At 41.9% G+C, this 253,193-nt stretch overlaps 2 protein-coding genes across 5 annotated transcripts; one reads left to right on the forward strand and one right to left on the reverse strand.

Moving 5' to 3' along the window:
• Positions 1-33,844: 33,844 nt before the first annotated feature.
• Positions 33,845-217,639, forward strand: PDE1C (phosphodiesterase 1C). 4 transcript variants are annotated; one of them, XM_044454836.1, is made up of 18 exons: positions 33,845-34,021; positions 34,373-34,477; positions 57,464-57,490; positions 132,752-132,865; positions 134,852-135,034; positions 139,424-139,490; positions 145,868-145,984; positions 148,276-148,416; positions 153,476-153,576; positions 159,461-159,589; positions 166,345-166,446; positions 167,844-167,964; positions 170,994-171,075; positions 177,477-177,597; positions 178,916-179,091; positions 180,624-180,923; positions 212,254-212,316; positions 217,345-217,639. In XM_044454836.1, the coding sequence occupies exons 2-18, from the start codon at positions 34,377-34,379 to the stop codon at positions 217,482-217,484; spliced, it is 2,085 nt and encodes a 694-aa protein (XP_044310771.1). In that variant the 5' UTR covers positions 33,845-34,021; positions 34,373-34,376; the 3' UTR covers positions 217,485-217,639. The 4 variants fall into 4 exon arrangements, 3 of the variants coding, with proteins under 3 accessions (XP_044310771.1, XP_044310762.1, XP_044310785.1); XR_006417071.1 differs by lacking the exon at positions 33,845-34,021 and adding an exon at positions 215,523-215,647 and having other exon boundaries at positions 34,028-34,477; positions 217,345-217,482; XM_044454827.1 differs by lacking the exon at positions 33,845-34,021 and having other exon boundaries at positions 34,028-34,477.
• A 9,963-nt stretch (positions 217,640-227,602) lies between these two features.
• Positions 227,603-241,051, reverse strand: PPP1R17 (protein phosphatase 1 regulatory subunit 17). Its single transcript, XM_044419200.1, has 4 exons — positions 240,970-241,051; positions 239,130-239,282; positions 237,288-237,440; positions 227,603-227,682 (listed from the first exon to the last, which is right to left on the reverse strand). The coding sequence occupies exons 1-4, from the start codon at positions 241,049-241,051 to the stop codon at positions 227,603-227,605; spliced, it is 468 nt and encodes a 155-aa protein (XP_044275135.1).
• Positions 241,052-253,193: the final 12,142 nt, after the last annotated feature.

A 253,193-nucleotide genomic window follows, 5' to 3' on the forward strand; every position in this document is an offset into this window, starting at 1 on the left:
GGGCTATGCAGAATCCTGCCCAGGTAAATGCCTTGTGAACACCCAAATGTTTCACTGAAGAGTAGGACTGATATGTGTCCGTGCCCATTGTGTTTCCAGGGTGTGACATCCCCTCTGCCACCTCATTTGTTTCAGTGGCACATGTTCTGATGGGAGAGTTGAGGGCCAGGTTGAACTGAGACACCAGCCCTTTCCCTGCTCCAGGCTCCCCAGCCATGTAAGCAGGACCAGCAAGAAGTCCTTTGGGTAGGGCGTTCTGTATTTGGTCCACCTGGCACCAAATCTCCTGCCTTTCCAGGACTGTCAAAATACTTTTTCATTTCCTCATTCCCGCCAGCCCGAAAAGCTGATGCTGGTTTTAATGGATGGTTTTATTGGTTCAGCTGATTTTATTCTCTGGTGTGCAGGGGTTAGAGGGCTGGACTAGGACTGAGGACATCTGAGTTCCAATCTCCATTCAGTCCTGAAGCTCATTTCTGGACCAATCACACTCTTCCTGTGCCTCAGCTTAACCTACCTCACAGGGTTGCTGTGGAAATAAGAATGGGTGGAAGAAACACCATATAAGCCACTCTGACCAACTTCAAAGGAAGAAAGGCTATAAATGTAAAACATACATATATACATAAAATGCTGGTTATTGCTTTACAAATTATTGTTAGCCTTCATGGGAAGTGTTTAAACTGAATGGTGATGTGTTCCTTTTAAAATATTTATTTAAAAACAAATAGCAGGAAGGTCATAGCAGCACTGTAGACTGCCTTTGTTTTCTTCATGATTTCCTCCAGCGGTATGCAGAAAAGTTGTCCAAGGTGGAATTAATCATTCCAAAACATGATGGCCTTTTGAGGTTCTTTTGCTGCATTCAGACAAAGTCATTTAGCATGTTGGCTTTTGTGGCATAGTAATATAATTAAACTTCTCTTCAAAATGCAATTCCAGATTTTTTTAAATAATCTATTAAAGTTAATTCCTTTGTGATTTTGTTTTCTTGACTAAGAACAAAAGATTTCTCATTCTGACAGCAACTTCAGTGTGATGGGGATGGGGTGTGTGTGCGGGGAAATGACAGATTAACTTCAGATAAATTTCTTATATCTTTGCTACATTGTAATTTAGAGAGAAACTGATAAGACAACAGGAACAAAAGGAATATCTGCATGGTTCTGCATCATATACTACATAAGAAATTATATGCAAAATGTTCTGAATGGAAAGTGTGTCTATGGATCCCTGAAAGGCCAGTAGCTGCATTTCTATTCCCTGACCATTCACAGCAACAGTAAAACAATCTAGTTTTAGAATTGGGGTTTCATGCAGCAGTTCCTGATTTTTTTAAAAAAGCATAACTGTTCTGTTTTGTGACATGTGTGTATTATTTTGCTTTGCTTAAAATGGCATGAGGGCACCATTTCATGTGTTTGGCAGCATTCCCCAGCCCATCGGTGAGTTGGATGGATTGTTTCCTCTCTCAACATTATTATATATTGCTTTGTTCCTCATTATGTCTTTTTACTACAAGGGGAGACTTTTGGCTATTGGGAGGTATAGAAATGCAATAAATAAATGAAATATGCATGGGATCACACCTTAAGCTGTTTTATGAGCAGTGACTGGGCCCTGCTTTTAGAGTTCCTGTTTCAAGATGTCGGGCACCTTACAGTAAACCTGTTGTGTTGATCCTCTTGCTGAAAGCCAGTGTAGGCTGATTTCAGCTGCCGCAAGAATTGGTCCCTTGGCGGATGTGTCTGTGCTCTCTCAAAGCGCCCAATCCTGCCTAATCTTGGAAACTAAGCAGGGCCAGGCCTGGCTGAAATCTGGATGAGTGACTTAAAGGCTGTGAACTGCCCAGACAACTTCAGCTATGAGTCATATAGAAATGCAGTATAATCAGAACTGCTGGGACCTAGGGTTTTTATGTGAGGCATTTATGGTGCATTCATGATTTCTGAATGCGCTCCCCAGAGAGGTCCACCTGGCGCTGACCTTATTTGTTTTTCGGTGCCAGGCCGAGTCCTTTTTATTTAAATGATATTTTAATTGTTAATTGGTTGTTTTTATTTATTGGTTTTAAATTATGGCTGAGATTCTTCGAATTTTTAATGATGTACTATTCTATGTTTGTTTATTCTCCTTGTGAGCCGCCCCGAGGCTTCTGCGATGGGTGTGGCATAGAAATGTTATAAATAAATAAATAATGATTTCACTGTTATAGAGAGAGACTGCATTTCATGTTGTTTTTTTCAGAGTACTTTCCCCCTCCCCCTGTTTTTAGAATGGGGTATTGTATTAGAACTGGACAAATGGTGCTGTTTTGCCTTGCCTATTTGATCTATTTCGCTACAGATAGCTCCACCTGGAGTCTATATAGTGGATAAACAGGAAAGGAAGAGTTCAGTGTAGAGCTCACATCACAAACCTGTGATGAAGCAGATAAGAAAACTGACAGCCTTGTGTAGAAAAGCCCTTAGGTAAGGTATAAGTAGCAAACTTGAAGCTTGACTGTAATTTTAAATATGTCTGGGTCAACATATGATTGCATTTCAAATACAGCTGATTTCTTCTGGAGCTCTTCTGGAATGCTTTTTGAATCTTGAATACATCCAATAAATAGGTGAATGGAGGCACGTGGCATTCCTTTACTGGATCTGCAGCATGGATCCAAACAGAACCATTTTCTTTAATCCTAACCAAGTTGCAATGCTAATTTGCTCAGCTCTGATTTGCGATAATGTTTTTCTTGGGCACTATTTTAAGTTCAGAATGAAACTTAAGATGAAAGCTTGGTAATGTTGAAATCTTATTAAAGCACATAATTTGGAGAGCTTCTCTATTTCCTTAATGACTTTAATGATGCTGTTAATATTATTATTCCAAGTGCCAGCATTATTTTGCCAGTTAGAAAGATTATAGAAAATATCAATGAATGCTTACTGGGCTGCATATACATTTGTAAACTCTGTTGACTCCATTGGTAAATGGGAAGGAAATTGGAATCTGGCATAGCAATTCATTAAACATTGCCTAAACGTAAATTGATGCATTGTTTGACTAAATGTGTAGCTTTAAACCTTTGACAGCTAAGCTGATGGTTAATGGGAAGAATGATTAAAATAGTGCTTGTAATATCAACCTACCCCCCTTGTTTTAAATAGTATGGAAGATCAAGATGCACACACTTCCAACTGCTTGCCCCAAAGAGGCTGAGCCTTGGTAATGTTTGATGCAACAGCAGAGGGGATGCCTGCTATGCGTCACTGCCTCCCTGTTCTCCAGACCCCAAAGGCCCAGTAACTGACTTGCAGCAGGGGGAAGGCAGCAGAGGCAGCGAGTGCTCCCTAAGCTCTGGTTGTGCACCTTTTCCTGCTGGGGGTGGCACTGGACCTACCTGGAGAAAATGTTGCCTATAACTAGGAGTGGTCCAGTTCAGAAAGAGCTGTTCCAGTTCTGTTCCAGCCTCTGGTAATCATGGCAAGAGTCACCAGAAAACCCGTTCATGGCAGTAATTTCCCTTTGTGAGCTCACAGTTCTCTCAGAAGGAATCACAATATACAAGTTCAGACTGTCAGGGAGCTTTTAATTGCCTCTGGGCATACACTCCATGAGCCCTGCGCTCAACCCCCAGGAAAACAGTTCCCACCAACACACTCACCCCACTATCCTGCTTCCCCAGGAGCTTTGGGACCTTCCCTAGGTTGTGATTTGTTGACTCCTGCAAAGGCTTTGAGAAATTCCTCAGCGGAGGAATACAGCGGAGTGTCCTCTATGAATCTCTTGGTCCCTACAAAGAGACAGGCCTCTCAACCTCAAGTGTTTGACAGAGCATCTCTATCCTGTCCCTTTTGCTGGCAGTGGCCCAAGGAGGCATCCCTGAAACCCCTTCTCTGGCAGAGTCCTCCTGCCAGAGGATGTCCCTGACTGACCAGCTGGCGCCTCTGCCAAGGCCGAGTGTCCCAGCCGAGAAGGATTAGCTGTGTCGGTCTTCAGTACCTCTCGCACCCTCTGCCCAGCTGAAGGTAGGAAGTGAATCGTTGGAACTACAGCTACCCTGACCTGGCCAGACACTATGCAATCCTCTGTTCCACATGAATCTGTGTCTGGGGTAGAAGCTCTACCTGGCCTGGGGCAAGGTGCCATGGTACCACACGATTCTCCTGTTAAAGTAACTTAACATATTTGCAGCTGTTCATCAGTTGAACATGTGGCATATAGTGTTGATTTCCCACTGGAAAGTTTGGGGCCTGTGATTTCCATAAGAACCACAGGAGTCAGGGGATGCTCTCTTAGGACCAAAGGAGCACCTGCTGCCTCCACTACTTCTCCTCCCTGCCCCACCTCAGGTAAGTCACTGGATGCTTACAGGATGGGTTAAGAGTAGTGGTGATAGGTACTAGACCCTGCTTATGAACCTTTGAAATGGGATGCCTGGGTTTTGAAACCAAATTCTTGTGATCCAGCAACAACAAAGAGAAAGTTGGAGGTGTTTGACTTTCTGGAAGGTCAAAGGTTGCTGGCTTTTTGTAGAAGACCAAAGCCCAGTTTATATGTGATGAAAGTGTGTGGGGACTGTATTATCATGACCACTCAGGAAGATTCCTCCTCAGAGGATACCTGGAAGCCCCTGCCCCAAGAAGTCAAAAGTTGCAGAAGTGTCAAGGAGCCTTGAGAAAGATCAGGGAAATCCTAGAATATTGGGGGAAATGATCATCTGCCCTCCCCTTATGACAAAGCTTCCTCTTGGACTGGGAGGCAGAGACCAGGCGGCCTTCTAGCCCCAGTGAGGACAGGCATCTAAAGGTTCACGCTCAGCTGGTTGTCAACTGCAGAGATGCCTCCCTAAGGAATAAGGCCTGCTCATAAACAAAGGTGCATTTGTTAGCAAGGCTCTGTCGGTGGATTCTGCAGGCTCAGGCTTAGAAGCCTTCAGCTCTGGGCACAGAGCTCTGGAACAAGGCCTGTGCATCTGTCCCCACATGCCTGCCTTGTGCTGGCTCTAATTACTCACCTCTTCTCTGGACACTCCCACCCACCATGTGTGATCTGTAGACTATCAAGTAGCCCTGCCTTTGGAACTGACCCCACTGGGTTCCCTGGTTCCCTGTCCGCGCATCACTGCTTGCCTGCCCTCACTCCCTCTCCTCAACATTCCCATGCTGAGAGAGAAAGTGTGAGGAGAGATGGAACTTGAATGCATTCACAGGCCTTGCTGCAACTGGGAATCCTTGCGCAAGCAGGGAGAGGTATTCAGCCATACTGCATCAGCATCATCTCATTTCTGTATAGTCCGATAGCTGCAGTCGTGTTGACAGCAGTCGCTCTCCAGAGTGCCCCACTCAGTGTGAAAAGGTTGGAGGTGCAAGTGGGGGCAAGGCTGCCCTTCGTTATGCCTTGAATGGGCTTCCAAGGGCCACACGTGTTGAAGGCAAGGTAGAGTTATTCCCTATTTACAGTAAAGACTCTGCAGAGGGGTGTGGGGGGGGGGGGACAATATTTGCTGCAAGCCTGCATAAATGTCTCTAATTGGAACTACTTTTATAAGCACTTTGAAGTTAACTACTTTTTTTAATAATTACCCTCTGGCATAGGGCTGAAAATTCAATTTTTAGGAATAGTAAATAGGTCAAAGAAAACAGTGCTTCGGAGTGTAGAGGCTTGAGACACTAGACTGAAGCAACCTGTTCAAATTGTTCTGTATGATTTGAACTTGAAAATAGTATATGAGGCAAAAGCTCCAAGTGCATTTCTTATTAGCAGTGCTTTTTTTTTTTTTTGTAAGAAAAATGGTGCCGGAACTCATGAAATTATTTACCTTTCACACATAGTCAATCACTGTACGCACACCCACACACGTCAGTTGTGTAACGAAACATAATGGTCGACGCTCGCAGTAAGCACTCGGCATGCGACTGCACGACCAATCACAAGCCAAGCAGTGCCACAAGCAGAGCAGCACCATCACAACCAGTGCGGACAAAGTACGCATGCATCGGATTCGACACACAAGCAGCCCGCATGCACCGTTTTAATGATTTTGCCGCCATCCTGCTTCACTCAACAGGGCGATTCGAATCCACGTGGACTAAACATCAAATTTTCAAAAGTTACTTTTAAAACTTGGAAAATCTGTCGAAAAAAGGTGCTGGAACTCTGTTCCGGTGCATTCTATGACAAAAAAAAGCACTGCTTATTAGTCAAACAGGCCTGTTGACATGCAGGGCCGATCATCAGGGCCTTTGTCTTTGCAGATGCATTCTGGGGCTGTGAGGATGTGGAAGCCCTTCCTGCACATTTGAAGGTGGCCGAAGCAATTCATAAGGCTTTTGGGAGCACATTCTAGACATTTTTGTGACCAGGGACTTTGTATTAGAGGGCTTCTTTCTTTTCTATTTGGCCACTCCCCTGTGTTGAGAAAGCAGAGACACCAATCTTCCAAGGCCATTCTCTCACCCCACAATACATCCCAAGAAGAGTGCTAGACAGTGACATAGTGTCCCTCCAGACCCCACAGTGCCCTGGCAGGATGCTGTGTCATGCACCATGGAGTGAGAACGGTTCCAAAATGGAGGAGGATTGTTGCCACTGCTTTTCTGTGAAGACAAAACCTAATTAAATAAGGGCAGAAAAGGCTCTTTTAAAGGAAATAAGCCTCCATTACTGACTCACTGTGCCCAACAGTTCCTCAGAAAGCCTTAGGAGTATAAACTTTCTTTCACAGACTCTCCACTACAAATGTATTGAAAAAACTCTTTGGAGAATGTTCAGTGCAACTCTAGTAAATGGCAAACCCTATGCAGGTCTTTCCACCCCTTTGGTGCAATTGCTTTCTTCTTAAACCACCCTGACCTGCTAGATTATTTAAATTGGAAGTGCTACAGGCTGAACATATACAATGACAGTAATTATATATTGCCACAATTCGCTCAGTCCATAGTTTTAATATATATGGATGGCATATCCTATCAAGGCCCACAAGAAATTTAATTAAAGCCATACTAGTTCCTTCAAGAGGATGGATCATGGACTGAACAAATTTGACTGCAGCTTTTTCACATATTCTTATTAGCCAGTCAAAGTGCCAGATGAAAATGCATAAGGTTGGGAGAAGCAAACCAACCGACTTGCACTGCACCTCAGATGATTTTAGAATCTTGTTTTTACTGAAGAACATCATGTGATTTCCTGGCTTTCTTCTCATGGTTAGCTGATTGGGTAACCTTGTAAATAATCATGTATTAACTCAGATTAACAGTTTGAAGAGGTAAACAGAAAACCTGATTACGCATATTCTTAAACCAGTAGAGAAAGGAATAATTTTTTCTGGATAGTCTGTCTCTGACACTTGGGTTGCTAATCTTTTAAGATTAGCACAGCTAAAACCGTAACCAAAACAAAAATTAAAGTACAGTTAGAAAATATATTATTATTACTTTCATTATTACTACTATATTACATATAATGTTTATCCTGCCTTTCTTCCCAAGGTGCTATTTACATAACACTTTGTCCTCTCCATTTCATCCTCACATCAACCCTGTAAGGTAGGCTGGTTTGAGTGGCCCAAAGTCACCCAGTGAATTTCATGATCAAGTGAGGATTACAGTCCATCCCACTATTTCCAGAACAGTATGCTAACCAATATACTCACTGGCTCCCAATACTGCCACATTCAACCAGCTCTGAAGTTTATTTTGTATTTTATTATTTTCAAATAATTTAATCCAATTTCTATTCAAAGCAGCCAATGGAAAAAAAAAATACAATGGCTTCTCTACTGATACTGATGGCTTGCCAGAATACAGGGTTATTGTTGTAGGTTTCTTTTTTTGTGGGGGGGGGCGGGGTTGTTATATCAGTAAAATATCAGTGAACTGACAGCCTAAAATATACCTTTTGTTTCCTGCTCAGTATTACTGGAAATTAACTTTCCCCAATATACCGGCATACAGAAATTTTGGAATTCAGCCATGCTGGCTGAAGGCTAATGGGACTTGTAGTCCAAAACATCTGGAGAGCAGCAGGCTTGGGAAGGCTGCTGTAAACAAATCAACAGATAAACCTCGCAGGAGCAACATGCCTTATTTCTCATTAAGTCAGAGAACTGACATGTTGTGTGGGCGTCAGATTGTATGTAACGACTGCCTTTGCTTTTCTGACTATTTAATCCAGATAGATGCATTTGGTGGCCTGGAATGAAATCAATTTATCACAATAAAAATGGCTTGTGTTGCTTTATTGTGTCTTCCCTCTCGAAGCATTTTTGTTAAATGAAAAATCTAATTCTGTGCCACTTGTTATGCAGCTGTGATAAATGTTGCAGCTACTCCGTGGCTGGAGTGAATAGTCACACTGAACAATGCAAGTCTGAGTTCAGATTACCATTTTCTTGTCGATCCGGTTTAATCCCAGGTGTCCTGAGGTCAGGCTAGGAAAGAATTATGCCTCAGCCCCTGGAGAGCTGCTTCTATTCAGATTCAGCAGAATTGGGCTGGATCTCATTTCATGGGATTTCATTTCATACTGCCTTGGAGCTGAAGCTCTCTGAAGGTTAAGTTACTGTAAAATACTCTAAACATCAGTATTATGCCTAGTCTAAAAACATTTTTGCTATGAGCATATATACAGAGCAGACACACACATCCAAACAATACCCCAAGTCCTGATGAAAAACTTTATTGGATGCTCCTGGGAGTAGAGCAAGGTGGCACAGAACCTGGCCCTGAAAAGATAACAGTGTTGTGTCCAGGCAAACTTTGTTGCTGAGTTCTTTCTGTACTTCAGAGAAGGTCTACTTCCTTGTCGCCCCCTTTGAAGAAAGCATAAACCCATGGTCTGATGCAGCGTACTTTCCCATGCTCTTATGTCATTGATTTTTCTTCCCCCCTCCCCAGCATACGTGTCATCATTTCCTTTGTTTTTGTTCTGTGGCAGCAAGTAGTCTCTGAGCAACCTTATGAATGAAAGCCTTCCAAAATGTTCTGTCCATGACAGCTCCATTCAGCTCTCCCAAGTTCAAGGCTATGGCTCAATCCGTCTCTTATTTTGTCTTCCTTTTCTTCTTCTGCCTTGGACTTTCCTTAGCACAATTGTCTTCTCCAGTGAGTCTAGTCTTCTCGTGATGTGTCTGAAGTATGACAGCCGCATCTTTGTCATTTTTGCTTCTAGAGAAAGTCGTGGCTTGATTTGACCCAGGATCCACTTGTTTGCCTTTATGTTGGTCCCACAAAGCCTATCATCTCATATAGCTTTATTCAGCTCTAAAACAGTTACACAGAACATTTGTATGTGAACAATTGTGCAATACATCACTAGATGGCCATGGGAGAGGTCCAGGTTCCAGCTGCTAATGTTCCCTCCCACTTTTCTCACAGAGGTTCTTTCTTCACTAGTTGTGACCCAAATGTTGCAACTGTGACTTTGGAGCTGGTGCTGGGGGAGTGATTGGAGAGGGGTGCAAGAAGGAGAGGTGAGACTCTGCCAGGTTATAAGGAATTCCGGGGGTGCCAGCTCTTCCTCCTTGTGAGCAGGATCTTTGGTAGGGCAGGAGAAACTCAGAGGGGATCAATTCCTTCTGCCCCATGTTTGGAGGGTTGTGGCAACTCCTTTAGATGGCACCCTTAATTGCACAGTGTACATTAGATAGGACAGGTGGTCAGGAGGGATCCTTGCCAAACCTGGGGGCCTCCTGGACTCACTGCTTCTCCTTCTTTTACTGCCTGCTCCCTGCTCATTACTTGAGTGAGCAAGTAATGAGAAGAGCAAGGAGAGAGATCGGCAGTTGCCTCCTGCCTTGTTCTTTCTGTTTGGGAGGTGTGTCAATGGGGCCCTGAAGGAAGGACAGCCCAGAGCCTTCTGGCCATAGGACAAGAAGGAAGTGGATACCCTCCAGGAACAGCAACCACCAAGAGCAACTGGTTGAGATCCCCTCCCCCATCCCTCCCCGAAAAGTAAGAGTTGCCATCTAAGTGCAGCGCGTCACAATGGAAGGGAAGGAGGCTGAAGTGCCGCGAAGATGCATCACATCTTGGCAGCATCAGGCTTCTCTCTGCCCCCTTGGGCCACCTGTTGCAAGGTCACAGGTTCAGCCTTGGAGAAACAGCTACCACAGTTCTTCCCACGCTGACTTTGAGTGAGGAGAGAATCTGGGTGTGAACCTGCAGTTAAGAGGTTGGAATACTTTCTGGTCCCCTAACTGGGAGTCTGAAAAATCCTGTGGCTATAGAAGCACTGTCTAGTAGCTGCAGGATTATGCAGTTAAATATTTTACCCACTCTTCAGATGAAAATGGCTCCCAAAGCATTTTACAAAGATCAAGAATATGATAGCTCCTGCATGAAAACAAATATCTCCTTCTGCTCAGAAGAGATGACAGTGCTAGTAAAGCAAACCTCCTAGTACGTTTGGACTGTAGCTACCTAATCTAATGCCTTGAAACAGACGGAGAAAATGCCTATATGTTTTTCATTTGTATTATGAAGGTTCTCAAAGTGAAGTTCACATGGTTTGGTTTACATGAATTTTTAGGAATGTAACAGTAGCCATTGCATAGGAAACATGAGAGCTATCTAAGTCCCATCCTTGGATTGCATCTGAGTCCATGCATGGAAGGATCCCAGCCCTGCCCCCTTGAGGTCAACAATATCAAATTAAATAAAAGTGATTTGAAATGCTTTGATTTGTGGTGCTTATCAGTCGAGACTTATTTTAACATATTCCTCTCAGTGTCTTTATGGCTGGGTTTTAGCCCATTTCTGTGTAGATAAAGTTCTAAACAAACTGGAGGGGTGCAGCTTTGTTTCCCCTTAATTGTAGCAGGACTGTTAGTTTGTGAAGTGAATGTTAGACAGATTCAGAAGCAATGAATACTGCAGCAGTATCATGACTCTGGAGTGGACTTACAGCCTACTTAAGAAATGACAGGAGAGGTGCAATTGTGTGTGTGTGTCGTGGGTGGGGTGTATAAGGTGTGTTCTGTTGCATCCTGCAACATTACTTATCTGGGAAGATGATTTTTTAAACTTTATATCCTGCCTTTCAACAGCAAGTTCTCTAAGGTAGCTTACAGAAATCTAAAAGACAAGATTCAGTAACATCTTGTCAATAAAATGCGTAACATAGAGCTATTAAGGACACGACGCTATGGCTTTCTAAGATCATCTTGGGAGGCCATAGGGTATCTTGGAGTCCCAGCTGCGAGATCCTCTGATCTCATAGTTGGGATGCTGACAATCCGGCCCCACCTCCCTTGCAGCCTTCCTTGGTGCCCAGTGAGATACCCTACTCCTCCCAATTTCTATTTTAAAAATATTTATTTATTTTCTTATTGGCAGCTGAGATGAATTTAAGGGGAAGTGGAAGATTGCAGCTGCTGGCATTTTAATTTCTGTAGCTTTGGGAAGATCCCTTGTGGATAGGCGTGCACATATGACAACCATTTTATTCATGGATGTCCCCAGCAGTGCTGAAGATGGTTTGTTTGATGGGAAAGAAGGTATTGTATCAATACAGGTAGCTGACAGAAACATGGGTTGAAGCCTAACTTAAGTCCTGCAGATTTCAGTGACTAACTCTGGATCTAATCCAGTTAATATATCCTGAAAAAATCATGCATACTTTCTTCCTTATAATTGGGCAGTGTGTGTGTGTGTGTGTGTGTGAGAAAAGATTACAGTAGTATGGGAATATAGACACTATGACAATATAATACATATGTGATATATGAGCAAAGGTGTCAAATGCTTGGCAGATTGCACATTAGCGTTGGAGGTTATGGCACCCCATTTTTTTCATGTGAACTTTCCAGATTTTTATGGATGTTTTGTAGGCGAATGGATTGGTGACTGGAATGCTACAGGAAACTGAGAGAAGGATTTTCTCGAGAGCTTTCCATTTTCTCCTTTCAGGCATTAAAAAGGAGGATGCAATGGAGATGAAGAGATGGATAGAAACAGCTTAATAGTCTTGCTTCCTTGAAACTATTTTGATATCAAGAGCACTTATTTCCACATCCACATGCTAGAAAGAGCTAGGCTTGGGTTATTATGTTCCGCTCTATTGTTGGCTGAAGAGGGTTAAAGTTCAAGAAATGGAGGATGGACAGGGCTGATGCAGCACCCAACATGCTTATTTCTTTGGTTCCATTCAATTACTATGTTATTGTTCAAGTAAATTGGCTGTGCGATGATCTGCACCAGTGATGTCAAGGAGTTTTACCCTATGATCTAGGTAGCAGCTGCAAACAAGCGAGTGAGCAGGCAAGAATAAGATAGGAACAAAAAACCCTTGGAGCTTGTTATCAACTCAGATCATTGCATCTGAATTTGACAAATACTGCTATTTGTTAGAGAGATGGCGCTTTGAAAAGACAATGTGGTAATAAAAAACTTTCAGCAATGTCAGTGTGCAGGGAAATCTCTAATATTAATCCCCCGCTAGATGAAATGATCCTGACAGTGAGTGAGTTAGTCCACAAACTTTTTATCAGCTGCATGTTCCTCTATGAAAGTTTGAAAGGTTTGATCAGTGTATCTCTCCCACCACTGCACTGCTTCAAACGACCTTGTTATGGCTTTGTTTTTGTAGCGATGTAAAGCTAAATAAAACCCAAATGGGGATAATGCTAACTTAATGTATGGAAACTGTGCAGATGGTGCTATCATATAGTGTATCCTCAGTGGGTGTGATTCTCTGCATGTCTCACAACCCCCAGTATCCACCAACCAGTTACCAATGTTGGAGATTGGTAGAGAAATTACAGTAGCTGGGCTCTTCCCTGGAGCTCGGAGAAACCTCTCTCTCTCTCTCTCTCTCTCTCTCTCTCTCTCTCTCTCTCTCTCTCTCTCTCTCTCTCACACACACACACACACACACACACACACACCATGTGAATAATGAAGCTGCAATCCTTCAGTTTGACAAGTTGTGACAAATTAAGGTATCTGATCAGTGCATATCTGAAAGTGAGATGATGAAAATGAACCATGTAGGCAAGATGCTGAGCTTCATAGGTTATAAGACAACCGATGTGAAGAGGAGGTTTATCTTGGAAATCCAGCCTGCTCTTTTTAAAAAGAGTTCACCTTGAGCTTATGAATGAACATTTCCTCCTCAGCGGTAGAGAATGAGCACTCTTCTTTTTGACCATGACTATATGACGGTATTTCCACTTTCTCCAACCCTTCACTCAACAAGCAGGCCTTCAGACCAGCAGTCGAAGTTTTTGTGGCTGATGGGTGCCCTGCCATGGTGGCGGAGTGGCCGCACCTCTTCCTTCATGCATCAATCCTAGTCTTTAGTATGTGCTATTCCTTGTGAACACCTGACTGCCTGCAAAGACGCCCAGTTCACACATGCCCTCTTGTTTTGCAGGGACCCATATTGCTGGACTGGGTATCTGTGTGATTAAGCATCAGAGTGGAGGGGCTGTTTCATGTATTTTATCTGCACCATGAAAGGCTGGGCACAGTAATTTCTTTACTGTCTGAACATAGCTTGATTGACAGGACCTGTGCCCTTGCCTGGAGAAAGACAGAGTAATCTTTTTTCAGTAGGGATAATATAATAATTTTGTTTCAGTTTCTTAAATATCAGAATTTACATGCACATTTTTGGGAAAAGCTTGCCTATTCCTAAGCTTATGATGATATTCCCAAATGTACATGCTGGAATAATGCACATTTAAAACATGGATTTCCAAAAAATAAATCATTTTCACACTTGAATCAAATGGGAAGAAAACGTGTATTTGAGTGCACCCATTAAAATTGTGCACTTAAATGTGCACTTTCCCCATTTGAATAACAAATGCTCACATTCCATAATGGAATGAAGTATTGTGAACTCTGCGATGGAACTGTTGGAACTGTTGATTTTCATGTCCCTACTTCCCAATCTCTGTCACTTTCACATGCATTTGTTTCTAAATCTTTTTCCTCCTGATTCTGCTTTAATCAGCAGCATTAAAAAAATCTCCATAAAATGTGTCTAGAAATACACTTATAACAGTGGGGTTACCATTTATTTATGAATGTATTACTACACATACAGCACAGCTTATTTCCTCTTGCAAAGAACCCAGGGTGGCTTACCTTGTCTTCCTCCTCTCCATTTCCTCCTCACAACAACCACCCTGTGAGGTAGGTTAGGCTAAGAGTCAGTAGTGACTGGTCCAAAGTCATCCACTGAGCTTCATGGTTAAGTGAAGACTAAAATCCAGATCTTGCAAGTTCCAGTCCAAAACTCTAACCACTACACATTACTGGTTTTTCAAAAACTTCTCTTGCTTTGGGGATCATAATGTCTCCAATCCACTAGAAATCCTGCTTACTGTGGTAGATACACAGCACACATCCAGAAAGGGCTTGCAAAAGCTTCTGAGAATGCTGGTACTTGATGGCATGTCATATCTTCTAGGGATATTATAGGGGAGAACAAGATGTCTGCTCTCTCCCCTTCATACCATGCTCTGTCACATTTTAAACATGTGTTGTGACAGTTTTTGGCCTTCCTAAGCACCATCCCCAACCTGGCACTCCTCCAAAGAATTGGTCTACAACTCTCATAATTCTCTAGCATGCTCACTGGGTATTATGGGAGTTGTAGTCTAACACATCTGGGAAGCACCAGGTTGGAAAACTCTGTCCTAGTCTGTTGTAGTGGTATGACCTGCAAAAGGACATGGGGGAAACTTTTAAAGATAGCCATTCAACCACTTCATAACTGTTATGTTTTCAGTATCCCTAGCTCAGGGGTCGGCAACCTTTAACACTCAAAGAGCCATTTGGACCCATTTCCCACAGAAAAGAAAACACTGGGAGCCACAAAACCCTTTTGACACCTAAAATGAAGATAACATTGCATACATAGTTTTTTACCTTTATGCTATGTATAAAAAAACTATAGTGTGTTGCATTTATGAAATCAATGAACTGCTACAGAGAAAACAAATTTTTATTTCTGCATGCAACAAAAACATTTTGAACTCCGAAAAAAAAGACGCTGGGTTGAAAGTTACTTTCAAATAAAATACTCAATGTCTATCTGAGTCCTCCTTGTATTTATGAAATAAAAAGCCAAACTTATATTATGCACTAGCAGCAAACCAAAAATGCCGTCTGCTTGTGTGCCCTCATCCTTTTATTACGTGGTGAAATACTGAACAAGCATCCCTCTCCCAATGTAATAATGTTGCTGAAATTTTTATAAGAACCTTTTAAAAACAAAGAAGTAGATCTATATCTTCATTATGATTTAGCTGCAGCTCTTGTTCAGTCACTAAAAACTGTTATTTTTAATCTTACGTTATAAACTAGTAGGATTCCTTTCATATATTTTGAAAAGGAGAACAGCTTCCTGCAGAGTCAAAGTGAGTGCTAAAGGGCTGCATGCATTAAACAGCAAACCCCATAAGTTCGTCAGCAGTAAAAGCAAATGAATCTACCCACGTACCATTCAATGTTTGGTTTTCTTCAGAAACTTCTTTTCTTCAGATTTATCCAAGGTTGGAGGCGGGGAAAGCTCAGTAAATCAGCGCAGGTCACAGATATAGGTGTGTTTAGTGACTGATATGCAGATAAACAGTCAAGTGCTGTGAATTGTGACAGGTCCCAAGCACAGCTTTTAACATTCAGATGATGAAGGAGATTACATTGGGACAAAGAGAATCTTTTCAGCAGCATTTCGTTTGGTGTAACATGAGAGCCTGCAGGAAGCTTGTTTAGCAGAGGAATGTAGGGATTTACTTAACTAGCTGATTTACTTAATTAGCTAGCGCTGGGTTCCTGAGCGGAGCTTTGAGCAGATCAGTGGCTGTGCTGGTGCGTGTTTTGAGCGACAGAGCCACAGCAGAGGGGTCAAGAGCCACATGCGGCTCCGGAACCGCGGGTTGCCGACCCCTGCCCTAGCCCATAGATATAGATGGATATGGATATGAATGATGAAAGTGAGTGTGTGTGAGAGAGAGATCTGTGGTATTTAAGAGAAAATAAAACTAAGTATAATGGGACAAATCTTTGTGTAGGCGGGGGGGGGGGGGGGCTAGGACAGCCTAGGGCCACTGAGAACATTTCAAAACAGACTTCATTCAACAGAAATTGAATTATCTTTTTATCTTCCCCCTGCCATTTCTGATTCTGATAGAATCTGATATCAGATATTCAGTTTGACAATTCTAATATGTGTATTCCTTCCCTCCAAAATAGTCTAGGATTATGTTTTTAAGGTGTTTTGCCTCTGTGTAGGAATGGCCAGTCTTGGGACAGTTTTCCAAAATTCCCAAAGTGTAAACTGCCAAATAGCAAAATATACTTTCATTCCCTTGCACATTGTTGTTGTTAGTTGTGAAGTCATGCTCGACCCATTGTGACCCCATGGGCAAAATTCCTCCAGGCCTTCCTGTCCTCCACCATCCCCTGGAGTCCACTTAAGCTTATGCCGACTCTTCAGTGACTCCATTTAGCCACCTCATCCTCTGTCGTTCCCTTCTTCTTTTGCCATCTATTGTTCCCAGCGTTAGACTCTTCTCCAGTGAGTCCTTCCTTCTCATTAGGTGGCCAAAGTATTTGAGTTTCATCTTCAGGATCTGGCCTTCTAAAGAGCAGTCAGGGTTGATCTCCTCTAGAACTGACTGGTTTGATTGTCTTGCAGTCCAAGGGACTCGCAGGAGTCTTCTCCAGCACCACAATTTAAAGGCCTCAGTTCTTTGGCGCTCAGCCTTCCTTATGGTCCAACTTTCACAGCCATACATTGCAACTGGGAAAACCATAGCCTTGACTAAATGCACTTTTGTTGGCAGGGTGCTGTCTCTGCTTTTTAGTATGCTGTCTAGATTTGCCATAGTTGTCCTGCCCAGGAGCAAGCGTCTTTTAATTTCTTGGCTGCATTCCCCATCTGCGGTGATCTTGGAGCCCAGGAAAATAAAATCTGTCACTACCCTTGCACATAGTCTGATGAAAAAAATGGTGGCATCTCTGAATAATTTGCTATACTCATAATGAACCAGAGGGGAGGTGTGAGATTACATGATGGCCTTTCAAGCCAATGAAAAGCAGTGGCAGGAGAGGAGGGATAGAGTCTTACCATATAACACTTCTGTGAGACTGGAAAGACTAAAAATATTCATTTGCACAATTTTACAAAGCAAAGGAACATAACCTTGAGCTTAATTATCAAAGAGAATGTCTTAGGTGCCCACCCCTTTCAGCTCTGCTGTGTTTCTCTCCTATTTTCTCTGCCCAAGTAATCTTGGTTGCCTGGATTTTATTCATTCCATGTATTTTGCCCAGTAACAAAATTGAGCACTTCAAAAATTTTAACCTTTAAATCTGGGTCCATCCATCTTTACTGAATCCTCAATATAACTAATAAGCTACAGCAGAACACCCCCCCCCCCCACTCTGGTCATTCAATATCCCATGCAGGATGCATCTGTTTGCTTCATAACAATAGACTAGAAATGTATTCTTTTTAAAACAAGTCAGTGGTTGCTACATCAGCTGTGCTGATGAAAGTGGACTTCCCCACCCCTCTGCTCCCCAAGGCAGCCCTTCCAGCCTCTTGAAAACATTACACACAGTCAGGAGTGAATGGGATGATTGGCATCTGTGGTGTGTAGGGAAAATCAGGCAGAAGGACCTTCTGCAAATGGAAGTCTTGCAGCAGACTGATCCTAAATGCAAATTAAGACGTTCAGGATTTGGAGTTCATTGCCGGCTTCAGCTTTAGAGGCAGTAAGTTATTCATTTTTGTCTGTTGGAGCAGATGGTTCTAAGTGGAACATGCTGTACAAACATAACTAACTTGATCCATCAACGCACGTGCTCAGCAGATAGGTGAAATGATTCCACTGCTTAGTTATCCTGGTGGGAGCAGGAACCTGGGTCTGCTACATCCAACCTCCGAAGCCATTTCTCCTCAGAGTAACATGGATTCAACATGCAATAGGAACCAGTTCACAGCACTCATCTGCACGCCTGCTTCCTCCTAAAGCTTGAAAAATGAGAATGTCTGCTTCTATGCACTTATGCTCCCTGCCTTGATTGGAGTGAATATTTGTGCTTGGACACACAGGACTCCTTATGTTACTATTTTATTCCTCACCTTGGCTGGTTTTACCAGCACATCGGTGTTCAAGGGAAAACATAGGGACTTGTGATAATCTGCGTTATGGAGAAGGGTTACTTTGCATTCTGAAATGTTTAATTTTTCAAACATAGGCAGCATGCTATTGTTACTACAATATTGTTTTTTGCCTGTCACGTTGTCACAATAATGATGAAAATGTCTTGAATTAGCTGCATGCTGCAAACTGTTCAGCTTCCACTTACTGAGGAAAATGTCCCATGCCTCCAAACAGATTGGCTCTCTGTTAGACGGAGTACTCTCTGTTCTCGTTGCTACTTGCTAGCAGAAAAACATTCATCAATCAATGCCAGATTTCCTTATTTATTTTCCTGTTTTACATGGACTTCGTGGCAACCACCTAATTTTACTCTACACGTTTGTCGGGAGAAAGGAGGCTTAAGCTATGAAAGAACTATGAAGCTAGATTCCAAAGTTTTAACCATTGACAGTGATATTAACAGGTATACTACCAATATATTATATGAACAGTTGAGTCATCGTCAAAACAACTTATGTCAGTGGTTCTTGAATACTGGTGGATATCGCAGTTTCAGATTTTTTTTGTTCTTTGTGAATCCTCACATTTTATTATGTTACACCATGTCATGGTTGCTTTAGAAATTCCTTTTCAGAATTCAAATGCTCCTGCTCTCTGAACAGTTGTATGGGTGAAGGAAAGTGTTGCTTGATAAGAAGGTGGGTGAAGTGTTGCTAGGTTGGCACATTTTCTTTGTGGCTGAGATGTTTGTTACTCAAGGCACTGCTATTCAGGACAAACATGGTAATATCTTGACTCATAACAGCCTGTGTGTGTGGTAGAGGAGTGGTGTTGGACCTTTTGGAGCCAGAGGGCCACATGTGATTTTGGAGAAGCTCTTCAACTTGCATGTTCTAGTATAAAGTTCCTTCTGTTAGTAATTAACCCTTGACAGAGGCTATTAAGCTTCTATACAGACACTATACAGAATCTGAAATTTCATCAAAGCCACAATCCAGAGAAGGGGAAGGGACTAGGAGAGAGGGGAATGCCTATCCAGGTACCCTGAAGGCCAGATCTGAGGTGTGAATTTTGACATCTCAGACTTGGAGTATCATGCTGAGCTTGGCGCAACATAGGATAGTTAATTCTGAACAACCTCACATGATTGATAGGAAGATAATAGTGCAGGGGATGCTGGTGACTTCTGTGTCAGTGGAGCTCCTCATCCATCACAGTGTGATAAGACCTATTCATGGTGTTGAACTCCACTCTCAGATTAGGTTCACCACTATGGATTGCTTCTATAGAGCTCAAAATAAAAGCAGCAATGGATGAGGAATCCCGCTGACACAGCGGTCACCAGCTGCCCATGATAAAATGTCAGAGTGATGGAAGCTGTATGCCACCACGGGCACCTCCCCATCTGGGCCTGGGCCTGGAAGACCTAGGAAATGTGTGGGTGCCTAGAGGGTAAGTTGTAATCAAGCATAATTTGCAAAATTGCACAGCATCATCACATCTGCTACAGCATTGGCCTTAGCTTCCCATTTCCTGGCTTTGGGGAATTTAAATCAACATGAGATAGACTTACATCTGATCTTTTAACCAGCAGGTCTTTGGATCATTGGGTATAGATAATAGAGTAGGAGTTGACAATACGGATCTCTCAGATGTGGCCCCTGCTGTTGGTGGCAGTGGTGACAGCAGCAAAACAACTGGAGATTTGAATTTTGGGGGCAAGCAAATAAACATGGCTTTTTTAGGTCATCCACATATTTGCTCAACTGCTGAAACATGGCCCCTGTGGGTGTTCCTGGGGGTTGAAAGTGGTCCCTGGATACTCTGAGGTTGCCCATTCCTTTATGGAGCATGAGTCAACCTAGGGGAAGGTAAGGCACAGCAGAACATGGGATGGGGTGAGATGGGTTGTTTCCCCATTGTTTTAGACTGTTAGGGGAAAAAGGCCATATCTGTGTAGCTCTGTGAGGCACCACAAGCACTGATGGTTTTATATAAACACTGACAACTTCTTTGTGGCAATGCTTGTATCATTACCATGCATTTTCATACCACCCAATAGCCAAGGCTCTTTGGGAAGGTCCAAGTATTTCCATGATGGCACAGAAGTTAAGGGAACAAAAACAAACTGGCACTTTTAAGTCACTTAAGTATTTACCCGCTGAGTCAATTCTTGGTGGAAGCATTTTTGACCATAGTTGCAGCTGGAGATCCCCTTAGGTAAGTTTCGAACAGCTTTGTGCAACATTTGTCCATGCATCCTGGTAACACTGTCCACTTTTCAGGTTAGATGGGGACCATTGGGGAAGTCACGCCTCAGCTTTTCAGTCTGATTGATGTCTGGGCTTTGACCAAATTGTTCATGTTCTTCTTTGAAAACCACTCCAGGATCACTTTGGCTGTGTTTAGAGTCACTGTCTTGTTAGAAGGTGACCCTCCCCACTGTCCTAGGTCCTTCACAGATCCTTCTCATGCTTTCCCCTAGAATTGCCCTGTGCATGGCTCCATCTTACCCTCAGTCCTAACGAGTTTCCTTCTCCCGGCCAAGGGAAGGCAACCACACGGTGCAGCACTGCCACCACCATGCTTCTCCACGCATATGGTATTCTCAGGGCCGTGAGCACTGGTTGGATTTGCACTACACACGGTCTTTTTCAGGAAGGCCCCAGACATCTCATCAGATCAGAAAACCCCTTTCAGATGTTTGCTGTGCCTCCCTGATGCTTTTTTGTAAACTCCAAAGATGCTTGATGTGAGTATATTTCAGCAGTGGCTTTCTTCTAGCCACTCTTCCATAAAGTCTAGCTTTGTGGAACATCTGGATGATAGTATCCCATGGACAGTTTTTCCCATCTCAGTCACTTCTTCAGGGTTACCATTGGCTCTTGTTTGTTTTTCTGACTAATGTTCTCCTTGCTTTGCCACTGAGTTTGATGGATAGACTTCTCTATACAGAGTCATGGCTGAGCCATATTTTTCCATTGTGTAATAATGGATTTAAAGGTGCCTTGGGAGATGTTCATAGCTTGGGAAACTTTTTTATGACACTGTGCTGATTGCTGCTTTTGCACAATGATGTCCCAGAGTTGTTTTGATAGTTCCTTGGTCTCCAATGACATGCTTGTTTTGATATGCTTTTTATATGCCCTACATGAAGCTCTGGGCTTCCAGTTTGTTGGGGTATTTAGTCTGTGATCATATGGCACTGGAATCATGCACAGGTGGACTTATGTGACTTTTGGAGGCCATAGATTGCAGTAGTGCTTATTTAGGTATGTCATGGCAAAGGGGATAAAGACTTGGCATGCTAAGTGCCAATTTGGTTTTGTGCCACAATAGACATAATTTGCACCTTCGCAGTGTTGAGTATCTGGTGTACATTGAGTGCTAACTGAATCCATTTCAGTCCTAGTCTGTAATACAACAATATGTGGAAAAGTAATGGGTGGAGTAAATACTTCTGGAAGGCACTGTAGACAGAGACAATTTGGTTTTGCTCACATTAGTCTGTCTGATTAAATGGCAGCATTGTTTTTTATTTTTTATTTTATTTTTACTGACTTTGACAGAAGCAGAATGCAATTCGTTTTAGCATTGGTTGGTGAATTTCATTACAGAAAATTAGCTACCAGCTCCATTCTGATTCTTTCCTCAGTGCTTAGCATACATTAGAAGGGAAAAATCTGTGATTTTGCTTGAGGGAAGAAAAATGGCATTTTACTGTGCTCTTGGCAGGAGTGCACACATTTAGCATAATGTAGATGGATGTATTTATTGTAGGGGAGTACAGAATGGATTACCAGCACACAGATGAGACTGACAACTAGAAAGATGGTGTTGGAACCTTTAGGAACCTCTGTTGAAAAGCTCAGATTGTGTGATATCATGGGAGCTATTTTCAAGGGGCTTTAGATGTCAGTGTTTGGCCTGACACATTTAAAAGTTTGGAATTTGGAACCAGATGAATTTAGACATGCTTAGACCCTATTGAAATCAATGCGGGAAGCACACCATTGGTTCCCATAGGAATATAAATTTATTCATCCATTTAGTTAAAACATTCCTGTACCATGCCTATAGCCAGTCTGTTCTCTGGATGGTTTACAAACATTTAAAATATAAAACAGAACCCAATGTCACAATAATATATGTGACCAACTTATGTAAGCGGCTTATACTGCAATCCTGTGTAAGACCGCAAGACATAAGCAGGAAAGTTTGCAAAGGATGATGGCCTCAGCCTGGACTCAACCATGTAAATGGAGTGAGTCTCTTCTTGTTTGACAGGGACTCCTTCTGTGATGGTCTTCAGAAGAGCAAAACAAGCACATGGGACATTAACAACACAAACAGATGCAAAGGGGAACTGATTCACTGGTTCTTATGTCCTCTCTTGAGATCCTATCACATGCTGATCCATCCTTGAGGGCTGAGCTGCATTATACAGAGAATGTGATAAAGTTCTTAGTGAATTGTTCTGCTTCAGAATGCAAGCAGGCTTGCCTGCTAAGAATTTCTGCTGCCTTCCAACATCCCCAGAAATACTTTTAGCAACAAGGAAAGGGCTGTTTAGTGGCCTTGCCACTAAACAGCCAAAGAAGGGTTATCTTGATTCTTCTTTAATGGCCATCTGGTTGCCTTGGGGAAGTTGTTATCTCTTGCTAACTGAAAGGACCCAGTTAAACCTGATGCCAAACTACTGGAAAATAGCTGGAGCCCTCCATTCAGACTGTGCATACTAACATAGCCTCACACTCGCGGGAGATTCTTAAGGACTCTTTTAGTCCGTGAAGTGCCTGGACCACCATCCCACTCTGCTTCTCTCTCCTCATTTGATAGGCCACCCCAGGATCTCTGAAACCTAGTTCTTCCTCCTTGTCTTTGCTCTGGCTTGACCTTCCCATGGATTCAGAATGTCATGCTGGATGATTAGCAGCTTTCCTTAAGACCTCAACCAACTTTTTGCTTTCCTCCTATGAATCAAACGCCACATCTTCTTGAGATGCCCATCTATAAGGAAAGGCCCACACATAAAGGAAAGGTCACCCTTAGTATTTTATGTGATTAGCAGACCTGCTAATGGTTTGTTAAACTGAGCTGTTCTGTTTTGGGTTACCTCACTGTTTGATTTGTAGCTCTTCAGAAAATAATGTGCTCTAAACTTTTAGTACCAGAAGTTCCTTGGATTGTGATTGCAGTTGGTGTATTGATATGCTGCAATGAAGTAAGAGCAATTCCTGAGGGTAAACATTCTCCTTGCGACGGAGCTGCCTACCTTTCCTTCATCACATAAAATTTTAAACATGCCAAAAAATGGTTCTCCGTTTCCAACATTTTTAGCATTCTGATAGATAGCTGCTATGCTCTTAGTATATTTGTGGGAGAATGAGTCACACTTCTGGGCTTGATAAACTGAGGCAAAAGAAAGTAAAAGTATGATTTAACTTACGATTGGAAGTAATGGCTTTATATTGCCGGAGGTGTATTACTAGTGGCATAATTTTAAAGGAGTGGGCTACTATTGGGAAAGTTTTACCCACAAGTGAATGATCATGAAGGGGCCTTTCTCTTTGATACTGTTCTTGCAGAATTCAGACAAAGAAAAACATGTTGAATGGGGAACCTGTCTTTTTTAATTCTGTAGACCTTCAGCACTTCTGTCAAAACTGTTCCTTCCTGCACCGATTCTCTGGGCAATGCTCTTTCATCTCAGTGGTTCCTCCAGTCTCTTTCCTTTCCCTGGCATCCCAGTCCCTCCCTCAGAATCACCTCACCAAAAAGAAGAACAATGAAACGAAACCAAGCCTAACCTCTGAAAAACATCCTCAAGCTAAAATGAGTTGTATTGTAGGCACCCCATGGAGTGCCTTTATGCAAAGTTACACAGTCCTACCAACTTACTCTTGTGCAAAGTTATAAAGTGTTAATCAGTTCACACAACATGAATACAACTGGGCACATGTTCTGTACCCTAAAGAAGATAGCCTTCTGGTACATATGGACAAATCAGGCATGAATGCAGGTAGAAAGAACCCTCCTTTGTATGACAGCCAAAAGAAAGGGCAAGGAATATAAGTAAGGGTCTGAACCTTTGACTCTGCTCTTGACCACATGTGACTCCTTCTGCCATTCACATGTTCATATAGATATATAAGGCAGGGTTCCCCTGACACTTTGATTTTTTCTTTTGTCACAGGATTGAGATCTGGGCATTACACGAGAGCATTTCCCTTCCTGCTCTTCCTTGCGTAACCTCTAGGTGTCATTGTGGTATAGCAGAATAGCACAAAACACACAAGCGGTGTGAGTTTTCTTCAGGTTTCACAGATGATACATTTCCCTGTTCTGAAAAAAACAAGCTGAAAGTGCTGAGTAAAAACAGAAGTGAAACTGGAGGCTGACAATGTTGGCTAAAGAATCTACAAATGACAAAGAGCAGGGAGCCACAAGTGTACAATAAATGGCTCCCAGAACTATGTGCGGTCAGGGAATTTATATGTATGCAGATTTATGTGGGAAGGCTTTCACTTGTCCAGACATCCATGTCATTAGACCAGGAGAGGTGGAGAAGCCTGTTGTTATCAGGGGCACTTTGAACTGGGCCACACCTGCTTGTATGAATGTGCTTTATGCAGCTCTTCATCATTCTAGCAGAGACGTTTTGAATCAGATGGATATGAATGAAATCAGCACTCTCCATTAATTCAAGGTTAATTCAAATGTGAGATTTTAGAGTTTATCTCTTCTTATATTTTGTAAAAACAACGCAGTACTTTTTCTGTACAGCAGAAGAGGAATTGAGAAGGAAATGTATTGAAAGGGAATTCCCAATAAACAAATGAACTTTCATCCATGGAGAGGCGTTTGCAATCCTGGACAAAATGAAGGTTAATTCACATGCAAATAGCAGTCCAAGAGCCATTGTCTGGTGCAGCTTTTACATGGTAGTGCATTCTAGGAGGTGAATGAGAAAGACCAGCCAAATACAAAGGATTACATTCTAATGTTTTCTTACGTGCCGTTTAACTCAACAAGCAAAATGGAAGGGCTGAAGCAAGCACAAGATTGTCCAGATAGATTTTCTGACCATCACTTTAAACAGAATTATTTTAGGATTTATAAATTTCAAGGTGGAAAAGTGGTTCAGCACTGGCAGCTAGTAGTAGTGATTTCATGGTGGAGTAGGTGTACAGCAGATAAGGGATAGTACAAAAATATAACACTGAGATCCTGTATTTTCCATTGTTGCACTTTTTAAATATACTTCCACATGTCTTGGATTTTCCCAGAGCCTGGCAATCTCTTCCTCTAGTTTGTGACCTGGACTATTTTGGTTACAAAGCTGTCAACATTTCCCAGCTGAGTTTCACTATGAGACCCAAATAACAAGTTACTATAATGCACAGCATACAGGGACATCTGTTCTCCACTCCCCTGCCATAAAAAAATGTGGCAATCTGTCTCATGCTGGGACCCTAAGGCGAAGAGGGCCTTCAACCTTGTGTTTCCTGCAGTGTGATCCCAATCTGTTTTGCTCTCCCACCCCAGGCACATCTGCACTTTACACTGAAAAAAGGGCCTCCATTTGCTTCGACTGGAGTTTCTTTTTCCTATGCCAATTGCAAGTGGATGGGCCTCCGATCTGGATTGAGACCATACTGGGGGCAAAGGGTTAGCCTTCATACCCATGTTAGGATTCTGATCTGGATCAGTCTGCTATGCTTTCTTTAGACTAGGACATTAGACTAGACCTAATTGCATGCTGTGTAGAAAAGGCAAAGCTTTATTTGGCTCTTTGGAGGCATGAGTCTCCAAAGAGACTTTTATTATCCATTAATTTGCCTAGTCCTTTTATTAAGCCATCGGAGGCAGTAGCCATCTCCACTTCTTGTGGCACTGAATTCCACAAGGAAATCATGTGCTCTGTGAAGAAGCACTTTCTCTTGTCTGTCTGGAACAGACCAAGCAGCAACTGGGAGCCGGAGGTTATGCTTTTCTGGACAAGTCCTTTCTCATGTGCTCACCAGTCCCCAGTTGTGGAAGTTTACTGGTGTTTTTATGTTAGTATGCTTCAAGGTGTTTCCTTGCTTGAAAAGTACTTTCCCAGGTTATCTGAGATGGGGAATATTTAATCTTTTTGGAATCACGAAACAAAGCACAACCATCCATTAATATAGCTGCTTTATACCATTAATACAGCTACACAACAGTGCCACCTAGAAGTTTTGGAGTAAGAAAGAAAGAAGAAAAAAGCTGTATAAAGATACACTTCTTAATCCTGCAAAGAACTTAGAAGCAGAGGTAGCAGATTTAAAAGCCTTATCTAGCCAAGTTACCCATCTGTGAATACATCATGAGCCTGCACTTTGACCAGTTTAATATTTTTCAAAATCAGGATCAAGGAAACTGATGTGGGCCTATGTTGAATCCTTCTGGAAGGATTCCTGAAACAATACACCCGAGGCTGGAATATTCTCTTCTTATTCCAATTGTCATTGGAAAAGATGCAACTTGTTCATAAACTGATGTGAGAATTTTTTGAGTTGGAAATGCCTGTGTTCCCAGCCCCTAACCCTATGTGCCTAACCCTGTGGTCAAATTAAAGCTTAGGAGGGGGGTTTTAATGCATTCCTTATTTCCAAAATTTGGAGATGAATGTGGCACGGAAGCAATAACTCTTACCATGATGGTTTTCCTCCCCCTTTATTTTGATTCAGTGCTCATAAAATGCAAAGAAAGAGGAGAAAAACCCTAGGCCAAGACACAAGACAGATTGTAATTCATTTGTATGCAGGGACCAAGGAGCTAATCATGAAACACAAGGAAAGTCTTGAGGGTTCTTCCACGAGTAAACCAAATTGTATCTCAATAATATTCACTAAGGAAAAAGATCATTTAAAGATGGTATTCCCTTAAGGTGTTAAACCACATGGCATCTACAGTTAAATTACCAGATCCATCATTCTGCAGGAGTGGGAGGAAATGTAAGGAAAAAGACAGTCCCTTGGGTATCACAGGATGAACTTGTTTAGAACTTTGTAGGTATATAGAAGCCCTTGAACTGGTCTGCCAGCCTGGCTCTTCTCTTCATAGCACCAGCCTACACATTTTTCCAAAGAAAATTTTCTGTTTATAAAGAAGTTGGCATCAGGTTTGGATCCTGTGGGCCTTTGCCCCAATGTGCTGGATGCTGCTTCTGGACTTACACCTTGGCATACCCAACTTCTATATCTCACATGTCACATTTCACAAGGACCATACATAAAACTCTGTTCTTTTTCTTAGTATCAGAATGGGAACAGCTATTGGAAGATTCTATAACTAGGGTCTTTTTTTTACCTTCCTTCTGCTTCAGGGAAATAATTCTTCTGCTCCCAAGCATTTGTGCCTTTGGTGCCCTTATGGAGCATTCTGGAAAAGGAGATTCATCTTCCTCTCCCTCCTTTAGCTAATGGCCTCTTTTCCTCATCTGTTACTAGATGACAAGCATGGCCTAAAATTAAGTTTATGTAACTGCACGAACATTTTGAATATTGGTACAGATGGTGGAAACTGATGTATAGAAAAATAATAACGATTCCTTACCAGATCAGCAATTCAATCTATGAAAAATATTAAAAGTGCTTTTTTAATGAAATGCTTAGGCTTGAATTATTAGAGGTGGCAGATATTTTCATATATTTAAATCAGGTTTTCCCCAAAGGTGAGTGAATGACTAGTAATGCAGTTTTTAAGGGGAAGAACAGCCTGATTTCCCCGTGTCTACCCCTTTATGTGTTCTTACATAAAAAATGACTCCTATTCACTCCTATTCGGAAAGTAAAGCATTGTGCTTGGGGGCAAATGTCAAATGTAAAAGGTGAAGCAAAAGTGGAAGTCTGAAAATGCATGTGTAGACACAGAACATGCAGCATGTTGAGAGTTGTAGGCCTTTTGGCTGTCTAAAGATACATAGGATTGTACCCTAAAGGTGCAATCCTATGGCCTCCCAACATTGTCTGGAGTGGGGCACAGGGTTAGTTGGGGTCCCAGCTCCAAGGTGCATGGAATGTGGGACTGGGATTCTGAGACCCTAACCCTAACCCATTCCCACAAGAAAAGTACTGTGCTTGCTGCATCTGTAAGGTGAGAGGGCAGGTAAAAGGGGGTAAGGAGGGGAGGATGCTGGGATTGGCAACTTTTGCACTAGCCTCCTTTTTTCGCCCTCCATGGTACTTCATCTTGATGCTTGAAAAGGCCCATTTAGATTAAAGACAGAACAGAAGGTGTCGGGGAGCTGACCTTGCCAGTGCTTTGCCCCAGACCCTGCATGGGATGCACAAATGCCCCTTACACTCCCCAAGGGCAGATGGCACAGGATCATGCCTAAGGGGGGGAGTTCCACCCTAAATGTGGAATATGGAAGCACCTACTCTTGTGATGGGGACAGAACCTGCTCGACTCCTCTGATTCCTGGGTGCAGAGTTGACCGTGAATACATGTGTGTCCCCAAAGGGGACTTGTATACTTACAGTATGCAGAAAGAGGGTTCTTCCTGTATAAATATGCAGCCCATTTGGCCATATCATTTTTGAAAAGGAAAGAGGCCACTGAGATGTCCAGTTTCATAGTATATAGTGTTAGGGTGACCACGTATAAATCATCCTTCCCCCACAGGTAGGTAGGTAGGTAGGTAGGTAGGTAGATAGATAGATAGATAGATAGATAGATAGAGAAAGCGGAGGAAAATATCTCTAAAACAGAGGACCAAAAATGCACAGATTTACATAAACTTTGTATATGCTCGTTTGTAATTATCAATGCAAGAATAAAACAATAGAATTTGAACTGGAGAAGGCTGACTAGGTGACCTCTGCTTCTGCCCAGTCTGCTGACCAGATGTTAACTACTGGTGGGAAGCTTTAAGGCCTTCTGCCACTCATCTTCCTGATGGACCTGCAGAGCACACCTTCAAATAGGGACTCTTTTTGGTATGTTTGGACACATGGCCATCCTATCAAAACACTCAGGGTGCAATGCTATTAAAGTTTAGACAGAAAAGAAACTTCTATAACTCCCAGCATTCCCCAGCCAACTGTGGGTCATGTCTTTAGTGTATCTTTCTCTTTGTAGAAAAAGATAGATATCTTTCAAATCTGTTCATACCTAGCTCAGAGTAAGCACCGTGGAGCACAGTGGAAGATGGGTAAGACTGGCTTATGTGTCCCACCCAGTGTTTTTTTGTCATAGAACGCGCCGGAACGAGTTCCAGCACCTTTTTTTGACAAATTTTCCAAGTTTTAAAAGTAACTTTTGAAAATTTGATGTTTGGTCCACGCAGATTCGAATCGCCCTGTTGAGCATAGCAGGTTGGCGGCAAAATCATTAAAACGGTGCACGCAGGCTGCTTGTGTGTCAAATCCGATGCATGCGTACTTTGTCCGCGCTGGTTCTGATGGCGCTGCTCGGCTTGTGCTTGGTCATGTGGTCGCCTATTGCAAAAGTCCCACCTATTGGTTGTGTGGTCGCCTATTGCAAAAGTCTTGTAAAGAATTATTATCTGTACTTTCTGTTAGAGACACTTATAACTGGAAGCTTTCATGATGCTAAGCCCACTTTTCTGTTAATGTGAAAAATACACTGTTCAGATATTTTCCAGGTACATTCTTTATCATTGCATGATTTACATTATATGCCAAGCTTTCATTTTATATCAAATATTTATTTCATTTTATACACAGAACTTCTTAATGGCTCCTGAGGTGCCACTGATTTTCTTGTTAATAAAGCTATTTCTTTCTTTTGCACGAATGCAAAAATTTTCTATCTAATAAATAGAAATGTGGTTCTGTCCCTTTTAATGAGATATCCAAAATGATGCAGATGGAAAGATGGCATTTTTCAAATTAAGATATTGTTTGAATCTATGGTTTGAAACATTTTTTCAGATATCAAATCCCCGCACCCCCAGTATTTCTTGCAGAGACCCCCCCCAAAAAAAACCCCTATTAGACAATAGGTTATGTAAATATGCTTCAAATTAGGGGTGTTGATCCATTTTCAGCAGCAAGGCTGAATCCATTTTGGAGAAGCTGCCATGTGGCACATTCCAATGAGGAGAGGGAGCTAAGCAAAAGAGGAGGGGGCCAACTTACCAAATTGGGAGGGATGATTCAATCTTTTAGAAGGGGGAAGAACTTGCAAAGAAGCTGGGAAATTCACAAATGAATGTTGGTAGTAAGGAGCCAGGGAGAAGTGTGTGGCCAGGTAGGGAATTCCAAACAGTTTGATGGGACCCCAGGAGAATTAGATGTGGCCCCTGGGTTCGAGGTTCTGTACTAGTGTCTCTGTAGGTTTTGTAGGCTTCTCTTCTCTCTCTCTCTCTCTCTGTGGGTGGGTGGATTGGATGGTTGGGGTGTACACTGCTAATACAAACACGTAGCATTCTTGGTCAACTGGGCCCTATCACCTTGGCAAAGTCCTCAGCTGATGAGTCCTCTAGCACCAGTTATGTTTATATCCATGATGCCTCGGGTAGCATCATTCCAGATCATGTGGTGCAGCAGTGACTGTGCATAGGCAGCTTAACTAACAAAGGCAATCTCAGGCCTCTGCTGGAGCTTCCAGAAATGGCCAATACCAATGAGCCACCCATGTCAGGAGACCTGAGGGAGCATGAGCCCTCAGAGGAGATGATCATGAGACCATCTCCACAGGAGGAGGGCATTCCACCTCTGAGGAGAAATGTCCCTAAGAGCCTTGTCACCTGAAGAAGGTCAATAGGACTACTTTGAGGGAAAAGATGCTCCATCACAAAGAAGGACTCTTGGAAAGGAAAGAACTTATCAAAGGAGTAATGGCCTCTTCCTGAGCAAGACTTTTACCAGAGGACCTGCAATGGAGTGCAGCTGAGCCCTGGGGAAGGCTCAGGAAGCTCTGGCCAATATAAGCCTTTAGATTCAATATAGTCAGTGCTGGAACATGGTCTTCTCTTCAGCTCCTTCAGTGTCCTGTAACTCTGACCATACTTTTGAACCTCCGTGGTACTTACCTCTGGGCTCTCCCTTCTGTCTCTACCTTTTGGACTGCATTTCTGCTTAACTTCTGTCCTGTGTTTTAATCTTGGCTGTGCCTCAGGCCTCTTTTCTGGAAACCAGCTACTTCATTTCATTCATTACATTTCTATAGCACTCTATAGTCAGAGCTCTTTACACCTTACTGTTGGTTCCATAACCTTTGGTTTCTATTAGCTTGCTACTGGTTTACACTGATTAAAACCTTAATAACACATTTTGGTGATAAAATAAAAACTATTTTACATATAAATAGGCAATTGTTTAGATACCTCCAAACAATTTAACAGCCAATGATAACAAATCCTGTGAACTAATTAAAAATGTTATCTTAGACTGCCAAATGTTTGAGCCTTGAGCAACAACTTAACCTGATATAAAAAGACAATAAAGTTGACACTAGGGTTCATCCCAGAACTGTGTGTGTGTGTGGGGGGGGGACCACCAAGAAGGCCCTCTCCCTTTTTTGCCACCTTCCAAGCCTCTTTCGGAGGAGACACCTGAAAAATGGTCTTAGAGGATGAACATAGGTGCCATGTAAGTTTAGGTTGAAAGGGGCTCTCCATCAGGTATTGTGGTCCGGAGCCATGTAAGGCTTTATAAATCAAAACCAGCAGCTTGAATCAGACTCAGAAACCTTCATGAGCCAGAAAGGGTGTTATATATGTGGATGCTCTTATCTCTGCTATCAGTCTAGCCCCAGTGTTTTGCAGAAGCTATATCTGCTGAAAGTAGCACTGTGGCAGGTGTGAGGTGGTCATCTGTTTTGAAGCTTACTTTGTCTGGAAGTTGCCTGAATGTTACCTGAGAATCTGCAGGGTGTGGCTATGGATGCTCTCACAAAAAGCCTCTGCACTTTAAAATCTACCTCCGCATCACTGCAGTAATGTGCTGGAACCACCTGAGAAAAACCATGGTCGGTAATAGCAAATAGTCAAATTAGTTTCTGTTAGTGAAAGTTCATAGAAAGCTAGCATATCTCTGTTTTAATAACCATTTAAACCTCTTTCTTTCTTGCCATACTTTATTCCCTTTTAACTCACACACTGTCTTTCCTTTTATTCCTCCATTCAAAGAAAATATTCCTGGGGAAATTCCTTATTTTTCTATAGCAAGTTCTTTATTTTGAAATGTGTAGCATGGTAGTGGATTTTTATAGGGTAACAAATTCCACCTTGTGCTGACTCACTGTCCAAAGTATATTCATTACCTAAGATGGCAAGCTGTTGAATTCAAGCAGTCATATTAGAACAAAGTTTCTGTATCATAAACTCATCACACACTACTTGCCAATTATGCTTGTATGTGAGCACACCTTGTGAGACAACATAGTACAGCCACACTTTTCCAGTAAACTGAAACTTGTCATATCTATATTGTTGTAATGGATTAATACTGCCTACTCATATTTCGTATACCTTTTTCTTCTTGAGCATGCAAATATTTTTGCACCCCATCAAGAATGAAGACTGTTTGAATATAGTTTAGTGGTACTTCTCTTTAAATTAGATGTGTAGAAAGAATCCAGTTTCTACTCGTGAGTATTTTAAAGTGAGACATGGTGAGAAAATAAATCCGTGCACCTTTCATACCTGATGATCAATGTGCATATTTCTTGGGAATCTCAATACAAAATTGAGCAAGAAATTTGGCCCTGGTTTGAAACCAAAGTCTTGATGTCCCCCTGGAATATCTCTGGAACAACCCTGACACTTTATCAGAGGGGCAGACTCATAGTCATCTGTTGCCGTGCAAAACAACTTACAATCCTGTGACATATTGAAGACTAACACATTTATGATTATCCAAGCTTTCATGGACGAATCCAATCAACGGAAACATAAGCAACCAACTGCTGGGTGCTGAGGAAGAAAATGTAAACAGTTTTTAATAATAACGGTGCAGATTGTGTGTGTGAGTGTATGTGTGGTGGTGGGGGGGTGTCTTTTAGTTTGTTACAAAAACAGTCCTGTGAACTCTGCAAATGCCATTAATGCATTTGCAAATGCCATTAATCTGTACCAAAGGGCTGCCAGGTTCATGCCACTTTCCCCAACTGGTGTCCCACAGAGGAATGGTACCAGAAAGACACCTGACTTTTCTTTACTAAATGCTTCTAAGGATGGTTATTTCATGAGTCCCTCGGGCAACATTTTCTGTTGGTCAGCCATTGTTATAGTAATCTCTTTTGTTGATACAGCCTCGTAATGTATAATGTGTCGGTAATTAGCGGTGCGTTTCATAATGAATGGGTCACTAGCTGATTTTAGTGTAAAAAAAGAATTCTCAACCAGTTTCACACAGTGGCTTCTCTCCTGTGCATTGCTTGCTCCTGAAGGCAGGGCAGATTGCACTCAAACGGATGACTGTCCCTGAGTGCATTACAGCAATTGCTTTCCTTGGTTGCTCATTCCATTTTAATTTCCCCCTTTCGGATTACCCTCTCCTGGTTTACTCTTAGAGTTTCTCTGTGCTTTTTGTGTATGAAGAGAGAAAGAGAGGGAGACATTGGCCAGGCTCGTGCTGACAGCTGACTTTTCCTCAGTTGTCAGTTTTCTTGCCTGTCAGCAAAGCGGCTGGTAAGTGGAAGAACACGAGAAGGGGAGGGCATTTGTGGGTGTGTGTAGCAAAAAGGGAGAGGGAGGGAGGGAGGGAGGGAGAAGATTCAGCCCTGGAAGGAATGAGGGCTGCCTTTCCTAGCACAAGGCAAAGACATAGTGTCCAGCGAATCGCAAGGCAGATAAATGAAAGCTGTACATCTGTCAATACTTCCAGGCCTCCCAATAATCAGCAAGGGTTTTCTGCTCCACCCTCCCAGCCCCAGATAAAGATCCTTCAGCTGGTGCTACTGATTGTATCCTTGACTTATTGTGTATAAAAAATAAGAATCTTGGGTGCATTCAGTCTGAAGATCAGCCTGCAATCCCTTCCATCGCTCACTCTGAGGAGCATGGCTTGCCGCCGCCAGTACCCCCAGTGTGCACCTGGAGTCCTTGCTGGTTGCCCGCACGCCTTCTAATCCGAGTGTGGAACAAAGTGGGAAGGGAAGCAGGAAAAGGAATGTCTGCTGCTTCTGACCAGTAACAATAATAATAATAATAATAATAATAATAATAATAATAATAATAATAATAATATTGGAGCGTGTGCATGTTTCGGGGAACGCATCCATTCTCTCTGAGCTTTAACCAAAGTGAAAACATAGAGCAATGGAGTCTCCAACCAAAGAAATCGAAGAATTTGAGAGCAACTCTTTGAAATACCTGCAACCAGAACAAATAGAGAAAATATGGCTTCGTCTCAGAGGACTGTAAGTAATACTTTATTCTTTTCCTCCTCCGTCTTTTCTTTCTAGTTTCGGTGGTGTTGTTTCAGACTTGTGTTCTTGTTCATGTACTTTGTAGCGTGCCACCCACACCTGCTTACTGCATATCCAGTAACTTCCAGTCACTTAGAAGGGTAAAACTTTGCCAGAATGTCTCCCTGAAATTGCATGTTACAGTGAAGAAATGTCATTTGCAGCAGCAACGATGTTTCAATAGGCAGGTGTGAGTGAGAAGCTGCCACACCTCTGTCATATTAAAACTAAGTATGCACACAGTGCCGAAAGCTGCTTCATGCAGCCTCCAGTCCTCCACTCAAAGGCTGTGGGAACAAACGTGGAGAAAGACTTGACAGAAATTCACTTCGTACTGCAGGAATTCCAAATTCAGTTTTATCAATACTTGATTTGGCTTTTGTGTCTTTATTCAAACTTGGCAGATGTGCCATGCTGAGGACATGCCTTAGAAGTGTGTGACCAAAGAAGGGTGAGGTTCCTAGGGAAAAATGTTGTATAGTTTAGGAAGACTTCATATTTTTTTCCTTCAAGATTGACTCTCTCTTCTCTCTCTGTGGTATTGTGGGTCAAAAGGAAATTATTATTAGAAGCATTAAATCCGTTTAATGGCTGTACAGCACTTTCTGATCAAGCCTCAAAGGAGTGTTAGCTTGTTAAGCTGCATCTGTCCAGATGTTCTGAACAGATTTCTTTCCTCTCTCCATCTTAACACAGCAAGCTGTGATTTCACTAGAGATATACTGGGTGCGGGGAGAATACATTGCAAAGAGTAGCCTTCCCACCCCCTTTCCCATTGAAGAATCCAAACTTCAACTTGAAGTGCTCTTTCAGATGCTACCCTGTGTGTGCAAGTGTGTGTGTGTGTGTGTGTGTGTGTGCACGCTTTAACCTGGTGGCGGCACATTTTTAATGTATCGACTGCTATTTTGAAAGCACCCTAATCGCCTAAGACTAGAAATGAATATGTATCACAGCGAGGATTGTTTCCAGGAAGTCTGTTTTGTGAAGAAATGTAATCAAGCCCAGTGACAGCTGTCTCATAGCGATTCCAAACAGAACAGCCCTGAAAAACAAAACCCCTTGATTTTTAAATCTCTCTGCAGGATAGCATAAGCCTGGCCCATGATTGTCTAAGAGGGGCTGTGTGAGTGCAGAAAATCCCTGATGGCTAGAAACGTGTCTGTGTCTTCTCATTAGGCTGTAAGATCTGAAAAGTCCACAAGGTATTCTGGCCATGAACCCTTGGGTTTGGTCCTGCCTGGACTTAGAGAGAGCAAAGTCACAAGGTCCATGTTGAATTCAGCATTGCACAGAGTGATGTGGTGAACAGGACCCCTTTGTGGGGGTCTCTACGGTATAAGAACTCTGTGTTTAATAGTGCTTCCCTTCTGTAAGTAGTGTCAAGATGCCTGCACAAATGTGGAACAGTATGAAAGAATTCCCTCTTTGAGCTTCAAGATGCCTTTCTGTAAGAAACCGTGTTTGAAAAGTATTTTTTCCTCTTAACAATGCCGCTTTCTGCTAGCCCTTTAGCCATGGACCTGACACTTCACAAACATAGCCTGTTTGCTGAGCTTTGGGCAATAGCTATTTCACAGCTGATCTCTATTTTTGTTGGTCCCTCCAGCATATAAGCAAAAAAGCCCAGTCATTTTAAACAAATAGCTTACACTTATATAAAGGCTTGTAGTTCAAAGGATGAAGCAGGATTTTCAAGAAAAGTATGCAATTTTATGGAAATACATTCACTATTTCCATCTATTTGCTGGATGGGGATCATTTCATCAATGTATGCATATCTGCAAAGTTATTTCACAGGATATGAAACAAAACAATATACCAGAAGACACTGGAAAGAGAATATTAGCTTTGTTGAAATAACAACAACAGCAACAACTTAGCTTACTAATAATAAGTAGTAATAATAGATTACTAATAACTTAGCATAGTTGTTTAAACCATGTTTGTTTTATAGCACTTATTTTATCATGGAAAGTACTATATTACAAAATAAATTGGTTCTGCCTGAATGCCTTGGATACTGCCTTAAACCTGTACTTCATCATGCGCTGGTATTTGTATGCTACATCCTAAGGATTAGTATCTGTAGTGTCAAGTCTTCGGGCTGGGCTGGAAAACATGATGAGGAATCGCAGATTTTCAGAACTTAGTGTCCCCAAAATGGCAGTGACCATGATCCAAAGGCCCATGTACAGGATTCCATGCATGCAATGGTGCTTTTACAGCCTTCTCTCCCATCAGTCAGGGACCTCAGAGTGAACAGACTGCCGTGGGAAAGGAAAATGCAACTCCTTCCTTACAGACAGATGTGTTTTGCACTCTCCAAAGGGCTCTTACGGTGCCCCTTTCTCATCTTTCTGCCTATGCTGATGGGTCCAGCTGTCCATGGGTTTATCCTATAGCTCCAGGGATAGTGCCAATTGTTTGGGTCTTCCCCACAGGAATGGAAACCTGCCAACAAGGGAGACAACAATTCTAGTAGGGAGACAGCATGATCAGACCAGCCCATATTGGTTGCAGGATTATACATTCTATGGCCATGCCATGGAATGAACTAATGAAAGGTGGTACTAATGATGGGGCTGTAACATGTAAAGGACAGCTATGTCAAAGCCTTTTAAAGGACTGATTCTGATTTATTTCCCCTCCACTGGGGAACAAGCATTCTAGGGCTCAGCAGGAAACTCCATTTGGAACTTTTAGGAATTACTGTATGTGTGAGCTTCTGACTATTCTGGCATACATTTTCTTCCTGCAGAATCACCCTTTTTCATCTTTGCTATAACATTTCACATATATATTCCTGCATGTCTTTATATGCATAGTCCTTCCTTTGCAGAAAAAAATGGCATGCCGGACTTAGTCCTGAGTGAAGAGAGCCACGGTTGAACTCAAGAAAGAGCAGAGTTTCTGTAACATCTCAGCAAACTTAGCACTTCTGGCCAAAGGATGTGATAAGCTGCAAATACCAAGAAAGTTCCCTCTTCTGCATAAACCTTAATGGTACAGAAGACAGTTGTATATTTCACTGGTTCACACAATTAGACAAGCCATTGGACAGCTGCAGCAGGGACAACTCCTGGCTGCCATGAAGTTGATGTGCCCAAGATCACTGAGGGCCAAAACAGGGGCTTATAGGATAAAGTGCCATGGAGGGAAGGGAGACACAACTTTCCTTCACCACTTCCCTCCATCCACCATAAGCAACTTTCGTGCTCAGCTTCCAGACTCTCTGTGTAGGATTCACGCAGATGACTTTTTGTTCAGTCGGTTGGTTCCTACCGCAGTGGGAGACCATTCAAATGGCAACACTAAGCAGAGATGACCTTGCTCATCTCTACCATTTTGCTAATGTACCATGTGCAAATGTAGAACGTGTGGTGAAAGTACCCTCCATGTTTATTCCCTGTATCCTTTTATCCAGTGATGGTGAGAAATTAACCACACATTTGCTCAGATCAGAAATGATGGAGAAGCAAGAGAATGGTCAAATTCTCCTTACTGCTTGAAAGGATGGTTCAGACAAGAAGCTTTCAAGTAGCTGTGAGTACTCTGTGACAAAGCATCTCTGTGTCAACACTAGATTGCTATCAGTGTTTGGACACAGAAATGAATGCCTGGAAGGCACTTCCAGTGTCACTCAGCCTAGCTATGCCAATGGAATGAGCTTCTGTTCCCCCTATCATCTGTTTTGCCATCAGACTAACCCTAACCCTAACCCTAGTGTCCTCCAGTCATTTTGGACCAGCTCCTGTGAGCCCCAGCCACCATGGCAATGATAAGGAATGCTGGGAATTGTAGTCTAAAACATCCAGAGGGGACTAGGTTGGGGAGGCTGCTCTGTCATCATAGTGTGCCATGAACTGACAGCAGGAATCAAAAACAACACCACAACCAGAAGTAATAGAAGGACAAAGAGGAATTGAGCCTGGCATTCCTTGATGACTCGAGCAATGAAACATTTCAGTGAATGCAAAAGTGCCACTACTCTTTTTATGCTGTATCTACAAAGAACTGCTGCTTGTTTGATAGTAAAGTGTAGAGATCCTCTTCCTATTAATGTACCCAGGGCAGAAAGATGCACTGGCCCATGTGTGTGGTGCTGTGTGATGGGGTATGTGGGACAGGCATAGGAAGACTGGAGAAGAGAACCTATTGCCATATTGGCCATGGAACGTGGGGCATTGACTTATGCAAAGTCAGACCAAGGATCCTCTAGCTCAGGATGGACTGGTTCTCCCACGGTTCAGATAGGAGTTTGTCCAGCACTACTAGGAAATGCCAGGGATTGAACTTGGCACCATTTGCATTCCAAGTGTGGGCTGTATCCCTGTGTTCCAGCCCTTTCCAAAAACAGAGGAACTTCCCAGGACTTGAACTGTCTGACCCTCAGCAGCTGGCTAGAGCACCACGGAGTCCCCTGCGCAACAATGGTGCTCACTGTACGAAGCTTGTGTTCCTCACTCTCCTCCTACAGTCCAGAAAATTGAAAAGGCCACTGGCCTGAGCATGGGGAGGCTTTGTAACTGACTAATTAATGTTTGAAAATGAGATAAAGTAGATCTGTAGTAACAGCTTCTCTTGTTGGCTCATCAGCATAATATTAACATGGTAACTAGCTGTTCCTTCTTGAAAATTAACATCATGTTATGAAATTTCAGCAGTGCTGGAACAAAAGTGCCTTGTGGAAATTCTACAATCCATCTTATGCTGCAAAGCATCCATGCATCTTGTTAGATCTGTACTGTGGGTGATGTGTGCACATTCACCACTTCCCTAAATGCATATTCATTGGATTGATTTTTGCAGCTCAGAACCCTTCATGGTACACCAGAGTGCAACCAAATGTGTTTTTAAAAGCTTCTGGCTCCCTGATCCTAAATGAGTGCATCCATGTGTCTGCTTATACTGCCAGTTACCTCATTGTTTAATACTGATGAAGTGGTCGCCTGGTTTGCCCTGTAGTATTTAATGCCACACTTCAGTGGCAAGAAGAAATGACCGGTTGCTTAGGTGAGAGGAAAGATTTTAAGAGGTGTAAAATTGAAAATGCTCTAACTGTCCCTGCTTATAGATACACATCTCTTTTAAAAGATTGCCTTGATTCTGCTTTTTGGGAGGTATTAACTTCAGGTGGGATAAATTTCAAATTCTGTTTGTCTGTGTGTGTTTTTAAATATGATTTACACCCTATCTTTTGCATACATGGCACTGAAGGCTGCTAACCACATTAGAACAGCCAAATATTCAAAATCTAAGAAAAACTAAAAAGAACAAAAATAAAGAAGAAATAAAGCCCAGCAGCCTTCTGAAAGCTAAAAGCAGACAAAACACACTAAGCATGAATCAGGGCAGAAATCCAACAATTTAATCACCTGAAAGCCAGGGAGAGGGAAATTTGGCCTGGCAAGGAAAGAAAGTGGGCAAGATAGGCCTCCCAAGACAAGGAATTCCACCTTTAAACTCAGCCACTGAGTTTAACATTTTTAAAAAGTTATTACTGAACGTATGCACACAGCCCAGCTAGAGTTTCTTGAGTTTTAACTCCCTGTCCTGGGTCTTCAAGGGGCTGCATCTTGACCCAAATGCACCTCCAGCTTTGTCCAGTGAGACTGCCAAGTGAGGTTGTTTGGTCCTTATTCTGCATGAGAAGCAGCTCAAAAGTGTTTCCACTTCAGTTAAGGAGACATTAAAAACAATGCAAATGAGCTTGCAGCCAATACATTTGTGGAAAGACTCCCTAACTGTGTATTGAACTCATGAAGCATCTGTTTCATGGAAGCTTTAGGTGGACTGTTCTCTACTTCATTCCTCTCTGAACTGCTTCTTTTTCTCCTGGCTGGCTAAGCAACATTGGCAGCGGGAGGAAATGAGCAGAACCATAGCTGCTGAATGAACAATGTCTCATCAGACTCCACTCCAGAGGACAATCTTCTTGTCCATTCCTTGATCTCTACATTGTTTTTCCCTGGACTTCAGTTATGCCATCTGCAAACAAGCCACAGTCCATGCTTCTTGGCGACTTAATGTAAGGCATTCCCAAGTGCTGTTCACCCCTTAATTCAGGGGTGGGAAACTTCAGGGGTTTCTAACTTCAGAGTGAGATATTTCGGGGTGGTCTCAATCTGGCCGTCCAGGATTCCTTTGATAACTACATCATCTTACCCTGGACCCATCACCTCCCCCATGACTGCCAGTCATTCAGTAGTTATCTGATATTTGTGTAATTTTTCTTCCTTCTGAAATACTTCTCTGAAGAAGGCTTAATTACTGACAACAAGACCAACATGCTGGGATATTTGGTATTTTTGGCCCTAACCCTTTGCCTTTAGCCCTGCCTAACATAGCCTCCAATAGTTTCTTTGAAATTGAATTTGACCCTCTGGCTGAAGAAGTTCTCTACCTCTGCCTTGAGTTTTCATCTCTAGGTTTCTCAGTACTCGAAAGTTCTGTTTCTGGTGTTTGATCTATAATTCACACATGCCACTCACTGCATAACACCTGATGTTGCAATAGGATTAACAAATCTGTCAGTGTTGTTTTCTCTCAGTTTTTGGTTTTTCTAGTCTTAAGTTTGAATCATTTTTAACTTTGAAAATTTCACACAAAAATATGAATGATTGTTTGTGCTTGTGTCCTAATACATAAATGCAACTTTTTAATATAATTTTCTGTAATCAACTTTCCTTATATATTGCATTTTAATATTATTTTCACTAACACATGGATTTTGTGTGATTTCCCTTAGCACATGAATTTTTTCACACATGTTGAGATTGGAGAACTTCATTGTAAAATTTGGGGAGGTGTGAATTTTGAAGTGTGACTGACTTTTGATTCATGTCTCAGTTGGAAAGAGTGAAATTAGTAACTCCACCTTAAAACGCAAACTGAATTATTTCTCTTCCATTCCTATGTTGCAGTTATTAAGTCATTAGCATGTTTTGAACCTCTGTTTTGAACCTGAGGATTAACCTGATAGATTTTCTGTCTGGTTGGTTTATCTTCACAGGGGCTCAAATAACAGAACAATAATTGAACTCTTGGCTTGAATTTTTCCTGAAATTAATCAAAAAAATCTCATATATGAATTTTAGATATTTTAATAGGAAACCACCAATGGCCGCCTTCCTTTTGTAGCAGGAACCTTTGCTCAGTTGATATTTATGCCCTGTTTGGAACATTCAGCAAAGATATTGTGGGGGTTGCTGTGCTCCCCACTTTCCTGGAACTGGGTATGCAGCTGGTGCACTAAATGACCTCCCTATTTCCAAATAAAAATGTCTCATGAGTACTGACAAAAGACAAAGCTGTAAAAATAGTGGCTCTTAGAGCATGTGGAGTGCATATTCACAGCCTCTTAACTACTGCTCATGACAGGAGAGCCCATTTTCCAAGGAGGAGGAGAGCTCATGGCCCACACCTTTCATATTTGGGCTTTTAATGATAGTTCTGCGATACTGCTTGGTATCTTTCCCAGCTACTGGGAGAAAATGCAGCTTGGTTCCTTTCTGCAACAAAATATTTAGAGTCACAGCGCACTATTCACTATCCTGAATGAGGTACAGGTTAGACCTGGAATCAGCCTCTGGTGTAGCGCATGACCTCAGGGTGAAGAGTGCCCCCTTGGATATTTACCCTGCGTTTCTTCATGTCAGAACACGGAGGCTGTCTCCACAAGAAGCAGCATGCTGCTGGCCCTGACAGCATGAGAAGCCACATTCCAAAAATCTTTGAAGTTCCGATGGGGATGGACCTGTGTCTTCTTGCATATGCCAATGGGTGTGGATGTTATCACAGGAGCACAGCGGGTTTTCAGGTGAGGAGAACCTCATCATTCAAGGCCAACCTCAGATTCTTTTGGTCCACCAGTTGATCTTTTCTAACTTCTGCCTGTTCCCTCTGAGGCTTGTGCCACAGAAGTAAGGGAAATGTGGCAGCTGGTGTACAAAACTCTTCTACACTACTCTCACAACCACTCAGATCAGTCCCCCATTCTAGGAGACCCGAGCGTCCCATCTTCAGGACATGGTCATGACAACACAATACTGAAAGAACTCCATTCTTCATCTCATCTGGCTGTGATATGCGGCTGCCAGCATGATGTTATGGCACCCCTCACAACATTTATCCCTCAGGACATTTTTACTGCTGCATTTCCATTGCATTTCCCATTTGGTAATTCCCCATTATTCCCACCCCTTCCGCTATGGGTGATGCATGGCAGGTAAAAGCAGCAGGGGGTGGAAATCTTATAAATGCAGTAGGGTTAGGTGGAAAGCTTTGTATCTTCTTTACAGAATAATGTCTGTTTCTGTGATTCTCAAGTCTTGGCTTTTCCCTGTGGGTTGTTAATGGAATGTCACTTTTGGCAAGATGCTAATGTAAACAGTAGGAGGAAAGAAGACTGGAAACAGAACAGGCTAAGCCCATCCAATCCATCTCAGGGAGAACATTGTCACCTTAGCATAGCTTTATCACCTCCTGCACTCAGTTCATAGGGATAACTTAATCCAAACCAAATTCTGCTAGAATGAACAGTAAGATGGTTTCTCTGTGAAACCTTGAGGTAGTAAGCAATACCATACTGGGTAATAATAAAAATACCCAACCATACTAACAGACATGCAACAATGAAATTTCAGTTAGTGGTTATTACCTAGGAAAAGCTAAGGCCTTCATTCTTTTCAGAGCACAATTTTGTTCCAGGAATTAGAATTAATATGCTATAGTGCCAGTGTGCTCATGGAACCGTGTGCTCATGCAGTGGGGGTTTAGTGCTTCTAAAAATAACACCAAATGAATGGAAAGTCTAGTTTCTAGAGCCTAGAATGTCTGCAGAACCTGCAGGATGGATTTCCATTGTATAAGAGGTGGTTCTCGGGAGTACAACCAAGCCAGCAGATGTGACTAATGTAAGGACTGGTTTTGGTATGTAGCACCTTCAAGTAGCTTCCAGTGCTCTGACAGGGCACAATGGTGAAGTCTGTCCTGCACCCCTCTTAACTTCTATTTTTCTGGCCTGGTAATGGGCAACAGGGTCAAGACACCATTTTAATTTCCCACAATGCCCCATTGAGAGCATTGATGGAAACTAAAGGTGGCTGGCCTTAGGTGCCCTAATCACTGGTACTGCCTTCTCCAGTCATCACAATCACCAGTGTCTGCAGAGAGGAAGGGACCCACTAGAGGGCACTTTGCTCAACCTGCCTCAAATGTGGAGCTAACCCTGATCTAATGCAAACCTGAATCTGCATTGTGGGGGTCCAAGTACAGTATAGCAAAATGGTGTACATATTGTTCTAATACCTCTAAGATCTTCCTTCCTGTTTCAAATTGGTTTAAAACCCAAGATGTTTTCATCCTTGCTTGCAAGACTTGATGTGAACTTGGTCCCCAATCTAAAATATCTGGAGGTGGGAGGACATTTTGCCTTTGAGCAAGTTCAGTGCCTTTCATTCATCAAAGCTTCCTGGAAAGCCCCCACTGCATCTCCAAGTCAGAAGACATAACTTGGTGGACATGATCTCTGGCCCCATTATTTTAGCAATTAAACACTCTTTAATGATGAAGGTGTTGTTCTTATTTATTTATTTTTATTTATTTTTATTTTTTTGGTTTATATCCTGCCTTTTTCCTACAAAGGGCTCAAGGCAGCTTACATCTCCTCCTCCATCTTATCCCCACAACAACCACCCTGTGAGGTAGGTTGGGCTGAGAGTCTGTGACTGGCCCAAAGTCACCCAGTTGGCTCCATGGCTGAGCGGGGACTAGAACCCAGATCGTCTGAGTCCCAGTCCCACGCTCTTAACCACTACATCACACTGGCTCCAACCAATGTACATGAACTAAAGTTCTTTCCCCTCTGAAGAGTGTGCAATAATGGTTTTCTTCCTCCCACATCACAAAAGCTTTCTGCTACCATTCTCTCCATTCTTGATAATATATTTAACCAGCATCACCAGTCCTGTTTCCCCTACCCTAAACATTGCAAAAGAGGAGGAAAGAAAAGAGCCTTTAATTCCACTGTTTACCTCTGGGATTAGGATGCTAAAATGTAAGTAAGGACTACCTAACCCAGCTGAAAAGGGAATTTCAAATAGGGTATCTTGAATAGTGGTATCACTGCCACCACCCCTCCCCCCCCTCCGAGTTTTAGATGACCTTTTCCTGAATGAGCATACATAATGTATACTTGAGATACTGGCAGTTACATGACCAGGTGTGGTCCCTCAGTTTGCCTGTCCTTAGCTGAGGAAGCTCCTTAAATTTTGCACGCAGTATTTTGCATACTGTGAATATTTAGGATCCAACCAGTTTCTGTAGAAGTAAGTGATTGGCTCTAAAGTGCCTTTAGCAATGACAAATCAAATCTTCAATTCCTGGGTGTAATTTTTTGAAGTTACCATGCAGTGTATGATATAAGCAAGCATTTGTAAGTGCCACAATCTGCTTTCTGGCATCAAAACAAGACAAACTGCAAATAAAAGTAGTTTCAGCTCCATCTTTTTCAGTTATTTCTCTTGATGTGATGGGGCAGAGAATTCCCTGAAAGATAGAATATACAGAGGGCTTTGTCCCCTAGATATTTTAGTTGGAACTAGGCAGCTTTTCAGGGTCCCTTAAAAACACTGCTTTGTTAGGAAATTATTCAATTTTCAAGTGAAAAATATCAATATGTTAATTCTTTTTTGGAGATGCAAGAGCCATTGCTGCTTTCTGTCTGGTTTCTTGCTGTCTTCTGAAATCTGAAGCTTCTGAAATAGTACCAGTTATTTCAACCAGCTCCTTGGGATCATTTTAATGAATGGAGCAAAGGATATTTTTGTCTATAAATTCAATTATAAAAATGTTATTTAATTGCGTTGGCCAATGTGACTTGCATATTTCTGTCTAGGTCTGGGATATGCAAGCAGATAATTATATTTCAAGGTTGTTGAACAAGCTAAAGGAAAACTGTGTGTCTGCTAACAACCAGCACACTGGCTCTTGTTTTTGGATCAAGTCATGCACATTTTATTCTTACAGCTAACAGCATCAGTAATAATCCACAGCTGGATCCTATGCATATATCATTAGTAAAACCCTGAGTTCCACTGCGCTTATTCACAAGTAGATATGCAAAGGATTATAGCCTTAAAGCTTGATTCTTCTCTTGTTGATGTGCAGAGTGTACATATATAGGGAAATAAATTCAGATGAGTTCAATGGGATCTACACATAAGAATTAATAGGATTTGTTAATGAACATGCTCAGAAAAAACAACTACAATACAGATTTTAAAGTGAGGCTGGGCTGCTGCTGCGAGCCCTCCTCACCAGCCCTGCCTACATGTATCTCCAGTTTTTGGAGCATGTTTTAGAGAAAGAGAGAATCTGAAGCTGGAAGTGTGGTGTCAGAAGTCGGCGATTATGAACAAAGCTGAACAGGAAGGTGTGGACATACCTGGTTCAGAAGTACTCATCTTTAACTGGAGGAATAGATTACAACCTTTTAACGTTAAGTTGTGTATGTGTGAGCATGTTTGTCTGCCTGCCTGCCTGTCTGTCATCTCCCCATAGTGTGTGTATGTACATGTAGCTAATGGTAAATAAATAAGTAGCTTTCTTCCTTGCAAATATTGATACCATAACCACAGTTGGCTGGAATATGTTGTCAGTAATTCACCCTGGAAGGTGAAGTAGTGCTAAACTTCTCCCCAGTCCATCATACAGTTTATTAGTCAGTCATGTAATTGCAGGTAAGCTTAAATCAATGCTGAGAAAAGCAAAAAAGACAAGGCAGAAGGGTCTTGTTCAACATTTCAGTGCTGGCCAGGAAATAACGGGCATTGCAGTTTTGAAAAACAATGCTAATCAAAATCATTTTATCTGCATGCTTTTGGTAAGAAAAGAGTCATATCCACCATCAGAGCAACAGCTATTATTAATTTCCCAAGGTTAAGAGGAAACACACTTCTTAAATAAACAGTCTTTATCTGTAAGTTATCCTGAAAGTATTTATATTTAAGGATGGCATTTCAATACATCATACTTCAGATTGGCCACAATACAACACAAATTAGAGGCCCAACTGCCTAATAGTGGCATCCCATAAATGTTTACTCAGACAGAATTTCTACTGGTCTCTATGGGTTCCCTTTCATGTAAGGAAGGAGAGGACTGCGTCCATGAGCATACCTAACTCTGTGTTGGATTCTGGGCATTAAATATAGCCCTTCTGTATACTCTAAATTCTGCATGGGATGAACCTTGAAAAAGTTGCTTAGGAGGCATGAATTCAAAAGCTAGATTTAACACGGTATAAAAACATTTATTTAAAAACCCATTTTCATTTTTATTCAAGATAATGTCAAGAAGTGCAGTTAATACAAGGAAAAATAATGGACCAAATAATTAACAACACAACAAAACAGAAACAACACAGAATAAAGGTATCCAGTGGAGAGAAAACAAAGCTGTCTCTGGGAAAATCTCTTCATTCAGCCAGATAATATGCACAACTAAGCTTTAATCTCCCTCAACATGTACCCATCAGCCAGCCTCTTCCATTTATTAACCTGGTTTTTGACCCCTCAGTAAAGATCTATGTGTTTATATTGCCTTGATACATTTTCTTCAGAAGACTTTACGTGTAGGTGGGGGAAAGGAACCATGTCGCATAAATGAAGGATTGATTCTTTTGAGTCTTGGCCTTCCTGGCCAGACATTTAGGCTTATCACCCTCCTTTTGGCCATCTGGTCTTCAACCTCATGACTAGGAGAATATGGTAGTTCCCATATATTCACTCGAGTTCCTTTCAGTCACCAGGAACAAACAGAATAGTACATGTCTATGCACGTACATGACATGGTCACTGTCTGCATTGTGAAATAGCCCATATCTGGGGTCCTTGTCAATTGCTGATTTCAAAACTTCCTGAAATGTTGCCAACAGGTTGCAGAAGTTTGAAACTTCACCACATGTAGAAGAAAGTGCACATCTGCTTCCAGCTCTTTGGACTATTTTGCAGATGCAGTCTAAACAGTATGATAGGCATTAGATACCATCTTTCAAAAGTTACAAGCAGTTTAGAGTCTTTTCCCAAATGGAAGAAGGTAGAGTAAGGCCCCCACATCTTTTGCTTTTTCCAAGGTCCCTGAAGGTGAAAAGCTGTCTGCTCTACAGTTCTTTGATATATTAGGTACTGCATTCAGTTTAACACTGCTATTTAATTCTTGCATTAAGACCTATATTAAATTTATATGGTGCTGGGCAGTTGGAGTTCCATAGATTTATTTGGGAAAATTACACACATGCTTTAATCTTTCCCGTTGAAACCCCCGGAATTCAAAACAGGCAGCATTTTCACTAGATGCTGCAATATAGTGAACATTTGGCTTTTCCATCTCTCCTGGTCTGTACTTAGATGATACTCATGTCATTAACAGTAAAATCAATGTAATAGATTGTGTCTGACCTAGTAAAACACCAAGACGTTAACACGCACATAAAATAGAGAAGGAGAGGTTCATGGAAGCTGCATTGAGTTTCCTGGAGTAAAAACAAGTGTGGGATAGAAATGAAATATCATTGCTAGTGATGATCTGGCTAATACGTGAGAAATCGGAATGGAAGATGTGTGGTTAGAAAGTTTATCTCATTCAAAGCCATGGAAAATAACTTACAAATAATCTTGCTCTGCAAAAGGAGCATGTATTTTTTTGCCTGGTGTGTGTGTGCGTGTGGTCCCTGTTTAGGCTTGTCAAACAGTAATCCGACTGTTTCAGCCTATATTCCAGAGTTAGGAGAGGGTCTGGCACAAACATGAGATTTAAATTCTGCATCACACCAGCTGTCTAGGAGCAGCCAGGAGGGTGGCAGAGATAGTGGGGCGGGGGATGAAACCCTAACGGTCTGATATTGTTTACTAGAGCTTAGAACAAGATACAGATTTGCTTCTGTGGCCTGGCCTGATGCAAGTCGAAGCTTTGCTTCTTTTCTCAATATTTAATCCGACTGGTGGCTGGTAACTTTTCCTTTTCCTCTGCTTCTTGCTGTTTTTGTAGCTAACACCCTAAATAAATCAAAACTGGCCAGCAGTCCATTGGGCTCCATGAGAGTTTCCATGTGTTTAATTAGTGCCACGTAGAGGTTCTAACTGGGCAACACAGTCCACATGCTTTGATTTCTTTCAAGCATATTTAATCCTCCCCACCCCCTCAGCCCTGAATCTTTAAGCTGGAGCAGGGATGAAAGCGAAGGATGCTTTCTTAGCTTCAAGCAAATAATACTTGTTGTCACTGTTTGTTCTGCTAGGATTTCCTTAGCCCTTTTTTCCCAAAGGGGAGATGGTACGATTTTGCCCTTCTCTTCAGTGATTTGGGTGCTTTTGCAGGTTTTGCTTTCCTAGGTCAGTAGAGAGCCTACAGCTAAAAGAGGTAAAAGAAAACTCTATTTCTGTCCAGTGCAAAAAATGTTGTAAGAACAAGAATGTTGCTTTGTATCAGTGGCAGATTGTCCCTCCTGCTATGAGAGGTACAAGCAGTTTGTCAGGATCTGAGAAAGAGGATGCCTGGGGAAAAGTCATTTTCACCTCTTTGTTCATTGCTGCAGATTCTTCACGGTCTGCCTGCAGAAGGAGAGGTTGCAATTAGAGCTTGAGTGTGTGTTGATACCCTGCCTGCCTGCCTCCCCCCCCCCCCCGCCCCCCGCTCCAATTCTGTAGTTTGAGGATGGCACCAAATGTTCAGTCACTGGAATCCAAAACAGAGCAACTTGGAAGCATTTGATCTGATTTTTGATCAAACTGTAAACAAATACATTTTTAAACAGCAACTCATGATGTAGAATAGCAGCTTGAGGTGAATTTTGTGTGTTGCATGGAATATGCTAATAAGTGTCCTTAGTTTTTGTGCCTGTTTTCATCTTAGCAATTTGGTTAACTCTGAGTGTGTGTGCGTGCGTGCATGTGCGTGTGTGTCAATAAACATGGAAATGTATGTGCAATACATGTTTTTTGTTTCTTTTCCATTCTTTTCTCATTTAATTTATGTTTAGCACACCACTTTAGAAGTCTTTTCCTTTTAAGTTCCCATGTGCTTCTTTGGATTCATTTAATTTTTATTCGTTATACTTCTGTAAAAGCACTCCAAGCAATTTACAAAGATTAAAAACCTTAACAACCCAATATTGTATATAATAGAAAAACTATTTGCATATATAAACAGACTGCACTCACACATCAAAACAATTTTAACTATAAGCAATCCCAGGATTTGATTCAAACCTTACCATGTGGTAACAAATGCTTGAGAGCAAAGGAAGTTCTTAACCCTACCCTGAAAAATTAATAATGTTGTTGCTGGATGGGCCTCACTGGAAGATCATTTCATAATCATGGGGCCACTACTGAAAAGGTCCTCCTTCTTCTAAGTGTCCCTCAAAGGAGATGCCTGAAGGAAAGACTCTGTGATGTACAAGTAGAGTCATTCCAGGGAATGTGAACCATCGGGTGTCGTGGACCCAAGCCATGTAAGGCTTTAGAGGTCAAAATCAGCTTGAATCAGACTCAGAAACTTATAGGCAACCACTGCAAGCAGATCAGCATTGATGTTACAAGTTTGGACCTTCTTGTCCCCGTTACCAATCTGGCATCTGTATTTCTCAAACCATCTTCAAAGGCAGTGCCATGAAGAGAGTGATGCAGTGATCTATCTTGGAGCTTACCTTGTGCAGAGAATGCAACCTTTTCACTTGCTGAAATAAAAATTTAGATAGATAGATCTAGGTTTCTTAGTGGTTGGAAGAAATACTTGCACGTGCTCTAGACTCTAGAGTATTATTTCTTCTTGCAGCCAGCCCTGTATACCAGGAAGCAGTTCCAGCCAGTATTGGGTCCCAGCACCCATTATTGACTTCTGTATAAAACAACCACCTGACAACTACTTCCTTACAGAAAAAGTTCACTTTGGGAGTAGGGTTTGGAGAACAGAAATGGGAAGCAGGAACAGGAGATGCTCAAATTTCCCTGCTTATAACTCTGCACTCTAAATTCCACCCTGCAGCTTTTCACTGATTCAGGTAAAGTGGCTTGTGATAAGATTTGGAAGAGAGGTGTAGTGGCTAAGGCTAGGGACAGTGTTAAGTTTGCCTCACATCCAGTGGGAAGGTTTCCTTTGGAGAAGCAGGAATACTTAACCTTCCCCACTCCAAATCCCCCTCCTTCAATTACTTTTTCTAGGAAAAAGCTTTCAGGATTTGATTCACGTATTTTTTATTATTATTATTTTATTATTATTATAACATTTCTATGCCGCCCCTTGCTGAAGCCTCAGGGCGGCTTACAACACAATAAAATACATTGAAATACAATAGAACATAATAAATTACCATGCACTGTGCAATTAGCCAACCTGAATCTAATGATCATGAAAGTGTCCCAGATGTACCCTGCTGGAGAATGCAAGACTCCACATTTCCCTAGAAAAGGAGTACCACCATCTCTAGTACAGGTGCTAACAAGGACAAAAGCATTTTTTGAAAAAACTGTTCTTTAAAGTAAATATTTCCCTGGTCCCATTTTTGGGAGAAAGATGGGATATTAAATAAATGATTTGGTAAATAATTTACCCTACTTTTTGTATTCTGGAGCCGAGCCTTAGGATTGAGTCTTAATCAAATCGAGCTTTCTGCATGGCATGATACCAGTGGGGTCATCTAACATAGCCCAGTCCGCACTGGGATCCCCTTGTTTACTCAGGACCCCATCTTGTACTCAGTTTTCTCCATGTTTCACAACTTCTTCCTGATACTAACAAAACATTTAAAACCACAAATGATATGACATCAGCTTCTGTTCTGGTGAACTATACACAGTATACCTGGTATGCTTGGAAGGCACATAGGAGGCTGACCTAGGCCAGTCCAGGTGATTATTTGTACAGAGTATGGAGTCTGCTCTGACTTGCAGTGGTTTCCCAGGATTTCAGTGGCAGATCTTTCCCAGAACCTGCTACCTGGCCTTTCTGACAGTGAAAAGTAGCTGAAGGTGTCAGGGATTGAACATGGGGCCTTCTGCGTGAAAAGCATGTGCTGCACCACTGAGCTATGCTCCCTCTCCTTTATGAAAGAGCTGCTGACAAAAAAACCAACCTTAATGTTCTTGAGTACTGCAAATTGCTACAGCAATGCTAAACTATATTTGTATTTTTACACGAGCTATCTCCGTCTTTTTCTCTGTCTTTCTGTTAGACCTGGACAGGTGGCAACCAGCTGAAAATCCCCCCAAATCCAAATACCTATTAAAATACCAGTAAAAATATAACTAACATGCCTCCATCTGCTCCCAATCTTACTGAAACTAGAATGCCAGCAGTCACTTGCAACTTGATTTATGCTGCTTATTAATAAAGGCAGCGATGCTGCTTGGTTTATGCACCATTAATTCCATTGTAATGGCATGAACATTAGTAGAAAATGCATGGGGTATTGATTCCACATATTGAACTGACTGGTGAAGAAGACTTCAATTTCTTTAAATGACCCCATTAGTCTGCAGGAAATTTAGCTCTTGACATAAGCAGAAGTAAAAAATAAGAATAGAAGTTGTTAATCAATGGAGTAAACTAACAACTGCTCTCTTCTTCTCTTGTCTCTATTGTCATAGGCCCAAATCCAGAGCTCTGTGTAAGGCATTCTTATATGCACAGAGAAGAACTTATCATAGATTTTAAATTCATATAAACAGACAAACTTGCTTGAGGCAGAACAAGGCACTGTCCACCCCTGACCTTGTATGCATGCACACATAAAAATATGTGGCATGTACCTGCATCCATGGACAAGAAAGATGCTCTATGTTAGGAAAATGTTGGCCTCATTCTGACCTGTAGGCCTCTGCTAGCTTTCTATCTGCAGATATATGATTATTTATTATTTAATTTATATTCCGCAGACCAATAGTTCAACAGGCCAATAGTCCAATATAATATGAATATGCCGTAGTATTTGGCCATGAAAGAGGGATGTGAAGGAACCTTTCCACCTTATGTGCCACCAAGTTGGATTTAGTTAGCTTTGGCCATGGGTCTTAAGTGGTAAAAGTCTCAAAATTCATTTCAACTGGATTTTAGCAGGTGGTACTTGTAGGAGAAGAGCTGTTACTTAAAACTCATATCTAGCCCCTGTGTCTTTGCTTCTTCATTCCATGTTTATTCTGGATTGACTCTGGGCTTGGGGGTTTGGGGGATGAGAACTAAATTCTTGGATGGGAGGTAGAGCAGCTTTTCAGGCCTACGGTGAGGGCCATGTACCTGCTCTAGAATGAAAATGGTGGAAGGGAGGGCGTGTTACCACTAGATGTAGATTTAAAGCAATGTCTGCATTGGCCCTGGGGCTGAGTCACCAAACTTTCAAAACTGGTGACAAGTGTAGGAATTAACTTTTGACATGACAAGTTCGAAGTGGAGTTTGCTTGCTTGGAAAACAAAAAAAGATTCTCACTTGCAAATTTGCTCAATTTACTTAAGTAACCGCAGATACAATAAATAGAGAGATGTGTAATGTCAGTTATTGAAGAGTTATCTACAGTTGAACTTAACTTAAAGCAATTCAGATTATTTTTAAAACCTGAGTAGGAGTGAAGAAGCGATTCTTTTGACTAAGAAACATAGTCATGTGATTAAGTGGTGTGGGGATTATACTTGGGGAATTGACTTCCCCAGTTCTTCATCACGCTGGATTGAGGGGAAAAGGTCATTCTATGTCCCCAGGTCATTCTAGATCCATTTTGCCTGGCCAGTTAGTAGTCAACCGTGTGCTCAGCAGTAGAACTAATTGGCCAGGCTAATAGAACTAATTGGACGGGCTCTCATAATCATCACCAAAATGAAACCCCCGTAGATTCCTTTTCCTTCCCTCTTTGTGCCTGTCACGAGCAGCATCATCTGCCTAACTACCTTCGTGGCACACAGGTTGCTGTGCCATCCAAACTTAGGTGTGCAGCAGGGGAAGCTTTGAAACCATCCCAGAATCCCTGGTTTATTATAGTTTTTGGAGTGGTTTGGAAGCCGGCCCCACTGCAAACCTGGCTGAGTTTGGATGACACAGCAACCCATGTGCCACGAGGGTAGGGTGGAAAAGCCAAAAAATCAGCGATAGTGCAAGTCTTGCTATTGACGTGCTAGAGCTGATCTTCTGCTCACATGCTTCATTTTACATTCATGCTTTCTCAAATGATTCTTCATTTCTGTCTTAATTAGATGGAAGGCCTTATTCTTGTGAGAATGTTGCTTCCTAGGGTGGCATTTGTGACTTTTTCTTGAAGATCTCCAAAGTCCCATGAAATCCCAACTGGATCCCTGGCATTGGCTTGTTCTAGTCTGAGAACATTAATTTTTATTTTTTTATTTAAAATATATTTCTCCAAAGCTGCTTACAGGCAAATATGAAAAAGGATGGTCCCTATCTGCAGATCTATAAACTAAAAAGGCTCAATACACAAGGAAAAGGGGACAGGAAGAGTAAAATCGGCCAGTCTGGTGGAATAATCCTACATGCCCATCATCTTCCTTTATACAGCCTGTTGGGATGACTGCGTTAATATTATTATGATGAAATACCCTTAGTCTTTCTTAATTTTCACATGCCACTTGCACTTGCTTATAGCAGATTCTCACTGCTGGCAAGAAGGTTAGCTTAAATGTGCATATGCCTATCTTTCAAGAATTTTCATATTCCTTGGCCAAGCCCATGTGTAATGCAGCCCGGCACAAGAGCAAACTGTGTCAAAGATCAATTGCCAACTCTCCAAGAAAATGCATGAGCAAGCGGGGTGTGGTAAAGAGGACTTCTCTGTGTTTGGTGTCTGGATTCCATCACTAAACAGGTTTGCTTAAATCTGATTCTGGGCATTTTCCTGCCCTGAATCTGGCTTTTGTAAGCAGGCCCTTATTGCCCACAGTTGTTTGTGATTTCAGGATCAGATTCAGTCCTTGGAAATGGCATGAAAGCACAGTCTGGTGCATTGGCAATCAGGAGTCAGTGATTTGTTCTGGGACTGGGGTGAACCTAGATTAGTGGCTACAGAACTTACCAAGAACATAGTCCAAGGGAAGCTGAAGACTGTGCCCCAGCAGCCATGCCTGAGACAGGACATGGAAAACAAAGAACAGGCCTCATGCATAGAGGGAGAATGAGATTTCCTGGAAGGGGAGACCAAGGTGGAAGGTAAGGCAACATGACAGCCTGGCTCAAAAGCCAGGTCAGAGGTTACAGATAATCAACCCTGGAGGAATTTTGGCATTCTCTATCTAATTATCTACATTTATAGCTATATCATATTTATTTTCCGTAGAGGTTGGTGATTCCAATGTCAGTGGTGTAGTGATTCCATTCCAAGGGTGTATTTCAAATGCTTAAGGAGCTCTCCATGGTGCTGAACCTATTTTCATGAGGGGTCAGCTTTCAGTTACATCAAGTGACAATTGTATACAATAATCAGTCATTGCAGGTGAAATAACTCAGATTGTGTTCTGTCATCTGGTGTTACCTCAGCTGGAGGCAGTTGAATGCATGAAGAGCCAGTGTGGTGTAGTGGTTAAGAGCATGGGGCTGGGACTCAGGCGATCTGGGTTCTAGTCCCTGCTCGGCCATGGAGCCAACTGGGTGACTTTGGGCCAGTCACAGACTCTCAGCCCAACCTACCTCATAGGGTTGTTGTTGTGGGGATAAGATGGAGGAGGAGAATGATGTAAGCTGCCTTGAGCCCTTTGTAGGAAAAAGGTAGGATATAAATCGGGGCGGGGGGGGGGGGAGTTGCTGTACACATATCCAGAACATCAGTCTAACCAATAGCCCAGGATCAACTACTCTGACTAATCGCTTTTGTGCTTATTTTCACGCATGGTTCTTTCCCAGTCTGACAGGTTATGCCTTAAAAGCATTTACACTGCTACTAAGCACTGATCCCTCCCTTGCCCGGAAGAATTAAAAATTGTTGAGTTCAGGTGGATTTTATACTTTTTTTTTAAGACTGCTACTGACAGTGGTTCCTGAAAACTTAGAAGTGCCAAGATATCACTACAGAGAAAACTTTCGGATGCTTGCAGTGGTAATACAGGCAAATATAGGCTACCTAGAGATGGAAAGTCATTGTTATTGCACAAACCAGGGTGGGGACCCCTAAGAGAGAGCTGCTGTTGGACTTACACTCTTTTTATCTGTAACATGCAAATGGGAGGTTTATATAAGCAGTGATGTTGTACTGCTTATTTATGGTGACTGGTTTGGGTATGCACGGAGGTATGGAAATGAAAATGTTTTAAGTTTGGCCCCCATGCCAACCACTGGAAGTAATGGGGCTTGAGTTAGTTATGATTGCTTTAGCAGGTGTAGGATCCTTATCAGAGGTGTTCATCACTATTATTTCCTTTAAAACACAACAACACTGTTATGAATAATATTGTTGTAAATAATACAGTTTAATTTTCTTGAATGAAATAGAGTTGCTTCAGAAGGAAAATGGTACTGAGCAAACTTTAAGAAAATCAGCGCCTGATTAAAGGTGTGAAATGTTATGTCTCAATGCAAATCAGTCACAATATAAGGCCAGCTCTGCCCAAGAGAAAAAGTAGGTAATAATTGATGTAATCTGATTTTCCAAATTCCTATAAAGATGACAAGCCCTTGGACTAATAATGTAGCTACCAGATTTTGTACTTCTCCAAATGTTGCAATGCAATGAGTTATTTTAATGGTTGTCATATAATGGATTGTGAGCCACTCAGAGAGTCTATAGCTAAGGGATGTGGCATACAACTAATAATAATGATAATAACTGTTCAGCAGTTTAAACAAATCAAAATTCTAGTTGAAATTATTATTTTGAGGAAAATACACATTAAAATAATATTCAAATAGGTATTTAGATTTTAAAGAAATCATAGATAAATTTGGAAAAGGAATAGAATTTAAGCTGAAAGAATAAAAACAACAGATACTGGAATTCAATTAGCCTACCCCTATGCTAAGTGGGGGACTGCAGGTGGTGCAGTGGTTTAAACTGCTGTGCTGCTGAGCTGGTTGATCGAAAGGTCGCCGGTTCAAATCTGCACAACGGAGTAAGTTCCCGTTGCTCCGTCCCAGCTCCTGCCAACCTTGCAATTCGAAAGCATGCAAATGCAAGTAGATAAAAAGGTACCACTTCGGTGGGCAGGTAACAGTGTTCCGTGCACTTCGGTGTTTAGTCATGCCGGCCACATGACCACAGAGACTCTCTGGGGACAAACGCTGGCTCCCTTGGCTAGGAAACGGAGATGAGCACCGCCCCCTAGAGTCAGGCATGACTGGATGTAACGTCAAGGGGAAACCTTTACCTTTACCTATGCTAAGTGGTCTTGAGAAAGTAACCCTTTTGCTGTAAGGCCCTAGGTTGCCATAGCAAGAAAAACAAGTCCTTTTTTTCCTGAACATGGAAATTTGCTGAGCAGAGAGGGAAGTGGTTTCCAGCTTCTGCCACATGATAATGGTTCCTCGGATGCTTATCCCTAAGAATTCTTATTCCTTATATTTTTTCAGCTGTGGAAGCCATTAAAAAGGCAGTATGTTGCTTTTATTTTTGCATGCTATCATGTACAGTAACATTCGGAGACACAGATTTGTCTGTGTCTAACTTGAGTCTTATTCCTTTCAGTGAGTCTGCTCTAAGAGGAACTAATATTAGATACAACCCTGGCACAGAAGTCCTCTTTGTGCTAAGGATGATTGGCCCTGGAATCATTCACCTGCAAGAAGCTATGAGCTTTAGATTTTTCTCATGAGCAAGCTTATTGTCTCACGGAGCTCATGAAAACATCTAACCCTCATATTATCTAATGCTATCCCTCTCCCTCTTCACCCACATTCCATGTTGACTCTACTTATTTCTTATTTTTATTTATGCTCTTTTCCTGCAGGAGAAAATATAAGAAAACATCACAGAGGTAAGAAAAAAATCGCAGAAGAACGAGAAGGCATTTTTTAAAAAGTCACCTAAATATGAATTCAAAAATATTTGGTCTTGCATGAGTTTTGGTCTTGTTCATGCAGTGAACATACTTCAGCAGGAAGAGGCCAAGTAGGAGCCATGGAAAGCATCCATTCCACTGAAGCACTGCTCCTCCTTCCTGACCTGTGTGCTCTCTTATTGTAACTTACTCATGGGATGGTTGATAGCAAAGCATTGGCTTGTGTGCTGTGCTCCATAGGCCATGCCCCGTCTGCTTCTGTCCAACCCACGTTGATATTGGCAAGGTGGGAGTTATCCTGTGCTTCTTAAATCTCTTTCACTGCAGTCTACTTGGGAGTAAGCCCCATTGCATTCAATGGAACTTACTCTCGAGTGAGTATGTGTAGGAAGCATTGATTCAGTGGTGCAAGACAGAAAAACCCATCTGCACCAGTTGTGGTTCTTGACATGTTTTATGAATGTCTGCTTAGCAAGGACAATTTTTATGACATGCACGGCTTCCAGATTATTGCTTAGAATAATGTTTTAGTAAGAAGTTCTAAAATCATTATTTGGAAACTGTCAACGTAAAAATTGCTCTTTTAAAAGAGAGATTCTTGAAATGCAGTGGAAACCATATACGCTGGTGCAGTGAGGATGAGGGGGGTTGGTTTGGGTTGGGTTTTTACAGTTTTTTTTAAATTCCATTTTGTTGCTTTGGATTCTAAGTAACAGTTGGAGGATTTGACCTTGATATATGCATCTTAATAAAGTGATTTTCACTTTCTTCTGAGAATTCTGCCTGTTTGGTTTGCTTGGTTGCTTGTTTCTAACTTGTGTTCTGTAATAGAAATTGACTTTAGCTTCGTACTGGTGCAAATACCAATTGACTTGGGTTTACATCAGAAAGCTTTGAAATCTTGCCATGTTATGTGGCTCAGAAACACACAGCCCAATTCTATACATCGCCCAGACATTAGTCCCACTTTCCACAGGGTGTAAATGCGAATAGGGTTGTAGTTTTTGTCTGCCTGAGCACATTTCTTGGGAATTAACCCCATCAAACACAACGGAACTTATCTTTCAGAGTATCTGCATATGGCCAGGGCAACTGTTGATTTTCTTTATGCACTTTTGCCATTAGTAGCCCTAATGAAAGGCATGATGGATTCCAATCTTCAGTTTGCTGTTTCTGAAGCCCTTCTGGTGCTGTTTACATTTCTTGAGTTTCAAACGGCATGATATTGAAGTGGCTCTCTATAACTTGCCTTGCTTTCATTCAAGGTTAATGTGGTGATGGGAGAGGACATTCAAAACAGATCATGTTTTACACAGGGTCCTCATTTTTAATGTCAGTTGAACATCGGCCATGCCTATGGCCACTTTTCCTGCCAATGGAGATGTTATCCGAATCCTCTTGGAAAGTTCAGAACATTCCTGCAAAGGGTTCCTGGGGACTCGCAGCTCTCGCTAGCTCCTCTGGGATCAAAAGGTATTCAGCACATGGCAGAGTTCAAGGCATAAAGGCGCTATTGAACATGTTCTGCGCAATGGGTATGCCGTCCTGGTGAGTGGGATATTTCTGCTGAACTGTGCATTTATTTCTTGCAGTGTTTGAGACAGTGAGATAACATCATTTCTTCCTCAGGAAGAACTTCTGTTTATTCACAATATTCATTATAATTCACCATAAGAGCCATTATCCTAACCAATAGGATATATTCTCTCTCTCTTTCTCTCTGTATGTATGTATGTATGTATGTATGTATGTATGATTAAAATATTTCTAGTCTAGTCTGTCTTTCAGGGCAGAAGCCCTCTGAAGTTGATTTTCAACAATAAAATCCTATGTAATAAAAACCAATATTGTAATAAAAGCACAACAAGCAGCAAATACCAGCAAAACTGCTGATCGGGATAGCATTAAAAAGCTACACACACAAAATGCAGCTCAAACTGGAACAGTCCACTAAAACTAATCAAGGACATCCTCATGACCTGCCTAAAAGCCTACAATAGTGGGAACTGATTGAACCCCCGAAGACAACTCATAGCGGTGTGGGCTACTATGCTCCTGTGCCGTCGTAGTACCTTTCTGTGCTTGTAGGTACCTTTACATTCTTGTGTACAGTGGGATTACCGTATACTTGAACTGGATGTGTACTGTGTACATTCCTGGAGCAAACTCTCCCACGGTCTCAGGCAAGAGAGCACCTGTCTCTTTGCATCACAGCTCCCTTCCCTTGAGCACGTCATGTTCCCGCCTTCTCCTGTCAGGTGATCCTCCAGAAAACCCCTCTCATGCTTGGCTCTGAGGAAGAAACCCTCCAGAGCTGCACTTTTCAGGCCAGTCAGCAGCTGACTCAGCCAGCACGGCTCTCCGGAGGGTGCAGCACACCGCATGGTGGGAGAGGGGCTGGCCCATGGCAGTGGCAGAGCCCTCCGGAGCAGGCAGTGGCAGGTCCTCCTGGCAGGATTGGGTGGGATGGAGCTGCAGAATTGGCCACTCCTCCCTCTCTGCTGCCTGAGGTGGGGGACTCACCCCATGGGTTGGGAGGGGGCTGGCCCTGACTGTGTATTTGTATTTAGTCAATACCTTTCAACTTTTTAAATTATCCCTTCAGTTCAGAAGTGATGTTGGATAGGATCTCAAAATTCTCCTTGTTTTGTGCAGACCAGAAGCACTGATTGCATTAGTACACAGCTGAGTAATTAATATTTTTTTTTAAAAAAAAGCTGCATGCCTTTTTTTCCTAGCCTAGATACATTTAGGGAGACTGGATAAACAATTGCTGGGATGGAAGGCAAGGAATAACAAAAGCCTGGCTTTGGTATGCCTCAGGGCCACTCTGTTCTCCAGACTGTGGTCCAGAAACCAGAAGCACAGCAAAAGATGGCAGCTCACCCACAAATAATCCGGGTCAGTAATAAAATGGATGCCACTTGCATAAGACATTCGCATTTCTGGAGATCTGGATTTTTTTTTCCCCCCAGCCTGGCACGGGCATAGTGATCGGAAGACAGGGGGCTTTGAGTCAGTTCCTTTGTTCTGATTGGATCACAGCCTGAGATTTAGAGTAATGGTGACTTTTCCCCTTGGCAAGGATGGGGAACTGTTTAAGGTGGTCCATTCCTGGAGGTTAATGGATCCTAATCTTTTCCAGAGGAACTTGGGAGATTTTCTGGCTGATACAGCTGGTAGCTCTGTTTTTCAGAGATCACCCAGGCAGTTGACAAAATCATTCCTGAACACCGTCTCAGAGCTGAGCATAATGAAAAAGTACAGGAGATAGCTAGAGATCAGATGAGGAAGACTCCTAGTGGGTGCAAGTTTGCCCTGGTAAGTGCCTGTAAGCAGATATATTTGGGGGCAGTGAGAATGTCTAAGAAAAATCATCTCACTGCCTCTACCCAGTCTTCTACTTACTGTCCAGCAGATCTCTCTAGAATCATCCAGGCCTTATTACATGCTGGATCCAAGGCCATCTTAGACCAACCAGAGGCCGGGAGTGATATATTTGCTAGATGCTTCTGAGATAAAATGTCTTGCATCAGCCAGGACTTAAGACTTCAGTGTTTCAGCAGTAGAATCAAGTGAGGTCTGCAGCACAGCGTGATCCTGGTTGACTGGATGAGTTCCAGCCGCTTCAGCTTGAGGATGTTGGCAAGGTTCTTGGATGGTTTCATGCAACCATGCCTGCCTTGTAGGGGAATGGCTTATAAGGAAGGGAGGAATAAGGAATGGCTTATAAGCCTCCTGCTCTTGGGAGGTGAGCAATGGTCCCATTCTGCCTTAAAGAGGCAATGGTGAGGCCCTGGACACTCTCCCTGGAAGATCCAAATAATTTCAGGAAATAATGTTTTAGTCCAGACCTAGCAGTAGGGACAGGTTTGAGTTCCTTAGTTGCAAAACTGTGGTTTTATTTTTTAACATAATTTAATGACAGTCATTGCTGATTTTTCTATATTGTATGTTATTGTATTTATTACTCTTGTTTACTGCCCAGAGAGCTTTGGTTATTGGGAACTATAGATGTTGTTGTTGTTACTACTACTATTATTATTCATATCTGCACTATTGCCTACAAAACCAAAAAAGGAGGGAACATTTAAGTGCAGGAGTGGAGAACTCCTTTCACCTGCATGGCAGCTGGATTCAATTTTGAAGAAGCTTTTTTAAGAGCCTGAAGGCAAGAGGGGGACAAAAAATCAACATGTTGGAGTTTGCTACTCTTACTGCCAGTTACTTATCTTTAGGGGAGGCATTTTAGAATAGGGAAAGGACAGCACAAAGGCTGGAGAGACACCAAATGATTGGTGAACAAGGAAAGGCAATGGAGCCATAGGAAGGGGAGTGGCCATCTGGAGAATACTGGAAGGCTGGATTAGACCCACTGGCCTGCATACCTCTGTTTAAGCATGGCGCACTCTGCAATCTTGGACAACAGTGGGGGGGGGGATGCATGTTCCTTATGTGTGGAATGTTGAACAGACTTACAGCACACCTTGATTAAGGTTTGGTTTGGTTTGGTTTGGTTTGGTTGGGCTGCTCTTTCCACCTTCCAGCAGCTGCCCCTCTTGGTAAGTGCAGCAGGCTTTTCAGGAGATGGGTGGAGGTGACCCATGAGGCCCTTTTCTGTTCCGCTGTTAGCCCTTGAAAGAGGAATATTATGTGCCCCTGCTGTGTTGACTTAATGCTTTTGGAAACTACCAACATTTTCATCATAAGCAGGGGCATTTCGCAGTTCTCTAAACAGACTCCAAGTTCATTAGTCTCAGGTTTGGAAGGTCACTTGATCAGCAGGCTGTAATGCCAAGTAATCATTGCAATGCCAAGGAACACAGGGAGTTTCAATCAGGGTCACTCATTTCTCACATCCAGGTAACCTTGTATAAGAGAAGCACTAGCTAGCTATTTAGGTAATTGGTAATTTGAGGTTTATTTTATAGAGTAGGATGTTCACTGGAGGGAAGGGAGAAAAATTACCTAGAACTATCTCATGTCAAGCTGTCTGGCATTCTTCAGTTCCTTTAATGGGAAATCTAAACATTTAGGGAAAAGGGTCATTCTGCAGAGCACTCTTTTTAAATTAATATCAAGCACCTGACCTAGTGAAAAGCTGGCTTAATGACCCTGAAAGAAAATCAATTCTGTTTAGAAGTGCCAAATACCTGGCCTTGATTTGCATGCACAGTCAGCCCTTGTAGAATTGACTTCAAAGTGTAAACTTGTACAAAGCCAAGGCACTACTTAACTCTTACAACTTCTGGCAAGATGTGCTTAATTGTGTGCTGTGTGCACGCCATTGACACTTGGCTCGTATTCTTGTTGCACAGAAGGAATCTCCCCTGTGGTGCTTGCAGGCATCCCACTGGTACTCATGAAGGCATCCCTAACATGGTGTTAAAATATAAAATGTTTAACTTTTTATATTTTTTCCATTCCATTCTTTGAATACACATACATGGGTTTGTAAGAAATGCGTACAGCTTTCTTGTAATTATACATAGCCTCCAACAAAAACAAAACAAATATCCAAGCAGATGAAGTATTCACTTGAAATTTGCATCTCTTTGCCAGCTGTTCATGTCACAAAAGGGTTGTTAGGAACTCAATCCATTGTATTATAGGAGGTGAGAGTTTTTCCTTCCAATTTAATAATATTAGTCTTTAAGCTGTCAAAAAGGCACAGAGGATCACTTTCCCATTCCATTTGTTAATTTCCCTAAAGCAGGTAAATAATTTTAAATAGTACTTATATCACTGAATATTAAAGAATCTTACAGTACAAAATATATCTGTGTAATAACCTTCCCGCCAAAAGGAGTGACTATTGGATATTGCAAAAATATATGCTTAAAAGAAGCATTAGCTGTAGCTCATGGCCAGCAGGTAGCCAAATTAGGCAATCCTTTGTTAAACTGACATTGCACTGCAATGTCTAATTGATATGAAACAATTATTATAAATAATAACATAATGATTAATAATATAACACCTACGATAATTCAATATTGAAATGTATATTATTTTTGCTGATAAGATGCAGCAGAAGATTAATAGATGTGTCTTTTTGTGATGGCACCCACAGAAATTTCTCAAATTCCCAAATTTGTCCATGGATTCAAAAAGTATAGGGAGTTTTATTGTACAGGAATCAAGTCCCCATTTGCCCAACATGTTCCATCAGTTTGATTTGTGTTATTAAATGTGTATGGCTGCCATCTCCTGGGTGGCTTACAGGTTAAAAATAAATGAATAAGCTAACTCTATAGAGATGGAAGAATGAGCAATGATTGAGTTTATCAAGGTTTGTCATTTTCTACATTGATGCTGGGTTTGCTTCATTCTTGTTCTTGAAACCAAGCACCATTTTTTAACCAAAAAGAAAAAGTGCACATCTTTCCAAGCATGCACCCAAATCTGCACCAACCCATCTTTGATGTAAAGTTGCAAAAGTCTCCCTTTTGAAAGATGCCATGTGTGATTTGCACAAGAGAAGTTGCAGGTAGAGCAGGTTGCCTTGCTGCAATTAAAATGTAATAAACACTATGCAGTAAACATGAAAATAGCTGCAAACAACGAACAATGCAATAAAACATATTTTGGAAAAAAATAGAGACAGATGGAAAACAGTCAATTAAGTTCCCTATTCTTTGTCTTTACTGGTTTCCAGATAGTTGTTACTGAAGAAGCAAGTCTGGTGTATTTATTTATCCACATACTTATCCAGAACCCAGCCAGAAGAACCAAAAAGGCGATCTCCTCCATTTACTCACACAAGTGCAGTCTATTCATGTGTGTACTGTAATGTCAGAAGAGATAATTCAAGCGATTGTGCTCCTTCATTCTCAGGAGCAGGGGAACTGCAAGTTGTTGTAATTCAAATATTTACAGAAAAGCTACTGCAATCATAGCAACAGCTCTCTGGACTGCTACAGTTATCTTGGGAGTTGTTGCTCTTGGAAAAAAGATTTGGCTTAATTCAGATATTAATGATGATACTGAATTTCTAAATAATTAGCAAGAGCACAGGTTGCTGATTGCCAAAGCCACAATATTTTCAGTAGGATGGTTCATTCTTAGAGTGATGCTTGCCATTCTTATTATTTGAAGAGAGAGAGAGCGAAGACTTACAGTTGTATCTGATTTCTTAGCATACATCCAGCATTTTGTTTCATTTAAAAAGAGCCCCAGTTTAGTCTTCTTTAACATTGGCTTAATTTCCTTTTTCCATCTTATCTTTTGACCTTGCAGAACAATCTTAATTATCTAATTCTTTAAGCTCCCTCAAGTAATTACAATGCTACTCAGCTCAAATGAAGCAATTTGGTTTTTTTAAAAAAGCATTAATAAGATAACCAATCAGCATTGCGTATGCGATATTCAAGCATGCAAAAAGAAAACCCATAGTACTTAATGATCACTTTAATTTGGATTAAGGTATGATGAGATAAAAATGTTATCAAGTAATTAATGAATGAATTCATAACAAGGAAAACTATCTTCTGAAAGATAAAAGTAATCTTTGGGATTGTGTTAGTCACCCCCTATCAATGTAAAACACGAATAACTTAGGACAAGGTATAGTTTGAATAGCTGCCCACAGAGGCTTTGGTGGAGTTCAGGGGGTTAACAGATGCATTTCATATTGTAAATGATCTAGTGTGGATCAGTGTATCTGCTTCTATTAAGTGGACTGTGAATTCCCACCATCCTAATCATATAGCATACCTAATTTCATATGGATGATATCCAAGAGCCTGACTAAAGTTTTGGGAGCATGGTGTGGGGGCTAAGAGCATGGAACTGGGACTTGGGCAATCTGGGTTCCAGTTCCCACTCAGCCATTGAGCCTACTGGGTGACTTTGGGCCAGTCAGAGACTCTCAGCAGAATGTACCTTACATGGCTGTTGTTGTGGCGATAAGATTGAGAGCGGAAGGAAGAGAATGATGTAAGTTACTCTGAGTTCTTTGTAAGAAAAAAGGCAGGCTATAAATCAAATAAATAAATCCTGCCAGGAAGGTCAGAGAATGAAGCTGTATGCATAAACTTCATTTACAGGCTACCGAATAACACTTCCACAAAAGCATGTATTTGTCTTCTTTGGTCATGCAAACATTTCAATTAAGGGAAAGCATCCTGCTTGTCCATTACAGGAAAAACAAGTGATGGGCAAGTTCATTTTGGTATGAGCTGATCGGGAAGTGTATCTGATGAAGCAGATTCATGTCTAAGAAGGATTTATTTCAGTTTTTCTTGAGAATGTTAGAACTCCAGCTACATCCAATGCATCCTAGTTTCATGAGATTGGTTTCCATTGAATTTCTGCTCTTTTCCCTTGTGGTGAAAACACTTTTTAACCCTCTTTTGATAGTGGGGGTCAATGGTACACTTAGTGTGCTGCCCCCCCCAAAAGGAACCCCCTTTATAACTCTCTTCTATTACTTCATGCTCCAGATATTCCTCAACCATGATGAGGTTTGAATTGCTACGTGGTATTTCGGAGTGCCAGTTGCTTTATTATTTTTACCAGCCCTTCTTTCCTCTCACTGCAGTGGGCACTATATACTTGGCAAACACTGCAGTGACTGGATCATCTCACCTGCTTTGAAATGTGATGCACCTGAGAGTCACTCTTATCTTTCAGAGTAGTCACTGTAAACTCTGAGGATCATGCTCATGCCTTCTTATGCCTGATATCCTTAATGGCATGAGTTTCATGAATCCTTGCTTATGGAAGGAGCTTCTGTCTGGAGGTTTTCACCCTGAATTTCTATCTAGCAGTTTTCTTGCTTCAGCTTCTGGGTGGTCTGCCTGTAGCAGCTCTTGCTGCAGTGTGCTGAGGAAACTGGCAGATCTAAGACTTTATTTATTGTGTTTCTATGCTGCCCCATAGTCCAATGGGTTCTCTCGGTGGCTTACAACAAAACAGGAAAAGGAACAATAAAATTGCAGTTAAAAACATAACATCCAGTTAAAACAATACAGAAACTAAGCCATTGACAAAAATTAGAACAGGGCACACAGTAATAGGAATTAAAACAAAGTTCAAACCAATAACTATTAAGATACCTGATCATAAAATGTCTTTATCTGGTACCGGAAAGCTAGCAGTGATGAACAAGGGGCAATTGCAGTGAAGGCCCTTCTTCTAGCCACTTCCTCCTTCATTCCATTGGGAGAAGGACCTCCATTGAAGATCTTGAAGGATACATGCAGAAAGGGTGTTCCCTTGGATGTCCTGGCTACAAGTCAATTGGGGCTTTGAACTGGGCCCAGACTACAACAGGCAGCCACTGTGGCCAACAGAGGACTGGTTTAATATGTTCATGAGGTCTTGTCCCCATCAAAAGTCTGCTCTGGATTAGTTGGAGTGTCTGGACCATTTTCAAAGGCAGTCTCATGTAAAGCACATTACAGTAATACCAGCGAGAGATTACCAGTGCATGGAGAACGATGGTGAGGCTCCGCTCGTCCAAGTAGGAATGTAGCTGAAAAATCAGCCTAAGCTGAATGATTACATGATGTTCTGCCTTTCATACTTTTGAGAAAGGCTTTTCAATCCATTTTGTAGACAGATGCTGTCATGTCTTTCTAGCATTTGGATTCGGTTTCTGAAAATTAAAAGTTTCTTTTCAGAGTTCACGTGCAACAGTAACTAGCTTAAGATGTGTGGTTTTGATGTCATGCATAATGTTCCCATCCAAACTGCTGCAGGGAACATTACTGGTTTTTTTGTCTGAGATAGTGTGTGTTTCTTCTGCTTAAAGAAGCCTTTGCAAACTCTGGTACAGTGACTTCTCCTTAACTTCTGTATTTGGTGCTGAATTGTACTAGTATCATGTCCTTTGCTACGATGTCCATAGCTTTAATTAGGAGATTTTCTAATCTCATGACTGTTCTTGGGTGCCTTATAATTATTTCCATTTTTTTGGTGAGCAGGAGCCTGGGACCAATGGTTTGTGCTATATTCAAATGGCACCAGAGCCTGCTTCCCTCCCTCTCTGTAGTGCTTCACCCAGGCAGCCCTAAACATCTAAATCGCCACCGCACCTTGCACCACGCATTGGAAACACTTAATCCTCCAGGCTTGGAGGCTGGCATGCACCCAGGGCAGAAACAAAGTTCTCTGGGATGTTATTTTGATGGATCTGCCCTTGGTGCGGTTTGGTCACATAACAAAAGAAACAGGAGCAGCAAACAGGAAGCAATTAACATAGGAAAGAAGCATTTGCTGAATGGGAATGAGTGGGCGAATAAACATTAAAAAAGGATTGTGGCCATGGGGAATGGCACCACTGGGTGCACTGTGATGCCATACTATACTGCACTGTGTAGGACTGGTGTTTTATCCTTGCTCCAGCTTATTCAGGAAAAGTAATGATTCAGCAATGTAGAAAAATGGGGTAATCACTCCAAGGTGGATCCAGGCACAACCATGCTTAGAGTAGACCCACTGAAGTGCATGCTCCTTGGGTCTAGATCTGGCCCTCAGGCTTTATTACATATGTAACATATGTAAACTCTTCCCTGAGGCCTCTAACCTATAATCCGGAGCTGCATATCCAGTTCATTGTTCTACAAGTCAGGGAAGACTGTTGCAGCTTCCTCTGATGGATGGGGAGAGTAAAGTAATGTCTTCTTTCCTCTGCTTGAGATCTTCTCACTGGGATGGGCCAGGAACTGGACTGTTTGCCTCGTATATGCACTGCCCCTGAGAAAAGGCCCATGTCTTTCCTATGGAAATAGGGAGCAGCTTTGTGAGAAACACAAGTCCTTTTGAGTTTAGTGATGTGGTCCTTGACTGCTGTCTGTTGCATTTGAAGGCATTTTCTTCCACATAGGCTCCACTCCATGCTCAGTTGATCTATGGAGATACTCTCTGGGTGCCTTTCTTTCTCCCATCATGAGGGCCTCAGGCCGTCTCAGTGGAGGCATCTTCCTGATGGAATCCTCTCTTCAAGGAGATTGACAGAACTGCTTTCGGTTTTCTTTCGAGATTACAAAGATGCTCTTTTGAATGGCCTGTGAGCAGAGGACTCAGGTGACTGATGTTATTTGATGCCGAGGAACATAAACAAGTGCATTGTCACCAGGATGCTGATGACACACAGCTCTGTTTCCCCCTTTCATCTTCATTAGCTGAGGCCGTGGGTGTGCTAGATCACTGACTGTCTGTGACAAAGTACTGGATCAGGGATAATAAACTGATGCTTCATCCCGACAACACACAGATACTGTTAGTGAGCAGTTTTCCCAATTGAACAGAGGGTATTCATCTTTTGGATAGGGTTGCACTCTGTGAAGGGACAGGTTCAGAGTCTGGGGGTTCTCCTGGAGCAATCATTCCCTTTTGAGGCCTTAGGTAGCTTCCACCAGCTTTGGGATAACTAGGTCTCAGTGGTCTATGTCATAGAAATGGAGCGGCAGCAGCAGCAGCAGATTTTATTGTTGTAAATGTAGATAATAACAAAACCTAGATCTTGACATTCAAGCAAACTAAATACAAAACACAGAACAGTTGCAATCCCAATGGATAAATAAAATACTAAAAGCAGTCTAAAATATTATTTAGCTGAATATCTAACAATATTCATGGATAACATGTTCTGCTTAATTTTCAAAGATAATGTGGTAAAATGGCCATTTGATAACTAATATGAGGAAATACATCTGCCAGCAGAAAATAATACATTCTGTTTCTGAGCCAAAAAGTCATTAATAATCTGAACTAAAATCCTTCTCCTTATATAAGTATCATAACATGGACAGCGTAAGATGGAATGGCTAGGTTCAAATGACGTGGCAAACAACCCTGCACTGTTTCCATGCTGCATGGATTTTTGCCTGTATTTATTGGTCAGATGTTCACGTGGTTACCTAGCAGCATGTTTTTTGCCCTCCCTAGCCCCATCCTCCTGGATTTGCCATGCATACTGGTAGTTCCTGTGAGTGGAATCACTGCCCTATCCCTATTCTTGCCTATGGACCACCGCAGTCTCCTTCTGATTGGTCCACTGCAGTCTGGAGGTAGGCTCCCCTCTTCCCGCTCCTGAATGTACCTGCAAGTCTGTGTTACTTCCCCCACAGAGATTTATATTAAACAAAAGAGAAAGGCTTGCCACAATTCTTATCTTTTCATGCTTTCTGCTGTTTCCAACAATAAACAGGGAGATGGACACATTGCTTGGCCAATGGGAATAAAACAAGCAATAATACATCTAAGTTGCTGAAAGAAGTAGAGATTGAAGGCTAGAACCTGTGGGGATTCTTGTCAGGGGACTCTATGGGGCTTGCATACCAACAATGATAAAATAATGACCTTGGGTCCAGGTGACCAGAGAAGCCATGGTGAAGTGTGGAAACCTGAGACTGTTGTATCTTGCCATGATTTCAGAAAACTAATTATACTGTGCAGGAACTCCAGAACTGGATCCAGTCGACACGACAGATCCACAATTGTAAGATTTCATCGTTGTTCTGATGTAGTATGACCCGCCCAATGTATTAAACCATCTACCTGTGGCTTCTGAGAGTCACCTCTGAGGAAGAGGGCCTTCTAAGTGGTAGCCCCCTGCCCCCAGTTCTTGAATAATGTCCTACTGCTGCCTACCCAGCACCAACACTGACATCTCTTCAGCCCCTGGCTGGCTTTTCTCCACTCCCAGGCATTTAGCAGCATATGACGGACCTTCGCCCTGCTTTTTATCAGATCTTGGCAGTTTGTACCAAGAAAATTATTTTTAATATGTTTCAAACTGTATTAATTCTCTGGATGTTAAAGATTTTATATTATATTGTGAACCACCCAAAGAACTTTGAGTATTATAGAAACATAAGAGATGAATGACATTAATAAATACATCACCACTGCTATGGTAGTATGGGCTTAACTGTTTTAAATGCCTTCAATTTTTTTCAAATATTTCAATATTTTGCAGCATGGGTGGGAACAGCTTTTGATCCCAAGAGACACATTGACTCTGGGCAAGCATGTTGGGGATGGCATGCAGGCAATAGGTGGAGGCCACCCCAAAAGGCAGACAGGGTGCCCCAGGGCCCAGGCCCCATTCTCACACGTACACACACACACTCCCGTATCTCACATTCACACATCTTCTTTTCCCCATTGAAATCAGATTGGAAAAAGTGTCCACGGTTGGTGATGGAAACTCTTTTACAGAATGAGAGGGAAGATTGAGATTCATTGCCCATTCCCTCACCCCCCCTTAGTATAATCAGGCTTTAAAGCCTTACAGCTCTTTTATGTTGACTGTAATCTACCTTAAAGGAGATTCTACTGGTCATAAACATAGTCTATATTAGGAAAAAGCACATTATTATTTTGCATAAGCATAACATTAAAGCAGAAACTACAGCAGAGTAGTGGTCTTGCTTTTTTTTTTTTTTTTGAAAATTCAGAATTGTATGGATTTGATCGAAGAGTGCTGTAAGTGTGAATACCATCATTTGAAGAAATCTCAACAACTTAAATAAGCATGGTATTACTCTACAAATCACATCTCTTAGAAAAATGTTAGGTCTGAAAGAACCTCATGTGCAAAAAAGCAGTCCTTTGTGGGATCTTCCCCATAGATGTTTTCATGGATTGCTGTAAAGAATTTTTACTGCTAGATTCATGTTAGCTAACAAGAAGAAGGCTACAATCTGGGATTCTTTCAAAGCCGTCTGCTCTTCATCAGTGATAAATTGAAGCAGCAGTTCAGGAAGCCAGGGAGTTCCAGCTTGAAACCACGCTTTTAATGTATTTGCAGAGTGCAAATATACTTGGTAAATGTTAGCTTCAATATACATTGGCTAAGAACCTTGAAGCATATGTAAAAATGGTTTGGGCTTCTTGAAAATTACAAAAAAAGCCTTTGCACTGCATGCTGTTTCTACAAGCAATTCTTACTAAGCACAACCAGTTTAAAGGATACAAATGTATGTCTGGATTTTGCAAACAGCACTAGCAAACATTTTAATATGGCACAATCTCCAGTACTCAGAAAAACAAATAGATAATGAATTTGTTGCCCAATACTAAGCATGTTTAGATAAAAAGAACTCTCAGCATTTCCTTGCCAGCATTGAATTGTTTCCCTTGAGGTCTGAATAGAAGCTCTGGCTTCATACACATTACACATAGGAACATATTTTGGATATACTTAGAATATGCTGTCTTATGCCAGCCCACATGCTTAAGGGCACAGCGCTACTGGGATGCCTAAAGGTCTCCAGACTTGAAGGGTTATGTCTTCCTAATGCAGAGACAGCCACATAAGTCTGTTCTGCATCTTCCCTTGATGGGGTTTTTCATCCATCGAGCAGGAGTGGCCGAGAATGGAGACTGGAGCAGCTTCAGGGTACCTTGTACACTGGCTACCCCAATCTCCTCCCCTTCTGGCCTCCCTTTACCACTCTCTGGGGTTGCTTTTCCACCCTTGAGAAGGAGCTGTCATGGTTCTTTCTCAGTCTGCTGGATCAGAGGCTTCGGTGGCCACATCCAGGAACTGTTGGAGTGGAGCATCCAACAGAGCTTAAGGCCCCTTGGGCAATGACTAGGTTGCTCTCCCAGCAAGCATTGTGACCAGCAGTAGCTCTCTGAGGTTTCATGGAGAGTCCTCCATTTCATTTGCCTCTTGATCCTTCCAGTGGATCTGGAGATGGCAAGAACTGGAACTGGTTTTTCTGCCTCCAAAGTAAGGGCTCTGACAGAGGACTCTCCACAGTGGCCTTTGATTCCTAAATCATAAGTATAGACATAATTAATATCTGTGTCCTGTTTTGAGGTTGGCTGAGATATCTGGCTGGGTACTGTTGAAGATGTGCTAGACAGACCCCAGGGATGGAAGGGGCTGTCAGCTTCACTTTTTCTCACATTCAAGTTTTGTAAATGTCAAGTTCTGTCTCTGAAAAAGGATAATCTTGAAAATAGGGACACATTCTATATATAAAATTCCTACCTATTCCAAGCATGGAGAAAACCATGACGTATCTGCCTACCATATAGCTATTAAAAGTGAAGATTATTTATTTTTAAGATTTAAATTGTGCCTTTTTCTTTCTTAAAGAACTCAGAGTGGTTCACATCATTCTCCTCCTCCTGCTCTCAGTCTTATCCCCATCACAACAACCCTGTGAGGTAGGTAGGGCTGAGAGTCTGTGACTGGCCCGAAGTCACCCAGTTGGCTCCATGGGTGAGCAGGGACTAGAACCCAGGGAAGAGGCAACTCTAATTCAGCACTGACATGGCTGAATACACAGGGATTCACACTCAGGTGGGTAAGGAACTAAGCATTCAAAATCCTTGGCCTAGATGGATGAACCTGTCAGTTTGGTTTCAATTTTTTTAAATGCCACTGCTGATCATTTTATTATTTATTACACTGCCCATAACCAAAGCTTGATCTCAATCTCTTTAGTCCCAATTATGTAGAATTTGTGGAATTTAGGTTCATTCCTATCAGAACTGAACTGAACCATCCTTACTGGACCTTTGATTTGTCTGTCCTTAAAGTGGATTATTCCAGTAGCAAAATGATGCTGAACAGTATTGCTGTGCATGTTGTATTCATCTAATTTGATGCCCTTGTGTATACAGCACCCTCGGTGTGGCGTTGTGCTTTGCAGAGTATAAGTGGACAATAAAGAGTCTGCAATATGAAATCAAGTCTGGAAGAGACAACAGACCTAGGAAAGGGGAGGCAGCAGTAAACTGGGGAAGAATGTAAAAATAATTCCAGTTCCATAAATTTAGGCATAGTTACTTGGGAACTCGGCAATTTTCTCACTGTGTAAGCTTTCACATACTGAAAATTTGAAGGGTGTCTTTGACTTGGAAAGCAGCTTGCACATTTATAGGTGAATAGACATCCTTTCCGCAACCCCACTCCATTCCCCTTCTCCATCCCTTCCTTTATGCTTTTGTAGACCAGAAGCTCTTGTCTCTTTTCTAAAGTTCTGCATGGACAACATTATAATAATGCACAATAAAATAATGTATTCATTATGGAAATTCATTTTTAAATCCAGAAGCTCAGGGGAAGGTATAACTACCTTCCCAAAAGTTATCTGTTAGGAATCTTACAGTGCTCAGAGTTTCCTAACTAAGGGAGTGATCCAATGGCTTCTCAGCAGTTTCTGAGGAACCTTTGGGTGTTTTGGGTTCCCAGGTCCAAGTTCAGAGGCAGCACCCTGACCTCAATGCTGGGAGCTGAGGTCTGCTTGCCCTTACAGCTGGTATGGAAAGAATTGAGCTGCCTGCCTCTTGGAGATCAGGAATGCAACCTTGGAGTGGGTTCTGAGGGGGCATTTCAGGGTGAGGGGAGAAGACTGGAGAGGCCAGAACAGGAGCAGTTCTGAGGTCTCTCAACCTTCTTTCCTGCTATTCTCAGCTCTGCCTAGTGAGATCAGGCCTGCCTAGTAAAAATGCAGGGAAGGATATGGGACCTGAGGATCACCTCTGTTGCTCTTCGTGCCTTGCATAAAATGATCACAAGCCTCCTGGTTTGGGGGTTACAAGGATAGAGTTTGTGCCCAAAAATGGAGGCTTTCTGTAGGATCTTGACTTGGGATATGGAGTGGAAAATCTTGGATGGTTAGAGTTGAGTCCAGAGGATGCAGTTTGGAGAAATATAATTTGGGGCATCTGGCTTTTGGTTTTTGAACTCAAAATAATTTTGTATTTGAACCCAAATATTCTCTGTTCTAAGAATGAGCTCTTATGTTCGAGATAAAAGTGGAAATGTCACAATATTGTTTAAAGCCTGCATTTCAAAGGTGCAAGTCAGAGGTAAATGCAGTTCAGTGGGGCTTACTCTCTTCACTTAGTTGTAGCAAAGCAGTGATACGGTCAGGTAGTGAAGTATGGTCCCATTCTGGCTTTAGCTTTTCAGTATTAAAAATAACTGTGTTATCCCTCAGTGCAGATGAGCAGCTTGGTATGGTATTGTAGGAACTGGACCCACTTCTCTGAAAATGCACCATTCCAAGGTAGAAGGCCCAGACTCTGAAGGTGAACTAGATGAAGAAGAGGAGGAGTTGGAACATATTGCAGAGGGGTATAAATTCATCACACAGTGGATCATAGTCAAGCCAAACAAGCAGACCAGTTCAGTAATGTCCAGCAATCCTGCATCTGGCAGACAAGCAGTATAAACCTCCCTGAGGGTGCAGCTAGTCCCTTTGGGAGAAAAAAATGAGGACGGGAATTTAGTTTGGGCTTAACTCATAGACAAGCACTAACTCCATCAATCAGAGAAATCACTACTTTAATTGATGCTACTTATTAATAATCTCATTATTGTTCACTTGTATTACTGTCAACTTAGCTCACTAAAGCAATGCATTTAATTTGTTTATTATATTTGCATTCCACTCAGATCTTCTGAGTCAGCTTAACCACTACACCACACCTGTTCCCTTCATCTGGCCCACTAGGCTAGTATCTTGTTCTGTAGTGGGGCACTACAGAATGAAGAAAAAGCTAGAAAATGTATGTGCTTGTAAAGTAGTAGTTACAGTAAACGCTTCTCCTTCTCTGTATACCACTTTTCTTGGCAAAATATCTCCTCAAAGCAGTTTACAAAGTTCAAAACATCAACAGTTGCCAAGTTAAAATATTAAATCCTAAATAATGATCATTGTCGTCATCATCTGACATGGAAACAGTTACTTAACAGGAGCTGTAGGGTTTGGGGAGCTGCTGATTAATCTCAATACCGAGTGTTACCAACATTCCAAATGTCATTCCTTATTCATTTCACCCACTTGAGTCTGTCATGTCATTTTGTGAATAGGGTTCGTAGAACACATTTCTAATGTGCTGTACATGATAACAGATGGGCACCCGAGGTATTATCTATTATAATCCAGTTCTTGAGCTTTTAACAGCAAGGGATTGTTCAGCCCTTCCTTTGGTTCCATGTGGATCGCCTTGACATTATTCTAGCAAGACTCCTTGTGTTAAAAGAAGCTGGGAAAAGCCTCTGGGGTTTTCGGGAAGAAAGCTGTGACCAGCCTTATAACACTTCTATTCATCTCTCACAATCCATTCCTCCTTTGGATAAGGGACTTAGAGTTCCAGCAAGGCCCACTGTGTCACATCGCTTGTCATCTAGCCAAAGTGATAATGGGCAGGGGGAAAAGGCCTGAACAACACTGCTTCTCCCTTTAACAGCGGTGTCAGGCAGAGGCACGGGCTGTTCAAAACACATCATACCTTCCAGAACAAGCATCTTATTCACCTTGAGCGTGCTGGTAACATCTGATTACCTTCCCTGTCTAGCAGAATTCCTGCCTCTTTTATCTGATAGAAGCTGGTCAGATAAACTTACAAGTGACAATAAGAGACACTGCAGGTAATGCTTGAGGAGAGTGAGATGTTTCTTTGTCTTGAACAGCCTGGGCAGCTGTTCAGGTGTTCCTATTTTCACTGCAAAGGCAGAATGCTTCTCTGGAGGGAGTGCAGAGATCAAGTAACTTGAATGAAAAGAAAAATCTGCTTTTATGAGCATATTGTGGACACTGAAGAATTCTGAGGCGTCTTGTCTTCCAATTAAACATGTACCTGTTGCCTAGATTCTAATTCTGGTCAACTCTCCCCAAACACACAGCCAAAGCAGAAAAACAAAATGCCTGTGCTTTTCATGAACAGCATTCAGAACAAAGACTGCAATTTGTATTAGCCGTGAAACTATTTCCATGGACCTCCCAGAGGCAGGCTATGCCACTGGTTGCCATTATTGTGGAGCAACAGTAGGGAAAACTGTTGCCTTCACACCCTTTTGGTGGGCTTCTGGAGTGGGAAATTAGAATAGGGTGGCCACTTGTATATCACTAAAGCAGGGAAGGGGGGGGGGGGGAATTCAGTTACTCAAGACTAATAGCAGCTGTTCCAAGGCTCTAGAACTCCCTACCAAGCAAGGCTTAGTTGGCTCCCTCCAGGTTTTCTTTCACCAGCATCACCAAGAAACACAAGAAGGAATCTATTTGCATAACATTTGCTAATTTATACGTGCAGACACAAATTTAGAAATCATTATTGCATAGAACTACAGTGTGTTTCATTTCAGTGCAGAATAATATGTTTAGAGGTTCTGTGTTTGTTAGTCTGCTCTCCAGGTACTTACACTTGCTGGCAGCTTTAAGGACTGGCTCTTATTTCAGATAGTACTTCATCTTTAACCTGGACATTAACTGGAGAATGCCTTTCAATGGAGGACTGTCCTCTAGATCACTTCAAACAGTGTGCTACTGAGCAAGGCTTGGTTGGCTCTCCCTTAGTTTTCTTCCCTCAGCGGACAATGAAGTTTCTACCAAGGCAAGACTTTGATCTGTCAGCTGAACCATTGATCCAGAGGCGTCCATTTGATTGACTGCAGTTTATGTCTTTATTGTGTTTTTAAGTGTGCTTTGAATTTATTGGTGGTTATCATTGGTTTAATTATATTTTTGTTTGAAATATTGAATTATTGCCCCCTTAAATTTCACTTTTGGGGAAAGGCACGTTATAACTCAAAAAAATAAATAGTGGTAATGTCAGTCCCATGTGCATACTATAGGAGTTGCTTTATTTATTATTTATTTAGGGAACTTCTATGCCGCCCCATTTGTTGAAGCCTCAGGGAGGCTCACAATCAGGTATCAAGGATTTGATAGCAGGAAAAACTTTCATAGCTAAGGTGGTATCCCTTAATTGTGAAGTATATTTGGAAATCATATTTAAAACTGGGGCAGTGAGTTCCATAAACCCATACTTCAAAGGGTTTTTTTTCCTCACACTAGCTCTGCCCCCGTGGCAAAGGTGCACGAGTGAGCCAAAGGCCTCATTGATGAGGTATTTGGTACCCATAACCAGCAGGAACCCATAACAAGTGTATAGGGCTACTCAGGAAAACTAACTTCACACATGAGGTTTCCTCCATGGGCTCAGGAAACCCGACCAGGATTCCCTTCCCCTTGTTAAAAACTCTATCTGTGTAGAAGGGTCCCTTTTCAGACTGGCACTATTCATGCACCAACCAGCCAACATCAGAAGAGCAGGGCTTGCACTGTATGTTCCATCTGCTGAATGTAGAAACACGGCTTGGGTGGCCTCATCAAAGTAGATGTGAAATCTAGGGGTTTTCACTATAGCAGCCTTCCTTTCCTGCTTCTCCACACTATTAACTGGGATGTGTGTGATGGCTTTTAAAGATAGGAAATCATAGCATGAATGAACTGAGATGAACGGAAGTGAAGGGAGGTTACTGATCAATAGTTAGGGAGGTGCCTGGAAACACAAGCCCACCTTCCCATGCTCAAACAGAACAGCCCCCCTGTAAAGTGACACAGCTCCACTGAGCAGACCCCTACTCACTTCACTTTTGCCATTGTCCACCTTGTGTGCCAGCACCAGAGGAAAAACACGGAGCTCAGAGAATATGAAGAGGGCAGCAGATTGCTCAATGTTCCCATCCACAAAGAAGAGGCCCCAGCCCCAACTTAAAAGGCTCGTGTGGTTTTTGCCCTAAGTCCAGGAGCAGGGAATCTGCAGCCACAGGGCCTTTGCTGGGAATGAAAGGAGCAGTTATTCTTGGCCTTGTTCCAAGGTTAGGTAGATTTGGACTTGTCCGATAATGAGGACCCTGGGAACCCGAATCCTCAGATGTTGAAATGGAAGAAGGAGAGGGGCTTATCTCAAGGGTGCCGCCCCCAGGTCTTCAGGCAGATGTTGAGAAGTCAGGATTTACAACTGCTGGGAGGGGGCACTGGAGAAGAACTGCTGCAGAGCCTGGCACAACTCTTGACCCTGTGACATGACGTTGGGGGAGACAGACCAACCAACTAGAGGGTGATGGACAGAGAAGAAGCTTGCCTGTCTCCCAAAGGGCCCTTCCAGAGGGAAGAGGCCTTGGGGTTCTCAAACGGAGGGTGCTGGAAAGTAGTTCCCATATTTCTTTGCTGGTTGTGCCTACTGGAAGTGCATTACAGAATAAAGAGCTTTTGCCAAAGAATCTCTGTTGTTTTGGAAGAGTCAAGGGGAAACCTAGCTTGCAACACCTTTGGCTTGATTTAAAGCTGCCTTAGCCCATGTTCAAAAGCTCATCTGAATGTGATCAGACATACAGCAAGAGCAAGCTGTCCCTTCTACTGGCAGCCTACCAAGCAGGAAGAAGAGAGGGAGAGAGATAAAAGGGTGACCTGTGGAGTTCTTGCCCTGCCCCTGCCCACAACCAATATGCAGCCCCATCAGACTGGGAATATGCGAAGGCCCTAGACTGTAAAAACCGGTTGTCCATTCTGTAAAAGAAAGCAGCCTCTTTTGTGTTACTTTTACAAACAAATTCCTGCATAGAAATTGCATAGTATTTGAAATGGAGTTGGCCCTGGCTATATTGTGGCCACTTCAAAATAGGTCCTGGGGTAAATTCTCCAGCAACCCCTGGGATTGTGTGTGCCTGTGTGTGTGTGTATGCATAGAGAGAGAGAGAGAGCTTTTGGATCCTTACTATAATGAGTTGTCATCTCATATTCAGCTTTAATTTGATTCATGCTTAGTTTCAAACTGAATTCTGTATTATTTCCATTCATCCCTTTTCATGTTATTGCAACTATTGATGTATGGAAAGAACCCAGGTGTGATTAATAAACTGCCCAACAGTAATGAAGATATCAGTACCATAAATTCACCACTTTATCAAAAGGCCAATTGTTTAATGCACAAGACAAGGTCTAGCTTCAGGCAAGGAGGCAAAACCGCTAGTTCAGTGACAAATGATTCTTACATTTAAAGCAAAATTGTGCTACTGTAGCATGCACTGAAATTTGCTCTTGGCTTTAACTACAGAATTGTTTTGGGTGGAGGGGCAGAAGAAGATTGAAAAGCTGGTGTCTCCACTCACGCTTTGCATAATAATGCTATCTTCTAGATATTTATCTCTGTCAAGGCCAAATACCAGGACACTATGCTTGTTATACCGCATCAATAAAAAATGCCACGCTTTACAAAAATGGAATGGAATTGCTGAGAGTTGTTAAATAGGCTGTTTCATTTCAAAAGCTGTCCTTGAATAAGTGTTGCACAAAATGTAGCTGGAGGTCGCTCTGAGATTCTGAAAACCCTGGTTGGTGATCTCGTGGGAGTGGGGAGTGCTTTTCTGTGAAAATGGGTTTTCCACAATAATTATCCTGTCCATTGCAGGAATGTATTATGTTTGTCTACTGTTCATTGGCTAAAGGCACAATCCAGTATAAGTTTCAACAGAACAAACTCTACAATTTCCAGCTATGCTGCCTGGAGAATGCTGGAAGTTGTAGTCCTTTGTTTTGTCTAAACCTGAACTGGATTGCATCCTACAAGTATTATGCATTAGATTCTGGATTATGCCAAGTAACCAAGTGAGATGGCAGAAAAGACTAACTAGAGGTGAACTTAGCAACTTACATTTGTCATTAGATGGGTTCCCTTCATCAAACTGAGGGGTGATTAGAAAGGAAATACGGAAAGAAGCAACAAGACATTAAGCCAACAGAGAACAGTTTTCCCTGTTTTTTCAGAACAGGAAAAAGAAAACACTGCACAACACCTTACAAATGTAAAGTGCAGTATTTTCCATCTGCCTACATTTTTAATTGATGAAATAATTGTAATTTTTTCACTGTGATGATGGGAAAGAATAAAACCATAAAATTGTAATGTCTTTCCACTGGGGTCATAAGCAAAGACTATGTATTTTATTGTATGCTACCTTAACAGGTTTCCTACCCTGAAAGGCAAGAGAGAAATGTATTGATCTATACAAGGAAATTAATTCCTTTTTCTGTTCCCCTTTCAAAATCTGATCCATCTTAGGGGAGCCTGTCTATTGATCTCACTGGACACTGAATGGGTCCTAAAGCTGTTTTTAATTATTGCACCTTCTTCAAGAGACAGAGAAGAAATTTCTGCTGAAACTATGTTTTTGACCCCTTTTCTCCCCTGACATTTGTTTCCTAAGTAATTACAGTGGTACCTTGGCTCACAAACTTAATCCGTTCCAGGATTCTGGTCATGACCCAAATTGGTTGTGAGCCAAGTCAAATTTCCCCATAAAGTTCAGTGTAAAAATAAGGTTAATCCGTTCTGTAACTATTTTTTAAATCAGAAAAATTTGAAGCAAAGTGACAAAGAACAGCATAGATCGTGGCCATCTGTCCCCGTCCCACCCTGAGCTTGAGCACAGCAAGCTCCCCCCCCATCCCAGCACGACTGCGATCGCGCCTGTCATCCCTGCATGGGCGCGATTGTGGGTGCGCTCAGGGAGGGGGGGAGACAGGCATGATCACAGGCGCACTGGGGGGAGAGACGACCTTGATCGTGCTGGGGAGGAGGGGGGAGATGGCTGAGATCACAGTTGCGCTTGTGCAGGAAAGACAGGCGCAATCTCGGCCATCTTCCCCCCTCCCCCCCAAACACAACTGTGGTCTTTCCTGCATGGGGGGGATGGGGAGATGGCTGTGATCGCAGTCGCCACCCAATGTGGAGTTTGCGACCTGAGTCAAAATTTTTATGAAATTTTTGTTTGTGACACAATTTGGTCATGAACTGAGGCGTTCGTGTGCCGAGTACCACTGTATTTTTATGGGATTGAGCAGCCAAGAATATTCCATCTTCAAAAGAGTCCTTTTCTAAGGAAATACATAGCAACTGTAATTGTGGACCCTCCCCCACATGTTATGGACTGCTTCAGGGTGTTTCCAAAATTAAACTGTTGCTCTCAGTCATCAGTACCAAATTGGTAAATCAGCTTTCCAGTGCAATCTTCTGAATGTTTACTCCAAAGTAAGTCCCATTGTGCTCAATAGGCTTTATTCACTAGTAAGTGTGCTTAGCATTGCAATCTCAATATTGAATGAAAATGGTACTTGCTACTGTTGTATTATTTTTACTTGAATTTTATTATATTCATTTCTGTTTTCACTTTCCCTCTGCTCAGGGAAGATCCAAATGTTTGTCCTGGCAAGAATATTCCAGAATCACAATACCAAGTCCTGTCTTCCTTTAAATCTTATTTTGCACTACATGAGTAAGAACTTACATATTGATTCATCAGCTGAGAATTGAGTTGAGTTAGAAGTCCATATGACTTTTTAAAAAAAAAAAAATCTTCTTGTTATATTGAGTTTTCCATTGTTGGAATGTCTGCCTACAGTTAGCAAAGCAAAGCAAAGCAAAGCAAAGCAAAGCAAAGCAAAGCAAAGCAAAGCAAAAAGCAAAGCAAAGCAAAGCAAAGCAAAGCAAAGCAAAGCAGTAAGTGTGTGCATGTACAGTACATATTTACAGAATGGTATTAAGCAACCATCCTTTTTTGTGTCAAAGACCATGTTTCCTTGTTGGTCATTTGCTGGGGACTACATGTCAGTAGTGAGCAAGGCTGAACCTAGGATTTTGCAGTTCACCCCATTTTTCTTTCTCTTTCTGCCATTCCTACTTTCCTCATGTTCTCCTTCCCATGCAAACAGCTGGTGGGGAACTGGAAGATGGGTCCTGCAATTTCAAGCTAGGGGTTGTATGGAATTAGGTCGAGGCTCACACATGGCCCTGGGGCTGCCACTTGCCCAACCCAGTAGTATTATGTCACCGATGCTTTAAAAATTCCATGGTGAGACTTGCTTTAATAAAGAAGTAAAACCTGAAGCATCACTAGTAATTTTGCAAGTACATATACAACTTGTTCTGAATGCAATACATGTGTCCCATGTGTGAAATTAACAGAGATCTAGGTAAAACATCTATCCATATTGAGCGTATTGGTGTCTTCGTCAATCATTCATCTACATTTGCAACCTGCTGTTCTTTTATGAAAGTGTTAATTAAAATGGGAAGGCAGATGGCAAATCTGAAATGGAACACACTAGGGTAACCACGGTACCTTGGTGCAATGGAAATTACTTAGTCAGGCCCAAATACTTGGCTAGCAGAAATGGCTGTTATGTTTGTTGTAGTAAGTGATGGGACTGAAGCTGTGGTGGAGCAGGAGGAATCTATGAGGGCTGCTTCCTAAGAGATATTCCAGGCTCCTCTCACTGCCCAAAATATTAAATTTTCATTAAAAAGAAGAAAGGTCTTCCTTTATTCATTACATTGTAAAGGCAAGTGTGCAGGGAGCACCCTGATGAACTGACTGATAAGAAGAGGCAGCAAGCCAAATCTCAAGTGCTAGGCCCTTATTTTTTAATTATATGAAGCTACAGTAAATGTTGTTTTCTTAATATGTGAGGATGTGGGAAGCTGCCTTTAACCAGTTCATGTTACTGCCATTAATGTCAGTCCATTGGTCCTTGTCACTTGGATTGCCTAGACTGAATGTTAGCAGCTCCCCAGGTGTGGTTCTTCCTGAACCCTGCCAGGAGATGCCAGGAATGGAAGGTGGGCTTTCTACACAATCCTCCAAGCTATGGCCCTTCCCTAAAGAGATAGCTTTAAACAAGTAGCTGTGCATGTTATGGCATTTGGCTATGGTTCCCCATTCCACAGAATCATAGAATAGTGGAGTTGGAAGGGGCCATGAAGGCCATCAGGTCCAGCCCCCAGTATTCTGTCTCTTCACTCCAACATTTCTGGTGATGTGGCCTGGCTTAGTGGAATTCTGCACACTCTTGTGAGCCAGGAACTCAGTCCAAAGTGGAGATACTGTGATGTACTATTGAATCAAGCTCTTCTGTGAAATGGAGAGGGAGTGTATATGCTCCAGGGCTTCAGAAAAAACAACAGCAAACACAAAAATGCAAAGAATACCTCTGGGCATCATAAGTCAGTCCAACTTTGGAGCTGCTGTTGGGGAAACTCAAATCCACAACTTTCCTGATCACTGTAGGTCCAACCCTACTGTTAGGCAGGAGTCTGGCACCTCAGAGTTGCAGCAAGGTATCGGAGGATAACACTAGATTTACCACAAAGCCCCCTTATTTGGTCTGCTGCCCTTGGGTGTAGTGTAGGAACCAGTCCCAGTTTTGAAGCAAGATTCAACAGAAAGACTAGACAGGTTGTTATGAGGTCGTTATGGGGGGGGTCGTTATGGGAGGTCATTATGGGGAGGTCATTATGGGGAGGCATCTTGGCTTTGGCCTCAGATAGCAAAATGTCTCAAGACTTTAGGCTTGCAGTCCCGAAGCAAGAAGCTCTGGGAGTACAAAACACAGCAGTATTGCTTTGAGAAGGGGTAACACTAACAACAGGAATTCATCTCGCGAATGTCATCCCATGATTTGAGACTGAACTGCATAGAAAGATTGGCAGGCCACCATATAACATCCACAGAATTAGGGTAAAAGTGTAAAAAGATTGCAATCTGCTGCCATGGTGTAACAAGTCGTCTGTGTCTTGTCAACAGTATGCCAACTCGGTGTAATTTAAAGGAGCTTCTGTACTCCGTTACAATCAGTAAAATTCTGCTTAGAATCCCTCCAGGACAGCAACACTTCAGATAGCACTGGAAGCATTAAAAGTGTCGTCTGCCATCCAAAATGCTATGAACTAGTCCATATGCAAAGTACATTATTAGATGTAATGTTTACAGAGTAATCAAGTACAATGCCAGCATGTTTCATTCAGTATAATGCAGAAATAGTGGATACAGTCAATACAGTTGTGGGAAATGTGTGGCCCATCCAGCTGTTGCTGATTATAATTCCCGTAATTCCTTGCTGATGGACACAATGGCTGGAATTAAACATTTTTATTTATTTATTCATTCATTTAAAACATTCATATGCTGTCCTTCACTATCATGTCTCAGGATGGCTTACATGATTAAAAGCAATTCCATAAAGCAATCAATAGAACACTACAATAAAATTATCAAGACCAGAAACAAATCCAGTCAAAACCAAATATAATAAAAGTGACTGTAAATGGTAAAATACTAATTTTTAAAATAGTGATTAAATAAAATATGTGGGCAGCCAGTTGCTCTCTGACCTTGGTCTTTGTCAGCTGTACTTAATAGTGCTTGTCCAATGTCAGATGCTCTCCACAATTAAATATGTGTTCCTGGTATGCTGCATACTGAATTTATTTTTCCTTTTTTGGCTGGATATGAGAATCAAAGACTTGCTAGTGATTTTCTAGGTTTACTGATGGTCAAACAGTGCTGCTGTGCAAACCGAGCATGTTTTATTTTGCAACTGGATTAAAGAACAATGGAAGACTAAACTCCATTTTTATGTTGCCTCATATTTACGGTGCTCTTGTACCATGAACACTCCTGCACGAAAGTGGGGGTGGGGGGAAGCAGTTCTTTTCTCCAATACTAAATTCTCTGCAGAAAAATATTGGATTGCAATAAAATTTCTACTTTAGCTGGCTTACTCTAAATAGGAGACGATGTACCTAACATCCTCGCACTGCAGTAGAACAAGGAAACAACAACGTGGCTACAATCCAGGCAGATTTAAGCACTTTTAAACACTTAAGCAAAAGTTTTAGTGATAAGATTTAGTGCCCCTCAGCTCAGAAAGACAGGGCAGTTTAATATTAAGAGAGTTCTTGCCCCCAGGTTTAGCATACAATTAAAAAAACATTTCACAAAATAGCTTGGGAGGGAGGAGGAAAGAAGAGCAACAGCAGCAAACTGGCACTAGTTCTTAATTACAAACTATTTTGGAACCCATGGCTTGTTCTAGGGTTGCATGGTGGTTTGTAGACAGGGTTAGGGTTAGGGTTTGGATAGCATAAAGTGAGGGTAATTATAGCATGTGGAAGCAAAGCAGTGAGTTGGACTCAATAGGCCCCTTCTAACTCCCCTCCCCTCCCCTTCCCTTCAGCAGTATGCAACTGGCACATACACAATAGGAAAATAAGCTAAGGTGGTTTATTTTCCTTCTCTGATAATGAGAACCTGCTCCATTACCCAGACTTGATGTCATGAATTTCTACTCCATGGATGCTTGTATTCTTCTATTATTTCACTAGCTATGATTTAAATTAAAATGGTAAATGCAGTTTTGTTTTCACCAACAGTCATTGGACTTCAGAGACTTGATTAAAATAACTCTTCCTTCTGATCAAACTCATTGCAGTTATTAAAAATTGGATTCTTTCAGTTGAGATCAAGAGAAATAGAGATATCAAATGTTACTGCCTTTTCCTATTACTACACTGAACTTACTGTTCCAAGATCCAAGGGCCCACCAACATCTTTTGCATTATACCTGTTTTTGTTTGAGTACAGGTATCAAGGCAAATGCAAGCCATCATCCAGGTACTGTGGCCTACTAAGAAATTTAATGAGTCCATAATAGGCCCCTGCACTTGACTTGATGAGTCATACATTGTCTTTTGTTGCCACCTTAATTGCCAGTGGGGGGATATCTGAGAGTCAGGACCACAGGCAAATAAATGCACCAATTTGCATACATTAAGCTAAGTAAGTTTTAAAGTATGTGTGCATGACTTAAAAGGACCCTGTCACCTCAGGACAGCCCTCTTTGTAAAAGGGGATATATGACCAGGGTGGAGAAAGGCATTTGATTTCAAACAGAAAACTCAGGGAAGAGAAGAGGGAAGGGAAGAGCATGAGGGAAAGCATGTGTGGGAACAAGCCAGCGAATCCAGGAGCACTAGATGCAGCAGAGGGCATCAAGGACCCTGTACCAGCCCTAGTGGGCCAGCTTTTAACACTGCTTCTGCTCCTATATCTTTAGTAGCAGTAAAGAGACAGCCAGCTAGCATGGTTTCTCTCAACATTAAGAAAATAAGCAGAAACTTGCTGGACCAGATGAAAGGTTCTACCTGGGCGAGTGTTCTCTGGCCACCCAGATGACTATGGGGAACCCATAAACAAGGCATGAGTTCAACAGCACCCACCTGCTCCTGCTCCTTCTCCTGTCCCCCAGCAACTGGCAGAAGAAGCCACATCCGCTGGACTTCCCTCTGCCATTGAGTCACAGTTAGAAATCAGCTACTGGCTTTCATTCAGGGATCCATCCCCCCTGTAAAGTAACACAAAGGCCTTGATGTGTATTGGGCTGGTGTATACTCAAGGAATGAATGAATGAGAGCAGGATTATTGGTTGGAAATGGGAAGCTTTGGCACCTAAAATATGGATAAGAGGATGTGGTCGTGCTAATCCTGGTTCTGAATTGGATTACCTTTTTCCAAAAGAATATACTCTTGTGTCACACAGTGCTTGTGGCTTGTAGTATGCTTATGGGGCACATCCTACTTTTATTTTTTTTTTTAATTCCTGAGTGTTTGTGTCTTCAGATGGGTGCAGAATCATACAAATATTTGGCATGTCGCAGGTTTGCTTCTTCATATGTAGGATGAAATTGACTGAAATTTATTAAGCACTCTTTTCATGGACAATTTTGATTTCCAGAACTTGGGTGAATTGTTTCATGCAAGCATTACAAAGGTTCAGAAGGCCATACTAAATTCATCATAGCACTAGCAAAGGAACATTTATCATTCATCATGAATACTAACCATATACCATACATTCCCATCCTTTATCAGACATTCTAATTCGATTGTCTACGAGCAACAATTACTGTTTCCTCTTGAGTTCAGTCCTCAGAATATATTAGGGTAAATAGACATTTTAAGGTAGTACCTATTAATCTTTTTGGAAATCGTGGCTGGTCATCTATCAAGAGTCATAATTTGACTGCCAGAAATGTGCTAGTTTGCATTTAAATCATCTTTATTGCTGTTCTGCAAACTATATAGATTTTAAGATGAACCCTTAGGTAAAGAAACCATGCAAAGCTTGGGATGAGCGTCTGAGCTAAAGAAGGCTGCAAGAAGGCTTCACTGATACTCAGAAGGAGATCTGCCCTGTAATACTTACCTCTTTTTCATTACTCATGTATCACTTTTATTTGAGTCCATGGTGCTAATTGTCTTTTTCCTTCTCTTCCAGTGTGCTTTTTATGTTTAATGGTGGTGTTCCCAACATGGATACTGACTGTTGATACTGTATGATCTGGTGGTTTTTGTCATAATTGCACTTTGAGATCTAGGTCGTCCAAATGATTCTAACATTCGCTGGTATTGCCGCATCCCAGTATTTTGCCAAGTGCTCAATTTACTTATCAACAGAATATGAGAATATTGTATTTCAGACTACTTTACTTCCATGGTGATCCCTCAATGTAGATGAAAATCTACCCACTGAATCTGCTCCTAATCTGGTAATAAGCATATCGTATTTCTAAGGCCGTTTGTCTCATCATATCTGCTTGACTTTCTTCTCCATTTTTGGTCATGCTATGAAGTTTCACAATTTTGGAATGTAGTCACATGCCAGTCTCTAGGGTGAAGGCCTATGGTAGTCACTGAGCTCAGTCTAAGGCAAACAATCTTGTTGATTTCTGTTCTTTCCACCATCATGGAAGCCTTCCCACTACAAGGGAACTCCCGTATATTTAACACAGAACCTGGAGGAGTTTCTATGGCAGGACATGTTCTAGAGCACACTTGGATTCATGGCCAAGGTCAGTGGCTCCCGTTCTTGCCTCACAGCAATGGAAAACATGCATCACAATTTCCCATAGAAATGCATACTTTCAAAGGAAGAGAAGCTGTCTGCCATTAGCAGTTTAACCCTGATAAAAATCTAGCTCCTGATAAAATTCAAAGGAATCAGAGGATTTCTCAAAACTATCTTACAGCTAGTGCTGTCCTTCATACAAACACTTGGGCTTGGAGCTGATCTAGGTTAGTTATTACTAGTCCGTAACTGATGCCCATATGGTTCTCAATGTCCAGTATAGTTGAGCAGTGGGCAAGAAGTGAGGACAAACAGTCTAGGGTCAACTCCTGTACTGTTCTGAGCACAGTGGTGGACAAGAATTCAGCAAGAGACATAGCTAAAGGCACCATTCTTTTATTTTCAACAAATAGGGATGTTCCGGCAGCTCTCCCAGCCTGAACTGGAGGCTTTGAAGATGGAGCTGCCAGAGCCCATCTGTGGCGAAAGAGCTGGAAGAACCCTTACATATGCAGAGTCATTCACTCACAGGGAGTGCAGGACTACAGCCACGCACTTTGGTTGAACATAATGGCTCTGGACTGCCTCTTCAAATGTCTTTGCTCCTGGAGGTCGATGGTCATCCCATTCTACCTCAGAAGCTACCATGTCTCCTTCCTGGAGCAGAAGGGATGGCGTGGACCCTCAGCAGTCTTCCCCAAGGGAGCAGGGCCTTCCTGGAGTGCTGGTATAGGTGGGTTCTGAGTGTGGTCAGTAACTGGGGGCTCCAGGTTCTCCTCTGAGGAGGAATCCTCTAGCTTATTGAAAAGTGTCAGCCTTTATCCTTGCCTATCATCACTTTTGTTTGTTTATTTAGAATAGTTCTGGAATTTGTATTGTAGGAATTCAGTACAGACTGCCTAAGGAGGCATTCTTTTGTTTCCAATGCTCTCTGTTGAGACACAGTTGAACCAAATCAATCTGCCCCCTTTAGGTTATTTGGTCGGAAGAAGCATTTTCTTTGGGTGTACATTTCTTTCTGCCCACTTAGTTCCCTTCCTGTAACATACAAAGCAGTTTCACTACCTACTTTCCCTGAGCCATCTATTTCTTCAGACATTTCAGAAACCTGTCTCACCATAATTATGGGGGCTTTTAGTAACAGTCGGCTATTGATTTGGCAGCTTCTTTCTTTCTTATTAACCAAGCTGTTAGCCACCTTCTGTCAGCTATCATGCGACCACCAAATCTTTTCCTTAGAAATGAATTGCAATCCTTCTGCTCTCATTACTTTAAAATGATTGTCTTGTAATAACTTCTGGCTATTTGTCAGTTACATATTGATTTTTCCCTCTGAACTTAATTATCTTTTTCCTCCAACTTCTGCCCCCCCCCCTTTGTAGCATATTTCCACCCCACTGCCCAACAGTGCTAAAGAATGGCTCATGAGAATTACCCTGTATAAGCAGCTACTTGTAAGTGAATCTATGAAAATGCTATTTCAGTTTTACCAGGTATATTCCTTGATAAGACCTTCCTGTCAGTCAAGAGAAGATGAAAGTAATTGTCAAATTAGCAAGATCGATTTGGTTTCCCTTCAGTGAAGTTGGTGCTTTGAGCTCTCAGTAAATGAAGCCGAAATCACCAAAGCAAAGAAACTGGATGCAGGACCTGTCTTTGCTTTGCTGCTCCTGATCCTTGTTCTGTATCTAAACCAGGGGTCGGCAGCCTTTAACACTCAAAGATCCATTTGGACCCATTTCCCACCGAAAAGAAAACACCAGGAGCCACAAAACCCTTTTGACATCTAAAATGAAGATAACACTGCATATATTGTTTTTTACCTTAATGCTATGTATATCGTCATTATGATTTAGCTGCAGCTCTTGTTCAGTCACTAAAAACTGATATTTTTAATCTTACATTATGAACTAGTAGGACTTCTTTCATATATTTTGAATAGGAGAACAGCTTCCTGAAGAGTCAAAGTCTGTGCTAAAGGGCTGCATGCATTAAACAGCAAACCCCTTAAGTTCGTCAGCAGTAAAAGCAAATGAATCTACCCACGTATCATTAAACGTTTGGTTTTCTTCAGAAACTTTTCTTCGATTTATCCATGGTTGGCTGGGGGGTGGGGGCGCTCAGTAAATCTGTTCAGGGCAGGTCCATAGATCAGCAGGCAGCTGTGCCGGAGATACAGGTGTATTTAATGACTGATTAGCAGATAAACAGTCAAGTGCTGTGAATTGTGACGCATCCCAAGAACAGCTTTTAACATTCAGATAAAGGAGATTACATTGGGACAAAGAGAATCCTTTCAGCTGCAACATGAGAGCCTGCAGGAAGCTTGTTTAGCAGAGGAATGTAGCGATTTACTTAACTAGCTGATTTACTTAACTAGCTAGCGCTGCGTTCCTGAGTGGAGCTTTGAGCAGATCAGCAATTGTGCCGCTGTGTGTTTTGAGTGATGGAGCCACAGCAGAGGGGTTCAAGAGCCACGTGCGGCTCCAGAGCCATGGGTTGCCAACCCCTGGTCTAAACACTGACTGGGTTAACACATAGCAAGCGACCCATTGATTGTTATCAATGCTTGTTTGCTTTGTTGTCCAAAACCAGTCATGGTTGAGAGCCATGCTAAGAAAGGCCTGTTCTAGGGTTTCTGCTTGCCACGATTGCTTGTTATGTCATCCAAACTCAGACAACATAACCCATTCTAGGGAATTGGCTGCTCCTCCTAAAACTGGCCAAGTTCCTTTCCTCATGCACAAAGAGGCACAGAGAAAAGCAGAATGGAACAAGGAGAAAAGCTAATCAGATGAGGGGCGCAGAAATGGCAAGAGTAGGCATGTTCATGCTATAATCTTGTCTTAGTGAGTTCAGTCCAGGCTGTCATCTAAAACCAGTTTTGTACCCTTACCTTAGAGATAGGGCCTAATGCAGAAGAGGACAGGGCTCCAGTGTAGAAGAGTGCATTTCATTGGCTGGAATTTCCCCATCTGTGTAACTATTAAAGATTCTGCAACCTTCTCTCCTTTTGTATCTCACCGCCCTACATAGAGCATGGAGGAGCTGACTTCACGCTTAGGATACCCACTTGGGGTGTTATTATTTCTACTTGAACACTCAGATTCAGAAAAGACATAGATGTGAATTGATATAATTCTGAGCTCAGGAATTTCTTTTGAGCTCCAGTACTAAATGGAGCTGACAGTCCTTATACATAGGAACACCTACTCAATTTCTGCTCTATGATTTAGGAAAGGGCCTTATGAGGACTTATTGTTAATCTATTGGATGACAGAAGCCCTTTTGAATTCAGCTTCCTTCTGCCTACATCAGTCTTAGACAACACACTGGGAAGAAAGTGTTTAGTCTCTCTCCAGCCAGACCTAAATATGAACAGGAAATGCCCAAGTGCACTCTGATACATTTTAAATCTACCTAAGGACTCAAGCCACCCAAGTACTAATTTATGTTATAAAATCTTTCACAGTCTCTGAAGTTTATCTCGCAAACCAAATTATTCTACATAATTCTCAGTCCTGCCCCCAGAGGCTCAAGGCCTTTTGGACCTAGGTGCAATTTAGGAATTTGAAAACCACAAACTGTGGAACACCACAATAAAATGTCTCATCAGCTAATTGCCACTCTGCCATTTGCCCAGTAAAAACTTTAAGCTACAGTATCTCCTTAATAAGGGATCTTTTAATTTAGCTAATTGCTGGCAGGATATGCTAATGCTTCTTTTATACATATGTTTTGGCAATAGCCCATATGTGTTTCTTTTGGGGAGGAGGTTATAATACAGATAAATTTTGAACTGGAGCAGTCTTTTAATAGTCACGGATGTGCATGTTTTTAAAAATTAATTACCTGCTTCATGGAAGTTAAACAGTAGGGGAATAAATTCTCTGTACCCTTTTGACAGCTAAGAGACTGATAATATAACACTGGAAGGATAAACACTCTTCTGTTACAATGCAATGGACTGAGGACACTGTAATGCTTTCAATATATGAATGGAGTGGCCTATACATGCCAACTTCAGTGAGCATTTCTTTGCATATTTGGTATGCATTTGTTGAAGCCTATGTCTAGTTGATAGAAAGTAGTATACATTTCATTCAAATCCACATTTGTATATTAAAAAAATTGAAAAACAGTTCAGCTGCCTGTGTCTCCCCCCCACCCCCACTGTTGTGGATCACTTTGAGGGGTGTCATTGAAAGTGCCCATAGGTTCAGTTTTGGGGACCTACATTATATGTCTTGTCTTAAAGTGTCTGACATAACAGTAATGCTTTCCCAAAGTTTCAGTGGCTGTTTGCGCCATGAAGGACCCTGTGTTGTACTTTGGAGACCGCAGAAGTGAGTCAGTGTTGCTTGTCGTTTGAACCCTTGCTCGATTCATAAGATGTCTGTTCTTTAAACAAAAAGTTGCTGAGCAAAGCTGCAAAGCCTACCACCTAAATATCACTCAGTATCACCTTTATTACTAGGCATAAGATGCATTACTGTGTTTGGTATAGGACGTTGGACTAATATAAATTAGATTTACGATATAAATCAGATTGCTGAAGATTGTGTTTCTCAGGAGCATGCATGTTCCCAAGCATGTCATGCTCAGGTACATTATGGACTGAGTAGCATCCCTCCTCCCAAAGTTCTTGGAAGATAAGCTCAACATGCCCCTCCTCGTTGGTTTCTTGAATTGGAAGCAACTTGGCTGCCATGGATCTGGGAAATGTAGTATGGCAGTATCTGTCCCAAGTTTCTGATGTTTCTGTGTGCATGCTTGGCAGAACTAAAATAGGGGAAGAATAGAACAGAGGGAGAAAGCAAATTGTTCAGTATCAAGGGTCACTTGGGTAATATATCATGCATTCTGTAAAGTGGATTATTTGCATATCTGTCTATATAATTAACAGAGGTGAATTTAATGAGGAAGATGTAATCAATCCATGACTAGAGAGGAAACAGAACTGCGCTGTCTCAAGTCCTAGAGCAGGTGGAAAGAACATTACAGTAAATTGCTGGAAGAAATGCTTAAGCCCTCTCTGTTTCTATTTTAGATCTAAATTAATGTAGCAAAAGAGAAACATTTCAAGTATATTAGATCTTACTGAGGTTTCAGCATAGAAAAACAATTGATAAATACTTGTATGAAGGATAATTATTCCCCAAGGAAGTTGATCTGGCGCCCTGTCTTTACTGTTTTTGGAACCATGAGAAGACCTTTTTATTTGAACAATATTTTAATAGTTAAAGTAATTTTAAAGGTATTTTTATATAGGATTTATTGTATTTTAGTGCTTCTGTGCCTTCCTTTGGTTTAACTGACTTGTGAACTGTGGTTGTTTTGAGGTTTTATTGTCCTTTCCTGTGTTTTGTTGCTATTATTTTATTGTTGTAGTATGTAACTGTTTTGTTGCATATGTTGTTATTGTATTTTGCAAACTGCTCAGAGAAGTCATCCTAGCTAGTGGGTGGGGTAAAAATTTAATTAATAAATAAAACAATAAAATCATTATGCATATATTAGGGGACTACTGGGTAATTTCCTCATTTTTGCAGGAGGCCCTTAACTACTACAATATGGTGATCCTCATACAATCTGAATTTTAATTAATTTTATTAACATTTCTATCACCTTGGGCACTTGACATAGAATGAAATTTTTGCTTGTAAAGGCTATCTTAATAGCAGATGACAACAATAATTTAGTACACTGAAAATCAGAAGTATTCTCAAAAGTGCAAGTCTGGATAATCAATTCATCTCTATAACCAGGTCAAAGGAAAAACTAAATTTGAAGACTGAAAAAGTATCACAATCTTTTTGGAACTGTTTTTGTATAAATGGCATTCTCCCCCCCCCCCCCCCCCCCACACACACACACTTATTAGATTTCTCCTCTAACCGTTGAGCTGGATCCATCGTCCCCAACCTGGTATGAGCGGAAGCGATTTCTTTTCACCTGGTTAGGGGAGGAATAACCAGAAAGGCAAGAACATTCCTTTCTCTAACCCACGTGTCCCCCATTGCCCTTTACATTCTGTGAAAAGTGGCTGTGCAGGGTCTCTCTGCTCACTTGAGAATTCAATGAGGGATTGCAGCTGAAGGGTTGGATCTAGGATGGACCTTTCCTAGGGGGACAGGATTTTCTGTGAAAATCTGTGTAAGGAAGGGTTCTGCTCTCCCTGCATGATAGAGTACATCCCATTCAGCAGGGTCTTCCAACTCTGTGTAGCATGTCTAGGAGGCTTAAGGGGCTGCTACAGAGAATGGGTTTGGGAAATTCATTTCTGACAGTGTAGTTGTTCCAGTATAAATATGGATCCAACCCCAGGAGATCAGTACACTCCCCTACATGAGTGGAAGCACTGCTGCTGCTTCAGGATCTTGGCCAAGAGCCTCTTCTCCATCTAATTCATCTTCTGTATCTGTTTGTCAGGTACATGTCATCTATAGCCCAGCTTATCCAAGAAGGAATTCCTTAGCTTTCCTTCTTTTCCTCTCTATTTCCATGGATGATGTCACCTTTCACCCAACTGGCCATCTAGGGAGGCTTGGCTCATCTTGGATTCTTCTCTAGTCTATGCTCTTCACAGTGAATCAGCCATGGCACTTGTATGATGTTGCAACATTCCTCAGCTAATATTCTCTGATCATCACCACCACCTCACCAGCACTTTCTTCTCTCTGCCCTTCCTCTTTCTTAGCTCAGCCCTCTCATCTCTTTTCTGATCATTGCTGCCCAAATTATTCATCATGCTGATTGTTTTGAACATTGGATGCCCCTCTTCCAACCCCATTCTTGGTATCCCTTTCTGTATCCAACACAAGCTCTTTGTGTATATTTTTAGCAGAACCCATATACTTGTTTCTGATTACATCCCTGCCGGCAATTACCACTGGACGTACTATTGCCGCTACATCTCCTATTCCTTTCAGTGATTTTGCCTACTAGCCCTTCCTGTCTCCCATGTGTGGGAACCTCTTTCCTGAACATAGACATGGCTTTTGTCTTCTGTGTTGTCAGTTCAGGTTGTAAATTTCAAGAGGCAAGGACCTGCCAGAGTTGCCTACATAGCCCTCTAAAGTGTCATAGGCATTAATGGAGGTGCATGAACAGTGGTGGTGGCCTCAGCAATAGAACTGGAGGTATATTAGACCCAAATCTAAAGAAAGTTAGCTGCACTAAAATTAATGGGACACAGATTAATCACAATTAATAAGATGTGTGAGCATGACTAAATTTCTCTGGATTTGGGCTGCTGAAAAGTTAAACCCATAATTGCATTTTTCTAGGTTTCTAGGGCTGCAATCCTCTATTCATCTTCCTAGGAGTAAGTTCCATTGAACTCAGTAGGGCTTAATTCCAAGTAGACATTGAGAGGATTTCACATTGATTATCTGTTTGCACTAATTATATGATACAGCACTACTGGAAAACAACAACATTGGTATTGAGAATGAAACACTAGCATGTTGGAGTTCATCAGATCAATAAATTATATTTCCTCATGCAATGTAAACAAATAAGTGACAAACATCTTGATTTCATGGCATCTTGCCACTTAGAAATACACTTATTAATGAGACAATACTTATTTTTACTTCTTGTGTGAATGACCAAATTGAACAGAAAAATATTTTAAAATCTGGTTTCCTCAAGAACAGAGAATAAAATTGAACACAGTAGTTTCAATTTGGCAGAAAATTTGCTTTTGAGAAGCTGAAGAATTAAAGAAGAACCTGGATGCGGCTTTTCAGCTCAGTTAGATATTTGGGTTACTGCCTGTGCATTGGTTGTAAAATTTCTTGCAATGTTCTCTCTGTACCCATCTACCCCCTGAAAAAGCAGTTCACTGTTATCAGAGGGAGACTTTGTCACTGCTCAGCTATTCCCTTTGTAACTGTGATTTGTCACTTGAACTTATTATGCTGTCAAACAGGATCTATCTGCTTTTGCAAAGGCGCCTGGGGCACATGTCACGGAACATGTGGAACAACTGCTCGGAGCCTCGTGCCTCATGGCAGAAAGGAATTCAGCAGGTACAAGATTATCTGCTGGTGCATTTCATGCTGGGGAGCGCTTACACCTGTTGAATTCTTCTGGGCATGGAATGGGTGATGGCATAGGAACCTGCCAGAAAGAAGCACAACGAGGCTTCTGTCCTGATCTACCTAAGTTAGATCAGCATCTGTTCTCTCTGTCTAAATGGTTGCAATGATTCTTTGAAAGCTTAGCCATTGGCAACAACCATTTTAAACCAAACTGTGACTTCTGTCCCCCTTTGCCTTTGGCCTGCCCACTGGCACATGGCCCTTAGAGATAGCCCAAAATGAAATTCAGCCTTTAGGCTGAAAGAGGTTCTGCAATCCTGGCCTAAGGGAATGTCTGTCAAGTGAGGCAGCACCATGGAAAAGTGTGGAGGTTACTTGGATAATGTCTGGAGTTGCACTGAGCCTTGTGTTGTCCCCCATCCAGTCTGAGACCAGCTCCAGGTTGGAGGGTACCACTCAGAGAGCTTTGACTATGGGGAGATATAGAAATAAATAAATATGGTCAAACAATTCCTTTGTGGTCCAACTCCTCTATCAGTGAGCCTATCAGTCTTACTTGGTGAAGACACTCCCAAAGCGTGCTGAATTTCTTTTCCAAAACCATGCCTGAAGCCCAGTTGAAATGAATCCAAACAATCACTATCATTCAAGAGTATCTGTGATTAATGGCGACCATCCACTCAAGCATCTTGTCCAGAGTGGAATTGTTGGAAAATGGCTTGCAATTGTTAACATCTTCTGGGTCTAGGTTAAGTGTCTTCAGGGATGGCTTACATGATGACCTACTTTAAAGGGAGGAATGTATAACTTCAGGGATCCAGGTGGACAGCCCCTTTATAATAGAGGTATAAAGTCATGAACAGCTAGGAAGGAGATGGTCAACCAGACTTGGCTGAAGAACTTGTCCACCTCCTTGGGCCTAAACAACTGGTACTCATCCAGGAAAACCGATCCAGGCAGTGTTCTGGGCACCTCTATCAATGGAACTGCATTAGCAGTCCAAGCCATGGTTTTGAATGACTTTAGATTCAGCATCGTACAAACCCATCACAGTGTGCTTCCAAAGGACCCACCATTTCTCTCCCTGACCCAGTTTCCTATCTGACACTTTTGCTGCTTGAGACGATATTTGCAATACAATGTTCAATAGGTTAATATTGAACTGTAGAGGGCTGGTTCACTCTCATGCCTTCATGTAAGTGTCACTATACAATGATCATATGGAAAAATGCTTTTTGTTAATGCCGTAGACATACTATTTATTTATTTATTTAGTAAACTTCTATGCCGCCCCATTCGCCGAAGCCTCGGGGCGGCTTACTACGCCCTAGACATAGTACAAATGCAGTTTCCATGATCATAGTGACTCCAAGAAACACTGCTGCAAGCATGAAAATTCAGCATGTGAGGTATTGACTTGATTCCAACATACACTTCTCTATACAGTAGAAATGGGCAGGTAAGATCATATTGTCACCCTTAGAATTTGTGAGCCAGCATGTAGATCCACATTTCACACAATGTAAGCCTACAGAGTGGATTTAAATCTTTATTATTTTGTTCTAATATCATCTTCATTGCTGTTAGTTTGTTTGTTTTTCCATATATTATTAAGTAAGCTTTGGCATGACTAGTTTGTCAGCTTTCATAAAATTTATCATAATTATCTGAACTTACCTTGCTCCAAAAACTTTGGTTAATCTTCCCTTTTTTACACTTGGAATGAAAACCAAACCATAAGTGGAAGAACAGATTTTTGTAGTGATGGGGGGCAGGGAGCAAGGGGCAGAAAAGAGTAGCAGTAGATGAATGTTATGAATCTTAGGTGCTAATGGGAGCACAACTGATTGCATTACAAAGATAAAAAGGTTTAGAGAGAGGAACATACATGGCATGTAGGGTTGAATCCACCTTTCAGAATCTATCCCTGCAGAACCCGTGGACTTCCTCTTGTGCTCAGCCTTGCAAAGTGAGCCGAGCCGAGAGGAAGTCTGGGTGCACACCCAGCAACCTTCCTCAGCTGCCATTCCTGGCCGCTAACTTGCTAGCAGCAGTGGCACATGAGGAAAATGGGGGCAGCAAGTGAGTGCCCTTGGACTGCCATGCCCAGTGGCCAACCTTCTTCTCTGCTCACTTTGCCAAAGAATAGCACAGAAGGATGGTGTTTTTTGTGCAGTGTGTGGGCCTTGATTCCCGGCTGGTGCCTGGGGACCCATGGACGTGCTCACCAGGAACTTGGACCCGGAGCGGCTGCAAAGCAGACTGGAATCTGGGAAGCCAAAACCAGGGAATCTGACAGATTTCCTGCCCAAAACAGATCCCTTGTTCACCCCTAATGGCAAGTAAACTTATTCAAGAAGCACATGTTTCTCTACCATCATCTCAGTGATATTTTTATACCTGTGCACCCAGCTTGTGGGAAGTGAGATGTTTCAGGGTCTCCAGCACTTATGCCTTCCTGAGAAGGAAGACATCTGAGGCCATGAAAGATTTTTTTACACTGAGCTCAAGAGGATCATCAACATTGTAGAGGGCGGGGGCCAGCTCTCGCATGCTACCATGTTCAGATGGATTCATCCGATTCTGAGAAAGAGGTGTCAGGGCAGAGGACTGGGCATTTTCACTTTTCAAAATTCTCAGGCAGAGTGTGAGAACCAGCCTGCCTTGGATAAGGAGGGAAGCATTTCAGAACTGTGGAGTGGAAGTTGATTGTGTGTGTGTGTGGGGGGGGGGGGTGTCCTTGACCCTGTCAAGAGACAACAGGCAAAATGAGTGGAACAATGACAAAGTGACCAGTGTTCCAACTTTCTACTCCTCAGGCAGCAGGGGCCACCCTGAGGATGGAGTCAGGTTTCTGAAAGGGAGGAATTTCAATTTCAGTTTGGCTTCAGCTCTTCATATCGGCAAGGGCTTCTCCCACATCTTGAGAAAAATGCTACTTTGATTCCTGCTTTGTTGTAACCGGTAGAGTTCTGTCAAATGGACTGTGCTTGCAAATGGAGTCTCATCAAAGTTTGCTGAAGAGGGAAAATGGGAGGGAAGGCCAGCTCTCAACAAATGGTCCTAGTCCAACAGACCTCTGGCTCCCTATCTGCTGCCCAGAGAGGAAAATTCCAGGTCAGCTTTCTTTTCCCTGCTGCGTTCCAACTTTGCAGCCTGATTCCCACTAAGGGAACTGAAGCTAACAATCCAAGAGCTGCAGAGTGTGTGTTGTGGGGGATCCTGAAACAATCTGATCAGAGGCACTGAGTTATAGAGGACTCCCAAAAGGCACTCTAGGCTGACCCCAAGTGCACAACATTATTCAGTATTCAAAGGGCTGGTTCTATGGGTAGGAACTAGAGGTAGGGGGATGTCGGACACATGTATGTTCATCCTTTTGGAAGGACTCATGTGCCTCTGCATAAACATCCTGCAGGTTTCTCTTGCATGAATGGAGAAGACTAGTGGTATCTCAGCTTGAACCACATTCCCTGCTCCTGTAGTTTGGGCACAATAACACTGCCATGCCTTACAAGGGTGTTGTAAGAGGCATCATAGGTGAAGCATTTTTTAAAGCACAGTATAAGCATGTGCTTCATCCCTGAACATGTACGGACACCTTTGAGAAGTACTTAATACGCCTGTCAAGTGTTGTATTTGCCAGAATGAAGATATATAGAGCAAATCTGTCAGCTGCTGTAGGTAAGATCCAATACAATTGAGAGCATCCATGCTTGCTTGTCACCCACAAAAAGGGTTGAGAGCATGTGAAAAGCTTCACTTCGAAGTAGATATCAGATGAAATCTTAAGTAGTACTGGTTTGGGAGGAAGCCCAATGGATATCAGTCATATTTAGTTCCAGGCAAAGATGCCTGATTTGGCTAATAGGAGACTAAAGGACAGGACTGCTAACATTTGGCCACAGAAGTATATATCTTTCTTGGAAAGAAATGTCTTGCTTTGACCCTAGACCCCAACTGGCTAATTCTGTGTACACAAAGTGGCATTCTGTTTACATCGATACAATCCTTGTATCACGCCGAGGGCATTTTCACAAGCAGTTTGTGATAGAAGGTACTACTCTGCTTGTCAGAGGAAAAAGAATGGTGAAATATGTCACTAGGCACACCATGCTTTTGACGATGCTTAAATTAATGCATTTGAATCCTGGCTGTGGTCTCTAAAATAGCCCTTTGCATCCTGGCCTCTTCAGATATGTCTTAAAAGCAATTTCTAAATAATGAAGTGAAAATGTGTAAAGTTTTGGGACTCGGTTCAGCAAAACTTGCACTGACGCAAGTGACAATGCTAACAGCCCTGTCTGAGCTCATCCTGAGCATATAATGGCTGACATCTGCCTGCAGATTGCCAAGACTTTCACTGCAATGGTAGGATTACTTTTTAAAATGCATTCACTATGAATAATGCAGTATGAACATCAAAGTCTGTTTCTCTTAAATTACAGGCCCTTTCCCTAAATTAGAGCTCCTTTGGAGTTAAAATGACATGAATGTGAGTATGATTGTAGCTTGAAGAATGCATGATTTAGGTTTCTTATACGCTGGAGTGAGATCAGGGCTGTGACTCAGATAAATGATGCTTTGCTTTGCATTTCCTTCCTTTCCCCCAATTTTGTGCAGAGGTAGAAGCTGCCCCAAATTCAGGTTGAATTACTATATAGTTAGTGCATTTGTATTGCTACATTTTCACCCTGTCTTTTTCCTCATAGGAACCTAAACTAATTTATATCATCCTTTTCTCCATTTGATCCTCACAACAATCCTGTGAGGTAGACTAGGCTCAGTGACTGGCTCAGGGGCACCCACTGTATATCCTTGCTGAGTAGGGATTAGCAGTTCTACAGTTTTCACTTCAAGCAGTGGCTTATTGTTGGCAGCTATTACAAAATAAGAATTTTCCCTTGCAAAAAGTACATGACATTAATATAAGTCATGCTTGGCTCACTTGAAGAAGCATGCATAGAAAAGGATACTGATTATAAATATGAAAACAATGTTATTTGGATCTGCTAATACGCAAGTGTGTTTTTGCAAAGCCACTGCACTAAAAATGGTCACATACTGTGGTTGCTTTATATTTCTTCTTTTCCCAACACAGCAAGATGCTTATATTCCTAGGATGGGTTCTTGGGAATAGGAAACTTTTTTCTGTTCCAATGGGGGGGGGGGGGGAACTAGTTAAAGTTCTTCAGTGGTCTCAAGACTATTTTGTAGGAGCAGCTTTGTGGGGTACGTTCTTCCATGCTTGGTGATTCTTTGACTGTTGGGCACTTTACCTGTGATCCTATGCAGGTGTATTTAGGATTAGGAATGTAGTTGGTCCCTTTGAAAGAAAGTGAAGCAAAAATGGATGAGCAGACGCCTCACAGAGTACCTCCATTGCTCAGCTGTGTTGCTTCCCCATAGAAACTGCTCTCTGCAGGTACAAACCATGTCCAAGGGAAAGCTTCTACCTTAGTATGAAGGACAGCAATAATGCGGAGCTTCTGTTCATCTGTCTTAATTCTTGCAGATCAGTGAATGGGGCTCATATCCCTCCCCCCCAAAAAAGTGCAACAGAGCTTTGAATTGGCACACAAATATATCTGATCATTGCATTTGAGCAACCGAAGATGGAATGTAGACTGGAACATAAGAGCACCCATGCTGGGTCAGCTCTGGAGTTTTTCTTCCTCTCACTTCACAAGCTGCAATTTCACAGAGGCTGAAACTAGAATGGGAAGGGGAAAGAGACTCTGCCCTTTTTTGGAAACTGTATTTCTGCTGCAAATGGTGCTGTCCCTGGGAAACACTGAAACACAGTTTCTCAAAATTGAGATACTTTTATTCAGTAAGCCCTGTATTATCTGTCTAGCTGTACCTGATCAGACTGCTCTTTGAAATGAGGATTCTCCTGCTTTGCAAGATGACAACAGCCTGTCATTTCTAACAGAAAAACATTGAAAAAGCAAAGCAATATTAACAGTGCTGTAGAACCCAGAAATAGTATCAGTAATCCTGGTATGTACATTAACTGTTGCAATCATCCATACTGTTTCTTAGCTATATTTCCCCCCTAGAGTTTGATCCCAGTCAGTGGCAGCAGCAAGGTCCTCTTCAAAATATGACACTTTCGTGTGGCTGGAGTTAGTTAGAAACCCCATTCTGTTGTGCCCGTCTTATTCTGGGACATTAATTTTAGCTTACTGGGGCCATAGGTTGGTGGGAGTATTGAAGTTGTGGTTAGCATTGTGCCAAAAATGTTTTCTACATTATGTTTGGGCATCCTTATTCAGTCTGATAGAAAAGAAGCACAATAGCTTGGAAGAAGAATGTTCAGAGAAATTCTCATGGGTTGGGTTCAGGATTCTTGTAAGGTGGCTGAAGAGTTGGCATGAATATCGTGCATTTCACAGTGCAATCATTTCTCTGAATCTGCAATAGAGACAAGATGTCTCCTCAGAAATTCAAGATCTGAGGATCCAGGGAAAGGTGCTAAGGACTAAAAAAAAAGACAACTTGAATGGAACCAACTGACATTTTTTCTTAGACAAGTCTTGAAATATGCTTTTCTTAATCCCTTTGATTAAGTGCACTCCATAGAATTGCCCCAGCTTTCTTTTCCATGTTCTGCAGGGGTTTGTCTTCCTTCTTCCTCACTCCCTGCCACCCCCCAGCACTGCCCCAGAACAATGTAGACAGTGCAAAGGGTTGTGTGTGTGTGTGGGGGGGGGGGAGTTGCCAGCACAGCTGCTCCATTGCTGCTTGCTGTGGCAGTGCGAAAACAAAACAAAACAAAACAAAACCAAAAATAAATGCAAAAGGATAGACATTGTGTTACAGCCCTTGCCAGGGGCGAGCCATTGCTGAAGAATTTCTCCTCCTACCGGAAAAATTCAGTGAAATTGCTCCCCACCCCAGAAAATGTCATTTGTGCACAGTTCCCTATGGAAAAGCAGTACCTAGGCTGTTGTGTGGCACACTCTTGTGCGGGCACAGAGTGCAGTCAGTTAGCGGAAGGCATTAAATGTCTTAAGCATGAACTGACATTTAAAGGTCAGAGAAGGAAGCAGGGGAGTCGCCTTGCTTAGCTCAGAAACAACCCTCCTATTTTTCTAGAAAGTTACTATTCTGAGATGAGAGCCACATCCTTTACAGATGTTCTGCTACTGTTTTGATTTTTGCCGATTTGACTTCTGCATCTCACCCCGATGAGTAATGTTCGAAGGCGGTAGAGACAGGGCCTTCACAGTGCTGGCTCCTGGCCTGAGGAATTTCCTCCTAAGCAAAATATGGCTGACTTCATCTGTGGGTGATTTTAAGAGTGTGTTCTCTTTATGTGTCTTTAATATGTGTTTTTGGCTTTTAATTGTGCCCATATTATATTAGCTGTAGTTAGAAATTTGAAATTGTGTGTTAGTCAGTGTAAAACACAAGAGGCAATGGAACAAAGCAATAATAAATTGAGGGGAGGGGGTAAAGATAATCCATATTCCATTGGTGCTTTTTGTACAGACTCACAGGACTAGTGGCCCTTGAAGCTGCATTGTGCCAGAGAGGTGGTTCAATTAATAGTCTGTGTTTGCTGCCTGTCCCAAAATAGGGGATTGAAAATGCATGTCTGGTGGTATAGCTTTGGATTCTTGAAGCACAAGCTATTATGAGAAGACTATTTGCATCATCAATAGTCAACTTTCATTATAGGGAAGCAAGACATACACTGAAAATGAGTTATAGTTGTGAGTGAAGAGAATAATGTTTCTCAGTTGTGGTGTTAACAGTATTCAAACATCTTTTCAAGGCTGGAATGTGTTCTGTATGCACCAAAATATCTTAACTGTTCATTGTCCACCTCCATTGTGCTGTGCAATATAATTTATAATTATCAATGGATTATTAAATAGAAGACCTGATCCTGTCCCTCACAGGTTCTGTCTCTATGTTTGTTTTGAATATCATTTGGAAAAAGGTGTCAGCATGGAAAAGTAATGAAAACGAATGAGCAAAATAGAAAAAGAAAAGAAAAGAAAAGAGGCCTCATTAGTTTGTTATCCTTAAACAATAACACAGATGTCATCCCTATCACATTTATTCAGTGTAATTTCACTGAGTACTTGAGAGCTGAAGCTTCTGCTAGGTTTTATTCATAACAACAACAAAACAAACTGATGCTGCTGGATTGTGCCCTGGAGGCTGTCAAGCCAGACAACAAAAACAAAGACATGGAAGTTTCCTCCATTCCCATGCAGGGGAGTCAAAGCCTGCAAAGCCATGCACAGTCGCTGAGGGGTAAGCCCCATTGCGCAGAGTGGGATGTACTTCTAAGTATGGCAGGGCTAAGGGTAGGCCTGGTTTGGGCCTGTGGAGGCACTACAGTTCCCCACTGAAAACATCCGCCAGGCATTGCTCCTTGTCTCCACTTAGCCGGCTTAGCCACCTGCCTCTTGCTCTGTGCCACACGAGGGTGGTGATGGTCAGTAGTAGATGATGAGGACAACGGTGATATTGCATTTGTACCCCACCATTTTCCTGCTTGTGAGGAACCCAAAGCAGCTTATGTGGTTCCATTTTATCCTCTCAGCAGCAACTCTGTGAGGTAGGTTGGGCTGAGAGCCTGTGACTGGCCCAAAGTCACCCCATGAGCCAAGTTGGGCCTAGGGTCTCCCAGTTCCCCAGTTGGGCAATCTTATTACCACATCATGCTGGCTCCCATGGCCTAGACGTCATTGTGACCTACTTCCTCACCAGCTGCCTGTCAAGGAAGCAATTAGTAGCAATGATACAGAAGAGGATGAGGAACGGTAGCAGCTGGTAGCAATGCTGGCCAGTGTGGGGACTCACTGAACAAGGGCCCCATTGAAGGAGTCTTGCCAAGGGTCCTCTGGAACCTGGATCTGGCCCTGAGGAAGCAAGCTCAAGCATGCAAAAGCAGAGCCAAAGGACTTGCAAAAGTTTGGCCGGGCAGGTAACCCTCCACAGACACACCCCATTCTAGAGTTTGCTTGCTAGGCAACTGACAACTCCAACGTTTTGGATTCACCCAAAACTGGTGAAATACTGTCAAATATTCCATGAAGTAAATAGGCCTGGCAGCACAATCAAGAAGCTGGTGCCGATTAGAGCCATTGCTTGCTTTTTCTCACTGCCTTTGCTGCCTCTTAGTCTTCCTTACCACCCACAGGACTGCTCTGTTTTCTTGTTCCATCCATCCTGCCCTCTCCTCATCCTCATTCTCTCTTCTGTTTGAATGCTGGAACATAGAAAGACACAAAATTGCGTTATGCTGAGACATTCCATTAGTCCATCAAGCTCAGTATTGCACTATTGGCACTGAAGGACAGAGGCTTTCTAGGGTTTCAGGCAAGAATTTTTCTTGCCCTAACTGGTCAAGCCCAGTGACTGAACATGGGACCTTCTGAGTGAGCCACTGAGCTCTGGCCTTCTCCATGTTGATGGCAATGCGCTCCTTCTCCCCCAGAGACCTTAGTCAATAGTCCCATGTAGATATCAAACACCATGGAGACCAAAGTGCCGTCTTGCCCAGAGCAAAGATGCCATGGAATTGAGCAGAAATCCCTCAACATCACCTTCTCAGACTGTCCACTGAGGTAAGAGCAAAACCACAACAAAACAGTTTGGTCTATACCTCACTCCAGTAGCTGCTCTGGAAGGAAATTGTAGTCAGTGGTCCTGAAATCACTGAGAGACCAAGAAGAATCACCAGGATTGCAATTCCCCTGTTCCTCTCCCAAATGAGGTTGTCCTACAGAGTAACTAAGGTTGTTTCCATGCCATAACCATGATTGAACCCTGGTTGAAGTGGAATCAGAAAATTATTTTCATATCAGGTAGCTGAAGTTGATCACCTCATGGCCCAACCTCTGATTAACCATGGAGGCAAAGTTCTAGCAAATGACCAGAATACACAGTGGCAAAGATTATACCGTATAAACTGGGTTTTAACTTTTAAAAGGCTTATTTTTTTAAAATCAATATTACAAAAATTGTATTTGAGTTTCAAATGAAAAGGAATAGTGATGGCATACAAAAGTTATAGTAGGCCAAACTAGCAGCAGTTGGAATTATTACTTAGCTTCACTTAAACTCCCATCAGTTCAAACTAGTTCAATGTAATTGGTAAAGCTTCCAACAATATAACATATAACAGTATATAACCTTTAGGGAAAATGAAGAAGGAAAAGGAATATTATAGCTACAAATCCTTAGGCTCTTGTGGAACCAAGTATAGGATAACGGAGACCTCTTCTAGACTTCAGGGTGTATATGTCCAGATGGGAAAATTAATCCAGGTAGAAAGTGAAAAAATGTTTTAAAGCAGAAACAGGTAAAGTAGTTTGTGCTTTACCAGTGATATAATAAAATAGTGGAGAAAAAGTGAATCTATTCCTGGTTACACAGTAGCAAATAGTTCCCCACGAAAACTAGTTCAGAAGTGGACCTTTAAAAACTGAAGCAGGAACTTGATTACAGCAAGAAGACAATCATATAATCTATGGGCCCAAAGGACCCCAACCTGGTAAAAACATGATAGCAAAAAGCAGTTGTGTAGCAAAATAATCAAATGAAAAGAAAAAGTGAACAAAGCCCCTTTGCTAGGATGCAGTTGTTTTTTAATCTGCTGATTAGGTTTGCTCAGCACGGTGACCCATTGTCAGTAACTAGCGATGTGGGTTGACCTGGACTTCTTCCTGCAGAGTTGCTTGTCTAGACAACTAACTACTTTGGCAACTTGCGGCTTATTTCAGGGGTTGTTAAACCTACAGTGGGTTGCCATGTCATCCAAACCTAGAATACTGATTCCATCCGAGTAAAGCGCAAAAACTGTCAAAAGAAACCTGCCAAAAGATTGCTCCAGGAAACTGAGAATTGAAGGAACCAAGAATTGCTAGGACAATACTTTAAAAGTATGGGGTCACACTGCTCCCCTCTTCTGAGAAACAAGACCCTCTTGGCTGGCTTTGCTTTTCGAAGGATAGCTTGTCAATTGACAGCTTTCCGGTGTGTGCAAGGCAACCTGTATGCAGCCTTGCTCGGTTAGTGTGCAAAGATGTCACCTACTGCACACTGGCAGCAGATGCTTAGCAAGATGTTGGCTAGGTGTGGCTTCACATTTCAGGCAGGTGTATGTGTGCACCTCTGAAAAATCAAAGCAATCACTAAAGTTACCTTAACTGGGCATGTTAGAGCTGCCTTCCCTCCGGCCTCCTTCACAAACAGTAATGCAAAGTGCTCCCTGGGCTTCAGTGAAGTGGCTGTCATGAGGCGTAGGGGCATGAGGCTCTGGGGGGGAAATGGAAATGAAAATGGGGTCACAGTTGGAGCAGGGATGGGGGGACAAGATGGGATACAGCTGGGATGCAGGACAGAGGTGAAAGAGCACAAAGGCAACCGACACCTGGTTGGGCTGTGTTGGGCACCTTGTAGGTAGTTTTGCAAACAATGCACGCTGTATTGCTTATGTGGGAGGTGGGTTTCTGTGTCATGTCAGTTCACTTATTGAGCCCCCTAAACTGAATCTTCTACACTGTTGCCTTCTGATTGGCTTGCTCCCTCCCTCCCTCCCTCATTGCTGACTAGAAATTTGTTTCTGGATTGGTGAATGACATGTTGGGTGGGCAGAAGTCCAACAAAAACAGCCTCTTTCCATAGTTTTAGGAAGCTGATGTTACCCTAGGCTTTATCAGGGCTTGTGGGAACTAATGGAGCTGCCAATTGCTCGGAGCAAGAAAGATTGTAACTTCTTCCTCTCCTGGTCCATCTGTCTACAGGTTCATCTGCATCTCAGTCTTCAGGCAGCAAGTGAACCAAAGTTTTGCTCCCTGTTCTATTTTGCTCTGTTTCATTGCACAGCTTCCTTGTAAACTCTTTATTTCCAACACCTGACCCCCGCCCCACCCGCCCCGGCAGAAGGGACCTGAATAACACATGTGAGTGTGTGGAGAAATTTAATCAATTTTTCAGTAAAGGCAGAGGTAGAGCCAACAAGATGTTTAAAGATTGCTGGCATTTGGAGAGACAAACAAATAGCTGTGTAATAACTCTATGCTAGTTCATGATTGCTATTCTGTAGGGGCTCATTCCTTGATTGATAGCTATAACTGGGAGAGAAAAATTGGGCTATTAAATTGGCATCTTACAAATCATCTCTGTATGTAATTGCTTGCGATTTGCAAAATGATCTGCTTTTGTAATACTGAGATTGATTTTTGCACTTAGAAAAGGATGAGGAGCAATTTTCTGAAGAGTCTGTTGAAGCAGCATTTGGTGGCTAACACCAGGTTGTATTTTCTTGTAGAGAATTGTGTCAAGCTTGAGTCGGTATACACCAGGGAAAACCCCTTTCTTATCATGGATATTCATAGAAACATAACCAGGCTCTGGAGGCTTCTAGCTGACAACTCAGTGTTCTTTGTCATCATGTGAGAGTGATTGTGTTGTTCCTTCTCTATTTAAATGACAAACTTGCTCCTTTATGCTGCTGGAAGTTAGCCTTTCAATAAATATTGCTAATGGTTCTATTTAGGGTGGACAACTGACAGAAAAATGAAATTAGAAGTACTTCTAAAGCTTACATTTTGGTATATTTCTGCCATGAAACATTTATTTATTATTTATTTACTGGCAGTATTTTTTCCTGCTTCTCAGCTAAGAAGACGACTGGAGAGGCTTACATGTAAAACAAGGCAATCCCTGCCCAGAGACTCACAATTTAAAAAGACAGGGCATACAAGGAAAAAGGGCTGGGTAGGGAAGAGGAATAAATTGGTAGTCTTTCAACAGAGCTGGTAGAACAGTCCTACTTCCATCCCTATAACCTTCTAGTGGTGAAAATTGAGGCAAGATAAGCTGTCATGGAGATGGAAGTGTGAATATCATGCAGTTGCTAGAATTGTGAGCCATGACCTAGGACAGAGGTCGGCAACCTTAAACACTCAAAGAGCCATTTGGATCCATTTCCCACAGAAAAGAAAACACCAGGAGCCACAAAACCCTTTTGACACCTAAAATGAAGATAACACTGCATATATCATTTTTTACCTTTATGCTATGTACAAAAAAACTATAGTGTGTTGCATTTATGAAATCAATGAATTGCTACAGAGAAAACAAATTTTTATTTCTGCATGCAACAAAAACATTTTGAACTCTGAAAAAAAAAGACCTTGGGTTGAAGGTTACTTTCAAATAAAATACTCAGTGTCTATTTGAGTCCTCCTTGTATTTATGAAATAAAAAGCTGACCTTAAATTATGATTTTTGCTCAGATCAACCTTCCGCATCAGTTCCGAAATCAGTCTGATCATGAAATGAATCATGAAATGATCATGAAAAAATGGCTTTTTTTTCTCATCTCCATCCGGATGTTTTTCAGCAAAGGCTGTGTGTTTATTCTGGAAATGTCTTGCAACATTCGACTTTTTGTTGTTGGCCAGTTTCTCACCACATATTAAGCATACTGGTAAACCAGTCTTGTCAGCAGTGAAAGCAAATGAATCTGCCCATGTACCATTAAATGTTCTGTTTTCTTTTGAAACTTTTCTTTTCTTGGATTTATCCATGCTTGGCCTACTGGCGGTTGAAAAGCTCAGTGAATAGCGTGCCGGCAGGTGTCACACATTGGCGGTTGTGACGCATATTTTGAGCGACAGGGAGCCGCAGCAGAGGGATGAAAGAGCCACATGCAGCTCTGGAGCCGCAGGTTGCTAACCTCTGACCTAGGAGGTCTCTGGTTTGGCTCTTATCTCATCCTCACACAGATTAGCTAGCCTTAGTGACCATTTAGAATAAGAATAAGAGTTATTACTGTTGAGTTTAGAGTTCCCCACGGATACCAGGGTGAGACACACTAAACACAAACACAAGTAATAACAATAGCAACAATACACCATTGTAAAATGATGACACAATCTTCATAAAACAATTTAAAGGCAGCTCATGATCAAGCAAAGCAGACTAAACAATATACCAGCTTCCAAATGTTTGGGTGCAAAACTGCATTTGGATCTGATGCCAAAAAGATTGTAAGGTTTGTACCAGTCCTACTTCAGCAAGGAGAGCTTCAAAGGGAAGGCTCTCTTCCTTGTTACCATATAATGCTCTTCCCCAACACATGCAAATCCATTATTATATTCTGTTTAGACACACTCCATTCTTTATAATAAGCATTGTGTCTGTTTTCCAGCCCATTCAGCTACTGAGAGGAAAGCTGTAAAGTACTTGGCTTTATAGTACCAAGCTGCAGTGGTGTGACACATACTGAGCTTACATTCAGTGTTGTAGGGATATAAGTAGGGAAACTGGAGAGATCTACAATGGAGATATTATATTCAGATTCTGAATATTCAGATTCTGGCAACTCTAACATGCATTGTGCAGCTGACTGGTTTTCCTGAGTCACACAGATTCTGCAGACTTGCCAACCATTCTTTTCACTGGGAGTTTTGTTGGGTTGGGGGAGTATCTGATAATTTGCATTGTCACTAATTTATTTATTTATTGTGTTTGTGTGTCTCCCCATAGCCTGGAGGTTTTCTGGGGAGCTCACAAGAATCTACATTAGTGCCAATGTGCATTAGTTCTTTGTTGTCTACTTGGTTTTCCACTTTCCCCACAGTCCAGAATGTGACACAGCTCAAATACTCTTTCAAACTATTTTAATGTTGCATTTTGATATTTGTATTTTTAGAAAAAAGACTTTTAAGAACATATCTTTAGATATGTATTGTTTATGCAAATTTCTGCAGATTTTTTTTTAAAAAATAGATTAACTCAAAAGTAGGATGGGATGGATTTATGACATGAATTAGAAACAGGGTGATCCACCCACTCCAAGATTGTTGTGCATGAAAGTCAGATTACTTTACAGATTACTTTACACACTTTACTTACGTTAATTCTCAAATTAATGCCACACCTCAACTGGAGCTGTGCTAAGGCCTTCCCATTCCCCTCATGGCATATTTCTCTTGTCTATGATCAAGGTGTGCGTGTGTGACCTCCCTCCCTCTCAACCAGTAGGAGTAGATTTGCATGCTAGGTCTGTGTTGGATCCTTCTCTCCAGTCCCCTCACAACCAGCCTGGGAAGAACTGCAGCAGCTGCTCTCCGAAGCTGGGGGGGGGGGGGGGACCCTGCAAAAGGGACTCAAGGGACATTTATGGACAGGCAGAGGCTGGAGCAGCCACGATATGAGGTATTCAATGCCTCTTCATCCTTTCCCTCCCACTCTAAAGCACTCCTTACAATAAAAAGTCAATTTATAGAGAGATGGGAGAACTAATAGAATTTCTCCCTATCAAAATACTTGAATTGGCAAATTCCCTTTTAAGGCAATAATCAGTTATTGTCAGAATGCAGCTATTGCTTAATATGCAGAGAAATGCAGTAAACTCGAAAGCTGAGATGATTCTGTTGCAATCCTGGTGGATTTCCTTTTTATAAAAAGCACCTATATTAATTTGCCCTTGGCAAAGGACCATTAGAAAGAACAATATATACTTCTTGTTCTGAGCTGATGTTCTGTGGCGTCAAGTCCCTTTGCATCATGTATTTTCCTTGGGGGCGAATTCAGGAATGATCCAAAGATTTAGCCTTTTATACAGCTGAGAAACAATATATTGTTTCACTAGAGTAAAAGAGCCTTATGGGAGTCAAATCAGATATGCCTCTAAGCATGTTTGGAATGATGTGTGTATAATTGGCAGTGTCTCTTTTATTACAATTAGCAACACATTTTGCCCCTAATGTGACCACAAGGGGTGTTTTTTTGGGAGAAGCACAGTAATAGTGTACCTTTTCTGCTTTTTTTCTGCTGAACAAAGCTGCTTTTAGATACATTTTTGATTTTCATCAGTACTCCATCCTTTGATTTAAGGAGTATTTCTCCTGAGTTCAGTATTTTCCCCCCAAACAAGTCCTGGATGTACATAATGTTGCCTGACTTATTAGTCATATGCAGTTTCAGTGATGGGCAACATTAGATGATGATGATGATGATGACGATGAAGATGATTTATTATAAGTAAAACACATTTAATCCTCGGAGCCATTTAGCATCTGGAAAGCAACTTGTAAAAAACATAAAGCACCTCTAATCCTGTGAGCTGCTCAGAGGCTAAAAGAAAAGCTTTCTCCCTGTGGCATGAGTAAGATACATCTGGGGAAATGAACTTTTAGGTGGGTGCACTGCTCCAGAAAGCTGGCCATTTTATCCCAGCTCACTCACACTGACAGTTTAGGTCACAGTTCTTCCTCTTAATGATTCCCTAACTCTTGTAGAACAGCACCAGGGATTGTAGTCATATCACAGTTTCCAAAAAACTATGTAGTCTGGGATTGTGAAGAGATGTGGAACATCTCTCATCTCCATGGTAGTCAATTACTGGTGGATCTTGACTGATAAACCTGCCTTTATTAACTATCTTGTAATAAAATGTTCTCTTTCAAATAACATGGGCAAAATGTGAAAGAAGCTAGTGTTCATTTGTGGTAATTTTCTCCCTTGCCTGCTTGCCAGCATGATACATGAATGCCAGTAAATGGGTGAAGTGTAATCTAGGGAGTTTGTGCTAAATATCTTGCTTATTCATATCATCCACTCATAATGGCCTGTTCCCATGTAACATATGCATTACTTGATTTAATGTTGCATGTAGTTTGGCCCTTTGCGGTGAGTTGAAGGTGGATTCAGACATTCTGTGTGAGTGACTAGTATTTCCATAAGTTATGGGAAGTGAGTAGCTCCATGCATCTTCCATGAAAAGGTGCGTGTTCTGCTGCTGATGTGCCACTTCACACAGGACCTGGAAGCAGCAGCAGTCATTCATGGATTCTTCTTGTTTGATAGAATGTCCCAATGTTCAGTCTGTGCTATTTTATCTAGGGTGGCTTATTTCTCCATGCTTGTGGTTTTGCATGGATAATTGCCACTGTAAAATATATTTTTAGAAAGGGCACATTCTTACATGCAGGTCACCACTTGAAGCTTGGATGTGGGAGCAGGCTCTGTTGCTTAATATAACAAACCCATACCATACAGGGTTTCTCTTATCTCCTCCCTCCATGCTAGGGTCTTAACCCAAATCAGGAGCCCAGAGTCTACTCTAGTGGAGAAATGAAAACTAAGATATAGCTACCGGACACAGATGTGATCCACACAACATGTCAACCAAGAATATGGGTTAGGGTTTGTATGAGGTGAGTATGGATAGTAATTGAATTGTGCGTTATTATTGAAACTGGGTTGTTTCGCTGTGTGAACTCAGGCATGCAAAGAACCCAATGGTTGATTGTTAGGCTGCCAACTCTGGGTTGACTGCAGTTTACCAATCATAGTTCACACGCTACAAAACACGATTCAACAATAATCCCTGCTCAGTTCATATTCTGAGCTGTTGTGTTGTATGAAACAGGTCTTAAGAAAATGGTTGTTTTGATTTGTAGGTACCAAATTCACTGGGGTACCACTGCACTTTACATGAGATATTGAAGAGATAGTCTGTGAAAAGTTGCTGTCTCCTTCAGCCATGTTTATGTTCTCATTAGTTCAAAAACTCATAAATAATCTGGTTAGAAAGTCAATTAATGAACATTCATTTCATTAGTAAAGAAGTTTTTCAAATTTGCTTCACAAAAAAATAAGATCACATTTTATGATGTGCAGTACGGATACAATTCCTCAGTTTCTAGAAACCTTGGAAAGCTCTGGAATTTTTGCTTTGTAAACACAAGGAAGCTAAGTATTTTATTGGTATTTCTACTGTGTTTTTTAAAGTTTCCCCACCAAATGAATGAAAGCATTATTAGTAGGTAAATTACAGCAGCAAATCACCAATAAAATTATTTAATTGTGTAATTTGAACTATTTTTCACAACATAATTGCTATTACCACTCATAAATTAACTCATGGCTCTATTGTACATTATTTATTGGCTTTCTTTAAAAGTATATGTTTCCATTTTGATGAGAAATCTACAATATATGCAGTAAATATAATATAGTTAGGATATTTATATACTGCCTAAGAGTGTATCACATCCAGTATTTTACAACAGCCTGCAAGGTAGAGCCAGGCTCAGTATTTTCTTTGTGTGTGCGTGTGTTTGTGTGTGCAGAAAATAGTGACTTGCTTAAAGCCATCCAGTGAATCCATAACAGGAATGCAATTCAAGCCAGGGATTTCCTGATCAGATTACATTGCAGTAACATTGCATTAAATACAATATCCAATAAAAAAAACTCAAAAAATCACAAAACAGAAGGCAATGCTTGAAAGCTTTTTAATTCTCAGAGTCCTACTTTCTGGAGCAGGCTAGCAAGATAGTGCAGTGCCCCTGGAAGGCACCATGCTGGGGAAGGCTGCCATGGCTCAAGGGTTTGGCAAAACAAAAATATCCTGTCTTGCATCCCTCCAAGATTACCCAGTGAGCTTCATGGCCAAGTGGGGACTAGAGCAAGCATCTCTGGAGACCCATTCTGATGTTCTCAATGCCACAATGTGTGTTTTACACAGATGTTGTTTACACTTTGAACACCTGCAAACAAGGAACATTGAATGCACATGAACCTCTGAATGGACATGAGAGTTTCTGGTAAAGATGCATAGCAGAACTAGGCTGGGAATAACTTTATTCAGTTTGCATCTCTTCAGCACTGTCCCACAGGGCATATCTGCTCCCTGCTCCTCATCCACGGTGGTCCCAGCTGGGGTATGCAAACCTGCTAGATTGCATGATGTTCACGTTTTCTCTCTACTTCAGAGAGGTGAAATATAGCTTGTGGATGCCTAGACCACTTCATCACTATGTGGAGGATCTCTCACAGCCCCTTCTGTGAGTTAATTAATTTCTGTCTCCAGGACTGTCATCCAGAGCCTCTTTCCCTCCAGATCTGAAGTAAAAAACCCTGGAATAAGAGTGACATAAATTATGGAGGCTTGTAATTAGGTGGGCAATAAATCCATAAAATTTATGGATTCCTTTCCTGCTTGGAAGAAGAAGGGAAAGAATCAGCTTCTTTTCTTCTGGCATATCCAGAAACGGCATATGTCTCCCAATGAAATATCGTTCCTCATTAACCAGCACTAATGTAAGTCAGTATTGCAATGGATAAAGTGAATGGAGACATCAATGGATGTGCAAATGTGGGTTTGATATTCTGCATGTGTGTCTGAGATCTGAAGATCTGGCAGCAGTCAGTTTCTCACAGTACCACATGCCATGTCTCATTTAGCAGTTGACAATACGTTTCACTGAAGGGGACTGAATTCAGACTGTGATCAATACACTGGCACCTACTGCAAGTTACACATGACTTAACCCAAGTCTCATTGATTTAATTGAGAGTTCAGTTCAACCAGCACAATTATTCAGCTACTGCCAATGTGGGTTATTTTGGCAGTTCCAAGTTAGATTTTCTTATTTTGGCTTTCATGCAATTTTTTCCCCTACTTGTTTGTACTACATTGTTATTTTTGTAAGTTATTGCAAACAATTCATTTGGGAAAGCTGGCTAAAAGGTAAGTAAACAAAAATAAAGATGTGCATTAGATGGCCACAATTGATAATTGCAGACACATGGCAATCAATATTTGAATGTATCTGACATGTGCCTACAGCACCACTTAATATTTTATACTAACTATATGATACTATCTGGCAACCAAATTGCAATATTATAATTTAACAGATTGCATGTGAAATTTAATGTACTCAGTTTAAACAGCTGCATTTTGAAATCAAAATCAACACGTTGATAATTGATGGCTTCGCAGTGTTGCATTTCAGCTGTAATACATGGTCTTAAGGAGCAGCATCAGGGGCAGGGGGTCATGTTCCACTACTTTGGGCATGCCGTATGCTTCCTCCCTCTCTCCACACTCGCTGCCTCTCCCTGAGCGGTACTTGCTCATTGTTTGGATGCCCTGAAGACCTCCTGTGCTGTTGCAGCATGGCCAGCCTACAGGGCCTCCCAGGGTACAATGGCTTTGCTGGAAGAAGGACCAGCAAAGAGTCCTCCAAGAGAGGTTTTGAGCAACTGCTTCGAGGAGTGCACCTGCCATTCTTCTCCTTCCTGATTTGTCACAAACCACTGCAGTTGTGCAGACTGTTTGTGGCACCAGTGCATCCCTCTGAGCAAGGCATTGGGAAAGCTGCTCCAGGGAACCAACTCCATCTGCTTTCCTGTGGTGGCATTTGTGGGACATAAAGCTTACATGGCAGCAGCAGGTGGGAAGGTGGCTTTCCTAGCAGTATAGGTGGGACAGGCAGGCGGGCGGGCGGGCGGGCGGGTGGGGCATCTGCCATCCCTCTCAACTGGCCAAAGAAGGTGGAGGATTCACCCCATCTTGTGGGAGGGCCAGCCTTAAACTGAATGTTGCTTCAAGTGGAGCTATGTTTACTTTTTGTTCTGTAAGGAGATTGGCCACTGCCACCACTGTATTATGGCTAATGTCTTTAAAAAAAAATTGTAACCTGATGCCATTGATATGAAATAAGGTTTGAAAATTATATGTGGAAGCATGAAAATACCCATTGTAATAATTCCTGTGTTGTGTGTGTGATGAATTAATAAGAAAAATGAATTTACTATCTGTAAATATGAAGCATATCAACACTGTAGGACAAGGGTAGATGGGTACAATTTTTGCTTGCATACAATTACCTTTAAGGGGACTCTGTGAAAAAGAGACAGACTGTTTGTTCCATTTTTTTTTTTTTTTTTAATTCAGGAGGGGCAATCCTAAAAAACCTGTAACAAACACACTTGATTAGCATAGAATTTCCCTTGGCACATAGTCTCATTAGATTACTCTGTAATCTCATAGACCTTTTTCCAATTGATTTGCAAATGTGTTTCTCCTATAAGACAAGACAAACATGTTTTTCCTATAAGATTTCCTTCTGGGAAATCTGTGCAGTTTAAAGACTTGGCTCTTTACCTTTTAGAAAGTCTTTGCTCTTCATCCTCCATTACTGAATTCAATGAGTTTGTGTGTGTGAAATTCTAGGACCTTTCCTTCTGCATACATCCACTGATGACAAAAACAACAAAGCAGCATTTAGACGTGAAAGCTGGGCTGGTGTAGGAATGTATGAAAATATCACCAAAATAGTTCACAAATAGTTCACAAATGCCCCATTCACTCTCCTGGATCCAAACTGCATTTTCTCTGAAAATATTTGCAAATTCTCATACTTGCATTTGGATTTGCAGAAAGTGTACTTGATAAAAGCACAATTTTCTCAAGATGGACAACTTTTAAACTACCCATGTTTGAATTGATGGGGGAAACTTGCATGCCTTTGGAAAAGTTCACGGATTGTGTGTGTGTGTGTGTGTGTATCTTTCACATTCAATAGCTGTTTCTTTTGTACCATTTTCCTGTTTATGCAAAATAGACAGCGATCACAAACGTGCGTGCCAACTGGGGAGAGACAAGCCATGAGCTAAAGTTCAGAAAATCTTGGCAAGTTCTTGTATATGCTTTGTGCTGTCAAAGGCTAGTACAGGGTTAGCAGATGGTCATTCCATGGACCAGGTTTGTAGGAAAATCCTTCTAAAGCATATAGGCAGCCCAAGCCTTCACTATCACCTAGGACCATCTCAAGGACTGTAGCCCAGTCTGGTTCTTCATCCTGGCCTCTGTGGAAACTCCCAGTGGGTGCTTCCCTTCTACAGCAAGTGTCACAACAGAAAGATTACCTGGCCCAAATATTTTGCATTGAGAGGTCCTCCTCAAAGAGGTGAGGCATTGTGGGTGAGATGTCTGTGAAGATTGCTTGTGATGCCATGGCCACTTGACCCAGAATCAAGGGGAAGGGTCTCATGGAGAGGGAGGTGGGGCAGAAGCGAAGGAGGTTTGTTGTGGATCGAGAAGGAAGAAAGAGAGGAAGAGGAGGAGGAAGGCAGTAGAATTTGGGTGGAGGCAGAAGTGAAAAAGAGGGCAGTGGTTGCTACTGTTACCAATATGCCTGGAAATAGGCCTAAGACCACACCTCCCTGGCTATGTCAATTCAAAAGCTGGAGATAGGAAGTGATGCTTTATTAGTTATTGGAATACAATAGTAGAATTCCAGCTGGGAATATGTGTTTTCCTGTGGGAAAACGTGTTGCTGTCCTCAGAGTATATGCCAAAGAGGAAGACAGCAAGACACTATCTTTCTCTGTCAGTGATTGTAATAACCAGAAGAGTGATTTAAAGCATGCAAAGGTATTTCCGGGCACTTTGTAAGGAAGGGAATGAGTTGCATGTCTGTCTTCTTCAGGAACTATGTAGCAAGAGAATTGTACAGTTTGCTGAACATTTGCTGGCCTGGGAGTATTGTCAGTTTCAGCAGCAGTCCCTTAGACTTCACCCAAGTCTCTGCCCACATTAAGTATTTAGGACTGCTTGTGAATTTGCATGCACATTTTGTCCAAAAATAACTTGCCCCAGTGAAATTTCTTGGGGTTCAACCAAGATCAATTTTCAGGATGCATCCCCACACAGAAGGACTAGCATAAGACCTCTCTATCGGCCCTCCTGAGTGATTGATCATGGATGTATCCATTTATGTGTAGATATTTTTGTCAGATATAGGAGGATAGATTTCTGGTAAGAGCTCTATTGTGACATGCTCTGACTATTCCCATTGTACTCCATGAGCTACATGGAAGATTTGTAACAATTGTTACAGAAACTGGGTTAGAAGGACATTTACAGAGACTTCATCCTATTTTCTATAGTAGCATTTCTTGAAATGGCAACTATAATTAATCAATGTGGAACATTGTACTGTCCTTTATGTATCTTGCTAAAAATAGGGGGTGCACTATTAACTGTATTTGGTTCCTTTCGCCTTCCTTTGTAATTACAGCAAAGTCCAATGGATAATTGCCGTATCAGATATGACACCAGAGCAAATTTAATTCATTTTCTGTTAATATAGCCTTTCCTTCCTTGCAAATTGGCAAATGACATTTTGTTTGTCAACAGCTCTTATTTATTAAGCCTGATTTGATGCAGCTGGCCACAGCCTGTAGCAACAACTTAGCTTGATGAAACTCTGGGCCACAATCAATTTTCTTGTGTGCAATTTATCAAACAGCTGTTTTTAAAAGAATTCAGATTGTTTGGATGTGTGTTAATACAATATCGTGTTGCAAGCTCAGGGAATGTTCTCATTGGGTGGAAACTCCCTGCCAGGCAGGTTAGAAGAACAAGAAGGTCCCATGTGTTCCTCTGCTTTCACATCTCTTCTTTTCCATCGGGGTGGTGTGCTTCCTTCCCTCTCTCCTTCTCCTTTGCCCTTGAATTCCCTCTCTCTCAAAAGCAAAGTTCAAAATCAAACCCTTCACAAACCCACTTTTATGTTTGGTCACAATGTGGCTTGCAGCTTCCAACCCTGAGCCTTAGCACTGTCACAGATGCTACCTCTGTACCTTGTTTAGCTCTAAAAATGAAAAGGGCAAGGAAATGTTGTGACTCTCTTGTCACCATTTAGCTGGATCTCAGTTGGAAGGGTAGAGCATGTTATGATTACTCACACTAGAATGAATATTTCATCAAAATCCAGAGGGCGTTTCCCCTTGCTGCAATACTTATGGATTTATTGGCATCCAAACTGGCATGGATATCTGTTGTAATAGGGAAACAGGTGAAAATCCACATAAATACTCTGTCAAATTTACTTAGTGGAAATGTTTCACTTTGCTGACCACTTAATATAATTAAGAAAAAATAAAGCAATCCTCTGCTGGTTTTTCTCCTTCAAAATATTAAGGATTCTTTGACAAATGATGCTGATAATGTTAGTAGAGCAATTAAAAACCTAACATAAATGTTAAATTGCTGTGTAGATTTCTTTTTTAAAATGAAACAAAATAAGACTCTTACAACAAAATGCTCTTGATCTCAGAAAAAACTTGTGTACATATTTTGTCATTAGTAATCCCCCATTAAACTTATATTTGGCCAACTGCTGTATTAAGCACTTAAACTTCTGTGTATCGGGACTGAAGTGAACACTGTATGGGAGACTTCAATGCACAAATCACTCTAGTTAATGTGTTCTAATAAATGAAGGAAAACCTTGAAGTAATATGGATTATTTGCTCTTTGCCAAAACTCCATACTGGATATTTATTATGGTTAGTCCTAATTAAATACACAAAAAAAGGGGCATATTTATGTTTGGTACTAGCTAACTACTTGCTTACCATTCTCTAAGAAGCCCATTTCATATAACAACTTTATTCTGAGCAATGCATTATCAATCCCTTTAATAACATTCATTTATGTGGTCAGAGTTCTTGCACCTTTAAAGTGTGCAGAAGGTAGCATATACATTAGTTTGAATTACAACAAATGTGTAAGATTATTATTGTTTTCACATTAAATATAATGACCCACATTATTATAGTGAGCAATAAGGCATCATATTGTTTTCTGCATCGTGCAGATGAAGGCTGAGAGAACAATGTCTTGACTCGGAGTAATTACTGCATAGTGAAGTGCCTCAATTCATCCCTAATGTCACCATTTGGAGAAAAGACTGGAAGGGGGCTTGTTTTATTAGAACCTTGGAGGTTAGGGGACCTCTACCTCTGCATTCTGGACACCATCTATATGCATCTCTGTGTCTAGATACTACATGCAGAATTTTTTCCTGTCACCAGCAAAGAGTTATCAGCTACACCAGTAGTATGGTCCCTTCCATTAGCTCAAGTGGCTGGATAAAGTGGGCTTAATCCGGATACTATAAAGGCTTGGCAAATGTCAATGGATAATAACCAGTCCCCTGTCTAAGCAGCTGGAAATAGCACATCAAATCAGGAGTGGCTTCTCATCAAATGAAACCACCACTATTACAAAACACACTGATCATGGCAGTCTGTTTATACCCAAGAAAACCAAACTATAAAAGAAACTTCTTTGGCTCTGCTGGCTGCTAAACAACTCCCCTGCCACCCATGTCACCTCTATTTGCAGGGAAGGCTTTCTGCATCCAAAACTCTAATTAGCTCCAGCCTCTGAGTGACCCTTGCTTCAAGTTTCAAGGAACAAATTCTTAGTTTGCACCTTTTAAAAAATGTGATCCCTTGCCATCACTTTTCCAACCCCCATTAGGAGAACTATGAGAGCTTTTAGACGCTAATAAACCAGTGTAGATTTCCGGTATGTCTGGCTAAGCAACACAGTTTTGATTAGCAATCACCTTGTTTTAATTTCAGACTGAATAACTGTAGTAGGACACATATGTTATTATTACGAATAAGTTTATGGACTAGTGCTGCAGTCAGTCTTCTGTTCTTAGGTCTGTGGGAAACCAGGCCTAGTTTATATGCTACCAACCAAGCTCTGGCAAATGAGGGAATTACAAGACCTACAGGAATGTTTCAATGACCTGTAATCCAGGATGCAGAACTCCATGAAATGAGTTCTGCCCATGTGTAAAAGCTTCTGCATCACATTTGATCATTGGTCTGTGCAGGATGTTTTGAACGAACATGAACTATGCAAAGAAAACATAGGCCACAATTAGCCACAGATTGAGTTGCGTTTTTCTATTTTTTCTCTCCAATCCAAAAATAATTTAGGGAGGTCTGATTCCCTGGCACTTGAAATACTGATTTATCTTAATTTATGGGAATAAGCAAGAACAAGATTTTAGGTAGAGGATTTGTTTCTGCTTGTTAGGGTAACTGCACTAGGTGCAGATGATGAAAAGGAAAGAGAAAGAAAATATGGAGAATGTTTGATATGAGAATTTTTTTAACACTGAAAAACTGTTACATTAATCTTTGGCTTAATTAACACTGCCAACAGGCTTTCATTAAAGTTATTAAAATCTTGTGTGCCCTTGCCAATATCTGAAAACCCTAAAGACGGAGGTTTAGTCTTGTCTGCTTTCCATTAACCTAGAAGTCATTGCCACAATCCAGATTCCAAGTGAAAGGAATTACATACACAATGGCTGAGGATTGCCACTTTTTGGAACTAAAACTTTTTGATTTTCCTTTAAAAGTCTAACTGCTGAATGAACTTTTCCAAAGTTCTCAGCTTGGACAAATCTTCTAGCTGAGTGTACCATCTTGGATTGGCTGCAGCAAAGTTAATCCTTTCTCTCTTTTAAAAACAAGAACAAAAACCAGTGCAGAGTTTTGTGGTGAGGGACAGATGAATCTGTCAACTTATTTATGTATTAACTAAATTTTTATATACCATCCACCTTAGCCAAATTACTCTCCAAATTATCTATGATAAACGGTAAAACTTCCATTTTTCATGTTTTCAATCTGTTTCATGTTTTATCCTAAACTTTTTAAAAAATTAGCATGAAAATGGGTATGAGTTCAGCACATATTTCTATTTGTGCATGCATGCTTCTACACAATTTTATGTCTAGTATGCACATTGTTGAAACAGTTTTGGAAGCATTATGGATCATAATTTTCACTAAAATATGTACCTTTGTGAGCATTTTCCTCTAAAACATTCAAATTTGTATACATTTTGATTGGGAAACTCCACAATTTTTAGAGAAGCCACAGGATGACTAAGATCTGGTTCACATTTTGGTTCACAAATTCAAATTAGGTTTATAAAGGCAAACTTAACAAATTTCTATTCCATCTCTCCTTCAGTGATGCTCATGAAATGATGCTTGTTGAAGAACTGTCTGTTAAGTGTTGATCTTTATCTGGACTGTAAAAACGTATAGTTATTCACTTACTGGGATTACTGCAATAAAAGGTTTTATTGAGTCTTCTGTCTTGGCTCTGGGACATTGGCTTGCCATAACCTCTGGCAGCTTAATATGGTCTACACTTTCATGAACTACAGTCCATTGTATCAGGTGCATTGATGTGTCAAGAGAGAAAAACATTGTCATCAAATGGCAATGAAATGAATAAAAGTGTTAACTGTAAAAATGGTGACAATGAAATGCAAAAGAACGTACCATCCATGACAATTTCAAAAAAGTACTGCCTCTGACAGGCCTTCAAGCAAGCTGGGGATGGGGGGGGGGTGATATCCAATTGCAGGTGTTTGGGCAAACAAAATGTGATATTAATTGCATACATGTGATGTTAAATGCGCAATTAACCTGCATGTTTTAAGACATATAAATAGCAGCCACAGGGGACCTGAGTAGCAACAAAACTGCAGTGAGATGGGAGAGGGTGTTTGACATGATTCTGATGAAAATCTCCCTTCCTGAAAAGCTGCATATTCCCAGCAGAACATTACATTTCCGAAAACACCTAGGGGCACAATTTAATGTTTGGGAGTTCAGCAAGAAAACTAAAAAGGGAAGCTCTTTCCAGTTACTATCAATTTTAGTGGTGCCTTCCCCTTTGAAGAGTTATTTTCGGAGCTTGTCTCAGAGAATTGATCACTTGAAATCCATTTTAGCTTGCTAAATATTACATTGAGCCAATGGCGTAGCATGTACCAGGATGTGGAAGCACTAATTATGCACAGCCAAAACCAGAATGTCCACAACATTTTGTTACCACTTGCAGCATTTGGCCTGCCAATGAGCCAGTGTGGGGCAGTAATCTCTGTACTGGGGCTCCAGAGATCTGGACTCTAATCCTGACTCAGCCATGAAGCTCCTTGGGTGACTTTGGACTTGCCACTGTCTCTCAAGCTAACCTATCCCACAGGGTTGCTGTTGTGAGGATGAAAAGGAAAGGAGGAAGACTGTGCAAGTCACCTTGGACTGCATACCAGAGGCAAAAAGACGGTCTATAAAAGGAAGCAGAAGAAGGCTCCAAGGGTTCAATCAGCAGGTAGCCCAACTACTGGGCAACACCACCATCTTAGTTCATCTTCTTGGATGTTGTTGGAAGTGGCCGGAATCTCGGATGCACCACAGGTCAATGTGGGTACATCTCATTACAGCCCAGCCAACACCTGTGATGGCCTGTGGCCTTGAAGCAACACCCTAACCCTACTACATTATTACACTAGGAACACCCTAAGATCCCTTATGAGGATACCCCAGTGGGAATCCTGCCTGCTCAATACTCTAGCTATGGATGTAGCACCAACATGACTGCCACAAGACATAATATCTGCTTCTGACCTTGGTTCCAAAGGAAGTTCTGTTTGCTAGGTTCAGACGATACAACGAGTCATCATGGTACCAAGAAACCACAGAATAGGCAGTTGTTTCTGTTCACAGTTAATAAACACCAAATGTACTACACTAAAATACCATGATGGGGTTTGGAAGACATGACAAACCAACAATGATAAACAAAAGACCATGACTTGTCAGGTGATGGGAACCCACCCTCACAGTTTAACTATGCTAGTTAATATGGTGGTGCAGCTCTGAAAAAGATGAACAACAATGTCCTTCAGCCCAACCCAGCATAGCCAATGGAAGTTACAGTCCAAGAGACGCTGAAAGTCCACATATTCTGCAGTAGTGGGAAAGAGACTCCTTGTGCTTATTCAAGCCTGGACAATAGAATCACATTTCTGGATTCTTCCTCTGAAGTCCAATTGTTGGAGAATGACACCCTTCAGGTCATCAGTAAGGATGTTCTAGGAGAGTGAGGTGTTCCCTTGTTGCTCCAGACTGTTACCATTTCTGATGACAGATTTATTCATTTGAGTAGAATGTGACCTGTTTCACTTAAGCAGATGGCAGAAGAGTACCCCTGGCAAGTGATCTATCATCTTGAAAGATGAGCAGATGAAGGACCACCTCAGGATGTGGCTGCTGGTTCCAGTGTTGCCTGACAGGATGTGTGACAGAGTTGGCACCTGGGTTTCTTGTACTCTGGTTCTTGTGAGGATGTCCCTGTTACGTCATATGTTCTTGTTAATGCCTTGTTGTCTTCGTTTAGGAACCCAGTGACAAGCAGGGCCAGGTTCACTACTCAGTGGTTCTGTGAATATGTCTTTGTCCACAAGTAGTAGGCCTGCTGTCCTTTCATAAGACATATTCAAAGCTGATTGATAACAGTAGACCTGTAGAGAACATACTGGAAGAAAGAACATGTAAATTTGATGAAAGATTCAAGTGTGTGTGTGTGTGAGAGAGAATGCAACTAATGTGCTCAAGAGCAAAATGCACATAAGGCTAATTAGCATAGAGAAAATCTATGTAAATGTATGTTCTCTTTTGTCTTCTTCATTTGTGATGCATTTCCTCTGTCTTTGTGATGAATATGTGGCCATGCTCTCTGTCCCCATCTCATGCATGTTCAAGCAGATGTGTGGCAATTTGCATTCATATGCATCTAGACTCTCTCAGAGCTTTCACAAACTCTGCAAATTGAGACAGAACCTTTGTTCATGCCAGCATCCCAATCTGTGGCTTTAAATATTTGGAGACTGGTGGAGGGGATATTGTGCGCAGTTCTGCTTCTGCGTCCGCCTAACTCTGTTGAAAGTCTGGGCAGGGTTTATGGGCATCCCTTCAGTTGTCCGTTATTCAAAGTAACCCTTGCCCCAGGTTTCTGGAATTGGCCCATGAATTTAATGTATCCTGTTTGCATGGATATATCACAGCATCGCCAAGCAAACCAGTTCCCATCTCTTGCTCTATGTATTTTGTCCAGCACTGTTGGCCTATAGACAGTGACTTTGTCTGCAAGAGCTGCAGTTCATTTGGATGAAAAAAATGATCACAAGTGGCATATTCATGGCTTAATGTTCTGTTGAATTGTTGCATTGCCCAAGTACTTTTTTTACAAATAGGAGTCCAGATAAAGTCTGTTTTGCATTTAAAAATAATATTGGAGAGTTTCTGTCAGTTTCTTCTTTGAAAATCCTTTCACTGTCATTTAAAAAGTAATGCCTGTTTGTTGCTATTGATCTCTGGAGCCCATGCTACCACCAGTTCCCAGGATGTGCAAAGTTTCTGGCTTGGAAGCATTAGCTTAGAGCCTCCACAGGTTCAGCATGTACTTTTAAGGAAACAGATGGTATCTTGATTTACAACGGCAAGTGAAATAGAGTGTTTACTAATGGCATTTTACACCACCCCTCCCTCTCGCACTGATGCACTCAGCCGTATTTCCGAAAGGTGAGCTCCATTGGAGCGATCACTGATCAGTTGCTTCTGGGAACATTTATTGCAAGGATGTCACTGTGCAATGAAGGGGATCATCAAGTTTATCTTGTTTTTCTGTACAATTTGAAAGCATATGCTGAAAAAATGGCATAGCCGAGATCCTGGCTTCACAGAACACAGTTGGGCTCTGGCAGCCTGGCAGATGGCAACTGGTCTTGGCAAGTCAGAATAGGTTGCTGTGCCAGGCCATTATGTTGATGGTGCTGCTCTGAGGGGACACCTTTAGAACTGATTAAAGAACAGTAATTCAGATTGATTTTAAGGCTAGCCGTGGCGGCCGTGGAGAATGGGCCTCTTGGCAGGCCCAGTAAGCATGTGCAAGGTGTTTTTCTCCTCATCACAGTCTCCCATGGGTCACTCAGATTAGTTATGCAGGGCTTCTAGTATGCCTTCCAGGGAGGAATCAGCTCCAAGGGCTCTATTTTTAGGGATTAGTCAACTGGCCCATTACGTTATTTATCTGTTACATTTGTATGCTGCCTTTCTGCCAAAGCATCGGAGGCAGTTTATCATTTTTAAAAGCTGAACCAAGCACAGGTCACTAACATCTCTCACCATCACCTCCATAAAACTCACCAGAAGATAGTTCTTTAGGCCAGCTGAAATGCTCGAGCTCCTTCGCTTGGACTTCTTTCTGTCTTCTGTGAGGGTGTACAGGATTTATGTAGCCTAAAGGGATCGTGAGCTACATACAGAGATATTTAGTACAAACTTTCGGTTGCTTGAAAGTAAGTCCTTCTAAAGCCAGTGGCATCAATGCTCCAGCATGCTGAGGGTGGCAACTTGAAGAACTCAGGTAAATACTGAGTCATGACGTCTGCGCTCAGAAAAGAAACCATGTTTTTAACACATCCCTGAAGGGTGCTTTTTCATAATTCTCATTAAAATTGGTCGTGAAGTTAGGTCATTGTGGACTCTGGATTTAATGGCCTCACAAGGCCCCTCCGCTTTGGTTTCACCTTCATTTTGTAATGTAGAACCTTTGGAAAATACTCATCAGAAGGAAACGGAAACAAAATTCCTCACCCATCCCTACTTAGAACACCTGCATGATGTAAACTCTCTTGCTTTCTTCAACTCCCTGCTCAGAACCCACCCTTAAGCTGCTGATACACTCCCCCAGTTCCCAGGTCCTACCATGACTTAGCTGAAGCATATGTAACTGAAACAATCATATATTCTTTCCTACTTAATCTTTTTTCTAGTGAAATTTCTCTAGGGTGGCCACTTATAAATCCCCAAAATGGAAGAAACACATGACCAAACATATGACAAAAGAGGACAGAAAGTTGCAGACAATCTTGAAACAATCATATATTCTTTCCTATTTAATCTTTTTTCTAGTGAAATTTCTCTAGGGTGGCCACTTATAAATCCCCAAAATGGAAGAAACACATGACCAAACATATGACAAAAGAGGACAGAAAGTTGCATACAATCTGTGTATGCTTAATTAATTTTGTAGAGTTGCATGTTCAGAAAGAATTGCTATCAGTAAGAAACACAATATGGTTTTGTTTTTCTGTGGGTAAATCTTACAGGAAACTATTAAATCCTTTTCAATATCCCTACCAGAATTGAGTAATCCCACCTAGACTTTCCCACTGAGCCCAGTTCTCACTAGTCTTTTCTCCCTCACTTTTCTCACTAAATTTGCTCAGTAAGGGAAAAGGAATGGAAACGCAATCTGGCTAGTTTCCAGCTGGACTGCAGAATTCATAACAGACCTGCCAAATGCCTGAGTTTTACTGTTAGCACACAAGGCCAGCATTTGGAAACCCAAGAGAGACAGCAGCAAAGTCATTCTGTAAAATTAAAAAAACAAAAAACAAATTGGAAAGCTTAGTCCATGTGCCCCTTTCAGGATAAATCTAGTCTTCTGAGTTAGCATATGTTCTTATTTACAGTAATGAGCTCCAGAGCCCGTTCATTGCTTGCATCTTGCAGCTCACTGTTTGCACAAAATGTAAGGATGTTGCAGTAATCAAAAATAAGTGGACTTGCTTGGCTTCTGCATTCAGCTTCTCTTGCACTCAAAGGAGCTGTACTCTTTTGGAAAAGGATGGAAGATGGATGAGAGACATTCTGGATAGCCATTAGAGGAGGCTCACTGCAGTGTCTGGGGAAAACTGGCTTGGGAGCCACACAAAGGGGAAGTCAGACTCCCAGGGATCACCACTGGGTTGACTTGGAAGCAGTGCTCCTGCTTTTGCAAGGTCAAGCGCACTTGCTGCTTAGGACGATGGGGCTGCTGGCAGCCAGCCCTGCATGAGGAAGTGGGTCCAAGGGGTGGCAAGCATGGGGCCAAAGACAACAGCAGCCCCCACCTCATTCAGCCTGTCCAAGGCCCCCGGAAAGCTGGAGCTTGTCCTACTGACCCATCATGTCGTTTGTATCCTTCATTCATTTTTGGCATGAGATGAAATAAACAGATGAACAAAAATACATAAAAGGAATCAAGGAATGAACTATCCTGGGGAAGAATAGCTATTATTTCTTATGAGTCTATTGCTTCATCCTATTTTTCCAACTTCCCCCAACTATGATACTCTGAGGAACCTTTAAGTACAGCAGTGTGGCTTTCTATCTCTAACAATTTGGATAAAAATAAGGAAGACAGATTTAAAAATTACATATGTGCAATCATTGAGCAATTAAATGTCACAAAGGATTACCACTCCACTCCATCTATGCAAAGTCCTGTCAGCAAGGCCTGATTCCCCTTTGTGTCCCCTGCTGATGTCCGTCCAGAATAGAAGCTGCTTGCAAGATTTCCCTGGGGTGAGATTCTTGTTTGGATCTCCTCTATAGCCACTGGCTTTCAAGAAGGTGTCCAAGAGCCATAGTGTTGCTCTGAAACCCAGCTGCTAATTCCCTGACTGGCTCGGGTAATGCTGGGATTACAGGACTTTCCTTCTGTCTAAACATGTCGGGGTGTGCATTGCAATGCAGCCTTCGCCAACTAAATTCCCTTCAGATGGGGTGGACTACAACTCCCATCATTCCCAGCCACGAGCTTATCCCAGAAATGCAGTAGAGACTTGGAGCAATTTGAGAAACCTGATGTCATGAAAAATCCATTTTATTCTAAACAGCTTTACTCATGCTTTAAAAGCATTTATCAGACTCACTTCCACTGAAGACGCATGGGTGCTGATGGTGCATCTCCCAGATAAATCTTAAAGGCAGTTACAGATAACAAATGGTAAGAAAAGGCAACTTCATTTTTTGTGCATGCAAAACACACTGTTCAGTTTCAAAGGCCCTCCGCTTTTGTCCAATGACTGATGCATCTGAGCCACTTCTCATCTGGTGTGATAGATGCTAGTGCCGCAGTGTTGGACACATTCATTTTGCCTGGGTTGTGTATGAATGTCGAACAGAAGAAAGCTGCAGACTCCCACTTAGCCAATTACATAAACTGAAGCACAAACAGGGGTTTCTGGCTGCCTGTTTGCAACTGGGCCGGGTTCAAGGTTTGAGCACTAGTGTTGCAAAACCCTACAACAACTTGGGAGTAGGGTAGAAGGCCTTCTCCCTTCTCTCACCCAGTCACTGAGGTCATCAGAAGGCCTGACCCTGGTGGGCCCACATGAATGGATGGTCCCATCCTATGCATCCAGTGAGGTGGATCCAGTTATGTGGAACTCCCTACCTCAGACAGACACCGACACGAGGTTGTTTCTGGCATCTCCTGAAGACACCTTTATCTCAGAAGGCCTTCCTTGGTTGACCAGCACTATTTCTTTTGATAGCATGTAAACGTTTTGTCTTTTATATCTTTGAATTGTGTTTCACATTGTCACACACTAGCTTGATGGTCTGTGATGCAGACAAGGCAGCATATAATTGTTAATGCTACGACTACTAATAATCTCAGTGTTTGTTTCAGTTCTCCTGTGCTATTTTTAATGATGGCTATATTTAGTGTTTTCATTATTAAATAAAATCAGTGTGGGGCATGATACCCAGAGCTATCAATGGAGGCTTCACAGACACATCCAGGGCTGACTCAGGATATGTGAGCATATATGTTTGTCTGCAAAGATGGCAGCTGCCAAATATTGGGCACAAGAAGACCTTCTTAAAGCAGTGGCAACACACCTCCTGCTCCTCTCTCTCTCTCTCTCTCTCTCTCTCTCTCTCTCTCTCTCTCTCTCTCTCTCTCTCTCTCCAGGAAGTCCTACTGACTGCAGCAGCAAATGCCAGTGGAGGAAACTGGCTGGTATCTCCACAGAGCTTGCCAGACTCCAAAACTTTACTTTAATAGGGCCTGCCTCAAACTGAGCAGAGAATTCTGGGTAAGGGAGGCTTGGAGTTCAGACATGTCGTGGCAACCTAGAAGGCAAACTCCGTCACCACTGAGAGGAAGGAAGCCTCGAAGAGGGGCATTGAGGGGAAGGTGGGGTAAAGTGAAGGAGGGTGGCTGCAGCTGGGGCAGAGGGAGCAGAAGAGGGGCAGGGGAAAGTGGGGGTAGTGGGTAACAAAAGAAGAGAGTGGCTGCCAAGGCAGGGGAAGAAGAAGTGGAAGAAAGTGAGTGTTGCTGCCTGGAGCACCAACGTACATGAGAATGGACTTCTACAGATCGAGGCTTCCAAGGCCCGCTTTCCCCTTTCATCCTTCATGATCTCCACAACTTCTGCTCCCAAGAATCACACCCAAGGCAGGGTGGAGATGTCTAATAGCAAAAAGAAATGGCTCACACCTCATTTGGAGAGAGCAGCTGCTTTTGGACAATTTTGGATGACAGAAACTTTGCTGGAACATAAGGAAGTAGGACTGGAGAGTGGCCAAAGCTGAGCAGAGGGACAGCAGCCATATTTCAGTGGAAGAGCATTTGCTGTGCAGGGAGCGAGCTTCAAGTTCAAGCCCAGCATCTCCAGGCACAGCTAGCAAATGCTGGGACCCAATGGCAGTGTTGGCAGCACTGGGGCTCGCTTGTCTAAACTCCTGGCTCAGTATAAAGCAGCATACTATATTCCTTTGACATGTAAATTCCAACTGTTCTGTTATTGATTTAATTACTGAGTCATTTCCTCTGAAGAAGAGGCACAGAGGTTGAAAACACCTTGAGAAATCTGATAACCAATTTGTGGAGCAGCAGCAACTTTTAAAATTTGGATTCAAGATGATACTGAAATTCAAAAATCTATACTCCTTGGTTAATAGAACTTGTTCCTCCTGGTCCATGGGATTCCACCAAATTATGGTGCTTCACCTTCTTAGATGACTTATCATGAATATATACAAGCTCATAGTACACTTATACTTGCAAGATGTAATGCTCTATCAATGGTAGTAATTCATTTCTGAAAATTCCATTCTAAAGTAGAGTGTGCCCATGTGGGGCAGGAATCCCCAAAACTCTGTTACACGTGCTTTTATATTGTCATTTCTTCATTGATTTGAGAAATCATCTAATTTACCGACTTCTGATTAGTTTACCAGAGCATCCAGATAAAAGATTGGCACTGTGTATGAGAGAAAGTTTCAAATGTGCAGAATGGATTACTAACCTTTTCTCTTTCCTATACATATAAGCGTTCCACTGACTGACTGTATTAGCTACATGGGAGAATTTCGTGTTTTCTCTTATTTGTGTTCAACTTCTGTGGGTCATATGACTGTAATACAATGCTGATGGTAACCAATTTGTTAACTAATCTTTTTGTACCTCTTGGTTCCAACTGTTTGGGAGCCATCTTGTTCCTTTTTGGCTTCTGATACAGGAGAAAACATGCCTCAGGGCAGGACGGGGAAAGCAGATTTGATTAGTTTCCATCTCTCTGAAATGGAAGAGAAAATGAATGGAGCAAAGAGTGAGTGAATGGGGCAGGATCTCCACTGTGTCCACTTCTTATCATCAGCACACCTAGTTTTATTTGCTAGGATATGTTAAGGTAGTGATGTATGGAAAAGGTGATGCTGCCTCTTTCCTCAGGACATTTACCAACGAAACAAAGATGGTGACTTGTTGTATTTTTGTTCCTTATTCTGTCCAGATGGTAAACTCAAAGCTACTAAATCAATGCTTTGCTATTATACGAGTAATATGGCCATGAGTCTCAGTTGGCTAAGCTAATACCTTGTTTTTCATTCTTTTGGTATTTTAACCTTGGTGGTATAAAAGGTGGGAAACCTTCCAGATCTGGGTCTGATTGGAGTGTGCTATTTCAATTTTGACTGTTCACAGTTAATTACAGATTATAAATTGATGTGGATGGACTACAACTTCCATCATCCCTGACCATTGACCATGCTAGCTGAGCCCAACAACATTTGGAAGGCCACAAGTTCTCCACCTCTAACTTACAGGACACAGAATGCTCTCATTGCTCACTAATTTTAGATAGACCTGTAAGAAAGCCATCCAGAAAGAGTGGATATGCTTTTTAAAAAGATAATCTTCTACCAGGGGGCCAGAGAAGCTGCTTGAGTAAGGTTGTAGATGAATTCAAAGATTACTAGGTGTCTGTGTGTATGATATTGTTGCCCATGTAGCTTATATTATGGATTATGACCATTGATAAATACAATATCTTAGTCTCCATATGATGTGAATATGACTGTTTCTCACCAGGAAATCAAGCTCTTTGTGCGAGATATTAATCAGAACTCCTTTGATGAATCTGTGCAAATCAAATTCTTTTTTTCTTCTCATAGGTTGCGATCTTTGGTAAAGCAGCTAGAGAGAGGAGAGGCTTCTGTTGTTGACTTAAAAAAGAATTTGGAATATGCAGCTACAGTACTTGAATCTGTGTACATTGACGAAACCAGGTAAGACCACTGTTTTAGTACATTGCTGCTTACCTTTTCCTTTTCCAATTTATACCTCACTTTTTTAGATTCATGGGTAGTATCCAACAGTATTCTTCTCCATTTTTCTGGCAGCAACATTGCCTGTGCAAGATAGCTTTAATACTTCATAAAGCAAGCTCTGAAATGAGCAGAAATGCTAATTTCCCGATCAGTGTAGCTTGGTAAAAGTCTTTTATGCAAGCTTTTCTGACTGTCCCTTTCCAAAAATGAGCATATCCTCTCATTTCCAGTTTGTATACAACATGCTAAATTCAAAGTGTGCTAATGGTAGGTCCTGTTGATGCATCAATAACATTGGATACTGCCCTTGATGTGTCACATATGTCTTTCCAATATTACTTTAAATAAGAAACAGAGACAAAGAAATGTTTCTAGCAATTTCATAATAATAAGCAGATGCATGTTAAAGAATGAAAGTTAAATTTGCCTAAATGGTTAAGGTGTGGAGGGGGACTTGGGAGATGCAGGCTGTAGTCCACATTCAACCATGAAAATCACTGGGTAATTTTCAGCCAGTCATACTCTGTTTGCCTACGAGTTGTGAGAATAAAAGGGAGGGGAGGAAGATTATAAAAGCTGCCCTGGTCGCTTTCAAGAGAAACAAAGATGGGATGGAAATGTAATGAATCAACCATTATTTCCATGACATTATGCCAAGTTCCCAGACACTTCCTCCCATCCAAGTGAGCTACACCTATCCCAACTTCCCTTCAGTCCACATGTTGCTTTTATTTCATGATAAAAGCAATCTCCAAATAATATAATATTGCAACCTGGGGTGAGCAGAAGGGCAGTCAGCACTGACTGGTAGATTTCTGGATGGGTTGCAGCAGGTGAGTCAGGGGGTTTCGCCCTTGATGGTTTAGCAACAGAAACAGGAAATAACATATCCTCTTTAATGGAGCTGCTGAAATCCCATAGGGAAGAACTAGCAAGCATTTATTTGTGAAAGGATTTGTGCAAGTACGCTCCAGTTCTGGACTGAGCTTGTGCTCAGATGCACCACTTCTGCTATTTGAAGTCTTCCTTTCTGAGTGGATTCTAGCTTCCACTCTTTTTTTTTCTAGTCCCCACTCTTTTTCACCTAGCCCCAGTGCGAGAGCCTCTGAGTTGCAGTGAAAAACAAAATAGATCCCCCAAGCCTAAAGTGTGCCTGTTGTAAAGTATTCCTCTGAAGCTCATCTGCTGGGCCTCATCCACATTACAACCTGGCTAGGTAACTGGAATTTCTTCCATAGTTTTCTTTGGCAGAGAGGTGGAATTTATTCCAGAGTTACTGGAAAGGTCTGCCCAGTCCCTGGTGGCTTAGCCACATCAAGTATAAGATGTAAGCTTGTGCTTCCTGTAGAAAAACCTGGAAAAACCAGAGGACTGGAATGAGTAGTGCAAGGGCAAGTGTGATGCAAACGTTTTTAATATCTGTTTATTATGCTGTTACAGGCTCTTCCCTTCCTTCCTTTCCCTCCCAATCTGTGGAAATATTTCAGTTGGTCATTGCTTATCCTGAACCTTTGAGCTAAGCACATCTATGGGATGGGCACCAGTTTACCCACTTAAATTGGCTATCTATTTAACCTAATCGGGGGAAACTGTCCTTAGAAAATAACCATATACAAAATCTTGTAAGTATCAGATTATGTCCTGAAAACATGCCAAGTATTTAGGCATGCAAAACTGAACCTGTGGAATGATTCTGGAAAAATAATTGTTCTGACTGTCTAAAAGTAAGCTCCTTTGCAGCATGAACATGCTGCTCTTGTCCGTAGAAAGAACTGACTGTCAGCAATGTATTTTATTACTTTTACAAAATATCAACAACACACACAACAACCAACCAACAGATTTTGGGGTTTTGCATGTGCGACAATTGTAAGCACAATAGCAAGAGAAAAGCCGTCTCTTAGGAAACCTTGATTTACCACTTCTCCACCTCTTCTCCCACAGGCGTCTGCTGGATACAGAAGATGAGCTCAGTGACATCCAGTCAGATTCCGTGCCCTCAGAGGTACGGGACTGGTTGGCTTCCACCTTCACACGGCAGATGGGGATGATGCTTAAAAGGACTGAGGAGAAGCCAAGGTTCAGAAGCATTGTCCATGCAGTTCAAGCCGGGATATTCGTGGAGAGGTAAAGGAGGATTGCATTGTTTTGCACCAAAGAGTGGTCAAGCAAAGTCAAAGCTTAAACATAAAATGCAACAACATAGTAAAACATAATATAAAATTTAAAACAAAACTTTAAAACCGAATACAACCAAAGTAGTACCCAAGATTAAAGCCAGCAATGGCACAAAGATCTAAAAATGCACTAATGCAATGTTTAAAACTGAAGGTCAAAAATCCTGGGGAAAATTAAAAAGGTCTTCACTGGGCACTGAAAAGAATGTATCGTTGCCATGACGATCATCTTCTCAGTGCCAGGTGAAGAGGTGAGCTTATCTAGGCAGATAATTCCACAACCAGGAATTATCCACAACCGGGAATTATCTCTCTAGAGATAATTCAGAAGCAAAAAACTTCATCATTCCAGCAATATTTGTGTAGTTCTTCATAGAATGGTGTATTTTTCTGCTTCTGATATGTGCAAATCATGAGATTTGTGTAAATTTCCTTTGTGTGTGTGTATTTACATGTGCAAAACATGGTTACATCTTAGAGAAGCAAGGAAGTCCATGTGCAAGCTGACTAACAGAACAGGACAAACAAACTGAAATCCATAAGGCCAAGTTGTGAAAATTAATTGAATTTTCACACCCTTATCAGATTCTCAAAAATCCTAAGTTACAACAATCACAATTTCTCATTAAAAACATGAAAAATAGCATCCTGCCCCTCATTCCAATCTTGCAGTAAAGTCAAATAGCAATAGCCTAATAGCATGTCCCCAAAATTTGAATTTATCAATTTCAGTACAGGCAAATGACATGTATACCTGTATGTGATATGGCTTCCTAACCTATATATAGGTTAGGAAGCCATATTAACCTATATATAGGTTAATATATAATTTCAACAAAAGTATCTAAATATCCATATAAGTATCCATTCATGGGTGGCATCTATACGGTACACATTCAGATGTTGAAAACATTGTAAGATTTTTAATCCATTGCTTTATAGGAGGTAACCTTTTATCCTTCCACTTTTGTATTATCAGTCATTTAGCTGTGAAAAGGAAACAGATAATCAATTTGTTCTGACTGTGCATTAACTTCCAGGAAGCAGGCACATAGTGTAAAAGGACATGTATATACAAGTAAATATTTTTAAAGTGTTCCAGTATGCAGTTTCTCCATATATAATAACCTCCTTCCAAAAAATATGCAATCATTGGTCATTGCCACAACATATCATTAAAAAAAGTATTAGTTGTGCTATACCTCTAGCAATTAGTGGACTTAGAATAACCCTTATTAAAGATATATTTTGCCATCCAGTAGGAATAGTACGAGGGTTCTTGCTGAATAAGATTTAATTTGAGTTCCATAAATATTTCAGATACTGATGCTAAAGCAGCAACCCATTGATTAGGCAAAATGAGACAATCCAGTTCCCTATTCCATTCCTGCTTAAAAGCCTGTTTATAATATTTATTCAGCAATAATAAGTATTTATGCACCTGGATCAAGGGTTGATATAATGGATCAGCTTCAATAAATGCGTCAGACAGCAAAGAATACTCTGAACCTTTAAAAGCAGCAGGATTATATCTGGATTCTAACAATGTTGCACTTCCAAGTTCTGCCATTCAGCTGTGGCACTCAACGTCAAGCATGACAGAAACTCGCCCTTAGCACCTACTAGCTGATCCAAGATAAATATCAATTTAACCATCAAAGTCTGCCGCAAATCATTTTCTTACCAAATTTTAAATCTGGGTTTCCAGCTTAGTCAATTTCACTTGAGAAAATGGATCAAAAGTGAGTTGATGTAACATTAGAGGTCAGACATCTCTAATAGCCATAACTGTGAGAGAAGCCCTATCCATTTTAATATGCTGAGAAAACTAATGCCACACATTTAGAGACAGGACCCAGACAAGATGATTCCAAAACTGACCAAGGGAGAAAATCTGATTTAAGCAGAAAAGACCACAATTGCAACTGGCAACAAGTAGGCCTGATGTTATAAAGAAAGATTCAGAAATCCAAGCCAACTTTCGTTAATTGGAAGTTGCATCCTTTGTGACACAGAGGTCTCCTTGCCCCCCCCCCCCCGCAAAAAAGTTGAAAGAAGAATGGGGAGGAAGGCAGGCTGGGGTACTGTCTGGATACAGCATAAGCCATTGGCCCCAGCCTCCTCCCCTTCCACCCCTGGCATGCATGTTTTCATCTACTCCAAGGCCAGTATCCAACCTTGGAGATGCCGCTGGTGTAATTCATTCCATGTGCGCTGCGAGGGGGATGGGTCACCAAATAATCTTGTAGGCCCTCAGATAATGTCCAGTTTTCATTGAATTGTATCCAGTGTGGTGCCACCAACTGTTCTACTGCTGTTGCCTCACTACACTCTAAATAATGCCAATTCATGGTTGAAACATGTCTGGTGTTTGTCATATACGTGGATCTTCCTATATTTGTGGAGATGAAGCAAGATATTTTCCTTTTTTGTGGCTATAAAATAGGTTCTATGACTTGAGAACTCATTTGCAAAAACCAGTTCATCTCTCATTTTCATATTTCACATTCCAACATGATTGTGGATCCATTGTTGTGTTTGATTTCCTTATGTTTCTTTCCCCGTGAAACTTTCAGCCAGAGGGCTTAGACAGCCACTGGTTCCAAAGGAGAAAAGCATCTGCATCTCTTATGTTGGTCAGGAGTGTATTTAGAGAATCTCCAAAAACTACATGCTTAAGAGGAACTTCACACCTGCAATTGGACATGGCCGTTTCTGAAGTTAAAACATGGAATTGTTGCATCAATGTGTTGGTTCATCATTATTATTTTTATTATGGTATCCAGGTAATTTACACAAAAGTGAATGTTTTTACCTCTGCAATGCTATTTGCAATAAAATGCTTTTATGCAGTTTTTGCTAGGTATCAATTATTATCGACTCTCTGGCATTGCTCGAGATCAGTAATAATCTAAACTTCATCAGTTCCTACATTCACATGAAAAACATTTCATAATTCATGAATGGCAGTATAAGTGCCACTTCTGGACATATGTATGAGTATATGAATGCTTGAATAAATAACATAATGCACAGAGTGGGCTTTAGGTATGGCCCTAGAATAAACTGTATACAAACTGTGAAAACAACACCCTCAAGAACCCTTGATTCAGAGAATGCTTATATTAGTATTCTAAATAACTAAAGAAATATATGATAATCTTCAATGGGTTGAAAAACAACAACACAATACTTTAACACTGAAACAAAGTTGTGCTGTGTCATAAACAAGTGCTTATAATTAATCAGTGTCTAAATACTGAAGGAATAGCTCAACTTTAGATACAGTATTTGTTTGTGTGCTTGTTAATTGTATTTATATTCAACAAACAATTGTGCTGCAGAAAGGAGTGATTTAACAAGGCAGTCCAATGCACACAGGTCAGGGTTGCATCTGGTGTTGGCCGAGAAAATCCATTTTCTCTCTTCAGGGATTTCCATCAGTGCAGAGTGCTTTGGAACATCTTAACTGAGAAATGTTCCACACCAGTGTCACCAGAGCCACTCTGAATTATTTCAGTCAACAGATTTAAGCATTAGCTTTTGACTTCAAATCAAAATGGATTCTCTTCCAGGTTAACCAAGCTGGAGACAAAGCAAAATGTTGTGCAGAAGGAGGCTGCTTTTTATGTTCTCATCGCTAAGGCCAGGGCTGCTCTTTGAGTGACACTAAATAGTCCTTTTCATAATTATACTTTGCAGAAAACTGCTTTTGCAGTTGTGTTTTTTGCATTAAAGTGTTAATTGCCAAAATGACCTTTTTTTCCAAGCCTGCCACCACACATTCACTTAAAAACAAGTGAAGCTGATAGCAGCTCATCCGAGTAAGCCTCCCTTTCCCCTGATCCAGTGATCTACTTACTCAATGGACTGGGATGTTTCACAGGTGCAGCAGCTGTGGGATTGCATTATCTATGCAGAAAACAAGACCAGAGCCATTCCAGAGCCTTCTGCATACCCAGAACAAAGGAATCCCATCTTGATCAACAGCTTGATCCTGCAACATCAAACCGACGTAGCAGGCCATGAAGTAGCTACAGCAGTGATAGGCTTCTGTCCCCCTGCACTGGCTACATGCATCTTAAGTGAATGGATATCAAACCACATGTGGCCATGATTATATGCAATGCCACTTGCATGTTGGGATCTCTGGGTTGAACTCTTTGCCTGAATGGGAGACTGTGCTGTGGAAATCAATGCACGGTGGATGGAGGGAGTGGTGGTGGATAAAGGAGGAGATGATAATAATTTTGTTTAGCTAAATTGTGTGCATATAGACAGAACTCTGTCCTGCTTTTTTTTTATTCTATAGACTCATTACATTATTTTATCCCGACAGAATGTACAGGCGAACATCCAATATGGTTGGACTTAGCTACCCACCGGCTGTAATTGGAGTGCTAAAGGTAATGATGGCTAGTGGCTCTTGTTTAGGAATTGCTGCAAGGCATTGCGATCTTACGCTGAGGTCTGGGCACACTACCTTTCTTTCTCTGGAGTTTAATTTAACACAGATACTCATAATTAAGGGTGCAATCCTTTGGCTGCTAGATACCGTCTAGAAGATATTGGAGAGTTCAGAGTCCCAGCTCCAAACTCAGAAACCCACTTCCAGGTTGGAGCTGGGAGTCTGAATGCAGTGCCCCCTTCCCCTGCTCTCCCAGCTGGTCTGGAAAGAACTGCACCAGCTGCCCCCCTGAGGTTGCAACGGTGACCTAGGAGATGGAGTGTTCTGGACATCCCTGGAGGGAGCAGGCAGGGGAAAAGACAGGGTCCTCCAGCTAGTGTTACCTCAACCTCCTATCTTTGTGCTTCTAGGCACACCCTGAGGCAGCTAAAATTGGCTAAGAGTCTTGGGGGACAGAAGAAGGTCAGGGCATCTGTCAGCTTCGTGCTTCTCCCTGCCTCCGTAAGATACTCACAATCCTGTGAGTTTGCGGGGTTATCAACAGCCATACAGCATTGCTCTAAGTAGTATGGAGCGTGTGATGCGTGGGGGCATAAATTGGAGATGGTCATAGTTCAGGAGTGGCCCAGTGACCTTTAGCTCTTGTCTAGGTTTAACAGCCATCAGGAAAGTAAGGTGTCTGTGGCTAATGGAATGGAACAATATCTGCAAGGGTTTTTAAAGGAGCACATTCAAAGAATCCTAGCCTAAAATGCATGTTGTGCAACCATGTTGTCATTTTAATCATTCATTTCTCTGCATATATATAGAGTGCCAGCCCTGGTTCAGACATTTACCAGAGGTAACAGGTTTTGTTAGTGGAAGAGTGGGGCAAGTACCCCTCCACTCTTACCACATTTGAATGATTCCCCCTCCACAAATCAAGCTCACATGGCATGTATGCGCACGTAGACACCTGCACATAGATATTGTACATCACTCTGGGTGGATGTTGGAGGCGATCAATTCCTACTTCTTCACCTACTTCTTCTGTTGCTGCTGGGAAATAGGATCCCAGCCTGAGACTTTCTAATTTCAGTACATTTTTTTGTCTAAGTCAGGTACTGAGAGGCAATTGATACACAATTGCCAAGGTGCCCATGGCACCTTCCCTGTTCTGGACCCTTGGCAGTGGGCATTTACAGATAATGATTTTAAATTTCCCAGAATGCCTGATGTGTCATTCTAGAGGCTTTCTGGGAAATTTAATATAGCACCTATTTAGTGCTGATCAGAAAAGTGCTACTTTGATTAAACATCTGAAAGGAGTTGTGCTTGTGTGATGGGAGAGCTGATGAGGTACAGGAGGAAATCCATGAACAGACCTTTCAAACCAGTTGGTTATTGGATGGATGAGTCATGTGTGTGTGTGTGTGTGTGTGTGTGTATTCATTCATTCATTCATTCATTCATTCATTCATTCATTCATTCATTCATTCACCTTGGCCCAGCATTACAAGGTTAGTGTGGTAGCTGCTAAAAATCACGCATGGGTGCAGTCACATCTGCAGATGACTTCCACTTGGCGCACAAAGTAAATACACTTGCCACTGCATATGTTTAATCATTACTAATACTTGATTCCCATTGGCTTGATGCAAAAGTTTCCTTCCTCTGCAGAAGGACCACTTTCCATTGGAGAAAGCATCTTCTGTCAGAGGATGGAGATTCAATTCAGTCCCTTGTTCATGATTCACACCGCATCATTCCATCATTTCCTCATTTGGTTCTGTTAGAACTGAACATTGAGAAATATCACAGATATGTAAAATAAAATATCACTTGGGAATGCATGTGGAGAATCTGCACTCGTTGCTCATCTGGAAGCTTCATTTTACCTAGTGCCGGCTGCAGGTTTGGGGACTCCTTGGCAAGACACTTTCAATGATTCCCCCTTCTCGGGTGAGTCTGCCTTCTCACTGCTATTCCTGCCGCCTCCTGCTCCTCTTGCTCTTCCTTCTCCTCCTCCTTCTCATCTTCATCATCATCAGTGCTGCTGCCTGCCTGTTGAACATGTAAGCAGGCTGTGATGTCAGCCACCATCTCACCGCCACCATTTCCTGGCCCAGAGTGAGAGGCAGGTGTACAAGCAGGCTGCAGTGGTGGAGAGGAACAGCAAATCCAAGGGACTCTTCCCATGGGTCCCAGCCAGGGCACAGGCTCTTGGCAGGCACCTGATTCTGCGTATTCTTCTTCACGCCAGCCCTGATAATGCCTCCCAAGCACAGAAGCTGTTGCTGCACACCCTGCTCCCTTTGGCGTGTGATGTGGGCTTGGACCATGAGGTTCTGATAGCGGTTAACAACTGGAGCCCACAAGGCTTGCGTGTGCATGTGTATTCCCAGCCTTCCATTCTCGTGTCAAGTGCCTGTCAGATCAGTCTCATTAAATTTTAGCCTAAGTAGATTTTATTGTTTACAAATGACCTGTGTAGAATTGCTTTTATTTTTCCTCTCACAGCTGGAGCCAAATCAGCCGTATGTGTGCACATATGAAATTCAGTCATCTTGCTTTTCCAATTAGAATGCCTTAGGGAATTTGGAACTAATCTACAACAGAGGCTGAACATGGCAGAAAACCTCCAATTTAAAGATTTAAATCGCCCATGCATGATTGAGGAAATGTCTCGCTTGTGCCAAATAATTGGCAAAGGCCGAAAGAGTTGCAGATAATTTCCAATGAATTTCTGCTAACATGTATCTTGTCTTCTTGCCTGCCTAGAAGATGAGGGGAAACCACAGTCCACATTTCAAGATTGCTTTGCCTTATTCAATATTTTTAAACCATTTTTTAAACTTGTGTTCACTTATTTAGCAGGGGCTTTAAAAAATAAAAATATTTAATATAGAAAGGATGGTGGGTAGGGCCTTTTCTTGCAGCTTAACCTACATTACAGGACATGCAATGGCATGTGGGGAGAGCCATATATGTTGCCTGACTCCTGGGAGGAAAAGCAAGATTTAAAAAAATGCAATAAATATAAGTACACATGTGCTCTCACATTACCTTTCCTTATATATTAGGGGGAAGAACCCAAGCCAGGACTTCTGCCTGACAGGGTTCCTTTCCAGCCTAGGGTTGTTTTTCCCATGAATGAGCATTCAAACATTCAATCTCGCATTTGCAATCTGAATCTATGTGTGTAAAGCAGCTCCCATGGCCAGGTGCGTAAAGAGGGTGGTGACTCTTATGTCTGTGAGGCTCCGTAACTGTCGCAACTTTATTTTGAACTTTGTGGGAACTGTCCATGGTGCTGCAAGGTGGCAAACCTCTCCAGGGGATTGAGTTCAGCACCATGGCTAGCTCCTATTTCTGCTTTTCATCTCCTGCAGAGTTGCTAAACTGGGGCTTGGCTGCAATGATGGACTGGAGAAGGGCTGACTAACTAAAGCTCAGTCTAGAGAAGATTAAGATACTATTAGTGGGAGGTTCTTCTGACCAGATGGGGGAATTCAACCTGTTTTGGATGGGGTCAAACTTGCCTTGAAGGAGTCGGTTGGGTTCTCGAGTCATCTTTGCCACTGGAAGGCCAAGTGGCCTCAGTGGCATGGAGTGCCTTCTGTCAGCCTTAGCTGGTTGGCCAGCTAAACTCATATCTGGACCTGGTTTCTGCAGTCTGGGAGTCTCTGACTAAATTACTGCAATGTGCTCTGCGTGGGGCAGCCCTTGAAGACTGTTGAGAAGCTGCAGCTTGTGCAAAATGCAGCAGCCAGATAAATAACTGGAATCAGAAGGGATGAACATATGAAATCAATTCTGATCTACTTGCACTGACTGTCTCTATGCTTCTGAGCCCAATTCAAGGTACTGGCTTACCTTTCATGGCTTGGCACCACAGCACCTGGTGGCCTGCCCATCCAACTGCAATGTACCAGGGACTCTGCTCAAGATCTGGGGCCTGCCCCCAATTGCCATTTCCAAGGGCTCAGTGTGTGGCAACAAGGAGAAGGGCTTTCTTAGTGGTGATCCCCAGTTTTGGAACATGCTCCCCACTAAGGGCCCCCTGGCACCAACTCTAATACCTTTGCAGAGCCAGGTTAAGATTGTCATCTCTGGCAGGGCATATACTTAGTTTTAGTATTATATTGGGCATCATGTCAGCTGCTCATGAATGTCTTACGATTTAATTTGTATAGGCTACAGTACTGTATACTGTATTTTATATGTTGTTATAAACTGCCCAGACAGCTTTGGGTCAGAGATTGGGCAAGCCATCTCCCTCCTCTCTCAAGACCCCTCCCATCTCTTCCAAAACATATCTGCTCTCACAGTCAGCCTGGGAAATTGCAGGCAGCAACCTTGATAGGACTTCAAAGACTTCTGCCCCCTCTGATCCCCCTGCCTTCCCATCCCCTCCTCCTCTGATTTCCCTTCAGCATCTGATAACACAGGCTCTTGGAAAGGTCAAGAAAAGTGAGTGCCTGGCCCACTCATTGCATGGTCCTCACTGCATACCAGATCGTACCACGTAGCCTTGAACAGAAGTAGCAGTAATTCTGGCATAAGGGCCCAAAGGATCATTCATTTGATTAGCAAGCCTGGTCTCAGAGCCCAGCACTTTTGGGCAGCTGTTGGTTTCCTACAAGCCAGGAAGACCCACCACTAGTGCTGGTCTGAACCCGAGGCCCTTGCAATGCCCCCACTGAGGCCATGTAGTATTCCTCAGGCACCATGGGACGTTTAAATGGCTGCCTGAGACTGCTGATCCCAGATGCCTGGCGATGTAGAAGAGGTTTCACCAGGGAGCATTTTGCAAAGGGCCTCTCAAACTGAGCCATCCCTGTATATAAACTTATAGTAAATTGCAGGCAATTACTATAGTAGCAATGCTTGGGAGATTGCAGCCTAAATGCTGCCAAGGGATCAGATGGGAAGTCTGATTTGAACATGGATTAAGAAAGGTCTAAGTCATTTTGTTTTCTTTCATTTGGGGAGCAATCCCATTTACCAGTGTAAGCATCACAGAGATTCAAAAGTTGTATCTCAAAACAGTGTGATGCTTTTTTCCTACCTTTTTCCATCTGTGTGACAAAATAAAAGTCAATTGCAACTTGGTGGAAATATACAATTAAATGTCGAAGTACATTGAAAATAGATATTCATGTTTTCAAAATATTATTTTCACATCAGGCAGTCCTGATGTTAGTGCGTGTTCTTTCCATTGTGTAGTTCAAATGAAAACACACTGAGGAAATTGCAGCCAAATTGCATTTCAGATATTCATTTCATAATCAAATATATAATGTATGTGTTGTGTTAAATGAAATTGCTTTGTAAGTCTTATTTGCTGCATGATTAGGTACTCTTTTTCAGCCACTGTTGACCGGAATTTATGTTGATTAAAAACCACAAATTTCCCACTGAAGTTGGCATGTTACAGTTAGGTAAACAATATACTGAATGGCCACTGAGTACTATTAATTACTTTTGCACAATTAACAATTTGTCAAGGAAGAGAATGAGTGCATGGTTTGAATTGAACCATTTTAAATTTCTCTATGTAAGGAAGAGAAGTCAGGAACCTTTTTCTGTCTGTGTATTGATCCAACAAAGAAAAGGTTTAGAGGTCTCTTGCTGTGTCCAATTAAGAATCCAACAAGCTGGGGCAAACTTCTGCAGTATCTCTATGCAAACAGTTTTATTAAGTAGTTTGTTTTCATGAGAAATTGTGGAAGGATCTTACAGAGGCTATGTCATAGAGTAATAACAGCAGCAAGAAATCATAAGCATGTGTTGTTTATCATGCATTTTTCATTTTTCCTGTTCTCAAAATAAGTGCTGGGGCATAATTTTAAAGGCATGTGATACAGCAAGGTCTGAGTGTTTGGATAGGAGACCAGCTAGCAATCCTGTACCGTACCTTTTGTTCCATGATCAAATAAAGACAGGATAATATAATATGGTATAGAAAGCAAGTTTAACATGTACATCTTTCCAAGCAGCGAATCTTACAACCAAAACAGATGTCTGTTGTGTGCTTCAAAATCAAAAATGTATTTCTTAAGATTGATTCCTGCAGACCTCTACATACTTACCTGGGATTAAATCTCACTGAATTCTATGGGACATACTTCTGAATAGATGTACATTAAATAAATGTGAAAACCTCAAAAAAAGAAAAGAATTCTGTGTAGCTCGACTGCTTAAAACTCAACTGCATTCTGATGTGTCACATTCCTATGATGTCTCACATTCCTGAGAAGGTGCACTGGCTACATCATATGAAAGCATTTTGAAACTGAATGATAAACATTCCACTTAATCTTTCATAGAATGATGCTTTCTTCTTGCAGCAGATGAAACAGACACATACTAATACTGTTGTTTCCCTTCCAGAATGTAGACAAGTGGTCCTTTGATGTATTTGCACTAAATGATGCTAGTGGGGATCATGCACTGAAATTCATTTTCTACGAATTGCTCACGCGCTATGATTTGATCAGCCGCTTCAAGGTCAGTCTTTCCGTAGTGCCTTTCCCTCTCTGCTTGCCTGCACTTTACTGAATGGAGGACTATAACTAACTTTGTGGCTCTGTTTCCACCCACGCTCTCAGTTACTTGTATGTTGGGCAGCCTGACCATAATGCACTTGCCACATGATGTTATTAGAAGGTTTTGGGCTGAAGTGGAGAAATGTGTATTGATTTCACCAAAGGAAGAGTGCAGAGCTATTCAGCAGTGTTCCCACTACAAGCATCCCAGGTGTTATGACCCATTCTGGCCTTGTGGTCCGCCGACTCTCAATATGATCAATTATTTCTCATCCCCTATTTCTTTACAGCAAGCCTGCAATGGCTTGTTTGGACCTGTGACTGAGTCTTTTCCCTCCAAGTCTCTGAGCTTTACCCCAATTCTAATGATTTTTTTTTTTAATTTAGCATTGTTTTGGATGCAATTATGATATTGGGTGGGGAAGGAGGAGGCACAAGAACCACTTGCTCCCTGACTTTGCACCACTGGCTTGGCCCAAAAAGAGCCTGCGTGGCTTCCCCAGCATGGAAAGGCAGAAGCTGCCCTCACAACAGCAGATTGCTTAGAATCGCTCGTCTTTTCTCCAGTTCCCTGACTCCCTGACTCTCTAGCATTCTGCCCAGCTTTCCCCAAGTCAGCAGCCTCCAGTACAACCCCACCATTGCTGACCACTAGCCAGGCTGGCTGGGTTTCATGGGAGTCAGACCGAAACATTGAAAGGATACTGGGTTTGGTGAGCCTGTTGCCTTTCCTTCACCCTTTGTTGTTCTTGTGGAACCAAGTCAATGACCTCTTTGGAACTGACAGATGCTCGACACAGATCACAAATGTGGAGAGAGAAGCAAAGAGCTATTTTTTTAAAGAGAAAATCTGTAATACAATACAGACCAAGACTTATGTGGTCTTTGCAGAATGTTCCCCACTTCTGCATGATCATTTCCTCTGCTATCCTGGAAGCAGATGAAAAAGCAAACCATGCTTTTCAAGGATGCATAAATGACTCTGAATATCAGGTATTGGAGAGTAACAGCAGGAGAGAGCCATTCCTCTCATATCTGCATTCCTGCTTCCCAAAGGCATACAATTGCTCATGATGGGAAGCAGGAATGCTGACCTAGATAGGCCTTGGGTCTATGTTCCATGTCATGGATTTAGTTCCATGGGTGTGCAAGACAGCCATGTAAAGTAGTCATCTCATCTGCCTACCCCATAGGTCTCCCCATTTCAAGCCTGATGTGGGATCTGACTCGGTGAAAGCTAGGAATGCAATTTTCTATGCAAATTTTGGTACCAATTTACAGGATCTGTTTCTCCCAAACCAAAGTGCAGATTACAACTTAAATTACCCAGTGGCTTTTATTCCTGATGAATGTGCTTGTGTGGTTCTCTGCTAAAATCAAAGCCAAAATCAACATTAAAATATATAAGATTTAATGTAATATAAATACTTTGAGAGACAATATATTTAGAAATGCATATTCTCAGGATGCATATTCTGAAATTAGAAATGCATATTCCTAATTCATTTAGAAATGCACATTTTAAAATATGTATTTCAATGTGGCTTTTCATGTGGAATTAAAAAAAAGATTCAGAGATGTATGTGGAAACAGGATGGAATGAATGAACCATGGGACAGTCGCATGGGCAAGAAATAGAATGATACTATAGCGGAAGCAGTGCAAGAATAATGTTAGAACTGAGTATAGGCCATGTTTTGGAGAGGAAAGAGGAAAAAACTGTACCCCAGATTTAAAACAAAGCATTGCACAAACAAAAACCCCAAACAAATATCAATCTCTGTGCAGTTTTAAAAAGTAAGGTTATTTGTATCCTGCTTTATATTTCCATATTCTGCCCCACAAGGGCAGGGGCATCTTCACATAGCTTCATTTTATTTATTTCTCAATTTTATTTCTTTCGATACTGTATTTGTATCATTAAATGCACAGATGGGGTGCTAGCATCTGTCTGAAAGCACATCAGACTATCCCCATACTGCTGCTGCGCTCCTGCCCAAGCTTTTGTGCCCATAGGATTCACTGCTTGAGCAACAAAAACCGGAGAGCAAAAAGGTAACTCAGGAAACAAACAGAAATGCTACCTTCTGGATCAGAGCAGCCCGGTGGATCATCCTTATGAACTCATTTCCTAACATGCTAAAGAAAATAACTAGCAGTGAATGGGTAAACCTGGCTACTATCCAGAAGGTTAAACAAAATACAATTGTCCTTTCTCCTGAATGCATTTTTCCTTCCTATGTTTATGTGTAGATTCCAATTTCTGCTCTTGTCTCCTTTGTGGAAGCCCTGGAAGTCGGCTACAGCAAGCATAAAAATCCATATCACAACCTAATGCATGCAGCAGATGTCACGCAGACTGTTCATTACCTCCTTTTTAAGACGGGTGTAGCGGTAAGTAGATGAATCACATTTTTCAAGAGAGCTTTATGAGCAGCTACACTCTTTATGTCTCATGCCAGGATTTCATAGGATTTATGACAAACTCCAAGGTTAAGGAGCACTGAAGTGGGCCCCTCTTCCATATACTTTCCCCATCAAGTTTAGACCCTTTAGATTACTGCCTGGTGCATAAATGTGCTTGGCATTTGACTTTTTTTGTTCCCTTGCATTCAGAAAATAATGTTTACTTTCAGGCTGTGGGATTCTGTAACTAGCCCAAATGTCTAATCATATGAGGGAACAGTATTCACTAAAACATCGGTGACCAGCATTTTTGGCAACAGGGTCATAAATCAAGGCTAAAGTATATATTAGATCCACTCTAGTTCTTCTTACAGAATATATTCTGAATTTCAGTGTGCTTTTACCTCTATGCTACTCAATCATTAAGCAGGCAGCATTGCACCATAGGACAGGTAAGACAAGAAGGCGGGCCTGGACCTATTCCAAACAGGACCTGCAAGCCCTTCTACCGGTGATGCACAGACTGCAACAACCTGAGCACTTGTGGCATCCCTGCCACATGTTGTCTGGTTATGAACTTTGTGCTCACGCAAAACTGCCAGTTCAAGCTGGCCTCCTCATAAATGACTGCAACTACTCATGAGAATAGTTCCCCGGCACCCATATACAGGTGAGCCAGCTTGAACTGGTCGGTCAGTGCTAAAACAAGTAATGTTCATTATCAGATGCTGGCTGGCCAATATGAGTGGCTGATAGTTCCATTCCCCAGCTGCAAATTTGTCTCTAAATTCTAAATTCTGTCTCTAACTGTGATTAGTCTTAACTATGATTTTCTGAAGCAGGACAGTGTCAGACTATGCTTTATAAAGTGGGTTTGTTTCAATAAACCATAGTTCTGATCAACCACAGTCCAGATGTGTTGCTAAATTGTGGTTAACTGAATGCAGGCATGAAGACCACCTGTATCTTTTTCTCTCTATTGCTGCTAATTTCTAATTTTATACAGCATTAATAGTATTAATGTATTACAGTATTATCACTGTACCATTTGGTTCCCTCTATCGGCTGCCACTGGCCAGCTATCTGAGGAAGGGGGTGAAAAATGAATTAGTGTGATGGCAACGTGTAACATATTGTGTACAGTTAGAAGTTAGTCCAAAGAGAAGAAGAAACGGAATATTGGTGGATTACTGTCCTTTCCTATATCTAGTTACATCCATTTAGCCCCATTCAATACATGTTTACCCAGGATTAAGCTCAGTGGGACTCCCTCCCTACGAAGTGTGAATAGGATTGTCTCCTCGGTGTTGCCATGGAGAAATGTCATTTGTAGCATCTGTGGACTTGCTAGGACAAAATTCACAAGTTTAGTTAATAGGAAAACCAAATATGATTCATGTGCAGAACACAATGGAGCATAAAATCAATGAGTCTTTCTTTCCTCTATTCCTAGCATTTTTTTTCCTGCAAACAGAAACTTTGTTAATGCATTAACTCCACTGCCTTGAGGGCAGTGCTGTATAAGACCCTGTGTAGTCATGATTACAGAAGTCTCAGCATCAGGCAATGTAATGAAGGCTCTGTAGTTTCCTGAAGGCCATCCAAAAAAGACATTATGAGTGCCACACAGAGCTTGATGCAAGATCTATTGTGGCAAAGCAGACAAATCTTGCTCCTTTAATGAGGATTTTGGGAGAAGGGCAAGAGAGCTTTCAATATCTTTTCACTTGTATGAACCCTTCACAACAACAACAAAAATCTATTTCATTTCAACAGGACTAGCAACCCAATAACACTTGTCCCTGGGATATTTTCCTGTTATTGTTGCAACTTCCCAGTAGCAATTTATGTACATCATAATAATATCATCCATACCATAGCCCACATGGAGAAATAACGTATATCATACAAAACAATATTCAAGTAAAAAATGGCAAGAATCCTCATACGTAAAATCATACAAAAACAACACAGCACAGCTATCAGAATGAATGTTTCCTAAGATGCATACAAAGTATTTGGCCAAAGGTTTTCTAAAATTCAGACTATATTTTCATATTAATTTATTAAAAGCAATCAATCATGGTTCCACTGTTTGCTTAAGGAGACAGGGAACATTAAGAATACATAACTGCAAACCTAAAAATACAATAGTTTGACCTAGACAATGCTAGGTGCACTTAGTTCCCATGATTACAATGGGAACTAACTCTGCAATCCTCTGTCTGGGAGAAAGTCCCACTGAATTTAATGGGACTTACTTCAATATAGACATGTATAGGGATGCACTGAAAGTAACATGAATTTAGTCAGGGCTGAATCCAATGTAATTATTTCATAAAACTCACACAAAAGCATGAACCATAGAATAATATAGCAGCAAGTGATGAGTGCAAAGCATGTAATATTATGACTGCAATAAATAAACTTTGCTTCTAGCTGAAGGAAAACATATGCAGATGCTGCACTTAGGGAGGTATGTATATTGTAAAATCTGTTCCATTAACTACTTGCAGTTGGTCAGACTCCTTTTGTTCTGTTGTTCACTTGTTGACAGAATCAGATTTTGCACAAAAGTTTTCATACATTTTCATGCACTTACTCAATTTCCCACTCCAAGAAATGTGCCTATTCTCCCCAAATATCAACATCCTCCCAAAATTTTACATGTTTTAGCATATTAGGAAAATGCACATATTTGTTTTTTTAATATTCTTCTATGGCTAAATTTGCCTAACATTATGGGAATATTTTTTCAAATGGCCTAACTTTCATAGAATCCATGCAACTTGGGAAAAGCTAGTCTGCAGCAGAATTCCCAGGTCAGATTTTTGAAATCTGAGCTCATTTGATTCCATTGCAGATTTCCCTGGCATCCCTAGATGCGAGATCCCTAGATGAGGATCCCTGGAAAGGATGTTCCACAAATTAGGTGTCACAGAGAGAAGGTCCTCTTAAATGGACCCTCTAGGGTGTGGAATGGGCTTCCATGGGAGGTGGTTGAGGCCCCAGAGGTGAGGATGTTCAAGGATAGGCTGGGCATGCACATGGTAGGCATGTCGTGAGCAGAGCTGGCTGCAGCTGGGGGTCAGACTAGATGGCCCGGAAGGCCCCTTCTGACTCGCTCAGTTTCTATGTTTCTAATTTATGAGTGCCTTTCTCCCTAAAAATCCATCTCCCAATAAAACTATACACATGAGTTGTTGTTGTCTTTGTTACTTGCTGTCAAGTTGTGCCTGACTTATGGTGACCAATGAATAAATGCCCTCCAAACGTCCTGTTCCCGAGTAGCCCTGAACATGAATAGCCCTATAAGATAAGCTGTGATTTAGCCACTTAGTTGTGTTAGGAGAACAGAGACACGTGCATCTAACCGCTGGAGGAGCTTCCTTGGAACCACCCATTTACAAGCCCTCCATCTTCAATGAGCAAGATCAGGGAATTGCTTCAGATCAGTGCTTTAGGGTGGCCAAATGCAAAAAAGCATGGGACAGATATGGAGAGCCAAACTATTACAACTGTCTTTTGCATCCGGCCACTCTGTCAGTGTTGGCGGGAGATGGGATCTTTAACCATTCTTCTGTGTCCTTTTCCCAATGAAGTACTCTGCCTCCTTTCCCCACCACTGCCCTGGTGAGGCTATTCACACCATCTTTGGGGCGATTTCAGTTGTGGAAAATGGTACAATTGAAAAGGTTAACCCTCTTGAAGTGTTGTTAACATGGGCTAGGCTTCAGATTAAAAGTTAAGACTACAACCGAACTGGGTTCTGCGCCATACTGATAGAAGGCCTGCAGCACGATCAAGGCCCAAAATAATAATAAAACACATTCTTTTTAAACGAGAAAATCTGTAATTGCAGAAGCACTGGGATTCTCTGTGCGATTTGCTTTTGTACTAAATTGAAAAATGTGCCTTGTTTTACAGTTAATGAGCAGATCGTCTTCATTATAGGCAGTTGAAAATTGATACCATCATGGGGAGAAATGGGAAATGATTGCTTTTTCTGTTCTTTGCCATCTTGAAATAACATTAATTTAGTTTACAGTGTGCAGATCTCTTAGTCATCTAGTTCTTCTCTGTACAAAAGTGAATCTTTTGTTTCAATGCAAAAATGCCTTGCTTCATAACTAATTCCCCATATATATGAAACATTTATGAAAGATTGTAACTTTATCTCCCCCTCCTTGTATCTTATAATTGATTTATTATCGTAGCTGTTCAGTAAAACACAGATAATTCATATTTTCCTTGTGGTCTTCTAGGTGAGTGGTTTTCAAATTGTATTTCAGGGTCCCTGGAGTTATTGGAGATTTTTGAAAGTTCCTCCAGGAGAAATTCAGTAATGGTGATTAACTTAAACCAGCCTTCCCTAACTTGGTGTTCTCCATTGTTTCGGGATGAGAAGAGCTATAATGCAACACAATTGGAAAGCATCAGGTTGGGAACAGCTGACATAACATAAAATACAGGATAAGTCTTCCCCTGGAATGCATAACCACAAAGAAGTGTTTTTAGTGCTCCGGTGGGAGCTAAAGAACATGTTTTGTCGTCCAAAGATCTCAGTGTGACCCATCCAGTATCTTCAAGTAAATTATGTTAAGTAGCATGCTTACTAAAGCCTTTTCTCTGAGATTCTGAAGAGTGATTGCTATTCAAAATGGAGCAAAAACAAAACACCCAAATTCTCTACCAGATTTGTAGATGGCAAAATGGAATTTTGCCAATATTATCATGTGGAGGAGCAGGAAGACTTGTCCAACAGCTGAGGGTGGGTGGGGAAAAAGATAACTGTCTGGGATCTTATGGGAGATGCGCCATTTGAGAGGCGCCATGTTGGAGAAGCGATTAGGCAGTACTAAGCTAACTGGGCTAGTGGTTTCTTTAGTTTTGTATTTGTATTTGAATTGGAATCAAGGTAGCCTTCAGTGAAAAAGCACCCCAGTATCGATTCCTGGCTATGAACTACCCTTCTTACAAAACAAAATGTCTTTTAAAGTGTGACAAAGCTACATGTAATCTGACTTCTCTTAAACCTTTTTTTCAGCACTGGTTGACAGAGCTGGAAATTTTTGCTATGATCTTTGCAGCTGCCATCCATGACTATGAACACACTGGAACCACCAACAACTTTCATATCCAGACAAGGTGAGGAGCAAAAGCTATGGAAAAAGGAACCTGTAGAAACAGTAACAGTGGAAAACAAAGCACTTCAGGGTGCAACGTTGTGCACTTTTAGATAGAAAAAAAGCCCTACAACTCCCCAGATTTATTGGCCAACATGCAGGTCTTTTATAGGACCTTTTTTATTTAGTTTTTATTTATTTATTTTTATTTATATCCTGCCTTTTTCCTACAAAGGGCTCAAGGCAGCTTACATCTCCTCCTCCATCTTATCCCCACAACAACAGCCCAGTGAGGTAGGTTGGGCTGAGAGTCTGTGACTGGCCCAAAGTCACCCAGTTGGCTCCATGGCTGAGCGGGGACTAGAACCCAGATCGTCTGAGTTCCAGTCCCATGCTCTTAACCACTACACCACACTGGCTCTCCTTTCTGCCTAAGGAAATGCCTTTTTCTGCCTAAACATGTATAGGATTCTACCTTAGTTGTTTTTTGGTTAAGCACAACTAGAAAAAATGAATTCAAATTTGCAAACTCATGTATCTTGAAAAAATAATATCTGTAAGACCCAAATCAGCTATAGATATTATGTGTTATTAAATGATGAGCCCAAAATTCACCCAAGAATCTAGAGTTTTGCTCCTCACAACTTAAATATAGCCATCAAAATCAAATTTCAACTTTATTTTAAAATCTCAATGTTGTTCTTTGGGGACTTTAAAGATGAGATTCCTTTTCAATTCAGGTGAACTTAGATTTCTTCCTGCCAGGTATTTAATAATTCAGGATTAGTAACAAGATGTTACTAATTCAGAACTTAGTCACATTGAATATTATTCTTGACAATTAAAGATTTTCCTCATTCAGTTTTTCTTCTGGTTTCTTTTCTTTCTGCTCTGTCTTTCACTCCTCCTGAGTTTTGATATTTAAAAGTTAATTTTCATGAAATATTAGTATTATCATATAAATTACTCATATGCTGGCAACATAAACAATGCACTTACAATAATGCCCACCCCACAGAAAGAAAGATTACTTAATATATGGTATGCAATGTTACTTTACAGTTACAGTATGTACACTTTATAACATCTTTGTTATCATTGTTATGTGTGCTCACTTTGTTTCTGATTTTATATGGCAACCCTATGAATTTTAGCTCTTCCGTTATAGCTCTTATATTCAACATTCAGGTTTTAGTTGTTATATTTGGATTGTACTTGGTCTTCTTCAGCTTCTCCTGTCTTCAACTTTCCCTAGCATTATTGTCTTCTCCTGTGAGTCTTGTCTCTTTATGATCTGCCCAAAATGTGAAAGTCTCAGTTTCATCACTTTTGCTTTCAGGGAAAGTTTTAGCTTGATCTAATGATCAACCATCTGTCAGGGATGCTTTAACTTGTGGTCCTTCACTTAGCAGGGAGTTGGAATCAATGGTCTTATAAGCCCCTTCCAACTTCGCTATTCTATGATTCTAATAAAGGAAACACTTGTCAGTCCAGGATATATACAAAACTGAATTTTTCAGAACTCTGATACTTATTTGTTGGTTCCAATAACAAATCAGCAATCAAAGAACTCATTTAATGAACAACCTTCCCAACCTTTTAAAAATAAAGTACATTTATAAAAACTATATGAGTTCATTCTTTCAAACAATGATGGAAGTTCTTTCAATATTTTGCCACTAATATCCAAGCACTCCAAATGTACTTCCAGCCATATTCCCATATTGATTAAGTATGACTCAGTCTTTCCAATAATAGAACTATAGAATTACTTTTACCATAGGACCCTAAGTATTGCTAAAATAATTTTATGCCCAAACTACTTAATCACCTTACAGTCCACTTAGGAAAATTTATAAAATGTAATCTAGGATTAGAGGAAACTCAGTTTTCAGGAGTTCCTTTGGTTAATTTGAATAACCTCCGTTCTACTTTACTAAAGAATATACATGCCTTTCTATAAACACCAACAACCACGTAAAAAGGCATGATGTGACCATATCTATAATTTTCTCTTATGATTGTATGTATAATTCTTTTGCAGTGTTTTACTAATACACATGCACTTCATCAGTGTGGTTAAAGCTTGCAGAATTGTTTTTTTTATCAAAAACATAGGTACAATAATGTAATATTTGCTCATTTTTCCAGTTTTCTTATCAGCATATACACCCATATTTGCAAAAGACTATACAAAATTAGCCCTTATGCAATCACATAATCATGCTTGTGAAGTGTTTTGCCAGTGTATGTGAAGTGGTATGCAAATTCAGAATAAATACATGGAGTAATACAGAAACCCTATTCAGTTCTTACTCAGAAACAAGACCAAGAGCTACAAAAATCCAAGGAGAAATGTTGATGAGGCAAATTTCAGAAGCATCCCTAGGAACCCAGACAGAGAAATGTAGAATACTGTGATGTCAGGATCCAAGCAATTTTTACTAGGTGTTATGGAAGGGAAATGCAGAACATGACTTGGTTCTTCTGCTTTTGATGGCAGCCACATGTACATAAGAACTATGAGAATGGGTTGACCCTGTAACAAACTACCTCCTTTGCTGGAGGTCTTCAAGCAGAGGTTGAAGAGCCATCTGTTGAGATGTTCTAATTCTGGAAGAGGAGGTGTACTAGCTGGCCTAGGAGACCTTCAGTGATTCACTATCCTCTCATTTAATGTTTGCCATTTCTTGGATGTCACCTTGAGAAAAATGCCTGCAGAGCAGCCTTGCCCAAACTGGTTACCCCCAGCTGGTTTATATTGCAATTCCCATCATTCCTGACAACTGGTCATGCTGACTGATGGGGCTTAAAGTCAAAACTGTCTGGAGGGCACTAGGTTGAGGAAGGCTTGAGGAAGTCTTGAGAGGGCAGTATTGAGTTGTTGCTAAATAGGAATTCACAAAAGTTGAATATCTGGGTTAGGTATAGTATGTTGTGAATTAAAAGCTGGAGTCCCTCCAGAATGTGGAAAGCTGCATATGATTGAGATATCTTTTTAAAGAAGGTTTCACTATTCAGAGATACTATAGAAAGAAGGCTAATTTGATGGAATTTGGAGATAATAATAAGGAAAGTCAATCTTCTATCCTTGCTCAAGAGTTTGAGTATTTCGGTAAGTAGAGTGAACCGATTAAGAGCTGTGTAATGATTTCACCCTAATTAGTATTTGTAGAGAAGTTACCACCCTCATATATTACAACTGCTGCTTAAGTGAAGCTTCATATTTGGATTTCCTTGGTAGAATCTATTAACTCTTTTTAAAAATATATATAATGATCTTTTAAAAATAAATCAGTAATGACAACACAATATACTATTTGAAGTTAAATGATTCTTTAATATATTGAAAAGAAAAAAGATTATGTCTTTCAGATAAGTGCGTATACAAATTGTTTCCACTTATTAATTACTGGAAGATGGGGCTGTAAATATTTACTGCAGGAAATATATGTCATGCACTTCTTTTTAGTGGAAAGTGTTAAGAGCAGAAAATACAATCTGTGGTGTGTAGTTCTCTGCTCTCTAAAACGATGCATATTTTTTCCAGTCCTGTTGCCCTGTTCTATTCCACTTCTCCGCACTATTTCAGCTGCTATTGCTCCTCTGGCACCTCTGTCTCTTGACAAGACTTATAAGATACTAGAACTCTCTGATCCTGCAACTAATGCAAGAGATGCAGAAACAGACTAAGCTGCTGAGGGCTATTGCAGCCCCAGATGGACCCAAGGAGCACAGAAGAAGCTGCAGAAAAATTGTTTGCAGCTACCATAGGAGGAAACAAAAAAAAGGACACTAATGGCAATAAATGCAGGATGGGAGGGGAGAAGGAGGAAGACAAAATATTTCTTGGCTAGTCAAATTCTGTAAATACTAGACAGAACTGAAAAAGGGATTAAAATGAGTGTATTCCAGTTAGGCAAAAGTGCAGGTAAGTTAGAGGGTGTTCCGTGACCCGTTCAGGCATGATCTTGTTCATGTAGAAGCCAAGACATCTTTTGGTCTCATGTGATTGGAATGACATCATAAAATATTAGAGTTGGAAGGAGCCAAGAGGGCCATCAGGCCCAAGTCCCTGCTCAGAGCAGGACCCCAGGTTAAACCTTCCCTCTCAGGTGGATGTCAATTTTAGGTGCCTCCATCAGGGATGTGTGAGAAACTTTTGTAGTTCACATTTCAATGTAAACCTTTTTATTTCTTTATTTCTATATTCATAAGCCACCAAGTAGTTCAGCTAGACTCTCTAGGTGATGTACAACAGCAAGATTTCAACTGAACAACATTAAAACCATCAAAAATATGAATAAAAATTGATGATGATGATGATGATGATGATAATTCAACTAAGATCATTCAAAAACATATCCAAGTGAGATGAGCAACCAAATTGAATTATGATAAAATTAATAAGCATCTAAAATCCATTATTAAAGTCAATTATTAAAATTGTTAAAATAGGTGGAGAAGAGAGATGTTTTTGCCTGGTGCTGAAATGAAAGAGTTGGCCCCAGGTGAACTTCTCTGGGGAAGCCTGTTTCACAGATGGGGGACAGCCACAAAAAGGCCTTTCTTCTATTTACCACCCTTCTCACCTCCTTGAGGGATGACTCATTCTTGCCCAAATCATAATGGTTGGGTAGGCATATACAGGAGAAGGCAGTCCTTCAGGTAGCCAGGTCCTAAGCCTAAGCATTAACTTACCAAATTAATGCTTCCCAAACACAACCTATATGACCTGGAGCAAGTTGCCACTACAATCCACACATTTCTGAAGCTTTTGATGACGTTTGAGAAAAATAGGAAAAAAATCTAAGGAGTGAGCACTATGGGAGCTTTTTAACGAACAGCAGGAGAAAAACTATACACTTCTGCAAGTTTAAGGCATGTATTGAAACCTCCTCATATAGCAAGAAAGATGTAGAGCATGCCCATTACTGGAGCAGCTTCAGTTTTGTTCTTGGGAGTAGGAACATGAAGTTGAAAGCCCCGTTCAGGAATGAAACTGACTGGCTTTGGGAAGAGCCAGTGTCACACAGATTAACCCAGTGTGCATTAGGATAACAAAACATGAAATTATACAGTGAGGTGTGCAGGATTTTTCTTGCTTCATTTTAAAAAAGCTACTCTTCCATTTCTGTTATTCATCCCTGTTGTTTTCTTACTGATTTGTTAAAATTGCATTCATTTCATAAACACTTTCTTGTATTCACTTTAATTTCTTTATTCTTGTTCATTTGTTTGTTCATTCATTCATTCTTCATGCTATTATTGCCCCCTCCCAACTTTCTTTAGACTGCTGTCTTATATCCACTGATTTGGGAGTAAATGTACTGAATTTATTGGACTTACTTCTGAGTAGCTGTGTATGAACTGGCACTGTTACCCATTGTGTGCACGCTCACACTGCTACTTGTTCTGGTAGTCACAGCAGAACTCTTTTCTTTGGCTTCTGCAGATAGCCGATATTTTATTTTCCCAGAAGGCCCCAGATATTGTGCCCTTCCATGAGATTCTGAGGGGAAAATAGCAGGCCTCATTTTCTTTTTCTGAAATAGTCAGGACAACATATGTGAGGCATTCTGGTTAAAAACTGTTGCCAACAGAAATAGTCAAGGAACTGATCGCCACTGCCACAGCTGAAGCTCTTTCAGCTCTTAATGGTGCTACTGGGCATGGGTTGGTGACCCATTTATTTTGGTGCTTTATACATTCATTTTGGAACCAATGAAAATGGAAAAAATGGGCTTTATTCAGTTCAGTCTTTCATTTGTTCTGAAATGAATACACAGCTCAAATACAGAAGTTGGAAATGAATTGATGTTATAGTGTGAAGCAAAAATATTTACTGCTTAAGGGGAAACAAACCCCAGTCTATGTTTATAGATGCAAAGTCTTTTGTTTCATAGGTCAGATACAGCCATTCTTTACAATGACCGGTCTGTGCTCGAAAACCATCACCTTAGTGCAGCATTTCGCCTTCTGCAAGATGATGAGGAGATGAACATTTTGTCTAACCTCTCCAAGGATGATTGGAGGTAAGAATGACCTTGCTGGTTTTCAGTGTGATTGCTCAAGGTGCATTCTGCAAATCTACTCTGAGAATCTCAGTTCATGGATGATCGGCAGAGAATACAGTCCTGTAGCAGATGATGAGAAAAGCGGCAGCACTCCATTTATGCCAGAGTCCATGAGGCCATATGAAGTGGACATAATATTGGTTGTCAGGTTTTTCTTTACTGCTGTTGCTACATACAGAGAGTGTTGTCTATTGCACCTAACAAATGGTGGAAAAACAATCAAGTAGAATGGGTGAAAAAGTGTACCAGTGCTCGGTTCACTTGAACAATATGTTGGTTCTCAAAATTCATTCAAACATATTCATGAATATTTCTATATATATATAATCTATATATCTCCCCCTCTCTCTAATGCATTTCAAGTAATGTCTTCTGCAGTGGCTATCGTTAAAAAGCAACACAAGTCAAAATTGAAAATTTATGTTCCTTCAGTATATTGTAAAGCCATATAAAACCTTTCTGTTTACACTGGAATCATGAGTGCCAATCCTTTATATAAGGGCACTTTGGTGACCATCTTGCTTTTTTTCATCATCATATAGCTGGGTGATAAGTTCATACTGCTAATATCTGCAAAGGTGTATGAGCTTTTTGATGCATTCAGATCTGGATATCTATATCATAAACCCCTGCTTCTGTTCTACCTGCCCTAGTTGTAGGTGTCTTGGAAGCATTTGGTTGACCACAGCTGAAAACAGGAAGCTACACTAGATTAACTGATTGGTCTGATTCATCGGGCCACTTCATATAATTGTATGTCTAATATTGGTGCAAAATACAATTTTCAGTATGGAGTTGTATAGAGATGCTGGCAAAACTAGTTAACCAGTTGTTTTATATATGAAATATCTTAGGTCCATAATTCTTGAAGATGCAGTGATCCAGAGTGTCAATCTTACAAACTTTAATATTTCCATAATTCAAATTGAAATTATTGCTTTCCTTATTTTCTCTGTGCCTGCACACTCTACATGGGCAAGCATCACCATGTTCTGCACATTGATTGCTTTCAGTTCTGAAAGAAATGTAAAGCTCTGATTTGTGATACAGGCATCAGTAAAAGATTTTATTTATTTCTTGCCCAAAGCAACCAGTTTAACAACTTATGGATGCTGAAGAAGACATGAGTCAGATTGCATTTAGCAATTTCATTTATGAATTCATTTACAAGTGTTGTTTGATGAGGTGAATTCACTGGAATTATTTGTTAGAAGTTTATGAATTGTTATAGCTATTATCTTAAATCCAAACTAGGTTGCCTTTACACAGATCCCACTGAAATCAATGGGGGCACACTTCAGTTGGTCTTCACAGTGGGATATGAATTGAACTTACTTCACCTGGAACCAAGCAATTGTTTTGTGGATCAACAGTTTTATGTCTAATCAATAGGGCAGTAAACCCAGACCTGGTATGGGGAATCTTCAGGCTGTGGAGTTTGTGTATCTGCATGAGGTTTCCTCCAGTGGGTAGGACTTGGCTGCTGTCATCACTGCTGTTCTTGATGACCTATGAGTGGAGATGACACACCAAGCACTGCACAGTGGAATCCTTACAGAACAGGGATCACAGGAGTAGTGGTAGGATACAGATTGCCCTGGGCTGAGAACGGCCGTGAGAGTGAAATCTGTCCCTGATCAGGAAGGTCATTCATCTGCTGCCCCATTGGGGACCAAATTCCATCTGAGGCCCATTGACTTGATTTGGCATGCAGGGGGCTAGGTGTGGGGTCATCTGACCACCACCCAGTTGTGGTTGCCCTCCCTTGATCTAGAGTGCTCAGACACAATTGTCCTTTGCTGCTCTGGTGCATTTGCATGCAAGGATGGGAGAAGAATTTCCCATTGCCTGAACATTTGCGCTGTCTGACCATTTGCTCACCTTGCTGAGAACAAAACACAGCAGTGGCAGACCTCAATTCTGGGACAGAGATAGATGGAACTGAAACAAGAATGGCTTACATGTCAGGCTTGATGAGCACCTCAAAGACAGAATAATTCAGATGCCATCCAGCATAGGGGTTGCCATTTTTATGACAGAGTCCAGGTTTTGAGGATGGGGCTGTGCAGCCTTTTCTCTTGGCTCATTCCAGTCTATTGACGAAGCAATGCAAAAGTTATGCCCAAAGATACACAGGAAGTAGATTTTTGATTCAGCACATGATTGGTGGAGGAAGTGGGTCCTTTGCAAGCTGTGGTAGTAAATGACTGCGAACCTCAGAAATGTTTTTATTTTCAAAGCTCTCTAAATCAATTTCTTCAGTATATTGCATTTCAGAACTTACTTGTTGGATAGTGACTGATAAATTTGGGAGACTCACCTACATCACACAATAAGGGATGCCAGATAACATTCAATATAGTTCTTCAAAATATAACCATAATAATATAATTGTACTATATACAAGTATACTAATAAAAGCCACACTAATATCACTGTAGTACTGGAGATTTAACTAGTTTATTTCAGTTCCATTGATTTGTGGCTGAGTTGAAGTTCAGATGAGTTACTTAAATCGAGATTCCACTAAACACAGAACTTCTCATTAAAGGATCAATAATATTCTAAATAAAAAGTTTAAAGATAGAGGAATGCAATACAGTTTTGGAGCTTTAATTATGAAAGGGCCTTTCAGGATGAAAATTGCAAACTCCTAAGTGTCTTTCTTTTGCCAAGTATATGAATATGTAAAGGAGAATAGGTTTTTTACAATGCTATTTTAATAACAATAAAATTTGAAAAGAAGAGAGGATAAAAGAAGCAAAAGAAAAAAATAAGAATGCACATTTAAAAAAAAAAAAAACCCCAAGGATTCTAACATTCTTGAGCAAATATTAACTAGTGTATCAAATATTTAAGAAAAATCACCCAAGTCAACAATTACTATCCTTTCTACACAATCACATTGTTTTGCACATAATTAAATTTCATTAGATTCTTCTAATCTCATACAATTTATCAAAGGTTCTAATCCATTTTACCTATATTTTACACTGTTATTATCCTCATTTAAAAAGGTTGTGTGTAATACAATTTCCACTTATCATTTTCTTTGGCTGGTTGTCTTTCTACACAGTCTTACCATTGCTACATAATCAACTGACTTATTATTCCAGACTTCAACAATTAAATTTCTTTTGCTTTCCATTTTAAAGCAATTCAAACTCTAATCACAGTTAGCAACCAGGTTCGTAAGAAGCTGTATCCATAAAGGAGAATAGTTTGACCAGGGGAAGTAGTCTGGGTCAGAAAGAAACAATGGACTTTTCCTTTCTTTTCAAGAAATCAGCTTTTTCAGTTAACTCAAAAGTGATGGATCGGAACACATAGATCACATTGAACAAGGACTGGCCAAGTTAATGAGAAAGGACCACTCTGAAGCCCGAAAAGCAAGTAACGGGTGCCTGCAAGATGCATGATGCTTTCCCCTGGAATAGTCTGTCATTCCAGTTATTTCACTCCATGCAGTTAGCTGAAACTGCAGCGCAAGCCCTTCCCAGCAAATAGAACCTTGATATGGCATATAAGAAATGTTGAGTTCTTAAGTTTTATTTGATGGATCTAGTTTCATGATAGTTTCATTAGAAGTGAAGTCAATGAACTGTTTGGTTTGCTGTTTCTCCTGGAATAATACAACCGTAAGGTTTTTAAGGGCTTCCATCAGGCTCCACCCATGTTTCCACCACTCTGAGATGTTCTAATTAGCATCCTTCAGTTTGATTTAATCATGGCACTATCAGGCTCTGTGTGCTGTTTCATAGAACTGACTCCACATTTTAACTAGGCTGTAGTGTTAGCAAACTAGCAAAATTTGAGTTTGCTGAAGTTCCGGAAGCTTGCTATGAATCAAGTCTTTAAGAGATGGAGAGTTTTGTTTTTCTCTTCATATGAAAATCCCTGAGTATTTTTATGTACCTTTTCCCAAACACATCACTGTGCACATCTCTGAAATGTAGACATTTATCTCCCCGTGACTAAAGTGTATTTGTGCTAATTTTTTTCCCAAAACTGTGCATTTTTCATGTGCATTTTTCACATGAATCTATGCTGGCAAACTCAGTTTCTTCAGTCCATGCATCACAAGTCTGCACATGTGCAAGCTTCAATCATAGATTTCATTTGAGTCCATTTGGTCCTGAAGGTGTTGGCTTTGTAAATCCTGATCAAAAACATTCAGAAATGAAGTTCTCATGCATCTCTAGTTAGCATGCTAGTACACCATTTGCTGGGGCTGTTGGTCACTGGTGGACCAACTTCATGCACATGGTGACCAAGGTTCTCATGAGCATGCAAAGCCGGTTCTGCATGGAGTCCAAAGTCCAATTTTCCTCATTCCCCTCCACAAAACACTGTCTGTTTCAAAACACTGAGGATCAAGTGGTAACTTTTAGCTTCTTGGTGTCACATTGTTTATGGTTTATACATTTGCTAGACATGGCAAGATATTATATATTAATTTTAGGCATTAGTGAGTCATGCTTTTTAGGTGCCATTGTCTGTCCCAGGATCACTAATGCACACTGGAGATCGGAGGCCTCTTCAGTTACAGATGTGCATTCTGGGGCCTCTCAGAGCCAAATTAAATGTTACATTAAAGGCAGGTGTCCTTCTTCATTTTAGTTACCTTCCCACCTGCTGCCCTCCCAATTGTTACCACTCACATGGTTGTTTAAAAAAATGCATTGACACCAAAAGAGACTTTCTTTTTTATACCCCTAAACAGGGATGATGTTATTGGAAGAAAATTGGATGGGGAAATTCAGACTTTTATCACTCCATGAATGGTGGTATAGATCTGGATCAGTGGCCCACACTTGCAGCATTTAGTTGATCCAGTTTCAGTGGGGAGGTGTACCTACTCTGGGCTTCTATCTGAACTTTAAAGGAGCTGAACCTATTTTGGGGATGCACTGAAATCAGAATGACACCACTGGCATTGGTGTCAGCAGCCTCCCTTGTCTGTGAGTGGCTAAAAAGTGGAAGGCCAGCTACATACCATGTCTTCAGTGTAATGTGTAGCTTAGCCCTCGGTTCTCAGATTATTTTATTTTTATGCTTATCCCTCCCTTCTATATCTTGTTGGCTCCTCTCACCTGTGCACAGGAAATGCTGACAGGAACTAAGGAAAAAAAGAACCAGATGACATGCTCTCTCAAGAAGTACAAGTAGTGTGTAAGGGTAGGCTTGAGAACACACCAGTCAGGAAACTAGACAAGAACAAAACACACACATGGGCTTCTGGCCACAGAGATAAAACTCATATAACCATCTAGTGGCTGGTGACATTCCCCATACTGGTTTTGTTTCATGGGCAGCCACTAAGCCGTTTCACTTGAGAAAATACACTGCATATGTCAGCTGATGATAAGGAGGGGAAATGGCAAGCAGGAGGAGATGGTGGGAAGTGCTGAAGTAGAATAGGAGTGGGAAGTCTCTGGCTACAGATACCATTGAAAGTGATCCTCTGTACAGAGATCATGAGCTGGCACAGTGCTCCCAATGACCTCCTCCACCCCAGCAGCCACCACTGGTTTCTGTTACAGTCCACCCATTCTCTCCTTATTAGAAAAGGGCCCAATCCAACAACTCCAAAATGAGGAGTTGGGTATGGGAATTGACCTTGTTTTTAGGGTCAATTCCTCTTATACCAGAAAAAATAAACTTCTGAGAGAAGTTCATGTCAAATTTGCTCTAAGGTCTATAAGAGACAATGTTTTGAAGGCCGTACAGGAGAAGCCGTTAAAGAGAGATGATCGTCAGGAGGTGACGGTCCTGAAACAGATACCATGGAGGATTAGAGAGGGACGAAAGAAATATCTATTCCTTACTACAAAATTGAGCAAGAAAGAGATTATCTTTAAGTGGCTAATACCAGAAGGAATATTTTTCACATGGAACTCTGTAAGATATAAATTGGATTCAGTTCTTAAAGCACAAGAGTTCTATGAAAAATTTAGAGCCATGTTGGAAAAGGAGGACCCTGTCGTCTCTAAAGAAGGAGAAAAAGGTGCTGAAGCAATGGAAACAACAGCGTACCATTCTTAAGAAGGAGAAATACTGAGGGTTGATTCACAACAAGAAGTACAGACTTTGGACTCAAAGGAGAAAAAAAAAGGTAGAACTGTAAAGGCAAAGAATAAGTAAATAATTTTATTAAATATGGCTCTTAAAAAGGAAGGGAAAATTGTTCTCCTTAAATGCTAATGGACTAAATGGACCATCTAAGAGAAGAAGGTTTTTTGCTCAACTTCAAAAACGAAAGTTAGACATAATTTGTCTACAAGAAACACATATTAAGAAACAATGCATTGAACTTCTAGAATGTTTAAAACTGGGGAAATTGTTCGTATCTTCTGCATCGCAAAAGAAAAGAGGTTTAGCACTATATGTTAAGGACCTGGTGATTCTCATTTCGTAGAAAAGTGAGTGCCCTGATGTCAGTTTCTGAAAAGCACGGTGTTATCACTTAGCAGGCAAGGCCACATCATCTGACTCAATTGCTCACTCCAGATCTGGTATTTCCAACAGCTATTCCTCCTTGCCCTTATGCTGCAGAAAAAAAGATAATGTAAAGTGTTCAGTGACGCACATGGGAGCACAGAGTGAGAATGTCATAAATTATTTGTAGACAGAGAAACAAAAAGGGGGTTGTTACATCTCTCTCATTCTCTCTTTCTCCCCCCTTCCTCCTTGATTGGCTATCTACCCAAAAGGGAATTCAGGACCCTGGTGATAGAGATGGTGCTGGCTACAGATATGTCCTGTCACTTCCAGCAAATCAAAGCCATGAAGAACGCACTGCAGCAGCCAGAAGGGTAAGTCACCTCCTGACTGCGCAGAGGGAATGGCTGTACTATAACTGGCACTTTGCCACTTCATTAAACAAGCTTCAGAAACGTCTCTTTGGGGGAACCAAACTTCCTTTGAAGTCTGCACCTATTTCTTTTTACAGGAATTGAACACACACACACACACACACACACACAGTTGCACATGCACTCCTGTAAAGCAAGGATTAAAGTGGAGCTGGGATGAAAGAAAAGCATGTCTTTGCGGTGTCCTTACTGTATCAAAGCGTGTTACTGCTGCTCAACTAGAGGGACAGCAGAGGCAGGAAAAACATCCCTTCCACCTTGTGACAACTACTTACTTTTGGTTCTTTTCCCATTGGAGGAGATGGTGGAGAGGAGGCACTAAAAGCATCATATGCCTTCCTTCCCAGTGCTGAAATGTTGCCCTTGGCTGTGGTTTCTAAGTGCTTCTGGGTGGAAGAGAAGGCTTTTTGTATTGCCTTCCAGCAATGCATCTACTCCTTTCTTCCTCTTAATGGTTTCAGACTGTTCTTGGGAATGAGCTTTATTGCAATTATGCTCCCCCTTTTAAAGAGACAGTGCAGCTATGCCAAGATCTCCGAAGTAGATTTTAGCTGTTGGGGAACAGTGTATTTTTGATGCAGGATTTATATTCCAGCCACCCGAGTGAAAAGCACTGGAGGGATTACCTGAGTCATTGCTCAGTGGTTTACATGCCAAAGGTCTCTGGTACTTCCTGCAATGGCTAGGACAGGATCCTGCTTGAAACCCAGGAAAGCAGCTGCCAGTCAGTGCTGACAGTAGTGGGCTAGATGGACCATTGTTCTCCCCCACTATTAGGCAGCTTCCTATTGTCTTGTGACAGAAGATATAAAATCATAGTAAGGATGCCAAAGCACTTGATGATTAATGACTGGCAAAGAACTATATCAACCCGCTATCTCCACTCATTCCTGTCATATTATACCTTTAGTTCCACTATAACAACTATGTGATTTGCATAATATTATTCCTGTAATAACGCAAATAACAACTACTAGTTCTTTACATTACAAGGAAAGGTAGAGGGGTTATGGTTCTGGCTCATGCAGTGCCCCAGATAAGATGAACAGCAAGTACTATTTTCTCAGGGACTGTGGGTTTGCTCTAAAAGACTGAACCTTGTACCCCAGCTCAAAGCACCATATACACTCGGCTACAGATATTAGGAGTGATTTTACCTCATTAATCTCTTAATAATTTAGAACAGGTCTAGCTCCTGAAGCCTTGTCTGTGGGAACTACATACTGTTAAATATTGTAAACAAAGTCAATCAATAATCTGAAGGTTCATTTCCTTACTTAGCTGCCTCTTGTCTAATGATGCAGACAATTCAATTGTACCACTGGTTGGGTTTGCAGAATCGACAAACCAAAAGCCTTATCGCTGATGTTGCATACAGCTGACATCAGTCATCCTGCCAAGGCATGGGACCTCCATCATCGCTGGACCATGTCACTGCTTGAAGAGTTTTTCAGACAGGTAACTTGAAGAAGGAATCTTATTTTGGATGTTTAGTGAAAGAAGTTGAACAAGGAAGGTAGGGATGAAGGCCCAGAAATAATGGGCTGCTTCAGAGTATCTTCAAATTCTTCTTTGTAGAAAGAAGACCAACCCTAGGGGCAAAAATAAAGTGGTTTTGGGCTGTAACTTCTGTGGATGCTTGTGCACGCATATTTCATTATTGGACAATAACCCACTTTTGAGCACCAAAGAATTGAGGCCTTTGAATTGTGGTGCTGGTGAAGACTCCTGTGAGTCACTTGGACTGGAAAGCGAACAAACCAGTCAGAGGAGATCAACCCTGACTGCTCTTTAGAAGGCCAGATACTGAAGAGGAAACTCAAATACTTTGGCCACCTCATGAGAAGGAAGGGCTCACTGGAGAAGAGCCTAATGCTGGGAACAACTGACAGCAAAAGAAGGAGGGGACGGCAGAGAACGAGGTGACTAGATGGAGTCACTGAAGCAGTTGGTGTGAGCTTAAGTGGACTGCAGGGGATGGTGGAGGACAGGAAGGCCTGGAGGAATGTTGTCCATGGGGTCGCGATGGGTCGGACACGACTTCGTGACTAACAACAACAAACCCACTTTTATATTTGCACATAGTGGAATCTGATTCCTTGATTACTGTCTTCATTGAATTGGTGATTTTTGGGGTGCTGTCTGCTCCCTTTTAGAATGACATGGGGAGAAGACTTTTCTTAGCACATATAGTCTTGGATTTTTCTGAATGATGGATCAGATAATCAACAAATGAAACATTTAAAAATGTTTTTAAACAAGCTGTACTGAACCCAGTGGGACGTACCTCTGACATAAAGGATTGAACTATAAGTGGATACTTTTCTATCAACTACTAATACGATAAGTATGAATCAACTTGGGATGTTTTCAAACAAGTTCCTAGCTTGTTTGAAAGACCCATCAACACTTGTTGTATTCACCTAAGGGGCTGTTTATCCTAGTTATTCTGGGCTTACAAGAGTTGGACTCATACTGACCTCATTGCTTATGAGGTATTTCAACGCTGAAGTGAAGTGAAGTTGGCCTTTGAATCATTCCTATCATCCCTTGATAAGCCGTGTGTAGAAGTTATCTCAAGTGAAGGGTGATGTCTCTATTTCTTTTGCTATTTATTTCTAAAACATGTTGATTACAGTGTGCCAAAACATTACACAGTAAACCACCCCCCCCCCACAAAAAACAGAAGCCTGAAAACCGCTGCTTAGATAAAAAAAGCACAGGGAAATACAGAAGTGTTCACCTTATGCTTGCATGTTATGAAGGAAATGGCTGAAAGGTCACCCTGAGAAACTGACTCCAAATTTCCACAATACTGCAAAGCTCAGGTAGGTTTCCTGAGGAGAATAAAGGTCTCCCTGATAGCTGTTTTCAAAAAAGGAGGTTCCTACAGAAGACACATTCCTTCAGAGGTGCTGGGCCAATGCTGTTTAAGTCTTGTCATAGCTAACATTTTCAACAGGGCCTGATAGCAGACAGAACAAGTGGGCCAATGTAGAGTATTATGTTCTATACACCTAGCCCTGTCAGTAAGTGGCCTACTTTGTTTTGCTCTACCTGCTGCTTCAGAGCCACCTTCCAAAAGTAACCCCAACAAAGTAATAATCCCAGTTCAGCCGTGGCTGGGTCCATGCCCTTCACAGGACCATGGACAAATGGGGCAATGTGAGCTAGTCTGCAAGACGATGTAGTGGAGACATTAAAGAAAGCCCCATCTGTGCAGGAAGGATAAGAGTGTCTGAAATTCAATTAGATAAACAAGGCACTTTAGCTGACCCAAGCATACCGAAAAGGGAATTAGTACTCTGCAGCAGCCCTTCTAGCTTTCTTCTTCAGGACTGAAGAGGCCATTCATTGAGAGGAAACTATCCATTCAATTATGCGTACCCGTACGGCAGATCATTTGTATACAGCCTGACTGATCATCAGCTGTCAGGCAGATATTATATGTAATGGGTCTACTTTGGCTTAATAGCATTAAGTTGACAGTATGACTTTCCAGCAGCATAACAAGGTCCCACATCTATGGAAAATGCTGGCAGTATGAGCTGTAGCTCTTTAATTACAGATTTTAATGCATTATTTTAGCAGATGGATGATTTAAGCCAGCTACCATGTTTCATTTTAGACAGTGGGGCTGGAGTAATGGATCTCTGAGATGCTTTTGCAAGCATGTATACATGAGCATTAGCTAATTTAATGCTACCAGTACGTAGCACTCAATAGGTCAAGTTCAAATTTTCCTTGTTATGCCATGATGCTGCAGGGGCTTTTCCCCCTCTCCTTCTATGCTGCTCTGTGAATGGAGAAGTGACCCTTCAGATCTGTGACCTTCCCAAGAGCTAATGCAAACAGCGGACAGGTTGCTGGCTCTGTTTTCCTAGTCTATTGGCAATCCTGACTGTCATAGCAGCATGTGATATGAAATGATAACCTAGGACAGAGCTCAAGACTCTGGCTCCTTAGTCCCCATAAGTAGTTATGCAATCCTTGTATGTATAGTAATTTTACGCAGCTGACAGCTCCTCAGAATTTCTTGCCACCAGTCAAGCATTTTGGCTTATATACACCAATGAATATGAATATGAATAAGTGAAGCTAGATACTGGCCAGTCCAAGGAGTTATTTTTCCTGGTCAGTTGTCACTATGGTCTCTTCTCTGCTGGAATGAGAGATGGCAGATCTTAAGGGGGAAGAGTCACAGAGTGTGTCTAAATTTTTCTCCATTATGGCCTACTGGAACAGAGCTAAGAAATTCACAGCCAATCTCTCTCTCTCTCTCTCTCTCTCTCTCTCTCTCTCTCTCTCTCTCTCTCACATGCACGCACACATGCACCCCCCCCCCAATGCTAAGATTAAAATACATCACAAATTAATCCTGTGTAAGTCTCAGTCATACAAATGGAAAGTGCATGAGAAGATGGCTTATGCCCTTTAGTCCTTGATGTATTCTAACTTACCTTTTGCTCTTTCTCTCTATTTCTCAGGGCGACAAAGAAGCGGAACTTGGTCTTCCTTTCTCCCCTTTGTGTGATCGTAAATCCACCATGGTTCCTCAGTCTCAGATAGGTAGGCACAGCCAGCAGATTTTCAAAGCAGGAGGAGTGGGGTGGGAGAGTGATTCTTGGCAGGAAAGCCACTGCCCAAGAGGTCTTATTTTGTAGAACCCAAAAGTAGAGGAATAATAGCTCAGTGATAGTTACTTTGCTCAGATGAGTAAGCATCTTATGTATAACGGACAATGTAGCCCCGTGCCACAGAAGCATTGCATATTATGCACAAAGCAGAATTTGATATTGTGCGCCAAGTTGTTCCCACACATCTTTTCAGAAAAGCTTTTCTGAGCTCCTTGCTCTTTGTCTCACTGCATCATTAAGGAAGAAGGACCACAGTGAAGGCCTCTTGTGACTTTGCCACTCTCTGTTGCCATCTCTCTCGCCAGGAAAAGCTTTTGTGGCAGAGGGGAGCCACACAGGCCCTTCAGCACATAGTTGGGCAGCACATGGCAGCACCGGATCGCTGCGCCAATCCTCTTTGCCCAAGGTTTTATATTGTTAATTTGTTATGTATTATATTTTAATTTTATGTTGTGAGCCGCCCTGAGGCTTCGGCGAATGGGGCGGCATAGAAATGTTTTAAATAAATAAATAAGGTGGAGCTATACAAGGCTATTGCAAGGCCAATTGTTACCCATGACTCTGTTTTGTTTACCTAGTGCAGAGATACACAACTCATGGCATGTCCTTGATGTGCCCACAGGTGGCCCCAGGTGCCACCGGCTTTTTCTTTTTCTTTTTTTTAAGAAAAGGAAGAAAATATCCTGGCTTAGCATGGAAATTCAGCAGGAAAGTGCTACAGAGCATCAGGATGAACAAATTTACCTTGCTTTCTTGCAAAATGTGTCTATTCTAAGCCACTGTAATTACTAAGGGGGTTATAATTTACATATTTAGCTTGTTTCTCCCACTTCCTTTTATCTTTTCGTTGGTGGCCAGTGGCATGTCCAAGGGAACAGCTAGCCCATGGACTGTCTGAAGTTGCCCAGCTCTTATTTACTTCTGTTCCCCTGCATCCTGACTTCTTCCAGTGGCCTACCTTTTTCTCAAGTTGTTTTGCATGGATTTAGTTTGCTGGTTAGTCATGAGATGACACTGGACTTTGTTGTGTCTGAGTGGAACCAGGAACTTCCTGCTCTTGTTCTATTTTTGTTGAACAGAAAAGTCTATCTGACATGCCCTTTCTGCCTTCCAAGAAGACAGTCGCCGGAGAAGATGTGGGGGCATTGTGTATATTCTTCCCTCCAAAGGGCATTTTTTAAAATTTGGTAGCACAGGAACAACACATAATTTTGCATGAAGAGATCAGGCAGGAGAATATGGCTGAACTAACTTTGCAGAAAAACCAGAATGCTAAAGAAGATCAAGACATTTCATTTCAAAATTACACCTGAAACACACACACAAATTATTCAGAATTCTAGTACCTGAATTTTCAGCACCTAGCATAAAACTTCCCACTAAACAAATGCAATTTCCAGAAGTTGGAAGCTAATTATGTATGAGCAAAATTATTAAATAAGATACCATCCTGTGGACTGTGCAGTGTTTTCCTCTCAATTCTGTAATCTGGGAAGGCATTTGCAGGGCCTAAAATTCCCCATGCCTTTTGGGGGCAGGAATCAGATGATGGACACTGCTCTCAAATTGATCTCACATCTTCTGAGATTTCTGAGCAAGCTTACAGTACAACGATATGGTTGGACAGCAAGTACATAGAAACAAAGTGATATCCAGGAGGGGAAGTTAGAAGGCAGGAAAAGGCTGATGCCTAGGGTTATCTCTGCATGTTGTCTGAAGCCCACTTTTGAGGCAAAGCTGAATGTTCCTGCTTGGAAGAACCATCCAAGGGATTTTTAAGAGAAACCAGATTGTATTTTGGATTAGGTCACAGGTCACCTGTAGCATGGAGATGAGTGCCTCTCCCTAGAGCCATCTACTCAGACTCTATGCTCAACCTCTGGGGCCTTCTTCCAAGTGCCAATCCTGAACGAGGCTCAGAGGGTGGCAAGAAGGGGAAGGGTTTTCTCTGTGGTGGCCCCATCTATGGAATGAGCTCCCCATGGAGACCCACCTGGTGCCAACTTTTCAGCACCATGTTAAGATAGTCCTTTATGCCAAGACTTTTAAATATGTGCTTGGTCATCCAGGGGTTTGAGGGTATTACCCAACCCAGGTATTCTGGTCATTCTTCCCTGTTTGTGTTTAGCCATTTTTAATTTTTAAAGTTTCTTTTGCCAAGAATTTATAATACTTTTATTGTATGTTATTGTACTGCTTTTATTCACTGTTGTACATCACCCGCAAAGCTGGGTTGGGCAGTATAGAAATTAAATAAATAATGTTTCCATTGCTAGTTAAATTAGGGACTATTTCCCACCTGCCACACCCACCTGGGGCTGCATTCTGTCCCACCACTGACATTGCCACCATAGTGTGACTGATGTTACTGCCAAAAAGAGATGACGTGGCACTTTCAAGCGGCAATTTTTCTTTGCAAGAAGGTGCAATGGGCAGCATGCACATTATTTGCAGGCAAAATCCTAGACTTGGGGGGTTACAGGAGCGCAGTTGGGTTTGCAAAGAGGATGCTCTCTGCACACCTTGTTTTAAACAAAGGTAGCCCACTCTCGCTGCTGGGCCTTGCAATGTCAGCAGCAGCAGTTGGTAGCACCGAAAGGCCAAGGAGAGGCATGAGCAATGCTGCTCAGCCCTGAGTTAAATAATTGTCATGCCTTGAGACTGTCGGGAATGGCTGCTAAGCAGAGCAAACAGCACAAGTTTGTTAGGGTCTGGTTATAAGGCAGACCCTGTTGGCCTGAAGGATGGAAATGTACCCTTAGTTTTGTTTTTCTGGACAGAGCTTCAGACAGCATTTGGCCTTTAGTACAAAGGTCCTTATTCATTGCACAAATCATGGGGGAATTAATGGTGAATTAGACTGTTAGCAAAAATAAGTATAGTAAACAAATCAAGCACTCAGTCAGTACTAATGACTGATTTATACAGTTCTTGCCTGTTTTAGCATTTTATTTAATTTGGGAAAATTTACTGCATCTCACTGCTGTCAATAATTTACATCTTTGTAAATCTCATCTGCTTAATATTCTGAAGTTTTCATTTCTCGGCTTGCCGCTCAGTGGGTAATTACTTAATGTCTCTATATAGTGATTCTGTGATTAAATCAAGAACTATCATATATTTATTTCCCTTTTCTATGCAGAGATGTAAGGTTTGGCTCAATGATGCTGTCAGAAGACAATTGGAGAATATTTCATTATATGATTGATAGCAATTTTCTAGTGAAGTAGAGTTGATTCATTTCTTACAAGAGCTACCCTATAGTCATAAATCGTGGGCTGAGGGTTATCTACAGCAATGAAATAAGTATAAGTGACAAGCAAAAGTACCAGGGGGTTGGAAGTGAGTGGGATAATGATGCTGTTACAGCCACTGACGGTATCAGAATGACACAAAATACCTCCACACACTTCACTTGCAATTCTTAGTCTGTTAGAGTTATTCCAAATTATGTATATTATGCTCTTGTGACCAACTTTCTGGCAGAAAATGATCTCACAGAGTCTCAGGTGGAGAAAACTAAGGGTACAGTCCTATGCCTGTTTAGACAGAAGAAAGACTTACAACTCCCATTATCCTGGCTGGAACATAATGGGAGTTTCAAAAAGAAAATCCTTCTAAACCTGCATAGGATTGTGCCCTAAATGAAGGAGAGCCAGCCGAGTGTTTATGGAATGCATAATGGCACATTTCACAGAGCAAAATGTGACGTGAAAATCAGGGCGAAGGGTGCACAGATTGGGGTGGCTTGGAAACTAAGCCAAAATAAAATCTTCCTGGACTCACGAAGATTCAGTTTTGAATTCACAAAAGTAAATTTTGGTTTACATTTTGCTTGGCTTGCTGGAGTGGTACATATTCTTTCCTGTCTTTCATTAGCTCTCTCTAATAACTCCCAAGCTATATGCTTTGTGCTGAGAAACATCTTCAAGGATTTAAGACTCAGGGATATTTTGCTGTACTTTAAACATTATTATAACATTTAAAACAGTGACTGCAGAGATCCTGGTACTGGCATTTGGCCTCCTTTTTAATGATTAAAAAGTTTTCAGTAAAGGAGAGCAATAATTCCTTGGTGTGTTGCATTAATGAAATGACCCAGCTAAAATGCCTGAGGCCTGTTTCTAAAGGCCAGGTTCATTTCACAGAATTTTGCCATGAGCCAAGTGCTGATAGCAGAAATTCAGTTGGCTTTCTCATCATTCAGGCTAAAATGCAATACAATGCCAAGTCAAGAAATTTCTGTTGCTCAACAGGAGGCTTAGAAGTTGTAAAAGCTTCTCCTTCTGTCTGGAGCTGTAGGAGGTTGGTTTGATTGGAGACTTTCCTTCTTGTCATCAGTGCCTCTTTCTGCTGATTAGTGTAGTAACATTCTTTCATTTTTGCCCTTTGCCTGGCAAGGAACAAACTCAGTTTCATAACATATTGGGCAAACATTGACAATCAGATGACAGTGGCTGAACTTGTTGTGCATTTAATAACAGGCCATGTTATTCTTGTTGAATGTTGGGCAGAAAGTTCCTCACCCTCCACCCTGCCTCCTCCTCCTCCTCCTCCTCCTCTTCTGAATGGAAGGTAGCCCTATAATCCTATTACAGCTGCCACATCGGGAGTTAAGCTTCCCCTTATCCCTACTCATTGCCCTGTGCATTAAAATCCTATTAAAAATACTCTTTGTGTCTTGTGTAGTACAATCCCTGACATGTTTGCACAGAAGGAAGTTGTATTATGCTCAAGGGGATTTATGGTCAGTTCTACATAATATGTAGCAGGAAACCTGGGCTTCCCATCTGTTGGCAAGATGCTCTGACTTTTTTATCATGAGCAGAGATATATGAGAATGTTGCTCTTGTTCTCAGATCATGCAGCCATATTCCATTTGTAAACAGGAGCATAATTCCAGTTGTAAAGAAGTGTAACCAGAAGCATAATTTTTGGGAATATTCATAGCTTCTCAAGCTTGTGTCTATGTTTGAAAATGTGTACTTGCACTTCCCTTCTGTTGCATGACTGTGCTTTGCTTTCTGAGGAAAATGTACATTTTGGGTGCAGGCTTGTAAAGGGGTACTTTTATCATAAAAGTGCAGGAACAAAAAGGGTTTGGCAACAAAAGTGAGGTGAGATGAGCATCAAGGTGGAATACAGAGAACCCAGATGAGCTCTGACATTGTTCATTCTCCTTTTTAAAATCCTAAGAATGCATTTGGGTTTACACACATACTCAATCATGTGGTTATATTAGTCACATATTACATTTTTAAATGGCTGCTATAAAAAGCATAGCTGAATATCTAAACATGTAATATGTGAAACATCCCTTAGTGCCTGCTAGGTGAGTGCACCATCAGATGTGTGACCGTCCTTTAAGACTATCTGTGAAATGCAGGGCAGAATGGGGAAAATGGGACTGCCAGCACACATGAATGATCAGCAATCTATGGAACATCACTTAGGAACCACTGCTTGGTCTCATTTCCTCATAGAAGGGCAAGTTTATAATGAATTCTAGGTGACTGGAACTGTCCCACGCAAACCCAATTAAATAAAAGGGATAATGTGAAATTGTAATTACATTTGACATTGGTGGCCATATTTTTACCAATAGAGCTTCTCTAGACCTTTCTGTAATGTAGTACCCAATTTGTTTAATTTGCGCTACAAATTGGGTTTCCAGTTTTACTGCTCTGAAATATGCACTGTATACAACAAGGTACTTTTAGTAATGAGAATTTCTTTGGAGTTACTTTTTGCCATTATATTATTCACCCAAAGCAACCTAATAACCGAACATCAAATTGCATTTACAGAAAAGTCATGAAATTACATCTGATAATTGCCTGGCAGATCCAATGCAATGTTTAGAATGAGGGAATGCAAGGGAATCTATGTGCCACGTCTCTTTGAACATCCACAACTATGTACTCTTATTATAGCTTTATTATTGCAGTTCTTCCATAGATTTCAACCTCCAAGTTGGGTCATAACCAGCTAAACCAAGAAATTGGCTCAGATTCCCACAGAACCCACACAAAACCAGATTAGTCCCACCTGCCTTATGCTGGTGGCTTGCAACTCTTTATTTTCATCCTTGTAGGAATTGCAGTGAGATGATAATGCCTGCTCCCAGGATGCACGTCCTGCTTGACCTTTCTCTGTGTGTGCTGCAGGTATTTCATAGAATCATAGAATAGTTGAGTTGGAAGGCCATTGAGTCCAACCCCCTGCTATTGCGCGGCACCACGACCTTTGTCTGCTTATCCATCTTGCTACGTAGATTGACCTCTCAGTGTGAGTGACCCTCTTGCATTTCGTTCTGTGATGTGCCTTTTCCAGGTTTTATTGATTTCATTGTGGAGCCCACTTTCACTGTGCTGACTGACATGACGGAGAAGATTGTAACGCCTCTCATTGAGGAAGCATCCCACTCTGGCCTGACAGGGTTTAGACGCTCCAGGTCAGTAGGGATCTTAACTTTGCAACGGGAGCTCCATTCCGTGTTTAAACTGAATTCTCTGATTTGTACTCATGGGCAGTCATTTGGAAGTCTGGAAGTTCTCACCAATGGGAAGGGCAGGAAGAAGGCAGAATGTCCGTGCCACAACCCAAAGCTATCCTCTTCATACAAGACAGGGAAGCCCTTGCCTCAGGGGTGGGCTGTATGCAGCATGGTTCCCATGGCCTCCACAGCAGCCCTTTTCCTCTGTTGTTGTATCAATGAAATGTGGCAGCAGCAAAATAAAGGAAATGAAAAATAAGTGGTGAATCATGTCAGAGTCTGGAAGGGAACCAATTTAGCTAGAGAAGAATTCGTGTATCCTTGTCAGCATTTGTTGTGGTTTGCCACCAATTTTAGCAGTGAAACACTGCTGTTTTGGGCAGTGTGGTCCTGCCAGATTTCACTGGTAACATGGCTGTAGCTCCTGGAAGGTGTTCCAGAGGCTGGCATTGACACCCAAACCCACCAAAGTTGCCTGCCCCTGCCTTACACACACTGAATTCCACAGAACCTTTGCATTTACAGTTAATATGGTTAGCAATCTATTTCTTATTCTCTTTCTGGTCTTGGGGGAGGTAATGTAGCAGTAGGCCATGAAATGGAGTCAGCATTATTATAAGGTGGTAATGTCCTAAACATATTTACATAATAATAGCTGGATAATATTAGATAGTAGAGCAATACCTTAGACCAATTTTGATCAATTCATCTGGGCAATTTGCCACCCAATATACATATTATCCACTTTAGATATGCAGGTCCTCTGCATTCAATATGGTTGGACTTGTAAACCAGACACTGGATTTAGAATAATGACAGATTCAGAAATTCTTGCTAGAGTGTCACATCGTTGATTGGAGTAATCCAGATTGCTATTGCTCAAGATGAAATAGTGGTCTTACCACCTCTTCAGTACATGCATCATTAATGACAAGTCCATGTGTTGCATCAGATTCAGCCTGGTTCTTACCTGAAAATTGCCTGGCACCATAGAACAGCCTCAGAACTCAGGCTGATCTGATGCTCCAAAGACTGTGGGATTTGCATGAAAAGTCAGGCGTTTTCTCAGCTGAGAACAGGCAGGCTTAAATCAAGCATGGCTGGAATCCAGCCCAGAGAGAGAAGATGGATAATGCTGCTCAAAAGTCAAGAGGTCAGAAAGGCCAAGCTAGAGTGGGGAAGAAATGGAGCATTTGTTCATTTAATACTTCTACCATCTACATCTGGCTCTAACAGTTTTAAAAAAATGACCTCCTCTTATGTTGTGCAATCCTAGTCTGAATAGCATCAGCCCCTCAGAAGTTAAAAGATCGAGTGTCAAGAGCACTGGATCAGAAGGAAGTGCCTCTCTCAACTGTTCCATACTCACTGTGGACTTCAAATGTTTTAAGAACACTTGGACCGAGGTGGTGCAACAAAACCGAGAAAAGTGGAAAGCACAAGCAACCAAAGGTAAGAACTGCTGGGTTCAGTAATAATAACAACTCAAATGCCCATCTTTCTGATAGATGCTCTGTGTGTGTGTGTGTGTGGGTGTTGTTCAAAGGCCCAGAAGGGTTCAAAGCATATTTTCTATGGACTTTACACTCAGAGATATTTATACCGCACTGAAGAAGTCCATAAATAAATGTATTTATTTACACTCTGCTTTTTTCCTGGGAGGAATCCAGGGTGACTTACCTAATCTTCTTCCCCTCAATTTTATACTCACCAAAATCCTGTGAGGTGCATTAGGCTGGTGGCGGGTCAGCCAGAGAGCTTCATGGCTTCGAGTGAGTGTTAGGATCCAGGTCCCGCAAGTCACACAAGAAAGGGGGAGCAATTGAGTGCACTGTCTCTGGGGTGCTCATCAGTTCTGCTTTCAATGAACACCTTTCCTCTTTCAGTTAACATCAAATTTCATTCATAAGAGATTAATGTGATAGCTGAAGCTGGATGCTCAGGAATCTTCAGGGATTAAACAAACCAGGATTAATTCACAATTCCTTGTTGGGTTACTTTTGGATTGTTTAATCCCTAAATAACCCAGAACATCCAGGTTCTGTTATGATGCTAATAACTTAAGACTGGCGTGACCATGGGTTGTTAACAGAAAGGAGAGACAATGACTATGTTGGCAGCAGTGCAGTTACATACTCCCGCTAAATTTTGGGATCCTGTAGATTAAATAACCCATAAATGGCCATTATATATGAACTAGAAGTAGGAGTAAAGGTCAAGACAATTGCTTGGGCAATTGGACCTGACGATCTTCTTGGCCCCTTCCAACTCCACTTTTCTATGATTCTTCTGGAAAACAAGGCATGCACTCCCATGCACCTTGTTTCCCAGCAGAGTAACTGGGAGTGCAGCTCACTTCCAGTTGCAGAGCAGCAGCACTTTCAGTTGTAGCGAGAGTGACAGAGGGGCACAACCCCCAGGGAATTCTGGGGGTTCTGAGGTGGCTGTTCCAACCCTCCACAGTTGCCCACCTTTTTAATGGATGCTTGTGATGATCCTACAAGAATTCAAGAGTTCACATACCTTGAGACAACTCTGACCATAAGAAGAATCCTGCTGGATCAGATTGAGGGTTCATGGATGACCCAGCATCCGGAACAGCCCAGCCAGATGCTTTTGGGAATTACATTAGTAGGTCAGGATGGCAACAGGTCTGCTCAGCACATGTTCCCAGCTTCTGGAATTCAGCATTTGACTATGGAGCTTCCACTTAACTATTAGGAGCAATTGCCATTCATAGGTATCCTCATGAATTGCATATATCCAAATCACCTGCATACATGATCCTCATGGGCCCTCTAATTCTGGGCAAGTGAGGATCAGAGTACCTGTGTGTGACACTTTTAAATATCTTTTAAAGGCCCAAGGGTGGGACTTCCATCCTGACACTAAAAATGAAATGAGAGATGCCTTTTCAGTAAATCTGCTAAATGATTTTCTTCATCTCTCCTGCTATTTTGTTCTTGCTTTTGCTGAGGATGCAGAAGAAAAAGTGAAGAAAGAAGCAGAGGAGAATTCTCAACAGGCTACTGAAGACAAGAAAATAGATGAAAAAGAAGGGAAAAAGCCAATGGAGGAAACCACTGCCAGCAAGTCAGAGAAGAGTAAAGAAGGGAATTCAGGGGAGACTAAGAGCACAGAAGCCAGTAAGAGTAAACTCAATGGGACTCGTCAAACTGGTGGTAGCAAGCATGATGCTTCTCCAGGGAAAAACATAACTCAGGTGGAAAAGGAGACAGAGTTCAGTCCAGCAGCAGGAGACCAGAAGCAGCATGTACAGAACGGTAAGTCCTTGTACGGGCTCACAGAAAGGTAAATTTACGGCTAAGCTCATATGTTCCTTTGATATATTTGGTGCTGATGGGTGTTTCATAGATCAGGTGTTTATATCTAACCACTTATCTTATGCTAGCTCTCCAACACACACAAATGACACCCTGAAAGGAATAAATACAGGTAGCCTTCCCCATCTAGGTGCCCTCCAGATGTTCTGGTCTTCAACTCCCATCAGCCATCCCACATGGCCAGTGAACAGGAATGCTGGGTGTTGTAGATCAAAGCAGCTGACATGGCCCAAGTTGGGTAAAAGTGCCCTACAGTAAGAACTGTTGTGTTTTTTATTCCATTTTTTCTCTGTTGCAATTGCAAATGTTAATGGCTCTCAGTATAAATTAAATAATTGTAGACTGCAATGAGAAACCATCTTCAGATGAATATTTGTGTTAAATTAAAAGCACTTTACAAATATTGGGATTAAGTGCATTTTGCTGCCAGTGATTGTTCTCTTCTGCTGCCTCATTCACTTGGACACCAATTTAGTGGCCTGTATGGTTTTAGAAACAGGGAGTTTTAATATGGTGATACACAACATTAATCTCCTTGGATCCATCATACTTTCCTTTTTTTGGACTTCTGCTATCTGGGGATAGGTTCATCATTTATTTCCAGAGTTCATTATGCTCATATTTCTAGCACACAGCCAGCAAAAAGGAAGAACAGCTATTATAAGTCCCTAAAGTCAGCCTATTCATTAAGAAGGATATTCATTCTGGGAAAGTTCAGACAAGAATTGCCTCCTTGTCTCAGTCTGAAGTCTGTTTTAGCAAAAACTTTTCAATGGAGATCCAATGTGAATTTAGAATCCTTCATGATCCTTGACCTCTTGCAGTATATTGCCTTCTGTTGGTGAAGGAAAATATTAAAGTTTCATTAATGTTTGTGCTTCTAATTAGCAAAAACCATTAAGGAAATGCTGAGCCAGAGTTGGTAAATTATCAGATTTGCAAGTTGATCTTCATTGAAGCCTGGGGACTATTTGCTCTTTAAAGTATGGTACTATAATCTCAGCATGGTCCTTTCCCCCTCTCCAAAGTCATTTCAAGACTTGAGCACAAATGGATGCAATTTCAAGTTTTAAGCTTGAGTCTTTAAATGTCATTCCATGTGGAAAGATGCGAATTTGACACTTTCACACTACCAGGCTCCAACTTTAATGATAGTCTGAATACTATCATTGCCACAAAGACTATGCAGCACATTTCTCCAATCTACCTCTTAGTTGTGCTTTTGGAAGAAACAAGATTTTTTCCAGGGAATGGCTGAGAAGGCAAATTTCTTGCGCTTTCATTTTTTTTGCTGCATCCCCCCCTCTTCTATTTTATGACTGTTGTTTTAGGATTGCCATGTTCTGGGCAGTAATAGCATGGAAGCTATGAGAGAACTGGAAAGCATCCAAAATAGATCCAGCAAGAGGGAGCTAGGCTCAAGTTGCTGAAAAAAAAGTCTTATTCTTTAAGTGTTTCATCCCAATAGATCATTAACAGCCTTCCTCAGGGGAATTCTTAAGAAAACCCTCAGAGAACTTTGTCAGGTTGCCTAATACACATGAAGATAGCCAAGATAGAAAGATAGCCACGCAAACTGGCAATGGCGTGTACCCAACTCAGAGGGAGGATAGTAATGCTTGGATCCACATTACTCTCTTTCTGAAAGGGAGAACAAAAAGAGAAGACACAACCTTCTTGCCATGTTTCAGCAATACTCTGAAAACTGCTGAATGGAAGGCACTGTTCTGCCTCTACCAAAAGATGTTATTCAGAGCATCCATCCTTTCTGCTCAACTCTTGTTTCTATAGTGGATTATCATTAATTTTTAGCAAAATATACCATATATTAGTGAAGTGGAACATTGGCTAATATATATATACTGGCCAATGTACAAATTCACTAGTCTTTTCTGAAGATTTTAATCTACATGCACATTTACAGGGCATTCTGTTATTACTGACACTTGTGATTGCCTTTTAAATTGAAGCTGAATCAAATTTTAGTTGATCTTAATTATGATACTAACCATGCAGAGACTCATTCTATTCTACTCTGGGAAAGGCAGCCAGTTCAGATTAGTGACCTTAACCTGCAATCTTCCAAGCACTGAAAGAAGAACCAGAGGGTGTAGTACGTACATTTTTTGAGGTTGTATCTTTTCCTCCAGTACTTGGGGTGCAACTAGAATGGTTAATGTATATCAGACCAAAGAAAGGGTTGCCGCTCTGACAGTACTGTATCATCTCCCCTACTTCTGCAACGGGGGAAGATGGGAAAGTTGGACAGATGAGCTGGTTCCAGATTTAGGTACATGAAACTGGGTTAACAGGGACAAATACGAATTTGAAAAAAGAAAAACCATATTTCATTCTTATTTGTTTCTGAAGTGCAAGTAAGGGCCATTCCCTGAAGCATGAGGTGGGGGGGAGGGCCACTGCAGCCAGGGGTTTGCTTCAGTGGCGTGGGGCAGCGGAGCTGTGAGCGGGCTGGTTGACCAAGCTAATCTCCCCTGCCAGTGTGCAACCTTCCTGCTTGCAGCAGCAGCAGCATTGAGGTTATCCCTGCTGTAGCCAATGGGGAAAGCCTCTGGTATCTGCCTCCAACAGCCAGTTGGGCACTTTTAGGGACCTGGTCTGTTCCTTTCTTTCTTTCTCTTCTGTCTCCACTTTGCGGGGAGCGGCCATTTTTGCTTACTGGCTAGCTACATGGCAAGATTATTACAGGACTTTGTGACTCTGGCCAAGCAGCACACCTGTTGTCAGGCTTGTCCCACAAAGGATCATGCTGTCCAGGTTCAGATGACATGGTAAGTCTTTGTGGGTCAGACAAACCCTATAGTACACCATGGGTTCTTATTGTGGTTGTCAGCCATGGTAAAAACCCTTCCATGCGTGAGTTCACATGTCAAGGCCACCAACTGATAACAGCATTCAATGGCAGGTCTCTCCTTCATCTGCCATACCTTTCAGACCCAGTCACAGGCCACAAAAGTGCATACATGGGAGAGGGCGCAGTTTGGACATTAATTTGGGAATGAGGACATGGAAGAAAACTTATTGACCCTACCAGAAAGCAGAAGCATGCTCTCTGGTATTTGCCACCAGCTGCCACATTCATTTGGCAACTGGTGGCAAATACCATTCATTTGACTATCCTGCTGATGTGACTTCTGAAGCATCGATTCAGACAACAAACACCAGCATAGGGCCTCTATATTTACACATGTCATCTATGAGGATCATCATTATTATTTTATTTCTCTTCCATCCAATAGCAGAAGCTGTCCAGGCAGTTTACAGCCACTCACAAAGTACAATAAAATTAGAATATAAAATACAATAACAAAAAAGCATCATAAACATTTCACTACAACCAAGTATGTGAGTCCCAAGCTGTGTAGCACTTTATAGGTGTCAGGGAATCCCAGTTTAGCAGTCTGTGAGAATGTATGCTTGGATCCACAGGGAGACCTTTATGTTATGAACCACAGCAATTTTATTGGTGAGAACACTCAGGAAACCCCTCTGCAGAGACAACCCTTCATGAAGTTCCAGAACATACACAGAGTGTTTTATAGGCATCGAGTCACGTGCACAGGAGCAGGGTTGATGATGAGGGAAGAAAAGGAACATTTCAAAATATAACACATCCATAAACAGAATAATATGAGTTAACTGCAGAGGGGCTATGACATAATGTTACAGTAAATATCAGTGATAACAGTGCCTTTCTCTTTGATTTGACAAAGAGAAAGGCACATGAATCATACCAGGGTTTGGGTGTGGGTGTTGACATGCAAGAGCAGGTGATTTCATAAGAACAGGAAAGTCTAGTCAGGGCTGTTTGCTGCAGTTCAGCAGGTAACAGGATACAAAGCCTTAATGCAGCAACATGCTAACAATGTAACAAGTTTAACTTTGCAACTAAATGTAGCAGCAGCTTCAGGTGAGCAGAGAATCTCAGTCTCTTAAAGGGAGAAATGATTAATAATGCTTTAGGGAAAAGAAGCCTGGCTGAGAATTCTGGTTCTTTCTAAGCAGGGACACTGCGGGTTTGATTTTATATCACAAAGGCACATACAAGCAAACTTTCTCTTATACAGATTTATTTGGATTTCCCCAACATACGTTAAAACCAGGATAAGAAACATAGGCAGCCAATACAAGTGGACCAGGATTGGTGCTTTATGTTTGGGCCTGGATATTATGGTACTGTATGTACAATCCTGGCTGTTCATGTAACATTTTGTAGTGGTTTTAAACACCCTTACCTTCTTTCAGATAGCTTGGATGACGCTAAATGTGAGAGCAGTTAAGTGCTCTAATCTATGTACTGTAGGCCTGTTTTACTAGCTAAAGTTTTTGTCCATTCAAGAGGTATAACTAACCACTAATCTGTCTTTCAATGCTGGAAGAATAATTCAGACTGCTAGTCAGTTGTTGCAGTGTGTGCAACAGTTAGCAAAGCACTGCATTGGGTCTTAGGGACTGTAGCCCATGTTGCAAAGGGTAAAGAGGCAACTAATCTCCACTCAGACATTTAACTGCTAGAGGCCCCATGGAGAGAGTTAAACTCTAAACAACAAGTAATGTATATGGACAAAACTTGAACATCCCCAAAGGCAAAAATAGAAACAGCTTCTTAGAATGCTCCAGGTCTGGAGTTTCTAACATGGTGCTGGGCACACAAATGTCCCTGCAGACATCTCGCTTGGTGCCAGCCAAACCCTTATAGTCCTGTCTTTTTATTTTTTTCCCTAAGTCCAAACAATAAATACATGGGAGGCTGATGTGCTGCAATGTGAAGTGCTGGCTTCCAGCATAATCTTGATTTCCAAGAATGCCTTTGGGTCCCACTTGGACTGCAGGGGCATTCTTAGAAGCTAGGGGTGTGGGTAGTAGTGCCAGGCAAGAGAAAAAGTTAAGCTGGCGCAGGGGGTGATGGGAAGTGTGTGGAAAGTGTTCTGCATGTGCTTTCCTTGCAGGTGGGAGGAGGTTCATGTGCTTAGTCCTCGTGTATTTTTCCTGGGGGTTTGTATGCTCTGAGTGTTTATACTGTATATCATGTGAGCACCAGTAGTTTGTTTCCCTTGAAATAGTTATTGCTCATGGAGGCGAATATGTGATTTGATAGTTGTCATTCAGTACCTGCATATGGTTAAACTCAGTTTCTTAATGATGGTCTTGTCGGTTTGTCCTCTGTGAGATGCGGGTTGCAGCAGAAATTGGGATCAGAAGAACATCTGAGTGTGTTGGAGCATGGCTCCACCTCTGCCTTGCACTCAGATTCTTGGGCAAGTTACTCTTGCTTCAGCCTCATGGCACTGCCTTCTTGAAAATCACTATTTTGTTACCGGCTGTGATGCCCTCCTTTGCATCCATGTTTTGAGGGTGCCCAGAATATTGTCTCAAAAGTATTCCAGTTTACCAAATCTGAGAGGCATTTTACAAGAGTAAAATGAGTGTTTTCATGAGTGTTTTCATGTCTATAGTTCAGTTCTATAGATGCTGGTGACCTTTACTAGTAGAAGAATGCCGTATCATATCTCTGGGACAATACTGGGTGAAAATAAACCATGATTGTGAAAGTGGACTTATTTTGGGTGCTACTTCTGAATCATCTGCAGGATGTAGACATGTTTGGGCATGATGGGAAAAGGGACTGAAACCACGTCTGGATAAATTTGGAGCGCCATCCTTGTGCATTAACTGGGGTTGCTGCTGCAAGGCAGAATTTTGAGGCCACGTTAACTGACTTTTGGTAGCCTCAAAGTTCAAAACCCGAAAAGGGTCTCTAAGAGGCCTTCTCTGCCTTAAGCAAAACAGTAGGCTACACTATCCAGTTGTGAACCAGCTAGCATGTTATTTAGTTAAGGCTATTGACTGGGCATCTGAATGAATCATCACTGCATATACAGCAGCTGTAAGCCATTTAGTATCCTTTAGTTCCAAACATAAATGGATGTTAAGCATGACTGATTCATAGGCCTCACTACACTACTTAAGTGTGTTCTGCATAGAACAGGGACACAGTCCTGCTTAAGCAGGAAAAAGTCCTATAATTCCCAGCATGCCCATGGTTGACTGGGAAATTCTAGAAATCGTAGGACTTTTTTTGGTCTAAATTTGAATAGGATTGCACCCTTAAAGTATTTCTTGCTGCTTCTGAATTAGTAGCTGGATCACTGGAAATGGGTTGATAATGTCATGAGGCTGGCACTCCTTCCCAACAAAAGCAATTGCTCCAGCAGATACTACAAATGTCTTTATTCTAAGCAGCTTTACATGTAGAATCACAACAGGATAGAAAGTTCATCTCTTGTTCTAACAAAGTTCAACCCATGCTTGATTTATGAACCCTCCGTGGCTGCCCACCCCAAGGGCGGAGTGCTGTGACCCCTCTCTTGGCACCGTTCAGTCAGTCTGGATTCCAGCTGTCCCACTCTGCATGTGCACCTGTGAGAGTGAGCATCCTCAAATCCCCCTAGTCCCTTATCTATTTGGTTCTCACACTGTATATCAGAAGACTGAGAGTCTGTTTTCATGTTTATTCCCAAATCGCCCTCTCCTCGTGCCCCTGTTTGGTCTTCTCTCTGCACCTCCTTATCTGACCCATTCTTACTCTCTGTGTCTGTGAAAGTGGGGAGTAAAGTTTGTTCTGCTGAAACCAGAAATAACTCTTCATCGATGCTCTGGTTCTCATGAGAAGTTTCTTCCTCTTGTGCGCATGTACAAGACTCTTCTGAGCTTATGCATGAAAGATAACTTGTTCATATGAAGTAATTGCTCAGTTAACATGGTATGCAGAAGCAGTGTTGTCACATGCCATGGGAGGTTTTGAGAGGCCAGCCTTGTAGTTACTCACAATGCCTCAATGGAAGATTACTCCAAAGCAATGTGGGCCATTTAAAACAGAGATTTCCTAGCTGCATGCTGCTGTTACCTTGTAAACCTTTTTGGATATCTCATTGTTTTAGAACCATAACTGATAGTTCAGAATGATCTATTCAGGTTGGATGGGATGAGAATTTACTGCTGAACACTAATGGTCTGTGTTTTGCCGCTCAAAATATTGAATGATAAATTTTAACCCCAAGGTGTCTCCAAACTGCTACTCACAATGGTGACAGAAAGACATTTTCTCTCTCCTTTCTACTCTAGGTTATGATTCTCAAGTGTATTAGTTTGGTTGGCTGGAACGTTTCACCAGAACTTCTTTGCAAATTAAGACTGGAATGCTAGAATTAAAACAGTGATAGTAGCCATCCTAGAGCGATAAGCTAAGAGAAACATCGGTCCCAGATTTTCCTATTACTATAAAGGGCTGTATGTTTGATATCAACTTGTTTGTATTCTCAGTCAGTAAAGGAAACTGATTTTGAGATTGTATCGCACAAAACTGGATTGAAACAGCCTGATTCTTTCATCTAAACACAATGCACATCTCTGCTCTACATCCATAGCAGAGTGGAAAGCTAGACTTGCCAGAAAGAGGTGTTCTGGTGAGCAAGGGAAGGGGCAGATAGGAAAAGTTATCTCTTCCTTCTGTGGCTGACAGAGACAATCAGAAGGGAAGCAACTCCACTGTCAGGTTTGCCCACTTACGAGACAGAAACAAACAAACATCTGGCACAATTCTAACTGAGCAACTTAGCCAAGAACTTTGAGAAAGTGAAAAATAAGAGACATGATGAAAACATGCATCACACCCCTTGTAACCAATGCAACCAGCAATCCCTGTGAGCAGAACAGTCCCAGGTGGAACTGCCCACTCCATTCCTTGCAAACCAGAATACCACTACATGGTAGGTTCAAATTTCCATTCTTGGTCAGTGAAGGAGTGGGGCAGGCATGAAGTTGTCCCAAAGCAGCATCCTTTAATGGATGGGAAGTTTGCATATACCTCAGGACTTGCTGCAGGACCCAGGGCCCAAATGATGCTTTGGTTGGAGCAGAGTTGTCAGTTTTACAGTGGCACGTGAGCATGAAGGGAGAAGCCCACATGGCCACCTGAACTATTTCCTCTCTCACTGCTTGAGGACAGAATTGCATTACACCAATCAATTGTTTGTAATGAATATCACTGATCTGGTGATGAAGATAACATTCATCCAGTGTGAATGTCGGTAGAAACAGCAGGGGTTTTCTCTTATGTTGATGTCTCTTAGCACCATAGCCAGTCACAGTCCTAGGTTTTAAAAAATGTCTCATGCTAATCAACAAGGAGCACAAAACCTGTGTTTTCCAGACCTTCGCTTGGGTTTGATACTGAGTCCAAGCAGACCAAGTCAATCTAAGCAATGGCAGAACATTTTCTGAAGCCCTGAGTCAAAGCAAGGAGACATTGTGCAACTCTAATTATATCTTCCTGTAATTATAAAAGGTAGAATAGTTGATCAAGTGCGGTGTCTTATCCAGGGCATTATTTACCTAGCTCTTTAAAGTAACTCCAAGATATTCACCTGTTCCTCATGCTTCAAGTAGGTATGGGAAGTCTGATTGCTCCTGAAATGTACAGGAGGGGAAAATACAGAATTATTTATAGCTGGGAAGTTGTTTCTGATATATTTCTTGAAGTTGATGCTTGGGTTCTTTATGTAAAAAGGCAAGGTCTATGTTGAAATACTAAATGTGTGCACTTTATTTGAACTGAGTTCATTTAAACAGAATACTTTTCTGCTTCTAACAGGGATATTGTGAAATATCTTCCCTGATGTAGCACATGAATAGAAAATTTGGTCTGAGTCACACCAATGCAATCCCCTGCCCTCCTCCAATTTTTTTTCTCATCACTCAGAGCTAGTTGTTCTTACTGCCTTGTGAAGTCATTGGTCAGGAAACAGGATCAGTAACAGGGGACCCTAACAGACTCATGTCGTGGGCAGCCAGAATGAAAAGCCAAACAAATACCCACAGGGGGAATGTTACTCATCCAGCCTGTTAATAATGGATGAATAACTGCCATATGTGCAGAATCACCAAGAAGTTGGCATGTGGACTTGCTGGAGAGGTACAATTTTATTTGGTCTACTTTTTGGAGGGAACCAACCAAAACCACACTTCCTGGGTGAATACACAGAGGAGAACACAGTTTTCCTTCATACTGAGCACTTCTCTGATTGTTCGGATGCAACTCTCAGCTGAAACAATGCATACAGAAATGTGTATTTTAGGGAAAAGACATGTGAAGTGTGTACAGTTTGGGGATATATACAAACAATGTCAATGTAGAAGTTCGTTTATTTCATTTTTATCACACCTTTTCCTCCAAGAAATCTAAGGCAGCATACTTGGTTCTTCTCCTCATTTTTTTCTCACGGCAACAACCCTGTGAGGTAGGTTAGGATGAGAGTCAGGGTCTGGTCCAGAGTTATCCATTGATCTTCATGACCATGGGGGCTTGAAACCAGGTCTCTCCAGACCCATTCGAACAATCTCACCAGCTTATCAGACTATATCACACTGACACATCAGGTAATTTTTTAAAAGAAAAATCAGAGCAAATGGGACAGGACAGATTTATGACTGAACACATGAGAAACTGACATGGACCAGAAACTGATTGATCCATTCATTCATATGACTTGTAATTCAGTTGAATACAGTTCAGACCTACCTACACTTCTGTCTCCATACTCTGTGGGGCTTAACCCCACACAAAATGTTTGAACAAGTGGTGAGAACTAGCATGAAAGAAGAGTTCCTATATAAGAACCAGTATAAGAATCTGATATGAAATTAAATCACAGAGGAAAGCTAGAAATAGTAAATAAGTAAATAGTAAATAACTGGAAATAGTAAATAAGAAAAGCAAGAAAGGAAGTTCAGAAGGAAAGATCCTGTCAAAGGTTTCTTTTGATGCATATAGAACTGTCACTGTTCATTTATTCAGAACTGTCATTTCAGTGTTAGTTCCACTAACATTGGAGTGAAAGCACAGTTGTTTGTCAGACCAGCAGTCAATTTCCTTACTCACTTTCTAATCCTCAGTGTCAGGATTGGGACCAAGTCATGTTCTTTATATGCATCTCTTCTGTTAGCTGAGAAAATCTGAAAGCGACAAGAGACACCAATTAGAATCTTTGCATGTCCTAAGCAATGCTCCCATCTAGTGGCCTAGACTTGATGCTTCATTGTGGAAGCTGTATTTGAAGAGGACCCATCCCTGTCATTTTCTTAGCTTTTCTTAGAAGTGGAGCTAGTATCTGGAAAAGGGTACACACTGCCTTTGAGTCACTGCTTAACTTCCCATCACTGGCTATCAAACATGTAAAAATAGCTCATTTTTACCTGCCCAAATTATTTCTCAAGAGCTTTTTCCAGGTATTGCTGTTGCAATATAGTTCAGATGCTAATGGAGAATTCTATATCAATGGCAGTCTGTCCACTTTGGGACCAGTAATTCTATCCCTGAATAGAAGAACCCACACCCAGTTTTGCAAATGGTGTTTGAATAAGAATCCAGTCATTTCTATCACCAACTGTGACTATTACATCAGTGACATAAGTGCTGCATGACCTTTGGGATATTGCATCAAATAATTTGGCGCACATTGTTTCAAAAGGAAACATTCACTTTGACACTGGGCTCACCAATATGAGCAGCAGTGCATTCCAATGCATTTTCTTTCATACATACATTTGGGATTGCAAAGTGAGCAAACCAAGGCATGCCTTTAACATAATAGGGATTAATTGTGATGAATTTACAAGTATTGTCTTCCTTCCTAGCAAATCCTAAATGCAGGAACAAGTCACACAACTGTTCTTGTAGCTAAACTATTTTTGTAGCCCTTAAACTCATGGAAGTGCCTGTAGCCCATCTTCACATGGGACCGTCTCATCAATAGCATATCCAGATCACAGCTAGCATGCAAATGATTGTCAGGGCTTGATAATTTGTCATTTGATCACATGGAGTGAGGAGGGTCTCTTTATATTTATTGCATGAAAGCTTGACTGAAACAGCTGCTTCCTGATACAGATTTGGGACACCATTAAAGGTAGCAAGTTGCAGATGAAGCATTATATTTTTACTATGGATTTTCTACTTCAGACAGCAAAATTTATTTCACCCAAGAAATGGCTATGTTCATCAATCCTAACCCTTTACTACTGTCTGGAGGGAAAAAAATGTTTTGCTTTCATTAGTTCAGCACTGGCCTCAGATTTTTTCTTGCAATTAAACTCCTAAAGATTTCTGGGTTTGCCAGAGACTGTACATCTGTTTAAAAACAAGCTGTTTGTTGACGTGGATATGATTAATCACTTAAAAATGTCCTTGCTGTTAGGAAATTGGAACAATAAAGAACTTGCTGTGCTACAGTGCATGTTGGCACATAGACACATCCAGGGGAGGCTAGTGCCTTGGAGTACCATGGATATAGTCTAATAAAACTCAGATTAAAAGCTGATATCGTTAAGGAGGCCGACTAACATGGAAGTCACTAGCTGCACCTTGACACCTCTTCAGCAGGTGAGAGATCCCTGCTGAATGAACGAATGCTTGGAATACAGAAGAGAATTAGGGGTAGGAAAATTCCCTTCAGCTTGCTTTAGAATCAGTTTATTAATTACAGAAACCTTGGCAATGCTTCATTTCCAAGGCAGGAAATCTGAGTCTCAGGGGCTTGGAATGCTTGCCTCAAATACAAGATCAGCCAAATACAGATTTTAATCCAAGCAGAGATGTATCCTACTGATTTCCTCTCCCTGCCCCTCCAAATACCTACCTACAGTCCTATAAATCACCTTCCTGACTTTTGCCTACACAGTACTGCTGTTGCTTCTACAGCAGGAAAGAATGAAGGGAGAAAGGGCTTTCTCCATCCCAGCAGGAGACACATCATTACACAATGCGCCAGCCACAGGCTGACACCACTGGGAGCTTTGTTAGTCCTGGGTGCAAATGCCAGCTGGACTGAGACTACAGCAGGGCAGAGGCTTAAAGCCCTCATGCTACATCCCAACCCAAATTCCACACATTCAACCCTGCTGCTGTATCTCTTATTTACATGATGATGGTGATGATGGTGATGATGATGATGATGATGATGATGATACAGAAACAAGGAGCAGTCTTGTTCTTAATATTCTGTCTAGGCTGGCCTTAAAATGAAAGCTGATTGATTAACATGAAAGTATTTCTCCACTTCTGTGGCAAATATAGGACTACCATCAAAAACAGCAGGACTTGGTTCCCCTGTCCCTCCTCCAAATAAGGAGTAATAATCTAAAATGCATTTTCTGACTATATCCACTTGCACTTGAAGTAAGAAAGAGCTACATAAGCAAATTCAGTTTTTTAAAAAAATTCTGCACTTCTTGGCTGTAAGAGTTGCAGCTTCAGCTTATTGAAATGAGCACATTTCCCTCTACTAGATTGGATGATGGGCTACGGAATTTCAGTGAACGTTATAGCTGATCAGAGGTTTAAAAACCATCAGCATGAAAGACCCAGGGGCAGGTTGGTGCCATCGGTGGGAAGAGCTTCAGACCAACTTCCCCCTCACCAAAGAAAGGTCTTTGACAGTACTGGAATGTTAGAAATTTTCTGTGTCCTGAATGCAAGTGATACATGAATGGATAGTGTCTGCTTGAACATTGCCTCTTTCTCTTTGAGTGTGAATTGATATAGTGAAAACAAACAAAAACCCTAGGGAATTATATGGATCCCATCATTTTTACTGTGTGTTTAGCACTTTTAGACTCTTGAAGATGCTTTAAGATTCTAATTTTCACTGGGCTCACTAGAATGTTTTGATATGTTACTCATATGTGATGTGTCACTGTTGCTCCTAATCTGCTAATGAAAATAATAATAATTAATAATAATATTTACATGAGATTGAAGGATGGATGATCTGGCTAATGGCTCCTTAGTTATATCTAGGTCAATATTGGAATCAGGCCACCTATCCAGGTGCAGCACTTTATTTGCTGGCTCACGGTGGGATGTTCTTTCTATTAAATAAGCATATTTTAAATCATGCTAAAATATGTAAAAAACTGGGGCATGCTTCCATAGGGAAGGAGAATAAACTGTTGCATTTCTTCTATGTGTTATGCAGCAAACTGGTTTCTAACTGTAAGAAATATCTCTTCATGTCCAGTAGTTATGGAGAAGGAGTGAAATGGATGACCATTGCAGATTTTTAGTGGAAAACAATTCAAAGCCCCCCTTTCTATGCTGAGTATGACATTTGTAGCAGCTAATATTAATCAAGCATTTTATAGCATTTCCTGAATACCAATGCCTTTTGAATACCTACTGTCATTCTGATTGAAGTACCATCCTGGAACTTGCTTACATTAGTAAGCATAGTTAGGTCAACTGAACATGTACATAAAACTGCAGGCCAAGCATATTTCCCCACTGAATTCAGTGGGATTTACTACTGGTTATAAGATTACACTGTAAGTGAAAAAAGAAAAAGAAATTGAATCACCCAGTGCTTATGTAAGTTTATTTTGTTTAGTTATGTTCATTCTGCAATCTGCCTTGGATCCCATTTGGAGGCCAAAAGTTACATTAGTGTTTTTCTGAAATGACTGCATCTATAAACTCTAAATTGATTGTATGAGTGCTTTGAGTGGCACTTGGACAGTGTCTTTCAGTGTGGTGCTTGGACAGGATATGTCTGCAAAACTTGGTTGACCTGGTGAGCATTATATTGTAATATCCAGTTATGAGAAGTTCTATATTGCCTGAACTTTTCCTTAGTGCTTGGTGTTTCCTCTTTAAAAATTCACCACCATCTTTACAGGCAACTAATTTGGTTGAACCGTTGTGATGATATGGGGCAGCAAGGTTCACCCCACCACCCAAGTCTGATTTGAGCCAAATCTATTTGAGAACATTTGGTAGAAGACCCCTCTTTATTCATTTTACAATAGGCGAGTTCGCACATCAGAGCAGCTAACTGTAACAACGAGCCATGGTGGGTTGGTTGTTTTGTGGACAACACATGGCACATGCAACAGCTTACTGTGGGTTACTTGCTCCCTCCCTCCTCAACTTTCCCCCTCAATTTTCTGGGTCCTCTTCCACAGGAAGCCTCAGCAGGACTAAATACTCTCTCCCTCCCTGACATGCTCAAGAGCTGCTCTTGGCTCCCCATGGCCTTTCTGCATTTCAAACTAACCTTTTCCAGTGGTATTCCTTCTCTCAAAACTGGGTGGTTTTTTGACTGGGATGTAACCAACCGCATGTCTCAGTCCAAAGCCCTCCATTGCCTTGTCAAAACTCCCTTCTAACAGAAAAGAGGGTGGGAAGCACTTTTGCACTTTCCAAAGCTGCTTTGAGAAAAAGTGTAAACTATGTATCACCCTAAGGAATGGCAGGGTGAGAAAAGAAAACTGGAGAATCTTGTTGAGAAGGGGATGTAACTCCTTCTACAGAATTTTTGCAAGCAAAGACTTGTAGATTTGTTTTCTCTTGACAGCAAAGGCGAAAAATAATCTGTTTGGAGCTAATTTGGGGCAATGGCTAGGGGTGCTTCCTGTTGTACTTTGTCAGTATGTATCCCCCATGCAGGCCTGTGCAGTTCTGCAAATGTGACTAAAAATGTAAATATAAAATAATGCCTACACTCAAGGGGCTGTCAGTGGCTGTCAAAATGGGGATTGGAAAAGCCCACTGTTTGTAGTGGGGGAGGCTTAAAGTGCTACAAGGCTTCAGGGAGCTGGAAGACCTCTTGATTATGGTGGGGAGAGCAGTAAGTCAGTGCCAACCACACCAAAAAGTGGACAGGACAACCTCAGGAAGAGTGGGAAGGGGATTTTAGTTCACTTGCCATGTAAGTCGGTAGACACTAGACTTTAGTGACAGTGAACTGGTCACCTGGCTTGGATGACACAAAAGCCCGCCATGGGAAGAACTGTCCTTACAAGAGTCATTTTTGGAAAAACAGCAAGCCACTGTGGTGAACTGGGCTGCATTCAAATGACACAACCACCAGCTGTGGTTCCCTGCCCCTGGTGGGTTGCTGTTTCATGACAACCACATCAATGTGTTGTGTAATTTGGGGCAACTCTTTGTACATTTCTTTCTAGGGAGTGAGGACCTATGTATTTTTTCAACCAGGCAAGAAATTTTTAGGAACAATAAATTAGGTATTGTTCCCTAAATACAGAAGCTGGGCAGAATCCAGAACATCTCATGCATGTGACTAAAACATTCGTCTGTAACTACTGGATCTTTTCCCATGTTGTAGTTTGTGAGGGCCTTCCTTTCTTTGGCAAAAGTGTGAGGTGCTTCTTTGTGAAGGAAGGGCATGAAATGGCCTTTGACTTATGTGCCAGTTCCTTGGTCCCAGAGTGCAAAGTGACCATGTCTCCTATTTGAAAAAGGACTGTTCTCGGTTTGAAGGCCCGTCCAGTCCAAATCTGGTCTAAAGATAACAAATCTCCAGAAGTGAAAGCAGAAACCTGGAAGTTGCCCCGCAACAGTGAACAGCTAGACAGCAGCCTGAGTGGCTCACCAATCACCCCACTATGGCATTGGATTTCCCTTTAAAGTGTACATGCATTTTTAAATTTCTACATTTCTAAATGGCCATCCTACTCTGGGGCTAAAATGGATGAATATGGGATACCTGTGACTGGGTCTTCCACTGGTTCAATGTCCACTTAAAAGCACTGCATAGCACTAGGGGACAGGAAATTTATAGTCCTTTCTACTTGCTCTTTTACCTGATCCTTTCAGAAGAGACTGTAGCTCAGTGGTTGAGCACATGCTTGGCATAAAAGTTGTCCCACATTTGGTCCCCAACAATTCCAGGTAGGGAGGCAAAAACCCTGGAGAGCTACTGCCAGCCAGTGCAGACAATACTGGGATGGATGGGCTGATCCTCTGAATCAATATAAGGCCTTTTTTCTCTGCCCATATCTACACACTTCTTTCCTCAAGCTTGTTGCCCCACATATACACTTCGTGGTCTAAAATTAGCATTGAATGCAGACAACATTGTTTAAGAAATACTGGCAAAATTTCCACATAGCATAGAAGCTGAGAGAGAAGTGGGATGCCCAGCCAAACATTCTAGTGTGGTGCTCTTGTTTAGAGGTCCTGCCAGCCAGGATATTCTGTTCCATTCCTGTTCCCCCAGTTAACTGTTCCTCACTGCCAATGTACAAACCATTCTAAGGTCCCTGGGTATGCATAGACCTCATTTGGATATTTTGGAAGCTTTCCATCCCTCCAGAGTTTCTTTTCTAAAGATATTTTTTGTTCTTTTGCAAACTGCTAGGGTTCCCTTGAGCCTGCTCATACCTTTCTCTTTGGCTCCATAAGGTGCTCTGAGAATGTTTTAGCATATAGGATGGCATGATATTTATAGAGAACATTTTTCCCTTCCATTTCCCCCACTTCTTCAATAGTAGAGAGGAACATTGACCACTTTCTCTTTCTCTCTCTCTCTCTCTCTTTCTTTTTTCCAGATACAGAAGAGTAAAAACACACACACACATATGTAATCAAAAAGAGACTGCAAATTTCTTTCATCATTTTAACTGATCTTCATTATTCTTCTCCTCCTTCCACAAAGACCTGTTTCTGGGGAGGGCATTACGCAGCTTTCCAGGCCCTGCTTCTTTTCCTCCTCTCACTGGCTACTTCGCAGTTAATGACTCTTGAGGCTTTCACTTCAGGATTTTTTAAAACTTGTTTTTTTTCATGTAAGTGAAGGTTTGGGGCATTTTTCCCTCTCTCCCCTGCTCTCTCTCTCTCTCTCTCTCTTTAAAACAAAGTTTCCCCTTAGCAAAATTACTCCTCTTTCAGGACTTACAAATAAAGCAAGTGTGAGATCTTATGTTGGTAAAATGAGTTCCAGCTTGTGAAGGATATTTTGACAAGACAAAGCAGAGAACTGACCCATCCATGGAAAGAGGCTTGAAAAACACTCCATCAGTTATTTTAATGTACAAGAAAGAAAGGAAGGAAGGAAGAAAAGAAGAAGAAGAAGAGGAGGAAGAGGAAGAAGAAGAGGGAGCATTTAATTGTCTGTCCATTTGATGCCATGATTCAGTGTTGGGTTTTTGTTTTTGACAAAAAGAATTCTGCCTGTTTTACAGATAAGAAGCAAATTGCTTAATTCCTAGTCAGCTTTATAGTATTATTTTTTTAAAAAAACAACAGCAACAAATATTCTCTAGATTTTATTTGCTGGAGGCCTGCTTGATTTGTATCTTTGACTGTCATTCGTTTCATCAATTGTCTTGTTGGTTTGGCCCTGTTACATGAATGTTGCACAGGCTTTGGGTGATTGTGTTGCCTTCTGTAAAAGGAGCATCCACATGACAGGATCACTTCTAACCTTTTCAGCCACCTCTCAAAACACTGTGGGAAGCATCCCAATTCCTCCTGTGAGATCATTTTTCAGCACTGAATGGCTTGAGGAAGGGACAGGTAATGTGCCAGTACAGGCAAATGGAGTGCAGTGTGCATTCATGTCAGTTAGTCTTTCTGGGTTTGGATCACCTGCCTGTGATACCAGTATGAAGTAGGAGGAGATTGGAAATGGCATCCGAGCAGTAAAAGGCAGGTGGCTGATACTGCCAATATGTCAGCTGGGCCAGGAGAGAGTAGGGCATTCCCAGTTACAGGAGCTTAGCTGTACACTGCTTGCTGCAATGCCTCCTATTAACCTCCAATTCCAGAGGAAATGACTTCCTTTCCCCCTCACCTGTCCTCAGCGCATGGCAAACTACAAGGCTGGTGAAATCTCCAGTGCCAGAATGCACAGCTCTAGAGCCTGATTCCAACTCAGGGAAGATTTTGGTGGCTGCATTCCAGTTGGGGGCAGAGGGGAGAGAGGGGTCCAAAGAAAAAAGGGACAGGCCAAGATGACCAGTGGATTTTAGCTTAACGCTCTTACTACCAGGAAGAAAGCTTTGGGAGAGACATTCCAGTCTTGTAGAAAACCACACAAAAATGTACAAAAACCAAGAAGGAAACTGCACCAAAGCTAGGAAACTACCAAAACAATAGACAGTTAAGGAAAAGGGATCAGGCCAAGGCAGTGACATCTAGCAAACCCCACAAGGCCAAGCTGTTTTGAGCTGGTCCTCGTCTCCCAACCTTTTGCCTTTTCTCTTCCTGGAGAGGCGCTTCCAGCACTTTTATTACGCTAAAACTGGCCAACGAGGCTGGCTTTGTGGTACAGAGTGAGCAATATAAAGGTGGTTAACAAGAAGCATCCATCAAGTTAATGATCCTTCTAATTCTGCTCATTTCAGAAAGTTCCAGACTGAATTCCCCTCCTCTCTCCCCCGCAAAACTGACTTTCAGGGAGGTTTGTGCTGCTTGTGGGTGACATGGCAGGAACCCTGGACATGACCTAATTGACTTATCTGACTTGATTTCAGACCAAATCTACTGAAAAAAAACCTCCTGATGACTTCAGTAGGGTATCTGAAATGTAGAGTGCATGAAAAGCTCTCTACCCAAGCATGATTTCAGGCATCCTGCTTAGGTCTGCATTTAGGTTGCAATTCTATACCTGCATATGTGGGAGTGAGTCCAATTGCTCTCAGCAGGACTTACTTATGAGTAGATACATATAGGATTGCACTGTTCAAGGGTTCTTGGTCCAAGCCCTACCCTTTGGGGCAACATTCTCATGACAGAGTGGACCATCCACCACTGGTATACGCATCCTGAAAGAACAGCACACAAGTAAGGAACCCTTTAATTGGGATGTCAGCCCTCATGGAATTCCGCCCAGGTTGGTTATTTCTGTGTGCCCCACATGCGTTATCAGTCCGTCCTTCTTCCAACGTAAGTGTGTGTGGATTTGCAAGCCTCTCTCTCATACCCTTTGGGCTATTGGGCAGTATAGACATTGTTTTAAAAAATGAAATACATACATTTTTCTGGAAGATTCCTGGTTATTGTAGATTTAGGAATTCTGACATACTGAGGAAGGATTATACCCATATTCCTGCAGGATCCACTGCACTGGTAAAAGTGGATTCTCCATTCCCTCTTTCCAATGTCAGCCCCTCCAGTGCCCTGCAAGTGCTGCACAAAGACAAGGAATCCCTCTGGGATGTGCTCTGTGTGTGTGTGTGTGTGTGTGTGTGTGTGTGTGAAACAAACCCCAAAATTGGGTGGAGGGAACTGCCATAAACAGAGCCCCTCTCCAAGAAAGGCAGATCCTGCATCCAACCCCAAGTGTTCATGCTAAGTTAGTTTAAAATATATTTATGCTTGTAGGCATTGCAGCTTTATGTACCTCCCCACTAAAGTTCAGGGTGTAAAATAACATTTCTTCTCTCATGCCTCATACTGTTATGAAAAATGGGAAATTGAGGATAAAAATAACAGGGACTTGCTTAATGCCGCTGAGCCCTCAACTGTACAGGGTAGATTTTCCCAAGTTGTTACCTTCTGGGTGTGTTTGGCTACAAAGAGGAAGGTAAAGATCTCTTCTTGCTGATGACAGAGTGTAGGACACGGAATAATCAGTTCAAGTTGCGACAGCCCAGATTCAGGCTGGACATCAGGAAAAGCTTCCTCACAGTCAGAGCAATACGACAGTGGAACCAGCTGCCTGGAGAGGTGGTGGGCTCTCCCACACAGAGACATTCAAAAAGAAACTGGGCAGTCATCTGAGTGGGATGGTATAACATGGTGTCCTGCAACAGCAGGGGGTTGGACTCGATGGCCTTCATGGCCCCTTCCGACTCTTCTAAGATTCTATGATTCTAAGCCCCATCCCATGACTGGCCAGGGATGATGGCGGTTGTGATAAAAATCTGGAAGGCGCCAGGTTGTGGAAGGCTGCTACAGAGATTCTAAAGCCTGACATTCCAAATACTTTGAAGTTTTTAGTTTTTGGTTCAACGAAGAAGTACTTAGTGCTTTACCAGAACACAACAGACTGGTTGGTACAGACTAATCCTTTGTGTGTTTATTCAGAAGAAAGTCTCATTGATTTTAGGATTTTAAGATCACTCATTCCCAAATAAATGTGTACATGGGACCGTGACCTTAATTTTCTTAAGAAACGGGTTTTAGAAAAGGTGCATAGTTCCTTTTCTAGGATAACAAGCTACATATCTCTATTTATCCAAACAACATCCCATCCCTTGCAATTCCTGTGCTCAAAAGTAAGTGGAAAAGTTACATACTTTGGGAAAAGTATATATTTCCTCATTTTTTGCATTCAGAAATATGGGTAAAATGGAGAAATGGGATTATGCATAGATTTAAATATGTTTATAGATTAACATAAAAAGAAAAAATATGGGGGGCTGACCCAGTAGGTCTGATGCTCTCGATGACTATTAGGTTTGTTCGGTCTGTTAGTTAGTAGAAAATAATAATAAAACTTATTAAAAAAAAAGAAATATGGGTAAAATGCACACAAATATACTTCAAGCAATGGGGAAAGAATGTGTACCTTTCAATGATATATACATTTGATGAACACATTTTAAAAATATGCACAAATGATGCGTAGGTTTTTATGTGAAAAGAAAAAAGTAAACTCACAATCTGACAGGAACACAAGGATAGAACAAGCTCCAACGTGAAATTTGGAGAATTTGGACAAACTGGAGTTCTGCTTGTATGCCACCTTTAAACAATTAACTCCCTGTCCAATTCATTTCTAGTGTCAGACCCAGGCTTGCGGGGGAGAAAGCTTGAAGGCAGTGGAACCCTCCTTTTCACTTGCCCTTTTTTTGTAAAGTATAGAATCAAAACACATCTCTGCTTTTAGTCTATTAATCCACATCATTGTGGCTTTTCCAGCTGTTTGGATTTACTCTTCAGTGCTATTCTGAGTCATTCATTTATTTGAAAGCATCTCTGCTTGGTGAGCATGTGGCCCAGAAACTGTGGAAAGGAAGGAGTGGCTCTAGTGTTCGCCATCCCTGGGTGTGTGTATTCCTATTCATGAAGCATTTCCTGCCCCAGACTCCTTATCTGGCCCTGCAAGGAATTTTCTCTCTACCTCTGTTCACTATATGTAACTTGTAATAATACTGTGGCCTACATTTCGGCGGGGGGGGGGGGGGAATGTGAGGACAGACATGATAAATGCTGGAGAGAGTAGCATTTATTGGTGAAGACATCTTCTTTATTCCTTGCACAGGACAACAGGGCTTTGGTGTGCAATGTGTTAATTTTCCCGTTTCTCCTTGCCTTATTCCAAGTTGCCTGACTTTCTGCAGCCCATGGCAATATCTGAAATGACCAATCATATTGGTGAATGGATATGTTTAAAGGATTTTCTGCCATGGTGTCATGGTTTGGCCTCGGGCAAATCACTTGGTCATCATCTCAGTTCCCACCTATAAATGGAATTAATAGTGTGATGCAAAGGAACTAGAAAACAGTCATAAAGAAAGATTGAAGGAACTGAAAAATAAATACTAAGAAGGGATATGATAACATTTTTCAAGTGTCTAATGAGATGTCACAAAGACGAGGGCTGCAACGTGTTCTCTGTCATCCAAGACTAGACGACATGAAATAACAGGCTTAAGTTACAGGAATACAGATTTTAGCTGAACATCAGAAACATATGTCAGAGTTGTCAGTCAATTACTGGGTTCACACGCCATGCTAAGCAATCATGTTTTGTTTTGTTTTGTTTTTTTACTACCGTGGGTTAGCCAGACACTGTTGTGGTATATCACCACAGCTTGTTTTGGGGCCCAAAAACGATGACAAGGAATTTATTTATTTATTTATTTATTTATTTAGAGTTTTTGTATGCCGTCCCATCGCTTATAGCCTCGGGACGGCTCACATAAATAAACAAACATGATACAAAATACAATTAAAATCTGGAAACACCCTGGCTGCACAATTAAATCCTATAGATATTAAGCGTTTTTAAAATATTTTTTAAATAAAAAGATCTTAGCCTGGTGCCGAAAAACAAATAATGACGGCGCCAGGCAGACCTCTCTGGGGAGCACATTCCACAGATGGGGCGCCACCGCAGAGAAAGCCCTCCTCCGGGTACTTTGCCTCCTGATGTGTCTCCCGGAGGGCTCCCGGAGGAGGGCCTCTGCTGCCGATCTCAAGGGGCAGGAGGGCAAATATGGATGCAGGTGTTCCTTTAGGTATCCAGGTCCCAAGCCGTTAAGGGCTTTGTAGATGACAACCAGCACCTTGAATTGAGCCCGGACTTCAATGGGGAGCCAGTGAAGCTGGTAGAGGACTGGGGTTATGTGAGAGTAATGCCCAGTCCCCATTAGCAACCTGGCTGCTCTGTTTTGCATCATCTGAAGTATCCAGACTGTCTTCAAGGACAGCCCCACATAGAGCGCGTTACAGTAGTCCAATCGGGAAGTTACCAGCACATGTGTCACTGTCGCTAGGCAGTCGTCCTCCAGGTAGGGACAGAGCTGATGGATTAGCTGAAGCTGAAGGAAAGCGCTCCTCACCACAGCAGTCACCTGAGCCTCCAAAGAAAGCTCTGGGTTGAGGAGCACTCCCAAGCTGCGGACTCTGTGCTCTAGAGGGAGTGCAGCCCCGTTCAGAACAAGATCCAAGTCACCTACCCTGGAGCCCGAGCCACCCACCAACAGGACCTCCGTCTTGTCTGGATTGAGCTTCAGTTTATTGTCCCTCATCCAGCCCATTACCTCGGCCAGGCACCGGTTCAGTACAGCCACTGCCTCACCTGGATTGGTTGAGAAAGAGAGGTAGAGCTGGGTATCATCAGCGTACTGATGGTTCCGCAGCCCACACCTCTGGATGACCTCTCCCAGCGGTTTCATGTAGATGTTAATGTAGATGCAATGCCCTGTTGTATGGATTTTCTTTGGGGTCAGACTAGATGGCCCGGGAGACCCTTTCTGACTCTCTCATTTCTATGTTTCTACTTATTGTCTGTTGTGACATCTGGACCCAGGAGCAACCTTTTTAAACAGAAATAGCAACAGAAGGGGCTGCCCTAGGCATTCGATCTTTACTATTCACAGCTTCCTAGCAAAACAAATGTCATAACTTGCCTTGATCCTATTGGTTGGGTGCTGTGCCCATCACCCTGTTTACTTTCTGAAATAGAGAGAAGGTAGGCAATTGCACAGAGGCAGAAGGGGGGAATTGCAGCAAAAGTGCTCATTTTAATGTAATAAACCCCCACCTTTTGTGTGCTGGATTGGCTAGGGAGCGTTAAGGAGATGGAAGCACAATCAGGAAGGGGGAGAGAAGGACCCGCTTCAAAGCCTCTCTTGAGGCAGTTGAGACCAAAAGCTGTAGCTGTTGGGAATGAAAGAGGCAGTTGTTTTTGGCATGTTTTCCAGGACTCTTTGGATGAGGATGCTTGTGAAAGGAGGTCTATTGACATAGAGATGGTGGAGGGGGAAGAGATGATCTTAAGGCTGCGGACTCCAGGTGTTCCAGCAGTCTCTGGGAACTGATAGGATTTGGAAATGCCAGGAAGAGCCAAGAGAGAGAAGCTGGAAGAGCCAGGCCCAATTCTTGACTCCATGAAGCAGTGTCAGGAGAGACGGGTGAGCCAACTAGAGGACCTGAGTAGATCTAGAAGGTTTCCCATCTTCACAGGTACATGCCCAGGGTTGGGGTTGGGCCCAGGATTACCAAAAAGGAGGAGTCTTGGAAATAGTTTCTAGTTTGGGTTCAATGAACCACTCCATGTATGCTCAGAGACTCTTCCATAGTTGGCTAATAGCTTGCTGGATGTACACTGGAAATAAAGAGCTTTTACCAAAACCTGTCTGTTCTTTGAAAATGAGGAAGGAACCCAGCTCCCAAGAGTAGTAATGAATGGACTTTGTTTACTGGTGCTGTTGTGATGCATGTCAGGAGTGGGGGAGCAGAAAATAATGGAGCCGGCCAGGGTGTATGATCCTCTGTCAAAGAAAACATGGTAAGTTACCACCAACTGTGACAACTCCCACTCTGGCTTGTTGTGATGTATGAACCAACCACATAAAACCAAAGACTTAGGGAGGAGCTGAACTCTCCATTGCTGGAGATATTCAAGCTAAATCTGGATGGCCATCTAAAGCTAGAGCTGTGTGCAAATGGCCTTGAAATTTCCCACAGAGATATGGATGATGGGTGGGCAGCAAGTTCAGGAGAATTCTCCAGCAGGAGAATTTCTCCAACAACTTCTCACAGATAGGCTTACTACTGACAAGGGTGCTAACACAGCTTCTTTCTTTTCACCAAAGATTTTTCCTCTTCCTCTGTTTTTTTCTACTGCCACTACAAGTGGCAATAGCAGCCCCAGTGCTGGCCTCCTTTCTGGATTATCCACAATACCTCATACTGAGCACTCTTCTGGGACATTGGTGGGAGGTGGGAAGAAGCAGGGTGCAAAGCTGATCCAAAAATGCGGGAAAGTTGGTGAAATCCTGCAAAATCAACTTTTATTCTAAGGAGGTAAGAAAAGAAAAATCTCAAGGTTTTTCTGAGAAAAGTCTTTTGAGAAATGGTGCCATTCTTTAGGCTCTCCTGAACGTTAAATTTCTGAGGACAGTTTGGGAATATGTCTCCACTGTGGGTATATATAGAGAGGTGTACAATGAAAGACAGGGTAATTGTTCAACAGCCTCGGTCGCTGATGGGCCTCCATTGGTCCTTTGCCACTTCACAAGAACCCTGAATCCTGCCCAGGATAAGTTCTGCAAATTTTCATTTTGAAAGCTATTTGCTTTCTGTTGGATTGGATGAGAATGCTTGAAAATATTGTGGATGTGTTTTTGGCTCATTGTTGCTTTAAATTGGATTCTTGTACTGAGAAGGGGGTTAGACCCAATGGTTCTAAGGTGTGAGGAGAAATAGAGGGGAGAGAGAGGGTCTATGAAGGATTTTCTGGCAGGGCCTCACTGTTTAGCCCTGGACAAATACCTCTTCTCTATATGAAAACAGTAGTCCTGCATTTGTGTTTTGGAGGAAACTATATTTTTTAAAAGGAGTAATGGTGGGTTTTGAGCACACAATTTAGTTTATGCTGTACTTCTACTGAAGGAGAAACAGAAGCAGGGAACAGAATAGAAATGGCAGAAAAAGGCAGGCTACAATATACCACTTTGAGCTGAGAGTGTGTGACTGGTCCAAAGTCCCCCACTTGGCTCCATGGCTGAGCAGGGACTAGAACCCAGACCACCTAAGTCCCAGGCCCATGCCCTTAACCACGACACGCCACTGGCTGTCCATTAGTTCCTGTAGGCATAGTTCAAGCCATTTGGTTCAGAAGGCAGTTCCTGCGGGCCTTTGGGTCCAGCGCTGTGCAAGTGGATTTCTTCCAGTGCAAGAGAACTTCTCAACCCTCTGGAGCAAATCTTGGAGGCTTGGGTGGGACAAGGGGCAGCAAGGGAGGGGAAATCTGCTTTGCCAACGGTTTTGATCCTGGAAGCAGATGGCCAGCATTGGCTTCAACTCAGAACATTTCATCTGTATTTTTAGGATGTAAAACTGCTTTCTCTGACACTTGGTAAGTAAGGCCTAAAGAGAGCAAATGTGCTGCTTATTTTAATTAGAACAAGGCATTCTCTTTTTCTGGATCTCTTCCACTGAAAAGTACAGTTGAAAACCACTTGTAACTCATGTACAATACAATGTAGAAAGTAGCATGGACTTGCACAAGCTGGGCATGCCTTAGATGAAAAAGGAGCTAAAAGCTTTGGATGCCACCTTTGCTAGTCCTGTACAAAAACATAGAGCCAGAATAAAAGATACCACCACCAGTTGTAGAAGTAGCTAGAAACCTTGCAGTGGGTATCTTGCAGAGCCACTCCATCCAAACATAACATGCAGCTTTGGATAAACTATGGAAAATTTGCGTTAGTGTCCTTCTTTGCTTGTTCTTGGACCCAAGAGTAGGATGAATTGCTTGGACCAAATTTCACCATTCACCCAATACTGGGACAAATTTAGGCACAGGCCTAAAATTTCTTGACAGGTTTCTCCCAGAAAGCATTAGCAAATAATTTCCAGTTTCTAACTTTCAGATCCCCTAAACAGTGAACAGCAAAAAAGCTTAAATGACCTGTCTCCAGACCTCGAATGCAAATAGCATCTCTTTGTATGATGCAGGCCAAATCTTTTGGTCTTCTCCTGTCTTTTGAAAGCATGTTGACTTGTCCAAATGTAGGAATCTGATTATTTTTTTCATAATTTTTTTTCTAGTCGTGCTGTCATTCGGACAAAGAATAACAAATTGTTGCTTTGTTTAATAAATAGAGGAATTAGATGTTCCCTCAGCATTTAGAAGAGCCCCTGTGAAGAAAATAGCAGCAGAACTCAATATTCTGCTTTCTTAGCACCAAGTTTTATAACTGTTCCTGCCTTAGTAGAAGAACAATATGTGCTGTACAACTGAATCTGTTTGCTTGATTTTTATCATAGTCCCTAAAATGGCATTTGAAAGAGTTACACAGCATCCTTGCAGATAAAGTGCTGTGTTGATTCAGTGCTTACATAGTAATAACAATGACAGTTGTAGTCCATGACTGTTTGATATCTGTTAAACCTTGAATCAGCACAGCAGGGCTTCCACTGCATTTCGAGCAAAATAATTATTTGTTTCTCCTGTGTTTGAGCCCCAGCCACAATGCAGGCCGTTCAAGCATCAAGGACATTTTTCTACTGTGCAGGATTTCCTTTTTGTCCTTAACCTGTGCAGAGAGAAGTACAGAAGTATCTGTAGTTAGTTTGTGAGGTTCTAGAAGTTATCTAGCAGGTCAGGTCAAATGGAGACTGAAAAACTACCCCTAGTCACCTGAGAGTAAGCTTCATTGAATTCTATGGTGCTTCCTTTTGAATAGACACATATAGGATTGCCCTGTGTAAGCTGTCTTATGTTTGAGAGTTCATTATCTTTTGAGCCTGTAGTTTGTAGTCACTCTAACCTGGCTTTTTTCTCTCCTGCCAGAGGCTCCAGAAATTCAGTAAACTGAAACCAGTCCTGATAGGGATGGAACCAGCCCAGCTTGCATTGTCAGTGGATTGATAGAAATCATTCCCAGATTTTTCATTGTGATAAATTGCAAATACACAGTCTGATTAGATCTCATGGGGCTTTTGGCAGAATTAGTTTTGTGTTATACAGTGAGAGCTTTGTTAGGAGGTATGCAATCCATAATGGGATACTGAAATTTTCAATGCAACTTCTCCTGCCTTCCTCTTGCGCCTTTATTTTTCTTCTGAAATTGGACAGAGTGTAGGCCCAACACCACCACAGAATATGGGTAGGCAAATGCCAGGGACCACACTGCTGGTGACATCTTGCACAGGAATCAAATCATTGTCTGTTTGCTCTGCTCTTGAGCAAGCAAGATTGCATCCATTATATTTCCCTCAAAATCCATTCTGGCAGTTCCAGCGCCAGCATGCTGTGGCTGCCAGTAGGAGCTGCCATTTTCTGTGTGATGATGACCCTTTTTAACTCACAGTGCAATTCTGGTTTGTTGCAATGTTTGTTGGTAGCAGAATCTGTTAGGAATACCGGAGTTGTCTGGTGATTGATTACAGGTAGTGGAATGAATGAACCGGACATTTCCTTATGTTTTGCTCAGATGGTGTTTTTATAAGCTTTTATATGCGAAGTTTAAAACCATTTGCTATTTTTATTTGTAGAGTTCTAGCTATTGTTTTGTCAGAACACCTGATCACTTGCTGAAACCAATTTTCCACTGTGTTCCAAATGCATTTACCCGTGTATGCTTCTCTCTCTTTGCTTCTTACTTCCTCTTTACTTTTTTGTGGGGAGGGGGAGTGGAGAAAGGCCATTGTAGTCCCATCATTAAAAACAAATAGACCATGAAGGTCTTCAGAGTTCATGGCTTTGCACTGAAACTAGCAGAGGTTGACCCCAGTGCCGTTTTAGTGCCTCAAAGAATCCCTGCCAGAGTTTGGAGGTCAAATGTCAGCTGTGCTTGGGGTAATTCTGCATCCAATGGTTTGGATCCAGACTTATGCAGGATCGACTGTGTTGATGGAAGTGGACTTCTCTGCCTTTCCTTCGCACAGTAGTTCTTCCAGCAGGAATTGACTCAGGGTCAGGAGAAAGGGAGATTTCCCAAAGTGCAGAGTAAGGATCTTCTGTGAGTAGGGCCCTTCCTTTCATGGAAAGTCCCTTCCTTTGAGGACGGTAAATCCCCAATCCATCTCATTCAAAACAACAGTGGCATTTTCCATCACGACGAACAAAAGGAAGTGTGCCTTTGTAAAACATGCAATTAAACGTGGAGTTCACTGCTACAAAATGTGATGGTCATTGGCTTGGATGCCAGGGTATCAAACCAATTCATGGAGGATCAGGCTATTAGTAGTTACTAGCCATGCCACCATTACAGAGTTTCACCAAATACCGGTTCCTTGGGAGCAACTGCAGATTATGGCTGTAGCTTGGGATCTTCTCAGAGAACTTGGTTGGTGAGTGAGGAATAGACAATGGACCTTTGATCTTATCCAGCAGGCTCTTAAGTTATCTTCTAATGCCAGGGTTTTCTTCTTCAACAATATGAAGAGATGAAAAGATGGTGTGAGGTATACTTTATATAAGTTGAAATTTGAAACAAAGATGCTAAATAGTGCAGCCTCTGCATTGAGATGGATGAACCTCAAACTTTAAACCTGTTTCATATGATTAATTGTTTTGCTAGCATTGAGTTCTAATAAACATAGTAAGCTTTTGTTAAGGAGAAGGGGCAAAATGAATCAAATCCAGACTTTCTGGTCTAATAGAATACTTTGTCTCTAAGTTGGCATAGCAGGTTTCTAAAGACATTGTTTAGAATTTTGTCATGTTAATTATACTCCCACTATCTTAACTGAAATGCACTAAGAGCCATGTCATAGGTTTCTTACCAAGTGTACATTCAGCAGGAAGCTGTGTTTATCTGTATGATATCCATGCTTACAAATATGTATTTAAAACATCCACAGTTAGATGTGTGCATCATACATGTTAAGTGTCAATCTAAAATTAAATGAAGAGGCCTTAGGGAGCTGTGTATATTTGTCACCCACAGCTGTTTTCCTAAGAAAAGTAGAGGTAATCTGGCATGGTGGACGCATGTGTGTATGTGGAAATCATGCCGATATTATTGCACCTTCCAATGATGGAAAGCCCATTCTAGTTCATTGCCAAAGCAAGAAGGATACCCAAGCGTGTCCTGAATAAAGTACCCTGGGTATGTTCCAGCTTAGGACACAAAATGTTAGTTTGTGGGCATGCAATGTTGACTACTCTCTCAACTGTTTTGAGAGTTATTAAAGGAAATGTATTTACTGCAATTTTTTTATCAGAAAGAAGAGGCGTGTCGTCTCAAAATGTATGAACCAATTTTCCAGCTTTCTCCTTTCTTTTCCTCCTGTAAATGAGTTTCTGTATGTCCATCTTGTACCAAATAAAAGCAATGAGATCTCCACTTTGTATGAATTCCAGTTCTGTGCAAAGGTGGGTCTACTTAGCTCATTTAATGAAAGGATGGAGCTACTGAGAATGTTCCTCCAGTTACTCTCCTTGCAGCATTTTTGAGTGACTCAAAGGTGAAACACATCTCTTCCTATCCACTGTGCTGGAGGAGCTAGAAAGCTTTCCCACCATTACCTTTAGTGCCATGCTCCCGTTACTCAGTAACATCTGAGGTTGCATCGATGGTAGCCATGTTGCAGTTTCTTCTCGGGCTACATTTGCTCTGCCACCCCACTTTTCTCCTTCACTTTACATTTTAGAATAAGAATAAGAGTAAGGAGCAGGAATAGTAGGAGGAGAAGATCAAGACCAAGACCAAAGCAGCCTGGTCTTTTGCCATGGGTGTGTGGAGGTTTTGTTTTGTTTTATTTTTTACGTAGTAGAGAAGAGCTGTGTCCACTTTCCTTCCTTAAACTGCTACACAGACTTATGTTTTCATCACATCAGATCACCAAGTGCCATGCCTCAAATACTATGGATTAAAACAAACAAATGGTGGATATTCTCTGGATTCACTCATGCCTTTTAAGTCATGCAGCAGTACAACAGAGAGCACAGGTGCCTGTATTGCAGTCACCGACAAGTAAAGCAGGTTGAAAGCAACGAAAGCAAATCTTCCATGTTACCAGGCCTTGTATCTGTACTGCTGATATCCGAATTCTGTGTTCAGAGCTGAGATACATGGCATGGCTATCAAGGTGCCCAACAATTCTCCTTTTCCCCCTAAACTCACGTGGGGCTGTAATTGACTTGAAGGAAGGCAAGTTGCACAGGCCTGGCACAGGGTCACGTGTCCTTGACAGGAGCGAGCACGATTTCTGTGGAAGTGCTATGCGTGAGGCACATGGGCATGCCCTGCTTGGGTCCATGCGGCTCACATTCTCATTCTCATTCTGGCTCCTGGCTAGACGCCAGCACAGGGCTGCGCCTTTTCCTTGGTGGATGCCCAACAGTCTGCTTTGACTAACTGTGCCAACACAATGGCATGCCTGATACTGAAACAGGCCACTGGCTCATCCAGCTCAGCCCTGCTTGAACCAGGGATGGGAATGCTCTTTGGATGTCACTGGACCATCCGCCTTCATCATAGGCTGTTCTGGTGAGGGCCACTCATTCTTCACCCCTGCTCTGCGCTGAGGGGCGGCATCTCTTTGGGGCTTGAGACAGGTGTTTTTCTCTGCCCTCTGTTCTGGTAGCAGGGAGTGAAGCTGAGACTATCAGCATCCAGTGTAAGTATTCCATTGCTGCCCATAGTTCTTCTCCAAGGGTTGCATTCCCCTTTCCCCTTTCCTCTGCACCCAGGAAATCATGCTTTGCATAAATGAAACTGCAAACCACAGTTTGATTTTAGTTTGCCACATGCCTGTATCAGTCGCTTCTAATTTGCTTCAACTGCATAGGGAGCAGGGTACCTGCATATCCCCAGACTTTGTTATTCATGAAATCTGGGTCATTGTGACTATGATGGCACACCTGTGTCCACACCAAACCTGTGTATCTTCTGTTGCAAGAGTTTGTTGGAATCTAATACAATCTAATTAGAGAGCCAGTGTGGTGTAGTGGTTAAGAGCATGGGACTAGGACTCAGACGATCTGGGTTCGAGTCCCTACTCAGCCATGGAGCCAACTGGGTGACTTTGGGCAGGTCACAGACTCTCAGCCCAACCTACCTCACAGGGTTGTTGTTGTGGGGATAAGATGGAGGAGGAGAATGATGTAAGCTGCCTTGAGCCCTTTGTAGGAAAAAGGCAGGCAATAAATAAATAAATAAATAAAATAATAATTCCCCTTATAAGGAGAAACCTACCGGTGCAGAAAAATACACTTATATGCAGAGGGCATTGCTATAATTCATCTTTGTTTTATTTTAAAAGGTTCAAAGCAAGTTATGAAAGATGCACCAGTGCCAGACTCTGCAAATCGGCTTACTTTGCCAGGTCAGTGGAACCACTGTGTTAGAAATATTCATTTCAATACATTCAGATAAAACTCTCAAAAGAGGCTGATCAGGGTTGATCTATTATAAGGGTGGCCTCCTTGAGCTCAAATGCCTGCTCACCTGTGCTCCCAATTAACAGGTAATGACAAAACTCTTTCCACAGCTGCTGCAGACCAAGGGTCAAACAACTCATTCCTTTTCATGCATACTTGTTTTCCTTTTTGTTGTCAAGATGTTACCTAAGTTACCATATATACTGGTGTACAAGACAACCTTGAAACAGGACATAGTGAGGCAAAAATTGGGGGGTTGTCTTATATGCCTGGTGAAAAATTTTCATCATACAGTAGGACCCCCTACCCACAAGGGATGGGTTCTAAGCCCCCCAGAAAATGCCTGGAACCTCAGGACCCACATGAAGGTTATCTAAAGGAGCGCTTGTGTCCATATATGCCCTCCCGCCCCTTGAGATCGGTGGAGGAGGCCCTTCTCCTTTGTGAAGGATATTAGGAGGGTGAGCACCCGGAAGAGGGCCTTCTCTGCGGTGGCACCCCACCTATGGAATGCACTCCTCAGAGAGGTCCACCTCGCGCCGTCATTATTTGTTTTTCAGCGCCAGGCTAAGACCTTTTAATTCAAATGATATTTTAATTGTTAATTACTGTTTTAATTTATTGGTTTTAAATTATTGCCGAGATGCTCCAAAATTTTTAATGTTATTTGATGGTTGTTTATTTTTCCTTGTAAGCCACCCCAAGGCTTTCTGTGATGGGGGTGGCACAAAAATGTTATAAATAAAATAATAAATAAATAAATAAAAAGTGGAAACACTGTGAAAAACTGAGAAAAACCACCAATATCTCTAGAGACTCTGACCGGGGATGCCACACTCTTCGTCTTGGCACTGGTGAGCCTCAATCACCAGTGTTTTGTCTCTCAATGGACACAAAGACTCTAGAGATATTTGTGAGTTTTTCCTAGAGATATTTGCTGGGTTTTTTTTTTTTTTTTTTGCTAAAGATATACCCATATATTCCAGCATATGAGAGGACCTGTGAAACTGGAAATAGTGAAGCAAAATTGGGGGTCATCTTATACACCCGACATACGACAAACACCAGCAAAACAGCCCAAAATATTGACCTTGTTTTATATGTGAATTGCCCTGTATGTATGCTGGTGTATATGGTATTATCCAACAAACTTCTGTGATTAATTTTGGGTTACAGTCAATAGTCTTTAGGAAAGGTGCTGCATTACAAGGACTTGGAAAGGAGCAATCTTCTCAAGAAGTTGTGCATCAGCAGAGATATAACCTTCCTCTGTGTTTCAATTGTTGTTTTTATTGTGATGACAAATGGGATCCTTTGAACTTCTGCAAATTGAATAGGGTTGCTAAATAGGGTTTATACACACTTCTTCTGTGCCTCTTAACTTAAATAACAAGCAGGACCATTGGCACTCCCGACTGTGCTGATTTTGCTTTACGAATTCTTCATTATTGGGTTTGTTTTCATATGACTGCACCACTTCCCCAAAGCATTCCTTAAATGCACAAAACAGGACTTGGGGCACAGTCATTCCCAGAGTGAATGCATAAGGAATGTGAACTCTGCAGATGCCTACACAAAATGATTATACTCAAACTCATTTGTCCATTGAAGTGCGGTTACTCGTATCCTCCAGATCGTGCACTGCTCCACACAAAGCAATTGCACTTCTTGGCAGTTTGAGGGCTTGATCCTGTGGCTCCTAGTCTTGACCTGATGGGGCCATAGGATAGCTCACATTCCCAGCACCAAGACCAGAGATGCGAATTGACGTTGGTGCTGGAAATCAGAACTCTGATTCTCCCTTCCTCCTCCTTGCTGGGGTGGAAAGAAACAAGCCAGGTTTGGGAAAGCAGCTTCTGAGAGAGGATAAAGGGGCAGTATGGGGAGAGGCCAGACGAGTGGAGCAGCTTCGAAGGATTTTTCTTTCCTGCCTGTTCCACTCCCTTCCTGCCAAAAAATGCCATCGCCGGATAGTCAAAACTTCCATCTAGCAAAGATTCACTAGGCAAAGATTACTTCTAGGTTTGGGGACTTATGGGCATCCCTGTAGGAGTGTCCCCTAATTGCATCAAAAATGCATTTAAGGCTCGCCCCCATTATGTCTGGGGAGAAAAGGTCCTATAACTCCCACCATTCCCCAGCCAGCATGGGACATGTCTCTCTGAGGAATGATGTAATAGGACTGTCTCATCTCTCTCTAAACATGCATAGGATTGCACCCAAAAGCCATATTTGCAAGCAAACATGCATTTAAACATATATTTTGAAAGAAAACACAGTTTTCAATAACTATGCATATATTTATTCATTCGCAAGTTTTATTTATTATATAAATACAATCCTACTTACCAGATAATCTTCCATTACTTTTAAGTGGACATGAAGGGCATTTCACAACATAACTGCAATCCGATGCTAGAAATTCTGTGCTAGAGAGCTGAAAATAATTCAGTGTTGTACTCCTTCTTGTCCCTATTCCAATCAAAAATCTCCTTCTAACATGGTGGAGCTGGTGGCATCCCAGAGAACACAGCTCTCTGGGAGCTTTTGGCTGTGATGTTCAAGTGAACGATGCATTCCCATCCTTGTAGCCTTCTTCTGCATTCTGCAGAATCCAGCAGAAACAAGTCAGCTTTGCTAACGAGCACTGTACAGTTCTGCAAAGGTCTGCACAAATATTCTGATGCTTCGTTATAGCTTCGTCATCGCTGAGTTGAATGTTATGGCCACACGGCAAACAGTCACATTTGCTACAGTAACACCAAGTTCAGCAGATGTTTCTTCCAGACAATCCAGCAAGCGAGCCATAATGATCCTTGGATATTTTCCCCTCTGCCCTTTTGACCAATAAGACCTCCATGTGGACAGTGACTGAAAATAAAACCTCCTGTACCTGACGGAGGTGTACTTTATGAAGATCACAGTTACCCTGCTTGCCCGAGGCGCTCTCTAAATTCAGGTACCGTGCAGTTAGTAGCCGCTGAGTATGCTATCCAAGTGCTGACTTCCTCTAGCTGGACTGCCTGTTGTATTTTTAGAGGTAGCATTAGAGGTAGTTGCCTTCTGCTTCAGCTGGTCTCATATTACCATTTTTTAAAAGCATCCATTTCCATCAGGACTAACCTTTTGTGTATGTCATTCTACCTTTCAGAAAACTAAGAAATTCAACCAAAAAGAGCATTCCTATACCAGCATGCCAGCCTAATTGCTTGGAGGCATTTTTAAGAAAAACATACGCTTCCCCCAGCCCCCATCCTCACTCCCAAACATGTTCAGGTTAGTACAAGTTCAGCCATGATGACTCATCTACATAACATGTTCAAATGCAGAGGTCTAAACTAGTGCAAGACCTGGGCTTAGAATTTTCTCAGCTCTTCGTTTGCTGATTTTATGTTTTAATAAGCAGTGATCGCAGCCAAGGTTGGGGCCTCAGGACAGGTTTCCATATGCATGTTGCAAGTTTCCTGGAGAATGGGTGAGCAACTTGCTGCTTTTACAGACTCCGGTTGCAGATGAGGAGTGAGTGCAAAAGGCCCTGTTGAGTGGTCAGCAGCCCTTCTCTTCTCTCCAAAATTTAAGTACCTTTGTTCCCACGTCTTTAACTTCAAGCCAAGAAGTTGGAAGAAGTGAGGTTTTCTGAACAGAGGATCAAACGGCATAGGAGACTGAAGGGGAGATGGGGTGGTCTGGACTCTTTCCCTGACTTGAGAAAGAGAAACAAAACAATCCCTCCTCACTTTTCTGGGGTGGGGAATTAGACATTGTAAGAAAAAGGGGGAAATGCTACAGGGACAAAAGTTGGAGGACCTGCAAGGAATAGGCTCCCATTTGCCATCCTCATATTTTGCCCTTACCCATTGTTTCCCCCTTCTGCCTCTGTGCAAGACCTCTGCCCACTCCCACTCACTCTGTTTCATTAGATTTAGCAAGGGCAGCAATCCTTGGGACAACTACATGTCCCCTGATCCCCCACACACTGGCACACTGTTAGCCTGCACTTCGGGGGCAATGGAAAGGGGGAAGGGAGGGGAACAAACTCCCACATATTGTCTTGCTTCTCTCACCAAGGCAGCTTATTACAGGTAAGGAAAGGGAAGAAGAGTGTGTGTGGCACAGCAGGGCCATCCCATGAGATTTTGCAGGAGAAAGGCAAGATTCCTCCCATATTCCAGAAGCTGACCAGGCTGGCTGTTGAACCTTGCTTGGACCCTGGAGTTGGGGCAACTGGAGAGCAGCATGTTAGCTGGAGAAGTGCAGGCCACCCATGTGGAAGACAGTTCTACCCTGCAACCAAGGAGGAGAGCCAGAAGGCAGTTGCCTCAACAGACCACCCAAAACCTGCTGTCTGGAGTCTTGTCCTAGCCTTGGCTAACATAAGGCTGGACATATGGAGCAGATGCCTTTGGGAGATGGGGCAGGGAGGGAAGTAATTTTGCTGAGCCCTCAGATTTGCTTTGGAAAAAGAAATATGCAAGATCCTTTGTTTGCTTGTGCCTGGAAGATCTCAGGTGATGTCCAAGTTAATTCGAGGCTAGCTTTGGAAAGCTATTTCTGTATCAAGAAGAACTATAATTCTTCACAGTTACAGAAGTACTCAAATTACTCCTCCGATTTGAGTAATGAATACAAAAGTACTTTTCACATCTAAATGCTGTGATCTAAACATGAAAAATAAGTACTGAGCAGACCAAATGGATCAGGATGACCATATTATTATAACTATTGCATTACATTTCTATACTGCCCCTTGCTGGAGCTCTCTGGGAGGTTCACAACATTTAAGTCGCCCGACCAGATTTCAGCCAGGCCTGACCTCTTATACTGTGGCAACCCATGCTAAACTCATGCAATAAATACATCCATAAAATGAAAAAAAATCATGAGTTAAACAAAAGTACACTTTATTTTTCTGTATGTCAGCAGCCATTATTTTAAAGTATATTCACAATAACATGTATATTATTTCCCTCTAGATTACCTGAACTCAAAAACCAGCAGCAACAAACCTCCACCTTCAGGAATCAGTGGCAACAATTTACAAAACAGACTTTTCAAAAAAGTTGTTCTAAAAATGAAACCATGCATCCACTTTGTTTTTAACACGATGCTCTGAGCAATGAAGCCCCAGAAAAACTACTTTACTTCTGTTCACAATGCTCATTTGTTCTATTCCTCTTCTGAATTATATACAGAGGCACCTGAAATGTAATGTTTGCAGCCAACTGTACTGTGTTGCTTTCTTTAATAAAGTCATGCTGCAGCAATGTGCATTTTGATGCCGACGTGTTTTCTCTTTGTGTTTGTACAATTAACAGTGCCACCAGGTGTGCTCAGTTTTGCTTACATCAAAATATTAACATGTAACAAGATTTAACTGCATGTTTCAATCGAGTTGGAGCCTGCGCGGTCTCCTGGTCAGAGTGGTGAACTGGGACTTGGGAGATCTGGGTTCTATTCCCCACTCTGCCATGAAACTCACTGGGTGACTTTGGGTCAGTCACCGATACTCAGCCTGGCCTACCTCATAGGGTTGTTGGTGTGAGGATAAAATAGAGGGGGGATTTGTAAGCTGCCTTGGATTCCTTGCAAGGGGAAGAAAGGCTGAGTATGAATGTTATGTAATATAATAAGAATACAATCCAGCCAAGAGGCATGTCTGGTGACCTGCTGCTGCTGTAGCCAAGCCCGTGTGCAATTTGCCTGGGGAACAAAACCAGAGAGGGGACTAGGATGCAACATGGGGGTGGATGCACTTCCCTCTAGGAATAGACAGATTTGTCAGTCTTGATTTTGGTTTTTTTAAGTCAAATTCATTTTGTCCCATTTCCACAAAGCCTGAATGGAAATCTGTAATTTTGGTGCATGCATTTTTCCAAATTATCCATCAATGCGCACCATTTTTGTGCACATTTTTTAACAAATGCATTTTTCCTTAAGTAGCTCTCATTGCTGAAAAACCAGGTACGTACTTTCCTCAAATATATGCATTTGATACACAAACTCTGTATATTTTCTCTGACACAAGTTGCATCAAATTCACCTATAAGTGGATTTTAGAATGTGACTGTGTCTCAGCTCACTGAAAGGCTCAGGAGACGCCAACTGAGTAAATTTGTTTCAACACCCCAATGGAACAACTGTCTCCCTATTTGTCTCATCTCATTCATCCCTCCAAACAGCTTACCAGTGCTATCGCTCATCATCTGTCTAGATCAGGATGTTCTTGGCATGTCAGTCTAAGGTAAAAGTGCTGTGTCCCACAGGACCCTCCTTTGCTTGCAGTGAGAGTACTACATCCAGCAACATCCCCAAACTGTAACCTGAGCTTTTTGGGGGAGTGGGATTCCTTGCAAAACAGCGGCTCATCACTCAGATGGGTAAACAAACAACCCACAAACCACAGGTGCTTGGACCTCATGCTTCCCCCAAGGAATATACTGAATTACCATTTCACCCTCACAAGAGCCCGGTGAATTAACACAAGTTACTTGTGTAAGGGTGCAACCCTTGTTCCCCCTTCCTTGAGGGATGTACGCCTCCAAATGCATCCTATGCCTGGAACAAGGTGTGCTTCACCTTCACTGCCACCATGTCTTGCTCCCTGACAGCTGTTTTCGGCCATCTAGATAAAGTGCCAGGGATGGGGAGGGGAAGGGGGTTGGAATGTGGATAGAAATTGGCCCCCACCCTTGGAACACCCCCTTTTCTCCCCTCTGAGGTACATTTGGGGCTCAAGGAGGCAGCTGGCAGAGTTCCTTCCATGATGACAGGGGGTGGCAGTAGGACAGGGGTTCGCCCCTCAGAACCCAGCTGAGCTCTCAGAGAACAATCCTATGGCTCCCCAGGCAACTCCAAACAATCCTATGGCTCCCCAGGCAATGTTGGAAGACCATAGCCATGCACCTTAGGTGAACCAAATGGGAATCAGGATACAGCTCTGCTCTAGGTCCAGTACTGGATTTTCCACACTGGCTTCCACTTGCTGCTTACTTCTAAACTTCCCCCCTTACAGAAAGTTTCTGCCCATGTTTGGGCCTGATGAGCGCTATTTTTGTCCACAGGCGATCAAGCTGGTGTAAATCTCCAAGGCCATGACTTTAAGGGGTAGTGAAGAGGCAGATTTTAGCAGATCATCTGTATCTGTCTTCCCTTCAGCAAACTGAAACTTAGTGAAGTTTTCTGTTTCTTATAGGTGCTCCAACATGCCGGTGTTGGGGCCTCAGGAACTTCAGAGGGGAGATAGTGCCACAGAACACCAACTTTCCATGTTGTTGCTACATGAAAATCACAGGCTCAGGGCCTACCCTGGCAGTCTGGTAGCCAGTGCAAATCTTTCAGCCTAGCCATGATATGCACACAGAACGGTATCTCATTCAATAACCTATCAATAGATATATTGTGCAGCCAATCGGCACTGTCTTGGAAACCAGCTGCATTTCCCCAGGGCAGTGCAGTGCAAACTTTGAGAAAAACTGAAATTAGGCTGATCAACTGGTTCAGGTTTGCATCTGCTTAGACTGAAACTGGAAATTCTTATAAACCCCCTTTTCAATATTTTGGGGCAAATTTGTTTTGCCTTCTCTTTTACTTATATGGATTATTGTGCAGAGGGAGAGAATTAAAGGAGAAGGAGCGCCTCCTTCCATATATATCTGCCCAAACTCTAAGATCTTCCACTGAAGTCCTTCTTCAGGAGCCCTCTCTGAAGGAGGTTAGAAGAGTGGTTACCTAGAGAAGGGCCTTCTCTGTGGTAGCGCCTCAGCGTTGGATTCTGCTCCCTAGAGAGGTGCACCTGGCACCAGCACTTTATTCATTTCCGTGCCAAGCCAAAACCTTTTTATTTACCCATTATTTTAAGGGCTAATTATTTTATCAAACAGTTGAAATATCTTATTGTATATTTTATATGTTGTATTTTAATGTGCTGTTACTCTCTGATTGTAAGCTGTCTAGAGACCCACCTGGATGAAAACAGGATAAGAATGTTTTAAATAAATTTGACACAATGGCTTAATCTGCACTAATCTTGTGGTTGTCTTCTTCCTCTCCAGCCATTAAACCTCCAATGCACCGTTTGAAAGAACCCAGTTCTGCCTCCACCAGCACCACTTTTCCACCCTTCAGCAAGAAGACAGAAGACTCCTTGGTGAAGTATAAACTGCTTGACCAGCGAGGCAGAATGAAGAAGATTCAACATATTTCCCAGCACTGGAATAGGAAATAGACTTGGCCTCCAGCTATTAAAGGTGGACATGTTAGAACAAAAGCAAACAAAACAAAACAAAACAAAACCACTTTGAGAATTAGACAAATTACTGAATAATCAAAATAAGGAAGTGTTGCAAGAAATGCAGTGGAAGCTTCTCTTGACATATTTACCTTCATTTACCAAAGATGCTCTGATTACAGTAGTACCAGATCCCATGATCTGTTGGCACAAAATGTTTCACTGCAAAATCTTTGCATCTGTACCCTGGACTGGAAGTAGACAGAGTGCTGATTTCTGGACTGTGCCCCAAAGAGCAGAGAGAATGAATCCAATGTTGTTATGTGTTGGGCATTAAGCATCAAGCAATATGGTTTGCCCTCTTTAGTGCAAGGAGGCACGAGAGGAGGGCAGGAGGGCAAGTTTGCCCTCAGACAAGTAGCTTGATCAGTTATTCCTGTGCCTAATGGCTGGAGCACTTTTTCCAGGCTCAGCCCTTTCCTGGAAATGCACTTTGCACCATTCTGCAGCCTTCCCAAAATTAAGTTTTCTGGTACTGAGAGAGAGAAAGAGACAGAGAGAGAGCGAGAGATTGAGAGTGAACACATGGAAGGCAATCTAAGAAGGGAAAACGAAGAACAAGTATCTCCTTCTCTAGATCAATGTCATTGGGATGTTACTCCACAGGACATTATGGTCAATGGTCCTATTCCACAGAATGGGGAAACAGCTCACATCTGTAGCTGATTCCCACTTGAATTCAGTTGGTTTCCCTTGTAATGGCTTTCCTATTCCCTCCATCTGTTCCCCGGTGTGAGTTTCAATTTAGGAGGAACAGCAAACAACCAAGCCTTTCATTCCAGACTTAAACCTAGAAAGATGATAGTGTTGAAGGATCTTTTCTCACTGTGTGAGCTGGTATACCAAAGGCATGTTTACGGGAGGATAATATCCTAGATCAGAGGTGGGGAATCCCAGCCCTGTGGTCCAAATCTAGCCCTCTTGGGGTCCCAGTTTGGCTTTTGGGGTTCTCCAGGTGGCCATGAAGGCTTTTTCCAGCCCCAGCCGCCTACCCATGACCACTGAGATTTTTGGTCCCTTCCCCACTTTTCCCCGCTATTCGACAAGGCCAAATCGCTCCCAAGGAGCCTTAATTTGTAGCTGCAAGTACATTGCTGCAACCAGTTAGTGCTTTTTTAGTATTTTGGTTCCAGGCCTTTTGTCTTCAGTCCCACCACTATGGGAATGCAGCCTCCAAGAGAATCTCCAAAATAGAATATCCCCGGGCAAGGGAACGGGGGCAGTGTGAGGACGAGAGGCTTCTGGGATTAATGAAGAAAAGCCAACAACTGAATCATTTCAGGGCAGGGCAGCAAGGGAGGCAGTTGTGGCAGCTACACTCTGGTTGGAAAAATGGGTTCGGGGACCCCAAAGACATTTTGCAGCCTTCCCCGCAACAGGGGGTGCCGCCTTCACCTCGTGGGTCAGAGCACCCAAGAAAGGCCATTCTCTTTGGCACCATGGCAACATCCCCTAAGCATCTGTTCCGGGATGTCAATTTGCTTTTCTTTGCATGACCGTCAAAAGTCATTGGCTGAGGCAGCCATCACAGTCTGCCCCTGGGTAGGCTGCCGCTGAGGAAAATGGATCTGGTCTATTTGTTTCCCTGCCCCTTTCAGTATGGAGCCTTCCAAAGCCTCCTAATAAAGGCATTTTAATAAAGGGTAAAATGGCAAGATATTGGCACCACACAAACAAGGAAAAGATAGCCATGGGACAATCAGTAAAACTTGCTTGTCTCAAGCTTTCTCCTAAAAATGTGTACATTAAACACCAGACTGCAAATGGACAGTATATCCTTCCCAGTGGAATAATTTCATGTGGTTAAGTTGTTTATCTGCAAAATCCTTTGCCATGGAGTGGAACTCTGTTTCTACTTGCTTCTAGTATTATAGTTTGCTGATTAATCTCATCATCTTCGTTTCTTAATTGGAGGCATCCCCACCTTGAAACACACAAGGCTTGTACTATTGTAGTGAGAGATTTATCTCTCAGAATTAAGAGTTATGACAAAAAGGAGGATATTTTTGGAAAATACTTTTCATTAGATCATCTGTTTAAAAGATTGTATAAAATACAATTATTACATTCTTCCATATGCTCCTTGTGTATGTGTGTGCGTTTGTGAATGGCTCCCTTTGTCCCATGTGTATCCAGATGGTATTACATTTTAATTTTATAAGGCTTCTAAATGATGGTAATTTTGTATATTTAGACTCACACTGGATATGGAATAATTGCTTTATCTTACCTAGCCTAAGGAATTGCCAAGCTAGTGCTGTTCATCTTAGTGATACAACACTGCCATCTAGTGCTTATTTAGAAAACACAAAATGCACAATTGGATTTGTTCACCTTGCAATTTAATTTGATGATTCCTGCAGGTTTGTTTCACAATCAACATAGTCCTGAAATGGTCATACACCTTGACACTATTTTGAATTTCTCATAAACAAAATAATAAATGTGTTCATGAACAAGGGTCTTAAATATCTCTGAATTTCACATTTCAACAACAGAATTTAAACTCCAAGTAGTAACTGTTTTCGTGAACAAATTCATTGTTTGAGGAGGGATTATTTCTAGTTGTCTAAAAAACAAAACAAAAAAGCAGGCAGGATAAGGTTTGCCTGTAGAATATCTAGAAACGCAAACCATGGTTTGGTGTGATGTCTGAACGGCACCTTTAGTTTTCTAAAATACTAAAATAATAAGCAGTTGCGACAACATAAAAAATAAAGGGAAGCAAAGGAGAGTTCAGTGAATCTGGTTGGTTAAGTACACAAAATTGCTTAGGTTTCCCTCTGAAGAATATGCTTGATTTGCACATTTTAACCAGAGTCCATGAAATAATGAGCACTGACTTTACCAAATGCAAGACATTTATTATAATACATGTAGCACTTGAGAGACATTTGTCAATTAACTGTTCTAGACCCTGGACTTCCAGGCATAATACACAGTCATGGTCACTCATAATGTCTCCGCCTCTTGGTACCGGCATTCTGCAGTCTTCTCCTTGAAGCCCATTTAAGCACAAATCATTGGCAAATGCATTGCTAGATTACCATAGAAGAAAGAATCAACAGATTACTTGCACAGAGGAAGAAAATGGATTGACAGGAACTAGAACTTCTTTAAACAAACACAAAAAGTTATTTATAGTACAACAACTACAGTGCAAAGACTAATCAATCTGCCAAAAGCCCCTTCATAACCTGCAGCTATAGAATGCAAGTGGCTGACATCATGTTGTCTGACTATCTTGCCATTTATTTAATAGCACATTAATCATGTTCCTAACCCTCATTGTTGCAACCTCCCTCCAAGTCAACAACAAGACTCTTGAAACGTGCAGATCATCTCTAACACAGCCTTCAAAAAGGCCAGCAGGGATTTCTATGAGCTTTGTAGTATCTAGGGAAGAAGGGGTGGGGGCTCATTTAAGTCAACCCACCTTGTATTTCAACAATACTTTGAAATTCCATGTCTCTTAAGGCACCCTTTCCTACTTCTGTTCCATCATGTTGATTTTTTTAAAATATCCAAACCTGACAATTAACCTGAGTTGATTAGAAAACACAATAAAAAAGCCCTTAAAGGGACCATTATATGGTGCCAGCTCAAAACCCCTGCACTTGGAGGCTTATGGTCAACCAGTGCAGGAGAAGCAGTGGAGCTGGTCATTGTTCTCTATCCTGCATTTTCCACTGGGCATGCTTTTTGGCCCATCTAGCTGGAGAGTCTCGGAGGAGATGAGACTGGGGACACATCAGGATAGCTCATATCCTGCCCTCCCCAGTGAAGGTGAAGTCTTGTCACCTTCCTGCCCACTCAAACACCCCCTTCCCTCTCTCTGAGGTTCTTGGCCTGAGCCTGGGCAGCAGATGGCCCAGCTGTGTCATCCCCAGCTGCAAGAGGGCAGAGTTCCGAGTTGCAGGGGGACAGACCTGCCTCCCACTTGGGATCTGGGAACGGAAACTATGCTATGGCCCCTCAAACCTTGTCCAGGGGCATACAATTGATCCCTCAAGGGTTTATCATCCATCATATCCCCCTTTTGTGTTGTGCCTGCCATTTTCGTATCAATGGCCAAGGTGACCACAGCCAACACAAGGGGGAGAGGGCTTGCTCACCCACCTATTGGAAGAGTTCCCTTCTGATAAGAGCACTACAGTTTTCTTAGATAGGATCACATCTACACTGCATGAGACTTCCATAAAAATTGTCCACAAAGAACAGGGGAGTAAATGTATCCTGTTTAGGAAACCCCAGTTTTTAAGGCTGCTCACTTACAACCTCCCTGCTCCTCCTCTGTTGAAACTGGCAGTGGTGAGATCCTTGGAAGAAGCAACTATACCTGTCATTTCTTCCAGTTCTCCCAGAAATTTCATCCCCTCATATGGGGCCACTATGCTTGAAAATTTTATTAACATTTCTTTTTAAAAAGAGGAGAAAAAGCTCTTGTCATGATCAATCCTATGGCTCATAAGTCTTACATTCCCAGCTACAAAGCCAAAAATTAGTCTGACCTAGTTGGGGTTCTCTGCCTGCATCCCCCTAAGCTGCTCATAGCTAGTGCACCAAAGAACTGTGCCAACTGCTTTCTTAAGAAAGAGATTGCTTAAGAAAGAAATTGTAAGAGCGATTTCAGAGAAGGGCTTTTAGGGGAGCTCCAGAGGGCAAGCAGTGGATGCAGCTGGTGCTGCCAAGATGTCACTCACTTGGCAGAGCGGGGGCCCTGCACAGGGTCCCTCCCAGTTTGGAGGGCTGTTGGCATCCCATAGGCTGTGCTTTGGTAGGGATGGGATGAACCCTTTCAGAATCCACCACTCCAGAAGTCACAGGGTTCCACTCATGCTCAGCCCAGTCTTGCAAAGTGAGCCAAGCCAAGAGGAGGTCCATGAATACTCTTGGACACCTAGCTGTGCAACTGGCAACCTTGCCCATCAGAAGTGGCTACAGGATGCCAGGAAGCCAGTGGGAAGCTGGAACCAGGGAATCCAATAGATTTTCCACACAAAATGGATTCCTCACACTTCCCTTTGGGTATAGGTAGACTCAGATAACATATAGCAACAAAATCCTTTATAACTGGCTGCTCATTGCTAGAAACAAAAGCTTGATGTGTAATCTTTGGGCTGGTCTAGCGAGGCTCTTCTTATGCTGCTCTGCATGCAATGACTATTGATCCAGGATGTCACAGCATTATGGATTGCCACTCAACCCTCCCAGGACATCTACCATGCACAGAAGGGCACTGAGGGACCACACAATTCAAGCTCAAGGGGGCACTGAACATGTGCAGGAAAAGTTAATGTAAAACCAGAAAACACAGCATAGGGGCACTTTCTGCTTATCCAAAAAGATCAAAGATTTAAAGAATCATCTATGCAAATAATTCATATTCCACTATTTCCTTACCTGGTTACATTGTGTCTAGAACTCTACACACACACACACACATATATACACTGCAGTGTCACTGCTTGACACTTCTTTTACAGATGGCACTGCATTTTCTAATTTGAAAGTTGCAAAGATGGATTGCTCTCATCAGATTCTAATTCTGAGTGCTACATTAAATCCACACTTGCTAATGAGGAAAATGCAACCAAATCACTTGTACAAATGAAGATAATAAGCAAACATTGTTCTATAACTGAACTACTTGGATTAACATTAGCAACCCTGGGCTAGCTCCACCACATATCAACAGAAGCACCTAAACTCATTCTGAAGAGCCCAAAGAAGTCCCTTCCTTGCTAAAATACAAGCTGGTGTAGTTCTGAAAATAGCAAAGGGGATTCTCAGCTCTCGGGCTACTTATCCTGACCGGGTGATACCCTGCAAGAAGCATTGCCTGTGCACCCTGAAAGTGTCTGAAATTATTTGAAAATGCAATTTTCGGACATCGATGTACCTCAAGGGAGAATCAGGAAATACTGGCAGCTCAAATGATACATATGCAAAAATACAGCTGCTATTGGAAAACAAGCCCAAGTGCTGGTTCTAAGGGAAGAGGGCGCTGCAACAGAATACTGACAAGTGTCGCGGCATCTGTGAGCGAAATGCAAGAGCAGCTTGATGGGGAGGAATTGCATGTGTGGCTTCATAATGGGAGGGCATCCATGCCATGGGGAGAAACACGAGGAGGGGCTGGAGCTGGGGTGGCCAAGTGGGACGAGCGCTGGGAGGGAAGGAGCTTCGTGAGTGGGGCAGACTAGGGAGGTGAGTGTGCAAAGAGGCCGGGTTGTATTTATTGGCACATGTGATGGACTTTTGGCCTTGGTTTTGTCAGAGTCAGTATTAGGCTTCACTAACTGGAATCCAAGCCTTTTGTGAAGCTTTACTTCATGGGCTGGTTGGAAATGGGTGAGGGAGACCAGCAGCAAGCAGGCTGTGACCCCAAGCACTCTTGACCCACCACAGAAGGCAAGAGAGAATGGGTGAGGGAAGGAAGGGCTTACTGAGAAATACTGCAAGTTCTTGCACATTCAGAAAGACATGCTAAACTAGAAAACAACCAAAAATGTCCACTTGTAGCCCATTGTGGAACAAGTCCCAGCAGATGGAAAAAGCAACATAGGACATATGAATGGGTGTGTGAAAGACCACGTTGGTCTACAAAAGGCTACTAAAACTAATCTCACAGGAAGTTCTGGTGCTGCCCAGAAAGAAAATTTGCGAGAAGGTGTCAGTGACCTGGTTAGTAAATTTTGCCTTCCTTTTCATTCCTCACAGCAGTTACCTAAAGCCGCGTTGTGATTTCCCTTTGGTGTCTATTAATATAGGAAGAGCATGGTCCATAGAATCTACATTTCACAAAACATGCCGTAGCATGAGATATGGGGTGTATGAAAGCAGTACAGGCTGTATTCTAGTTTTCAATGAACGTTTAAAAAGAATGCTACCACTCAATCATACAGAATTATTTACAAAAACTTTGGCAGTACAAAAGGAACCTAAAAAGGTGCAGAATCTGCCTCCTTTTCTTCATCTTCAATGATCACGGTCTGCTTCTCCTCTTCAAGTAGTTTAATACCTTCAACAAGGGAAAGGAGACAAATCAGATTAGTCAGAACAAAGGAACTTCTCTTTGGGTCATGAACTTTGAACTTGCAAGCAGTTTTTGAGGTCTGACGGCTGGGGAACAGTGCAGGGTCACATGTTTCTCTGAAAGCCCATCTATAGATCCAGACCTTGGGGCACCAAGAGATGCTCAACACAGATTTTTGGAGGTGTTCAATGTACTGCCAAGGAGTTCTGATTCTGATTGTAGAATCTTTTCTTTCTTTTCTTTATGACTGGGCTGGGCAAACAGACCCAGTGGCCAAACGTGGGCCTCCTACAGTCTCACATGGACATCAGATAGCCACACACCTTGGCCCCATTCTAAAAAGGCTGACATCACCTCTCCTGAGGTTTAGTTATAGTAAAACTTGGGTATGCCATTTTGGGAAGTTTATGCTCTCTCTCTCTCTCTGCCTGATCCATTTTGCCTTTGCTTTTCTCTTCTGCCCTGCCCACCCTGAGAGCTTCTCTGGAACTGAATTCAGCCCTCATCACTGCATGCTGTGTGCACAGGAGCAAGGACAGGCAGCTGTCATGGTGGAAAATAGCAGCTTCCTTGAGAAAATGTTTATCAGGAAAATGGTAGAGGGGACGGGCATTTTTTCCTCCCTTGGTGTCATAGTTTTGAGTAGAATCGGGATGTCCAAACCAGCTGCTTTTTCCTTCCTTTCTTTGAAAGTCAGGAAATCCAATCATATATTGAATTTCACACTTGGCTTCACTTTTTCTTGGCAGCCTCCAATGCCTAAACCTTAGTTAGCAGGAAGAAGATCATTTTCAGCCTGGTTTGGATGGCAGGAGACAGATACGTGCCTCCTTGAAGATCCATCCCCTTCCCTGAAGTGGAGCTAATGAGGTTGGGCTTAAAACTGGTTTAGAAGGAGCTGAGAATGTGGACAGTAGAATGAGAGAGCAGAATGGGGGCATCATATCTGAATACTCCAAAATATTTCTGCAAGTTAGAAATGAAGCAAATGGAGCTGCCTGAAAAGCATCTAAGTATGAAATTATTTTATTAATTTTATTTATTTAAAACTTTTCTAGACCGTCCCTTACCATGGTCTCGGGACGGTTTAACAATAAGGCAATATTTTCACAAATATTTGTGTGCTTCAAAATAAGGGTTATCCGGACACTGATTTCAGTTGGCTAGTTTGTGTTTTTTACATTTACAAGTTTCAACAGATTGGATCAAACTTGATTATATGTGGCTAACAAAGCAAAGTAAGGAGCTTGAGTGTTTGGATAGGATGCCAGTAAATCGCTTCCATTACCCTTATGAGCAGATGTGTATAGATGTTTATAGCACTTAGTTCCTTCCCATATTTGTCTAACTAGGATTAAAGTTCCTGGACAAAACAAGTGCATCATATTCTTATATATGCAGTATTCAGTATAGAAAAACCTCATTGCTTGTGGATTTCCTCCCCAAAGGCTGGGGTTTTAACATACTTGGATGGCAAAGCTCTGCTATTCAAAAGCTGTCCCACATTGGTCTGAGTCCTGGAAACCTCACCCAAAACATGTGACTTGCTCTAGAAGCCTCTGTCTTCTCCATGCCCTGGTTTAACCTCTTCCAACATAGAAGATGTATGCAGATCCTCTCATAAATATATTCTGGTTTGTTGCAGGGTCTGAACATAGTATCTCTGCATTTATGGGCCAACATTAAAATAGGCAAGAAGCTACTGTTAAAACAGAGGTTTCACACAGGCAGAAGCATCAGACAAGGATATATTTTTATCTCCCTATCAGTTCAGTCTGTACACAGAACTTGTTATAAGAAAAGCTGGATTTGGAAGGAGACAAAATTGGCAGAAGACACATCAATAATTTAAGGTATGCGGACGATACCATTTTACTGGTGGAAAGCAGCAAGGAATTCAAATGACTCCCAATGAAGGTGAAAGAAGCAAAACTGCAGCTGAACATTAAGAAAACACAAATCAGGACTATTGTTGAATTTTACTGTCAACCATGAAGAGACTTAAACAGTGAGAGATTTCACCTAACATTGTGCAATTCAAATAGAGGAAGCAGTCAAGAAATACAAAGGATTTGAGAGACTTGGAAGGGCTGCCCTTAGAAGGAACTAGGAAAAACCATCACTCTAAGGACATTTGCCTGGAGTCATTCACACCACTGTATTCCTGATGACTATCTAGACCACTATCTAGGTCACCAACCATTTTGTTAAAGCACCACCATCATTACAGGTTGGCCTGCAAAACAAGGTTGAATTCAAGAAACACTTGCCTATTATGAGGAGAGTAAAACAGTTGCTCTTCATGTGACTTTCTTTGTATTGTAAGTAATTGTGAAATAAGCATCTTCAACTATTTGTCTGCCTACTTCAGGTTCTGTCCTCAGGATGGAGCAAAATGGGTGTCTCGGCAGTGTCTCAGTGGGCTACTCACCCACTGGACCCAAAGGCCTGAGAAAGCAGGGAGGTTTCAAGGGATTCAGAGGCCCCAAAGCTGTTTTGGAGGAAAGAGAGGCAAACAAAGACTTCCACACCCCTCCTGCCCTACAGGATGAGCACAGGCGGACTTGGGGTGGCCAGAGGGCTCTGACATGGTTATAAGGTGTTGTGAGTAAGGGCATCGTAAAGAAGACAAAATACTAGACATAAAACAGGGCAGAATGATTGCAGTCATTTCAGGACATCCACCAGCTCCTTTTCCAAAGAACAAAGCAAAACAAACAAAACCACTGCACCAGAGAGAATGAACTGCACAATGCGTTTCTTTTCTACATTTCTTTTTAAAAAGCTGGTACGGCTATTTATAAATAGGCGGAGGGACTTCACCCTCTGAGGCCAGGCAAGGCTCCTTCATAAATCAGCCTCCAACTGTTTCCTGTCAGTGGGCTTTTAGCCTGAGGGTTGGTTGTGTTGATTCAACTAGCCCTTTCCCTTGCCATTTTCCTTCTTTTCTGCTATGAAAAGTTCTTCAAAGAATGAAGGGCTTCATAGAGTCTGGAGTGGGAGGAGAAAGCAGCAGCGCCACACAGAATGGCTTTGTTCACCTCTGCATTCCAGTCAAAGGAGAAATGCATCAATGAGAACCCTTTGCTCACGCTGGTGGAAAATGCTGAAACATGGATGAACGGATGTTCTCCATGATGAATGAATGGCCGACACGACATATGCTTAATGGACGATTGACTCTAATCCTGGTCATGATCCTGTTTTTTGAAAGGGAAACAAATATCATGAAAGGGAGATAAGTATTCCAGCTAAATACCCATGATTAAGGTTGCAGCCTGTACCATTTACCTGAGGGTAAGTCCCCTGTTGAACTGTGGGACTACACTCTGAGTATACATACATAGAATTGCACTGCAAAATCATACAAACAACGGAGTCCGGGAAGCAACAACTTTCAGTGGAACACTCAAACAACTGGCTCATGACGATCATGAGACAACCCTTTCATGCGCCGCAACACAGCACTTGGCTCAGGCCAACCCTCTTGGACAGATAGCCAAAAAGAAGGATTTGCACTGAGGCATAAAGAAAGAGTCTGATCCAGAAGGCAGATTTCTATTACAAACAGGTCCTCATTGCATCGAGTGGACCTACGGCACATACGCTAACCTTTGGTCTTATGACTAATCCCATCCATTTCGAAACAAAGCTTTCTTTTTTTGTATTCCAGATCTTTTGATTTATTTCCAGGAAGTATAGAAACCACACTTTTGACCTGAAATGTCAAGGTACATATTCTCAGGATTTTGGGGCAGGTTTGATGCATGTTTAGACAGAGAAAAGCTCTTGTAGCTTTTCCCCCAGGAAGCATGGATGGCTAGGCAATCTGGATGTAGCATGCAGGGATACAGGGAGGTTGTCTGTCCAAACAAGCATAGGGTTTTGCCCTTAGTCCATATATTTGCATACCCATTTTCCACAATGCTTTGTGCTCAAAGCAGTTCACAAAGCACACAAACACAATCACCACAACTATAATGCATCGCTATGCAATACTAACCTAGGCACAATCCACTGAAAAGATACTAAAATTTACACAAGTTCAAGACATACCATACGTTAGTTAGCAATATTAAGTCGTACCAAGGACAATACAGACTTTAAAGAATTCACTACAGCAGCCTTCACCAATCTGACACCTCCCTCGGATGTGTTAGTTTACAACTCCTGATTTTCCTCAAGTTTCTCACAAATAAAAGATACTACACTAACACAGTATTTATCAAAAAAAATACTCTGTGGGACCGTATGTGACTATTAATGCCACAAACCTGTGCAAGTCTACTTAGAAGTAAGTTCCAGAGTGTTCAGTGGGGCTTACTTCATAATAAATACACAAACAGCTGCACTCTTAAGTGTTTCAAAAAGAAAAAAAATTATGAACTCTGTATGGGGTGTGTGTGAGAGAACTTATTATCTGAAGGTATATTCCACCTTTCTACAGCTATATATAACAGCTATAGAACATAGCAAAATGTGGAACAATTAAGGCCCTACAGCACGAGAAGGAAAAAGCAGAGTAGCTGAACACTATTAAGAATAGAAAGTCAGTGATAATATTTCAAACCCTGATCATATTTGAACCTCTTAAGACAAATAGTACACTTTAAAAAAAGGAAAGTATTTTCAGGAAAGTAAGACTTCAGAGAGAAGATTAGTTAGGTCTCATAATAATAATAAAAAAAAAAATCCAAAGTCCTCTCCTGTGTTCCTCCCAAATGTAGCTTGGATACAGTGAGGATGAAAGAAGGGTCCCAAGTCTGGTATAAGTCATGTTGGGCCTTCAGCTTCCCTTGTCCCAAGATGTTCAGGACATTATAGGTCATTACAGTATGTTGAATTTTGCCCAGAAACAAACCGGTAGCCACTCCCATTGTTGTGACATGGAAATCATATGCTCCCTAAATGGGGTATTGGGTTGTGCCCGGGTTTAATCCTGACTTACTTATCCCATTGATTTCAACAGATCACTTCTAAGCAGAGTCTGGATTCAACCAACTAATTGAATCATTTGTATCCTCAATATTTTTTTCTAGAGTCTGAATTATTTCTGGAGGGCATCTTTGAAAAGAGATGCCAAGAAGGATCAGAGGGTTTATCTTGCAGGGGAAACTCAAAGATGGACTGCTGTTTTCAGATGTTTATGAGGAAAGCCATTTGGGTAGAATGGTGGGACATGCTGGGTGTGCTAGGACCTCTTCTGTGTAAAGCCGCACGGGGTTGCACCCAAATAAAGATTGCTGGTTCTCACTCCGGGTGATGGGCTGCTTCCTATGCCTTTGGCAGATACTCAAAAGCAAGAAAAGAGTGAGCTGCAGAGAAAAGGAGAACAGGGTCCTGAAATGTGCCCATTTGGTTAGCACTGCATACAAGAGCCAAGCTGAAAATAAATAACAAGAAAAGGCACTTTGATGTTTATTTGCAGCAAATAACCATGTGGAGGCTACTCAGGTGAGGAATGTAAAATGGAGATTTTATTTGGCCAAACATCTACAAGAGCTCATTTAGTCATCGTCTTCCTCACACTCCTGTTCTACATGGTGGTTAACCAAATATCAAAGAAGTATAAATAGGGTTCTAGTTCAGAGGCAAACTAAGGGCTGATTGACACAACCATGGTGAGGTGGTCATTTGTCCCTGACTTCCCCGCTGATCTTGTAAATGCTTTGACTGCTGGTGTCATTGTGGCTCTGGTTCATTGGGGGGGGGGGTCCTACAACAGACCCCCTTTTGTTTATCAGGGAGCACTGCCATGTTATTTAAGCACAACACATCTACTGCTTGAATTGTACTTAATATGTCATAAACAAATGCAATTGCAGGGAAACCAGAGGATTCAGAAAGGCTGAAAACGTTGCTGTCTCTCTCCCACTGTTACCTATGCACAGATGTGATGAGTGATTTTTTTCTTTTTTTAAGGAATTAAAATTGACTGCTTTCCCTCCCCCCACTCCCACCAGCTCATTGAGATCAGGGAATGAGGTCCTTCTGAAAGAGCCATCCCTAAAGGAAGTAGAAGAGATGGCAAATAGAAGAAGGGCCTTTGAAAAAGAAAAATAAGTTTAGGGATATTTGGGATGTATTTCTTGAGTATGTCTTTAAAAAAGTGAAAGGGTCTGAGATGTCAAAAGAATTATTACAGTTATGGAAGGGGGAAATATCCTGAAAGAAAGCATGAATGAGTTTCTTTTATCTATAACGCGTATCCTTGGTCCTGGTGATGGGGGGCACAGTATTGTAAGAACTCTTGTAAATGCATGCTTAATTTTATATGTTTATATTTTGAAGGTAGTACTATTTTGGTTATATTTTAGATTGTACATTAAAATAAATAAAGTAGGGCCTTCTTGGTGGCTGCCCCATCTTTGGAATGGGCTTCCTAAAGAGGTCTGTCTGGCGCTGTCACTGCACTCATTTCAGTGTCATGCAAAAACCATCCTCTTTCACAGGTATTTCGAGATCTGATTTTAAATGTAGTGCTATTGTAAGAGCTCACTCTGCTACTAACAGGTTTCCCACCTATTCATTCCCCCTATACTTATAATTGTACTGTTGCTCTGTTTCTCAATGCTGTTAGCTGCTTTGAGAGCCCTGTCAGACTATTTAACAGCCTATCCATGTGAAAAATAATAAATAACCAATCGATCAATCAGGGAGAAGGAGATGTGCAGAGAAGAGATGAGTCTGGGTGCTGTGCTCCCACCTTCCATGGGGTGAAGCCAACAGGATGAGGACCCCTGATTTCCCTCCACCAAAAAGCAATTCCTGAACACAAAGACAGCCCCTTTCCCATGCTGACTTTCCCAAGCACCAACATGATTTACTTCTGAATAACACTGCTGAAGATAATGTGACATGGAGAGTATTTTCAGCTAAATGCTCCTAGATGTAAAAGAACATCTGAAGATATGGCAGGCTTTATTTTTTCACAGATCAGGGATGGGGAAGAAGAAACATTTACTCTCCAGTTTACTGAGCACGTGAGAGAGAGAGAAGATCCTTGATGGGAAGGCGTAGGTGGTGGTGGGACAGCCAGGGAAACAGGAGTGCAAATGAAGGCTGATTCAACTCTTCTTAGCAGAGTTGCTGTTTTGTCAAGGGCTGTGTGACACTTGCTTTTGCAGTGCTAACCACAGCCCTCCAGCCCATGGAAAGCACTCCCCTCCCACTGAGAGTTTAGCGCACACAGGAAAAACAGCATATTAAAATGTTGTGATGTGACTGCTCTGGAGAAGTCCATGCCGTCTTCTGTAATGGTGGAAATACCTTGAGGAAGATGGCTTGCCAGACCAGTGAGTCAAGCACCGTGGTACTGGTAAGAAGCATAGTGCGGATTCCTGGTTCACATTTCAGCATGGCCCCACCAGGATGTAGCTGTCCAGCCTGAATCTGATGGGTTTTTCATATTGCTACATTGTCAAGCATGTCAAATCTCTCAAGAGCCAGCAAGTCATGAAAAATGTCAATCTATTAGCATCACATCTCACCTATGACATAAAACAATCTTCAGAATCCCCAAAGGTACAATCCTATGCAAGTCTAGACAGGAAAAAGGCCTTTTCTCCCATCTAAACAAACAGCACAGGGCTACACCTAAGCTTATCATTAGACTGAGCTCATCTTTTTCAGATAAAGCAGAAATCTAAAAGGGTCCACCACTAACAGCCATACAGGATTGGCCCATTGTTAGCACCTAGCACAATGGGACCAGAAGGCCGCAGCCACAGTGTGCTTACTTACCCACAATGCTCCTGGGTTCTGCCCCCAAGTTAAATGTTGGGGTAAGGCCCAGAGGCATTGTGGGTAAGAAAGAGGACAGTGAGAGCAGCTCCAGCTGCCTCCTCCAGGGCTTCTCTTTAGAACAGTGGGCTGCCTGTCCCCTGGCCCTTTTGGTGCTCTCCTTGCTCCCCCGCCCCGCCCCCACAAAAAAGCAGTGATTTCAGAAGACAACAAGATGCACAGAGGACACGCACCTTGTTTGAAAACAAAGTGCCAGCAATCCGTATGACTTATGTCCTTCTAAGATTGCTTCCACCACCATGGCATCAAATTCATGGCCGGGGGGGGGGGTGCTACCAGAGGTTTCTTGAGTTACCACATGGACCCCCAGCCCTTGGAAGCTGCTCACCCTTGATGGCATGAGGGAATACTATACAATTGGAATAATGCTTTCAGCACCTTCAGCTGTCATCTCTGCCACCTGCCAACATCCCCATCTATACCTGGTAAGTTTGGTTTGGTTTGGTTTGGTTTGGTTTGGTTTGGTTTGGTTTGGTTGGGGGACATCAGTACTGTGGCACACTGTTCCCAGGGCCCCAACAAAACTTGTGGCTGCCCTGGTACGAATGCCATAGAACTACATGTGGAGAACTACAAGTAAACCATGCCTCCTCCTCCTCCTCCTCATTATTATTCATACATTACATTTACCCCACCTTTCTTGCCCTGACAAGAAACCCAAAGCAGCTTACAAGGTTCTCCCCATCTAAATCTTATCCTCACAACAATCCTGTGAGGTAGCTTGGGCTGAGAATCCATAAGCCACCCAGGGAGCTTCATGGCTAAGCGGGGACTAGACTCTGGATCTCCTGAGTCCCAGTCCAAGACTCAAACCACTACGCCACTCTAGCTCAGCATACTCATTTATGATTCAGCAAAGTTTACGTTAATCCCTTTTTACCTTCTATCTCCAATAAAGAAATTCTCTGACTGTTCTTTTGTTACCTTTTCACTGGATCACAGTCAATTAATACAATAAATTTTGACTTGATTCAGGTTGGACAGTCCATACCTGCTGGATATGTTTCTGAGATTTGTGGATTTTTCAGTGGAATCCTGGAAAAGTCATATCTTAATAATAATGTAACCATATTTTCCATTTCTGAATAAGAGAGCACACCATCTAAGCTTGAGCAGTGATAAGTTTCAGAACTGATAGCTTGTTTGTTAGGAAGTGTGACAACAGATGGTGTCTTTCAGCCAACTATTTGAAAATTGGCTGATGAATTTCCCAGTCATGTGACAAAATCATAATAGGTGCAGTGTTCCTTATAGTTGCTTTCTAGTTTTGGAGTCTTAAAAATTAAAGCTTTTTTTTAGCAAAATGTGGCTTTTAAAAAGCTGATCAATGAGTTAACCCTGTGTGCACTGGAAAGCATTTGTGACTCTGACTAGCAACATTGTGTGGGTTCCTATGAAAACTATTTTTCTTTCGGCTTGAAAGTCCTTCAATGAATGACACTTTTACTGGCTACATAGAAGGATAAACATTCTGGGGAAACACTCACACACACACTGTAAAATATGAAAATACTTATCAGAAATTCTCCTGTGCAGGAAGATTATGGGTTTGGAGAGAATGGAAAAGAGAAAATATATACATATACAATTGTATGTTTCTTATCAAACTCTTGAGAACTATACAATTTGCTAGGCTATCAAGCAATGCTACCATGGATGTATAATCTTACCAGTAATCGAACAAACTTTAAAAAAACATGATTGTAAAGACTATTCATGAGACTGTTCTGAACCTAAACAGTGATACTTTAAGCACATTTTCCAAGTCTCTTTCACTTTTCCCTTACCTGCAAGCACAGGCGGTGTATTTATTGCGGGTGTATTTTTTCTTCTGGGCTTTTTCTGTTCTTGTTCCATTTTTTGCAATGCTAGACTGCTGTTACTCTTTGGCAGTCTCTCAGAGAAGTCACACCTCCTAATTAAGTGGTCTGAAAGGATGCCTATAGAAATACCATAGGAAATAGAATTAGACTTTGCAAACCATTGCGAACTTTTCATCAGCATGACAAGCAAAAATTTTGCTCAAGAAATAACTCCCTGATGTCTAGCCTGATGCAGCTATTTTTAAAAAGATGCTTTTAGAAGTAACAATAAGGATGCAGTGACACTAAGCCTGAGTGGCTTTGTTCTTCTTTTTCTTTTATTTAAAAGGTATTGAATTCATGCAACCCCATGGCTTCTACCTTCCTTTGACCTTCAAAAGCTCCTTAACACAGTGCAGAGTTTTCATGCCAACATGCAGCAAAAACAGACATACAGCACAACGTATAGTGTTGAGAGTCAGGGTGGCGTGGTGGTGAGAGTGTTGGACGAGGGACCTAGATCTGGATTCTAGTGTCCACTTGGCCATGAAGCTCACTGGGTGACTTTGGGTGACGCTCACTCACTCTCAGCCTAACGTGCTCCACTGGGTTGTTGCTCTGAGGACTCTGTGAGCTACTTTGGGTACTTTGCAGGAGAAGACAGGACATAAATGCACGGGAGGAAGAGGAAGAAGAAGAGGAAAGAGAAGGGGTTCAGGGATGCTCTCAGGGGCTGCCTTCCATGGGTGGCTGAAAAGCAAAAGCAAAAACCCAAACAAGAGAGCATATTATAGCTGAAAGCTCTTACTGCCAGCAGCCAAGCCTTAGGAGAGGCATTGCAAAAGACAGGGAAGCACCAAATGATTGATGTTGAGGTCTGGCCTTCTGGGGACCCTGGGGTCCTTGGTTTGGCCTTTGAGCCCTCAGTTCTGCCATTTACGCATTCCAGTATGCATTCTCACTAGGCAGGACTTGAAGGGAGCTGTCATATAGTATAGCAATTCACAAGGCTAGCCCATCAAGAACTATGGCCAGGTATGAGCTTGATGGGGGCTTGGCACAGATGGCTTCCTGTGAACTGCTCCCACCTTGGTGGGCCCTAGCAACATACTCTCTGGTGGCGAAGGTCAGTGGCAATGGAACTCCAAATCAAAGCTGAGTGGTGGGGAAGTGCCATTGAAATTAGCCACAAAACCACAAAGCAACAGGTCATTAGGGCCCCCGTGAGCAATAAGGAAGTTGTTACCAGGCCCAGCCACTGTAATAAGGAAGGCCCAAGGAATGCATTGGTGGTGGTCCCTGACCTTGGGAGTGTCAGGAGCTGTTGCCGGGCCTATCAAAGCCAAAAGGGTTATGCTATGTATGAGTCTGTTGAAAGCTGTGCCTTGAACAAGCCATAACTTGACTCCCGTCTTAAGAGCACAAGAATAATATAACAGTAATGTAGAGCAGCATGTTAGGTTTGGAAAAGCAGAAGTGGGAACGCTGTCGTGTGGATGGGAATGCCTTCCCTGAACAAGAGGACCAGTCTAACCAGTGAGCTGCCTGGTGTTGTCTGTAAAAAGGCTTCAGAGGCCTGTAAGGACATTCAAAGCAACAGGTCTGCATGGGAGCTGGAAGCTTCTGGAACGAATCTGCTTGGCATTACTTTTAGCAGTGCTCTCATTACAAGATGTATGCAAGATGCAGCTTTTTGGGTTCTGCACCTTATGCATTGCAGCATTATAGGAAGATTACAAAAGCACAAAGATCGGATCTGTCATGGAGCTCCATGCATCCATCTGTGGTTCCACGTTCCACTGAAGTAGTAACACCAGACGAGCTAACCTGCGATTGGTGGTGGGGTATGTATTGCCGGTGTATCTTTCCTCTTTGGTTTTTTTTGTTCCAGCTCAGTTTTCTGAGAGACTTGAAGAGTTTTCCCCTTTTTTGGTATCTTTTTGAGTTCGCAGTTTTTAAGTAACTGTTCAGAAAGATCATCTGTATTTTTAAAAAGAATATATAATTATCAGGACAATCCCATTACATTTGATCTTGGGCTGCAAATTTCTCACACATTTCACCATTCCCTGAAGATATAACTTAAGTACAGCCCAGTTCATTAGAACACCAAAAAGGTTCTGACTGTAAGTCAGGAGTAGGTAGCGGTGGTGGATAAGTTAATTCAGGCCACTGGCAACCACAGGGGTGGGGTTTCTAAGAAACAACACTTCTTATTCTGTGGCGGGTAAAAATGCAACATGTCAATTTTCATACCACAGTTAAAGTGTTGGTGTTTACCTTTAAAACCCGAAATGGTTTGGGACCAGAAGATCTAAAGGAACATCTACTCCCAAAGGTATCCGCTCCGTTTCTTGGGTCACTTTTGGAGCTCTCTTCTTGACACTCCTGCTGAAGGAAGCTGGGGGAAAGGGGCACTAGCAGAGGGACTTCTCAGTTGTGGTACCACAATTATGAAATGAACCCCACAAAGAGGACCAGTGTTGCTATCTTTTTACTGAAGTGATGAGAGGTGAAGGTACTTGTGAGTGACAGACAGATCAAAAGAGAGAAGGTGGACTCCCAAGTTCTTTCTTTAGGACCCAATTCTCTTCATTTATTTTGAGAAGAAAATCCTTTGAGTGCCTTTTCTACAATATTCAGGATTTTTCCTTCCTGTTTTCTTGTTCCTGTTATCTTTTTCTTGACAAACATTCTTTTCTCCCAGGTATTTTAGAGACCTAGTTCTAGATTTGAATGTCCAATTTATTGATTCTTGATGGTGTTTGTTGTTTTGCATGCTTTGTATTTTACTCATTTTAATGCTTGTACTTTATGTTATATGTTTGAACTCTATCTATTTCATTTTGGAATTTTAACTGCCACTAATATACCCTGAAAACATTGGTTAGTAGACAGATGTGAAATATAATAAATAAATACAATTATTGATGCATTAATATCAGATTTCTTAGGGGGCAAATCACACTGCCATGTTTCATCTAACATGCTGACTTTTATGCTATTCACTGCATAGTGTAAAAGGGAAAAAGTAGTGTGGAAAGCACCCAACAAGTCAATAGGAGTTGTGCAACTCTGATTTTGAGGATTGCTGAAATCATGTGCCTTCTCAATATCTTGTTGGCTGGAAGAGCATATTCAACAAAAGTCTGTGTTCAGCTGGGTGAAGCCAGAGAGCCTTACAAAGCTGTAGTAAGACAAGGGTTCCCAAATATGAGCAAGTGTGAAATATGCATAGCTAACAAAAGCTAGTCCCCTGGTAAAGCAAAACAGGATTGTCAAAAGGTTTGTAGAAAAGTTTTACACCAAATCTGGAAACCTTGTGCATGGCCATGGTAAAGGAGAAGAGTTCAGCTTAGGGTTCATCCCCCGCTTCATTCTGTACCTTATTAATGCATGGCTGCAGCTTTGGCTAATATGGGTAATATTTATATACTGAAAGCAATATGAAGAAAGCAAGCAAGCACACCCCCTACCCACCCTTTGCTTCCCCATCTGGTCTCAAATGCGTCACCAGAAGGCAGTCTATCAGGTTTCATGAGGAGCAGTTGTTCAGATGGGGGGGGGGGGGTGGGAGGAGTGGGGGATGGGATAGGATGGCTCTGGCCGGCACTTAAAGATGCAAGGAAGACCTTTTCCTGAACAGCAGGCACTCTCCAAGACTGACCTAAGTGGTTACAGCGAGCATCTCGCCCGTCCAATCTGTCTTCCGAGATCTCATGCGACGGCTGCACATATTCAGTTGACATCACTGATGAGGCTGTTCTTAAGCTAGGAGCACAAAATAGTACATGGGGTATAAATGGTTGAGCTTTGCGTCTCACAAGCTTCCATGCTTTCCTACTAAGATTTAGAAGGGGCTCATTTTCTCCACACCGTCCCTCATTGGTTTTTCTTTCTTTCAGAATGTTACTAAGTTGACACATAAAGGGTGGTTTTATGCCAAAATTATCTCTTTTCATAAACAACAAGAACTTAAGGAATATTTCAGTAATGCACAGAGCACTCTGGCAAACTAAGGAATGTTTCAGGAGCCACTAACACTTTCTGGTATTTAAAGATGTTCTCCGATACCTGATTATGGGGTACAACATGTGGCCCCATAAATGCAGCATAGCTGACTGGACATATTTTATGGTCTATCGCGTTCTTGGCAACCTTCCTGTTTGCAGGCTCAAGCAGGCCACAAAAACAGGATGTTTATTCAATCTGTATTGGGCTGCCATCCATGACTGGTGGACTGCAATTGGCTTGCTGGGTCACAGGACATGCAGACCAGTGCTACATCGTCTTATTTTGCCTTCCTGTCTCTTTCCTTCTCCTAACAATCCAGTACCTCAGTGGCTTATCCACTGAGACTTTAGTTCTCCCTAAGAAAAGGGGGAACATTTCCAAAGACTCTCTGCTGCTGAGCAATTAGCTTCCTCCACATTATGGCTAGATATCTGTGCTCTTTATTTGATCTAAGGATCAGCGATATTGTTGCTGTCTTATCCCAGAAGGGCTCCTGTTTCTTTAAGAGCAGGTTGAAAAAGAGAGATGTAACAAGTGGGAGAGATTGGGTCCCCACTACTCAACATTCACTCTGCATCCTTGAATGAATATGAGCAGGACAGGATTTTGGTCTTGGGTTAGGCTTGCACTTTAGTTTGACTTATTCAGTCTCAGTACTAACAATGTATAAAAAAGCGATTCCTCTTCCCACCAGCACTGTGAATGGTTAGACCCATGAACAGCTTGAAAAGACATGCAAACAAAGCTGCAGGTGGCCTTTAGATATAATAGGTCTTCTCTTCGCCAAAAAAGAGAAGTTTGAAAAAGTAATGTATGTGAGTTTGTGGACTGTTGCACCTGGCATTGTTAAACATTTGCTGCAACCATTCTTCTATAAGCAAACCATTAAAAGAATCATTATTGCTACGAGGATTATTAATTGATACACTAAGGGTACGATCCTGTGTCCTTCCAGACAATGTCCTGTGATCTCAGAGCTAGAACACCAAAGGTAGAACCCCCTCCCCCTGCCTTCACAACTGGCATGGAATGAACCCCCAAAGATTCTCCAGCCGCCCGGAATTAAACTCCTGAAACGAAGACAGTTTGGATTAACCATGAGTTGATTTGGCTGTGGAAGGACCATTCCGTTCTGGAGGGAGCCCTGCACCTAATAATGTATTGTAAATAGTTCCTAGTCTTGGAGATGATTCAACACTGTATCATTGTCCCACCTACATCCAGCATTCAAAGAAAAGACAGCTGAATTCTTTTTCTTTCTTGAACAAAGTGAGAGCTGTGTGAGGAAGTGGTCAGAACAGCCTCTTACAGCATAATGCCCTCCATATGTATGGAACACCCCCCCTGCCCCAACCACCATCCTCTGCCAGTATGGCCATTGATCATGCTGGCTGGGGTTGGTGGGAGTTGTAGTTTACACATCTGGACAGCACAAGGTTGGGTGAGGTGGGCTTGGACTGCAAGACTGTGTCTGGGAGAGCCCAGGTTCAAATCCTCTCTCATCCCTGAAGCGTCTTTGGACCAGTAATTACCGTTCAGCCTGAAGTCCTTCACAGCACTGAATGAAGTCTCCCCACAGCAAAGACCTGCTGCAAGATCAATTTTTTAATCTTCTTTCCCCATCATCTTTAATTACTTCCCTTCAAAAATTTGGATCACATTCTGCCTGGGTGGAGGCAGATATCTGTAGTAAGGTGGCTTTTAAAGTCCCTCCCTATTGAAGGAGGATGCAGCAGCTTTATTCAACTGCAACAGGGGTGCATGTTCTTGGCAGTCTGTTTCCCACCTGTAAAATAAGCTTAAGAAGTCCTGTGCCCTCAAGGACTGAGATAAACATGAATAACGCAATTATTGCAAGGCACGTGTAGACTTGTGGGTGACTGGGGAGAACTGCTTCTCTCAGCCGTGATGCACCATGGCTCTTTAAGTGGCAGCCATGCATATTTTATGGGGTTCATGGCCTGCGCTGCATATGTACAAGCTTTAATCTGGCATGTAAGACCTCAGCCTTCCAGGAGGCAAAGAAAGCAGCAGCAGGGGGAGCGTGGAACAGTGCACTGGGCAATCGGGGATTCTTAGAACTGCAGTCATGTTTCAAGGACAACCTTTCTGCACCCCCAAGATCTGGAGCCTGTGATTGTGGTGTGATGCTTCTGCAGATCACTTTCCTCTTCAAAATGCGGCAATAGTAGGGAGCTGGTGGTTCACAGCTGAGGCAAAATTTCCATTCACTATTGCCTTGCAAAGCTACCACTGTCCAATCCAGCCCACTTGGGATTATTAATGCAGTAAATCCAAACCCTACATGTGCCTTCTAGAAGGAAAGCCTTGAAATGTGCATGAGATTACAACCTCAAGTTTTGTGTGCTTTACTTGCAAATAACATTGGCATGTATAACACCCATTAGATTCACACGTTCACACGGCTTCTGGATAATTGGAATTGGTGAGCTTCTGGTTTGTGACATCATGGGTCCCAGAACTCCTTGGCTCAATTTTGCATGCATCAGCAGCCATTATCTATGGAGCGAATCAAAGCTAGGCTGTATGTGGCATGCACAGACTTAGAATTTGCATTTCTGGAAGTGCAGCTTTTTCCTTTTTTGAAATATAACCTACTAGTCTTCATTATAAATCAAAATACGATTGAAAACATATGTACAATGTCTGCGAAAGTCTGGGCTTTCTAAGCACAACTTTTAGTGACGATATGATGGTTACCTTGTCCTCCCTTGTACCCTTTTGCCTTATCCTTTTTTCCAATAGATCCCAATTGCTGTGTTGTCATTTTACAACTACACTACTTGCCAAATAGTGCCCTAATTCTGCAAACCCACAAACAGCTGTATTATGCTGAAGTGCTTGTAGCAGTAGTGCAAGGAATCTTACTAAGGCAGCTGCCACCAGCAATAAGAGTTGCCTTTGCCACTCTGAAATTCACTCACCTGGGGATCACTCTTGTGCTACACGGTGATAATGCCATGATTTTTATCCCTCTACTGGCACTTTCCCCAGAGGATGACCTCTGGCCTTCCTCATGTTTTGGCCTACAACTCCTTATCCCCATAGTCAGTAATGAGGATGATGGGAGTTGTGGGAAAAGCATCTGGAAGGCCATAGATTAGCCTTCCCCTATACATACACACTAACACCAACTCTATAGGGAAGCATAAGGACCTTAGACTGTGAGGCTTCATGCCAGAACAAAACTGCTAGTGTATGGGTACCACTACAATTTTGCACAGCCAGAACACTGGTGAGAAGTACTGCTGAATGAACAGCTGGAGCATATCCATATCTGCTGGCTAGAAGACTATTGAAGCCCACCCCAGCCAAACCAATGGCTGAAGTAGCACCATTTTGAAGAACACAGAAGGGAGACAAGATGTCTCTTGGTCAATCAGCCCTTCTAAGGGTAGTGCTGAGTAACAGGCTCCTATATTTTAGGTCATGCCACATGATGTTGAGGTATGCCCACCTCGTTCATTAATCTCTGGCAGTTCTTCCCAAAATAGTTATGGGCCTGTGGTTTTATCAACAGAGGATCTCAGGAGCTAGAGATGTCAGCCTAGGCTGGACTCTTGTACCTTAAGTCTGGGTTGGGAGGTAGACCATATTAGCAGGTGAGAAGATGAACCAATATCCTGAGATGGTATTCCAACACTTCCACTCTGATGTTAAAGAAGGATCTCGCTGATTTTCGTGAAACGTATTTCTTTCCAATGCTTTTAGAAGTTGGGGTGTATTTTTTTCTCTTTAGACTTCCGTACACATAAAATTCTCCCAAAGATTTGTATAAAAAGTACAAAAACTTGGTAATACACATTATTCAGGTAAAACAGAAGAATGGGAATAACTGTTTTTATCTATATCCTAATAGCAGTATGACAACATTTCTAGAATAAAACTTAGAACCTTAAAAATCAAACAGGACAGTCATTTTCAAAATGTTCCCTAAACCCTTAACAATTCACACTCTCATACACTCTAAATTCTGCAAGCTATAATAAAACTAGAGTGTACACAAAGACATCATAGGTTTTCATTGTCCATGGAGGTGAAAATGTTGCTGTTAAGGAGCTGTTAAGAATGAAGTAACAATACTCTTTTCTAAAAGGAACACATTTTTGAAATGACTCAAACAATATCAACCTGAAAAAAGAAGTGGGGGGAGGAGAAAAGGCCTTCAGCTACCACACTAAGCTTCACTTTAGATGAGAAAACCTGCTGCTTCCCTCTCCCCTGACATTTCAAACAAAAGCTTTTAACTTGGAAATGGTTCTAAATGATTTTGAGCATCTGGTTCTCATTGACATTCTTAGAGTTAATCTGATTGAACCCCATGGATTAAAACTCAACACCACAATGTTATGCATATTTACATGGATATAATGATTTCATTGGAACTACTTAGGATTGCAGTGTGCATCCGTCTGAATACCTAACTGGGTTATGGATCACGCTCTCTCAGGTGCAAAAGAGCATTTAGTTGTAGATGTAAAGTGAATTAAGCCAAAACACTGCACTTGATGCTGCTTTGTACAGCAACACTAATCCTAACACCAAACAAGTTTAATGAACTTGTTCTAAACCAATTCGGTTATTTATATATTTAATTATTACAGTCCTAGACCAGCATAAACTAATGTGGACCAGCATAACAGATTAAACCATGCTTTTCAACCAATTCGATTTAACTGTATAAGTACTATGGATTTTACTCTTAGGTAAGTACGTCTATGCTTGCAGCATGCGATCCTGTGTACAATTAGCAAGGGGCAAACCCCATTAACCTGCCTGGGACTTATTTCAAATAAATGTTCATAGGACTAGATTGGTGAGCATGCTTGGACAGGTGATTAGAAATTGTGCCCCTTTAAATGCTCCAGAGTGACTTGTACATCGGTGTGTGTGAATTGCCCAGTCCAATATCCAAATATGCCATCCCCGTGAGAGCAGAGATCCAGTTGGCATCCTGCTCAATTGCATTTTCCCCTGCCTGAAGTACACGGGACATTGGGGGTCTCTCAGTTTCCTCAGCTTCCAGGGTGCAACTTCTCCCGGATACTCATCTGTCGGCCTACTCGAAATCAACCTGACAGAGGAACTGATCTGTGACTTCTGCTATTATCGCAGCACAGGCAGGAAGAAAAATATACCCCCCTCCACAGACACAGCCCGGCAAAAGCAGTGCAGAACTCACCAACCAGTGGAGCTGGGCTGGGTGCGATATGGAGTCAGTGTTCACCGGAGCAGGAACTTTCTCCTCTGCTGGCAAGGAGTGCTCCTGCACGCCTTATCTAGGGAGCAGCAGCAGCCGTTGCTATGGCGATGCTTTGCTTCCCCTGCACCCCAGGATGGGAAAGGAGAGAAACCCTTCGCTGTGCACTCGCAGCCCTCTATGGGAGCTCTCGCCGCTTTTCAGATGGGGCTCCCAAAGAGGAAGGGGACGCGTGCGGGTGAAACTGCCGAAGGGAAATATCCCTAAGAAAACGCAGAGATTCGCCTCTGCCACAGAGTGAGGGGGCAAAGCTGTTGTGTCGGCCAGTGAAGAAAGGAAGCCCTGCACGAGGGCAGGACAAACACGAGTCTAAACTTTTAGCGAACGAAGCAGCTCAGGCCCAGAGATCCGATCCAAATCCGTGCCTTTTCCCAAAGGTGAATGGGCTAAAGGGTTGCCCAGCAAAATGCAGAGTGCAGAGGCGAGGCAGGGAACGGGTTTGGACGCGGCACATAAACATTCAGAGCAAGGTACGTCCTGTCTAGGGAGGAGGTTTTGCTGACGACTGTGGTGGTTGTGTGTGTTTATGGACTGGTTTGTTACACGCACTTGGCACACTGGGGCCATTTAGGGACCTAGGCGGGGAGTCTTCTGTGGCTTACCCTGTACATGCCAGGAATGACCAGAATTGGCTATTTTCGCCCAAGGCTTTGGATAGAGGTTTTGTTTGGAACAGGGAAAGATATCCAAACATGCCAGGTCTCTGGAACGCAAGAGGAAACTTTCTGCCCAGTTGGCAACATGATGAATTGGAGCCTTTTAACCATTCACATGAAAAGGACTTCGCCTGGCCCGTTTCCTTTCAACTACTTAGCGGCACCCGGATTGCTGACAACTCATTCTTCTCAGTTCTGTGTCCTGTTTGATGGCCACATGTGATCTCACACAGCCAGAGCGGCTGCCATCCCCAAAATATAAAGGGACCCCTGCCCCCTTGATGCATACTTGAGGATTAGCTGGAATTCACTGCCCTTCTTCAACAAGCCAATGGAAATTCTTGGTTGCCATCCCCTTGTTTATGTGATGTTACAATGGGTCGGATCCAGATTGACGTGCGTGCAACTCAACCCCTAGAACAGATTTACTTACCTCCTCCTCCCCACAACAACCCTTCCAGTCCCTTCAGAAAAGGGATCTTGCTGAATGGGGTGAGCTGTGGTGCGGGAAATAGAGGGCAGCCTTGAAAATCAGGCAGTGGGGCCAATGGTGAGAAGGTAAATCTTCTCATAATGGAAACCCAGCATTCTGGTGAACCTGAAAATCCAGGCATCAGCATGCCTGGATATATTTAATGCACTCGGAGACAGAGCTGACTGTCTTGCAGCTAGCAGGATACTGGTTCACACCAGATTCTTCAGTTTGCTCCAGTCCTTTTTTGCAAATGAGATTCTTTAAGTAACTTCCCCAAGGGAGGCGATTTCACCCAGGAAGCCAAGCTAAAAGCAGCATGAAATGTGCATGCAAGTGCTTATCTAGAACCCTAACTTTTCAAGAAAAAGCCTTTATGATTATCAGAAAAGTACTGATCTGTTACTCATTGGAAATACCATATCTAATTAGGTCCTGAAAAGTTGTTGTTTTCTCTTTCAGGTAACTGATATTTTATTTATTTATTTAAGAGATTTTTATGCCACCCCCATCGCAACGAAGCCTCGGGGCAGCTCACAACAGAAACAAATACATAAATACATAAATAATTACAATATAACGATAAAAAATTATTTACAAATCCCCGGTGCATCTTGGCTAAAAATCTAAAAACCTATAAATACAAATAATTTAACAATTAAAATAAGTTTTAAATAAAAAGGTCTTAGAGGATAACCTTTTCTCAGCCTAGCAGGCCTTATGGATTGTATCTAGTTTATCATATGTAGAATAGAGCCACTGAAATAAATTATCAGAATGGGAGGATTGTAATGTTCAGATCAATGTTTTCAAATTTTAAAAAATGGCTGACTTTTGTTCCTTGAAACTAAGGGGCAAATTATATACAGCACTATTCCTACAATCAGCACTCATGCAATTAACAATTGTGTGAATGATGGGGGTTTTTTTCTGTCTTAAGCAAATAACAGTCAGGCTCCTCACTTCTAATCTGGACTGGACCCTGCTGGAAAGGGATGTGGGTGGGGGGGGGGGGCTTTGATCTTGTGACCTCCACTGTGATTCTAATCTGGAATGCCATGTGCTTTACAAAGCCATTCATGCCATTAGCATGAGTGGCATCACATCTAGTTGGTTTATAAGCTAGTAAAAGGAATTTAGCATGATTGCTCCATTTGATTATACTTTCACCAGCTATTTGAGGCTTTTAAACTTCTTTGCTCTGCACACCCAGACTCTGTGAGGAGATGAACAGAAGTAAATGATATCTGTTCAAGCCTAGAGATGTCAATTTTAAATTGTGAGCTATGCAGGCATTCGATAGGCAAGATAAATTCCAAAATGAATTTCTTTCTGTATGGCATTAACTTTTTTGTGTGAGCTACATTCTCTAATCATTAATTGGTTATGGGCCATATGCAGGTTTGCCAGTGGCTGGCAGGGCTCAAGTCAGCAGATGGAGATGGGGCCAAAATCAAAAGTGACCCTGGCTCTTTTATCTTTCTTCTGATGCCAATTGGCCATCACCGTGGGCTCCCTCTCCTTCCCCTGCCCACCCCCACCCCCCAACGCTTCCTTTCTGCCCAGCAGGCTGCTGGAATAGGGACAAATTAGCGGTGGTTTAAACTGAGAAGTGGCCAAAGACCACTTCCCCATTCATGTACATGAATTACAGTTCTGCCTTGAAGTGGTACTTTGCAGGCTTTTCTACTGCATAGAATAGGAAGATGCAGGAAAGATGTTCATACTGGGGCCTAACCATTGTGATGCAGTAGGCCCTAAATTAATTCTATGGTGCGGCATACAGATGTGCATAATGGAAATTCCGGGTGAAATTGTCATTACACTATTTCAAGAAGTCTGCTAAATAGTGTTGCTGTTTTAAGAGCCTCTCTTGCCTACAGTTTTTAATTAAAGTGTATTTATTGTGAGAGAGCGAGAGCAGAAAACAATAGCTATGATTTCATAAAAAAGAGTTCACAAAAGCTTTTGAAAACCAGCATTTGGATTGATAACATTTAAACAAAGTAGAACAGAACAAACTCAAAAGAGGCTGTCAAGAGGTGGAATTTTTCTATTGTTCTGCAGTACCCTCAAAAAACAAATATAAAATAAGCAGCCATCCCAGCAAGTGACTGTAGAAAGGCAAATAATGAAAAGCCCCCCTTTCCTTATATAACAATCCAACAAGTGAGCTAAAATAAACTCCCAGATTCTGAGTCAATCAGAAGGATATAGCAGCTCATCTTGCCTCCTTTTGAGCTTCCAGGCCACCGGAGGAAATGGTTCTGAATTGAACTGAATGGACCTTTGGCAGCACAAAGGCTTGCAGGAGAAGCCAGAAGCATCCAATGGCAGTCAGAACAAGGCAGGAAAAAATAGTACCAAGCATGTACCATGGGCTGGCACTCCTTTCTCCTGTCTCAACAAGGAGCTGAAACTAGTTGAAACCATGTGCAGCCTGACAAGATCTGAAGTGTGATCAGTCCCATGCCTTTGTCTGATTTTGCGGGGTGAGACTTCTGTGAAGTGGACCTTCTGCTGGGGATCCAGCGTCTTGTCTGAACCAGAATATGTTGCTTAGTTTATGTCTTGTACCATCAGGATCCTCCCTTACATGCTAGAAGGTCATAACAGGATCTAAAGCATGAAAGCGAACCTGTTACCCTCCAGATGTTGTCAATGGAGGATGAGCTCTTCCAAAGATAGGATAAGATGAGCTCTTCCAAACCTCACCAACCCAAACCAGCATGGCCAATGGGGAGGAATGATGGGAGCTGTACAGCATCTGGAAGGCTGTAGGTTCCCCTGAAGTGTTAAATGATCAGACTGGTCCAGACATACTCAAAAATGCACACACTGGGATGATGCACAGATGCCCCCTTGACAATGGTCCCTACTGGAAAATCAGTCGACCTTCCACAAATGGACCAGGTTTCTCTTCTGTGTAATGCTGCTTCTTTCAGCTTACATTTTATTTATTTATTTATTTATTTTTCTATTTATATCCTGCCTTTTTCCTACAAAGGGCTCAAGGCAGCTTACATCATTCTCCTCCTCCATCTTATCCCCGCAACAACAACCCTGTGAGGTAGGTTGGGCTGAGAGTCTGTGACTGGCCCAAAGTCACCCAGTTGGCTCCATGGCTGAGCAAAAACGTTGAGTGGCATGAACTTCATCTCCCAGGTTGTGCCAGGATTGCTGCTATGTTACAATATGGACACAGCGGGATAGAGAAAGATCACACTGGTAGCTTATTGCTTGCCATAATTCTGCTTAATGTTGCAATGGCTAAAGTATGAACTGTTCCTTCTGCCTTTGGTGTTGTCCACAGTGCTGACCATGGCATCTCCTGCTCCTCTTCTTTCTCACCAGTGCTGGCTGGGCCAGAGGGAGCAGCAGCCAAGCAGTGATGGAAGCAAGAGCACGAACTGTTACTATTTTGCCTTTTCAGGTTTATAATCTTGGTGTGAGGATACAGTTTAACATCCCCCTGACATTTGCTAGGTGTCAACAAGGGGAGGTTCTCAATTTCCACATCCTTTCTGTTTTTAGTATCTGTCCTTGGCAGTAGTTCCCTATGAGCTGTTTAATTTAATCAGTAGTTACACATCTGTTTCCATTTGTTTTAACAAAATATGATCTACAACATAACAGATATGAAGTGATATTGAATACAAGCTGTTTCTGTGTGTCTTTCAAGATAGCCTAATAAGAAGTGAAAACTAGTAAAAACGCAAGCTGTGGAAATGCCAAGATATTGAGCTTACACCTTGAAGTGATTAGGAGATGAGGATGCCCCTTTTAGAAAGAACACATTCAGTTTTCTTTCTAAAATGTCATTGCTGGCATTTCCTAGAAAACTTCCTTCTCTTTGCAGTGTCTACCACTTCCCAACTATCTCTCAAATTTCATTAGTTGTCATGCAGCAGCAACTAAATCTGAGACCAAGAAGCTTGTGACAAAGGAGCTAAACCAATGCTAGTGAGGTTTTTCTTATGGCCACCCTGGGTTGAATGTTGGCTCTTGACTGATGTCAAAAGGTGCATTTCATGAAATGTTGAACAAATCTCAATGAAACAGGTAGACGGCATGTTTGAGAAACTGATGCCTTGATCTGGGTGAAGTCAGATATCATACGAAATTAAGGTGAGTCCTCTCAGAGGTTTTGACTGCTGAAAAATTCAGCTCTGCTAATAGGCTCCATAATCTAGTTACATAGGACTGGTGATATTATAGCTTCCCACGCCACTAATACAATTGTTTTCCAATAAATTTGGGGTAATGCACAAAGAAGGAACCTGTGTTTCTAGGATCTCTATCTTTTGCTAACCTAACCTGATGCCCAAAATTTGTGTTTGACTTTAAGGGATAAAGTGTTATTTAGCATGTGTGAAACTGCATGCCTCTATCAGCTCAACATATTGATATCTTTATTCTGCAACCAAATAATCTTGAATCCAGTGACAGATATCTAATAAGGCACAGAAATTATTCTCTGCACAGTGTCCTGCTATGAGGAGAGGGGGAGTACTGATGGTACAATGCACTGATTCAAGGGAAGGGAAGAAAATGTTCCTAGAGATTGGCTTCTTCAAAATTACAATGGATGGAAGCATTTATTAACTGATACCTACATTCTGAAGTATAATACTATAGCACTATAATGAGACACCATTCAAGCAGGCGGCTGCACAGATCTTGGAATAAAGAATGGAAGTGGGATGCTTCTCTCCAAATTTCTGGCTCCACCCTTAAATTATACTGCCTTAGAAGAGTTGGTCACATAACCAACCAGTGGGAAGGTCCTCTGAAGGTGACAGACAGGCCGGTGGAATGGTATGTGCTGAACTGATTGAGAACAGCAGCCACTGCACTATCAATTCCAGTTATATGGAAAAAAATCTTTTTTTTATAAATAGGAAGATTAGTTAAAAAGAACTTGAAAGGGAGACTCATGAGTTTGAGAAATGAGAGGACCTATTAATTGTGAACTAAAAACAGAGCTTTGAGGAAGTCCATCCATCTGTTGTTGTTGTGAATTGATTACAAGGTCAGTAACTATTAAAGTATCTAATGTATATTTTTCTCTCTCTCTAAAGAGCCGGTACAACAAATTATTGAGGTAAAACCAACATTATAACAATTCATGAACACTGAACCACTAAATGGACATATCCCCAATTAACAGCCAGATTTTATGCCATAGCTGGGACAAGAGTTCTTATTGCCACCATTTTAAATCCTTACCAGTGGGTGGTACCTAATGTGAAGAAATCAGGTGACCAGAGAGATGACACAATGGCCACTTCCCTTATTCCTAACACTAGTCTTTTATAGAACAGGCTTAAGAAAGATGATAATGTTTTTGATAGAGGTCACATCTTATCATGTCCTGTCTGAACACAAATCTTGTCACTTATACATAATACTCTATAATAGAAACCTGGATATTTCCTGATATATATCTCTATATCCTCCTTTTTATA

This window comes from Varanus komodoensis, unplaced genomic scaffold, assembly GCF_004798865.1.
Source record: "Varanus komodoensis strain SLA01 unplaced genomic scaffold, ASM479886v1 scaffold10, whole genome shotgun sequence".
Taxonomy (NCBI): Eukaryota; Metazoa; Chordata; class Lepidosauria; order Squamata; family Varanidae; genus Varanus; species Varanus komodoensis.

What these genes read in the sequence shown, in the direction of transcription:
- PDE1C (XM_044454836.1), top strand. Translation starts at nt 34,377, where the DNA reads ATGGAGTCTCCAACCAAAGAAATCGAAGAATTTGAGAGCAACTCTTTG. An exon ending in GTGTACATTGACGAAACCAG is followed by an intron (nt 132,866 to 134,851) that starts GTAAGACCACTG and finishes CTTCTCCCACAG; the next exon opens with GCGTCTGCTGGATACAGAAG. An exon ending in GAAAGCACAAGCAACCAAAG is followed by an intron (nt 179,092 to 180,623) that starts GTAAGAACTGCT and finishes CTGAGGATGCAG; the next exon opens with AAGAAAAAGTGAAGAAAGAA.
- PPP1R17 (XM_044419200.1), bottom strand. Translation starts at nt 241,051, where the DNA reads ATGTCAACTGAATATGTGCAGCCGTCGCATGAGATCTCGGAAGACAGA. An exon ending in TACCCCACCACCAATCGCAG is followed by an intron (nt 237,441 to 239,129) that starts GTTAGCTCGTCT and finishes GTATTTCTATAG; the next exon opens with GCATCCTTTCAGACCACTTA. An exon ending in TACACCGCCTGTGCTTGCAG is followed by an intron (nt 227,683 to 237,287) that starts GTAAGGGAAAAG and finishes CCCTTGTTGAAG; the next exon opens with GTATTAAACTACTTGAAGAG.